Source organism: Sus scrofa, chromosome 15 (genome assembly GCF_054392235.1).
Source record: "Sus scrofa isolate SSC_HxYL_T2T_F1_AM1 chromosome 15, Sscrofa_HxYL_maternal_Yorkshire_Landrace_v2.0, whole genome shotgun sequence".
Lineage (NCBI taxonomy): Eukaryota > Metazoa > Chordata > Mammalia > Artiodactyla > Suidae > Sus > Sus scrofa.
Window position 1 is genome coordinate 124,067,239 of NC_139397.1, and position 288,358 is coordinate 124,355,596.

Genomic DNA, 288,358 nt, shown 5'->3' on the forward strand with positions numbered 1-288,358 from the left:
AAAACCTGAAATGTACCTTCTCTGATGCCTGTGCGCCCATGAGTGGGTTGACAAATGCTGGGTTTCCCAAGATAGCTGTCACACACTCGGTTTCTAATTTCTGGATCTCTTCCTCCCAGAATTTATAAATCCTTCCGGAATACGTCCAGTCATCCTCTCTGAACTTTTGAGCTTTATCTGCTTTCCGAAAAGCCCCTAGATACAGGCCCGGCTATAGAGGCCAAGGCGGAGGGTCCAGCTCTGGGTGGGGGTAGGGGAGATCCCTACGCCTGAGGTCTGGATCTGCTAGGTCGCTGGGCGTCAGCGTGCCCGCCAGCCCGCCACGCGCCAGCGTGCTTCCCAGTCCTGATTCCCCGCGCTGCTGCCAGCCAGTAGAAGGAGGAGCAGCGCTATTTTTAACCTCCCCGGCTGCAATCCCTTATATATATTTGCAGGAAGGAAATCAGTAAAGGATTAAGAAGGAAATGCTTGGACTAAGTTTTTCTCGAGAAGGACGGGGTTGGAATGGGGGGGGGGTATGTGAGATGTGGGGTGGTGGAAAAGGCAGATCGATTTCTCTGGCTGGTAGTTTCCTCCAAACCATTTTGGCCTGGAAGTCCCCATACTCTTCTTTCTTCCCCTCTGGCTAATCCCTCACTGCTAGCTTCCTCCCTCCCCCGCCCCCACCTCTGGAGGTGCCACCGTCACCTCTGATGCTGCCGGGGATGCTGCATCACTCTGCTGCTACCCGCCCCCCGCCCCGCCGCTTTTCTTCCACAATATAGCATGCGCAGTGCGTCCCGTGCCAGGCAACAGCATCAGCATCAACATCAGGACGCGAAGCCGCGCTCGGGCGCGCTCTCGAGGGCGGGGCGCACGCCCGCGCCGCTCGCTCCCGCGCGCCGCCTCAGCATCCACAGCCCCAGCAGCAGCCCCCGCAGTCGCTGGAGCGGCCGCGCCCGCCGCAGGGAGGGAGGAGCATCTGGGGAGGCTCCAAGTTGACTGAGCGACTGGGACCCCCGGACTCTTCAGCGGCCTCCCCGGGAGGGGCTGCGAGGCGAGCAGGGGAGGGGGCGCCGCCCAGCCCCTAGCCTCGATCCCCAGTCCGCGGCCGCACCATGCGCGCTGAGCCGGCGTGACCGGCTCCGCCCGCAGCCTCCCCGCAGCCTAGCCCGGCGCTCTAGCTGGCCACACCGAGCGGCGCTCGGGAGCTATGAGCCATGAAGCCACCCGGCAACAGCTCCCCGCGGCCGCCCCAGGCGGGCTGCAGCCTTTCCCGAGCCTCCAGCGGCCCCCGCGGCGGCCCCGCCGGCCCGGCGCCCATCCGCGCCCTGGCCCGCGCGCCACCCTGCCGCCTGCTCCTCGTCCTTCTCCTGCTGCCTCCACTCGCCGCCTCATCCCGGCCCCGCGCCTGGGGGGCTGCTGCACCCAGCGGTGGGTATGGCCCCGGTGCCCGTTGCATTGCCTTGCCTATGGGGCCCTGCAGAGGAAAGCGAAGGGCACTCGGGTCCGTGCGCTCCGGACACGTCCAGGGCTCGGCCTTTCGGAGCCTCCCTGCCTGTCCACCTCTCTCATTCCCAAACCCTTGTTCATTCCAGTTCACTTTTTGAAGTCCATTTCTGTTGCATTCACTAAATTTCTGTCGGTTCCACTGGAAGGTATTTAGTGGATGCAGGGTCTCTAATTGATCTCTGTGCAACTTGGAGAAACCAGTGGATGGGAAATGCAGCGAGGGAGCAAGTTTTTGCTTGGGTGGTGGAGCCTGACCGTGACTGCGGGAGGATGTGATGATAATAGTCGTAGTGTGTTTCCTCGGATTGCCTAGTGGGTTTATTCACTGCTGGTGGAATTATAGGTGGGGGAGGGAAACTTTGGGGATATAAACCTTTGGCTTGAAATTTCTCAAAATGCTTGTCATTATAATGAACAATTAAGATAATACAATGTTCAATACATTGATGATTGGAAATCAATGACAGCAGAAAGCTGGCCTTAGCAGGAAAATAAAAAGGAATTGGAAAGCTGCCAGCATCTGCATCCCTCTATGGCAAAGGATTTTTGCTCATCCTGAAGTTAAAAGAAAAAGGGAATTGCCCATTTTGTTAAATGACTCGTTTAACATTCTGTGTTCATGAATTCAGCACTCAAGTTATCTTAGGAGACTTCTTAGCTCTCAGGTGGGGTACTTCTAGTCAGAGTCCCATTGAGCTTCTGGAGATCAGAAGGGATGGAGATGAGGGTAAGAACTCCTGAGCATGTTCATTTAATGACCCTTCCTGCAGGTCATTCTCCCCCACCCCCATACTTAGAAGTATGAATTTGAGACTATACTTTAGAAATGAACATATGAAACATAAATCAAAATAAACAGTACATTATCGTCTCAGCCTTATTGGCTGTTAACCTGTCCAGGCCATTTCATTGTTGCAATAACTTGCTTTCCTGTGTCTCTCCTCCTTACCTGCTGATAAGTAGAAAACTTCGTTTTTTGCAATTAATAAAAAAAATGCCTTTTAGTATTTATAGAATATGTATGTCTTTGGTGTATATTTGTGACCCTCCTTCCCCCCCCCAGCTCCGCATTGGAATGAAACTGCAGAAAAAATTTTGAGAGTCCTGGCAGATGAAGACAACACATTGCAACAGAATAACAGCAGTAATATCAGTTACAGCAATGCAATGCAGAAAGAAATCACACTGCCTTCAAGACTCATCTATTACATCAACCAAGACTCGGAAAGCCCTTACCATGTTCTTGACACAAAAGCAAGACACCAGCAAAAACATAACAAGGTAGGCAGGGGGCTGGGTATGCAAAAGTAGCTGCCATGAATTTTCCTTTGATTTGATTTTCTGCCAGATTCTGATTTCACAAATTTTACTGCAGCATTTTATTAGGAAACCAATTAATATTGTGATAGGAGAGAAACTGGAGGGAATTAACTTGGGATCTGCTGGGATAGGATTAGTTTGTCTTTTCTCTCTGACTCTAAACTGGAATTGGAATTTTCTTATGGCCTTATAAGTTTTACAGCTGAAATGTGGCCCATTTTTCCTTTAGGTGCATTGAATACTGAACAGTGGTTGAGTGAATATATTTATGGTCATGACTTTTAGCCTGTGAGGCTTTATGTAAGGGTGCAGTATTCTAACCTCCTCGGATGAAAACTGCTTTCAGTCTGTATCCAGAAGATTATTAGAAGAAGCTATTGGGCTGTAGATTCTCCCCATCAGTCTTTCCCTTAGAAATTGAGTGGTTAAGTTTAAACAGTCTTTTTAATTGGTCATAGGAAAAAACATTTTTTCTCCTGTTATATTTGCAATAGGTAAACAATATGACATTTAAAAAGATTATGGTGAATATAAATAAATGATTTATATAATCTAGAAGCCACTTTTGTTCAGCACAGCCCTTCAAGAGTTTATCTGCATTCATTGTGGGCAGTTACTTTACTTTCATTCAGAAAGTGTCACTGATTTTTAAAAATTCAATGGAAGACAAAGGTGCTTAATATCCAAAGAGTTTAAGGAACTTTTTTTTTTCCTGCTTACTAGTCATTATTTGAGGTAATATTTTGGACCCCAAGCAAGATTTCCACAATGGATTATCAGTGCCTCTTTTCTTTATTAGGAGCAGAAAGCAGAGTCTGTGTGTCAGATAGTTTACTTTGGACTTGTCGGGAAGGAAGAAAACTTTCCTCTACTCTTCTAGGTTCTTCTGGCTGGTCTGAGAATAAAACTGACATGAGATAGATTAACAGGAGAAAAATCAAATCTAATTTCATATGTATACAGGGGAGGGTGAGAGGCCTCGCGTATATGAGAGTTTCGGGGACAGAAAGGTAAAATGCGGCATATATGCCATCCTGAGCTAAGGAATGGCACAGGGGCCTGGAGCTTTTAAGGGCAGGGGCGCCATTCATAGGAGGATAGAAAGAGCAAGTGTTAGATAATTTGATGTTTGTCCTGCCATGTTGATCGGGCCACTTAGATAAAATTTCTCTCTGGTAATAACTCTTTCCTGGGAAAAACTCCCCAATTGAAATTCTTCTGGGTAGTTAAGGGAAAGGCAGTAGTTTCTCCTGAAGCTGCAGGGACTTGATTGTGCCTTTAGCTCAAAATAATCCTCATGCAAAAGTGACACATTTTGAGGATGCTCGTTCTGAACCCCGGCAGTAACCTGTTCAGTCGAGAAGCGCAGTCATCATCCAAGCATCTAAAATTTAAGGAAAGGATCTATTTTTTTTGCATCATTGTCTTTATTAGTTTTCTAAAATATAGGTAAGTGGTAACAGCCTTTAGTCCCATTTTACAAGTGGGAAGTTAGAAATTTAAGGCCTTCAGGTGACTTTCCCAAGATTGCGAAACACCTGATATAAAATTCAGGAGGCCTGACTATTTAATGTTTACAGGTCAGGTTTCCGACAAAATGTGTATTGGATATTATTGGAAAAGTTACCTTTGCTTCGCAGCATTGTGAATTGGCCAGTACTTGCCTTGGCTGAGAGGAAAGGGTCTCTGTTTTTATAGCCCTTTTCCCATCTGCTCCTGTGTAACTCAGGTTGATTCCTGGATCTTGTCTACCGTTTGTCCTGCTAGGAGGAGTGGGTGGTGTCTTTAAGGAAGAAGAATTCAAGGTCCTCTTGAAAAAGGCATGGAGGCTCATTTTATGATTTTTCCTATTAATTAACAAGATCTTCTGTGGTTAAATGGCAAGTTCTCAAATTCCAGTGCCTTCGCATACGGCCCTGGAGGAAGGAAAAAAAATGTCCTCAAAGCCTATTTTAAAGAATGCGCACGCCCTCTCGAGCTGAGACTTGAAAGAAACTTCAGTGGAACTTTTTTTTATAACTCAGGTATGGCTGTGGCTAACTCCTGTCTTCTAGTCTAACCTTTATGAGGCTTCTTTGTGTGGTGGGACTTGGTTTAACTATAGTTTATCTGAATTTGTGTGATAATAAGGTTGTTAAAACTTCACCCATCACTCATGAAGAGGAATAGCTTTCTCACTGTGGAGCACATACGTGCTGTTGGAATGATTTTACCTCTCCACTTCCATCCCCCATGGTGGTCAGGTTTCTTCTATCTTCCAAAAAAATGTCTACTCAGAAATTATATTTGAAAGTATTGTTCTCCTTATTAGTTTGATTCGGCAAGCATTTGTTGCGCATTTCTCATGCACAAAGTAGTATGCTAAAAATTCTGAGATCATGGCATTCTTGTGGCTCATTCCAGTTAAGTAAGGATCCGTGTTCTCACTGCTGTATCTCTGATCACTGCTGTGGCATAGGTTCAATCCCTGGCCCGGGAACTTCTGCATGCCGAGGGAATAGCCAAAAAAAAAGTAACAAAGATTCTGAGATCAGAAGTAAGGGGTACAAGGATGAGCAAGATAAGATCTGTCTTCCAGGAGATGCATAAATGAGATAAGCCCGATTCTAAAAAGTATTCTCATATAGATAGAAGCAGTGTCCTTCCTCTCTGGTGGGTTCCTGGACACTTCCCTTTGTGTTCTGTGATTTCTCTTGCACTTCTGATGTGAAGCATCTCTTGAGCTAGTTGACAAAAAGTGTTCTATATGCTTTCTGCTCTTATCCTTGGTTGACTTGCCTAATAATGCTGATGATACTTGTCAATTCAGCTGCTTTCCAAATGTTTCAGTAAGAGAAAGTATAGAATTTCATTATTTTTGCTTTTGTAAAGGAAGTTTTGATTTAATATCTGTGTATTATGTACCTTTTTTTCTCCCCTGATTTCATTGCACTCAAGCACATTTTAAAGAATGCCTTAGAAATGCTGAGTCACTGTGCCATTCTCCTGGGTCCCTAGATTGGGGGGTTGGGAGGTAAGAGGTGGAGAGAGAAGTTCCCAGATGTAGGTTGTAGGGCAGAGGTCCGTATTCATTTCATAAATATTCAGAGTTGATATCAGGCCTTAATACTTTACAGCTGTGAAAATTTCAATGTTTCTGAACTCTTTCCAAACTGATGAGTTTAAAAGCAGACTGCGCAGAACGCCGCTGTAGTATCAGTGTTTCTGAAAACCTTAAAGTTTTCTTTTTTGAGAAGATTGTCGAGGGATCTTTTAATCTCTGTATGGGGTGATGTATAACTTATTGTCCAAACTGTGCCATTTTTGAGAGTAAAAGTGGGCATGCTTAATATTCATGCCGGGATAATTGGCATAAACCAAGATGGTCCAGAGCTCATTGGGAATATGGGCACCTCGGATCTAAACAGTTCTGTTCCTCAATTTTTGGCACTTACCCCAATTCAAGTTTCTTTATACCCAGCTTTATTTTCTAATGGTGTATGGTAGTTTTTTTCTTACTAGCTAGAAGGTTAGTTTTTCACCATGTAGAAGTATCCGGGTCTGAAATGGAACAATCAGCTTTGCTTTGTTATCAAGACGTATCTTCTTCACTTGTAGAGGCTTTTACAAGTGTAAATAGAATTTTATCATTACTAACCTTAAGCAATTTAGTCCCTATTAGTTCGCTATATTGATAAAAGGAGCCATACATTTCAAAAGAAGGAGAAACAATTTAGATTCCTTCCTTCTTTCATTGAGAAGCCTAGGCGATCTCTTCCTGAGAAAGTTAATGACTGGGTTCTTCCAGGTTCTTGACTGACACAGGTTAACAGGTGGAAAAGAGAAATTTCATAACATGTATGCCTCCTGTGTACATGGGAGAGAGCCAGGAAAACTGAGTAACTTTGAAATGACCCAGCCATCAGCTCAAACAAGTGCAGCTAAACAGGCTCTTGGGAGCCAGTCATGGGAGGCTCTCAGCAGAAGCCTGGTAAGTGAGGGTAAGGTTGTTATGCGGATTTAAGTCATTGCATTTTACACAGCGTGTTTCTGGATATTTACAGTCCTCCTCCTCTTCCTGGTACAGAGAGGGAAACACCCTTACAAATGGAAATTGCTTATAAATATAAATGTCTCTTACAAAAGAGTAACTTCTGCTTGGTTTACAGAGCTTCTCTGGTCTCTGCTGTTTCTTAAAAATAACCAGCTTGAAATAATCTTTATGCCAAAGAGGCATATTTTGGGATGGTATATTCTGGTCCCCTTCAGACCTTTTCCTGAAACTTGCCTTTAGTCAAACATTACCAAGCTCATCTCCTCCTTTTTTTTGGATTCCTTTCTCTCGCAGTTGGGAAGGGTTGAAAGAGGTACATCATGTACAGCCCAGGGTCTGGGGGAAGATGAAAGTCATCTCCTCCGAGTTTAGGTATGGCTCCGGCTTTTGTTGCCTTCCCTACTGTGTTAGGGAGGCGAAGCTGGTGTATTGAATTAAGACCATGCAGATTATGACTGGCGGCTCCCTCAGCATCCAAGGTCGCACTTTGGGGAAGGGAAACGCATCGAGTTATTTTGATCAAGGGCACAGTTTCAGTACACCTACGCAAAAGATGTAGAGTCACAAGACTCATTACTTACAGATCTCAAAATGGAGTGGTGGGCAGTGATCGAGGGGGCAGGGGGAAGGACAGTTCTCTGTCCCAGGTCACCAGTGAGCAAGAGAGAGAGAGGGTAGCAAGCACCTGTGGCGTATAAGGTGGTTGGGGCAGAGGTCACTAACTTTTCACAGGCTTAACTTTAAGAGGTTGTTTGAAAAGGTGCCTATGAAGAGCAGAGCAGGAACTTACGGTGGGAATCCCAAAGTCAAGTCCTCATCTAAATGTCCAGACCCTGGATGTGAACAGGGTTTCCATTCTGTTAAATGCCTAAGCAGCAAGTCAGAAAAACAAAGGTGTCTTTTTTTTTTTCTTTTTTTTTAATCATACGTATTCCCACCTCCCAGGTTGAAGACAGAGAAAGAAGAGAGATGTTTGCCTGAATTTGGATCATGATTAGTATAACTTCCTAGTCTGCTTCAGAACAAGGCTAGTTCTGCATTTCTTTTCCTTCTTTTTTTTTTTTTTTTTTGTTCTTTTTTTTGTTTTTTAGTTCTGCATTTCTTAACCACCCAGAAGCCAGGTACTCCACTGCTCTTGGTGTGGGGCGGCAGAAAGAAACACAGGGTTGTTAAACTTCATAGTGTGACAACTGTTAGGTTATTCGGTAATACAGACCTTTTTTTTTTTTGCTTTTTAGGACTGTACCCTCAGCATGTGGAGGTTCCCAGGCTAGGGGTTGAATTGGAGCTACAGCTGCCAGCCTACACCACAGCCACAGCAACATGGGATCCAAGCTGTGTCTATGACCTACACCATAGTTCACGGCAATGCCGGATCCCCGACCCACTGAGCAAGGCCAGGGATCGAACCTCCATCCTTGTGGATTTGTTTCTTTTGCACCACAATGGGAACTCTGGTAATACAGACTCATGTGTTGTCCTCAGCAGCCTTCCCAAGTTTTCTAGGTGGTCCTGAGCAGTCATTACAAAATTGTAGTACCTAGAATTCGGGCTTATAATGGTTTTACTTGTAATGCCTGGCATGTAGTAGGCTGTCAGTACCTGTTGAATGAAACCATGGTGGAACCCTCCTGGGTTCGAAAGAGTGCAGTGCTTTCTGTGAAATGTCATGTTACAATCAAATCGACGCTCAAAAGAACCTTCAGTTACTGTTAAGCATCTTTGGCACTGTGGCAAATCAGCAGGAGAGAAAAGTTTGGTCTCAAGCTATTCGCGCTGCATAAATCATCCTTAGTTACGTAACATCAGAAGAATACATGTGTTACCAGTTCTTAGATTATCCCAGTTGCTGTCACTCATCATTAAGGGGGATAATCACCAGCTGACCATGTGGGAATTGTTGTCATAGCTACGGGTTAATTCTCAATGGTGGCGCATGAGGCGTCCACTCAGATAGTTTCCAGTCAATCAGATTTACATCTGTGAGGCCTTCAGTTCTAGTTAGTGAATATTTGTTTTGAATCAGGCACTGTGCTAGACTCTGGGAAAAGCGAGGAAACTTAACACTCAGTCCCTACCTGTGCTCGCCTGTGATTCGATGGGTGTCAGAAACAAGTCAGCTGGCAGCGTGTGGTTCTTGTCAGTGTGTGGCTCTTTGTAGGAACAAAGGGCTGTGGGCTCCCAGGAAGGTTAAAAACAAAAAACAAAAAACAACAACAACCCAGAGAGGAAGTAACCATGGAACTGGCCCTAAGGAATAATTAGGAGATATGTTTTGGGGCCGTGGAGAGAGGATGGAGGGTGGAGGAGGTGGAAAGGGGCCCAGGGCCAGCAGCTAAAGGCTCTGTCCTGCTAAGAGGCAGTGGGGAGTTTGGTGTGAGTGTGAGAAGGGGAAACCCAAGTATGGGAGATTTAAAAGAAACAGGTGGAGTTCCCGTTGTGGCGCAGCAGAAATGAATCTGACTAGGAACCATGAGGTCGCGGGTTCGATCCCTGGCCTCACTCTGTGGGTTAAGGATCCGGCGTTGCTGTGATCTGTGGTGTCGGTCACAGATGTGGCTCGGATCTGGTGTTGCTGTGGCTCTGGGCATAGGCTGGTGACTATAGCTCCGATTGGACCCCTAGCCTGGAAACTTCCATATGCCATGGGTGTGCCCCCCCCCCCAAAAAAAGAATCAGGCATTATTGCTATGTTTGTAGTCAATTTTTAAAATTTCACTTAATTCGTCTAGAAAGCCATCAATGTATATGTTCATAGATGTAGCCGTTGAGATTTATAATGTCTTCAAAAAGGACAAGCAGCTAGCAAGTGGCAGATGGAGTCAGGATTTGAACCCACATCTTATCCTTTGCAAAGCCCATGCTGGAGAGAGAGAGACTAAAGCGTGTTGGGCATGGCAGGCAGTAAAGGTGAAAGACTGTGAAGAGATCATGGGTTTGGATTTATTTTCTATCAAGTGGTTCAGTCCTGACAAGTCTGCAGGTGAGCACGTTACTGGCTGAGCTTTGATTGGGTACCAGTGCTGTGGCTCCTCAGGCACCTTGCCTTCTAGTGAGAGGAGATGGACCGTAAAGACAAGAGCAACAACTGCACAGAGATTTCAGGTCCTGACAAGTGCTTCAGGAAGGTGAAATGGTGTATGTAGTAGAGAACGGTGGTGGTGGGGGGGTATTTCTCTTGAATAGAGGGAAGATTGGGCCTTTGACCTTGGGTGGAAGTAAGCGACCTACCGTGGATCCTCTTTAAAGAGGGTGGACACGTAATGTTTCAGTGTCCCCCACCCCTACTCCTTGCTGCCCAGTGCCTACCCTACCTGTTTCTATCACTGACCACTATTGGCTTTTGAGTTTGGACCCTAGTTTTTGAGAATCTTTTCTCCGTAAAGGCTTTGGATCATGTCGCCTTGGACTGATTTGCTGGCTGCCGTGCTTTCCAGCAGTAAGTTGTGCTGTTCAAAGTCTTGCTTTGTTTACTTATTTATTTAGCTTTATTTTTTTTTTCTTAGGGCAGCACGTGTAGCATGTGGAAGTTCCCAGGCTAGGGGTTGAATCAGAGCTACAGCTGCCAGCCTGTGTCACGGCCACAGCAATGCAGGATCTGAGCCGAGTCTTCAACCTACACCATAGCTCACGGCAATGCAGGATCCTTCATCCGCTGATTGGGACCAGGGATTGAACCCACGTCCTCATGGATACTAGTTGGGTTTGTTTCCACTAAGCCACAATGGGAACTCCTTAAAGTCTTGCTTTAGCATGTGTCCCTACATAATATTTTCTTCTCTTTCTGCTCAAGAGTTGACTCCTTCCTGCTAACTATATAACTACTTGTGTCATTCGGTTGTCACTTATTCTCAGGTTTTAACAGATTAGGCCACGGTTCTTTACTGTATAGATGGTCAAAAAATAAGGAACATTCGTTTGCTCAGTAGCTTTGCCCAGGGTTGATGGCATCATGCAGGCAGAGGGTAAAGTCAGGCAAGAAAAGAGCTGTCCTTGCTGCTTTGCTCATTTTTCTCAGTGGTACCGCTGTTCTCCCAGCCACTAAGCGGGGACCGTGGAGTTATCACTGACTCTTTTCTCTCCATCTTCTGTCTATTCATAGTCACATATCAAGTCTTGACGTTTCTCCCGAATCCATCCCTCCCTTCTCCTCTGTGTTGTGTTCTTGTCATTGCCTCCTGTCTCTCTCTCTCTCTCTCTGTCAATCCATCAGTCCCACTGCTGACAGATTAATCTTCCTGGAACACTTAGTGCATCATGTGACTCTCTTTATCCACATGGAATAAGCATGATTTTAATAGATGCATTTTCCTTGTGGAGTGAAGGAGAGAAAGTTAAATGCCTTGGAGGAGAGCTAGTGCCTCTGCCCCCTTCTGAATAGGGCATGTTTGCTGGTCTGTTCTCCTTTCAGCTTTTTCCAAGGCTGTTTACCAAAAGTCAGCCCATGGCAGGAGGTAATTATGTCTGGATGATTCCATTCATGTCTGTCCAGACTCTGGGGCTAGTTACGGAAAACCCTTGTGATCAGTGTCAATAACCCAAGCTTTCAGTAAGGTGTTCTCAGGCTTCTCTTTTAGGTTCAAATACTGTTATGTGCCTACTTCAGAAGGTCCTTCCTCTCCATCTTTAAGATCTGAGTAGTTTTTTTTTTAAGTTTTTCGGGGCACACCTGCAGCATATGAAAGTTCCCAGGCTAGGTGTTGAATCAGAGCTGTAGCTGCCGGCCTACGCCACAGCCACAGCCACTCCAGATTCAAGCCATGTCTGTGACCTACACCATAGCTCACGGCAATGCCGGATCCTTATCCCACTGAGCTAGGCCAGGGATCGAACCCACGTCCTCATGGATATGAGCTGGAATTGTTACTGCTGAGCCACGATAGGAACTCCAAGATCTGAGTAATTAATTGCTCCTAGAGAGTAAGTTTTCTAAGTGAAAATATTTTATTCCTCTCAAAAATATACATAATCATAAGGCCTTATTCACACAAAGTGTATTCAGTTCACAAATGACATGGGTATCCTGTAGCTTATGAAAGACTCACTTATTCACATAAGTCATTCATTCTAAATCCACTGAGCATCTGAGTTTTTGCAATTTTGCAAAGGAGTTTTCGTGTTTAGAATTTGTATAAATTTAGTACAATTTTAATCAAATCCACTGCTAGGAATTCTCTTATAAAAAGGGTAGGTGCAGTTATATTTTACTCAGAATAATGAGAAGTTAAAAACAATTATGGTTGTTCACAGCGAATCAGGATATGGGTTTTTGCATTTTATAGAATAACACGAGAGGTGCATTCTCCAGTACGCGGTACTCAGTGTGGATAGAGCCAAACCTGGGAAGTCGCTCCAAGCTCCAAATAAGATTTTGTTGTATAGGTGTCTTCTCTGGGTAAAGAGTAGGCAGAGGCTACTTTCCTAATCTGGAACATTGCAAATTAGTGAATTTGAGATCTACTTTCAAGTCTGTTGTGAGAGATTAATTTGCCAACAAGAACTACCTTAGTGCTAAATGTTCTTAAAGCTTTCTATCTAGAGATGGAATGGATAGAAATTGAAATGTCTCCTCTACTGATAGAGGTGAATTATAGACAGTTAAGTTCATACAAACCACAAATAGAGAGGTATAAATGGGACCCTATAACCAGTGGCTCTATAGCCCTTTAGCTTTGATCTATTATTATATAGCTGGGGTCATTCACCTCTTTCTTATTTGCATGGCAGTGTCCACATGACAGAATCATTCTGGCACTTTTTTTTTTTTTTGCCATGCCTGCAGCATGCAGAAGTTCCCAGGCCAGGGATCGAACCTGTGCCACAGCAGTGACTTGAGCCACAGCAGTGACAATGCTGGATCCTTAACCTGCTGAGCCACCAGGAAATTTGGCACATTTAAAATCCTAGGTGAGGAAACAAGATAATTATAAGTTCCTGGACCTCCTCCTTCTTCTCTCACTAGGGCTAAAGATTAATTTTAGAAGCACACTTAATTTTAGAAGCACACTTAAAGGCATATCACATAAAACATTCCAGAGCCATGAAGACATTGGTTGTTGAGTATCTGCTGAATTGCAGTATCTATTCCATTGTTTCTTTCCCTTACTATGGATGTTCAAGAATTTGCTATATCAAGTTGTGGTCTGGATCACTGAGCTGGGTGCTTTGTGCCATCTTAACTGCAAACAGGCCTGCTGATAGCATATACTATAATAGCTAATGGTTGTGTTGCAGATGGGCTCCATTAATAATGTCAGTCAATCAACACTTAGAAGAGTCCTCCATCCTCCGTGTGTCTCCTTGCTCTTGACTTTTTCAGCTAAGTAGAGAGAATGCATTAAAAATGCATTCACTCTGCGGCACGCTGATATTAACAATGTAATATTCACTTTGCAGTGAATCTGAACAGTTTTATCAAGGCATTTTCATATCTGTAATCTCACATGGTCTTCAAAGCAATGAAATGACTTTTTTTTTTCCTTTTTTTAAAATTAGATGATTATTTTTTCTTTGTTCTAGAAAATGAAGTCCAAAGAGGTCAATCAATTGCTCTAGTCTTGGGAATTATTGACATGACTAGAATGACCAGAACCTTGGTCTGTACACTTCCAGGCTCTTGTTCTTTTATCACAGCACATCTGTGGGTTGACGAGGGAAGTTTTTGACCCTTTTAGACACCTTTGCTCTTGATGATAAGGGCCTGTGAACTCATCACACCAAGGGTACACAACCATACACACATACCTCCTCTGGTCTTCGTCTGCAACCAGTTGGTTTTCTTGATACTTTTTTTTTCTTTTTCCTAAATGAGTACTCCAGATAAAAAAAAAATCTTCTTTAAAATTCTGCCATTTTTGGAGTTCCTATCGTGGCTCAGTGGTTAACGAACCTGACTAGCATCCATGAGGATTCAGGTTCGATCCCTGGCCCTGCTCAGTGGGTTAAGGATCTGGCATTGCCGTGAGCTGTGGTGTAGGTTGCAGACATGGCTCAGATCCTGGGTTGCTGTGGCTCTGGTGTAGGCCAGTGGCTACAGCTCTGATTGGAGCTCTAGCCTGGGAATCTCCATATGCCACGGGTGCGGCCCTAAAAATACAAAAAAATAAAAATTAAAAAAAAATGCTGCCATTTTTACAATATTTTGCTTATCTGATGACTTTTGCTTGTTGATCTTTCTTAACTTTCTTTTTCCTCTCTCAGATTCCCCTTCTTCCTTATTTCCTGACCAGGGGTGTTCATGTTTGGTGTTTCCAAATTATAAGTAACACATTTGACCATTCTAGAAGAGCTTTCCTGTTTTTGGAAAAATATTCGCTAATATAAGGGTCTTCAGGCAGCCTGAAGAAATAGGTCTTCAAAACAAGTTGAATTTATTAAGAACTCATTAAATTGCCTTCAGTTTTTTTTTTTTTTAAACTAATACCAGATTTAAACTTTTTGCCCGCATAAAGCAGGAAAATTGGCATTTTAATGGTACAGTATAGGCAGTTATTTGTGGGGTAAATAGGATTCATACTAGGCTGTTTAGAATGTCATATATATATATATATATATATATATATATATATATATATGTCTTTTTTTGTCTGTTAGGGCTGCACCTGCAGCATATGGAGGTTCCCAGGCTAGGGGCCTATTCAGAGCTATAGCCACCAGCTTACACCACAGCCACAGCAGTGCTGGATCTGAGCTGCGTCTGCGACCTACACCACAGCTCATGGCAATGCCGGATCCTTAACCCACTGAGCAAGGCCAGGGATCGAACCTGAATCCTCATGGACGCTAGTCGGGTTTGTTAACCGCTGAGCCACGACGGGAACTCCTAGAATTATTTGACTTATCCTAAACTCCTTTGCTACCTAGTAGGGGAAGAATGGTTGGGGAGTCAAGGGACAGGGGGTCTGACAGATCTTGGGCAAGTTTACTTGGCCAAGTAGACTTGGCAAGTTACTTAGCCTTTCTAAAGCTCCAGTTTTCTTGTTGGTCACGTGGACTTAATAATAGTGCCCAGCCCAGAGGCTGTGCTTAAGCAAAATGAGGTCACCCATGTAAAGTGGTTTGCACCATGTCTGGCATGTAGGAAGTACTCAGTAAAGGTGATCTGTTCAACCAGTTAGAAGCTTAGGGAATCCCAGTTGTGAACCGCTCCTCTATGCGTAGAGCGTTGTTTTATTAGAAAAGAAGATGGGTTTCGAGGTAATCGTGAGGACATTTGCGGGGAGAATTGACTCATAGTCCTCCTGGTTTTGTGGCTGCTGATGAACTTGACGGATTCATCTCAGATAAGCGTGGAGTACTTATGCAGGAATAAATACTCAAGGATGTGATGTGGAGGCTGCAAACCTCTCAAGTGAGTGGAGGCAGCACACTGTAACCATGGTGTTAGTACTCAGGGGAGCAGAGGAGTTATTCCTAAACCCTCGCCAATAACCATTGCACTCCAGGGCAGGCTTGGAATCAGCCAGGCATCTTGACTTGTTTGTAAGGTGAACCGTTTTCTATATCAAGCTAATTGCCAAGGTGGGTATAAGGTGGCATCAAACACTATAAATAGCACACATTCACATGGTGATTCCCCAAGAGATGTCCCCATTAGCTATCCACCCACCTCTCCTCCCCCCAATTCCCCAAACAAAACAAAACCCAACAAACACTTTCATTGGCCATTGATAACTTTCTGGCTTTGGACTGAAATGTAAGTCATGACACCAAGACAAATAGAAAGGTATGTAGCCCTCCCAGCCAGAAAGATTTAACAGGGTGAAAATATCACAAATACAATTCTGTTTTTATTTGGACGCTGGGATATTATTGAACATGCCATGACCAAGAGGTGTAATTTGGGGCTTTGCTTCCTTAACTGTCTTAACTGGGAGGTATCTGACTCCCCTTCTCTTATAAACCATGGCTGAAAATAGTGAACTCTGTTAGGGAACACAATTAATGACCTTTTTAATTATTATGGTCTGGCCTGTGAGTGTAATGGATTTTCATCTCTGTCGGAATGTTCACCGCATAGTTAGAGGCATTTATCACTGTTGGGCAGCGTAAAAGCAATCACTTGTTCCCTTCAGAACCAGTGGGACATTGGAATGAGGCTGTCTTGTTATTTTTGGCTTTGTGATGGTGCATAAGACAAGTTTTGGAAATAGTTAACTATTATTCTTTCCCTTTCTAAATGTATCTATGTTTTTCTTTTTATTCTTTTATTTGGGACATTAATCCTTCTAAGATCTGCTAATGCACTTGAGGATTATTACCCACATAGTGTATTTATAAACTATTCTGTCTGCTTATCAGATCTGGAATTGTGTTTTCGTTTTATTTTTTGTTTTTGTGTCTTTTCGGGGCCACACCCACGGCATATGGAAGTTCCCAGGCTAAGGGTCAAATTGGAGCTGTACCCCCTGGCCTATGCCACAGCCACAGCAACTCGGGATCCGAGCCACATCTGTGACCTACACCACAGCTCACAGCAACGCCAGATCCTTAACCCAGTGAGCAAGGTCAGGGGTTGAACCCGCGTCCTCATGGATACGAGTTGGGTTTGTTACCGCTGAGCCACGAGGGGAACTCCTGGGTTTTCATTTTAGTTTTCTAGAATTCCTGGCTTCCTCCTGACATGCTTTTAACACCTTAATGTGTTAAAAGTTTAGGAGCTTGTTTGGGTGAAACACTTGTTTGTCGGGTAACATTTAAGAATCTTAGTTCTCTCACAGAGAACATAATCTCTCCCTTGGTACCCAGACCACAAATCCAACTAGCTATGTTGTATCTCCACTTGGATAACTAACAGGTGACTCAAACTTAACATGTCCAAGACGGAGCTTTTGGAAATTTCCGTTGTGGCTCATCGGGTTAAGAACCCGACATAGTGTCTGTGAGGATGCGGGTTTGATCCCTGTCCTCGCTCAGTGGGTTAAGGATCCGGTGTTGCCACAAGTTGTGGTGTAGGTTGCAGATGCAGCTTGGATCCTGCATTGCTGTGGCTGTGGTATAGGCTGGGAGCTGCAGCTCAGATTTGACCCCTAGCCCGGGAACTTCTGTATGCTGCAGGGGAGGCCCTAAAAAGAAAAAACAAAACAAAACAAAAAACCCCAAAACTGAACTCTTGATTTTATTTTTTTGTTTTCCTTTTTTTCTCCAGGGCTGCTTGTGAGACATATGGACGTTCCCAGGCCAGGGGTCGAATCAGAGCTGCAGCCACCAGCCTACGCCATAGCCACGCAAGATCCGAGCCGCGTCTCCGCCCTATACCACAGCTCACGGCAACACCGGATCCTTAACCCACATGAGCAAGGGCAGGGATCAAACCCACAACCTCATGGTTCCTAGTGGGATTTGTTAACCACTGGGCCACGACGGGAACTCCTTGAACTCTTGATTTTAATGGTTCCTACCCCAACCTGCCGCTCCCAGGTTCATCTCATCTGAGTACCTGGAAGGTCATCCTTCCAGCCTCTCAGCTAAAGAGCCTTCCCCCTTCTCTTCCGTGAAGCTTTACCTCAAGCCATCAAATCTCATTGGTTCTCCGTTCAAGGCTGTTCGGAATCCAGCCATTTCTCACTGTCTCCATTGCTGCCGACTCGCTGTAATCCACCATCACCTCTCTCTTGTATTATGAAAATATCTTCCTCTCTCTTATCTCTGCTTTTGTCCTGTCCTTGTCAGTCTGGCTCCAGTCTGTTTTACACACTTCAGGCGGAGTGATCCTTTTAAATACTAAGTGGGATCACGTTGCTCCTCAGCTCAGTGACCTGCAAGGGCTTCCCATCTCACTCAGTGACTTTTTTTCTCTTCCGATCGTAATGCAGTAACTGACAAAAACTAAACTGCTGCTAGTTGTTCAGTTGCTAGCGGGAAGTGGTCTTTGTGTTTAATGCAACTTATACTACAACGATTTAAACGTACTTTTGCTCATGGCTTAAAAATATTATAATAAACAGGTTTCCCTACTTCGTCCCGTTCACATTTTAATCAGAACTTTTTGATTTTCCTATTTTCAGACCACAGACCTTGCAAATAAAATGGAGTGTTTGTATTGTAACAATAAAAAACAAAACAAGAATAATGCCCAAACCTGGTTATGGACCTTGTGACAGGTTCAAGTCTACCTTGTACTGTCCCCAAATGCTTTTGATGTGTTAATAGCTTCTCAAAAGATTATACTCTCGTATTTAGTACAAATACAGAGATGATGTTTCTGAGGTCAGCAAACAGTGGGCTGAACAAGAGAAGGATTATTGCATTATGCGTGTCTCAATTTAATTTCCATGAGGAGCAGTGCTTTGTTACTTCTTGGTAGGTGGGGAAATCGAGGCCAAAGAAGAGGAGCTTCGTAGTGGAGACAAGAGTCTTCATAGAATTTTCAGAGGGGGGATGCCACAGCTAAAGGAAATAGATTGTACTGGAACCATTGGACTTCGTGGGGAGTGAATGACCACAGAAAAGTGGGTATATGCTGAGGCTCTGAAAAGAAAATTGCTCAAAAGGAGTATTCGGAGGTGTTTTGCTGGAAACTGAGATTTGCTAATTGTTAGATGAATAAAACAAATGGAGAGAGATGTTTACAGGAAGGAAGAGTAGTTCCGTTTTTGCATGTGAAAATTTTCTTGTTGTGGTAAAATAGATAGAACATCAAATCCACCATTTAAACCATTTAAGTGTACATTTCTCTGGTGGTGTTATGTATATTCACATTATTGTGCAACTACCACTACCATCCATCTCCAGAATGTTTTTTAACTTTTCCAGCTGAAACTCTACCTATGAAATATTTCTTCCCCATTCCTCCCTCTCCCTGGCCTCTGGGAACCAACAGCTTACTTTTTGTCTTGTGAATTTGACTGTCTTAGATACCGAATATAACTAGAATCTTAGAGGCTGTATCTTTTTGTGACTTACATCATGTAACATATTGTCTTCAAGGTTCATCAACGTGGTAGCGTATATCAAAATTTCCTTCGTTTTAAAAGCTAATATTTCATTGTATGTCTATACCACATTTTGTTTATCCATTTATCCATTGACGGATACCTGGACTCTTCCACTCTTGGCTATTGTGAATAACGCTGCTGTGAACGTGAGTGTACAAGTATCTCTTTGAGTCTCCCAGAAGTGGAATTGCTGGGTCATATGGTAATTCTGTTTTTAATTTTTTTGAGGAATCACCATAACATTTTCCACAACAGCTACATTATTTTACATGCCCACCAGCAATGCACAAATGTTCCAGTTTCTCTACATGAAACACTTGTTTTCCATGTAGACACTTGTCAACCCTTGTTTTCTGTTGTCGTGTGAATAACAACCATCCTCATGGGTATGAAGTGGTATCTGAAGGTTTAGATGTGCATTTTCTGATGCTTAGGGATGTGAAACACCTTTTCATTTGCTTATTGGCCATCTGTATATCTTTCTTGGAGAAATATCTATTCGATCCTTTACCTATTTTAAAATTGGAGTTCCCATTGTGGCTCAGCAGAAATGAATCTGACTAGGAACCACGAGGTTTTGGGTTCGATCCCTGGACTTGTTAAGGATCTGGCGTTGCCATGAGCTGTGGTGTGAGCCGCAGATTCAGCTTGGATCCGGCATTGCTGTGGCTGTGGCGTAGGCCAGCAGCTGTAGCTCCAAATTGGACCCCTAGCCTGGGAACCTCCATATGCCGCGGGTGCGGCCCTAAAAAGCAAAAAAAAAAGAGGACTGAACAACAACAAAAATAAATAAAATAAAATAAAATCGGGTTGTTTTCTAGTTGAGTTCTAGGAGTTCTTTTTATATTCTGGATATCAATCTCTATCAGATATATTTTTCTCTTTTTCCATGAGTTAATTTTTTATACTGTTGATAGTGTACTTTGGCACACAAAAGTTGTTAATTTTGATGAGGTTCAACTTACCTAATTTTTTTCTTTTGTTGCCTGTGCTTTTAGTGACTATCCAAGAAATCATTGCAAAATCCAAATTCATTAAACTTTTCCCCTGTATTTTCTTCTAAGAGATGTATAGTTTTAGTGCTTATGTTTAAGCATTTGATTCACTTTTAGTTTATTTTTGTATATGGCATAAGTTATATATTACATGTGGATATCTGGTTTTTCCATTACCATTTGTTGAAAAGATTGTCCTTTCCCCATTGAATAGTCTTGGCAACCTTATCAGAAATTATTTGACCATATATGCAAGAGTTTCTTTCTGGCCTCTTTAGTCTGTTGGTCCATGGGTCTGTCTTTATGTCAGTACATACTGCTTTGATTACTGGGCTTGGTGGTAAGTCTTGAAATCAGGAGGTGTGAGACCTCTAGGTTTGTTCTTTTTCAAGGTTGTTGGCTATTCAGTGCCCCTTTAGATTCCATGTGAATTTTAGGATAAATTTTTCAATTTATGCAAACAGTATCATTGGAATTTTAATAGGGATTGCAGTGCATTGCCTTGGGTAACATTGACATCTTAGCAATATTATGTCTCCCAATTCATGAATATAGGATTTATTTGTGTTTCCATTTATTTGTGTTTTATTTAATTTCTTTTATAAGTGTTTTGTAGTTTTCAGGATCTAAGTCTTTGACCTCCTTGGTTAAGTTCATTCCTGAGAAGTTATTCTTTTTGATACAACTGTAAATAGAATTGTTCTCTTAATTTCCTTTTAGGATTTTACATTGTTAGTATATAAAAATGAAACTGAGTTTTATGTGTTGATTTTTATATCCTTCAGTTTTGCTGAATTCATTTGTTAGTTCCAGTAGTGTTTTTTTTTTTTTTTTTTGGTGGAATCTTTAGGGTTTCTGTATGTAAGATTATGTCATCCATAAACAATAATAATTTTATGTCTTTTATCCCCAGTTTTCATGCCTTTTATTTCTTCTTGTCTAGTTACTCTGGCTAGGACTTCTAGTACTGTATGGAATAGAAGTGACAAAAGTGGGCATATTTGTCTTGTTCCTGATGTTAGAGAAAAGCTTTCAGTTTTTCTTAATTGAATATGATGTTAGGTGTGGGTTTTTTTTTTTTTTTTTTTTTTTTTTGTCTTTTGCCTTTTCTAGGGCTGCACCCGTGGCATATGGAGGTTCCTAGGCTATGGGTCTAATCAGAGCTGTAGTTGCCTGCCTACGCCACAGCCACAGCAACGTGGGATCTGAGATGTGTCTGTGACCTACACCACAGCTCACGGCAACGCCAGATCCTTAAACCACTGAGCAAGGCCAGGGATCGAACCCACGACCTCATGGATGTTAGTTGGGTTTGTTAACCACTGAGCCACGACAGGAACTCCTGAAGTAGTTTCTTTCTAATGCAGGTTTTATGTCACAAGTTTCTTTATTTTTATTTATTTATTTATTTATTTATTTATTTTTATTTTTTTTGTCTTTTTGCTATTTCTTGGGCCGCTCCCACGGCATATGGAGGTTCCCAGGCTAGGGGTCGAATCGGAGCTGTAGTCCCCCAGCCTACGCCAGAGCCACAGCAACGTGGGATCCGAGCCGCGTCTGCAACCTACACCACAGCTCACGGCAACGCCGGATTGTTAACCCACTGAGCAAGGGCAGGAACCGAACCCGCAACCTCATGGTTCCTAGTCGGATTCGTTAACCACTGCGCCACGACGGGAACTCCACAAGTTTCTTTAAAAGGGATACTGGAATATGGATGTGTAGAATAACAAATTGGTGGCATGTTAGGTGGGCAGTTTGAGGCAAGTCACTTACCTCTCTGGATTTAACTTTCTTCACTTCAAAAATAAGGAGATTGCGTTAGATTTGGGGATTTCAAACTTTTGTCTGTGTTGGAACTACCGGGGGAGGTTGCTGAAACCATTTTGCCTTACTAGTAGGTCTGTATGTGGTCTGGTGGTTTGCATTTTAATATCTCAGGCGATTTTACTGTGGATGAGTTATTCTCTACAATCTTTTATGGCTCTAAACTTCTGTGGAATATCCTCCACTGGGAGGTCCTTGGCTGTTCATCAGAGGCCGTGAAGTAAGGATTTTGGTGGTTGAGTTAGGGATTGTTCACGATGCTGAGCAATGCCTGCATTTGTGGAGCAGCTGCTTCCCTGCGATTCTGTCATGTAGGAAGAAGACTAGGAATTTAAAAATGTGGACTCATTATTTGAGAAGAATAGCTGGCTCTGGAAGTAGTTGGTGTGAGGTAATTCAGGGAGGGAAGAGCTTTTGAAAAACAGAGGCAATGCAGAATCTAAGGAACAGTTTTCCACAAAGATGCTGCGAATGGGGTCATAGTGTCCTTGGATTTATCAGCAACAAGTCCTTGGTGGGACAGTTACTGGGGGTGGGGGTTGCAAAGAGGGAAGGCATCAGAGGGAAAGAATGCCCCAGTAGGTGAAAAATTGATGAGGTGCTCTACTGTATTTATTTACATGGTCTAAGAATTCAGAGTTCATAAAAAAATAAAAGGAAAAGGAGAAGTCTCTCTCCCATCATTCCCCAAAGGCTGTTACATTTTTATTTTTAGTTCTCTTAACGTTAAATCATTTATCTCTGCACTATTTTTAGATCCATCGGCCTAAGACATTATCTTTTGTCTGCCTGTTATGAAATGTGAGGAATATATCCCACTATGTCATGTTCCTTCCTTTCTTTCCTCTGCCTCTTGATTTTTACTTCTTACATATTTAAACATTTCTGGTAATTTTAGCAGGAACTTATAGTTAAAACAGACTTGGAGAGATGGGCGTAGGTTTAGAATTAGGTGGTAATTTGCTGTCTTCTGCCTCTGGGGAGACCAGGAAGGACAGTTCACATATACATGTGGACCTTGGATGAGCTGCTTAGAGTTGCGACTCAGCATACAAGGCCCTGGAAAGCTGGTGGTGAGAGATGGACAGACATTTTGGGGAGGAAAAAAAATGCATTTTTCCTTCTCCATTACTTTTTAAAGTAAGAAGGGGCCAGAGGATGAATTGCCTGTTAGAATTTTATTCTGATTATAATGAGAAGCCTCTGATGGGTTTTAAACAAAGAAATAATATTATGTGACATATTCTTTTCTTTCTTTCTTTTTTTTTTTTTTTTTGCCTTTTTAGGGCTGCACCTGAGGCATATGGAGGTTTCCAGGCTAGGGGTCGAATTGGAGCTGCAGCCGCCGGCCTACACCACAGCCACAGCAATGCCAGATCCGAGCCGCGTCTGTGACCTACACCACAGCTCACGGCAACGCTGGATCCTTAACCCACAGAACAGGCCAGGGATTGAACTTGCCTCTTCATGGATGCTAGTCAGATTCGTTTCCACTGAGCTGTGACGGGAACTCCTATGTAACTTATGCTCTAAGAGGAGCATTCTGGCAGCCTCAGAGACAGACTGTAGAGGGACAAGAGTGGCAGCAAGGGGACCAGTAAGGAGACCTAACATTGTCCAGGGCAGTGCCCATGTGGCCTCCCACTAGGGATGGTAGCAGAGGAGTTACAGGGAAGTAGTTGATTTGGGATCTTCTTTAGAGGTGGAGCCTCCAGATTGTTGATGATGTGGGCAGTGGGTGAACTTGAAAAGGAGAGGCATCGTGATACCTCCTTTTTTTTTTTTTTTTCTTTTTGCCTTTTCTAGTGCCGCACCTGCAGCATATGGAGGTTCCCAGGCTAGGGGTCGAATCGGAGCTGTAGCTGCCGGCCTACGCCAGAGCCACAGCAACGCGGGATCCAAGCTGAGTCCGACTCACACCACAGCTCACGGCAACGCCGGATCCTTAACCCACTGAGCAAGGCCAGGGATCGAACCCACAACCTCATGGTTCCTAGTCGGATTCGTTAACCACTGTGCCACAACGGGAACTCCGATACCTCCTTTTTTTGTTTGTTTTTAATGGAGGCTTCATTGCATCAGAATGATTGATGAAATCATTGGCCGTTGGTGATTGATGGCACCTCTAGCCTCTTCCCCTTCCCCAGAGGTCAAGGGGTAGAATGGAAAGTTCCAATGCTCCATTCAAGGTTGGTTCCCCTGGCAACCAGCCTCCATCCTTAGGTACTTTCCAAAAATCATCTCATTAACAAAAACAAAAGTTGTGGTGAAAAAGGGCTTGTTATGAATAATAGGACACTTTTATGACTCTGAAGTACTTGCAGGAATTAAGGACAGAGACCAATATTATGACAAAAGATGCTACTGTTGCTCTTATTGCTCAGGAAATTCCAAGGGTTTGGGGAGCTGTGAGCCAGGAAACGTGGATGAAGACCAAGTATATATGAGAAATATATTTTGGTCATCCGCTCAAACATATATATTTCTTATAAATCACAACATGGCACGTGGCAAAATAGACTTTGCAGATGTGATTAAGTTTAGGATCTTGAGATGGGGAGTTTATCCTGGAGTATCTGAATGGGCAGTGTCATCACAGAGTCCTGACAACAGTTGGAGTCAGAGAAGGAGATGTCCTGACAGAAGCCGAGGTTGGAGTCACGCAAGGAAGGACTGTTAGCGAGGTGGCTGCCCAGCGCGCACAGAAGCCAGGACAGTGGGGCTGGCTTTGCAGGAAAGAAGGAGCTTTATCCCAAGGAGACAGGAGGTGAGGCTCAAGTCTATCCCTCCAATCCAGGGTTCAGGGCGAAATTTAAGAGCAAACTGGTACAAGCTGATTGTCTTGTCTCAAATCGGTCCATCTGGAAGCTGATTTTCCTTGTTGAAGGACTTCTGTCTTCATGAAGGGCTCCAGTGGCATTATTTCTATGAAGATTCTTGGGGTCAGCCTGGAGCCATTGGAGGTGGGTTCTTGTCTTGCACATGTGCAGTGCCATCTGTAAAAATAACTCCAGGTCTAATTAATCAACAACCTGTTTTAAGGAAGCAAAGCCAATTTAAGTTGGTCAGTGTTTTAGGTGCTGTTTCAGCTTCCCCCACCCCTTTTCTTTATACATTCCTCAATCTTGAAGGAAGGAAATAGGGCAGCGACCACTCTAGCAGGTTCCTGTTGATTAGGGGCATGGATTTTTACAAGAAGAATGAAATTGTTTTAAATTTTAAATATTGTTCTTAATTGTAAGTTCTCTTAACTTTAGCCTCTAGACTTCGATTTTGGATTTTTGACCTCCAGACATGTAAGATCATAATTTGTGTTGTTGTAAGTCATGAAATTATGGAAATCTGTTATAGCAGTGATAGGAAATTAATATAGGAGTCAAGAATGACTGTGAGGCTTTTTCCTGGGGAATAGTGTCACTGTTTTCCAATAGGAGAAAGGCTGGGAAGAAGTTCATGGGAAGGCTAAGGGCTTGTTCCCTTCAAGTGGGTAGCTGGTTATCATGTGGATATGTTGATGGGCAAGTTGGCCATGGTTTCAGGGGCAGGTTGGGAGGAGACAGAAATGTGAGAGCCACCAGCATGGAAATGGTATTCAGAGACCTGGGGTTTTACACCCCTGGAGAAAGTATATTACATTAATCATGGAAAGACATCTTAGTAACTTCCAAACACAAGCCACATACTGATGTATTCCCCTTCATTTCTTGCTGTTTAAATTACAGTTGTTTTCTTTGATTTGCCAAATGACATTTCAAGAGATAATAAGAAACTGCCACTTTGGAAGGACAAAAAAAAAAAAAAAAAAAAAAAAAAAAAAAGCCGTTAAGCATCTTCTTAAAAGATCAAGTTTCTGGACTGTGTAGGTAGTTGCAGTATTTCTTTCTTAATTTTCTTTTTTGAAGAATATGTGTGAGCTCATTTAACAAATTGAAACCTATAGTGTCATTTGGGGTTTTTTTTTATGGGTATACATTTTTAAGAATTTCCTTCTTACAAGGCAGATACTATTTAATTTTTGTAAGACCCAAACTCCCCCTTTTTTTGTTGGTATCAGTTACTTCCTGCTGTTTTGTTTCAAGGGCTTTGGTAACTGCTGAAAGTGAGCTTTGAAATTAAGGTTAAATTTTGTGTAAAGGCAGCCCATTTAGAGGAATCTATATAAATTCATGTACCTCCTGAACATATGGATCAAAGGTTCTCAGCCAGGGGCTGTTTTACATCCCCCTGGGGGATGTTTGACAATGTTTGGAAATATTTTTGGATGTTATGATGGGGATGGGATGCTACTGGCATCTAAATGGGTAGGGGCCAGGGATGCTGCCCAATGTACTGCAGTGACCAGGATGGTTCCCGCCTCCCACCCCATGAATGATGTATGCAGCCTGAAGTGTCAATAGTGCCCAACTTGAGAGGCCTGGTAAGAGAACTTCTAAACCTGCAGGTTAGGAAAATGGGAATTATTGTCTTTCTGTCCCCTAACATATATGCTGTTCCTACATAAACCTGGTTGTGCATTAAGCCAGCACTTTGTTTTTTTTTTTTTTTACCGCCCTAAGTATGACAACATTCTTGCAGATTCTGTAATTTTTATTTTGTGAGAAACTGTCTAGTTCAGTGTTAACTGGAATGGAAGGCAAAGAAGAGTTTGAAAGCAACTTAAATGGCTTTGGGGGGACTAAATAAAAGTACTAAATTTATGGCAGTCATATTTTGGGAAAATTTTTGTATTCTATCTAAGCAGTTTTTATTTTGGACTATTTATCAAGTATTATCAACATTGTGTCCTTGTTAGACATGGCTAAGTAAATACTGCCCTGATACAGTTATTTGCTTATTTGGGGTTGATAAAAGGTCACTTCATTTGAAATAACTATAATTGAAATAAAATAAAATTGGAAAAGTTGCTTTGTTTCTTATTCTTCGGCACTGTTAAAGTAAAAGGATTGTGATTAAAAAAAGTATTTTGAAGAAAAGCCCCCTTCCTGTCATTGGCTAACTGAAGTAGCAGCCCAGGGAACAGAAGTAGGAATGAAGAGATTTGTACAATGATTTTGAGTCCTTTTCATGCCTTGATTTTTCAGTATAAACTTTAATTACTAAATTGGTTAGAGACTTTGAGAAAAGAATATTATTTAAGAGGATATACCTTAATTTCTGTAATTTAAGCCCCTGATGTGGTAGATACAACTAGTAAATTAAAATCATTAAATTAAAAAAAATCATTTAAATACCTTAAAAATTCCTGAAACAAGGGATATGACAATGTATATCTAAAAGCAGTGACAAATTTGAAATATTAAAAGTGGTGAAGATACTGGGAACTATATGTAGTGACTTGTGATGGAGCAGGGTGGAAGATAATGTGAGAAAAAGAATGTATATATGTATGTGTGACTGGGTCACTTTGCTGTACAGTAGTAAATTGACAGACCTCTGTAACCAACTATAATGGAAAAAATAAAAATTATTAAAAAAGAAAATTCAAGATCAAGAAAAAAAAGACAAAAAATGAAAGTAGTTAAGATGGCACGACTTTGAGAATATGGAGGTAGATGTTTGAGAAATCAGAGAAGCACTGTGTTGTTTCTTAGGAAGACTTAATATATACATTCGTTAATCATTCTTCTGTCATTTGAGCACATATATATACAACATGTGAAAATGATGCTCTTGGACTTGAATTCTTTTGGGGGAATTTGTGGTGCTAATATACCTCTTGGGTTCCAAGTGACACCATTTTAATAGAAAATGTTATTGTAAAACCCAGGGAGTAGGTGGCTTTGTACTGACTTTTGGAGTCCACCTCTTCCCCTCCTCCCACCCAGTTACCTTAGCTTTCTCATTTAAGCCAAGTTATTTCAGACAATAAGTTATTGGGCTTAAATTATACTCTCCTCATTAGTTCTTTTACTGGAATTTTTTATTCCCCCGATGTTCATTCACTCATTCACATGCTTGATCTTTTTTTTTAATGTCTTTTTAGGGACGGAACCCGAGGCATATGGAAGTTCCCAGGCTAGGGGTCGAGTCAGAGCCACACCACAGCAACACAGGATCCAAGCTGCGTCTGCAACCTACACCAAAGCTCACAGCCACTCCAGATCCTTAACCAACTGAGTGGGGCCAGGGATCGAACCTGCAAACTCATCGATACTAGTTGGGTTTGTTTCTGTCGAGCCACCATGGGAACTCCCATATGCTTAATCATTTGATCATTAGCAATGTTAATGAAAATGTTAATGAAAAGATATATCTCTATGCCTTATATCTAACTGCCTACTCCACATCTCTACTTGGATATATAATGGGCATATCAAACTTTATAGGTTCCAAACAGAAGTCCTGAATTCCCACTACCACTTTTTCCTTCTGCAGTGCTCCCTATCTCTCCTTCTGGTTATTTAGGCCAAAAACCCTGAGGCTTTGCTTCTTTGCTCTATTTCATTTGTAACTCATATCTGATCTGTAAACAGCTCCCGTTGGCTCGCCTTTCACTGTCTACCCAGAATCTGACCACGTCTCATCAGCTTCACTGTTGTTACCTGGGTCCAACCTACCATCAGCCTCTACCTGGATGATTGCAACAGCCTCTTAACTGGACTCTATCTTCTTTCTCCCATGACCCCCCACCGTTAGCCTACTATCAACACAATAGCCTGCATGAACTTTGAAAAATGGGAGACAGATCATGTCTTTCCTCAATTCAAGATCCTTAGTGACTTCCTATTTCGTTAAGAGTAAAAGGCAGAAGTTCCCTTTGTGGCTCAGTGGTTAATGAACCCGACTAGGATCCATGAGGATTTGGATTCGATCCCTGGCCTTGCTCAGTGGGTTGGGGATCTGGCATTGCCATGAGCTGGGGTGTAAGTCGCAGACACGGCTCGGATCCCACATTGCTGGGCTGTGGTGTAGGCAGGCAGCTATAGTTCCGATTCGACCCGTAGCCTGGGAACTTCCATATGCCTAGGGTGAGGCCCTGGGGGAAAAATAAAGTAAAAGGCAGAATTCTTACAGTGGCCTACAGGGTCCTATACAATTGACTGCTTGTTGCTTCTCTAACCTCATTGCCTGTGACACTCCTCTTGACTCCCTTTCCCCAATCCAGACTGGCCTTACTGCAGTTCTTTAACACACCGAGTATGCGTCTGTGTCAGAGCCAGCTTTTGCAACCAGCTCTTCCCTCTGCATGGAATTCTCTTTCCCCAGATATCCATGTGGCTTGTTCCTTCACCTCCCAATCTTGGCTCAAATATCACCTTTTCAAAGAGTCCTTCTCTGTCTACCCTATTTAATATTATACACTCTCAAACTCCCTTTGCCTCTTACTTATTTTATTCTCTATACCTATAGCATTTATCGCTAACTTGCTTTAAATTTATCTGTTGATTGAATTTCTCCCCATCACCCCTCAGCACACACTAAAATGCAAACCCTAGAGAAACAAAACTTCTGCTTGAAACGTAGTAGACACAATAATTATTTGTTGAATGAGTAACTGATTTCTTTCTTTTCTTTTTTTTTTGCCACACTTGCAACATATAGAAGTTCCCAGGCCAGGAGTTCCCTTGGTGGCGTAGTGGTTAACGAACCCGACTAGGAACCATGAGGTTGCAGGTTCGATCCCTGCCCTTGCTCAGTGGGTTAAGGATCTGACGTTGCCATGAGCTGTGGTGTAGGTTGCAGACGTGGCTCGGATCCCGTGTTGCTGTGGCTCTGGCGTAGGCTGGTGGCTACAGCTCCGATTGGACCCCTAGCTTGGGAACCTCCATATGCCACGGGAGCAGCCCAAGAAAATGCAAAAAAAAAAAAAAAAAAAAAAAAAAGAAGTTCCCAGGCCAGCAATCAAATCCCAGCTGCAGCTGCAACGTGTGCCCCATCGGCAGCAACACCAGATCCTTGACCCCCTGTGCCAAAGCGGGAACTCCAATAAATGACTTAATTTATAATGCAGAAGTCAATGAGTAGCATATTATCTGAGGAAATAGCTATTTTCTGGAATACTATTTTTATTTTTGTATGTCTTCGAGGTTCCATCTAATTATAGGTTCTCATTTGGAAATAAAAATGGAGCTTTAATGAACCTAACACATTCTGTAGAAATGGTGAGATCTATCGTTTGCTTACTAAAATAGTTAGGATATTCTGCATAACAGTCAGGAAATGCTAGTTTTAAACATTGTGTGACTACAGGCTCCGTTGTTGGTATTTTGAAGAATTCTGTGGAAGTTGAATGTTAGAGGAAATGAGGTCACATCAATATTATTTTCCATATCTGACTTTGAGTAAAGTATGTGTGTGCACAAGATACTTATTTTGAGTAAAACTGTGATACATGACAACTGTGAGCATCTGTGTGCAGGCTCATGCTTGAATAGCATGACTTAGGAAGTCTAATAGTCTGCATGTTTGTGAAATGAGAGCATCCATTTTTGGTTTGGCGCCCAGTTTGAAAGTTACTCTTTCCATCCAGAAGGACAGAATGTAACCCACCCATGGTCATAACTAAGATCAGAACAAAGGACAGAGTCAGACCTAGCTGAGAACCAGCACACATAGAGCTCTTCTCATCCATAGATGTAGAAAGAACTGGGTCCCTGTAAACAAAAGAATTCTTCACCCCTGTAACACATGAGATGTGACACATATCTTGCAGGGGATAAAGGGAAGCAGAGACCTCTTAGGAAGACTATTGTCAGACAACTGTGTGTTTACAATGAACTCATAAGCAGAGCCTGAAAACATTTCTTCAAATAGAAAGAACAGTGCTGGCCTCCAGATCCCAGTACAAGTCAGTTCTGGGCAAGGACAGTGTTAGATGCACCAATGAAGATCAGTAGAATCAAAGTAACTCAAGAGAAGAGAAATTGGGGCTTCTTAGCCTCCCTTGGTTATGCATTTTCCATTGCTGCTTAGTAAGGGAGACCTGGAAATTAATATTTGAGTTTATCTTATTTATGGTTTGCTGGATATAAAAATGCTTAAGTGAATTATGCAATTACTATATCATCCTTCTCCTTTTGTGTTTCAGACTCATTCATTCTTTTTTTTTTGGGCCGCTCCCGCGGCATATGGAGATTCCCAGGCTAGGGGTCCAATCGGAGCCGTAGTCACCAGCCTACACCAGAGCCACAGCACCGCGGGATCTGAGCCACGTCTGCGACCTACACCACAGCTCACGGAAACGCCGGATCCCCAACCCACTGAGCAAGGGCAGGGATCGAACCTGCAACCTCATGGTTCCTAGTCGGATTCGTTAACCACTGCGCCACAATGGGAACTCCCAGACTCATTCATTCTTAACTAATCCTTATGTGGTTGTCATAAAGATCCAAGTGAAGAAATTATTATTATTTTATTATTATTATTTTTTTATTTTTATTTTTTTGCTCTAGATAGATATTTGAGGTGGCTTGAGTCCACTGATCTGTAGTAGGCAGCATTCCCAGGACCAGAGTGGGCAGGCCAGGAAAGGAGGGCTTGTCATGGAAAGCTGCCTCTCAAAGACTTCTTCCTTTCAGGAAAGTGTTAACGTTATCTAAGCGAATTAAAAAAAACCCAAACAAATGAAGACTGCCATGTAATGAGTCAAAGACATCAAGCACAGGACTTGGAGTCATTTGTTTTCCAAACCTTATACCCTACCTCTGTTCTTTAATTTAAATTATTTAGTAGGTGTTCAGTCATTCTGGCCAGAAAGACAAAATTTGTTCTTGAGCTTTGTGATGAGGTGTCAGCTGTGAGAGAAGCATCTCACAGTTGGGTGATGTAGACCTCGATGAAGAAAAAGAACAAGGTGAATCACACCTCAGCTCCCAGATTAATGCATCAAATTAAATGTTACTATTCAGGAAGGCTGCCCAAAGAAACCGCCTCCATGGTAACTGTTGTCATGGTTGTATTTTTACTCATCTTTCAGAAATGCTCTGAAAGCTAAAGAATATAGCTGTAGTGATACTTGTAATGATTGACTCATTTTCAAATAGCAAGAGCTCTGAAGGCTTGTGACTTCATCTCTCTCTGGAGTTGGTATTGTTGGTTTGATATCCAGTCAACATTCCTCATGAGGGGTAAATTTGTAGAAGACAGCTCATGTAAATGCCCAAAGATGGTTTGGCAGTGAAAGTATATTGTTACAAAGTTCTCCTGAGTTGGTAAATGATCACTAAGGAAGATCTTCCTGTGAACCTTTAGGGCTCAAAAATCCCTCCCCTACCGCCAACAGTAGTAGATGTAGTTTCTCTTCTTTGGCTGGTCAGGAGGAATTTTACAATGAATTTCTAATAGGGCTAATTCATGATATACTCACAGGAATATCAGCTTAGGTTACCACTGCCTATGTTCCCTCTTTCTCTCCAGTGTCTGTCGTTTGTCTGTGATCAGACTTGGAGAGCACCTCACACTGAGGGTAGGTAAGAAAAGGGAGGATGCTGAATCTAGATTCCCTTTAAAACTGTTTTATTTAGAAAAGAGCTCTTGTTAAAGATTTGCTCAGAAGTTAGAATTCAGCATTCTTTTTTTCTGTATTATCAGATTGGATAACTGAAAGTTGGCTACATTTCTTTCAGAACAGAGGTTCTCTTTTTCCTGGCTAGACCAGCACAGAGAACAAGGTCAAACAGTGGCCTGCTTCTTTCACTGGGAGATGTTTTTTTTTTTTTTAATTAATTAATTAATTAATTAATTTTTGTCTTTTGTCTTTTTGTTGTTGTTGTTGCTATTTCTTGGGCCGCTCCCGCGGCATATGGAGGTTCCCAGGCCAGGGGTTGAATCGGAGCTGTAGCCACCGGCCTACGCCAGAGCCACAGCAATGCGGGATCCGAGCCACGTCTGCAACCTACACCACAGCTCACGGCAACGCCGGATCGTTAACCCATTGAGCAAGGGCAGGGATCGAACCCGCAACCTCATGGTTCCTAGTCGGATTCGTTAACCACTGCGCCACTACGGGAACTCCCACTGGGAGATGTTGATCTGCTGAGACCTGTGAGAAGACTGTGCTTTGCTGATGTTTTGGTGTTATTTCTGGAATATCCATTCAGGCTAAGACTTTAGCTTCCTAGCTTATGGCTGAAAGATAGATTAATTAACAAAATACATCAGTGTTTGTTGGACTTTTGTGTGTTCACATGACTTATTACAGATCTTGTGTAATGCTTATTTATTTGTTTTGCTTTTTAGGGCTGCAGGTATAGCATATGGAAGTTTTCAGGCTAGGGCTTGAATCAGAGCTACAGCTGCTGGCCTACGCCCCAGCCACAGCAATGCCAGATCCGAGCTGCATCTGTGACCTACGTCACAGCTCATGGCAATGCCGGATCCTTAACCACCTGAGTGAGGCCAAGGATCGAACCCAAATCCTCATGAATACTAGTCGGGTTCATTTCCGCTGAGCCACAATGGGAACTCTGTGTAATGCTTATTTTGTAGTAAACTGCCGTATTTTAATTCTCACAATTAAATTCTACAATCCAAACTGTAATTTAACACTCTGGAATGGAAGGCTTTCTGTGTTTTACTTTTTTTTTTCTTAAATTTTTTTTCTTATAGTTGATTTACAATGTTGTGCTGTGTTTTACTCCAAAAGCATGTTTCTTAAGTCTCCATTTGTTAGCACATACTTAGAAACGCTCTGACATTTCATTGTGCTAAATCAACCCTAGAGCTATCTGAATTCTATCTATCTTCATGCAGAAGTTCTTGGGGCAGGAATCGAACCTGAGCCAGAGCAGTGACGCTGCTGAATCCTTAACTACTAAGCCACCATGGAACACCTCTGTCTTTAAATGCTGAGAAAGCCTTCTCCAACAAGCTTTACTTAGCTTTCTCCAGCCCTCAGCATTCTTGTTCTTCATATTTAAATGATCTTGTTACCATATTGTTCCTCTTGAATCAAGTGATTAACCATGCTTAAATCTATGTGGCATCTTTTCAAATAGTATTTATTATTGTCATTTAGTTGAAGTATTTCTTTTTGGTTTCTCATTTCATTTTCCTAACCAGATTATCTACTTTTTGAGATAAATATTTCCATCTGCCACAGTATCTCACCAAGGTGGGAATTCAGTGCAAGTTTGTTAATGGGTTAACCAATAACCCTTGTGAAATGGAACATGCTAGAAGGAAATATGATGATATTCTCTCCCACGAGCTACCTATTTAAGTGCATCTTGGAAAGAACATTGAACAAATTACCTTAATTTGCAAAATTGCCTTCGTGTAACATTTGCAGCTGTTCCACTTCTCAGAAAAATGATTCATATTATTTTAAAGACACGGCAACTTGAACAAGGTCAAAGCTTAATACTTTATGGTAATCAGTAATAAAAACATAAAATTTGAAAAATTTGCAGTCTAAATGCACATTGGATTTTCTAGGAGGTGGCCAGTTACACTAGGAGGGAGCTTCTCGGGTGAAGCTGACTGATAACCTTTTAAAAACATTAATATAGTTTTCTTCTATTTTTCTCTTTCTCCTTTTACTTTACCCCCTCCTTTCTAAATTATTGGGCTCTTTCTATGTAGCCAACCCTTCAAGGAACTTTTAGTTATGTCATTATATAAATAATATATATGTAATTTTTGGCCATGCCCAAGGCATGCATAAGTTCCCAGGCGAGGGGCCAAACCAATGCCACAGCAGTGACAATGCTGGGTTCTTAATCTCCTGAGCCAGTAAGCTATTATTAGTTATATTTTAATGACCAGGAAACACCAAGGTTTGGCGGTTTAAGGACTTCTGGCTTGACTTTGGCACTTTTTCTCACAGTCCCTTGTCTTTCTTTGATATGCCACCTTGGATAAAACATCATTTAACGTCCCTGTGCCTCTTCAAAATGTTTTCCTTCTATAAGAGGGTAATAAAAGTCTGCCCTGCTGGCTTTCTGTTATTCTGGATAATTGAGATAATTAGAACACAAGAACTGGAGAGCATTATTATTTTTATCATATATGAGTCTTGATCACTTTGGTGACCCTCAATATGCAAACTTAGAATAAAGGATCAGAACCAGGTTGTAACTAAAAATGGTCTATTTTTTTTAACTTTAATATTCCTAAAACATATTTCCATATTTTGGTTTTGCATTACACTGATAAAAGATCCACAAGTTGGTCTTTTATGTTTCTCAAGTTGTGGGATAGACCTAGATCAGTTAGATATGGAAAAGCCAGTAATGTATCGTCCTCAAATTGATTTCAATTTAAACTTGACAGTTTATTTATTTATTTCTTTGTCTTTTTAGGGCTGCACTCGCGGCATATGGTGGTTCCTAGGCTAGGGGTCGAATCAGAGCTGTAGCTGCTGGCCTCTGCCGCAGCCACAGCAACTCGGGATCCGAGCCACGTCTGCAACCTACTCCACAGCTCACAGCAACGCCATATGCTTAACCCACTGAGCGAGGCTAGGGATCGAACTGTGTCCTCATGGATCCTAGTCAGATTTGTTTCCACTGAGCCACGCAGGGAACTCTGACAGTTATTTTTTATTCCAATTTAATTATTTGGGTCACTGGATTCTGTGTCTCGTATTATATGACGAGAAAAATGTACTGTGTAACCAAGACTGATGCAAGGCTCTCTAGTGAAGCTTCTTTCTTCATCAACTCAGCCTATTACCACAAAGCAGCCTCATACTATCTGATTAGCTGGATTGCTTCCTTCCTTCTTAGTCTGGGGATTTCTAAAATGGTCTTCTCTGAAATATCATAAAATGTCCTGGATCTCAAAAGAAGGTAGATCTTTGAGATTCTCTGAACTTTTTCCACTTCAAGAGTTGGAATTCTTGAAGAGTCTATTGAAAAAGCATTGAGAGTAGGGGCAAAAATCATAAGTAAAAAATAAAGGGAGAGAAAAGTATTTTCTAAAAAGGCTATAGTTTTATATGCACACAAAGATGCACACATACTATATGTGTTTGCTATCTTAATGTACACAGAATAAGCTGTATTATCATAGCAATGAGGGAAATAAAAACAGGAAAAAAGTATTACCTACAGTCTCACTAGTAATCAACTATTTAGCTCTTTTACTTTTTCACAATACTTTATCCTGGCTTCTAATTCTAATTATAGCTTTTACTGTCTCTAGCAACTTCTTTTCAGAAGCCCACAGCTCTCTTCTTTAGGTGGCAGAGGCTTGAATCATCCCACTGATGTCTGCTCAGATCAGCTTGATGCCTTCCAGGGCTTCTGGGCTCCATTTGTAAAGCATTTTCATGTCTTATTGCTATGCCATTCCGGATACGTTTCCTTCCTTCCTTAAATGAATTCTCCATAAATAAACTGAGTATGTCTTAAAAGCAAAGAAACTTCATCCAAATTTTCCTCTGTTACCCAAACCATGTACATGATAGAGCACAGTTAAAGTGAAATATGTGCTCAGCGGATGTTGTGATTGACAGTATAGATACCTCAATTCAAGTTGCTCACCTTCTACTGAAATATGAAATTCTGTCTTGTAATATTTTCTGAAGTCTGGGAAAATGTGAACTGCCCATTTCCCATATTCAGTTCCAGTTATGTGCACACTCTGTAGAGCTCACAACTCCTTACCAAGCAGTAAAGAATATTGACTGAACACTCATTGTGTGTGAAGCATTTTTGCATGAAAACATACATTCTAGAAAACCTACTTATTTTCTATAAATAGTCATCTTTTTCTCTTGTTTTCAGTCCACATTAATGTTAACTATTCTACTATGTAAGTCCCCATAAAACGTAACTGTGTCTCTTCAGCTTGTAGAATGTACCTTCCCCAAAGCTGAGCATTTATGATTATTTCATAGCATAACAGTGTTGGATGATAAGATGCAAAGCCAGTCTTAGCTGAAGAACTTAAGGATCTTCTGAAGTTATTTAATATGATACCATTAGGTGCCATCTACTAAAAGGAAAGAAAAAAACACCAGAAAAACAAAAGCACATTGTTAAGATGTGTAAATTGTTCTGCAGTGAAGGAGGTTTGTGTATATAATTGAGTTTAGTTGTTTTTGTTTATGGAGCTCCTGTAATTTCCCTGTGCCAGATTCTGAGTCAAAAGAGAAATATCAAAGTGCTTAGGCAACAGCTGTTCCCAGTCCTTTAGGTGGTAATTCTGAGCCCAGGGCTGTGCTTATTCTTGTTGTGAAATGATGCTTTTTGACTGGAAAACCCTGCCTTCTTCCACAGCGCTCTTACCGTGACTACCCTTGTGAAACCAAGTGGTAATCTTCAAGTCTGTTTTATCAGATATCTCGATGGAGAAAATAACCCATCATGACCTTATCACCTTATGTGTGGTTCAGGAACTCTTCTCCCAGGTATTCCTGTGACCTGATTTTATTTTTGAACACATTTCTACAACTCACTCTGTAGTTCCTTCTTTGTAAAAGAAGAGTAATAATCGAAGTAGTCTTTGTTTTCAGTGGGTTTCAGTGATTGCTGGTCAGTCAATTCTGAAATATTTAATAAACCATAAGTGATACAGATGTATGTTATAAAAACTTTATATTTATCCTGGCCATCCTTCTAATTTTTTTTTATCATGTGAAAGAAGTGGGTTAATGTGAAATAAAAACAAATAGTATCCAAAAATGGAACTTGTAAAACAGTAATGATAAAGACTCATTTTTACCTGATTTGAAAATATATTTAAAATTGACAATTCTCTGTAACATTTGGAATGGATGGGCAGTGGGCTCCTACTGTCCAGCACAGGCAACTGGGTGTGATTGGGTCACCTTGCTGTACAACAGAAATAGACGAAAAATTGTAAATCAACTACACTTTAATAAAAAAACTACACTTTTGACTACACTACAGTTGTCAAAACTATATCTGTAACATTTTGTTAAAGAAAAAATAGGAGTTCCTGTCATGGCTCGGTGGAAATGAATCTGACTAGGATCCATGAGGACACAGGTTCCTCTGGAACCTGGCCTCTCTCAGTGGGTTAAGGATCTGGCGTTGCTATGAACTGTGGCGTAGGTTGCAGACGTGGCTCGGATCTGGTGTTGATGTGGCTGTGGCTGTGGCTGTGGCAAGTAGCTATAGGTCTGATTTAACCCCTGGCCTGGGAACCTCCATATGCCGCAGGTGCAGCCCTAAAAAGACCAAAAAAAAAAAAAAAAAAAAAAAAAAAAAAAAAGACAAAAGAGAAAAGAAAAAAATGATCAAATGATTCCAGAAGTTGTTTTACTCAAGTTTAGGACAGAGCAGAAATAACAGAATGATAGGGAAAATTAACATGTACCAGGTGTTTATTTTAGTCTAGAAAAGAATCTGTACTTTGTGTACAAATGCAGAATGTATAGCAAAGGAAAGGGAAACAAAATGTAAGAAAAATAACCTAACACCACTGTATGGAAATTACTTAAAACGGATACAGATGTATTAGATGAGTATACTCATTCCATTTGCTATACAGGCAAGGACAATGAATGCTTGAGCAGATCTCAAGCATTTTATTAGAAAATGTGCTGCCTCTCAGCATTGAAATAAATTCAAATGTGAAAACATTCTTCCAGATAAAAGTAATAAAGTCTGTATTTTTTTCCTATGGAGGATTAAGAATGGTGTTGATGGCATTGTACTCATTGTTTCAGTTTTGTGGAGAGTAATCTGTCCATATGTTTGAATCATAATGTTATTGATGATGATGGTAGAGTGATGATAGTGGCGTAGAGCAGACATTGGCTGAGCGAGGGGACATTTAAAGGAAAGCTCTCTATCTTGGCCACATGTATGTGTATGTGATCAGACACGTCATTGGGCACGTCACACAAAGCCCCACAGTTTCTGGTCCAGCTTTTCAGATTCGTTGCTTTTCCTACAAGCCATATTTCCTGGCCATATTTATTAAAATTCGTTTAAAAAGTTTGTTTTCCATATTCATCTTTTACTCTATTTTTATAAATGTCTCTCTTGCTCTCCCAGACCCTGAATGTCTTTACTTCTTCTGGTAGGAAGATTCTTACTCTTTTTTTTTTTTTTTTTTTTGTCTTTTTGTCATTTCTTGGGCTGCTCCTGCGGCATATGGAGGTTCCCAAGCTAGGGGTCCAATCGGAGCTGTAGCCACCAGCCTACGCCAGAGCCACAGCAACGTGGGATCCGAGCCGTGTCTGTGACCTACACCACAGCTCACGGCAACGCCAGATCCTTAACCCACTGAGCAAGGGCAGGGATCAAACCCACAACCCCATGGTTCCTAGTCGGACTCATTAACCACTGAGCCACGACGGGAACTCTGATTCTTACTCATTTTTAAAAACTTTGTTCAAACTGCACTTTGTCACTGAAGGCTTGGTTCCTATGATTCCTTCAACACCTGGAGGCTGGCAGCCCTGCTTATTTCCTTGGAGGCGGCCACTTCCTTGAGGGCAGGGGCTGGGTTTCCAGCTGTCCTTACACACAGCCTGGGACTTGACACCTGTGCGTGGAATGAGAGAATAAAATAAACGAAGGAAAATCACAATATTGACATTATTTGCTAGCTCTTTTGTTAAATTCTGTTAAACTGAGTTGTTACATTGACTCGTTTTAAACTTATTTAACAATGATCAAATTGTATGACTCCCAACAATGTCTTTAAAATGGCGTAAAGCAGTTACTATGTGGCTGTGTTATTTTGTGACAGGATTTTGATGGGGTTTGTACTTGTCTCATTGCTTATTTGCTGTAAAATGAGCCCTTTGCAGGGCACTGTCAGGCTCTTTAGATGGGCAACAGAAATATAGAGATTTGCTTACATTTGAATTCTAAACACTTTTCTTTGGAATTTTTATTGTTTTTCTCTATTTGTTTCGATGTCATAATTTAAGTGTAGTTGTTTTGTTTTATGTGTAGTTTTTCTTTGTGCTACAGTGTATTCTTGTTTATAAAGAAGCTCCAAGGACCACATTTATTAGCTCTTTAGGCCAGGGTGCCATTAATGAGCTCTTCTTTACTGTTTAATATTCTTCAGAGAAAATATGATTTGTCCTCAGGAAGTAAGGCTTTTAAAACTTGTGGAACCCAGAGATGAAAAATGTCCCCTTGACAAATTATTCATCAAATGAAAATTTCCATGCAAAAATTAAGGCTTCAAGACACAGAATAAATTTAGATTAAAGACTCTGTGCTCTTTGTATTAGATAAATAGAGGTTCTTTGCAGGTAACAGAAGCCATACCTAACAAGACAGAACTTTCTCTCTCAAGGAGTTACCTGGATACAGGAAGCTCAGATCAAGGACAATGACCCTCCTCTACATGTTGTTTGGGGTTTGACATGGCATCCTATGGTTGTAGGGATGGACATGCCTTTTCTCTTATCACTCTATTTAAAATTTAATATGTTGGGAGTTCCTATGGTGGCGCAGTGGTTAACGAATCCAACTAGGAACCATGAGGTTGTGGGTTTGGTCCCTGCCCTTGCTCAGTGTGTTAACGATCTGGCGTTGCCGTGAGCTGTGGTGTAGGTTGCAGATGCGGCTCGGATCCTGCGTTGCTGTGGCTCTGGCATGGGCTGGTGGCTACAGCTCCGATTCGACCCGTAGCCTGGGAACCTCCATATGCTGCGGGAGCGGCCCAAAGAAATAGCAAAAAGACCAAAAAAAAAAAAATTTAATATGTTAATTCCCTTTTGATTTTATTTATTGATTATAGAGTGACTATCTATAATATCTGATCAGCAGTCATGCTTGATAAGAAGTTGAAGTCCTGGTTTGTTTGTGGTATTTTATAGGTCAGCATGGCAAAATAGTCCTGCCAATAAATATTCGCTTATTTAATGGTAAGTTCATATACTTGGGAGCAGTGTTGTTAATGGACAACTGTTGGCAAGACCCTTGCAATATGAGTCGGGGAGCTCCCCCTCGGTGCAGGGGAGAATTGGGAATGATCATACATCACGGTGGAAGGGGGGATAGAAATAGTGCTCCTGAAGCCCTGAGGACCAAGAGTTCATTCCCAGCAGGTGTGCGAAGGAGGCTTCATGGAAAGCAGTGCTGTTGGGCTGCCCTGGAAGGATGAGTAATAGGAAGTGGAGGCGGAAGGCAAAGATGAGCATGGGGTGGTACTGGGGGTGGAGGTGGGGTGGAAAGTGTCTGGTTGCCATGCATGTAGCACTTCATAGATGATTTGTGATAACCTCTGTGCCTTAGGAATGAAATCTGGAGGGAGGATGTTTATGAGCAAGGGAGAGGGGGTCTCACATTTATCCTTGCCCCTTCACCCCTTTTTTCTGATAGAGCGACAAAGGAGAATTTTATCTTGGCAAAATAACCTTAGCAAAACTTCACTGGCTTGTTGCTTTACATGGTTCAAGACACTTCTGTGAGCTAGACTCATCTTTAATACCTAGAACACTTGATTCATGTTTAGAAGAGATTATGTTTGTATTTTGAGTTAAGTCACAATAAGGTCAGTATAATAAGGACAATAAGGTGTGCGGATTTTCAAAGGATGACATAAACTCAGAGTATCTATGAAGGGCCTGGTTCTAAGTCCTTTCTGAGTTAAAAGGTTGTGCTATCCCGTTTTCCTGGCACATTCTGCTGATAAATCATTTAGAGAAAGTTCCAGTTCCTGATGAAGAGTGGAGCACTGACATGATTTTTCACTTAGGTGTGCAGAAAGAATCAGTTAGCTTTGTGCACAAAATAGGCTGAAATCAAGCTTTAATTAGTCAGACTTTTGCATAATTCATCACGGTCACTTTGAAGTCCAGTCGAATCTGCTCTTGATTTTTATCATGATGGGTTCCTTTTAAAGAACTAGTTCCTTGCTGCACAGATATTTAGGTCTTCAAAGTAAGACTGTGACAATGCACCTGATCTCTTTTTAAAGAAATGAACTGTTATGTAAGGATCCATAAAGAAACAAATCTGTCCATAAAATTTTTCTTATGAAATATCATTCTTGATATCAGTGCAATCAGCTTTAAAGATAGGAAGTAAGCTAAGGCTCTTTCTGCCTCTTTGAATCCATAGGCTGTCCATCTGGCCCAGGCAAGCTTCCAGATTGAAGCCTTCGGTTCCAAATTCATTCTTGACCTCACACTGAACAAGTAAGTATTTCATTATGACCCTGTTAAGAAGTAAGTGCAATAAACTCTACTTCATGGTGATGGTTTAATCAAGATATGGTCTGTTGTTGAAGCAACTGATATTTTCTAGCTGATTGTGTGTCATATAGCACTTAAAGAAAAATATAAATCCGAAGTTAATTATGTCTTTTTTTTCCTGAAAGAAAAGGCATTTAACGTTTGACTTGTTGAATATCTGAAATACAGTACTTTGATGTTATGGTTTTAAATGGAATAAATATTTGAAGTAATGCTAGTTAATTAAATGTTAACTATAATCATTTCTATATATAGCAAACATGATAAATTACTGACTCAAGTATAATTAGACTTCAGTCTAGAAATTTCTTCCATTTTGACTCTCGATATGCAATTCACATAACTTCTATATGAAGAACAAAGAAAATGATGACTTACAAATACCTCTTTTGAGAAGGTTCTTTGCTTCATAAATTGCTCTAATACAGTTTCTTAGAAACTTTGGTCCTGATGAAGATTTACCCCATTTTTCTCTGAGCATGTGTTTATGTTGATATTTAAATGCTATTTCCCCAGTTGGAGCCAGTTGCACAGATGTCTTTGTACAAAGCACAAACAAGAGCAGGGCTCTAATTGAGCTAGCAGTGAGCCTTTCTTTGGTAAAGAGATTTCCTGTATGGTTTTCTTTACTTTAAGAAGCTCCAGTCAATATTTTAAACTCTCATCAGTATTTTGACCAGGACTGCATTTTTTTGCCAGAGAAATACCACATAATGCTATCAGACACCATAATGAAGGTGACCGCAGCCAATATCTGAGAATTGCAAAAGACCATAAAGAACAACTATTACATTTCTTGTATGCCAAATTCTGTGAGCTCTGCAGAAAAAAAATGCAGAGTCAGCTTGGGTGCTCCTTACTCAAGTGTAATTGCAGCTTTAAGTCAGAATGAATCAGCAGAACTCAGAAATTCCTGTGTTAAAGATATTGCAGGTTTTCCTCTTTGAGTCTGTTGAAGATTGGTTGAGTTCCTTTTCACGGTGCTGGGTCAGCACTGCGCCTGCCTAAGAGATTTGTCTTACCAAATCTTAGACTATGTTGAGTAGCAAGACATGGCTAATTTTAGTTTGTTTCGATCTTCTGTTCCTTTAAGTCTTACTGCAGTGGAGACTGTCACTCCAGATTGTACTTTGGTGATAGCAACCAACATTGCTATATGTCTGAACATTGAAACATCTTGGCCGTAGCAGAACTTTCCAGAGGACTGAGAAAGGGTCATGTGGGGATGTCCAGGGTACTTAGAGATGCATCAGAAAATTATTTGCCAGTAATACTTAATATGCAGACAAATCAAGTTGAATCCTACTATGAGCAGTCCTAGCTTTAAGGAGCTTATTGTCTAGTTGGGAGAGGTCAATAGTTAAACTTATAATTTTAGAGGAATATGAAATATGAAATTTTGGATTATGTTGGAGATAAACATGTAATGCTGTGGTAGCACTAAAGAAAGGGAGCTCTTCAGGCTGGAGGAGTGTGAAATGGCATCTTAAGAAAGGTGATGCTTGTGTTACATCTTGGAGGACAAGTGCTAGTGAGGAAGGGAAGTGTTGGGGATGGATGGGAGAGAGAGAGAGAATGGAGAATTATGCTCTAGGCAGAGGAGAGAGTGTGGGCTAAGGAGGCAGGGCCATGTAGCAGTGTGGCATGTGAAAAGGAGCATGAATCTTTTGTTGAATTTCTTAGCAAATTACTAGGTTGACACAGAAGGAGATGAGTCAGAAGAGGTAGGCCAGGGACAGCTCAACTCATGGAAGATCTTGCATGTCATGCTCAATTTCTTGGCTACCAACCCCTAAATGGCGAAAAATGAAGTAATGGGAATAAACAGTAGTACTACTCTGAGGAAGTGCTAAAATGCATGGAAAGGGAATGCTTTTAAGAAATCTTCATTTGATAAAATCATTAGGATTGTTTGGATGTAGATGACAAGGCAGAAAAAGAGTTGAACTTAGCAGGTGCCTTGATGGCATGGCTGGGTGCAAGGTGGGATCCAGCTCAAATGGGCAGCACAGGGAACAAACGGGTTAAATGGTGAAGAGAAAAGTAGACATAATTGATTTAAGGGGCTTTGGGTCATACATGAAGCCAGGTGTGGGTGGTAGGTAGATATAACAGTGTGAAGCTCAGGGAAGAGGTGGGGCTGGAGAGAGTAGAGTTGAAAGCACTTTCCATATGAGCATTAATGGCAAACACAGTTGTGAAGAAGATTGCCCTGGGAGGGCGGGTAAAATAAGGAGAGCATAAACTAGGAAGGTAGTTAAGAGTTGAGGAGAGGAAGAGGAGCCAGTGAAGGATGACAATGAATGACTTGGGTAGTGGGAGGAGAATCAGGAGAATGATTGAATAGAGAGTTTCAAAACAGAGAGATGTGGTATATAGCCTCCCATGCAGTGGAATGATCTAGTGAGATAAGGAGTAAAGATTGCCTCTGTATTTACCCATGAAATACTCTCTGATGGTCTAAAGGCAGCATTTGTCAGTGAACATCGGGGCAAAAACAGGATTATAGTGGGCTGGGGGTGATTGAGAGGAGATGGTGTGGTGATAGCCGTACTCATTGGGAAAGTTTGAGTCAGAAGGAAAGAGAGCTAGCATAGTAGCCAGAAGAAGACATTGGGGGTCAAAGAAGGGGTTTTTAGGGATACTAGAGCAAGTGTTAGGCTAAGAGATGGAGCTGATAAGAGGGAGAGTTGAAGATACAGAAGAGAGAGGACAAAACTTATGTAACTAGGTCTGAGTGAAGATAGAAGGGAGTGAGATCAAGAACACAAGGGCAGAACAGGGGAGACAGTTCATTCCTAACTTGTGTGACGGTACTAGGGTGTGTTATAGGCAGGTAGAGATTGCTTTGCAGGAGGAGGGATGGAATTCAGGAAATACATCTCTGAAGATGTCCTTCATCTAGGAGATGGCCTTTTCTGCCATAGGGATTGGGATGGAGAGGAAGAGGGAGTTGCGGCTTGAGGAAAATGAGGAAAGTTTAAGCTAATGCTGAGAAAAATGGGTGAGGAAGCTCACTAAGATCATGTTAAAGAATTTATGAGCAATCTTCATTAGAAGTCCTATGTTATGTGTTGGTCTTAGTGTCACTGTCCCTGATGGTGTTTTATTATTATTATTTTAACCTGGAGTGTTCCACCAACTCCATCACCGCCGTGTGTGAGGGAGGAAGGCAGATTGTGGTATGGATCAAGGTTCAGTTTTTCTGGTGGTAACTCAGAGGAAGAACAGGGGAGGCAGGGATCTTTGAATACTTGTGAATAACTCAGGTGGTTAAGTAACAGAATCCAGTCTGAGTAGGAAGGGACATGAGGTCAAGAGAGGCTTCTGGACTGGGAAAAAATGGAGGTCTCTGTAGAGAAAAGTAAATGCAGTGAGAGGGAGACCATGAAAGCTGTAACCACATGGTATCTCCTCTGTGCAGGGTCCTGAGCCTTCTGAGTGCAGTGTGTGTGCAATACTTGTATGACCTCCAGACATGAGGGAATTGGCTAAGAGTAAGACAAGCGTTGGCCCGGTGGGTCTCTAGTTTAAAGAACTTTCAATGGCTTGAATCAACTAAAGTCCGATTCAGTAGAATAAACTTAAAGAGTCAAGAGAGTTTTAAAATCAGTCATGGAGGAAGAGCTTCTGGGCAACGAGAGATCTCATTTCTGCCAAAGGGGGTCATTGCCACACTACTTACAACAATTTTATTTTATTTTGTTATTATTATTATTATTATTATTATTATTATTATTATTATTATTTTGGCTGTGTCCATGGCATGCAGAAGTTCCCAGACCAGGGTTCAAGATTCCAGGGTTCAAGTCCAGGGTTCAAGACCTATTCCACAGCATTGACTGGAGCCACAACAGTGACAATGCTTGATCCTTAACCCACTGAGCTGCCAGGGAACTCCTTTACAAAAATTTTAATTTGTTAAGGAAGGGAAGGGGAAATGCTATAGAGAAAGTATGTGGGCTCAGTGAAGGAATGAAACAAAGATATTAACATAAACTAGTAAAAATGGTAGCCTTGGAATCTGAGTGGTTAAAGACCTCACCAGGCCTGGACTGCCAGCTTGTGAAGACTGCCCCAATGTGAATTCCTAAGAGGAGAGCCTTTTTGAGTCTGTGCTTTCACAAATTGAATGAGTAAGGCCTTGGTGTGCTGAAACATCTCATGGCAGAGGTGCATGTTTTATCTATTTGTTCAACAAATGTTGAGTGAGCGCCTGCTGTATGCCTACAATTGCTTTAGGTACCACTGCTGCTGGGAATGAGATGGGCAAAGTCTCTGTCTCCCCCAGTGGAGCTTTGTTCAGGGGACGAGACAGACAGTGAGCCACTGAATAAGGACAAGGGCATTGAAGAACATACGGCTGGGCTATGGGATGGGGAAGGACTTCAGTTGGGGTGGCCAGTGTGTTTTAGAGGTCACAGAAGCCAGAGGTCTGCCTGTGTAGACACTGAGCTGAGACCTGATTGTCCAAGATGAGAACCACATGCAGCGGGAAGGTGAAGGGCCTGTGAGACAGCAGCTGCTGAGGAGGATGTGGAATGTTCAGGAAGGACTGAGACTGGTGTGACTGGAGTGCAGTGCTGGGCAGGGGATGGTGGGAGATGGAGGAGGTAAGATCAGAGAGGAAGCCATGTGGTCAGACCGTGCAGGGGCCGTTGTCCACGGTGAGGCGTTTGGGTGAAATGCACTGTGGGTGCAGTAAGCATGGGCATCACACCATAGGCTTTACATTAATTTTTTTTTTTTTGTCTTTTTAGGGCCACACCTGCAGCACATGGAAGTCCCCAGGCTAGGGGTCAAATTGGAGCTGTAGCCACCAGCCTCTGCCACAGCCAGAGTGATGCCAGATCCGAGCCACATCTGTGACCTACACCACAGCTCACAGCAACGCTGGATCCTTAACCCACTGAGCAGGGGATCAGGGATCGAACCTCACAGCCTCATGGATACTGGTCGGGTTCTTAACCAGCTGAGCCACAGCAGGAACTCTGAATTTACTTTTTTTTTTTTTTTTTTTTTTTTTTTAGCCTGAAAGTCCTAGCTGTGGTTTCAGAGGACCTTTGGTCATATTCCTTCCAGGATACTCCCCTTTTCAATTTGTTTTGATGCTTTTGGTTACAGAAGGTTTCAAAAGGATTATGAGATTGACAATTCCTAATGTGTATTGATCCTCAGCGGTCCCCAAGGATTGTCTGAGGATTGTCTCTCTGATATGTGTGATTGGAATTATGCCATATTACCTATAATCAGATTTGCTGGTGTCTTCAGCAAATGTGAATTGGGAATAACTGCGATCAGAGCTACGTAATGGTTGAGCGCTTTGGTTCTGGAGTCAAACAGAGCTGGGTTTGAATCTGGAGGCTGTCACTTACTAGCTGTGTGACCTTGGGCACATTTCTTCTTTTTTAGTAGTAGCTTGAGGTGCAGTTCACACGCTGTAAGATTCACTACTTTAAAGTGACCCAGTCAGTGGTTTTTATTATACTCTCAGAGTCATTCAGTTATTACTACCATCTAATTCTAGAACGTTCTTGGTGGCCTAGAAAGAAACCCCTGGACCTACGGCAGTCACTCCCCATCCCTCTCTCTCCCAAGCTTCTGGCAACTGCTCATCTACTTTCTTCTGCTATGAATTTTCCTATTCTGGACATTTCGTATAAATGGATTTATACGACTTGTGACCTCTTGTGACTGGCTTCCTTACGTAGTGTAAGGTTTTCAAGGTTCATCTGTATTGTAACTGAGAAACGTGCCATTGTATGGATATATTCTTAGCCTCTTAAGCTTTAGTTTCCTTCTTAGGGTGTTGTAAGGACCAACTGAAATAATGTGTGGTACTTATTTGTGTCTGCTCATTGGAAGGGCAGGCTCTGCTCTGTGGACTGAATTCCCCCTGAAGCTTCTCCTGAAGCTTTAACCCGCAATGTGACAGCACTTGGAGACAGAGCTTCTAAGGAGGTAATTAAGGTTAAATGAGGTCATACAGTGGAGCGCTGAGCTGATAGGATCAGCGTTGTATGGAAGCGACCCTGGAGAGCTTGCTCTCCTCACATGGCTCTCTCTGCATGTGAGCACACAGCAAGAAGGCAGCCGTCTGCAAGCCAGGAAGGGAGTCCTCTCCAGGAATTGAATCAGCCAGCACCTTGTTCTTGGATTTCTAGTCTCCAGAAGTGTAAGGAAGACATTTCTGCTATTTAAACCACCCAGTTTATGGTATCTTGTAATCACAGCCATATTTGTATTAATGCTTAATTATTATTACCACAGCAAGGCAGTCACTGGGCTGGGAGTAGGTGGATTCAGGATTGAAAAAGACAGTCACTCATCTCATGGAGCTTATTATGATCTAATGAGAAAAGCACAAGTCTTGGCTTTGGTATTTTTTTTTTTTTGTCTGACTTTTGTATATGAGGGTGGTATGTTATGTATTCTTTCTCCTGTGGATGCTGGACTGAAGAGAAAACTGGAGACAGTGTGGCAAGCCAAGGTAGGTATGCATTCAAGGTGATGAACACTAAGAATTCCAACAATGCACTTCTGTTGAGTTGAAAACATATTTTGATGTGTTTGGTCCTTCTCCAGTTGTCCTACAGCTGCTTAGCAGAAGCCTATTAAAAACATGACAAGACTTGTAAGTCATTAACTATTTTATTCTCCATCTGATTGTATCTGATGTGAATGCTGAGGCCTTCAATACGCTCTCCTGTCTATTGTGAAGTGAAATCTGTGGGATCTTTCTGGCCTCTGCCTGGTGCAGAGAGGGAAGAAATCCTAGGGTGTGTTAGGTACAAAGTCTTGTTGGTAAAAATGGCAGAACACCTACTCCAGGGAGAGAATAAGGGGGTCTTACAAACCTCTCCTGTACGTTTTTCTTGAACAGTGTCTGGGAGAGCTCTGATTGGGTGAAATCAGTGTAAGACATCTGTATCGAATAGCTGTATCTTAGAACTAAGGAGAGGATCTAAAACTTGGAGAGTAAGGACTTTGTTTCACAGGACCAAGGGAACCAAGAGAATCAACTTTGATTTTGGACCAAGGATGAAACGCTAAATGCCTTATCATTATTGTCAAACATGTGCCAAGCTAAAAGAATTGTGCACGTGTAATTGTCAGTTGTCTATGGTTTGCACTCCATACTGCAGTGTGAGCAGAGGGTTCTGTCGTGAAGGGGCCACCCTAGGAGAACTGCAGGGGAGGGTTTTGGAGGAGCAAGTGTGGTCTCTGGAGGACACTCTTCTCAATCTCTCCATTTCCCCGGGAGGGTAGAGGCTGAAGAACAATTCCCAGGCGATACTGGATAAGGAGGGCACCACAGGAGATGTGTCACCCTGCCTTGAGGACCACTCTTAGTTCCTCCCTGCATGCTCATCTCAGCATCTGGGAGAAGAGGACCCCATAGAAGCTTTCTCCTTCTTAGGGAAGTTCTAGTGAAGGACTTCTTTTTATCAACTCTTTAAACCTTCTCTCTACCACTTCTTGTTTCTCTGTAGGGGAGGAAGAGCAATCGGGCAAAGCCTGACATCCACTGGGCCATGAGTTAGGGTTACTTTATCTAAAATGATGGAATGAGGCTTGAGAGCTTCTCAGGCTAAAATATCTGCTCCTGGGAGAGATAAGGAATCCCTTGGTGCTTCTATATCGACTCAGACCAAATATTCAGGTATTTGCTGTTGTTACTCTAGCTCCTCTGCTTGGAACAGAGTAGCCAGGTCAAATCTGATGCCTCTGTAGACTCACTGGGAAGCCCCTTTATTCTTAGGTTCCAGCCACAGCCTTCAGTCTCACTTCATTAGGAGAATTGTATTCGGAGGTCAAACCTTGTCTTGGCCCCGTCCTTGGTGTACATTTTGTATTGACTAGAACGTGGAATGGTAACTTGCTTCTCAACAAAGGTTAAACTTCTCATTGTATGTAATCACACGTGGAGTCTAAAAAATGAAAGGAATGCGTACAACAAAGCAGAAACAGACTCACAGATACAGAGATTAGTGGTTGCCAGGGGTGTGGGGGGAGGGCAAGATAGAGGTGGGGGATGAAGAGGCCCAAACTACTATGTACAGAGTGAATAAGCTACAAGGATGTATTATATAACATAGAGACTATAATCATTATCTCATAATAACTTTAAATGCAGTGTAATGTATACAAATATTGAATCATTGTGTTGGATACTTGAAACTCATATAATAATGGAAATAAACTGTATTTCAATAAAAAAAGGTTAAGGCCTCTGTAACCTTCAATAAATTCAATGGAGAGACATTGCTAGATTTGAGTCATCCCTAGATTGGGCCTTAGGATATATATGTAGAGAGTGATGACATTTGTGGTTGGGTCACCAAGAATTTCAGAATAGGAAAATCAGTGCAGCATCCTCGGTTCAGAGGAGTGCACAGACCTCAACTACAACCCTCGTCTGTGCAGGGATCGTTGCTTCTCATCTATGCAGGGATCGTTGCCTTGACGCGCAGTGACGTTTCCCTTCACCCAGCGGTAGTGTTCAAGCTTTGTACTAATGGGTCAGGAGAATGGTAGGGTAGTGTGAGGATTCGGATGATTGAAGTGGTCTTAGCGTCTCCGCATGGAAAGGGATCACATTGAAGAAGTGTCGAGTAAGAATAAAAGTATGGGAGTTCCCAATGTGGCTCAGTGGGTTAAGGACCTGATGTTGTCTCTGTGAGGATATGGGTTTGATCCCTGGCCTCCCTCAGTGAGTTAAGGATTCAGCGTTGCCATGAGCTGTGGTGTAGGTCACAGATGTAGCCCGGATTCCGTGTTGCTATGGTTGTGGTGTAAGCTGGCAGCTGCAGCTCTGATTTCCACCCCTGGCCTGGGAACTTCCGTATACTGCAGGTGCAATTGTAAAAATTAAAAAAAAAAAAAAGAATGACAGTAGGATGAACAGGTTGAAGTAATACATCCAGTACGGTCTGGATTTGGGATAAGATCTTTGTTCTGATTTTTGAGGAGCCAGGGGAATTCAATTTAAGATAAATATCTAGAAAATGCTGATTTAAGGAAGGATATGCACATAGTAATTAGCTCATTAAAAATAGTTCATGCAGTGCTTTTGAAAGAAGAAAACAGCCGTATTGATGTCGTTTCAGTTAGATTAAATAAAAACTCTGACCTTTGTGCCAGTTAGCATGGTTAATTCATTCTTTCTTCAGAGCTGTGTAAGAGTCCCTTCTTTCCGAGAGCCCACAGTAGAGAGAGCAGATGAAAAAGTATGCAGATTGTATTAAATGTGATCAGAGTTACTTGAGAGGCCTTGGTGCTGAGAGGTTTTATGGGGAAGATGGGATTTAATATTTGTGTTAAAGGATGTTGTCTTGGTTTTGATTCCCCTGGTAGCAGAGCCTGAGATAAGAATTCCAGGAAATATCTTTAGGGAGCCAGGGAATGAGATGTGGAAGGGAAGGGAGCTAAAAAAGGGTGATTTCCCACATGCCCAACTGGGGCTCATTCCCACTGAGGAAACCCTGGGAGCCATGGATTCATCCTCTAGAACATGCCAGAATATTTTCCGACGGAGGAGCAAGGAAGTTGGAGTTTTGTCCACCCTCTGCCCGTCTATTGTTGACTGAGAGCTCTTTCTGCGAACAGTAACTCTTCAGTGTATCCCTCATGCCTCCTGGAGGGTAGAAAAAAGCCAAGACTCAGGTATTTCTAGTCACCTGTCTTCAGCGTGTTAAGGTGGCTGCTGAGCTCACGTGGGCAGGACATATCAGAGTCTGTCACGGATGCTTCAGTGTGAAAGGATGTGAGAGGAAGAAAGGCGCATTGCATGGGGGAAATGGCAGAGCAAGGGTTTGGGAGCAGGAGAGCCTCGAACTCCTGGTATGAATGAAGGCAGAGAGAACCCCTCTGCTAAAAGAGGCTTGAACCATTGAGCAGCAGATGGAAGGCAAGCTGCCTGTTTGGAGTCATTGGATTCAGAGGAGGAATTTCAGTCTCCTTCTGTTGAAAGTTTTTTCAGCTCTGCAAATTTGGAGATTTGAACTTAAAATTTGGTTTCTAAGAAGAAACATGGGGAGGAGAAACAGGCTTCCTGCCCCATTTTCCTTTTGTGAATGAATAGGAGCAGGAATTTGGAGCTGCGGCTGATGAGTGAGGCAAATCCCCCTATCCTATAGCCCAGTGGGGGCCGGGGGCGGTCTTGTCTTAGATCTTGGCTTGTGAGTTGGTTTGACTCCTGACCTAGGGCTGGCTGGCCATGTGTGTCATTGTGACACCCACTTCTCTCCTGCTATCTGCCCATCAGTCTTACAGCTGGAGTTTCTCCACCCATCTGAGAGAGGGAAGGCACTGGCTTTTCAGAATTCAGGCTTTTGGTCTTAAACTTGCTGCCGAAGCTGCCAGCGAAGGCATGTTTTCTGGGTTTGAGTCTCGAGGAGTTAGAAATGATGAGAAACATTGCTTTCCATTTCAGGATTCTGTGTCTTTAAGATGCTGCTAATGCATAGGCTAAAGGCTTTGTTCTCCTAACTTCAGGGGTCTGTAGAAGGAAGGATTTCTACAACAGTAGTAAAGATGGTGCTAGACCCAGTGCTAAGCCCTTTACTCATATCCTCTAATCTAAATCCTATCATGAACACTGCCAGAAAGGTGTGCCAATCTCCAGCAACCTGAGGCCTGGTGACATTCAGTCATGTGCTGGAATGCAGCATGGGCCGTCCATCTGGAGCCTTCTTTTGTGGCTGCTTGGATTACAGCCCTGGACCATTGATTTACAAAGAGCTGGGCATAATTCTAATGATTGCTCATCTCTTCACATTAAATGAGAAAAAAATAATTTAACTACTTTAGTCAATTTAAACAATGTAAAGAAAATGCAAATAAAAATCATTAAAAAAAAAAAAAAAACCAATGCAATTTACAGGAAAAAAAAAAGAAAATGCAGAAGGCCCAAACAGGATCTAAAATAATCCTGTTTCTAAAAAAATTTTTATTCCACTGTGGTTGCACCAATTTACATTCACACATGTATGAGGGTTCCCTTTTCTCCGCATCCTTGCCAACCAGCACTACCAGGCATGTCACTCTAACAGGCGTGAAGTGATATCTCGTTGTGGTTTTGATTTATATTAGTTAGTAATATTGAACATTTTTTCATGTACTTGTTGGTTGTCTGTATATCTCCTTTTTTTTTTTCCAAGGGCCACACCTGTGGCATATGGAAGTTCCCAGGCTAGGAATAGAATCGGAGCTGCAGCTGCTGGCCTATGCCACAGCCACAGCAACATCAGATCCTTAACCCACTGAATGAGGCCAGGGACTGAACCCGCATCCTCATGGATACTAGTCAAGTTTTTAATCCAATGAGCCACGAAGGAAACTCCGCCTATTTTTTAATTGGGCTGTAGGATTTTGGCTGTTGAGTTGTATGAGTTGTTTATATATTTTGGATATTAACCCCTTATCAGATATATGATTTGCAAATATCTTTTCTCATTTCATAGGTTGTCTTTTTGTTTTGTTAATAGTTTCTTTTGCTGCATAGAAGCTTTTAGTTTAATGTAGTCCCATCTGTTTATTTTTCCTTTTGTTTGTCTTGCCTGAGGACATATCTCCAGAAAAGTATCACTAAGACTGATGTCGAAGAATATATTTCCTGTACTTTCTCCTAGGAATTTTATGGTTTCTGAAAGTACGTTCAAGTCTTTAGTTCATTTTAAGCTAAATTTTGTATATGGTGTGAGATAATGGTCTAGTTCACTTTTTTTGCCTATGATGGTCCAGTGTTCCAATACTATTTATTGAAAAGACTATCCTTTCTCCATTGTATGATCTTTACTCCTTTGTTGTAAATCGTCGATATATATTGTGAGTTTATTTCTGGGTCATTGCTTCTAGTTTATGGATCTGCATAACTGTTTTCTGTCAATACCATGCTGTTTTTATTGCTATAGCTTTTAAATATAGTTTGAAGTTAGGGTGTGTAATACCTCTAGCTTTGTTGTTTTTTCCTCAGGATTCCTTTGGCTATTTGGGAACTTTTATGGTTACATATAAATTTTAGAATTTTTTTGTTCTATTTCTGTGAAAAATAACCTTGGAATTTTTGATAGGGATTGCACTGAATCTGAAGATTGCTTTAGGTAATATGACCCTTTTTTTAAATAGTTATTTCCCTAGTACAATTTTTTTTTTCTACTGTACTGCATGGTGACCCAGTTACACATACGTGTACACATTCTATTTTCTCACATTATCATGCTCCATCATAAGTTCCCAGTGCTACATAGCAGGATATCATTGCTAATCCATTTCAAAGGCAATAATTTGTATCTATTAACCACAAGCTCCCCAACCACCCCACTCTATCCTCCTCCCTGTTGGCAACCACAATTCTATTCTGCAAGTCCGTGATTTTCTTTTCTGCAGAAAGGTTCATTAGTGCCTTATATTATTATTATTATTATTATTATTATTTTGCTATTTCTTGGGCCGCTTCCGCAGCATGTGGAGATTCCCAGGCTAGGGGTCTAATCGGAGCCATAGCCACCAGCCTACGCCAGAGCCACAGCAACGCGGGATCCAAGCCACGTCTGCAACCTACACCACAGCTCACAGCAACGCCGGATCGTTAACCCACTGAGCAAGGGCAGGGACCGAACCCGCAACCTCATGGTTCCTAGTCGGATTCGTTAACCACTGCGCCACGACGGGAACTCCAGTGCCTTATATTAGGTTCCAGATATAAGTGATGTCATATGGTATTTGTCTTTCTCTTTCTGACTTCACTTGATATGAGAGGTAATATGACCCATTTAACACTCTTCATTCTTCCAGTCCATGAGCACAAAATATCTTTCAATTTATTTGTGTCTTCTTCAATGCATTCTTTCTTCTTCTGTCTTAATAGTTTCCAGAGTGCTAGTCTTTCATCTACTAGTTAAATTTATTACTGGGTATTTTATTCTTTTTGTCGTGATTGTTAACAGGATTGTTTTTTAAATTTCTCTTTCTGCTAGCTCATTGTTATCATTAGAAATGTAAGAGATTTTTACAAAAAATTTTTATAATAGTTGACTTACAATGTTCTGTCAATTTCTGCTGTACAGCAAAATGACCCAGTTATACATTTATATACATTATTTTTTCACATTATCCTCCATCATGTGAGATTTTTGCATATTGATTTTGTATTCTGCAACTTTACTATTGTTTTTGTTATTTCTAGTAGTTTTTTGGTGTGGAATCTTTCGGGTTTTCTATATACAAAATCATGTCATCTGCAACTAGTGACAGTTTTACTTCTTTCCACTTTGGATACCTCTTATTTCTTTTTCTTGCTTAATTGCTCTTGCTAGGACTTCCAAAACTATGTTGAATAAGAGTGGTAAGAGTGGGCATCCTTATCTTCTTCCTGAGGGATAGCTTTCAGTTTTTCATCATTGAGTGTGATGTTAGCTGTGGGTTTGTCATACATGGCCTTTGTTATGCAGAGGTACACTCCTTCTATACCCATTTTATTGAGTTTTTGATGTTGAATCTTGTCATATGTTTTTTCTGCATTTATTGAGATCATCAAGTGGTTTTTATCCTTCAGTTTGTCAACGTGGTGTATCACAATGATTGAATTTTGTTTTTTTTTTGTTCTTTTTGCCTTTTCTAGGGCTGCTTCCCATGGCATATGGAGGTTCCCAGACTAGGGGTCTAAATGGAGCTGTGGCCACCAGCCTATGCCAGAGCCACAGCAATGCTGGATCCGAGCCACGTCTGCAACCCGCACCACAGCTCACAGCAACACCAGATCCTTAACCCACTGAGCAAGGCCAGGGATTGAACCCACAACCTCATGGTTCCTAGTTGGATTCGTTAACCACTGCGCCACAACAGGAACTCCACAATGATTGAATTTTTGGATGTTGAACCGTTTTTACATCCCTGGAATAAATCTCACTTGATTTTGATGTGTGATCCTTTAAATGGATTGTATTTAATTTGCTGATATTTTGTTGAGGATTTTTGCATCTGTGTTCATCAAAGATATTGACCTGTAATTTTTTTGTGTGTGTTGTTCTTGTCTGGTTTTGTTATTAGGGTAATGTTGATCTCATGGAAAGGGTTTAGAAAGCACTCCCTCCTCTTCAGTTTTTGGGAAGAGTTTGGGAAGGCTAGGCATTAAATCTTCTTCAAATGTTTGGTAGAATTTACCTATGATGCTCTCTAGTCCTGAACTTGTGTTTTTTTAGAAGTTTGTGCGTGTGTGTGTGTGTGTGGCTGCACAAGCAGCATATGGAAGTTCCTGGTCCAGGGATGGAATTTGAGCTACAGTTGTGACCTATGCTACAACTGCAGCAACACCAGATCCTTAGCCCATTGTGCTAAACCAGGGATCAAACCTGTGCTGCCATAAAGACAACCAGATCATTAACCCACTGTGGCTACAGGGGGATCTCCTGGAAGATTTTTAATTACTCTTTTAATCTCCTTGCTAGTGATTCATTTGTTCAGATTTTCTATTTCTTCATGATTCAGTCTTGGAATCTGTATGATTTTAAGAATTTGTCTTTCTTCTTGGTTATCTAATGTGTTGATATATAGCTGTTCGTAATATTCTCTTATTATCCTTTGTATTTCTGTGTTCTTATTTCTCCTCTCTCATTTCTATTTTATTTACCAGAGCCTTTTCTTTCTTTTTTCTTAGTCTAGCTAAAAGTTTGTCAATTTTGTTTGCCTTTTCAAAGAACCAGCTCTTAGTTTCAATGATATGTTCTGTTCTCTTTTTAGTCTCTATTTCATTTTTTTCTGCTCTGATATTTATTATTCCTTTCCTTCTGTTGACTTTGAGTTTCATTTGTCCTTCTTCTTCTAGTTCCTTTAGGTATATGGTTAGATTGTTCATTTGAGATTTTTTTTTGTTTTGTTTCTGAAGAAAGGCTTGTGTTGCTACAAACTTCCTTCTTAGTAAAAATAACCCTGTTTTTTGAGCAGACCAGATCATCTATTAGGGGCTGAATTTTGTCCCCCCAAAATTTATAAGTTGAAGTTTTAACTTCCTGGTAACCCAGAATGTAGCTGTATTTGGAGATAAGGACTTTAAAGAGGTGATTAAATTAAAATGAAGTATTTATGGTGGGCCCTAATACAGTTTGACTGGTATCTTTTAAGAAGAGGAAATTTGGACACAGACATATGTGTGTAGAGGAAAGACCATGTGAGGACATAGGGAGAAATCGCCATCTGCAAGTCAAGGAGAGAAACCTCAGAATGAAGCCAACACTGCCCACACCTTGCTCTCAGAATTCTAGACTTCAGAACTATGAGGAAGTAAATTCCTATTGTTTAAACCTCCAGTTTATAGTTCTCTGTTATGGCAGCTCTAGCAAACAAGTACTCTGTCCTTATTCATTTATTGCTTATTTATTGTAGTGAGACAGTCAGTGTTAAGCTGCTGCTTGTTAATGGGTAAGTCTGTTGGTCTCTGATAGCTAAGTCTGCTGCTGTAATTTCCAAGTGCTGTTTTAAGAGGCTGTGGTCTCTTTTGCATTCATGTACTGTAGGAAGGGTAGAACTATTTAAGTAGTTTTGAGAAAGTTTCTGTGATAATAAGATAAAGTGATAATAAGTAATAAGTAATAATAAGATAAAGTTTCTGTGATAATAAGGAATCTTAAGATCCCCAAAGTTGCTGTCAGTATTGATTGCCACTGTACCATGTGCAATATGATGCAGATAAAAATTACTTCCTTAATGTCCTACAGGGCCAGTAGTTTTCTAAGATTTCCAGTGCTGACATGAATGAGTTGCTATGGGGTTTCTCTCCTTAAGGCATCCTTTCCTGTATATTTTTAAACACTTTGATTTCGTAGCACAAGATAGTTCTTTTTGCCTTACTTTCTCTGATAAGGTGAGTACCTGTCAGTTCTCCCTTGGGCATTTCTGTCGGAAGAGATAAACCTATATTAGATGCTTAGGATGATATCATTATCACTTGCTTTTGATGACCCATCTTTAAGCTGGTAGATCAGGTCCAGAAACTCTTAAAATTTTTAAAATGACTATTGCTTAAATGTTAATAGATTCTAGTTCTATTTGTTAAGGATAAGTATCTGACTTACTTTCCAAACTGTTTGAGGATGATGTCCATAATTAAAGACAGAACACTGTAAACCAGCTATAATGGAAAAAATAAAAATCATTGTATAAAAAATAAAAATAAAATAAAATAAAAAATCACAATTAAACCATTGCTATTTATGCAGATTCTTGATTTCCATAGGTAGATGAGATCTCCTGTAACTCTTGGGTGTTGAGTGCCGTCTTCCTGTGTAAGACCCAATCATGTCTGTTGACAACAATAATTATTATGGGTAAATGGGACCCAAGGAAATTAAACACCAGACTGAGGAAATCTGGAGGGCCTTAGGAGCCAGACTTAGATTCTCTTAGTCTTCAAGAGAGGAGAAGACTGTGATTGCCCAGAAATGAGCTGTGGTGACAGACTCTCACACTTAAAAGAAATAAAAAACAGACATCTAAGAATTTCTAGCAAAATCAAAGGGATCTAATTGCCAATAGGATAATATAACATTGTTTTTTCTTTTTTTCTTTTTATGGCCCACACCTGTGGCATATGGAAGTTCCCAGGCCAGGGGTCGCATCAGAGCTGCAGCTGTGGCCTATGCCACAGCCACAGCAACACTGGATCTGAGCTGCATCTGTGATCCACACCACAGCTTGTGGCAGCACTGGATCCTCACCCCACTGAGCGAGGCCAGGGATTGAACCTGTATCTTCAGATATACAGAGGTAAATCAGGTCCTTAACCCACTGAGCCATAACGAGAACTCCTAGCATTTTTTTTTTTTTTATTAAATCTAAGCCTATGTATTGAATTAAGAGACGATTTCTTGACTGATGGATTAAAGGAAACCCTTTGTAGGTATCCAACCCCATACAGAATGTGGGCAGATTAGACTTGAACTTGACTCATTCTTCAGACTACTTCTTGGTCTTTTGAAGACAGTTTAATGATTAATGAAAAATTGCAGTAGAAATTAATTTTGACAAAAAATTGAAAAGCACAGAGAATTAGCTGTTATAAGGCATGATGAGTTAATTACATTAGTTACTAAATTTAGATCTTACTTTTGTGACAGTTAAGTGAGAAAGGCCACATACTGGAGTGTATAATTTCTGTTATCTGATAAAAGAAGTTTGTCTGTATCAGGGAGAAGTTTAGCCCTTTGGTGTTGATGTAGCAGGACACTCAGTAGCATAACAGTTAATGTCTGCAACCAGGATTTTGTGAATGACCAGAAGTGTTACTTAAATGAACTTCTCATATTGACCTTCCCTTTTAGCCAAGTGCATAAAGTACTCTCTAACCTCAGTGGGTTGATGGATAGATTTCTATTGATTGAAGCCTTTTATGAACCATTTCAAGCACTTTTTATTTCCAAAGTGTTTATTGAATACCTGCTAAGTGCCAGACAATGTTGAAGCTGCCAGGGAGAAACCCTTCCCTCATAAAGCTTGCAGAATAATGGAGGATAAAGACAAGTCCACAGGCATGTAAATTACATGCTGAGAGGTGCCATGGTGGGGAAAATTGAGGATGCTTTTATGCCCTGTAGGAGGGGTGGGATTGACTAGGAAGGCTAAATGTTTACGGAGCTAAATGTCTAAACTCAGACCTAAAGTGTCAAGAGTTAGTCAGACAAAGCCTTGACAGTTAGAAGGTGAGGGCCTGAAGATAAAAGCAAGAGAGGTGGGGCATGAAGTGAATGCAGTCTTGGAAAAATTAATGAAACCACACAGCAAGTTGGAGGAAAAAATAGAAACTTTTTCATTGCAGGATGATATGTTTGGGGCAGCTTTGTAAGTACATGCCTAAAAGTACCACCAGTTGCTATTTTTTAAAGGATTTTTCTTTTTTAAATTTATTTTTTTATCATTTGTCTTTTTAGGGCCGCACCCATGACATATGGAGGTTCCCAGGCTAGGGGTCTCATCGGACCTACAGCTGCCAGCCTGCACCACAGCTACAGCAATGCCAGATCCAAGTCTGTGACCTACACTACAGCTCATGGCAATGCTGGATCCTTAACCCACTGAGCGAGGCCAGGGATCAAACCTGTGTCCTCATGGATGCTAGTCAGATTTGTTTCCACCCAGCCACGATAGGAACTCCAGGATTTTTCTTTTGTAAGCAATAAGATTGTTTTTCTCCTGCGTGTGTATCAATCCCACTCCCCTAGGAACTGTGGGTAGGAAGGTTAATGAAGTCTACATTCTTCTCATCACCTGGCTTTGATGTTTTTTGCTCTGAATAAATAGTAATTGCTGTTTAAGTACATCTCAGCAGAATTTTATTTCAATAGAAACGGTCCATGTTCCTCCCCATGGAACCTGCACAGAGGAAGTGACAGACGAGGGAAGCACAACTGACCTGCTCATGGGTTGGATTTCCTACAATCTGCTTCTGACGAATTGGCTCTTCTGTGTATGCTTTTCATAATAAATGGAATGTTATTTCATGTACTCTATCCTGGCAGTTTATTTTATGCCATGTTTTGACTTGTAATTCATTAAATACTTTTTTCCTGCTCTTAAAAAAAAAAAAAAAAAAAAAAAAAGAATCGCACAGTGAGAGAGCTGGCGTCAGAATTCAGGACTACCGACTGTCAGAGCCTTTGAGAGTTGAGACTTTTTCAGTATAAAGTAATCTCATTGAAGTTATGTTTCAAAAGCTCCCAAAGGTGAACCTTAGATATAAATAAATAGAAAAATAAATTTTGTATCACTTGCCTTTTACATCTTGCTTTACTTTCACTACTCCTATTTTTTGCCTAAATCAAGTCCCCCAAAATAATTTACTGTTTTCCTCTAGATACTGTAAAAATTTATATAAAGTAAGGGTTTGACTTCAGATTAAAGGGCTTATTAAGATCCTTGGCCATCATCTGCTGCTAATAAGAATTTATTATTTTCTAGAACCAATTTTATTTTCTGTGTCACTTTATTTATTTTAAAAATTTTATTGGAATATAGTTGACTTACAAAGTTGTGTTAATTTCAGGTGGACAGCAAAGTAAATCGGTTATACATATACATATTTCCATTCTTTTTCAGATTCTTTTCCCATCCAGGTTACACCATACTGAGTAAATTTCCCTGTGCTATAGAGTCGGTCCCCATTACCCGTCTATTCTGTATCTCATAGTGTGGGTATGTCAATCCCACTCCCCTAATTTATCTTTCCTCAACATTTCCTCTTTGGTAAACATAAGTTGGGTTTCAAAATCTTTGAATCTGTTTCTCTTTGGTAAGTAGAATCAATTTTTTGATGATTCACAGACTAGAATCATTGTGTAAGATCATTTTCCCTAATCTTTAAAAATTAATTGTGATAAAGTTGCCAATATTCAAATCCAAACTAGGGTTTATTATGATTTGTTTATAAAAACGTTCCCCCCCCCTTTTTTTTGTCTTTTTGCCATTTCTTGGGCTGCTCCGGCGGCACATGGGAGGTTCCCAGGCTAGGGGTCTAATTGGAGCTGTAACCACCAGTCTATGCCAGGGTCACAGCAACGCAGGATCCGAGCCACGTCTGCGACCTACACCACAGCTCATGGCAACGCCGGATCCTTAACCCACTGAGCAAGGCCAGGGATCGAACCCGCAACCTCATGGTTCCTAGTCGGATTCCGTTAACCACTGCGCCACGATGGGAAGTCCCAAAAAATGTTCCCTTTAAATGGTCAGTTGTAACTCATCTTCTGTGATGATGCCTATGTGCTTTAATATTTTGATTTTGTTTAAAGATGAACCAATCTGGAGTTCCCCAATGGCTCAGTGAGTTGAGGATCTGGCATTGTCACTTCTGTGGCTCAAGTCGCTGCTATTGCTCAGGTTCAGTCCCTGGCTTGGGAATTTCTGCATGCTGTGGGCGCTGCCAAAGAAAAAAGATAAAACACTCTATATAGGCTTTTTCATGTGACCATTTCTGCAAAAATTTTCACGTCTTCAGTTCAATTAAAATAATTTTTAAATTGAAAATCTATTTCTTACAGGAATATTTTTCAAGCAAGAGGTTGGAAATCTCTAACACATTGTAGAATGCACAATTCATTTCTCCTTCCTTTATTTTTTTCCCCAAATAACTTCATGCGTGTAATAAATCAGACTAAACTATGTGACAAAAAGAATCTCACAGCATAAGGACAAGACTATGGCTCATAAATCGGTAGATTTTCTTAGACTTAAATTGCATCTGAGGCTCTTCCTCATTCCCCTTAGTATTAATTCATTAAACACTCACTGACCTGGTACTTGACCCTAAAGAGATGCTTTGCTCTTTAAAGCTATTTGGACAGTGGTAGAGGGTTTCTTTATGTGACTACTGGCGCTGGCTCATTCTCCCTCCCTTGATCCCTGTGCACTGTCCTAGGTTAAGGCAAAACGGAGAATAAGATGCAGTTTCTTTATGGAGCCCACAATTTTGGTTGGAACAGGAAAACTACAAAGATGAAGGGATGATTGAGCTAAATTTTGAAGGATGAGTAATTCAAAGATGAGCGGTTTCATACTTTTGGATAGCCCAGGGGGCAATAAATTTGGGCATCCATTTATTTTTGCTGTAGAGTCAATGTTTGGTACGGAATGTTCACTTCATGCATATAAATGATGGGCTGTTGATGCACAGTCATTATTTTTTTATATTACTCAATGAATTTATTACACTTACAGTTGTACAACGATCATCACAACTCAATTTTATAGCATTTCCTTCCCAAACCCCCAGTGCACTCCCCCAAACCCCCAAACTGTCTCATTTGGAAACCATAAGTTTTTCAAAGTCTGTGAGTCAGTATCTGTTCTGCAAAGAAGTTCAGTGTGTCCTTTTTTCAGATTCCACAGGTAAGTGATAGCATTTGATGTTGGTGTCTCATTGTCTGACTGACTTCACTTAGCATGATGAGTTCTAAGTCCATCCATGTTGCTGAAAATGCCGTTATTTCTTTCCTTTTAATGGTTGAGTAATATTCCATTGTGTATATGTACCACATCTTCTTTATCCACTCCTCTGTCAATGGACATTTAGGTTGCTTCCATGTCTTGGCTACTGCAAATAGGATGCACAGTCATTATTATGCATTCCCCCCACCATCACAGTCATCTCTACCTGATTCAGCTTTAACAGCCAGGAATAGTTTTATGGGTTGTAAAAATGAAGAGTTGTTATTTTACTGGGGTTAAAAATGCCTCTGTGCCCTTTTTCCTTGGGGAGATTTAGTTAATTTTGTTTGTCTGAAATCATTAATGGACCCGTGGTGGAATGCAAACATTTAGTGACAGCAGTGCTTTCAGAAGTAAATAATACATCTACCTTTTCATCCAGCTTTGAGGATGTGGGTTCTTTGGGTGCTTTTGATTTGGTGAACTATAAAAAATGAGCAAACTGCAAGGCACTATTAAGTATTCTTTTTCATAAGAGCGGTTTGAGGCAAGGTTTTCAGGTCTGAGGATTAAAGGCGACAAGACAAACCGTTCCTACCCCAGCGCCATCAGCAAGACACCTGTCCTTCAAGTTCCTTGTTTGGACTCTATAGCGCTCCTCAAGATAGGCTGTTTGGGAGTACTTTTTTAGTTCAAAATTGCATGACTTGTTCGAAAATTATTATTATTTATTTTATTTTATTTTATTTTATTTTATTTTATTTTATTTTATTTGAGTTTTCTCCCTTTTTTTCTTTGGAAGTATAGGCACAAGTTTGTCAATTCTGTTTATTTTTGCTTTTTTTTTTTAGGGCCACACCCATGGTTTCCAGGCTAGGAGTCTCATCTGAGCTACAGCTGCTGGCCTATGCCATAGCCACAGCAGTGCCAGATCTGAGCCACATCTATGACCTACACTACAGCTCATGGTAACGACAGATCTTTAACCCACTGAGCAAGGCCAGGAATCGAACCCGCAACCTCATGGTTCCTAGTCAGATTTGTCTCTGCTGCACCATGACGGGAACTCCCGAAAATTATTTTTTGTCTATTTTATATGCAGGATGTTTTTCTTTCTTTCTGTAGAAGAAAAAAGCCAAGGCCCTGTAGATAAGGCTTTTTTTTTTTTTTTAATGCCTGTTTGTATTGATCAGATACTACTGTCATGGTGGAATACCTCATAGCATTGTCCCCATTGTCCTATAGCAATGCTTTATAGAAAGCCAGTAAAAAACCCAATATTTTTTGCTCTTTCTTTGAAGGCCACTTCCTGGTAAATAATAATTAAATTACATGGCCCTCAAAGTGCAAATCCCACCAGTCCTTAGGTGTTTCTTAGCATGTGTGTAGTGCAGGTATGTGGGTGCTTAAGCCATGATAATGGATGACCCTACTACCTTCATGAAAACTGCCCTCTAAGAAGGAAACAAACCCTTTTATGTTACCAAGACTTATCTCTGTCACAACAGTGGATGATACAGGACTCTGGAATATAATGTTTTTCTTTGGTCTTTTCTAGGGCCGCACCCGAGTCATATGGAGGTTCCCAGGCAAGGGGTCTAATCACAGCTGTAGCCGCTGGCCTACACCACAGCCACAGCAAAGCGGAATCTGAGCCTCGTCTGCAACCTACACCACAGCTCACGGCGACGCTGGATCCTTAACCCACTGAGCAAGGCCAGGGATCGAACCCGAAACCTCATAGCTCCTAATTGGATTTCGCCATGATGGGAACTCCAAGGAATCTAATATTTTTCTTAATAGAGCTTGCCTAACAGCTTGTAGCAATGCTTTTTGTGGAGCAGCTTAAATGCCTCTCTCCCCTCCTTTGTGCAAAATCTAGACGGTCAGTCCTATCCTGGCTCTGCTCTTGGCATCAAGGTAAGTCCAAGATCATGGGAGTGTGAGTCCCTGAGCTAGACCTACTTACGTCTGTTCTCATCTGCCTTCACCTGGGAGGCAGATACTTTCTTGCCACTGTTGACCCTTCTGTCATCTTCCACTTGTGAATTAGGGTTTCAAATGTAGCAACCTCAGATTTATTTTATTATTTTTTAAAACAAAAGATGTTTTCTTACTATTTGGAGGAAGCATGGTCCGAATTATCTTTTGGGAATTGGACCTAATCACATTATTTCCTACTCTGATGTTTTTGAGAGTTGAAAGTCAAGATATTAATGTCTTTTTAAAAGGTCTTGTTTCTTATATTCAGGAGGCTAAGAGTTAGGTGAGCTTGCTTCCTCTTTTGACTTGGCTAAAGTATATGGATTTTGAATTTCCAATTTGAGGTTGGAAGGAGTTACAGAGGCTGCTGAATTGATTAAAAAGGTTTTCATGATGTATACATATATCAAATCATCATGTGTATACTTTAAATACCTTACACTTCTTAAAAATATTATTGGAGTATAGTTGCCTTAAAATGTTGTATTAATTTTAAGTGCACAGCAAAGTGAATTGGATATATATTCACTTTGTCCTGTATAGGTTATTAGAGAATATTGAATAGATTTCCCTGTGCTATACAAGAGGTCCTTGTCAGTTATCTGTTTTATACGTAGTAGTGTGTATACATATATGTTAATCCCATTCTCCTAACTTATCCCTCCCCCTCAAAATCTTAGTTTCTTGTCAGTTATACCTCAGTGAAGGTAAAACAAAAATTTTCTCCCCCCAAAAGTTACTTTAGTTGTAACCCCTGAATGAAAACAATTACAGATATATTTGTGCATTTCGTTCCTGTTTACAAGAACAACTTGATGCTCCTTTTATGAGCTTCCTTTGAATCATGAGAGATTGAGGATAGATAAATTTTTAGAAGTCATGCAGTCCAGTTCCCACCTGATTCTCAAACCCTTTCTTACCTCCACTGAGTAGTCTTTTGGTATGTTCCAGAACACCTCTTTGCTGGAGGTAGCTGATTTTTTTGGCTGTGTGGTTTATCAAGTTCTTTAAAACATATCTTTCTGGAATTTTTTTTACCTCCCAGCCTCAGATTTTGTACTTAAAAGCCATTCGTTCATGGAGACTGAATATTAGTCTGTTTTATTCAATTATCAGCATTTCCTAGAAGCTGGTTCCTGAGATGGCTATTGTCCCCCTAAAATAGCCAAGATTCTGTTCATAAGATGTTCACCTAGAATACAAAATAAGAGTACAGATCATTTTCCAGGAAGAAAAGATTGGAAAGTTATAAAAACAATTTTTCTAATACTCAAAAAGTTCTATTTTTTAAGCATGTAAGAAGTTATTTATAGTGTCTCCCTGCCAGTGTGCAGTACTATTAAACAGCAGGAGCATTTTGCAGCCTAAAAAAATGGTATTTTGAAGTCTGTAAGAACTTTCTGCTAGGCAAAAGCAATTCAGGTTGAATTCTGCCAGATTTTCGCTGTCTCAGTATGTTTTCCAGATGAGCTGAACTTAATGAGTCTGTTAAGAGAACAGTTAGTAACTAAGTACTCATTAATAGATGTACCACCCAAAGTATTAAATATAATTTAGTTTTTTTCTAAAATTGCATGGACATGTGACAAAAACATTGTAGTATCCTGGTTAGAATTGAAATGCAGTAACTTGAATATGTTTTTGGTGTCATCTTTGGAGAAGATATCAGGCAATTTCAAAAATCAAATTTGATGTCCAAAATGAATCTGTATCTGATCTGATTATATTGGGAGGAATATCAGAAATGCAAATTTCCTTTGCCCTAGTTTAGAGAGTGATGGATATGCATAAAAAATATCTAAAAACCATCAGTATGAAATACCTTATTATAAATATATTATTATTTGTTGGGTTAAATTTTTTTAAATGATTTTTATTTTTTCCATCATAGCTGGTTTATAGTGTTCCATCAGTTTTCTACTATACAGCAAGATGACCCAGTCACACATACGTATATACATTCTTTTTCTCACTAAATTTATTATTTATTATATTTGTTATTCATAACACATCTATGATCCAAATCTGATTGAAAACTCTTTTTACATACACACAGCAGGCACTGTATATAAAGGTGTGTCTTTTAAATTGGCTGAGTATTTGGCCATCATATTTATTCAAAAGAGATCACCTTCTGATGAGTTTATGTAAAAAAAGTTCATAAATCACCACAATTATTTTCTCCCGTGTTGTCCGTGAACAAAAAACAAACAAACAAACAAAAAAACAACCATTTCCTCTGGGCTAAGGGATTTAGAAGTTTGTTTTTTTTCATAAAGAGATATTCAATGTTGTTAATTATTAGAGACATGCAAATCAAAACAACAATGAAGTATCACCTCACACCAGGCAGAATGGCCATCATTAAAAAGTCTACAAACAATAAGTGATGGAGAGGGTGTGGAGAAAAAGGAACCCTAGTACACTGTTGGTGGGATTGTAAATTGGTGCAACCACTGTGGAGAGCAGTATGGAGATTCCTCAGAAAACTAAAAATAGAACTCCCATTTGATCCAGCAATTCCATTCCTGGGCATCTAACCAGAGGAAACCACAACTTGCAAAAACACATGTACTCCGATGTTCATTGCAGCACTGTTTACAATAGCCAAAACATGGAAGCAACCTAAATGTCCATCGACAGAGGAGTGGCTCAAGAAGATGTGGTACGTATACACAATGGAATATTACTCAGCCATTAAAAAGAACGAAATATCCATCCATGTTGCTAAAGAATATTTTAGCAACATGGATGGACCTAGAAACTATCATCCTAAGTGAAGTCAGCCATACAATGAGACGCCAACATCAAATGCTTTCACTGACATGTGGAATCTGAAAAAAGGACAGACTGAACTTCTTTGCAGAACAGATGCTGACTCACAGACATTGAAGAAGTTATGGTCTCTGGAGGAGACCGTTTGGGGGGTGGGGGGATGTGCTTGGGTTATGGGATGGAAATCCTGTGAAATCAGATTGTTATGATCATTATACAACTACAGATGTGATAAATTCATTTGAGTAATAAAAAGAAAAAGAAAAAGAAAAAAATAAATCAAAATATAGTTGCCAAGTGATCCAGCAGTCCCACTCCTGGACATATATATGGAAAAAACTATAATTCAAAAAGATACATACACCCCTATGTTCATAACAAAACTATATACAGTAGCAGAGACATGGAAACAACCTAAATGTCCATTGACAGATGAATGGATTAAGAAGGTGTGGTACCTATAAACAATGGAACACTACTCAGTCATAAAAAAGAACAAAATAATGCCATTTGCAGCAACATGGAAGGAACTAGAGATTGTCCTACTAAGTGAAGTAACTCAGAAAAAGACAAATACCATATGATATCACTTATATGTGGAATCTAAAATATAACACAATTGAACTTATAAACGAAACAGAAACACAGATGTAGAGAACAGACTTGTGGTTGCCAATGGGGGGTGGGGGAGGGAAAGAGTGAGAATTTGCTTAGTTTCCAAATGCAAACTATTATATATAGAATGAATAACAACAAAGTCCTACTGTATAGCACAGGGAGCAATATTCAATGTCATGTGACAAACTGTAATGGAAAAGAATATAGAAACTAATACAAAAAAGGATGTATATGTGTATAACCCAATCATTTTGTTGTACAGAAGAAATCAACAGAATATTATAAATCAGCTATATTTGAATAAAAAAAGAAAAAAGAACCCAGCTGCACCATTAAAAAAGTTTATCTTTTTTAAAGCATGTACTTTTTCAATAGCATGTTTCTTTTTTTATTGAAATGTTACCATGTAAACAAATTTCAGTGGTAAAAAAATCAGTATTTTCCACTGACTTCGAAGAACAGTAGAAAAGAAGTCAAGTACCCCTAAATAGCATGTTTTGGTGATTATGACTGTTAATAGTAATTTGGTGATATCTTGTTACTTTCCACATGAACTTAAGGCACAACAGTTTGTTGTGACACAAACATCAGACCATTAATTATCTTTCTCTTTCATGTATTGGGGATACCTATGATAATGACAAAATACACTCTTGTCATTGATCTGGAGAAAACCCCAGTATTGTTTGATGTTTGTATTCTGGTCTATCTCCAGTCCCCTTCTTATTTTCCCTGCCCACATCCCAATGGGGCAGCCGTTTTAAGGTGTCTTACATGATCTTTTATGTGTTCCTGTCAATATATATAAATATTTCAGATCTGTTTGCATGTTGTTTTATTTTATATAAATGGTGTCATGCTACAGATCTCTGCACAACACAGTGTTTAAAGATCTATGCCTGTGACTGTGTATATCCATTCCATGAAGGATGTCCAACACTCTTTCATTTCCCCGCGGGGAGAAGTCTAGTTTCCCTTTGGCTCTTTACAACCACAAGCCATGGTGTAATGCACCTGTGAACCCATTGCCCATTACCCTGCATCAGCATTTCTCTGGTACAGATACCCAGGAGGAGAATGCTCAATCATTCATAGCAGACCGGTTTATACATCATTTGATGGAGTACTGCAAAGTTACCTTGCAGAAAGTCTGCTCTAGTCTATTCCTGAGCAGGGCATGATGCTCGGTAGAGTGTTCAAATTCCATTCATTTGTGGGGTGGATCAGTGATTTTTTTTTTTCCCTTTAGGCATAGTTATTCTAGTCCTCCCATCAATCTCAGTTCACAGTTTAATGATGGGGAGCTAATTGTTTATTTTTATTGGCTAATAATTTCAGAAATATAATGTTAAGCCTTATGAGATGAAGCAACATCTCCTTCAGTATAAATTAGTTTCCTTGGGATTGCATTAATTTGGTCAGGCCACTGTGATCCTTTGGGAATTGAAGTTTTACTCTTCCAGTGTGTGGTGTTGTTCAGTGCTGTCATGGTGTTAATTTGAAAAGTTAGCTTTATTTATTTATTTATTTATTTATTTATTTATTTATTTTTGTCTTTTGGCCTTTTCTAGGGCTGCTTCCCTCGGCATATGGAGGTTCCCAGGCTAGGGGTCTAATCGGAGCTGTAGCCGCCAGCCTACGCCACAGCCACAGCAACGTGGGATCTGAGCCACGTCTACGACCTACACCACAGCTCATGGCAATGCCAGATCCTTAACCCACTGAGCAAGGCCAGGGATCGAACCAGCAACCTCATGGTTCCTGGTTGGATTCATTAACCTCTGCGCCACTACAGGAACTCCTATTTATTTATTTATTTATTTTATTACTCAAATGAATTTATCACATCTGTAGTTGTATAATGATCATCATGGTCCAATTTCACAGGATTTCCATCCCACAGCCCTAGCACATCCCCCTACCCCCAAACTGTCTCCTCCGGAGACCATAAGTTCTTCAATGTCTGTGAGTCAGCATCTGTTCTGCAAAGTTCAGTCTGTCCTTTTTTCAGATTCCACATGCCAGTGAAAGCATTTGATGTATGGCCGACTTCACTTAGAAAAGTTAGCATATTTAGAAAGGAGAAGCAGATTTACTTTATAGAATTGGATTCATATTTGTTTAAAGTCAAGGGTCATACCATATGCCATGGTCCATCAGCACCTAGAACTGGCATGCAGTAGAGAGGCACTGAGTATTTGTGTGGTGAGTGAATTTGTAGTATGGTGTGGTGGAGAGTATGCTTTAGGTTTATAGCTAAATGTTTTGATTTACATTCGGATTCCACAACATGGGGAAACCATGGAACTCTTCTGAGCCTCGACTTATTAAACTGTGAACTGAGATTGATGGGAGGACTAATCAAGGCACCTTATGTGAAAGAGACCAGCATATATAATAGACACTTAACAGAAAGAGACCAGCATATATAATAGACACTTAACAGGTGTTCTGTTCCTTCGTTAAAGCACGCTTTTTGTTTCCTGACCATTAACAGTTTTTTTGCAAATATTCTGTCATAAATTAATTCTGGTCTTGGCCTTTTTGGAGGCTGGTGTGAGGGTTTCTAAACACTCCCCTTTTTTTCTATCTTGCTATTCCTGGACTCACCTGATTGAAAACTATAGTAAGGTTCTATGTAAAAACCACTCAAAATGATCACCGCTTCACTTACACAATTGTGTGTGCTGAAACCATGTACATTTTGACCTATCTTGTCCCATCACCCCAAACCTATAAAGGACTATTTTTAAAGACCTTTTATTGTGAAATCTCATTTATACAAGATTGCTAGGGAATGGGTGATTCCATATGAAGTGAGTTTTCAAGATAAATGGAAGTTTATCTTGAAATGGAAGCTTGGTAGGCTAAGCTTTAAAAAAAGTTATTTTTGAAAGAATTCTTCTTAAATGTGTCAAATATTTTCCTCTTTCTTCGAGAGAATGTATTTTAGATGTGATTAACTTTTTAAAAATCTGTAAGGTTATTGTTTTGCTTGCCTGGCCAGCAATATAATAGGTGTTCTGTCCGGTTTCTTGCTGTAGGCTATAGCTCTTGGTCTTAGTGAACCTGTCATTTTAGCTAGGCCTTACTAATTTGTTATTTTTGATATGCTACAGCCAGAATAAGAAATAACCAAAATTATTAGCATTTTATGTAAATTAAGAGTTAGTAACTTTGAATAAGGACTTGAGTTCTCTCTGGTCAAGTATAAGAGATACCCTAGCTTTTAAATAGTGAAGTCAGAAAGAGAAAGACAAATACCATATGATATCACTTATGTCTGGAATCTAATATACAGCACAAAGGAACCTTTCCACAGAAAAGAAAATTGTGGACTTGGAGAATAGACTTGTGGTTGCCAAGGAGGAAGGGGAGGAAGTGGGAGGGACTGGGAGCTTGGGGTAAATAGATGCAGAATGTTGCCTTTGGGATGGATTAGCAATGGGATCCTGCTGTGTAGCACTGGGAACTCTGTCTAGTCAATTATGATGGAACACGTAATGTGAGAAAAAAGAATGTATACATGTATGTGTAACTGGATCACCATTCTGTAGAGTAGAAAAAATATATATGTAAATAAATGTTAAAAATAATGAAAGAAAAGAATGGGGAAGATAGGCCCATGAAAAAAAAATAAAATAAAATAGTGATTTCAAAGACTCAGTAAACCTTTTTCCTTTGTGTCCTACATGTTGGTCGCATTCCTGGTAGTTAAGAGTATCAGGAATCTGAAGAAAATGTTATTTTACTTTACAACAGAATACTGTAGAAATGTAGCTATCAATTTGATATGTAATTTGTAGTTCGTAGAGTCACAGAGTTTGCACCAGATTTCACCATCTACAAATGAAGACCCTGAAATTCAAGGAAAGACTGTTTTGCCCAAGGTGACCCTGGTATGTGTCAGGTCCTGGGACCTAGAACTTCTGGCTCTTGTCATTCTTCCTTCCCAGGATGGAGTGTATTGCCTATATGGCTCTTATGTATATGACTATGGATTATGTGCATGGTATTATTCAGCTGTAAACCCTGTACCTACATATTTCAAATTATTTAAATAATGAAGATAAGATAGGAGGAAGAATGAATGTATCAGAGATTTGATGAGAATTCTGGGAGTGAGAAGGTACATTTTGAGGTGTTAAATACCAGACTTGCTTCCCATAAAGTTTCCTCTCTTGACTTTGATAAAGGCAAAGTCACTTGCAGAGCAAAGGGACTATCAAGCTGTCCCGTGATTGAATATGCAAAGCGAGTTTGCAGACTAAGGCTTCTAATGGTTTAGATCTGGTTTTCACTTCCAGAATTATCAGCAGAAGGATAAAAAGTATAACTCAGACTAAGTTAGCAGGACTTAGAATTCAGGCAGAAATGACAATAACAAGTGACTTATTGATCACGTCTGGTGTGTGCTGCAGTTCAGAGGGCTGTATGTGAACTGACTCATTTCATCTTCACAATAACTGAAGAGCTGGGTACATCGTCACCCACCCTTTACAGGTGGTGAAACACAGAGAAGTTAGGTGTTGCATATTTGGGTTACACATCTAGTTAGTTAGTAGTAACCCTGGGATTTAATCCACATTTCAGCTCTAGAGCTCCATTTCCCCTCTGGAGAGGTAACCTCATCTAGCTATAAGGAAATCTGGATTTTTCGCCCACCTTTTTCCTTTCCTTGAGAGAGAGTTTGCACACCTTGTGGGGCAACTCAGATTTACATGGATTCCTGGGAAGGTCTGGCCTCAATTTCCTTGTTATAACATGGGTTATCACATTAAGAAGGGTTAGCATTAAAGTTTGGAGGTCTCTTACTAGACAGAATCATTTCTTTCCCTTAAATTAACATCTGACTTTTAGAAGGGTCACCAGATGGTTTTTGAATTTCTTAGCAAGACTCTAGACAAGCCATGCATTATTTTTCACCGCTGCAGTCTCTGCAGGCAAAAGTGCAGTCTTTTTTTTTACATGGTGATTGTTATACTTTGCAAAGTTTTGCAAAGGAAAAGGCTTATGAAAGGAGATTCATTACAACACGCTGAGCCCAGAGAAGGCAGAGTGGTGGGGAGAGTGAAGAGGGAGACGGAGAGAGGAGATGCCAGCAGTAACTTCAGCTGAGAAGTGAGAAGTGACGGTCTCAAATGAAGCCTCTGTGCCCGAGGTTCACCAAGTGGTTGGTGTTTTTGCTACATGAGGTGGAAGAGCTCCTCAATTTAGGACTTTTTCGGGGGCTCCTCCACCTACTCACAGTACAAGCTATCATGCTGCTTAATATTCCTGTGTTCCCACCTTTCCAGCCTTTGCTCTTTCAAACTTTTCCTTAGTGACAGCTCGTATCTGTATTTGCATATCCAGGTAAACAGGCTACCTTCATGTGAATTTGACCTCGTGCTGAGATCCAGTCTTTTTATTTTTACAGATATTTGCTGTTGGAAGGATAAAGCCTTCTATATTTTATTTCCAATGAGAAAAGAAATTTTTACTTTCTCCATTACTGACAAAATGGCTGTTTTGGTCTTTAATAGATGCGTAGTTATGTCCCGAGTTTTGTCTAAGCGGAATGAGAAAAATTTTGCTTTCCAGTTAACCATACTTGTATTTTGACACAGAACAGTAGGCCTTTCTCATAATTAATAATTGTCTAAACTTAGAAGCATAATGAAAGAGGGTGGGATCGCTGAAATCCTTTAAAAAAGGTAAAAAGCTGTTCAGGGGAATCTGAAAACATTGTGGGATTATACATTATTTTGCAATAAAAGGATATTCACACCTATTTAAACAATTGCTTTTCAACATTGCTATAGTTAAAAATAAATGCAGAGCTATTTTTTTTTTAACAGGAAGAAAGTGTATTTAAAGTTTTGACAGTTGACAAGGCGTTCTGAATGATGTATTTCGGACAGATCGTTGTCTGGTAGGATTTACTGAACAAAGTTTTCCCAGGGGCTTCCTTCCAAAACTCACTTTTCTTTTTTTTTTTTAAACTACAATTTTATTTTATTAAAATTTTTATTATAGTTGATTTACAATGTTCTGTCAATTTCTGCAGTACAGCAAAGCGACCCAGTCATAGGTATATATACATTTTTTCTTACATTAGCCTCCATCATGTGACTAGATGTAGTTCCCTGTGTTATACAGCAGGATCTCGTTGCTTATTTACTCCAAAGGCAATAGTTTGTCCCTACTAACCCCAAATTCCCAGTCCATCCCACTTCTTCCCCCTCACCCCGGCAACCACAAGTCAGTTCTCCATGTCCATGAGTTTGCTTCTTTTCTGTGGATGGGATCATTTGTGCCATATGTTAGATTCCATATATAAGTGATATCATATGGTATTTGTCTTTCTCTCTCTGACTTACTTCACTTAGTATGGGAGTCTGTTTCCATCCATGTTGCTGCAAATGGCATTATTTTGTTCTTTTTTGCATCTGGAAAACTCACTTTTCTTAATGATATTTTGTTTCAATGTCTAATGCTGTGTATTTTCAAGTTATAGTTTTATGCTTGTGTTTGATTTCACTGGTATGAAAAGGCAAACATGCTTTTGTGTTTGTAGGTGTTTTTAAACTTTGCAGAAGCAACCTTTTTCTGGTAAACTTCATTCCAGCCCTTGTTTTATAAGCTGGGAACAAGACAGCCATTATAGAATATAGATCTGCAAGGCAGTGATCACCGCGAGGCTGCCGAGGCTTCCTTCATTTTTAGGTCTGCTTTCCCATGGAGGTAAGGGTGTGGAGGGAGCAGGGAAGAAGAGATGGAAAGGTAGCTTTCCTGGGGGTTCCCTGGTGGCCTAGTGGTTAAGATTAGGTGCTTTCACTGCTTGGGGAACTGAGATTCCCACATCAAGCTATTGCCCCCCCATGGCCAAAAAAAGGTAGTTTTCCTCTTTTGTGTGTGTGTGTTTTTAGGGCTGCACCCTTGGCATATGGAAGTTCCAAGGTTAGGGGTCTAATCAGAACTGCAGCTGCCAGCCTACACCACAGCCACAGCAACATGGGATCTGAGCTGTGTCTATGACTGGATCCCTAGCCCACTGAGTAGGGCCAGGGATGGAACCCACATCCTCATGGACACAAGTCGGGTTCATTACCACTGAGTCACAATGGGAACTCCAGCTTTCCTCTTTTTTTAAAAAAGCTACCCAGTTCCTATAAAATTACTTTTCCAACAGTGCTTAGAAAAGTAAGGGGCTTAGAAAAACCTTTTGCTTTTTAGATGTCACCTAATTAAGGTAGATGTTAGCAGGCACTGAACATTTAGTAAGTTCCAGGTGCTGATGTAGGCATTTTTTTTTTTTTGAGTAATAAAGACATGTCTTATTTCTGAGAAGTCAACAACAACATAGACTTGTAACAAAAGCATCTTAGTAGCTCTATGGATGATTCTCTCAACTTTTCTCTCTGAGACCACTGGTAAAGTTCGGTCTTATTGATTTCCATCCAAAAGTAGGAGCTCATTAAAATGACAGACTGCCATGACTAAGTAATGAATATCCCAAGTAATGGATCTCTCATCTTCTTCCTTCCTTCCTTCCTTCCTTCCTTCCTTCCTTCCTTCCTTCCTTCCTTCCTTCCTTCCTTCCTTCTCTCTCTCTTTCTTTTTGTTTTTATGGTTGCATCCAAGGCTCATGAAAGTTCTTTGGCTAGGGATTGAATTGGAGCTGCAGCCACGGCGACCCTGGATCCAAGCCACATCTGCAGCCTACACTGCAGCTTGTGGCAGTGCCAGATCCTTAACCCACTGAGTGAGGCCAGGGATCGAATGTGCATCCTCATGGATACTATATGGGGTTCTTAACCTGCTGAGCCACAGCAGGAACTCCTCCCATCTTATTTCTTCATCATCAACACTGAACTTCCAGGCCTGCTCTTACCAAACTACCATCTAAGAAGCAGATGGTGGTGAGAGTTTTGATTAGTTTCCATTTCACTGTCAGAAATCTTTATACCTCTGTGACCCAGAAGAGTAGCTATTAATTCCAAGGCAGTTTTCTGATAGAAATAGTTGTTGTTTTCATAAAATGATACTGCTCATTATAAAATTTAAAATCAGTACAAAATAAGTGCGAAGGAAAAGTTAAAAATTACCATTCAGAGGTAACCATTATTATTTGTAAGTTTTTATTTGGTGAACTCCCTATGCAGAGAGAGAGAAGATGTGGTAGACAATTTCCAAAAATTGGGTTATTTTGTAATAACATTTTAAATATAAATGATTATATTTAACAAAATGTGAATTTAATAAATGTCACATTTAACAAAGGAAAAGAGGTGAAATTAAAGGGATTTATGAAGATCAGACGAATATTTCTTCATAACGAGATGTTAGTTGCTAAAAAAAGTTGTGCTAAAGTTGTGAAGAACATTGTTTGGAGTCATAAAAAAAAAAGACTTGTTTCAACTAGATTGTACAGAAGATAAAATTAACACGCTTACACTTTTTCCACTTTCCTTCCTCACCTGTTAGTTTTAATACTCTTGCTACATTGTCAAGGGATATAACACTTGCATTTTGTTCAGTAACCATAATTTCCACAATAAGTATTAGTTCTTTTTTTTTGACACCCACACCACAGCATATGGAAGGTCCTGGTCCAGGGGTCAAACTGGAGCTGCAGCTGTAGCCTACCCCACAGCCACAGCAACACTGGACCCGAGCCACATCTGCTTGACCCACACCACAGCTCGCGACAATGCCGGATCCTTAACCCACTGAGTGAGGCCAGGGATCAAACCCGCATCCTCACAGAGACAAGGTGGGTCCTTAATTTGCTGAGCCACAAGGAAACGCCCTATTAGTTCTTAAGAGATTTAGCACCCACTGTGAGTCCTTTTACCATGGTTTCTCCATTCTTCCTGGATTATTTGTATTTCCCTTGACCAGAATTAATGGAAGAGTATATAGTTGAAGGTAGATTTTTTGGGGTGCTGTATTTCATGAGTTCTTGAATTCTTCAAAATTTTTACTACTCATACTTGAAGAATAACTGGGCTGGAGATGAAATTTTTGATTCCTACCTTGCCCAGGACTTATGGGCTCCACTTACAGAAGCCACAGGGCTTCACTGGCTCTGGGCATTGAGAATCGCTGTATATGAGACTGAGGCTACCTAGCTTCCCTTCTTTAGAGAGCTTGCTTTTTCGCATTCCATGACTATATAACTTTTCCTTATAGGCAGCTTCCCCAGGATTAATAACTCCTATTCAGTGTTAATAATGCTTTATAAAATTTTCCAGGAATATGGCTTGCTTTATGAGCTGCACATTTAAGGCTTTCTTTGATTTTAGGAAACTAATGTTCTGTTATATTTTCACCTAATTTTTCTCCGTCGTGTGTTTTATTCTTTTTCTTCAGGAATATCAACAATGTATATATGCTGTCTTCTGCCTCTATCATCTCTATATCATTTTACCATTGATTCCTGAATGTGTTTTCATTGTGTTTTCTTTTTTGTTTCCAACCAGATTTGCATCCTTGTAATATTTATTTTTTTATTTAATCTTTTCCTCCTGATCTTTGCCAACTTCCTTTTCATCTTATTCTGATCTTTCTGACATTTCTTTGAGCTCCTTTGAAAAAAAAGAGGTCATTTCTGTAATTTCTTTGAGGTCATAGAGAACCATTTGTCTTAACATTTCCTGTCTCCTTGTGATGTAGAGCCTTCATCTCTCCTGGCTTTTGTACTTCTTTTTTTTCTTCCTCAGTACCTCTGCCCACATCTCTTGTTCTTTGGGTATTTTTTGTCTTTTGTTTTTTCTAGGGCTATACCCGTGGCATATGGAGGTTCCCAGGCTAGGGGTCTAATTGGAGCTGTAGCCACCAGCCTACCCCACAGCCACAGCAACACCAGATCCGAACTGCATCTGTGACCTACACCACAGCTCATGGCAATGCCAGATCCTTAACCCACTGAGTGAAGCCAGGGATCGAACCCGCAGCCTCATGGTTCCTAGTCTGATTCATTAACCACTGAGCCATGACAGGAACTCCTCTTGTTCTTTGTAGTTATGATGACTCCATGCATGGGGCTAGCTGTTTGCTAAGCACAGTGTGGGGGAGAAGAAGGAGTGGTAACAGGGGAGTAGGAATGAGCCAGGGTCCCACAGCTTGTTTTGAGATTTGTTGCCTTGACCCACTCATCACCAGTCTGTTACCCTCCTTTGGAGAGTCACACCTCTTCCTGGGGCAGTGAAGGGGTCAGGGGAACTCATTGCCGAGCCTCCTTGGGGTTCTGCAGGGTGAGCAGGTATTTGCACTTTCACCCTCCTCTGTCTACTTTATTTCTTTCACCTCTGGAAGGTGCTCTGACCTGTTCAAATTCTGGGGAGATGTATGTTGGCTCAGATCTCCCAATATTTAGCTTTGTAGTTTTTAGCAGTTTGAAATTAGAACCACTTCTCTTTATAGGGAAATGGGAAATGTAGTCCTTTTTTTGGTTCCTCTATTTTTTATTCTTCTTGTAATTTATGAAGAGTTTATACTCTGTGCAAGGAATAGGAACATAATAAAAAAATCTATGATAGTCGAAGATGGAAAATGGTGGGGAGGGAAACATTTTCAGTCTTTGGAAGCATTTTGACCATCATGTACGTATAGGTGCCATGTATGTAGTGGCAGTAGCCTTGAATCTGTACAATGGGTGACTTGGTAACAGTGAGGGTCTGTTAACCAGGAACTTTCGCCGAGTTATCCAACACCAGGTGGAGATGACTGGGACTTGGGTTTTAGATCATTGTTTCATTGACATCTGTGGTGAAATGTAAGCAACTTTAGAAAATGATGCCATACCTAGAACCAGATAAAAGAGCTCTAGAGAACTAATACCCACATGCTTGTTATCTGAGTTTATGGGGTTTAAAAGATGAGAATTATCTTTCAATTTTTTATGCGAGCTGTTTAATATCCTCTTAAAGGATAAGCAAGCTGAAAATCTTTTCTACTTAAGAATTACAGGAATGATTGCACCTGAGGCACAGGAAAAAAAAAAGGGAAAAAGCCTCATTATGTTGTTATTTCACTCACCCTTTCTGATTTGGGGTTGAGGTTTAGTGTGAGTATTTAAGTTGTTAGTCATCTCAAAAATACTCTCTGGTTTTAGATATTCTTAGTCATCCAGAAAGGCTGTAAGTTTCATTACACGGCTCCAGGATTTTCAAAATTGTGCATAAAAATAGAGATACTGATTTGACCCTCAGAGCATGCATCTGAAATCACTCATAGGATAGTCTTTTTCAGAATTATTGGATGTTCTAAATTTCTAATAATGTAAAACATTGTCTTTGATGAAAAATAGGAACTCCAGAAAAGATTTTATCTTGTTGAGCATAAAACGTCTAGAAGGGGCTTGTATTGTACAATGTGAGTATACCTTTGTATAGCTGTGACACAGGTCTTGCTTGTCCTTGAAGCCACTGCTGGTGTTGTCATCCATGAATTCTACCTTCCTATGTACAGATAAGTCTTTTAAATGGTAGGAGAATGTGAGTGTGAGAAAGGGAAGCCACTTATTGTCATTACGAATTCATAAGTGTGTTTGTACGTGATGATCAAGACAATTGAGATTGATATTTTCCAGCCATGGCAGTCTTGGTGATTGATAATGAGAAATTTCTTTTTCATTTTTTATAGTTTTATTGAAGCATAGTTGATTTGCAATGTTGTGATAATTTGTGCTGTATAACAAAGTGATTGTTATACATATATACACATCCATTCTTTTTCATATTCTTTTCCCATGTAAATTGTCACAGAATATTGGGGAGCGTTCTCTGTGCTGTACAGTAGGTTCCCGTTGGCCATTCATTCCATATACTACAGTGTGCATATGTCAGTCCCAAACCCCCAGGACATTCCTCCACCCCACCTGTCCCCTTTGGTAACCGTAAGTTTGTTTTCTTTTTTCTTTTTTTTTTTGGTCTTTTTAGGGCCACACCCATGACATATGGAAGTTTCCAGGCTAAGGGTCCAATTGGAGCTGTAGCTGCTGGTCTATGCCACAGCCACAGCAATGCCCGATCTGAGCCACGTCTGTGACCTAACCACCACTCACAGCAATGCCAGGTCCTTAACCCACTGAGCAGGGCTAGGGATTGAACCCAAGTCCTCATGGATACTAGTTGGGTTTGTTACCATTGAGCCACAACAGGAACTCCCCCCCCCAATAAGTTTGTTTTCCAAGTCTGTACCTCTGTTTTGGTTTTGCAAATAAGTTTATTTGTATCCTTTTTAAAGATTCCACCTATAAGTGATGTCATATGATGTTTGTCTTTCACTGTCTGACTTACTTCACTTAGTATGATAATTTCTAGGTCCATCCATGTTTCTACAAATGGCATTATTTCATTCCTTTTTATAGTTGAGTAATATTCCATTGTGTGTGTGTGTGTGTATGTGTGTGTGTGTATGTGTGTGTATGTGTACATGTGTATGTATGCCTCATCTGCTTTATCCACTCCTCCGTTCATGGACATTTAGGTTGCTTCTGTGTCTTGGCTGTTGTAAATTGTGCTGCAATGAACATTGGAGTGCATGTATCTTTTTGAATTATAATTTTCTCAGGATATATGCCCAGGAGTGGGTAGCTGAATCATATGATAATTCTGTGTTTAGTTTTTTCATAGGAACCTCCATACTGTTTTCCACAGTGGTTGTACCAATTTACATTCCCATCGACAGTGTGTGTTCCCTTTTTTCTGCACCCTTTCCAGCATTTATTGTTTGTAACCTTCTGTTCATGGCCATTCTGGCTGGTATAAGATGATACATCATTGTAGTTTTGATTTGTATTTCTGTAACAAGTGGTGATGTTGAGCATCTCTTCATGTGTTTTTGGCTATCTGTATGTCTTCCTTTTTTTTTTTTTTTTTTTTTTTTTGTCTTTTTGCCTTTTCTAGGGCCGCTCCCACGGCGTATGGAGGTTCCCAGGCTAGGGGTCGAATTGGAGCCGTAGCCACTGGCCTACACCAGAGCCACAGTAACTCAGGATCTGAGCCGCATCTGCAACCTACACCACAGCTCACGGCAATGCTGGATTGTTAACCCACTGAGCAAGGGCAGGGACCGAACCCACAACCTCATGGTTCCTAGTCGGATTCATTAACCACTGCGCCACGATGGAAACTCCTCTGTATGTCTTCTTTGGAGAAATGTTATTTAGATCTTGTGTCCATTTTTTAAATTTTTATTTTATTCTGCTGAGCTGCATGAGCTGTTTGTGTATTTTGGAGATTAATCTCTTGTCGATCATTTCATTTGCAAATATTTTCTCCCATTCTGTGGGCTGTCTTTTCATTTTGTTTATGGTTTCCTTTGCTGTGCAAAAACTTTTAGTTTAATTAGGTCCCATTGTTTATATTTGCTTTTATTTTCATTTCTTTAGGAGATGGAACTGAAAAGATATTGTTGTGGTTTATGTCAGAGAGTGTTCGGCCTATGTTTTCTTCTGAGAGTTTTATAGTATCCAGACTTATATTTAGGCCTTTAATCCATTTTGAGTTTATTTTTGTATATAGTGTTAAAGAGTGTTCTAGTTTCATTATTTTACATGTAGGCGTTCAGTTTTCTCAGCACAGCTTATTGAAGAGACCGTCTTTTCTCCACTGTATATTCTTGCCTCCTTTGTCATAGATTAGTTGATCATAGGTGCATGGGTTTATTCTGGGGCTTTCTATCCTGTTCCACTGATCTATTTGTCTGTTTTTGTGCCAGCACTACATGCTTTGATGACTATAGCTTTGTGGTATAGTCTAAAGTCTGGGATCCTAATTCCTTCAGCTCCATCTTTTTCCCCCTCAGGATTGCTTTGGCTATTCAGGTTCTTTTGTGTTTCCATACTTTTTTGTTATAGTTCTGTGAAAAATGTCATTGGTAATTTGATAGGGATTGTGTTGAACCTGTAGATTGCCTAGGGTAGTATAGTCATTTTGACAATATTGATTTTTCCAATCCAAGAACATGGTATATCTTTCTATCTGTTTGTGTCATCTTTTATTTCTTTCAATAGCATCTTATAGTTTTCAGAGTACTGCTGGAGGCCAGCTCCGGCAGTCAGGGAGTGGGGAGTGTACACTTTCCTGATAGGAGATGGACAGCATCAGCAAATGTACATATGGAGACAGCCTCTTTGTCCCTTCTTTCAGGGAGCTGGACTGCTCAAACTTTATTGGCATAAATGGTTGATTATATAGACAGTTTTTCACTACAGATTACATCACAGTGTTAAAAGTACATTGGTTAACTATTAGGCTTTGTTTTTTGATCACATGGTACAGTAGCAATACGTCACATTTTAAAATCTTCAACTTAACTAAATTTAATGAGTACAATTCAGGGACAAGCAGGTGCAGCATATCATGTGGGAAAGAGGAGACCCAGCACAAACCATTTCATGACCAGCCAATTCCCACAAGCTGAAGAAGTTACAGACACAAAAAATCCTATCTTCAGACTAGTGTCTATCTTCAGAGTGTCCTTGGCAGAGAGACCGTGTGAGAACATAAAAATCAACTTAGCTAGCTACTGCTAAAAGTTTCTAAAATCAAGGACAAAACTCACAGCTGGGTTTCTTTTCATCAAGAATAATATATGTCTAACTTCTATGAACCTCATTAAAATCCTAACTCTAAAGTTTACTGTATAACTAGTTAGTAGATAAACACTATGTTTTAATTGAGTTGGATTTGAATAGGGGAAAGTCCTTCAGGATGAAATTATTATTATATTATTATTGTAATTTTGTTAAATCACAAATCACCACAGGAAAATAAGAATGGAAAATAAGAATAATAAGTAAATAATCAGGAAAGACTGAGGAAAACTGAATAACAAGTGAATAACAGAAAAGACTGTCATCCATGGAACAATCCCCACTCAGCAATGCAAAATGGAAATTGTTTCCTGGAAAATTCAGTTCCCCACCAATGTCAGCAGGCGAGACTTATTGTCTTCTGGGCCTGTCCTTGGAATTGTGCCATACAGGCAGATATCTTATTTAGGAATCTGCCCTCGGAACTGCACCGTTCAGGCAGGCCCCTTTTTCTGATTAGGAGCCTGCCCTTGGAATTGCACCGTTCAGGCAAGCTACCTTTCTCAGCTCCTTGTATCTTCTCGGCTCCCCGCAGAGTACCAGTATTTTGCCTCCTTAGGTAGGTTTAGTCCTGTATATTTTATTCTTTTTGATGTGATGGCAAATGTGATTGTTTCCTCAATTTCTTTTTCGGTCTTTTATTGTTAATGTATAGAAATGTAATAAATTTCTGTGTATTAATTTTGTATCCTGAAAATTTACCAAATTCGTTGTAGAGCTCTAGTAGTTTTTTCAGGGTTTTTTTTGCCTTTTTGCCTTTTTGTCTTTTTAGGGCCACACCATGGCATATGGAGGTTCCCAGGCTAGGGGTCAAGTCAGAGCTGCTGGCCTATACCACACCCATATTAACAAGGGATCCAAGCCATGTCTGCTACCTACATCACAGCTCATGGCAATACCAGATCCTTAACCCACTGAGTGAGGCCAGGGATCGAACCTTTGTCCTCATGGATGCTAGTCAGATTTGTTAACTGCTGAGCCACAATGGGAACTCCAAGCTCTAGTAGTTTTTTGATAGCATCTTTAGGATTTTCTATGTATAGTATACATCATCTGCAAACAGCGACAATTTTACTTCTTCTTTTCCACTTTGGGTTCTTTTTATTTCTGTTTCTTCTCTGATTGCCATGGCTAGAACTTCCAAAACTATCTTGAATAAAAGTGGTGAGAGGGGACATTCTTGTTTTGTCCCTGATATTAGTGGAAATTCTTTCAGCTTTTCACTATTGAGAATTGTGTTAGCTGTGGGTTTATTATATATGGCCTTTGCTATGTTGAGGAAGGTTCCCTCTATGCCCACATTCTGGAGGATTTTTATCAGAAATAGGGGTTGGGTTGTGTCAAAAGCTTTTTCTGCATCTGAGAGGATCATATGGTTTTTATTCTTCACTTCATTAATGTGATGTATCACACTGATTGATTTGCAGATATTGAAAAATCTTTGCATCCCTGGGATAGATCCCACTTGATTGTGGTGTATGATCCTTTTATGTCCTGCTAAATTCACCTTGCTAGTATTTTGTTGAGGATTTTTGCATCTATGTTCATTAGTGATATAGGCCTGTAATTTTCTTCCTTCCTTCCTTCTTTTCTTCCTTCCTTTCCTCCCTTCCCTTCCTTTCCCTCCCTTCCTCCCTCCCTCCCTCCCTCCCTTCCTTCCTTCCTTTCTTCTTTTTTTGTGGTATCTTTGTCTGGTTTTGGTATCAGGATGATGTTGGCTTCATAGAATGAGTTTGAGAGTATTCCTGCCTCTGTGTGTGTGTGTGTGTGTGTGTGTGTGTGTGTGTGTGTGTGTGTTTTGTGGAGGTGGGGGAATAGTTTCTAAATGTTTGATAGAATTCACCTGTGCAGCCATCTGGTCCTGGACTTTTGTTAGTTGGAAGTGTTTGTTTGTTTGTTTGTTTGTTTTGTTTTGTTTTGTTTTTGTCTTTTAGCCTTTTCTAGGGCTGCTTCCCATGGCATATGGAGGTTCCCAGGCTAGGGGTCGAATCGGAGCTGTAGCCACTGGCCTACACCACAGCCACAGCAACGTGGGATCCGAGCCGCGTCTGCAACCTACACCACAGCTCACGGCAATGCCAGATCCTTAACCCACTGAGCAAGGCCAGGAATTGAACCTGCAACCTCATGGTTCCTAGTCGGATTCGTTAACCACTGCGCCACTACAGGAACTCCTGGAAGTTTTTTAATCACAGTTTCAGTTTCAGTACTCGTGACTGGTCCATTCATCTTTTCTGTTTCTTCCTGGTTCAGTCTTAGAAGATTATACCTTTCTAAGAATTTGTCTATTTCTTCTAGGTTGTCTGTTTTATTGGCATATAGTTGCTTGTGGTAGTCTCTTATGATCCTTTGTATTTCTGTGATGTCTGTTGTAACTCATTCCTTTTCATTTTTGTTTTTATTAATTTGAACCCTCTCCTTTTTTTCTCGATAAGTCTGGCTAAGGGTTTATCAATTTTGTTGATCTTTTCTAAGAACCAACTTTTAGTTTCATTGATCTTTCCACTGTTTTCTTTGTCTCTATTTTATTTATTTCTCCTCTGATGTTTATGATTTCTTTTCTTCTTCTAACTTTGAGTTTTGCTTGTTTTTTTCTTTTTCTACTTGCTGTAAGTATAAGGTTGCTTATTTGAGATTTTTCTTGTTTCCTGAGATAAGCTTGTATTGCTATAAACTTCCCTCTTAGAACTGCTTTTGCTTCATCCTAGAGGTTTTGGATCATTGTGTTTTCATTTTCATTTGTCTCTAGGTATTGCTTTATTTCCTCTTTGATTTCTTTAGTGATCCATTGGGTGTTTAGCAGCATATTGTTTAGTCTCCATGTGTTTGTGGGGTTTTTTTGCAGTTTTTTCTTTGCAGTTGATTTCTAGTCTTATTGCATCATGGTCAGAAAAGATGCTTGATATGATTTCAATGTTCTTAAATTTACCAAGGATGGATTTGTGGCCCAGAATGTGATTCATCTGGGAGAATGTTCCACATATGTTTTAGAAGAATGTGTATTATGCTGCTTTTGGATGGAATGTTCTATAAATATCTATTAGGTCCATCTGGTCTAATGCATCATTTATGGTCTGTGTTTCCTTGCTGATTTTCTGTCTGGATGATCTGTTCACTGCTGTAAGCGGAGTGTTAAAATCCTCCACTGTTGTCATCTTACTGTTGATTTCTCCTTTTGTGGCTGTTAGCAGTTGCCTTATATATTGAGGTGCTCCTATGTTGAGTACGTATATGTTTACACTTGTTATATCTTATTCTTAGATTGATCCTTTTTTATTATTATATAATGTCCTTCTTTGTATCTTATAACATCTTTATTTTAAAGTCTATTTTGTCTGATATAAGCATTGCTACTCCAGCTTTCTTTTTTTTTCTTTACATAATGATTTTTTTTCTTTATAGCTAGTTTACAGTGTTCTGTCAATCTTCTGCTGTACAGCATGGTGATCCAGTTACACATTCATGTACACATTCTTTTTTCTCACACTATCATGCTCCATCATAAGTGACTAGACAAAGTTCCCAGTGCTGTGCAACAGGATTTCATTGCTTCCCCATTCCAAAGGCAATAGTCTGCATCTGTTAACCCCAAGTTCCCAATTCATCCCACTGCCTTCCCCTCCCCCTTGGCAAGTCTGTTCTCCAAGTCCATGATTTTATTTTCTGTGGAGGGGTTCATTTGTGCCATATATTAGATTCCAGATATAAGTGAAATCATGTGGTATTTGTCTTTCTCTTTCTAACTTGCTTCACTCAGTATGAGAGTCTCTAGTTCCATCCATGTTGCTGCAAATGGCATTATTTTGTTCTTTTTTATGGCTGAGTAGTATTCCATTGTGTATATATACCACATCTTCTTAATCCATTCATCTGTGGATGGACATTTAGGTTGTTTCCATGTCTTGGCTATTGTGAATAGTGCTGCAATGAACATATGGGTGCTTGTGTGTTTTTCAAGGAAAGTTTTGTCTGGATATATGTATAAGAGTGGGATTGCTAGATCATAGGGTAGTTCTATATTTAATTTTCTGAGGAACCTCTATACTGTTTTCCATAGTGGTTGTACTAATTTGCATTCCCACCAACAGTGAAGGAGGGTACCCTTTTCTCCACACGCTCTCCAGCATTTGTTATTTGTTGACTTGTTAGTGATGGCCATTCTGACTGTTGTGAGGTGGTACTCATAATAGTTTTGATTTGCATTTATCGAATAATGAGGGATGTTAAGCATTTTTTCATGTGCCTGTTGGCCATCTGTATACCTTCTTTAGAAAAATGTCTATTCAGTTCTTCTGCCCATTTTTCAATAAGGTTGTTGGTTTTTTTGCTGTTGAGTTGTATAAGTTGTTTGTATATTTTAGAGATTAAGCCCTTGTCAGTTGCATCATTTGAAACTATTTTCTCCTATTCTGTAAGTTGTCTTTTTTTTTTATAGTTTCCTTTGCTGTGCAAAAGCTTGTCAGTTTGAGTAGGTCCCATTGGTTTATTTTTGCTTTTATTTCTGTTGCTTTGGGAGACTGACCTGAGAAAACATTTGTAAGGTTGTTATCAGAGAATGTTTTGCCTATGTTCTCTTCCAGGAGTTTGATGGTGTCTTGTCTTATATATAAGTCTTTCAGCCACTTTGAGTTTATTTTTATGCATGGTGTGAGGGTGTGTTCCAGTTTCATTGATTCATATGCAGCTGTCCAGGTTTCCCAGCAATACTTGCTGAAAAGACTGTCTTTTCCCCATTTTATGTTCTTGCCTCCTTTGTCAAAGATTAATTGACCGTAGGTGTCTAGGTTTATTTCTGGGTTCTCTATTCTGTTCCATTTGTCTCTATGTCTGTTTTGGTACCAGTACCACACTGTCTTGATTACTGTGGCTTTGTAATATTGCCTGAAGTCTGGGAGAGTTATGCCTCCTGCTTGGTTTTTGTTCCTCAGAATTGTGGTTCCATATAAATTTTTGGATTGTTTGTTCTACTTCTGTGAAAAATGTCATGGTTAAATTGATAGGGATTGCATTGAATCTGTAGATTGCTTTGGGTAGTATGGCCATTTTAAGAATATTAATTTTTCCAACCTGGGAGCATGGAATATCTTTCTATTTCTTTGCGTCTTCTTTAATTTCCTTGATTAATGTTTTAGAGTTCTCCAGCTTTCTTTTAATTTCTGTTTGCATGGAATATGTTTTCCATCTTCTCACCTTCAGTCTGTATGTATCCCTAGAAATGAAGTGTGTTTGGTAGGCAGCATGTATATGGGTCTTGTTTTTGTATTCATTCACCCAGTCTGTGTCTTTTGGTTGGAGCATTTACATTTAAGGTAATTATTTACCATTTACATTTAAGGTAATTATTGATATGTGTGTTCTTATTGCCATTTTGTTAATTGTTTTGGATTTGCTTTTGTTGGTTTTTTTCTTCCTTTCTTTTCTTGTTCCCTTCTCTTGTGGTTTGATGACTATCTTTAGTGTTGAGTTTGGCTTGTTTTTTCTTATTTGTGTGTGTATTTATTGTAGAGTTTTGGTTTGTGGTTACCATGATGTTTTGACACAGAAATACATATATATATATATATATATATATATATACAAGATTGTTTTAAGTTCCTGGTCTCTTAATTGCGAAGGCATTTTGAGTATCCTGCATTTCTACTCTCCTCTTCCCACAGTTGCTGATTTTGATATCATATTTGTGTGTGAATGATTTTCTACCTTTACTATATATTTGCCTTTACCAGTGAGGTTTCTCCTTTGTAATTTTCTTGTTTCTTTTCTTTGTTGTGGTCTTTTCTTTTCTGCCTAGAGAAGTTCCTTTAGTATTTGTTGTAAAGCTGATTTCTGTGTTCTCTTAGCTTTTGGTTGTCTGTAAAGCTTTTGATTTCTTCTTTAAATCTGAATGAGAGCCTTGCTGGGTAGAGTATTCTTGGTTGGAGGTTTTATTCCTTGCATCACTTTAGGTATATTGTGCCACTTCCTTCTGGCCTGCTGAGTTTCTGCTGAAAAATCAGCTGATAACCTTACTGGGGTTCTTTTGTATGGTATTTTTGGCTTTTCCCTAGCTTCTTTCAACATTTTCTCTGCCTTTAATTTTGGTCAGTTTGATTAATATGTGTCTCTGGGTATTCCTCTTTGGGTTTATTCTATATTGTACTCATTGTGCTTCCTGGACTTGAGTGATACCTTTCCCATGTTAGGGAAGTTTTCAACTATTATCTCTTCAAATATTTTCTCCAGCCCTTTCTCTTTCTTTTCTTCTTCTGGCACACTTGTAATGCAAAGGTTATTGCATTGAATATTTTCCCAGAGTTCTCGTAGACTGTTCTCTCTTTTTTTCATTCATTTTTTTTATTCTTTTCTGCATCAGTGATTTCCACCAATCTGTCTTCCATCTTGCTTATTTGTTCTTCTGCCTTGTGTATTCTGTTACTGATTCCTTGTAGTGAATTTTTCATTTTGGTTATTGTGTTGTTAATCCCTGCTTGTTTATTTTTTAAATTTTCTATTTCTTTGTTAAAAGTTTCTTGTAATTTCTCAACCTTTGCCTCCAATTTTTGTTCCGAGATCTTGGTTCATCCTTACTATCATCACTCTAAAGTCTCTTTCATGTAGTTGCATATCTCCATTTCACTTAACTGTTCTTTTGGGATTTTGTCTTGTTCTTTTGTCTGGCTCATATTTCTCTGCCATTCCTCCATCCTGCCCTTCTTCCTTCCTTCTTTCTTTCCTTCTTTCTTTCTTTTTTTCCTTCTTTCCTTGCTTCACCTGCAGCATGTGAAAGTTCCCACTCCAAGGATCAAACCCACACCACAGCAGTGACCTGGACCACTGCAGTGACAATGCCGGATCCTTAACCCCCTGTGCCACAAGGGAATTCCTCTGCCATCTCATTTTGTCTAGCTTTCTGTGTTTGTGGTCTCCTTTCTGCAGGCTGCAGGGTTGTAGTCTCTCTTGCTTCTGGTGTCTGCCCCTTTGTGGGTGAAGTTGATTCAAGGTCTTGTGGTAGGTTTTCTGATGGGAGGGACTGGTGCCTGTCCACTGATGGGTGGACCCAAGTCTTGTCCTTATGGTGGGTGGGGCTTTGTCTCTGGGCATGATTAGAGGGAACTGTGTACCTGCGGGAGGTCTTGAGGCAGCCTGTTTGCTGGTAGGTGGGTATGTGTTCCCACCTTATTTGTTGTTTGTCTTGGGGCTTCTCAGCTCTCATGGGCAGGGCCAGATTTTTCCAAAATGGCAGACGCCAGGGGAGCTCACACCAATGATTATTCCTTGGGGCATCCACCTCCAGTGTCCTGCCCCCACAGTGGGCCACAGCTGACCCCTCCTTTCCTGGGAGACCCTTTAAGACCCACAGGTATACCTGACCCAGATTCTTATGGAGTCCCTGAGACCCAGTGCACATGAAACCCTGTGTGCCCCCTGAAAGAGTAGAGCCTCTGTTTCCCACAATCCTGTGGAGCTCCTGCACTCAGCCCTACTGGCCTTCAATGCCAAATGCTCCAGGGGGTCCTCCTTCCAAATTCAGCTGGGGAATCTGACATGGGGTTCGGAACTCTCATTGCTGTAGGAGCACCTCTGCAATATAATTATTTTCCAGTATGTGGGTTGCCCACCCAGTGGGTATGGGATTGTTTATATCGTGAAAGCACCCCTTCTACCATCTTGTGGCTTCTTTGTCTTTGGGTGTAGGATATCTTTTTTGGATAGCTTCCAGTCTATTTTGTTGATGATTGTTCAGCAGTTAGTTGTGATTTTGGTGTTTTCATGAGAGGAGGTAAACTCAAGTCCTTATATTCTGCCATCTTGTCTGGAATCCCTTGAGGATTTTAAGTTAAATTTTTTTTATTATTTCAGTAAAGGGTATGGGGTAGTATCTCTTGCCATTTTATTTGGAAAGCAGTCATTTGCCATGGCAGTGCTCTCTGTGAGGTTTGTTTAATTTTGAACCACTCATACTCTTCTTACGTAGTTCTAGGGAAAATAGGGGTGGAAGGATTTTGTTTGCCTCACCCTCTAATCTTCTGCTCCTTTAGCTCTCTAGTGTTAGAGCTAAATTTTTTTTTTTTTTTTTTTTTTTTTTTTTTTTTTTGCTTTTTAGGCCTGCACCTATGGCATATGGGGGTTCTCGGGATAGGGATCTAATCGGAACTACAGCTGCTGGTCTATGCCACAGCTCACGGCAACGCTAGATCCTTAACACTGAGCAAGGCCAGGGATCAAAGCCACAACTTCCTGGTTCCTAGTTGGATTCATTTCTGCTGCACCACCATGAAAACTCTAGAGTTAAATATTTTGATAATAAAGCCATATATAATTCAAATTTTGTCTGGTCTATTTCATTTTTTTTTGTATTTTTGAACTTTTCCATACTTTGGTATTCTCCAGGAACTTCTTTTCCCTTTCTAAGTTTTATTCTTTTAATAGAAATGGACTCCTACATGAATACTGGTGTCTAAAAGTGGCCTAATAAGCTTGCTATTTTTAGAGAAGGAGAAAGTTGCCTTTTGTTCTCTCTGTGCTTTTCACCTCCTACATGTTCTTTAAAGTTTTCTCCCCACTCTGGTCTTAGAAAGTGATAGCTTTCTAATTCCAGATGCCTTTTTCTTGGTCCATTTTCTGACTCAATTTGTCTCATACTCAAATTTTTCAATGTCAGAATTGAATTAAGCTCTTCTGTTTCTATTACCTGTAGATATTTTGGATTTCTTTTTCTTTAGTATATTAAACTTATAAAATTTACACCTAAAGGAGTAGAAATATATTTTTATAGTTTAAAGGGGAATAATAAAATAGACATTGGTATATATCCATCATCCAGGTTGAAATAGAACATAGTGTCTTAGAAGTTCTCCTTGTCCCTCCACCAAAATATTTCCTCCACACCATCCCCCATCCAGGTAACTGCTCATCCTCAAGCTTGAGTAGGAAATTTGGGATTTTTTTTTACACACATAAAAAGCAAAGTAGTAATAACAAATAATCACAATAGAATTTTCAGAAGAAAATAAAGAAAATGTGGATGTATGATTATTTCTTGCATTCTGTAAAGGAAAAATTAGTTTAGGATTGTGGGAGGATTAATACTCTTGAAAGATTTAGCTATTCATGCTGTCTTACTGAATTAGAAGTAGAGCAACAGGAAAGGTTCAAACATACATAATGAAAATACTCAGTGGACTGTCATATAGCATACCTTTGTCTGTCATTATTACGAAGCATTAGAAATTTTCTATCATGGTGTATCATTTTAAGAGCACACAGCTTCTTCTTATCTCATTGATTCCTGGTCCTTGAGGATATATATTTGCAGCATTTCCATGTCTTACTGTTTGTTATGGATAACTCGTTAAGAAATTGGACCCACACATGTGCACTCCTTTCGTAAAGCTCTAGGTAGGTGTTGAAATAGGAAAGAGGACTATTCTTAGAATAATCTTACTATCATGTCTGCTCTCATCCTTCATTCTTCTTTAAGCCATACATCTCCACTCTTCATGGGCTGGCTGCTTGAAGTTGGCTTTTGACTTCATGGATACTTATCTATAAAAGAGACAGAAAGTATCCTGAGACTCAGTTTTATTGTTGCTTCTGTCGTGGATTGGCTCTGGCCTCCTTGCTTCCTGGGGCTGAGCTCTGCTTGTAGGGTCCTTGGATTCCTGTGGTTTCCTTGGCCTAAAGTGTGATGTGTCATTTTGTCTTTTGTATGTATCTTCTGAGCTTCCTGCCTTATGGAGTCATCAGCAACAAAGCTTTATGAAAATGCTTCCTCCGTGTAGGTGACAAGACCAAGAGCTGTGGAATGCATCATGGTACCTACCATTTCTATGGGATGGTAGTTTGGAGAAGGTCATTTGCTTATCCGATGTTCACATGCTGGTGTTCTCTCTATGCATTTCAACTCCTGAGTATTTTCTTGGTCTATAGTTTTAACTCTACCAGATTATTAGCTTCTCTATTTTTCTCTGAATGTCGTCCATTCCATTTTCTACCCCTGTTGTGAATTACCAACTTTGGTATGGCTTTCTTGGGTGGGAATCAGTTCACTTAGGGTCATTCTTCTTCCTCATCATCTCCATCCCTAAGTACTGATGATCCTGGAATTTGCTATGGATACTTGGTGAATTTGCCACTGTGGATCAATCACATAGTTAATTGTTAGAATTTCCACCAAGGTTCTAAAAATGTCTGGTTTTAGGATTAAACTAAAAATAGTTTCTCTGAAAGGACCTAAGTAGAATAGTTTCTCCTTTTTTTCTGTGTCAGTCTCTCTGGGATTTGGCTGCTTCTAGAAGGTTTTGCTCTTCCTCCAAACACTGAGAGGCATTTTAATTATGAATGTGGGTGAGACTATCTACTTGGACTTAAATTTTTAAGACAGTTTAATGAAGTTGTCTGGCTGGAGGAAAAGCCCATTTGCAGAAACTGTCTTAAAACTCTGATTTATAGATTTGTTGTTCTGCTTCTTCCTACCACCACTGATTTGATTTGATTACTGGCACATTATATTTCTTAAAATAGAAAGAAGGTGTCTGCTTATACATTATTTAAAATGTTTCCACACATATTTGGAGGATCAAGTGCAAATAGCTAATGATCTGGGGGAGCTTTTAAAAGATAAAAATGCAGTTTTAATATTATGCAAAATGTCCAGACTGTATAATTAGACCATAATAGATTAAATTACTCAGCTGTAATCACTGTTTTATATATGTCTTTCAAAGCAATATCAAATGTCATCAGATTTTGCTTATCATAATCTACTTACACAGAATAAGTTCTTGTTTTTTTTTATTATCTTTCATTTTCAGGATCTTTATGATGAAGGATGATAGTTAACTTTAAACTTTTGACTTATTTTTAGCTGTCATCCAGTAACAGTTTTGTAATTGTGTTGTCTGATTTTCAGAACACTCCTTAAATAGGTTGGTATTAATACAGTGTTTCTGGGTACAAGTTTTTCATTACTAATCTAGTCGGTAGAAAGAGTTTATCACTTTACTTCTTGGGAAATGAGGTGTTCCTTCTTTGGTTGAGATACATAGAAATATGTAACACTAGAAAAGAATTATCAAGCAACGCTTTGCAGTATATAGGGAACATGAATGGAACCATTCTTTTAACACCCTTCTGGAAAAGTTGTCCTGAAGTCATTCCAGTATAGTGACAGCGGATTATTTGACAAAGCAGGTACAAATGGATGACATGTGTTTATGTGTTTGCTAACAATCAAGTCCCAGCATTCAGATATATCTATCTCTATCTCTATCTCAATAGATAGATAGATAGATAGATGGATGGATACTTTTAGGGTAGGAGATGGTGGCAATTATCCATTCACTATTTTAGACTTGGATATTTCCTTAGAGATCCGCGAATCCAACGTTCTTGGGTTTCGTAAGGCAGAAAACTTGTTCCTTAATGACGGGGACATCTCCAAGATGTCAAGAGATAGTTAGAGGTTAGGAATTGGATCTCCTGATTCATGGTCACTTATTTGTTCATTCATTATTCTTTCATTAATTCAACCCACAACTAGCTCCTGGGTGTTTAGTTCAGGTAGTCTTCCTTTATTGAGGGTGTAACAGTGAGCAAAGTGAAAAAGACCCAGTTAGCACTCGAATGCACTCCACTGAATTGGAAAGTCCACACTAGTTGGAAGAAATCCCCTTTCCAAAGAAGCTACAAAAGAATGTTCCAATAAATTCTATAAATTTCAGAGGTCTGTTGTCTTTTAATTATGTTGAAATGGTATGCAATTTGGAAGAATGAAAAAAACTCTTTGGTTAGAGAAATTAGGAAAATCCTAACTTTTTTATTTAAACAGTGAAAGGCCTAGGGAATAATTTACTGATGCCATGAAATGTGCTCAGAAGGTGTGATAAGATTGAAGGCCACTTTTCTAAATAGTAATTTAAAAAATAGTGCCACTTTGTATGAGAGTAATTTTGTATATTTCTTGGAGAAACCATGAAAAAGTTCTCCTTTTCCTTCTTGCTCCTCCTCTTCTTCTTGCTGTGTGGTATTCTTATCTGCTGCGCTGGTTTGATATGACCGCAGAACTCAGTTTAATTGCCACATTGTGAAAGTTTCATAAACATATCCAATATATAGGAAGGATCACTGTTATTATCTCTAAATATTCCTGTGTTCTGTGTATGAAGGATCCCGTGATTGCACGGAGTGTTGTTTTCTGATTAGTACAGAGAAATCTAGGGTGACAATGTCATGCCTTTTCCTTTATAGGGCAGTGAAGGCTCTGCGGAGGCCTTGGGTCTCAGGTGAGACAGCAGATAATGTGCACCCTCAGATGGAGGCGCACAAGAGAAATGAAAAGTCGGGCTCCTCCTAAGTCGGGTAAAAAGAGAGGAAGAGAGCACGTAAAAAATTGTGATTCTCTATTAAAACAGCATAAAATCACAAGTTCACACCAGCATTTGCAGAAGAAATTTTAGAGAAAATGTCTATAATTCACAGTAAAAACAATTAAAGATATCTTGCCATTTGCAGCAACGTGGACAGACTTAGAGGGTATTATACTGAGTGAAATAAGTTAGACAAAGACAAATACTACATGGTATCACTTATATGTGGCATCTAAAAACTGCAACAAACTAATGAATACAACAAAAAAGAAGCAGACTCACTGAGGTTACTAGAGGGGAGGCGGAGGCAGGGCAGTATAGGGATTGGGGTGTAAGCTGTTTTCTGTAAGATGGACTCAAGTACGTACAACACAGGGAATAGAGCCAATATTTTATAATAAGTAAATGGGTAGTAACCTTTAAAATTTGTATAAAAATTTAAAAGATGTACCACCTGCATTAATACAACAGAAAAAATGGAAAATTTGAGTAAAAATGAAATAATCTCTAATTTTTGTTAATCAAAAGATAAAGAAATTATCTTTCATCTTTTTTTTTTTTTTTTTTTTTTTTTGCTTCTCATCCAGTCTTAAACCATTAATTGAATGAGTGAAGGAAAGTTAAAGCTACAGGTTTTCATATGTGGAAAGGCCTTTTCTTAATGTCTTTGCTGGTCTCATGCCGTTCTCTCCCGCTGCTAACATTAATTACTCTGCAGATGGCTCTAATTGACCCAGTAAAAGAAAATTATGTGTTCAGCCCTTCCCAGGCCCTAAAGACTTTGCAGCTTCTGAAGACACAGAATGCAGTGATTACTCCCAGCAAGTCCAAGTCTGAGTTCCTGGTCCCAGGATGCCCTTTCCTTTGGAAGTTCTGACCCCTCTGCTTAAACCTGTGTACTGTCTGGTCCCCGTCCTGCCTTGGAAATGCCATACCCCATGACTGATGCTTTGGCCACTGGACTTCAGCCGCTCCCTGAATATCTTCTCTGCCTGCACACCCTGGTCCCTGCCTGTGTGACCTGCTCTTTCCTGCCTGTATTTCCCTGTTCTTATTTTGTCATAAACCTACCTTGGCCCTGCTTTCTTACTGAAAAGTTCCTGATCATTATAGTTGAAATTTATTTTCCCTTTGGGACAGCTTGATGCCTTACTCTTTATGATATTAGAAAACTTGCTGTCCTGTCTTACTTTAGCTGTGAAATTATAACCGCCTTAAGGGTGGGGATTGCATCTTGTTTCTCTCTCTGTCCTCCTGCCAGCCTCCAGGTGTTTAGTGTTTGGGAGCTGAGTTGAGGGGACAGAGGCAGCTGGGGCTGGGGCTGCACCTAGTACAGTTGGTGGTGGTTGTCAATGCCTATGACTCCTTTCTTTTCCTGGGTCTGAAATTGGTAATTAATTAACTACTCAATTAATCCCCATCCTTAAGTGCTATGTTTCTCTTCCTTTAAAAAATATAGCTTGTATTGTGGTTTCTTAGGTTGAAAGATAATATATATTCATTATAAAAACTTTAGGAATTACAGGTAAGCCAGGGAAAGTTCTGTAGGAAGAAGTAGCCTCCTATTATATTCATGTGTTACATCTTTGCAGATTTTTTTCTATATGTGAATAGACACATATAAATATACTTTTAAAAGGTTGCCAGGAGTTCCTGTTGTAGCGCAGCGGAAATGAATCCAACTAGTATCCATGGGGATGTGCGTTTGATCCCTGGCCTCACTCAGTGGGTCAAGGATCTGGCATTGCTGTGAGCTGTGGTATAGGTCGCAGATGAGGCTTGGATCCCATGTTGCTGTGGCTGTGGCTGTGGCTGTGGCTGTGGTGTGGGCTGGCAGCTGCAGCTGCAATTGGATCCCTCACCCAGGAATTTCCATGTGCCGCATGTGTGGCCCTAAAAAGCAAGATAAATAAATAAATAAATAATAAAAACTTTTAGATTTAAGGTGAACATGCTTTCAGGGCTTTTGATGGCTCTTGATAAGTTGGCCTCTAGAAAGGCATATCATTCATGTTCCCAAAAGTAATGTGTCAGGTACCAGCCTTCCTACACTCTTGCCAGATCTAGCTCCAATTACTCATTTTTGTTTTCTAGACTGATGGGGGGAAATTGTCTCTTATGGCTATTTTAATTTACAGGTGTTTTATTACTAATGCAACTGTAGATTTGTATATGATTGATCACCATTGGTATTTCTGTTTTTTTTTTCCCCTGTGAATTGCATTTTGTACATAATATTTTGTGAATCACCTGCCCATATCCTTTGCCCACTCTCTGTTGGGTTGTTTGTTTTTATTTGGTTTGGCTCCTATGTCAAAAAGCAGCAACTCTTTGTGTTTCATATACCTGCTTTTCCTTAGTTTGCCTTGAAATTTTATGGTACTTTTTATGTAACTCATGGAAATTTTAAAAAATCATGTCGTCTTTTATTTAAAAAGACTATATTAAAAATTATTTATGGGTTTAAGATCATGCATGAAATGGTCTCTCTAGGAGTTCCCATTGTGGCTCAGCGGAAGTGAATCTGACTAGTATCCATGAGGATGCAGGTTTGATCCCTGGCCTCGCTCGGTGGGTTAAGGATCTGGCGTTGTCATGAGTTGCGGTTGGAGGTCGCAGCCGTGGCTTGGATCTGGCGTTGCTGTGGCTGTGATGCCTACACATTAAAGTGTTGCAGCCTCCTCTGTGCTTTAGGAACTCATTAAAATCCTGTTGTGATCCTCCGATAAGCTTTACATCCCCACACCCTGCCTGTGCTAGGAGCGTTCTCCGCCTGCAGCTTTGTTCCTATGAAATAGGCCCACTTTCCCTCGCCCTTGCCTAGCATGCCCTCTTTGTTCAACTTAACACCAAGCCTCCATTCAACCTATAATTACTTTCACCCACTTAACATAGCATTTCTAACTCTTAAATCCCAGCCTCTCCATGTCTGCAATCTTTGAGCACAGCTTCCAACTTTTGTTGTATGGTTTGCACTCCAAGAAGTATGTATTTTCTAGAAAATAACTTTAGGTATAAAGATTAGTTTAGGTGGGAGGAGTCTAACTTTTTCATAAAACTTGAGAAGAGGTGGTGATTGCAAAATCATCTTCCTTTCGAAGTCTGTTGTTTTCAAAAAAGGAAAGCCATGGAAGGATGGAAGGATAAAGGTACAAGCTTCTGTTTGTATGAAGTTTAAATTCTGTCTCTTCGTATTACAACTGAGAGTAATTATTGAATGAATTAAAATATTTATGTGTACAAAAGGAAAGAAGTGAAGCTTCTAGTATAAAGAGGGAGCAGGCGTGGTGCTTCATGGTCCAATGCTGTTATCCTTGATGCCCCATGAAGTTGAGAATCTCTGTAGTGCTTAGCATTTACTGTCATTAAATGAATGGATGTGTTCCCATTCTGGGTCTTTGGACTTTTTAATCAATAGAAATTGAGAGGCCAGGTGAGAATTCTAGACAAGACTGCAGTGTGAGGGAGTGGAAACAAATAACAGGTACCCTTACTTGTTTTCCGAGGAGGGTGGGCTGGTTCCTTAAATGGGGTGAAGGTAGGAGTGAATCAAGGGGTGGCTTAGGTGGTCTGTGCCTCCCACCCACCACCGCCCCGGGTGGTGCTGTGTGCAGGGATCGTGCGCAGTACCCTGCTTTTGCTGCCAGCACCTCTGAAATGATAGTTGGTTTGTGGCCTTTTTGTATCTTACTGTTGGTAATTGTCCCAATTGCACATACGTGTGGTTGTTTTTCATCTCTTATGGTTTCTTTGTACTCTGTTGCCCAAATGCAAATGCAAGCACTCTAGTAAAGGGTCCCGGGTCCCTGCCTATCTCCAGTGTAAGACCTGGTTGGGGGTGGGGGCAGGGGATTTTGGGGGGGGGGAATCTCTCAGGGGCCACATAGGATGATCTTCCCAGTACTGAGAAGTTGAATACCATCAAGCAGAAGATAATCAGATGAGTAAATTCACATTATAAAAATGGACATCCATGACTCTCCTTTCTCTTCTAGACATAATCTTTCACTGTTTGGTCCCATAAATGTTCACTGCTGTTCCAGTTTCAGTTTGAACACATATAACCTACATATTTTACCACTGAGAATGGAATTAGGATATTTGTGGTACTGTTTCCTTAAGAACAAGGACATCGTGTGGCAAAGAGTATGGCTGGTCAAGACTGGACAAGGCCAGCGTATTACACTGAATGTGGATGCACAGCTTCCTGGCTTCTGTATCTCACACTGCTGACTCCCTTCCCACATACCTACCTCCTGATATTATGTGTGCTGAGAGAGCGAACCTAAAGCTATCCAAAAAGGTGGCCATGTAGTACATAATTGCAGAACCCAAAAGCAGATGGAGAAGGAGACATCTCAGCTTTGGGGTGTTCCTCACCTTATAGACTAGTCTAACCTTTCCCGTAGAACTTGATGTGTGTACCTGAAATTTGACCTTTAGATAGGGTAACTAGTATGTCTCCATTTCCCCAGGACAGTCTTTCCAAGTTTATGTCTGTTGTTCTGGTATAATTATTAATTTCACTCCCATAAATGCCCTGATTTGGATGATAAACTATTTGGCCACCCAGTTGTTAAGCCTTGGTGCTTGCTACTATTCTTCTAGTCTTTGCCCTGGCCCTGCTGGTGAAGAAATGCCCTGTTGGGGGAGTTCCCGTCATGGCGCAGTGGAAACGAATCCGACCAGGAACCATGAGGTTTCGGGTTCGATCCCTGGTCTTGCTCAGTGGGTTAAGGATTTGGTGTTGCTGTGAGCTGTGGTGTAGGTCGAAGACACTGCTTGGATCTGGCATTGCTATGGCTCTGGGGTACGCCAGCAGCAACAGCTCCGATTAGACCCCTAGCCTGGGCATCTCCATACGCTGCAGGTGCAGCCCTAAAAAAAAAAGGACAAAACAAACAAACAAACAAAAACAAACCCTGTTGGCCTCTAAGACCTTTAGAAGAGCTTATTTTCAATTTCCTAATCAAAGATATAGACTGGGGGCTTATCACATTAATTTCAGTGAATGTAGATTTCAGAACTGCAGGGGACTTCTAGAGGCTGGTAGTTTGACAGTTTTTTTTTACAAGGAAGTAAATGATCTTCAATTCATGTAGAACCAATGGTTTCCTTAGGGTCCAATGTTCGCCTTCTGTAGTCGTCTTCCCAAGCCCTGTTATCGATGCCATCTCATTCTGAACCACTGATTTGCTTGATTAACCCACTGACAGCTTTTCATGACCAGGGTTCCCCAAAGAAAGCTTATAGTTCTTTCTTTAAAGTAATGGATTCAAGTTATTTTCCAAAAACAACAAACAAACAAACAAATCATTCAGTCTTCTCAGTTAATGACATTTCTAGGCACTAGAGATCTTGATAAGTAACTTTTCCAATTATTCAGATCCTTGGCTTTTCCATAATGAGCTTCCCTGAAGGACTGTTAAGATATAAACTTTTGGGAGTTTTAACCACCTAACTATTCATGCACCTTCTTTCATTGGACATATGAATCTCTCAAACTCAAGGACTCCAACAAATATTTATACAGGCAAAATTTCTCTCATTGTGTGAGTTGCCAATGCCTAGATCTTATGGTAGTTCTCTTTGTATATTTGATGATGATTCTGAAATCCTTTGAACATGGATTTCTAAAATATTTCTTGGTGATAGATGTGGAATTAGGGTCAGTAATTCAATAATAAAAGCTGCTTAGTAGCTTTGTCATCTAGGGCATGTGGCTTCCAGCACATGTGACTGCCAGGGTTCCAGGAAAAAGAGTTTGGATAATCATGCAGGGATTGTAATGGTAAAACCAGAGGAGTAGACATCACTTCCCCCGAGATCTCATGAGCCAAAATTCAATCTGTGGGCCCCAACCTCACTGCGGGAAAAGCTGTGCAATGCAGTCTTCCTGTGCCAGGAAGGGGACGATGAAATGAGATTTGGTGGACACTCAGCATTATTTCTGCCACAGTCCCCTTCATTGATCTGATTCTTGGCTCCAAGATCAAACAAGATAGATCAGGTGCGTTTGGGGTGGTATGGCCATAGATTGATTCTTGGCTCCTTTGCCGTGTTTTAATAGCCTTGGCATTCTCTTGACCTTAGAGTTCAGCATCTTCAAGTTGCTTATACTTGTTCTTCATATACTGAGTAAAACCACATTGTCTGACTTTTAGAGTTCAAGTTCTTTTCACAACCTTTGTGGGGCAAACGCACCATGAAGGTGCTGAGCGAGTGGTTCTATAACAGTAATCAAAAAAGAATTTCCTGATTCCAGGTCTTCCACTCTCCTTCACCTCGCTTTGAACTTCCTTCCTACGTTTATCTCCTTGCTTCCAAAGGCCACCTCCCTTCCACCAGATAACCTGCAGGAGAAGCATTGTAGTGGCCAGGGTGTATAGCTTTTCGGTAACTTAAATGATTAGAAAAAGGATGTTTATTTCAGGACTTGGGATGTTCACACATCCCTTTTCATCATTTCCTCCAAGTTAACATACAGCTTAGAACCAAACACCCAAGTGGCCGGTCAGCAGAGTCAAATGACAATTTATACTTGGGATCGAAATTACTAAATAGATCAGTACTGATAGGTTAGAACATTCTGTTTCCAACAGGAAAGTCTACTAGGGAAACTGCAGAGAGCAGAGGTGGAGAAGAGGCCTTGGAGGCCTGTAGGCAGAGATTATCAGGCAACACATCTTCACGCAGACTACCTCCTCTTTCTCTGCAGGGTGGGCGGGGGGGACACACCAACACACAACTAACTCTTCAGTCCCTCCTTTCCAGTGTTATTCGGTCTCTTATTTCTAAATTACATTAAGTCTTAGATCATATTTCAGTTGGCATTCACTTTCAGAAGATGTCAAATAATATCTTAGGATGAGGTGACAAATCACATACATTTGTGCTGATAGCCTTCATTTCAGTTTCATCAGAGAGTTGCTTTCTTCGTCCCAGCTTCCCAGAACATGTTATGGGCCTTGCATAGAGTGGATGTTGGTAGGTATTTGCTCACTCAGCAAATTGTGTGTGTGTGTGTGTATTTAATAATGATACCAATGAACTTATTTAGTTTTTTCTGGTCCCACCTGCAGCATGGAGAAGGTCCTGGGTCAGGGATCAAACCTGAGCCACGGCAGTGACAACACAGAATCCTTAACCTCTAGGCCACCAGGGAATGCCACTCAACAAATGTTGATTAAGCGCCTGCTATGCACAAGGCATTATGCCAGGCACTGGGACACTGTGATAAGTCAAGGAAATAGTTTTAAGGGAGGGAATGCAGTGGTCAGACAGGAGGAAAGAATAGAACAAATGGGGATGGAGTGCTGTTTATAGGAGGTGGGAAGAGTGTACTGTTTCAGTGACAGGGAGCAGGTAGCTTTATGTCCATCTCACTGTCTGTCATTGGCTCTTAGAAAAGTAGCTGTTTTTCTTCTTTAAGCATCTCAGATGCAGAAGATATTAGAAATAGGTATGTCCATGGTGGGGGGAAGGCCTTTGATAATTAAAGTAACCTTTGTCAGAGTGGGTGGTTAAAGGTTAGAAAGTTATTATCTGGGTTTTGTAATTACCAGCGAAAGTAGTGGTCTAAAATAACCTTATTTTCAGCTGTTAAACATACTCCAGTGATGGTGTGTTTGAGAATTTTGCAAATAATGAATTACCTGTAGAGTGAGGTGATTAAAATGCAGTTAGTACAACCTCCCTGCCTCTTAGGGTGTTGCGGGAACATTCCTCAGAGAAACATTACCATTAACAAACCTGTTCATGTAGATTCACTGTGCTTCTAGTTGACTTCATTAACTAGAACTGAGAGAACTGTCTGCTATCTCTCTCTCTCTTTATATATATATACCCAACTCTATAGAGGTAAGAATTGTCATTACTTTTACTATTTTTGAGATTTTTTTTTTGTCTTTTCAGGGCCACCCCCATGGCATTTGGAGGTTCCCAGGCTAGGGGTCAAATCGGAGCTGAAGCCGTTGGCCTACGCCACAGCCACAGCAACTTGGAATTGGAGCCACATCTGGGACCTACACCACAGTTCACGGCAATGCCTGATCCTTAACCTGCTGGACAAGGCCAGGGATCAAACCCACAACCTAATGGTTCCTAGTTGGATTTGTTAACCAGTGAGCCATGACGGGAACTCCTATTAAGATTTTTAAAAGGGAATGAGTAGATGTACCATAAGTTAGTTTCAAATGTAGAATTATTAATAGACACATATTTCATTGTTAATTTCAATAGAAAGACCTGTCCGAGATACAAGCATCTGCTTTATTTCAGTGTTGTAGCGGTTGTTCTTTGGCTCACTCAGGAAGCCACAGGCTGGATCAGGCACACACGTGTCTCCCTGTTATTCTGTTGACTGGCTCCCAGCCCCCTCCCGCCCTCCTCACAGGGTGTTTTCAGCACTGAATCAGGGAAAGCTCTCAAAATGATGCAAAATCTTTGAGTCCTCCCATCCTTCTGTTAATGCTGTAATGTCAAGGTTTCCTAACCAGAAGACCACCGGTAGACAGAATTATAGAAAATGGAATATCAGAGCAGCAAGAGAGGACCTCCAGCATCGTCTGCTCCAACCTTCCTTTTGCAGAAGGGGCAATAGAGGCTTAAATGTAGGGCACACATCTGGTTCATCGTAGAACCTACCATTGCCCTTCGGTTACCATAAGGATTAAGAGAGTTGCACTGTTTCAGTCCTTAGACCAGTGGCTGCACCGTAGTGAATGTGAGTTATGTCTTGTTATCATTATTTCTAGTAGCAGAGCCCGAACAGGAACTCGGATGCCCTAACAGTCCTGTGCTCCTTCGGAGGCACGTATTTCATCTTTTCCACATTGTTTAGGGAGAAATATGTTTGAAGAAGCAGGGTTAAAAATAGTGACAGCCTCCCCGCCTGTTACTGGCCATGTTCTCAGCGCTGAGTTCTCCTGCGGGTGCTCTCATGGAATCCTTCCACTGTCTGTGAGACTCTCACTCTTTGTTGTCTTCATGTGACCCGTGGAAAGGCTGAGCTGGGTAACTGGCCCACAGCACAGTGCTAATAAAGAGCCGGGCTAGGTTTTAAATGCTACTCTGACTTCAAAATCTCTATATTTTTTCCCAATTAAATGTATTTTATTTTGCTTTAATTTTTTTAGATTAAAGTATAGTTGATTTATAATGTGCTAATTTCTGCTGTACAGCAAAGTGCCTCAGTTGGACGTATATACATATATATGTGTGTGTGTGTGTGTGTGTGTGTGTGTGTGTGTGTGTATCTGTCTGTCTGTCTGTATGCATATACATACATTCTTTTTAATACTCTTTTCCGTTATGGTCTATCCCAGGAGATTGGATATAGTTCCTGTAGGACCCCATTGCTTATCCATTCTAAACGTAATAGTTTGCATCTACCAACCTCAAACTCCCTGTCCATCCCTCTCCCTCCTTCCCCCCTTGGCAACCACGAGTCTGTTCTCTGTGTGAGTCGGCTTCTGTTCTGTAGATAGGTTTTCATTTGTGCCATATTTTAGATTCCACATATAAGTGATATCATATGGTATTTGTCTTTCTCTTTCTGACTTACTTCACTTAGTATGAGAATTTCTAGTTGCATCCACGTTGCTGTGAATGGTATTATTTTGTCTTTTCTTATGGCTGAGTAGTATTCCATTGTATATATGTACCATATCTTCTTAATCCATTTATCCATTGGTGGACATTTACATTGTTTCTGTGTCTTGGCTATTGTGATTAATGCTGCTATCAAAAACTATATTCTTAACTGTTATTTTATTCCAGGAGCTGGCAAAGTATGGCCCTCAGGCCACATCCAACGTTCCTATTTTTTTACAGTCCTCGAGCTAAGAATGTTTTTTCACATTTCCAAATGGTTGAAAAAAATTGAAGAAAACTATTTCCTGATTCATGAAAATTATGTGTAATTCGGATCTCAGTGTCGATAAATGAGGCTTTATTGAAACACTGCCGTATTGCCTGGGGCTCCTCACGTGATGCAATGTCAGGGTTAAGTAGTTGTTAACAGAGACCCTGTGGGCTGAAAAGCCTAAAATATTTTCTATCTGGCCTTTTACTCCTCCTCCATGATTGTTTTGAGATGCCCATTATTTAGACCATAATTGTGGGATTTTTATAGAGTCTGTTTTCTCCCATTACCTGCATTTTTGTTTGTTCTATATTAACATATCAATCAAATGATGACTATTTGTATAAAAGGAGTCCATCTTTAAATAACCTACATTTTATCTTTTGTGTTCTCTTTTTTAAAACTGAAGCATAAGTGACTTACAATATTGTGCTAATTTCTGCTGTATAGCAAAGTGATTCAGTTATACAAATATATACATCTTTTACTTATTTATTTATTTATTTTTGTCTTTTTTGCTATTTCTAGGGCCGCTCCCACGGCATATGGAGGTTCCCAGGCTAGGGGTCTAATCGGAGCTGTAGCCACCGGCCTACGCCAGAGCCACAGCAACGCAGGATCTGAGCCGCGTGTGCAACCTACACCACAGCTCACGGCAACGCTGGATCCTTAACCCACTGAGCAAGGGCAGGGACTGAACCCGCGACCTCATGGTTCCTAGTTGGATTCGTTAACCACTGAGCCACAATGGGAACTCCACAAATATATACATCTTTTAAAAATTCTCTTCTATTATGGTTTGTCACAGGATATTGACTATAGTTCCTATGCTATCCAGTAGGGCTTGTTGTTTTTCCATCTTATATGGAATAGTTTGCATCTGCTAACCCCTAACTCTCACTCCATTCCTCTCCCACCCACCTCCCTATATTTTATCATCTTGAGCACTCTGAGGAATGGTTTGTTGCTGGATAACACCTGAGACTCTTGATAATAACCTGGTTTGTCCTTATAGTGGACTAGAGCTATTTGCGGTTTACATGGCCGTCACATCCATTTATTGAGCTGGTTATTTTTAAACCTCTAAGTGTCTTAGATGTGGAAATCACTCTATTTTATTTCCTTTGTAGTGGTTTGCTGTCTTCTGATTATGTGGAGATTCACTACGAAAATGGGAAACCACAGTACTCTAAGGTATGGTCAATAGCGTATGGACATCCTGTAGTATGAATATACTTAATCGGAGAAGTGTTCATTGCGGGCTGCATTGTCAAGTTGTCTTTCACACTAAAATCATCTGGCCTCTTAGACAAGGCTACTATTTTAAAAATTAAACTAAATTTAGGAGAAAATGATCCCAACTTACAAATGTTTGAGATAACATTAGAGACTCAAGTCCATAATGAAATGTTTGCTGTTTTGGTTATGCACACAGTGTCTAATGGGAGTGAATAGCATCAAGAGCTCTCCAGTTCTGTGGCAGCGCCTGAAAGTAGTGACAGCTGGGCACATGGCCAGAGAAACTGAATGATCAGATGGATGGGCTGTTAGAGCGACAGTTTAGTCCAGGAGACTTTGGTGCCCAAGTAGGGCAGAGGACAGGTGGTGAAAGGAAGATTTAGGGAACATTCTTCCTCTCAATCTTTACAACAGTTCTGTGAGGTGGGTATTATTATTCTGTTGTGCAAAGGAAGAAACTGAAGCTGAATGAGGACAAATAAACCTTCTTAAGGCCACCAAGCATTGTAACATAAATGCATTTGGGTGCTTGATTTCCTTCCTGTGGAGGTTAACAGTTTTCTTCATGGAGGATCAGTAAGGAAAAGTGGGTTTAGATTAAAATAAGAGAGAGAGAGATCACTTGTGTGCAAGGAACACAGTGACCTCCACCAGTCAGGTGAAAACCCCTGGAATGCCTGCATCCAGAGACCGCGACTGTAGGAAATCCACAGTGTGTCACTGAACCCTAAATAGTGTTCCCAGAGGCCACAGGTATGGGACACAAACAGGGAAATGAAACAAGGCAGGGAAATGTTACTGGGTTTTTTTTTTTTTTTTTTTTTCTTGACTGCTAGTGAGCACTGGCACAAAAGTGGACCTTTTCTGGGTGGGCTTGCTGGGTCATGCAGCATGGAGACCTCGGCTTACTGGTCTGATAAGCCTCTCAACAAACAGTTAGAGGTGGGCTGACCTGAGACTATTGCCTGAGGCTCATGGCATTTCTCAGGATTTACAACTGTCCAGTTAACAGGGGGTACGTTTGTCATTTGATGTGTGTTCCAAACTTTTGAATATTAGGCCCCAGATTAAGAACTTCCATATATTATTCTTACTAGTCTGTCAGTTCTCGCCTTAGGCTGCATCTTGGGGGCTGTTGAATCTCTTTCAAAGTTAATGCTGTGGGAAATGAATAGAATTGCTAAATCAAGCACTGGAACAGTACTGCTTGGCATTTGTACAAACCAAAGCTTCTATCAGCTGTGCCAGGGTTGCGAGCGATGCGGATGCTGAATCATGAGTCTGGAGAAGAGAAGACTGCATGAGACCTTTACAGACTCAGCAAATGAGCCACCTTCCTGGGCCGCATAACTTGATCCAAATTTCTCACTAAGGAGGGCTTTTTTTTTTAGAAGTGGAATAGCTAATTGGCCTCCAGAGGTCGTTTGAGGTCCCAAATGGAGGCCTTATCATAAATAAGACATGTCAAATCTTACCTCGGTTATAACTGAAATTTAAAACAAAGGATATTTTAACTCTGGCAAAAGAAGTGTTCATTGCAGTTTGTGTTTGTATTCATTGCCTTTTTTTCTTTTTTATGACCCATTTTCTCCAAAGAGCTCATACACCCAAACTTACTTGCTTTCTATGTAATGAAAGAATAGTCTGGTTTTTATGTGTGTGCATCTATATATACATCCCCAAACCTGAGATGATACAGCACACACTATCTTGTGGGAGGATTTTTTTTAACCTAGCAATATTACAACATTATAGCACACATTAAAAAATATAAACTTTGATTTTTTAATTTTTTTATGATTTTTATTTTTTCCGTTATAGTTGATTTACATAAGCTTTTATTTTTAAAAAATGTATATTATTTCCAATTCATTTGTTATCATTTTTTAAGCCCAGAGTGATAGAAATTTAGATTGTTTCTAATGCTTCGCTGTACAAATAACTTTAAGGAAAGACCTTCCAGATACATTTCTTTTTTTAAATTTTTTTATTATAGTTGATTTACAGTGTTCTGTCAATTTCCAGATCCACTTCTAAACACTGCTTTAATAATTACCTAAGGATTAATTTTGAGAATGGAACTTTCTGGGTTAAAGAGTTGGTATCTTTTCAAGGCTTTTGCCGTATCGACAGTTTTTCTTTCTGAAAGTTCCTAACAGTCTATGTTCCCACTACCATTACACACACACACACACACACACACACACACACACACACGTATTTTTTTTTTTAAGGGCCGCATGCATGGCCTATGGAGGTTCCCAAACTAGGGGTCGAATTAGAGCTGCAGCTGCCGGCCTACACCACAGCCACAGCAACGCAGAATCCAAGCCACGTCTGCAAATCCTATGGCAAAGCCGGATCCTTAATCCACTGACCAAAGGCAGGGATTGAACCTGCAGCCTCATGGATACTAGTCAGATTCGTTTCTGCTGCGCCACAATGGGAATTCCTACATATATATTTTTAAAAGTATGTTTTTAAACTTCGTGTTGGCTTCCATGTTAAGAACACCTTTGTACCCAGTACCAGAAACTAAAATTAATATGTAACAATAGCTAAATTATATAAACCTATGTTTATACATGTGCAAGTTTACTTCCAAAGAGTTCAAACTATTTAGACAAAAGTGTATGCACACAACACACACACACACACTGTTACTCTCCCTGCTAAAGAGGAACAGAATCACCAACCTGCTTGGCTTTGAAGTTAAATTTAAGTGTAGACATTTAAAGTCTTCTGGGACTTATTTCTAACAAAATGATGAACCCCATTTTGAAGAAACTTGTATAGGTTTTCCCGTATTAAGACTCCCAAGCTCCAACCTATTTCCCACTTCTAGCTAAGAAGAGGCGAATGTCCTAGGCTTTTACTTTCATTGGATGAAAGTGTGTTCCTTTCCTCGTCAAGGAAACATAGGAACTGGAGAGGCCCACAAATTAAGTAAGCAGCATAGAATAGGTTCCAGGTATTAGTAAATGTATATGGAAGAACTTTCATTCTGCACCGACGGAGCAATGGCTTTTGCTACGAATTACTAAGCACAGTGCTTTGCACACGATGTCTGACAAAACTACCTTGTTGATTTGTTGGTCAACTTTGTTGATGAATCTATGAAAAAAGTTAAGTTTTAGTATTTCAGTTCTAAAGGAGTTAGGTGTCGATATGATGATATAATAGTTATTTTCAAATTTAATATATTTCTATGAAATCTCTCTTTTTTTTTTTTTTTTTTTTTGGTTTGGTCTTTTTGCCTTTTCTAGGGCTGCTCCCGTGGCATATGGAGGTTCCCAGGCTAGGGGTCTAATCAGAGCTGTAACCGCCCGCCTACACCACAGCCACAGCCATAGCCACGTGGGATCCGAGCCACGTCTGTGACCTACACCACAGCTCACGGCAACCCCAGATCCTTAACCCGCTGAGCAAGGCCAGGGATCGAACCTGCAACCTCATGGTTCCTAGTCAGATTCGTTAACCACTGAGCCATGATGGGGAGCTCCTCTATGAAATCTCTTTTAGGTGAACCATTAACTCGAAGTGCTTACTAACACTTTGGTTTCTCTTTTCCTTTAAAAAGAACTGCCACCTGGCCAGCAGTGTACGACTGAATAGATAGATTCAGCGCTTCTGTTCCTACTTTCTTTTGTTACCCTTTATCCTCATTGGGTGCAGAAATAGTGCTTTCCTGGCTCTATTTTCTCACGCTGGCTTTTTCTTGTTCCCCTGCTCAGTCCTGCCCAGGGAAGGAGGAGCCACTTAACTGATATGAAGGACTTGGGTGTAGTCCCTTCCTCCCCTTTTTGGGTGACATCCACCTCCCTACAGGAAGGGCACATGTTCTTTAGTTTCTCATGCTCTAAGCTGTACAGTGGCAGCCCCTGTGCATGTGCATGTGGGGGAGTTTGGGGAAGATGCTGGCTCTCCCTCGTTGTCTGTGCCCTGGTGGGTAAGGCTCATGAACTTATTAGCAGCTTCCTTGGATTCCCCAGCTAGAATCTTTTTTTTTTTTTTTTTTTTTTTTGTTGTTGTTGTCTTTTCTAGGGTTGCACCTGCAGCATATGGAGGTTCCCAGGCTAGGGGTCTAATCAGAGCTGTAGCCGCTGGCCTACACCACAGCCACAGCAATGCGGGATGCGAGCCCACGGCAACACTGGATCCTTAACCCACTGAGCAAGGCCAGGGATTGAACCCACAACCTCATGGTTCCTAGTCGGAGTCATTAACCACTGAGCCATGACGGGAACTCCCCAGCTGAGAATCTTAATGTATAGCAACATCAAAATTGAAGGTGATATTTCGATCTCTGTTTCAGTCCTGCGTCGCTCTTTCATTTGGTTGTGTAAACTTGGATGGGTACCACTTCACACCCTCTAGGGTGGCTGTAATCAAAAAGATGGACAATAACAAGTGCTGACAAGGGTCTGGAGAATTGGAGCCCTCAGACACTCTTGGCAGGAATGTGAAATGGTGGATCTGCTTTGGAAAATAGTTTGGCCGTTCCCCAAAAAGTTAGGCATAGCATTATCTTGTGACCCAGCAGTTCTACACTGGTATATATCCCAGTGAATTGCAAACACAGGTCCAAGCAAAAACTTGAACATAGATGTTAATAAACAAAATATGGTTATCCACACAAAGGAATATTATTCAGCTGAAGAAGGGAATGAAGTACTGACTGATACATATCACAATACGGATGAATCTTACGAACATTACGCTAAATGGAAGAAGCCAGTTGAAAAGGACCACATACTGTACGAATCCATTTATTTGAAAGGTCCAGAATAAGAAAATTCATAGAGCCTGAAAGTAGATTAGTGGTTGCCAGGGGCTGGGGGAGGTGGGGTGGCAGGGAGGTATAGGAGGAAAGGGGAATGACTGCTAAAGGGCCCAGGGATTTCCTTTTGAGGTGTTGAAAATGTTCTGGAATTAGATAGTGGTGTTAGCTACACCGCTCTCTTTTAATATACTAAAACCCACTGAATTATACTCTATAGAAGAGTGTTTGGAAAAAAAAAAAACAACAACCCTCATATAGGTAATGGGAGTTTATTTACCCATTCTTTCAATAGACATGAATCCTCTGGTCCTTTAAGATTGGTCTTGTCCCTTAGGCTGCTGAATGAGCCAGTCTTATTCATTCATCAAACAGATACTGCTTTCGCTTACTCTGATCTAGTCACTGTTCTAGGACCTGGATGTGCACTAGTGAACCAAGCAGATAGGAAATTCCTGCCCTTATTGGTTCTGTATTTGGTGCTCGCCTTTGTTCTTTTCTTTATCGTTTTAATCACATCGCCCTCCTAGAATGTTTTTTGTGCTTTCCTTATCAAATCATCACCATGGTTCACCTCGAGCTCCCTCCTACCATGAAAAGCTTCTTGGCAGGGACTGTCGTTAGAGGGAATGGGTTTCTGTGGGCTTGGCTCCTGGCAGGGAGGTTAAAAAAAATTTCCCCAGGAAATCAAGAGAGCAGACAACACTGGCTTCTCATAAAGCTATTTTAAATTTGAGTAGTAAAATTTGTGTCAACTGTAAAAAATTTATCTAGCATTAACATACATATAGTACAGCCAAACTATTCTAATGCTTGAACATTTTCCCCCTGGAGTTTAAGGAAGGTAAATAATTAAACTGATGTTGGAGTCTCAAGTTCTCCTATTCTTTGAAATTTTTTTTGTATCCTTATTCTGCAGTATTCAAATTCAGGTATATGTGTCCCATTATAGATTTTCAAAAATTTATTTCTCTTTTGCAGCCAGCCTAATGATGTATTAAATAGATTGATATATCCTGCTGGTTGATAAGTTTGAAGTACTTAAAGATGTCATACAGAGGGAGTTCCCGTCATGGCTCAGGGGTTAACGAACCCGACTAGTATCCATGAGGACATGGGTTCGATCCCAGCCTTTGCTCAGGTGTTGCCGTGAGCTGTGGTGTAGGTTGCAGCCATGGCTTGGACCCTGCGTAGCCGTGGCTGTGGTGTAGGCCGGCAGCTACAGCTGCGATTCGAGCCCTGGCCTGGGAACCTCCACATGACGCAAATGTGGCCCTAAAAAGACAAAAAATAAATAAATAAATAAAAAATAAAAAGATACGCATATGGAATAATGACTTGAATATAGTGTCAGAGTTTTAAATGACCATATTCAGAACCTGGAACATCATCATAGACACATTCGTGAGACGAGGCCTCCGCAGTTTCTTTTCAAATGTTTATCCAGACTTAACAGGGGTCGATTGAAAACATCAGTGCTTGGTCACCACGGGTGCCTAGGTTTATGAGGGTTTTTTAAGCAATGAAGATAATAAGAAGTGGCTTATTGAATTTCACTGAAACTGATGAGATAATCAAACAGACACAAAGGTGAGGCAATTTTAAGACAAATTATGTTGAAATGATAGGTTCTGTTTCCAATAGGTTCTGTTTAAGGTGAGTAGAATCAAATCATTCCTGTCGTTCAATCAATGACACCGGACAACCGAACCTTTTTTTCCCTCCAGGTTGTCATCACAGGTTGTTACCCGAGTCACACCCGATTAGGAAGTGTGTTAAAAGATGCACATGGTTTCAGTGTTTCAGCACAGGAGGGGCCTGGTGGCTTCCAGTGGGGTTGCTCTTGGGATTTGACGTGAAGGTCGTGGGCTGAGAAAGTTGGGAGCACACTTACTAGGATTTTTAAGTTTCTCTGACTTAGCCAATAACCTCCATTTATCGGATGCTCCAGTTTTGGTATGTGTCAGTAACTGACAGTTTTGAATCTGAGGATGCTTATGCCCATGGGGACACACATAGACTTGTATCATGTGCCATATGAACCCTTTTTGGTCCTCCTGGCTGCTGTTTCCCTCATCACAGATCTGTGACCCATTCATGGGTGGTGATCTCAAAGTCTTTGGCCAGTGCTTGAACTATCTGAGGCCTTCCTGATTGGAGAAAGAAGCACTAACTTAAGAGCCCGAAGATGTGGGATTCCATGTGGCTTGTTGCTGGCTTTGGCAGGGCCCTTTAGCACTTTGTGGCCTTCGCCCTATTTGTACTAGAGACACTAGGGACTGCGAGATAGTGAGGGTTCAAGATGGCAAGGTCCTTGGGTGCAGGTGGCCCCAGAGCTGAGTACTCACTGTCGTCATTAATAAGCCCCTCTGGAAGAGGCCCCTCTGCACTGACGGCTCCTGTCATCCTGATATCCAAGAGGGAATGCCTCTTCTCGGCTGGGATTTATTTAATATGCAATACCTGAAGGTGTGACTTTGTCGTGGTATTAACAAAACGCTGCGTAGATCTGGAGAGTTGCCAAATAGTATTTTTCTGGTAATGCTGTCCCAAGAACTTGACATAAATTTAGCAATAAGAAACTCAGAATATCCTCACACTACTAACACGAAATTAGAACCTCCCCAATTGCTTATAGTTCTTCATGTGACTATACGGTTTTGATATTAAAGCTTTTTTATGATGATGAACGTTAGGGATTAGATATAACTGCAAATCTCAGGTAAAGTCTAGAAAATATGGGAATCTACTTTCAAATATGCGATGAACTAAAATAGTTCCTTTCAGGTAATATTCTGCCTTAATTAAAACAAATACCAATGACCTTTATACTGAGAGAACATCAACCCTTAGTTTTAAATGCAAGTGAATGAAACTTAAATCTAAGAAAGGATTTGGAAATATTTTCTAGGAAAAAAAAAGAATATTTGTAGGAAAATATGAAAAAATACAGCTTTTCATAGAAAGGTCAAGTAAATATGACAGTGTTTGCTATGCAGTTCTAACAATTGCCTGATTCAGGGTAGCCTTTTGATGTGAAACAAAGTGCTAAACAACCAGTTTGATGGAATTTATAGTTACCTATGGTTGTTTTTAGAGTCATGTGAAGAGTCTGAAATTTAATTGCAGAATATTGACCTGGATTCGCTAACTGCTGAAATGTGTGATACCATTTGTCCTATAAGTTCCAGAGTTGAATATGCAGATAAAACTTGATACATTATATAGAAATCACTATTTATATACAGAGTTGCTTTTGGATAACAGAAAAGCAACCCTTTACAAAATAATGAGATTATAATACCAAATTTAGACAACCAATATGGAAAATTTATTTTCCAGTTACAAAAAGGAAACAAATTGAGTTGGTTGGGGAGTAGTCATTTAATGTGTGGGTGAACCTTGTTAGGCACTTAAATAGCCTCTGAGGCTCTTCTAATACAGTTTAATAAGCAGCAACGAAGATGACTGAAAATCGTCAGTAAACAGTCAAGGTCAGTATTCTATTTAAGAAAACAAATAGGAAGCTTCTGGTTAGACAGTGTGGATTCATTGCTTTTATTTATTTCTATTTCCTTATAGTAACCGTCTCCAATAATAGCCAAGGACTTAAAAAGAGGATATAAATCCTTGAGGATAAAGACAAGAGAAGACAACTGATTAGGGGTGTCCATCAAATTGTAGGAGATAGAAGGCAGATGAGTGAAGGGTACTAGTCTTAGGTTTGAGTTTTTCTTGCTCTGCTAAGTTCCACTGGGGCAAAACCAAGCAGAACCAAAAGCCAACTTATGTCAACTTCACCCAGAAAGGTCCAGGAATTTAAGGTGCCAGAAAAAAAGAAAGTTGGTTGAAAGTCTACATGAGGAAGCTCTTTAAATCCCTGATCTACTGCCTATCCCATAGAGCCAGGCAGCCATCCCTTCCCTACTCTGATAGAAGAACTCAGTTTGTAGAAAAAAATGGGGCGGAGGAAGGAGGGAGTTATTGGAGAAATGATAAAAATTTCCCAGAAATGAAGGGTATGCATTTTTTTGATTCAAAGGTGCCACAGAGTGCCCAGCACAACCAATAAACTGAGATCCCCACCAAGACACATCATGAGATTTCATGAAAATAAGCATGAATAGAATTTCCTACAGTCTTCTTCAAATGGGAAAAGTAGATTGCAGAGAAAAGATCTAATGTTAGAATAATTTCCAGTTTTCAACAGCAGCATTAGAAGCTTTAAGACTGTGTACAATGCCTTTGAAATGCCAAAAGAAAATAATTTCTGGTCTAGAATTCTCTACCCACCCACATGATCAATCTAATGTGAAGACAGACAAAGAAATGTTCATGCATGCAAGTTCTCAGCAAATATATATTCCATGGGGAGTTCCTGTTGTAGCACAGTGGAAATGAACCCAACTACTATCCATGAGGATGTGGGTTTGATCCCTGGCCTCACTCAGTGGGTTGGGGATCTGGCATTGCTCTGCGCTGTGTTGTAGGTCACAGGTGTGGCTTGGATCCCACATAGATGTGGCTGTGGTGTATCTGCAGCTTCAATTCAGCCCCTAGCCTGGGAACTTCCATATGCCGTGGGTGCGGCCCTAAAAAGAGAAAAAAAAATTTATATTCCATGAACACTTTTTAAAGAAATTATTAGAGGATGGATACCTCCAGAAAAGGGGGGAATAGACTATGAATGCAGAAGACATGGAATCTAGGATTCAGTACAGAAAGAAGACAAAGGAGTTCCCAAGATGATGCTACAGACAAGTCCTGTAAGGCAGCTGTGTGTCAGGTCCAGCAGGAGGGCAAAATGAGAGGAGTTTCTTCAGGAGCAAAATAGATGTGATAAATTACCTGATGTGCTTGACCCTAGCAGAAGAGTTTTAGGTAATATTTTAGGTAATAGGGACTGTATAAGTGCTAAATACATGGAAAAGCAAAGAAGAAAACAAAGAAAAACTACTTGAAAAAAGTTAAAATGGAGCAAGAAATAAAGTAATCAAGAGTGGCACAGGTGTGAAAGTTCCATTGTGGCTCAGCAGTAATGAATCTGACTAGTATGCATGAGGACGCGAGTTGGATCCCTGGCCTCGATCAATGGGAAAAGGATCCAGCATTGCTGTGAGCTGTGGTGTAGATCACAGATGCATCTTGGATCTACGGTTGCTGTGGCTCTGGTATAGGCTGGCAGCCGCAACTCCAATTTGACCCCTAGCCTGGGAACTTCCATATGCTGCGGATGCAGCCCTATAAAGAAAAAAAGAAGAAGAAAGAAAAAAGAGAGTGGCAGAATTGTGAACAATATATGTGTAGTCATGATGCAAACACTAATTACTTGTGATCTGTGTTGCAATGTCTTGGGGGCCAGAGGGGTTTTCAAGATTCTATGTTAGAAAGGTCATTTATAAAGTGAAATAAATCAGGACAGAACAGTATAAATATTCCATTCAGAAATAGACAGGGAAACAACACAAGATGCAGTGAAAAGTGTTAAAAACGGTTGCTGTGGAGGTGGTAAGAGAAGGCAACAGGAAACTGCTGTGTTTTTTAAATGGGCCTTGCAGTTACTATTTGACTTTGAAAACTAAGTTCATAGTTATTTCTAAATAAAATTTTAACTGATTTCTAAAATCAGGAAAGCAAATCAGTAGCAAATCACCAACTTTTATGTCGTTTTCTGTCAAAATGATTATGAACAATGCCTTTGGGGGGGCTCTCCTCAGTTAAGCAGAAGACTTTATTCCCCAACAATATCTGGTAAGTGACCACTCCCTTCAATGCTTAAGAAAGATAAGTTGTTCCAGTTGCATTGATGTCGTGTTCCTGTTAAAGCCTTTTCTCCTTCATTATGTTAAAAAAAATTGGGGGAGGGGTGTACCTGTGGCATCTGGAAATTCCCAGGCCAAGGACTGAACCCCCGCCACAGCAGCAACCCAGGCTGCTGCAGTGGCAGCATCGGATTCTCCTTTTCTCCTCCGTTACACTGACTATGCTGCTTATAGAAAAGTTGGAAAATTGCCTGGTGCTCTTTAAGATTTCCTGTCAACCAGGAGGAGTTTCTAGGATCATCTCTGCCTTTCTTTTTGCTTTATAGAAGCATCCTGAAGAGTGAGTTCTGATGGAGAAAGCATGATTTATCAATTAAATCCTCTCCTGTGTTGCAGGGTGGGGAGCACTGCTACTACCATGGACACATCAGAGGCGTCAAGGACTCCAGAGTGGCTCTGTCGACCTGCAACGGACTTCAGTATGTTGGACTCACTGGGCAAATGAGCTTGCTTTTGTCCATTCACCCTTTCCAACTTTTCTTTCATAGCAGTGTATTCTAGTGACTCTTCTGTACCAGGCCTGTGTTAGAGATTGGATGTAGACAGATGAACAAGAAGGGCAAAGTCCTCTTAACACTTAAGAGTTTGCAGGAGATTTAAAGATTAAATGAATGACTATACAGATTACTATTTATTTATTTTTTATTTATTTATTTTGTGTGTGTGTGTGTGTCTTTTTTTTTGCTATTTCTTGGGCCGCTCCCACGGCATATGGAGGTTCCCAGACTAGGGGTCGAATAAGAGTTGTAGCTTCTGGCCTACGCCAGAGACACAGCAACTCGGAATCTGAGCCGCGTCTGCAACCTACACCACAGCTCACGGCAACGCCAGATCCTTAACCCACTGAGCAAGGGCAGGGATCGAACCCGCAACCTCATGGTTCCTAGTCGGATTCGTTAACCACTGTGCCACGACAGGAACTCCCAGATTGCTATTTAATTGCCATTTTAGTAGAGACTGTAAAGGGGGAAGGACCGAACTTAGTCCAGAAAGGTTTTGCAGAGGTGTATCCCAGAGGACCTATCAGCCAGGTTAACCTAAGGATATGTGGGAGATGGCCAAGCAAGGGTGGGGTTCCAGAGAGGAGCCCGTGCTTCTATTTCCGGGCAGGCTCTTAAAAAAAACCTCTGTAGGTTCCGGTTAGCCTGGAAAATCGAAGCACTTCATGTAAAGGGCCAGGTGTGGCCATGTGATGAAAAGGATCTTGAAAATCTTTTTTTTTTTTTTTTGTCTCTTCTGGGGCCGCACTCGCAGCATATGGAGGTTCCCAGGCTAGGGGGTCTAATCGGAGCTGTAGCCACCAGCTTATGCCAGAGCCACAGCAATGCCAGATCCAAGCCAAGTCTGACCTATACCACAGCTCATGGCAATGCTGGATCCTCAACCCACTGAGCAAGACCAGGTATCGAACACACAACCTCATGGTTCCTAGTCGGATTCTTTAACCACTGAGCCACAATGGGAAGTCCCCGATCTTGGAAATCTTATCTCCACACTTCCTGTGTCTCTCAAAAATTAAATGTGATTTGCAACACAGAGTCATACTGCTTAATGGAAATTCACACTTTGCAATCATAAAGATACTTCAGTTTGCCTCTTTAGAGTCAGATGGTTTTAGGTTATCTTATATATGAAGAACTGTCTATTTTTTAACAGATGATATTGGATTTGCATAACAAATTTGTACTGGTTGTACATGGTTCTGTAGTAGGAACTTGAGATACTGGCACAGCATGAATAGTCCTTTTCCAGTTTAATCTTCTTATCCATTTAGTTTCAAAAACTAATTATACCAGGTATAATATGTATGCTCTTGGTGTACATGTTTCACATTTTCTGTAGTCTATACTCTGCCTAGTGCAGTGCTGGGCCTGCAGTGTGATTCCATTCAGATATGTGAATTCAGTTTGGGGCAGTATAAATGTAATTATTCAGATACACTTCTTTTTAAAGACATGCTATGTTTACTGTATTTGCTAACCCTCATCTTCTGTGGCTTCTTATGTCATAGTGGTATGTTTGAAGATAATACCTTTGTGTATATGATAGAACCACTGGAGCTGACTCATGATGAGGTGAGTCTGACATCAGTTTCCTTATAGTGTTTTATTTTTCCAGAATCTTTGTATTTTTAAAATACAATTGATTTATAATGTTCTGTCAATTTCTGCTCTATAGCGAAGTGACTCGGTCATATAGCCATAGATACAGATATAGAGATATAGATATAGATATGTAGATATATTCCTTTTCTCATACTATCATGATGTTCTACCCCAAGAGACTGAACATCGTTCCTTGTGCTGTACAGTAGGATCCCATTGCTTATCCATTCTAAATGTAATAGTTTGCATCTACCAACCCCAAACTCCTAGGCCATCCATCTCCCTCCCCTAAGCCTGATGGCAACCACAAGTCTACTCTCCATGTCTGTGATCTATTTCTGTTTTGTAGATAGGATCATTTGTGCCATATTTTAGATTCCACACATAAGTGATATCATATGGTATTTGTCCTTCTCTGTCTGACTTACTTCACTTAGTATGAGAATCTCTAGTTGCATCCATGTTGCTACAAATGGCATTATTTTGTCCTTTTTTGTGGCTGAGTAGTATTCCATTGTATATATGTACCCACCTCTTCCCCAGCATCTTTGTTTTTGAGCAATAGGAGAGACAATCATGTAGATTTCAAAGTGCATTTATCTGTATAGCACCTTATCTCACACTTAGAATGATACCATCAGTTTTGCAGCTTTAGTTACACTTGTCAGGTCACGCATACCAGTGGGATGTTAAGAGACATCAAACCTAGATTTTCTGTTTTTATTTAATTTAATTTGATGGGAGTATAGCTGATTGACAATGTTGTGTTAGTTTCAGGTGAAACCTAGGTTTTCTGAAGCTAAGACCACTTCTTCCCAGTCTACTGAGAGAGCAGAGAGGAGAGAGCAGAGAGGATGCTTTATTTTGTACTGCCCAGCTTCTTTCCCTTTAATCTAGCTTTTAGTCTCATGGCCTTTAGATAATAGTATGACTGTAAGCAAGTACCTAACTTTTATGAGTCTAAGAATCTTCAGTGGGGAAATTTCTGTGTTGAACTATGATTACATTGTATAATATTTAGTTTTCTTTTGAGATAGGGAAGAAATGAATGTTTAGAATCAGGTATAGGTCAGCAACCTAGATAAGAAATCATGAAGACATTAGGCTAAGTGAAATGAATCAGCCAGAGAAAAACAAATCCTGTATAATTTCACTTATACGTGGAATCTAAAAAAACTGAGCTCACAGAAACAGAACAGATTAGTGGTTACCAGAGACTGTGGGAGAAATAGGTGAAGGTGATCAAAAGGTACAAACTTCCCCATTGACAGAGGAATGGATAAAAAAGATGTGAATATTCCATATGATATCACTTGTATGTGGAATCTAAAATATAGCACAAAGTGAACCTACTTACAAAACAGAAACAGACTCACATACATAGAGAATAGGCTTGTGGTTGCCAAGGGGAGAATGGTAGGAGATGAAGGCACCTAGAGGTACCAGTTGGGAGTCATTGAGAGTTTGGGATTAGCAGATGCACATTATTATATATGGAGTGGATAAACAACAAAGTCCTACTGTAGCGCACAGGGAACTCTATTCAATATCCTGTAATAAACCATAATGAAGAAAATCTGAAAAAAAATATATATTCATGTATATATGAATCACTTGGCTGAACACCAAAAACTAACACAATGTTGCAAATCACCTATACTTCAATAGAATAAATTTTTACATTTGGTGCAAACTTCCAGTTATAAGACAAATAAGTTCTGGGCATGTAATGTACAACATGATGACAGTTATGTGCTGACATGTTAACAACACAGCATTGTATATCTGAAAGCTGCTAAGAGGGATTTATAAAGTTTTCAGCACAGGGAAAAAAAGTTTTTCCTATATGAGGTGATGGATGTTAACTTACAGTGGTGATCACGTTGTAATACATAGATATGTCGAATGACTACTTTGTAGACATTACATGCTGTATATGCCAGTGATGCCTCAGTAAATCTGGAAGAAAGGAAATCATGTACTCTAGTCATGTTGCTACCCAGAGGTACCAGTTGGGAGGTCCTATCAGTGAGAAGAACTGCTAATGGATTTAAAATAGTATTTTGAAAGTGATAGAGTCAGGATATGGCAATAATTTGACGGAGAGCAGAATTTTTTTTTATCTTTAGAGATTTCAGATTTAGATAAAATACATTTTGAGACAGGAATAATAGTCATTCAGGATTTATAATAACAATTGATCAGACAAACGTGTTTTCTTTATGTGGCGATGTATATATGAGTATAGGGTAATTTCAAATTTGAGGCAGAAAAGTCATTAAGTTTTAAATGGTTAATGTTTGAATAAACCAGTATTATTTTTCAGCTAGTAGTTATAAAAATTACCAGCTAATGAAGACTGCCCCACCTAGATAAAGACATTTTGATTAAGTAGAATATTTTTCCCCTACTCCAGGTGTAGGTAGAAAACCTGTATACAGCAAAATTATTTGACTCATCCAGCAAAAAATTGACTTTGATTTCTGGCATTGATAAATGGCTCTGTGATTCTAAACCAAACTAAAACAGAACAAAACTGTATAACAAAACAAAAACTCCCAAATAACAACTCCCTAAGCCTTGAGTTTTTAAATAGATAAAATGAGATAATTTTTCAATGCATCCCTAATAGGGCAATTTTGCACACTTGAAGAGTTAATAAGTATACTTAACTATGTCTGTTAAACTGTTGAAGAGATTTATAAACTGTTATTGTCATGATGTTTAAAGCATTGGTTTTGCATTGTTAAACCCATGATCATATTCTTCAGGAGCTGATTGTTTCATGCTTAATGTGTTTTCTTTTTTGCCTTCCTTCTTACTGCCTGCCTTTCATTCATGTAATGATAAATCCTCATCTTTACCACGGGTAGAGGGAAAGGAACAGTGCTTGAAATTTTACATTAGTCAGTTTTTAAAACTGCGTTGCTAATCCACTTGTGAGTTTCATCCCTTTAGGGATCTTTCTTTTCACCTAATACCAGAATTAAGAGTTTACTGTACTTGAATTTAGATTTGGTAGATTTTTTTTATTATTATTATTCATTTTAGTATGCTTTATGATAAGTTCAGTAATATGGATGGGGTATTTCTAGTGAGAATTAATGTTATTTCTCAAGTAATAAATGAATAGAAAAACTCTTCATTATGGTAAGTCTTTTATGTAATTCTATTAGGAACACTTTTTAAAACAACTTTTTTTCTTGGAGTTCTCATCGTGGCTCCGTGGTTAACAAACCCAACTAGTATCCATGAGGACCCGGGTTTGATCCCTGGCCTCGCTCAGTGGGTTAAGGATCCGGACTTGCTGTGAGCTGTGGTATAGGTCACAGATGCGGCCGTAATCCTGTGTTGTTGTGGCTGTGGTGTAGGCTGGCAGCTGCAGCTCCGATTTGACCCCTAGCCTGGGAACTTTCATATGCCTCAGGTTCGGCCCTAAAAAGACAAATAAGTAAATAAATAAAATAACTTTTTTCTGATTATGAAGTATAGGAAATTTGGAAAAGCAAATACCTAACTAAATAGTAATTACCCATCATCCCGTCCTCCCGAGATAACTTCTCTTCACCTTTCAGTGTACATTCTTCCAGTTTTTTGATGACATGTTCCCATCTTTTAAAAAATAAATTGGATCATTATCTTATAATACAGTTTTACACTTAGTAATGGAAGCTATTAGTGATGGAAACAAAATTTTTCTGAAAGTGTAATATTTAGGGCAAAGAAGATGACTGTTTTCAAGACTATTGATAGAATTGCTAAATTTCTCTTTGAACTGTGCTACCAGTTTACTCCTAACAGCAGGGTGTGAGTGTTTTTTTGCCTTGCAACCATAATTGGCTATGGTTATCATAATTTTTAAACCTTTGCCAACTTGATGGCAAAAATTGGTGTATCTTTTTATTTGCACTTTGAAGGAGTATTAAAATATTCATCTTAAAAATATATTCATTGCCCATTTGTGTATCTTTTTTGTGGATTTCCTCTTCATGGCTTTGAAGAAAGCTAAGATTTCAGAGTAGCTAATGAAACTATGCTTTTATCTAAATTGGGGCAATTAGAGGATACTCTGTTTTATTTAAAACTCCAGTTTCAATAAGACACATACTTTTAATTTTTGAAAACCAAACATCAGGATAAAAATGTTCCCATTTTAGGAAGGTTATTAGAGAAAGTGCTAACACTGTTCTGTAGAGGCATGATCAAATCTTCCTTTTTAATTGACTACAATTGCTTTTGTTTCAGAAAAGCACAGGTCGACCACATGTAATCCAGAAAACCTTGGCAGGACAATATTCTAAGCAAATGAAGAATCACAGTAAGTTTTAATTGGAGTAGCCATTCTATGTAATGTACCAGGATCTTGACTTGGTGGAGCTCAGTAGACATGCAGGCTTGTTGGGAAGTGGAATTGGTTTGGCATCTGGGAGCAGGGTGGGTGGGCTGTGGAGGGACCTGTGACTTTCATGTAATGAAGCATGGAGAGTTGTTTCTATGGAAAGATGGAATGAGGCCCAGAAGTGAAGCTGTGTTAGAGACTGGAGAGTGTGGCCATATTTCCCAGAGTGATTTACAGGGAGGGCCATCCCCTTAGATTTTCCTAGAAGTTTCCTAATCTTGAACCAATTCATAGTGTTTCTCTAATGCTCTAGTCCGGAGGCATCTTAAACATTCTGATTTGGCAAAACCTTCTTTTGGATTTTTCGGGTATATGATGTTACTACTGTATCTTCAGACCAAAAGTCTTTAGTAATTTATGCAAAAACTTATGGCATGCATTATTTTTCATTGTAAAATGAATTAAGCATAATAGAATTCTAAATTTTCAAATAATCAAGGGTCATATGGTGATAGATCAAACATGCATGTTCCAAGAAATCTTGAAAAGCTAGTTATGTTTTTCATGAGGTTTGGAAGAAAATTAGACCTTTGAATTATATTTGTGACCATGAAAATGTAAACTATTTAATGACTGGTGTGCTTTTTTTTACCTTAATTTATTTTGATTTTGAGAGGACAGGTGCTATCAATGCTGTTATTCTTTCACATAATATCTTAAAAACATTCTCCCATTGAAAGGCAGTCAAACATAAGTTTTGGCATTCTTTTTCTTTTACACAGGCATGGAAAGCAGTGACCATTGGCCTATTCTACCTGAATTACAGTGGTTGAGAAGGAGAAGGAAGAGAGCAGTGAATGTGAGTGTCCGAGGCAGGGCTATTTCATTCAGTTAAATTATGTGTCTGCCATCACATAGTAGTTAAGTGAACCTAGCAGTTTAGATTTGGGCCACTTCCTCCGACAAACAAAACTAAAAACCAAAACCTAGTCTCTAATTTGAGTTTTATGGGCATGTTTCTTGTTGTTGCTGTTGTTGTTTTATCTTTTTAGGGCCGCACCCATAGAATATGGAGGTTCCCAGGTTAGGGGTCAAATGGGAGCTGGAGCTACACCACAACCTTGGCAACATCCAAGTCGCATCTGCAACCTACACCGCAGTTTACGGCAATGCCGGATCCTTAGCCCACTGAGCAAAATCAGAAATCAAACCTGTGTCTTCATGGAGACCAGTCGGGTTTGTTAACCACTAAGCTATGACGGGAACTCCAGGACATGTTGCTTTTTATTCAGCTTCCCCTATAAGTGACATAAACTGATTGTGCATCTAAAGACTGTATTGTTTTAGCTGTTTTCCAAGCATTTTCCTTATGAAAATTGCAGCACATTTTTTCTTCTGTTGAAAATGCAACAGGATTTTTGTTTTGTTTTTATATGACTTAGCATCATGTAAAACTATCTACTAACAAAAAAATAGGGGAAGAGTTAGGTTTTGAAATGTTGGCTTATTTTCTTTCTTTGCAAGTTGAAAACAGTAATACCAAACTTTGAAGCTGGATGTGCTTTTCTGAACAGAATGAATCAGTTTGACCATTAGTCTTATGACAGCTACTAAATAAGAATCACGTAATTATATAATCAAAAACTGTCATATAGCGCTCATGAATTGATAAATGTATAAGGGGCTTTGTAATTGAAATTATATTCCTAGTTTATTTCATAATAGATTAGAAAGCTGTAATGATGGGGACTGTTTAGTAATTACATGGTGAATGCTATGTAACCGAAAATTAATTCCACAGCATATAGATTACATGGTAATTTACTAGATAACTTAATGAGTAATTGTACTGAAAATTGCACATTTTAGATATTTTGCTGAATGTATTTTTGGTGAAAAAAATTAGACCACCAGCCCTCAAAAACTTAGTTATAGGTCAAATCATCCTTGCTTTTATGTGTCTGTCTTTGTATTATGGTGATGATGTTTATAATTCTTTTTATACTTAGACATCTCTTTTTGCTTCCTCTTGAAGATGCAGTTGGTAATAATGTTTTATACAAGCCATTGACATTTCATTTCATTTTATACAAGCCATTTACAGCCCACCTCTATCAAATATAACCTGATCAATGACCATGTACTCTTCCAACTATGAAAAAGAAATAAAAGTCCAGATGACAGCTGAAACACTTAGTCCTTGCTCTCAAAGAACTATCCAGGAATAGTCAAAATTTGAAAGAATTTGGAATATTGTGACTGCCAATATTTGTTCCTTGTGTGTGGTTAAGAATTAGTGCATTATCATGAGAATTTCACTCCAGCGAATTAAAGTTTCTATGTAAATACAGTGGTACCTGTCCCAGATGGACTATACTATCTTATTAAAGTTTTGTGCCATTTGCCTTTGAAGTTTTGAGTAGAAATGAATTTTTTTTTTATATCTCAATGCCAAAGAAGTTGAAATTTACCTATTTCAATAGAATTATACCGGACATTTTTCTCTAGGATTTTTTTACCTATAAAAACCGTATTAAAAAATGTGAGCTGCTGTTTATTGGATGAGTACTTTAATGATCATTAAATACAGTTCTTTTCTGAATACTTGTGTATGTATCCACACTTTTTTTTTTTTTTTTGGTCCTTTTTAGGGCCACATCCTAGGCATATGGAGGTTGGCAGGCTAGGGGTCGAATCAGAGCTGTAGCCACTTGCCTACACCACAGCCACAGCATCGCAGGATCTGAGCTAAGTCTGTGACCTACACCACAGCTCACGGCAACGCTGGATCCTTAACCCACTGAGCGAGGCCAGGGATTGAACCTGCGTCCTCATGCATTCTAGTAGGGTTCGTTAACCGCTGAGCCTCAATGGCAACTCCTATCCACACTTTATAGTCACTCTTTCTTTTCTTTTCCCTGACCAAGTTTCTTTGAGGGTGTTCATAAAGTGAGCAACGAAGAGTTCTTCTGAAATTCAAGGTCAGCCTACAACTTAACAGTCAACATCAGTGATATTTTCTATCAACCACCATTCTGACCATCTGTTTTTTTTATTTTCCACAGCCATCTCGTGGTGTGTTTGAAGAAATGAAATATTTGGAACTTATGATTGTTAATGATCACAAAACGGTAAGAATATAGAATCAATGAAATTTAGATCCAACAGCTTACTTAAGAAAGCGTATTCTCCCGTTAACTTTTGTCAAAGTATGATTCATTGCATCATTAAAGTAACACTTAAAAGACATGGAAAGCCATTATATGGTCTTCCATTGGCCCTCTTAAAGTAGGAACTTTCTTAACCATACTCTGCTTAACTGTTTCCCTTATAAAATATCGTGGTTGAAGCCTAGGGCATTTGGAAAGTCCTGGTCAGTAGGCTCCAGTTGGTTCCTTGTATCTATAGATCCAGATGCCACCCGGATCCATTGTGATATACTGCACCCTTTTATATAAGGCTCTTGAACATCCGTGCATGTTGGCATCTTTAGGGGCTCCTGGAACCAACCCCTTTTGGATACCAGGGGACAACTATATACCCAATGGTTGTGGGGTGCTGATAAATGTTTAACAGCTGGCTCCGAAAAAAAAGCCTTGATTTTTAATGTTTGCGGATGCCCATGGTATAAATACTCACACTGTGGTTGATTTTAAGATGCCAAAGTGAGGTCCTTAAATGAGGTGCTGGGAAAAGATGCATTCGTTTAGCTCTTGTGAATTGGTGGAGCTGGCTACAGCCACCCACTGTCCCACTTTCCAAATTATTTAATAGGCCATTTGTCACTTCTGTTGCAATCACAGAATTTAATTTTTTAAATTCTATAAACAAAGTTACATTTCTGGAGAGATTTTATAAAGATGAGACTCTTAAGAAATACCTAAAATTCAGCTATAGGCAAAAAACTTGTGAAAGATTGCAACAAAAGTTTGGATTGCTTCGCAAATGTCTTTAAGTCCTTATTTTTCTTGAAGGAAGTCAAAAGTAGATTAGTAGACTCTAGGATAAGGTTGTGTTTCATACAAAAATGATAATGTGAACTTCTAATTAGCAGAAAAGGCTTTGAGACCATACATTTTTTAAAGTGATATTTAATTTATATTTAAACTTATGTAAGTCTGCTTTAACTGATGTTCTTCCATTAATTACCAAGTATCAGCTCAGTTATGCTGAATATGGTTATTCAATAGCATACCTCTTAATATGGTGTGCAGATTTATTTCTGTATCAGTAGCTTTTAAATCCATTACTTGAGATAAGTTTTTAAGAAGCAGAATTATCAGGATTATATACAATTTAGGACAGATCTTCCCTGATAGAAAGGAAAACCAAATATGTGGGTAGCCATTTAGATAATGAAGGCTAAAATAGGAGTTTCTGAAGGACATTCATTCCTTGAAACCCCAAGATCATCTTTTTCATCTGAATTATTTTTGTTGACTGGGGCATTGAGACATTGAGATTCTTTTCCAACTACTTCTCTCTCAATCCTTAACACGGTGGTGCGTGGTGAAGTTATGGCTTTAGGAGCCTAAACTTTTTCCAGCATCCAATATACAAATACTTTTAAATCAGTGAAAATATTAATTAAGGAGTTCCCCTCGTGGCTCAGTGGAAACGAATCTGACTAGCATCCATGAGGATGCAGGTTCAATCCCTAGTCTTGCTCAGTGGGCTAAGGATCTGGCGTTGCCATTAGCTGTGGTATAGGTTGTAGACGTGGCTCGGATCCCATGTTGCTGTGGCTGTGGTGTAGACCAGCAGCTACAAGCTCCGATTTGACACCAACCACATATGTCGTTGGTGCAACCCTAAAAAGACAAAATAATAATAATAATAATAATAAAGATGTATATGATGCATTTAAACTCACAAAGTGGTTTCACTTATGGCTGGTAATTCCAACCTGTGACTTGTAATGCCAACTCTTGTTCCACCAAATCTCTATCAGGAAGATACCTGAAGCCATCAATCAGAGACAGATTTAAGGAATTGTACAGACGGGAAAATTGTTAATTTTTTAAACATTACATGTCTTGAATTTATTTATTTATTTATTTTTGCTTTTTAGGGCCACACATGCAGCATATGGAAGTTCCCAAGCTAGGGGTCAAATCGGAGCTACAGCTGCCAGCATCTACCACAGCCACAGCAGCATAGAATCCAAGCTGCACCTGCTACCTAAACCACAGTCCAGAGCAATGTGGGATTCTTAACCCACTGAGCAAGGCCAGGGATTGAACCTACATCCTCATGTAGTTGGGTTTGTTACTGCTGAGCCACAATGGAACTCCCTAAATTTACTTTTTAATCTTTTTAAATGGAAAGCATTTAAATCACCTTGTTTTTATCTTATGAATAATAAGATATTGTTTTCATAAAAGAAAATTTCTACTCATCATACCATATATTCTGTGATAAAGTTACCTAACTTAGGCTACCAGGTCTTTTAGTGGCAAATCTTGGTAATGTGTTTTGTTATTTTTATTAAAATGAGTGAGAGGAGTTCCCATCATGGCGCAGCAGAAATGAATCTGACTAGGAACCATGAGGTTGTGGGTTCGATCCCTGGCCTTGCTCAGTGGGTTAAGGATCTGGTGTTGCCATGAGCTGTGGTGTAGGTTGCAAATGTGGCTCGGATCTGGCATTGCTGTGGCTGTGGTGTAGGCCAGCAGCTACAGCTCCGATTAGACCTCTAATCTGGGAACCTCCATATGTTGTGGGTGTAGGCCTAAAAAGACAGACAAAAGAAAAAATAATGAGTGAGAACTAGGCATGCATACTTCTATCCTTGAAACCATAACATGGGGGCAATGGAACTAAATATATCCCATTTCCTTTAAGACCAGGTTACAATCTAGCCCATAATAGTCCCCAACTATTATGGTGCAGCCCTAAACACACACACACACACACACACACGCACACACACACACACACACACACAAAAGAAAAGAAAAGAAAAGAAAGGAAATCAAGCTCTAATTTTAATTTTTTTCAAAAAGCAAATATCCTAAGGGTTGTGTTTGTTCAGGAAGGAAAAGCAAATTTGGCACTTTAAATGTAAATTATTTCCAGCGGGTCGGAATATGTGAAAGCATGTTTTATCATAAATGGGGATTGTTCGTTTCTCTTTGTATGTAAAATTAGTTCTCATTCTTGCGGGAAATAGAAACATTTTGCCAATCTTTGCATTCGAGTTTACCTCTTTAATTCAAAGTAACCTCGTATTGGCTTCCTGAAAAAAAATGCAGATACCTTTTTGGAACAAGCATCATATCAGTGGCTTTCAATTAGAAAAGAAAAATCCCTCAATTTTTTATAAAGCATTTTAGTAGCTGGCTCATGGAACCTAATTTGTGAGCCAATTATTGCCTTGATAGGGTCTGCAAACATTTCATCGAGGCTCTTAAGCTAAATATAAATATTAAAAACCTTGTTCTATTAGAGAATCAGTTGAAATAAAGTGCATGAAAAACAAATGTTTTTCTTAAGATTGTTGCTATATTCTTACATATAAGTAAGTGCAAATATGTTAACGATAATGCAAAAAATATTTTTCAATGTATTTGGTTTTCCTTATTTAAAAGCCACTATATTTTATAATGGTTGGATAAGTGCAAATATGTAATGATAAGGCAAATATTTTTCAATTTATTTCATTTTCCTTCATTTCATTTTTCTTGTTTAAAAACCACTATATTTAATAGGTACCCAACAAATTATGACTTCTCATCAATGATCATGACTTATTAGGAACATACATAAGCTATTTTATATGACTTGTTAATTGAACAAGTTTCCTTTTTTTTTTTTTTTTTGGTTTTTTTTTTTTTTGTCTTTTTGGTTTTTTTTTTTTGTCTTTTATAGGGCCGCACCCGTGACATGGAGGTTCCCAGGCTAGGGGTCTAATCAGAGCTATAGCTGCCGGCCTACGCCACAGCCACAGCAACAGCAACACAGGATCTGAGCCACGTCTGTGGCCTACACCACAGCTAATGGCAACGCCAGATCCTTAACCCACTGAGCGAGGCCAGGGATCAAACCTGCGGCCTCATGGATACTAGGTAGAATTGTTTCTGCTGAGCCACGACAGGAACTCCCAAGTTCCACAGTTCTATAGTCAACTGCCTACTTGACATCTGCACTTCAATACTGAACAGGCGTCTCACATTTAACATTTCTAAATCAGAACTCTTGGTTCCCTAGTCCTAAACTGCTCTTTCCATAGTCTTTCTTATTATTTGAAATGGCACCACCATCTCTGCCCCCTGCTACTAAAGTTTAAAACCTAGGAGTCATCTTTTATTCTTTTTTCCTTACCTTCCACATGCTATACAGATGTCCAGCCTTCATTATTTTTTTAACCTGGACTATTCCAGTCATTTCCCAACAGGTCTCTCTGCTTCTGTTTTTGACCCTCTTTAATTCACTCACCTCACAGCAGGCAGAGTGCTCTTTCTAAAAAGAAAATCAGAGACTTGGAATTTATAAATATGAAATAAAAGGAAAACACCATTTTTCAAAGTCCTCACTTGCATGTCACATTTTCCATGACCATTAGACTATAAAAGACATATCCCCAAAGGATAAATTAATATTCAGAAGCAAAATAAAATTTGTTTGACTAGGTATGTAACACCACTGCATTAGAACAGGTGTCAGTGGAGTTCCTGCTGTGGTGCAATGGGATCAGCAGCATCTCTGCTGTACCAGGTTGCAGGTTCAGTCCCCAGCCCTGTGCAGTAGAATAAAGGATACAGCTGAGGCATAGGTGGCAACTGTGGCTTGGATCTGATCCCTGGCCTTGGAACTCCATATGCCTCAGGGGGGGCAAAAAAAAAAAAAAAAAAAAAAAAAAGAAGAAAAAGAAAAAGAAAGAAAGAAATAGAATAGGCGTCAGCTTATAGTTTCCCTTTCTTTTTGTTATGTGTGCTTCTTAATGTCAGGACTTTTATTTTTTTTTTTAATGGCCACACCCATGGCATATGGAAGTTCCCAGGCCAAGGATTGATTTTATCTGAGCTGCAGCTGTAACTTACACCTAGCTGCAGCAATGCTATATCCTTTAACCCACTGTGCCCAACCAGGGATCGAACCTGCGCCTCTGCAGCAACTCCAGCTGCTGCAGGAGGATTCTTAACCAAAGTGGGAACTCCAGGACTTTTTTTTAAAGTGTACAATTCAGTGGCATTTAGTACCTTTGCTAGGTGATGTGACCATTACCTCTACATGGTTTCAAAACATTTCATCACCCCAAAGAGACTTAATATTGAGACTTTTGCTTGTACTTTAAAGATATGTTTGAAATTTTTCAGCTTATGGAAACTTGCTAGGCAACTTAAAATATCGGACTATTTGCAGCAACTTCTTTATGCTAAGTTTAAAAAAAAACCCGTTAAAACATCTCACTGTGTCCTCACAAGGTGGAAGGGACTAGGGAGCTCTCTGGAGCCTCTTTTTTAAGGCACTAATCCCATTTATGAGGGCTCCACCCTCATAACCTAAGCATCTCCCAAAGGTTTCACCTCCTGATACCATCATTTTGGGGCTTGGATTTCAGCATGGATTTTGGGAGCACACAACATTCACACCATAGCAAATGTTACAAGTATTCATAAATTAATACATGCTACTAATAACACAACATTAACTTATGGTACATTTATCATGGGTTGTCAGTATGCTCAGTATTATAAAAATATTTATATCATGTATGTAAGCACTTAGACGTATGCTTCATTTAAAAAACATAATAACAAGGTTAAAGAGAGAATGAAATGAAGGGGGTCTGATAAATTTATCGTGTGGAAATGGGCAAAGGAGGAAAAAAAAGAATAGCATGATATTCCAATGTAGGAGTATTTTAAATCTTTACAATAGATGCGTTATTTTAATAATAGCAAACTGAAGTCAAATTTTAAAGACATGGTGTCAATCCGATTTGGTAGTTTTGAGGATGTTTTTCTTTTTCCTCAACAGAGGACATGGTCTTCCTGTGGTAAACAGTCAACTTTAGTTTTCAAAAGCCCTGATGTGGACTCAGCAGTAACGAACCCAACTAGTATCATGCGGACACAGGGTCGATCCCTGGCCTTGCTTCGTGGATTAAGGATCTGGCTTGCCGTGAGCTGTGGTGTAGACCTGCAGCTGCAGCTCTGATTCAACCCCTAGCCTAGCCTGGAAGCTTCCATATGCTGCAGATGTGGCCCTAAAAAGACCATTAAAAAAAAAAATCCTCTCAAATACATAATAAGTGATATATTCCTGGATAAAACTGTAGCCCTCCAGTTACATAATTATTCTATTAGTTTATTTTCCTAAATGATCATGAATAACTATCAATAATGTACACTATTCAGCACATTTTATTTTTACTTTTTTGTCTCTTTGTTTGGACTTCTGACTTTGAGCCCTCAAAAGCTAAAGCCTTTGTTTGAAGGAGGCAATCTTCTGAAAAAATACATTAAAATATATGACAGATGCATTCCATGTCATGGACTGAATCTAAAGTGTCACCTAAGGAATTTTCTTGGCTTTTGAATGAGCTTGAATTCAAGTGACCCCTAGCCTGGGAACTTCCATGTGCCACAGGTGCGGCCTTAAAAAAGCAAGCAAACAAAAAGACTGAATTAAAAACTTACTCCTTAGGTGTAAAGTTTCTCATACAGATTCACTTGACCCTTCCATTACCCAGAACATCATGGGCATTTTAGACAGTTATGGTTTTCTTGCCTAACAGAGAAATAAAATGAGAACCCTGCCATATCCAACATGACAACTCAATTCTGTTAAGCCCCATTTCTATTATTGCTGTGAGATTTATGTTTTTACAGAATTTTGAAATTACCATAAAATCATGGTTTGACAGTGACTGGTCTATCTTTTCCCCCCAGTATAAGAAGTGTCGCTCTTCTCATGCACATACGAACAACTTTGCAAAGTCTGTGGTCAACCTCGTGGATTCTGTAAGTATCCCGGTTTTCTAGAAACTTTGTCCCTAGGATGGAATGGTTTATATCTCGCTTTGCTTACATGTTGCTTCAGTTCTTTCAAGCACAAAAGTAGAAATGTTATCCTTAAGTTCACCTGGCTAAGAAATTAGGGAGTGGTCTGCTTCACAAAGAGAAGTGTTATCAGAGTTTCGGGGGACTGCTGAGTTGTTCTTGGAATCCCAAAGATGCGTTGATGCTACTTCTAAGTGATGTTAAGACTTTATTGTCACCAGAGCTATAGAGGATAAAAACACTGCAGGAAATGAGCTACCAAAAAGTGTCAAAATTAAACTTGGCTGAAAAGACTTTCTTAATAATAATCACTTGTGCTTATCATCTTAAATATATGGCAGGAGAAGAATTCCCGTGGTGGCGCAGTGGTTAACAAATCCGACTAGGAACCATGACGTTGGGGGTTCGATCCCTGGCCTTGCTCAGTGGGTTGAGGATCTGGCGTTGCCATGAACTGTGGTGTAGGTCAAAGACACGGCTCGGATCCCGCGTTGCTGTGGCTCTGGCGTAGGCCGGTGGCTACGCCTCTGATTAGACCCCTAGTCTGGGAACCTCCATATGCCATGAAAGCGGCCCTAGAAAAGGCAAAAACACCAAAAAAAAAAAAATATATATATATATATATATATACACACACACATATGGCAGGAGAACTAATAGATTGAGGTAGGTTATGTTTGGAGACTATTGACAATGTAAAAAAAAAAAAAAAATTCTTTTTTAGGAGTTCTGTTGTGGCTCAGCTGGTTAAAGACCCAACGTTGTCTCCGTGAGAATGCGGGTTCGATGCCTGGCCTCAGTTGAGGATCCAGTGCTGCCATGAGTTGCAGCGTTGTTCGCAAATGTGGCTTGGATCTGGTACTGCCGTGGCTGTGGCAGCTCTGATTGAACCCCTGGCCTGAGAACTTCCATGTGCCACAAGTTAGGCCATAAAAAAATTTTCTTTTCTAAAGAACCCAAATTTATTTCCTTAGTGTTCCCATAAGAATGCTTCAGACTTTATTTCTAGATGACAGAATTAGTGCAGTCCACAAATAAAACTAACTTGAAATAGTAAAATATATATATCTTCTTTCAAATCTTTCTTACTGGTATTATTTTTCTTCCTCTCATTTTGTGAGTTACAGAGAAGGATGCTTAGGATTTTCTTCCTTTTTCCTACTTTAGATGGGAGATCCATAAATGTGAATATTATTCATTATGTTCCAATAAATAATTCAATTTGACTAGTCATAAATTAAATATAGCATCTATTTTGTGCATTCTAATGTAAAGTACTGTTTTGCTTAGCTAAATATATATTTATCTGGTATTTATTTTATGTTCCCTCTTAGCTGGGGAGAATTTTTATAAATTGCTTATTGTCTAACTGATGCTTTATTTTCTCCAAAGAACTACCTTCTTTTCTGCCTTTTAAACAGCCCAAAAGCCTCCAGTCCTGTAAACATTCACACCATATAGTACCTGGTAGGCACAGCTGAACAGTATAATATGGGTGGAGAGGAATAGAGTATAATACAGAGTTGGGACTGAAATTCTGAGAGCCAGTTATCACCTGGTTTATTAATTTTCTCTAATTTCAGCTCTTGTCAGCCTTCTCAGAGGAAAACTATCAGTGGGTATGAAAAAGAGAATATTAAACACACTTTTCCCCCTGCACCAGCTGTTTACTTGGTAGAACCTCTGTGGTTGTCATTTCACCATGACTGAACAGAATCACATCTTGCAAAATGTCGTTTTTATGTTGGATTATCATACAAGGTTCTGAAGCTGACCAACTAAATTAAAAAAAAAAAAAAAGACCTTACATTTAACTCACCCCTTATTGTAAAATCGTTATAGCTTCGGGTTGATTTATGTCTGATGCTATTTCCTTTCTTCAGTGTGTTCTAAGATCATTATTTTCTTAATTAGCTTGAAAATAGGGCAGAATGGCAACAGTCATGGAAATTGCTTGTGTGTGGGTATTATTTAGGTACAGGGCCAAGAGGAGAGAAAGAGAGCAGAAAGTTAAATTTAAATATTGCAAAGTGAAGTTCCCATCATGGTGTAGCGGGAACAAATCCGACTAGGAACCATGAGGTTGCGTGTTCAATTCCTGGTCTTGCTCAGTGGGTTAAGGATCCTGCTCTGCCATGAGCTGTGGTGTAGGTTGCAGGTGCGGCTCAGATCCTACATTGCTATGGCTGTGGTGGAGGCCGGCACCTGTGGCTCCAATCAGACCCCTAGCCTGGCAACCTCCATATGCTGTGGGTGTGGCCCTAAAAAGCAAATAAATATATAAATAAATATTGCAAAGTGATGTTAGCCTGTGGTGAGGCTGGCATGGGTAACATAAGTCTGCTCTTTCCATCTTTCGGCCTCAGATCCGTGACTCTCTTCCAGCATTAATATATTTTTCATATCATAAGGCTTCCAAGGGCAAGCCAGCCATGGTGTGAATGCTTGTCCAGAGATTTAGTGATCCATTCCAATCAGAGCCAGTACATCAGGTTCCAACCTGTTACTTCCTCTGAGGTTAGGAAGGGTGATTTTACTGAACCCTATTTTGAATTTATGTCCAAACTTTAGAATCGTGACGGCCCTCACGTAGATCCCTTGGTGAGATGCCTGGCCACTAAGCGTGCTGCTTTGGGGTTGAAGTAACTTCGTAGGAAAGACTGTGTTGTGTGATCGTTCTTTCTTTTTTTGCTCTTGGAAAAGAGAACGGAAAAGAAGATTCTCCATGACGAGCTAATTCTGACCTCATGTTCTCCTCTCACCTCCCCTCCTGTCCTTCCGCTGACTCTGAATCACTGATTGTGCATGTTTGACCCAGTGTTTTCCTCCTGCACCTGTCCTGTTATGTACCCTCAGATTTACAAGGAGCAGCTCAATACCAGGGTTGTCCTGGTGGCTGTAGAGACCTGGAGTGAGAAGGATCACATCGACATCACCACCAACCCTGTGCAGATGCTCCACGAATTCTCCAAATATCGGCAACGTATCAAGCAGCATGCTGATGCTGTGCATCTCATTTCGTATGTACCGTAGCCCTTAGCCTGATATTGATCTTTATCCCTTTATCGTATCAGGTTATATCATCCTATCAATCCTGAACAAGATTGGGGTTGATGCCTCTGTTATCTAAAAGCACAGAAGTAGGCTATCTGGTGCTGGCATGGTGATTCCACTGTCATAAGATTAGTTTCAGAGCACACCCCTACCTTCAGACCTTCACCCTCAGGGTCAACTCATGACTCAAGTCAGCTGCTGCCACTGCAGCCTTCATCTCCGGCAGCAGGAATGCCAGCAGGGAGAGATGTGCGAGGGCTCTCCTTCCGGCTAAGTTAGCTCCTTTAAAGCAGATTTCCTGAAAGCTTGCACACAGCAGTTTCACCAACAAATCATTTGCTAGATCTTAGTCACAATGGGCACACTGAGCTGCAAGAGAGGCTAGGAAAGATAGTCTTATGAAGTGAACTATTGGAGTTCCCGTTGTGGCTCAGTGGTTAACGAATCCGACTAGGAACCATGAAGTTGTGGGTTCGATCCCTGGCCTTGCTCAGTGGGTTAAGGATCCGGCATTGCTGTGAGCTGTGGTGTAGGTCACAGACGTGGCTCGGATCCCGTGTTGCTGTGGCTCTGGCGTAGGCTGGCGGCTGTGGCTCCGATTAGACCCCTAGCCTGGGAACCTCCATATGCCATGGGAGCAGCCCAAGAAAGGGCAAAAAGACAAAAAATAAATAAATAAATAAATGAACTATTGAATAAAATTGATGTCCCCTCATTAAGGAAAAGGGGAGCATTGCTTACTTTTAACATCGGTAAGCAAGTTGCTTACTTACACGTTGCTCCCTTCCTTGCTGGTGACTAAGCTGTTTTCAGGCAGTCTTCTAAGGTTCTGGCTGGGATCAAACCAACCCTCCTTTCTTCTCACCTGCTTCTCTTTGCTTTTCTTTCATCAGCAATTTACAATCATCAATGTTTTGCATAACTGCTAGATATTCTCTACTAGAAAAAAGTCTAGGGCTTTTTTGGTGTCCTCATTTCCTGTGTCAGTACGTGATGCTTAGTTAGGTACTCAATTGCTAGTTGCTCAACTGAGATTATTTAACACATCATAATTCTAAAGGTATTTATGAAAACATATATTTAAAGGTATTTAAAGTACAGTTTTGATTTCTTGACAGAGGGTATCAGGGTGGGAAAGTAGCATACTTGGGGAGTGGTGAAATACAATGGTCACTATGTTGGTTTCCTAATAGCACTTATTTTTCTTAAGGCGTGTGACATTCCACTATAAAAGAAGCAGTCTGAGTTACTTTGGAGGTGTCTGTTCTCACACAAGGGGAGTTGGTGTGAATGAGGTAAATGTTATCAATTTTCCTAAAGTAGAGTTTTATCTGTGCATCTGATCTCTTTCTTCCCGATGGCCTAGTTTATTTCCCTTCTCAGGCCTGTTTTGAATAATAATGACATGAGAGTATAGTATAAGTGGCTTGTCTTAGTAAATAGAACCCAAAGTGGTCTTTGATGTATTGTTTCCTATCGTAATGATAGTTTTTCATATTGATCAGGCAAATGCAAACCAGATGGGCCCAGAGAGTTCTTGGCCTCTGTTGATAAATGTTTATAAGCTCTTAATCCTTCCCGTATAACTTTAAAAAAAAATTATTTTCTCCTAGCCATGTTAGGTTTAATACACCCCAAAAGTCAAACCGACTAAGTCTAAACTTTGGTCAATACCTGAGTCTATTATACTAGGCTGTCCCAGTAACTGTCATTCAGTGGAGACCTCTCTTGACAGATTTTTAATAAGTTGAATTTATTCTTGGTTTGGTATGCGTTGACACGGGGCACAGCGTTTTCTGATTTGTATTTTATGTTTTCCTGTGAGGATCACCAAGTTCTGAGAGATGCCACATAGTGAGAGAGGCTTTCTGCTTCTTGGGCCCAGTTGCAAGGAAGTGACAAGGAGCATAAGCCATCTTTCGATGCTGTGAGGCTCTACGTAGGGAACTGAGATGATATGTGGTCATGATTAAGAAATAATAACTAGCTTTGTGCCCTCTCTCAAATGTTTCCCACACACTTTCAACTCTGAAAAACAGTATGGTCTTCCAATGGCAGTGGCACAAGTATTATCGCAGAGCCTGGCTCAAAACCTTGGAATCCAATGGGAACCTTCTAGCAGAAAGCCAAGTATGTACACTGACCTTCTTACTTTCATGTGCCATTCTGTCTGTATAATGCATGCCCAGTCAATAACTAAATATTTTTTTATTCCTAAGTCATAATAGTTTCACTATAGTATAATCTCCTTCCTTTCAACAAATGACAAATTGAGCAATTTAAGGTAATTCTTCATCTGTGTGGGTTGTAGAAATGTCCCTTTCAAAATCCGCAAACTTGTACTCACTTTCTCTGGGTGTGATCAGCTTTTTCTCACACTGCAAAATGTTGTGGTGAAGGGGTGAATATTCACTCTCTGAGTTCTAACTGGTTTCGTATAGACACAGGATGTCAAGGAGGCTCCATCATAAGCACAGTTAGATCAGAAAATAGCTTGGGGAGTTCCCGTTGTGGCGCAGTGGTTAACGAATCCGACTAGGAACCATGAGGTTGCGGGTTCGGTCCCTGGCCTTGCTCAGTGGGTTAAGGATCCGGCGTTGCCGTGAGCTGTGGTGTAGGTTGCAGACGCAGCTCGGATCCTGCGTTGCTGTGGCTCTAGCATAGGCCAGTGGCTACAGCTCCGATTCGACCCCTAGCCTGGGAACCTCCCTATGCCGTGGGAGCGGCCCAAGAAATAGCAAAAAGACAAAAAAAAAAAAAAAAAAAAAAGAAAAAAAAGAAAATAGCTTGGGTCTAGAGCTGAAAGGAGTGCAAACTCTAGTTAAACTTAACCCATGTAGTACCATCAGAAACGTCAGAGAAGGTTTCTGTACAGGCAGCCCCGTCTCAGGACCACATGGGGCTGTGTGGGAGAGGATAGCGCTCTTCTGCTGGGCAGTTAGAACCAAAAGGGTGCACAGACAGCCACCAGTCCCATCCAGGAAGGAAACACAGCCAGTGGCTGCTGGGTGTCACTCTCCTCATTAACCAGAGGAGAGGCAGGTGGAAAGACAGGGCTGAGATTCCAGTGGCAAAGTATTGAAGGCTCACAATAGTTTTGCTGGGGGAGTCCATGAACATTCTGAATTTCCTTTAAAATCAGTATAAAACCAGCCTGGATTCCTCTTTATTCCAACGCAATAGTAAAATCTAGTTTCTAATACACTTTTATAGCAGAAGCCCAAAGTGCCTAGAATGCACACAGTGCGATCCTGTGGAAAGACAGGTATTCATTCCAACTGGTCTCTTACCTAGGAAATTAGGTGGAAGTCTACTCTCTTCTGTGAAACATATCAGATTTAAAATAACATCAGGAGTGGAGGTCTCCCTTCCCACCTCAGCCTTCCCAAAGAAGAAAAGGACACAAATCTACTTTGATGTTATCTTATATCCTACATTTTATACTTTTTGGTCTACTATCAAATAATTGTAGAAACTTGAAACAAAATATATATCCAGGGGGTCTTGATTCCCTTTAAGGGCATATTAAGCCATCACTTTATGGGTATAGTAAGTCTGGTGGCATTTAGCAAGTCTCTGCAAACTTTCATCTCAATATCTTATACAGAGTATTTGCTTTTCTAGGGAGACTCATAGAGCACATTAAAGGAAGTGATTCAGGTTTCATTGGCTGCTCTTGGCACCTAAAAGGAGTAGGACCAGGTTTATGACCTTATGAAAAGCCTGGAGCAGGAAGAGGCCAGTGCTGGGGTCAGCTGAGAGATGTTACTGAGTTGGATGATGGCATAAGGTGAAAAAGAGGCATAGTGCCTGGCATAGTGCCTTCCTTCTTAAGATTCCTTATTCCTCTGTGAATTATCGTTTAGGTAGAATTGTTCTGAACTTTGAATTTTTAAAAATCCATTTAGAAGTCTTTAAAAATATCTTTATCAAATTAAAGAGCACAGGAGAAAATACATGAAAAGAACCGCCCATCACAACATCCATATGTCCATCTATGGTATCCATGTTATGCTTGTAATTGTTATTTAATTTAGATGATTTTGCATTTTTATTTTAGATTGTTCTCTCTTACTGACCCTTTTAGCTTAGCGTTCTTCAGTTTCCGGCTGATTGTTGCTTTGACTCTGGCAAATTGAATTCTCTTCTCTAATGTCCGGTGTGCTCTGCTAGCAGGACTTCAGTGAGGACTTATTGCATTTGTGCAGTAGAGCTTTGCAGTTCTCACAGAGCGCCAAGGCTACCATCTCATGTGAGCACCAGATCACTCTGGGAGATAGGCAGAAAAATGCATTCCCATTTTAGATGTGGAAACCTGAGACCCAAGAAATGCTAAGTCATGTGGCTATGAAACTCATCAGATAGAACTTGCACTAGAACTCAGGTTTTCTGATTGCTAGACCAGGGTTCTTTTCAGTAATCATTGGAAGGAACAAATGAAAGGAGATACAGTTTTATTTCTTGCAGTTGTTGTCTTAGGAAGCGAACTATACTGTTGCAAAGGATAAAAAATTGCTGATTTAAAAGAAATAGATTTTGTTTGCTGAGATTTCACATTCTGTACCTAGTTGACATGGAATTAGTAATAAGGAATTATTTCAAGAGCTGTGATGCAAATTAAAGATGTGACTGTTGCTGTTTCCCTTTTCTTCTGTTGCTTTTTCTCGTTTCATTGGACTAGAATGTGACTGCACAGAATCCTGGGGTGGCTGCATCATGGAGGAAACAGGGTAAATTTTTATTGTACATGCATTTGATATACACCTGTTACTAAAATTGCTGCGTATAATTAGTTACAGTCTCTCAGGTTCTGGTCTTTTAGGATAAGCCTTAGTATAAATTCAGTAATTCATTAGCTGATATTTTAAAAAATGAAAGGGGTAATTAACATTATACTTGAATTTTTTTTGTCTTTCTTTTTTGGCCATCCCACGTCATGTGTAGCTCCCCAGCCGTGGATCAGATTCAAGCTGCGGTTGCAGCCTATGTTGCAGGTGCAACAATGCCAGATCCTTTAACCCACTATGCTGGGCCTGGGATCAAACCTGCGTCCTGGCGCAGCAGAGACACCACTGATCTTGTTGCACCACAGCAGGTTCTCCTACACTTGAATTTATTATTTAAAGTTGGTAATAAAAGTAAAATAAAGTAGCTACTTCTACTTCTATTAACCATTAAAGGAAGTGCATGATTAAATGCTTCTAAGTTTAGCGGATGCATTAATTTTTTAGTACACTTAGGATAAAAGCTGATTGTCTGTCAGTGAAAATCAATTTAGTCCACAATTTATATTTTAAGGAACCGTAAATAGACTTGTCATAAAAATTGTACTAGTTACACTATTTATATAATCAATAAAACTTAAAAAAAAATTCAGGCAGATTTATTGTGTCTAAATTAGGTAGTCTTCTACTGAAAGACATTTGATCATTTCCTCACCTAAGTCCTCCCTCCTGCTGTGCATACTTTGGAAACTGGAGCAGCCTTCCAAGGGTTGCATCTGTGAACCAAGGCCTGGAAACGTGGCACTCTTTCCCAGGGACCCCTGCCCCGTGGGAGCCACTGCCCCAAGGCCCCCTAAGCTAGAGTCCACTCCTAGTAGATGGAAGAGGTTTCTTCACTCACTTGTGTCTCCATCTTCCTTTGCCCAAGCCCAACATCTGCTCGACACAGCACCATTTCTGGTCCTGCCCCTCCCTATGAGACCCAATTGCCAGGATCCCTGACCTGCTTATTCAGAGTCCCTTCCTTATTCTTGCACCAGGAGTCTAGCTCCTGGGCACAAGATGCTTGTGAGATATGGGCTTGAAGAGAGAGTCAGCCTTTATGCCTGCTGCATATATGACTGAATCACTTTGTTGTACAGTAGAAATTATCATAACATTGTAAGTCAACTATGCTTCAGTAAAAGTGTAAAAAAATGAAAAAAAGAACACATGCTTCTAGGAATGTATTTTAAACTTGAAACGGTTAGCTTTCTTGCTCCCCTTACTATTGAACCATAGTTTAGCCACATTATGGCCTAAACAGGTTTTTTTTGAGACCTCCTATAGGCCAGTAACACCATTTATAATATTGGTTCTATTGGGAGAGGTCCCTTGTCTTCTAAACTTCTGATTTCCAAATGAATTTTTAGATTGACTACCCATAGGATATAATAAAACTATTTAAACTTAATACATATTTTCTCAAGTATACAGTTTACGTAGTTCTTGTTACGAGATCATTGTCAACAATGGTAGGTCTATACAGTACCCTCATCCATCAGGAAATATAAAACTATTGGATTGTATCCCGGAGGAAGTGACCTAGCACTCTCCGATCAGGTACTCTGTCAAAGTTGTCCAAGGAATCAATGTGTATGATTCAGTTTGACCTTGACCATGTATAACATTCCTCTATGTACTAACATAGTGATACTAGTTTGATTAATTAACTCACAAAGGGGTTCATATTATGGTCCTGCTAAACCATGAATATCACCAAATAGTGTTTAAAGTTGAGAATAAAGAGTTCTAATTCTGGTTTGACTGTGTGTATATACACTGGAAACATACATAGTCTCTTTAGGGTTTCCTCGTTTACCTCAATTGCATTGCTGAAGCCTGCAAGGTACAGTCTTTAATCAATTAACCCTTAAAACTCCCTCTTCCATAGCAAAATCTAGTAGGGTCCCAAGCTCCTTTTATTCAAGATAGAGTCAAAAAAAAAAAAAAGTGCTTACCTTTTCTGAGACAGAGCAAATAAAAATGACCACTTTAATATACAGATAAAGAAATTTGTGATAAAGTTTTCAAAAACTCTTTCAAGCCTTGACTGGTGAGGAGGTTGTAAGCTAGCCCCCAAATCTGCGATTTTCTCTGAACTTCTATTTTTACAAACTCTACCACACATGCTTATTTAGCAGTTTGAACATAAGGGCCTTGTCAAAATTTGCGTAGAATCATCTGGATCCAAAGTGATCATTTTGTTCTAATTCAAGGGTTTTAATTTTCTTCTCTGAGGACTGCTTTGGTAAATTGTTTACATAATTGATTCCTTATTTCCTTAGGGTATCCCATTCCAGAAAGTTCTCAAAGTGCAGCATTTTGGAGTATAGAGACTTTTTACAGAGAGGGGGCGGAGCCTGTCTTTTCAACAGACCAACAAAGGTTAGTAACTTGGAAAGTGTAATTATTTCTCCAATTTTTTTTTTCACAATGGAACTATGCCAAGCATCAGATACTTGTCTTGGAAAGCAGGTTTCTTTCCATATTAACATTTAGTTACAAAAGTTTTCATCATATTAAGGATTAAGTGTTGTTTAAAGCAGTGACAAAACCATAACTTCACTGTTTTGAAGCTCTGGTGTTTCTGTGCTAGCTGCACCCCCCTCTCAGCCTCTCCTTCCGAAAACCGACAGTCCTTCAATTCAGATATTCTTGAAAAGTTCATGTGAGGATTTTCACTCTGCTGTAAGAGAGTGGGCTAGATTAAGATAGAAAACTTTAGCTCATTTCGCTGATAAAAATTCTGTTTCGCCTCCACATTCTCTCTAGGGGTATAACTAATTTCTTGGCTTTTTCCCTCCCTCCCTCCCTTCCTCACCCCCTCCTTCTTTCCTTCCTTCCTTCCTTCTTTCCTTCTTTCCTTCCTTCCTTTCTCTTTCTCCCCCCTTTCTTTATCTATTCTTCCAGACAGAAAGCATTATTAATATCAGCTAGCCAGAAAAAAAATAACCCAAAGTATTAATGAATACCATAAATACATATACGTATGTACATCATGTATACATTTTGGGAGGGAAGAGGTCCACGTCATCAATTAGCATTTCATTAAAATTCGTATATACAATGTCACAATCTCTTATCCACATAAGAGATTCATTCAAAAACTTTGAAAATTGGAAGTGCTTTTTATGAGTTTGCAGAAAATGTAGTGGACAGTAAAACTTGTCCTGAACTGAAAATCTTTATCCCTCACAGTGTAAATATTCATAAATCTTGCAAAAATAGTAATGTGTTTGATTATAGAGTGTATACTAAGCCCCTAAGAGCTATTATGTAAAACACAGTAAAATGCATCATACTTTCCTAAAATCCGTGGAGTTCCTGTTGTGGCTTAGCAGGTGAAGAATGCAACTACTATTCATAAGGATGTGGGTTCCACTGCTGGCCTCACTCATTTGGTTAAGGATCCAGAGTTGCCGTGAGCTGAGGTGTAGATTGCAGATGCAGCTCAGATCCTGTGTTGCTGGGGCTGTGGTGTAGGCCAGCAGTTGCAGCTCTGATTGAACCCTAGCCTGGGAACTTCCATATGCCACTGGTGTGGCTGTAACATAAATAAATAAATAAATAAATAAATAAGTAAGTAAATAAAATCCAACAAGGCCAGAATTCTTAAACTCACTGACTATAGAGCTTTTGGTTAAGGAACTGGACCTATAGTGGGAGTCGAAGTTGCTCAACAGGCAGAAAGAGGATCAATGCAAATTAGCAGATGGCATAGAAATTCTAACATGGTAGATTTCATATTTCCTTTAAGATACCACGTCATAAGTCAAATATAATCCATTGCTATACAAAATGTTTAATCCTCTGCAAAATGAGAGAGCAGTGAAATCATGTTAGCCTTTAAAAGAAAAATCGGTGACTAATGTGGATAACTGACAGAATAATTTATTCCTATCCCCATAATTAAATGATACTGCTAAGTTAGGGGTGATACTTTGATGCCTGACATCTGTATAAAGTCTCAGGAAGGCTGCAAAAAAAGAAATAGTGACCTTGGATCATTAAACTCAGCCGCCTGCCTTTCATGACATTGATCTCAAGGCAACAGAAATCTAAAAGCTTCGGAGTGTTTAAAATGGGTGCAGTGAGTAATGATGAATTAATGCGAGCTGCTGGCAGGTCTGAATTGCAATGTACATGGCTAATTTTACCTGCCTTGCAGCTCACCAGCTAATTATAAGCATCACGCCTGAGGAAACAACACTGAGTTGTTTGAAAATATTAAGATCTCTGGAGTGTGTATAAGGATCCATCATTAGGTTTCTGAAAGTGCCTATGAGTAGAAAGAAAATTATTCCAATAATGTAGAGACTAAATAGAAATAACTATACATCTTCAGTTTTTAAAGTTAGTAAATATGGAGTTATTTCTTTTTATTTTATTTTTATTATTTTTTAGGGCTGCGCCTGCAGCATATGGAAGTTTCCAGACTAGGGGTCGAACTAGAGCTGCAGCTGTCGGCCTAAGCCACAGCCACGGCAACATGAGATGAAAGTTGCATCTGTGACCTACACCACAGCTCTCGGCAAGGCCACATCTTTAACCCACTGAGCAGGGTCAGGGATCAAACCCGCATCCTCATGGATGCTAGTCAGATTTGTTCTCACTGTGCCACAATGGGAACTCCCTGGAATTATTTCTTTTTAATCAACCTATTAGAATAATTTTTAAAAGCCCCTTTAGTTTATATGTATGTGTCCAGGAACTGATTTTTTTCCAAGCATTGTAGTTGATGGATGGATGGAGGTGTGTTTTATGTGTTATTTTCATATTATCTCTGTGCATCTTTTCTGTGCTCTGGGAACCTTCTCAGCTGCCAAGATTTCCCTCTGGCTTGTGGTAGTGACCTGTCTCAGGATGGAAGAAGAGTCTTAAGAGGGAAGTCTAGCATGGGAGGGTTACATGGGGAGGCCTGGTGAAAAGCAGCTGTCGTGTTCTCAGGTCTTTCTCAGTGAAAGGCAGCCCTTCCTTGGGTGTGAGCCGCTGCTTGGGAAGGAGTCTCTTGCTTCCTCTCATAGACATGGCTCTGAGCGTTTGGGTTGGGATGTCCTGCTCTAATCTTCACCTCAGTGCAGTGGACGAACACAGAAATCTTGCCCCAGGTGATGGGAAATGGGAATGTTTCTTATAAATAATCAGCTGCCTCAACAATTGGTCTTTTATACAGTTTATTTGGCAAGCATGTTCATAGCACCAGTAAGGAGGGTGGATTATTCTAGAAATCCGACTCCTCCATTGTTCCAGGAATGACTGAGATATTTCTAGACATCTGCACATATCTCTGCACATTTACTTAATAGGCTTCAGATCGTGCAGACTTCTTTTCCATGAGACGGATGGGCAAGGCTTTCCAACACCATTTTCTCCCGAAGTTTATTTGCATTTACTTGATGGTATATTTCACATTTAGCAGTGATTGAAGCATGTTTATCTTTTTGACAGTTTTTATATCTTCTCAGCTGCCTGGATATAAGTCAGTAAATTAGGTATCTGCGAGTCCTATTAGCAATGCATTTCAGCTCCATTAGCAAATATGAGAAGTGATCTATTCTGCTTGACAGCTCATCTCTATAAAAAGTAACACTAATGGTAGAGGTCATCTCTGGAGCCCAAATGCAGCGAATCCTCCAAGAGATATTACCCCACTGAGAATGTGTTTTTAGAAATGTTATTGATAAGTGAACAGCGTTTCAAACACAGACGTATTTGTAAGATGCCATAACAACAGATCAGAGGATATGACACGATAGCTGATGATAGGGCCATGTATGTAGCCTGATGGATGTGCTGATTTTCTGTGATGAATTTAAATGTTTTCCCTTTATCTTTCTAATCTCTTTCAGCTGTTTGAGCCCACAGAATGTGGAAACGGCTATGTGGAGGCTGGGGAGGAATGCGATTGCGGTATCCATGTGGTAGGTATAGGAGATCTTTTTCCACCTTCAGCACAACTCCTACCCAGAGCAAACCAAAACAGCATTAGTGAGAAGCCTGCGCTCTCATACATTGTGGGCTTACTGCCTTTACTTCTGAGCTCTCTCATCAATGCTTAATCCTCACGCAGGCACATTAGAATTAATCATGTTCTGATGGCCTCATCTGAAAAAAAACCTAATGGAGTCTTCTAATCAGATTCCCTCTTTCTTAAATATTTGGAGGTCATATTCATCTCAGACAGGTTTTTACTAAATAGTGAAAATTCTTTCTGGATTGTATACCTATTCTTGGTTTTGGAAAACTAGATTGACTATTAAGAATATAATAGAGCTGGAGTTCCCCTTGTGGCACAGTGGGTTAAGGATCTGATATTGTCTTTGTGAGAATGGAGGTTCAATCCCTGGCCTCCCTCAGTAGGGTAAAGATCTGGTGCTGCTGCAAGCTGGGGAGTAGATCACAGACAAGCCTCAGATCCAATGTTGCTGTGGCTGTGTGCGGCATAAGCTGGCAGCTGCAGCTCTGATTTGACCCCTAGCCTGGGAACTTCTATATGCAATAGGTGCAGCCTTAAAAAAGAAAAGGAATATAATAGAGCTAACCAAGGGGAGGGTGCCTACTAAAAAATAAGCTTCCTTTTGGGTAGAGAAGCCCTTTCAGAGAAGATCATACTTTGCTGAGAAGCGTAGCAGGAAGGAATCTATGATTGCTTAAAGTGATTCATTCTTTCCTAAAATACTTGGTCCCCATTCTGTAAATCTCCTCATGTGGATTTTGCCTGAGTCACGTGTGGAGAGTGTTCCATGACCAGTGGGCAGGTCTCCTCACGTACTCACTGACGTGTCTTCTGTAGGAATGCTACGGACTGTGCTGCAAGAAATGCTCTCTCTCCAACGGTGCCCATTGCAGCGACGGGCCCTGCTGTAATAGTACCTCATGTCTTGTGAGTTCTCTGACAGTTTCATCTTTCTTTTCCTTGACTGACGTATGCGCCACATATTGCAGTGGGTACATTAAGCATTTGTTTAACTTGTCACAAAATTTGTTGATCGACATTGTGCATATTAGCCTGGCAGTTTTATGGGATCAATCTACCCAAATATTGCGTGTTACAATTATCTTTACATGGTTCGCTACAGACCGTCCCATTTTCCAATGCCTCCCTAAGAAAATCTACCTATAATCCTTCCAAAATAAACATTGAGAATTGCCTAACACAGTGAAAACCAAATTGAATAATTGAATAGAAAAGGGACAATCCCTGTGATCTTTTTCATAATATGCCCTATTTATAACATTTTTCTTTAAAATTCACCCTCATTTTTTTTGGATCCTGAGCATAAAACCTGGTGCTCATATGTTCACATTTGACTTTTAAAATAACCTCGTAAAGGCAAGAAAGGGAGATAAGGAAGATAGTTATGTGTATGTGTGTTCGTCAGTGTATATTCATAACTCATGTATGTGTGGATACCTAGTTACTTCCATCTTTAGAGACCTCTGGTTAATTTTTGAAAAGTCATTTTTTAAAAACCTTCCTTTTTTCTCACCTATGAAATCTCTAATATTCTTTATAAACACAACATGATGTGATTTTTATTTTATTCGGTACCAAAGGGGTATTATGCGTAGGGTATTGTAGGAGAATCTAGCTTAGTTTGTACTTGCCTTATGTCCCCAACCAGATGATAAATTTCTTGACACACAAAAATGCATTGTATTTATGAAGCAGTCATTGGCGTCGCTGAAGGGGGATGTCACATGAATTCCTTGAAATCTGATTGTGTATATTTAGCCAAAGCAAGACTAATCGCCAAGTGAATAGCTAGATTGGTGCAGGTTGGGTGTGTCCATTAGTCTTCCGAGAGATCCCAAATGTTTTAGTGTTTTGCTCTTTTGTCTTAAGCCGCACCAGTATTTCTCCTTTGCATGCTGGCTATTGCATTGTTCTCCAAAAAGAATACTCTGAGATAGTGGATTTGGGAATCTGAACATCTCATGCCTTGGTTAATGATACATATTTACTACAGAGAGTGGGACTTTGGTATTGTCTCCCTTCTGGAACCATCTTGCTAATTCGTAAAAAGAATTTGGCGGTGGCTACAAAAGGGTGCCATGATTGTTGCCGAATATCAGAATGCTAACTTTCTGAAATGTTAATTGCTACCTGTTCCTAACACTGAGTTTTGATTTACAGTTTCAGCCACGTGGGTATGAATGTCGGGATGCTGTGAATGGATGTGATATTACCGAATATTGTACTGGAGACTCTGGCCAGGTGAGGCAAACTGAGTTTTAGGTAATGCATCTTACTTGCAAATACGTATTTTAAAGCTTTCAGTTTGGATTGCGTGTGTGAATGTGATTTGGTTCTTTTGTGTCTTGTTTTGCTTTGTTTTCTAGTAATTTCTAGCTTTCCACCATGCTTTTATTTCAGGAATGTTTACTGTGGTTTTTTAGACCTAAAAAATCTCTTTTCTTCCAAATTTCCTCTTTATAATGTGTTCCCTTTATATCATTTAGACCAATGAATTGACTTTCTTTCCTGGTCCTTATATCTAAAACAGTACATTCACACTGATGAAGCACTAATAGTTCAATTTTCAAACATTTTAAAGCCGCAAAATCCTTTTTTCTTTTTCTTTTTCTTTTTCTGGCCACACTCATGGTATGTGGAAATTCCTGAGCCAGGTATTGAACCTGAGCCACAGCAGTGACCTAAGCTGCTGCAGTGTCAACACCAGCTCCTTAACCTGCTGAGCTACCAGGAAACTCCCACAAAACCTTTTCTTTAACAACATTTTGGACCAGAGCCCAGTGTAGAAAGCTAGGACCAAGGACTGAATAGCACTGCTGTGGTTGACATGGGATTAGGGACAGAAACTCACCTTCCTCTGCTCTGTCTCCATCTCACTCCACTGATGTAGTTCCAGCTTCATGGCCTACACACTTGGCATGGTCTTCTTCTTCTTCTTCTTCTTTTATTTTTTGCTTTTAGGGCTGCACATGCAGTATATGTAAGTTCCCAAGCTAGGGTAGAATCAGAGTTGCAGCTGCTGGCCTATGCCACAGCCACAGCAATGCCAGATCCCTGACCCACTGAGCGAGGCTAGAGATCAAACCCACATCTTCATGGATACTAGTCAAATTCCTTTCTTCGGTGCCACAGTGGGAACTCCCTGAGCTGCTTTTTAAATTGACAATTTATAAGAGAGTAAATAATACTTGTGTCACTGAAAGAAATCCTGGGCAAACAATACTGGATGATGTAATAAAGATATTTTTGAGGAGTTGCTGTTGTGGCTCAGTGGGTTAAGGACCCAGTGTTGTCTCTCTGAGAATGCTGGTTCCATCCCTGGCCTTGCTCAGTAGATTAAGGATCCAGTGTTGCTGTGGCTGTAGTATAGGCTGCAGCTGCATCTTCAGTTCAACCCCTGGCTTGGGAACTTCCACATGCCATAGATGTGTGCATAATTGGTGGTATAGTGGTGAGCATAGCTGCCTTCCATATGCCACAGATTTGGCAGTTAAAAAAAAAAAGATATTTTTGAAAGAGGTGAGAAATGTGTTTTGTTGGCACTATAAGATATGTCATCAAAATAGGAGCATAAGGAGATCCCTTGTGTCTCAGTGGGGTTAAAGATCCAGCATTGTCACTGCTGTGGCTGGGGTTACTCCTGTGGTATAGGTTCAGTCTCTAGCCTGAGAACTTCCACATGTGACGATATGGCCAAAAAATAAAAAATAAAAAATGAAAGTACACCACAATTTAAGCACATTTATTTTATTTTATTTTATTTGTCTTTTTGCCATTTCTTGGGCCGCTCCTGCAGCATATGGAGGTTCCCAGGCTAGGGGTCGAATTGGAGCTGTAGCTGCCGGCCTACGCCAGAGCCACAGCAACGCGGGATCCAAGCCGCATCTGCAACCTACACCACAGCTCACGGCAACGCCGGATCGTTAACCCACTGAGCAAGGGCAGGGACCGAACCCGCAACCTCATGGTTCCTAGTCAGATTCGTTAACCACTGAGCCACGACGGGAACTCCAATTTAAGCACATTTAAAGGCGATCACACTGTGAAAACGACCTCAATTGGACCTTCCTGCCCAGCATAAAACTAGGGGCTCAAATGGCATTTAGAGACTGAATCCAGAGCTCTGCCCACAGGCAGAATAAAGTACAGAGATTTATAGTTCTTCTGTTTTAAATGTCTCCAGAGAACATTAGACACTCCATAATTTCCCTTGTTAAATGTTTCAGTGATAAGCAACTGGTTTTTATTCACCTAAACTAAGAAAATTGATTAGAAATCTTCTGTGTAGCCATGACAGTTTACAATACGAACTTTTTTTTTTTTTTTTTTTTTTTTTTTGTCTTTTGTCTTTTTGTCTTTTGTTGTTGTTGTTGTTGCTATTTCTTGGGCCGCTCCCGCGGCATATGGAGGTTCCCAGGCTAGGGGTTGAATCGGAGCTGTAGCCACCGGCCTACGCCAGAGCCACAGCAACACGGGATCTGAGCCGCGTCTGCAACCTACACCACAGCTCAAGGCAATGCCAGATCGTTAACCCACTGAGCAAGGGCAGGGACCGAACCCGCAACCTCATGGTTCCTAGTCGGATTCATTAACCACTGCGCCACGACGGGAACTCCCGAACTTTTTTAATTAGTGAAAAATTCTGCTAGTTTTTTTCCTACTGAAACAGCGGAAACGTCAAATATGGCAAAATCTTAGACCCTGATGTGTCTATTCTCGAAGCAAAATTTCTTTTGCGGTTTTGGTTGTGTTTATCTTGGTGTAAGTGAATAATTAATGTGGGCTGATTAATAAGATAATAATGGTGTTTTGAGTGGATTTGTATGGATGGAAGTGGCCACCGGAATCTCTGTTTTTGTGCAGCTGGCCCAGTAGGCCAAGTTCTTGTGCTGATAATTACAACTTTTGGATAGTCACCATCAGGTTGAATGAAAGCTGGGGTGAATGAAAGCTTATATGAGAGTCAGTTGTTCTTTAGAAGATGTAGAACCAGAGCATTTAATCTCAACATGTTCCTTCATAAGTAATGCTTCTCAGCAATTCTAAATTAGTTCTATTATCTTTCCATAGTGACCTCGATGAACAGCTTGATATTGCAGATTAGAATAACTTGATTGCATCTTTGTGGGTCATTTATTTACTTTCCCAATCATTGAGCAGCTTTTCTCTAGTAATTGAGCCCTGTTTTGTTCTACTTGCTGAGGAGGCAGCAGGGACAGAAAATCCCTGCCCACTCAGCTCACATGAGGATGGGGACAATAGACCAATACATTCGTAAAATATACGAATCCTTAGTTGGTGATAAGTGTTATAGAGAAGAAGGAACCAACAGAGGATGGCAAAGCAAGAATACCGGCATTGGGGAGGGGTCCCAGTTTTGAAGGCCGTGGTTAGAGAAGGCTTCTCTGAGATGCTGATATTTGAGCAAAGTCCTAAAAAAAGTGAGAGAGCAAGCCAGGCCGAAATCTGGGGGGACAAATGGAGGAAGAAGAGCAAGGATGAAGACCGTGGGATGGCAGCATGGCTAGTACCTTCATGTGGAGTCAGGTCTTTGTGGTAGAGGGTAGGAATGAGGTCAGAGGGACGATGGTGGGGGCAGCATGGGGGCAGATCAGGATGGACTTAGACAGCCTCTAAGTAGATTGGGAAGCCATTGAGCAGAGGGGCGACATGATGTGGCTTGGTTTTTAAAGGGACACTGGTAGCCATACAGACTGTGAAGAGACAAGAGAGGAAGCATAGCAGGCGGAGGCTGTCACATAAGCAAGCGAGAGCTGGTGATGAGGATGGAGAAAAGTGGTCAGATGGTGATTCTATTTTGAAGGAAGAGCTACTAGGATTTGTTGACAGGCTAGGAGAGTATGAGAAAAAGAGAGAAACGACAGGATGACTCCATGGTTTGGGACTGTCATTTACCGAGAAGGTGAAAACAGAGAGAGGACTCTGTTTCTTCTTCACATGCCACTCCCATGCATTTTTTTTTTCCTTTTCACCTTTGCTTTGAACACTGTAGCAGAGCCTTGAATTTGAACTTTGGTGTTCTTTTTTGTTTGCTTTTTTTAGCTTTCTTAAATATGGTAAATAGAATGCATAGAGAGTAAAAGTTTTAATTTATTCAGGGTAATATTGGGGGGGGAATGAACTTTTTTTTTTTTTTTTTGTCTTTTTAGAGCCGCACCTGAAGCATATGGAGGTTCCCAGGCAAAGGGTTGAATCAGAGCTGCATCTGCGGCCTACACCACAGCTCATAACAATGCCAGACCCTTAATCCACTGAGCAAGGTCAGGGATCAAACCTGTGTCCTCATGGATACTAGTCAGATTCATTTCTCCTGAGCCACAGCGGGAACTTGTGAAGTGTACTTAAAAACCAAACAAAAGACCTAACAAATAGACCCGGTAAAAGAAAGAACTGCCACACCACTATTGTTCTCGTAACAAATTTGTAGTTCAAAAGGTCAGAAGTGTAATGGAGAAACAGGGCTTATTTCATGAGTTGAAGGGCAGGGCATTTCGTTGATAGTAACTTGGCCTAGAGGTGAGTGTCGTGAGTGTCACAGGCAGATGCGATGGTTCCGCAGAGCCGAGTGAGGTCTTGTAAATTAGTTCCTGAACTTGTCCCCTCCTGCGCAACAAGCCGATTTGTTCCCTCCCTTGTCCACTTTCATCTCATCTCCCTTTAGCTCTCTCTGTAGGCAAGGGAACGTAAGTTACTACTCCAGTCGGTCTCGTGGAAAATAGAAACACATAAAAGGCACCCACTGCATGGACCAGTTGATTGATCCATTTCTACCAATGATAGGAGGATAAATTTGGAAACCTCCTTAAGGGGTTATTCATGTTTTCCTTATACGCTAACCATGCTTACGTTTTTTGTTTGTTTGTTTGTTTGTTTGTTTTGTCTTTTTGCTATTTCTTGGGCCGCTCCCGCGGCATATGGAGGTTCCCAGGCTAGGGGTCCAATCGGAGCTGTAGTCTCCGGCCTACGCCAGAGCCACAGCAACGCGGGATCCAAGCCGCGTCTGCAACCTACACCACAGCTCACGGCAACGCCGGATCATTAACCCACTGAGCAAGCTCAGGGACCGAACCCGCAACCTCATGGTTCTTAGTCGGATTCGTTAACCACGCGCCACGACGGGAACTCCCCTTTTTTTTTTTTTTTTTTTCGTTTTTCATTGCACTTTAATATATTATGCAGTAATCTGAAGGTACTTAACATGCTGAACATTAACGAAAAGGATTCTGTTTTTCAGTGCCCACCAAATCTTCATAAGCAAGATGGTTATGCATGCAATCAAAATCAGGTATGCTGGGCTATAGGTTGTAAATATGATTTTAAAAAGGTTGGTTTTCAAGGTTTTGGGGGCTTTTTTGGTAAATAATTTTGATGGGAGATCAAAACTCCAACAACAGTAAATTATTGCAGTGGTCTTTTAATTTAGAGTGTATTTGTACGATATAAAATACTAATTATATTGTATTTATCTCTGGTGACAAACTATCCAGATTGAGGGTAAGGGAAGAAAATGTAATGGCTGAAGAATTAGGAATCTGATTTGTTGAGCTGTGGCTCTCTTTTACTCATTTCAGCCTGACTATTCGGGGAATGTACAAAAATCTGCTCTAGAGTGGCTGTTTTTTTCTTTTCTTTTTTTTCCCTGAAGTTGTGTTGTACCCTAACCATTCACATGCAAGAGAAGTTAAAAATCATTTTGGTATCACCCAAAGAAATGTAGCAACTTTTGTATTCCATAAAATTAAAAAATTTAGATGATTAGTTTGGATTTAAAGAGCATACGATGACGTCTGTTCAGTGCTTTAGATTTTAACCATCATTCTTATGCTTCTCTTAAGACGTTTACAATTCTTTTTTTCACTGTGCAACTATTAGGGTGCTGAATGAAAAAAAGAGAAAAGTCTTATCTGAAACAATAAAAAGGAGAATTTGCAGTGAAATTTGAGGGAAAATGGAAGTGACTCTGTGCCTCACAATACGTGTTCTGTCCTCAGGGCCGCTGCTACAACGGGGAGTGCAAGACGCGGGATAACCAGTGTCAGTACATCTGGGGAACAAGTAGGTCCAGTTTTCCTGCCTGCTGGTCACACACAGGTTTCTCTAACATGCTTCGCTGCCAGTCTTACTGAAACAGATGTATAGCTTGGGATGTTTTTTGTTTGTTTGTTTTAATCTAGAAGAGGGTGAAGAGGATGGTGAATCTTAGTCACAAAACCTAAGCAAACAACTGCTAATGTTGGGGACCTATCATCAGAACTGAACGGCAGGGAGTTCCCATTGTGGCGCAGAGGAAATGAATCCGACTAGTATCCATGAGGATTCGGGTTCGATCCCTGGCCTCGCTCAGTGGGTCGGGGATCTGTGTTGCTATTAGCTATGGTGTAGGTTGCAGGCATCCCAAGTTGCTGTGGCTGTGGTGTAGGCCAGTGACTGCAGTTTTGATTTGACCCTAGCCTGGAACCTTCCAAATGCTGCGTGTGTGACCCTTGAAGAAAAACAAAGGGGGGAGATTTCCCATCGTGGTGCAGCAGAAGTGAATCCAACTAGGAACCATAAGGTCACAGGTTCAATCCCTGGCCTTGCTTAGTAGGTTAAGGATCTGGTGTTGCTGTGAGCTGTGGTGTAGGTCACAGGCACAGCTTGGATCCCGAGTTGCTGTGGTTGTGGCGTAGGCTGGTGGCTACATCTCCAATTAGACCCCTAGCCTGGGAACCTCCATATGCTGTGGGTGTGGCCCTAAAAAGACAAAAGACAAAAAAAAAAAAAAAGAACAGAGCAGCATCCTTCAGTATTTGTGGCTGTGACAGAAGAGATGTTACATCCATCCATTTGCAAAGATCAGGTAGAGGACAGTGGCCATGCCTGCTGTTCAGCCACTTGGGTGGTTTTCTTTGTACCTTGGATTTAATATGCACCCCCTCGTGTTAGATTTCTGTTCTTTTACCCCAGGAAAGTACAGAGTTGGTTTTTTTGTTGTTTTTGTTTCTTGTTTTTAAATTCTGAAATTGATCATCTCAGTTCGAAGTGAAGGAACACAGGTACTTTGTGAGGAGTTCCTGTTGTGGTTCAGCGGGTTAAGAACCCGACATTAGTCTCCGTGAGGATATGGGTTTGATCCCTGGCCTTGCTCAGTGGGTTAAGGATCCAGCATTGCCACAAGCTGCAACATAGGTCACAGATGCAGCTTGAATCTGGTGTTGCCATGGCTGGCAGCTTCAGGTCCAATTCAACCCCCTGACCTAGGAACTTCCATATGCCTTAGGTGTGGCCATAGAAAGAAAAACAAACAACAAACAAACAAATAAAAAACAAGTACTTCCTGAGATGCAGGCAGGTAGCTAAAGATTCAGGTACATGGCAATGATTCTCAGTATATTCTCTGCATGTGAGTACACATATTCTCTGCCTGACCTTTGCAGGGCCTTGCCAGTGAACTTAAGTTCATGGAGGCCAGAATGGAAAAGAGAGAAATGGTTCTGCTTTGCTGGCTGAGCCTGGGTCAACCCATGGGTGAAAGCACGAAAAAGGAGACTCGGATCCATGTCCAAGTAGTTTCAGTGTTTGGCAAATATTGTTTAACTGGGAGATTTACTTCAGTTGTCTTTGACCAGGGAAAGATAATAGAGTCATATTTGCCTTTTTAAAAAGTTTAAAATCAAAATCCAAGTGCCAACATAAAATCTCAATGAGCTGACACAGACAGGGACAAACAGACTTGTGGTTGCCAAGGGGGCAGTGGAGGGGGGCGTGGGGAGGGATAGACTGGGAGTTGGGGCTTAGCAGATGCAAACTTTTATGTATAGAATGGATAAACAATGAGGTCTTACTGTATAGCACGGGGAACTATATTCAGTGTCATGTAATAAACCATAATGGAAAAGAAAACAAATCTCAATGAGCTAAGACTTTATGCTGCCTCCTGATATTAATAGAAAGCAGGATTAAGAATGGAGTTGCGGTTGAGGTGCAGCAGAAACGAATCCAACTAGTATCAGTGAGGATGTGGGTTCGATCCCTGGCCTCACTCAGTGGGTTAAGTATCTGGCATTGCCTTCAGCTGTGGTATAGGTCACAGACGTGGCTTGGATCCCACGTTGCTGTGGCTGTGGTGTAGGCCTGCAGCTATAGCTCTGATTCAACCCCTAGCCTAGGAACCTCCATATGTCATGGATGGAGCCCTAAAAAAAGCAAAGAAAAAAAATACTGTTTATTAGTTTTCTGTGTATCACTTCAGTAATTCCTGCCAATGGTTAACCCTACCTTGCACCCTTAAACCCATGATTTTGTCTCCCAAATTAAAAAGAATTGTGTGTTGGAGCTGCCGTATATTAGCTTACAAGAGCCACTGGTTAAAGTTTTAGGAATTTTAGAAACCAGTCGACATCACATTCTTAGATTGAAATTGGCCAGGTATTACACCATGGATATTTACACCATGGAAACTGGCAAGTGCTACAAATCAAGAATTTTTTTCGGGGGGAGAACCTATTGTTAAAATATTTACTGGCACACTCCTGGTTATCGATAACAAAAAGAAGTAAAATTAATTTCTCTTCTTGCTCATCTCCAAAAGAGGCTTCAGGGTCTGACAAATTCTGCTATGAAAAGCTGAATACAGAAGGCACAGAGAAAGGCAACTGTGGAAAAGACGGAGATCGATGGATCCAGTGCAGCAAACAGTGAGTGATCAGCTCTGGGGGCAGAATGAATGAACTTGGAAACCCTGGTCCAAATGCAAAATGAGCACAAAATAAATGTTACTGATTTTTAAATAAATGACTACTTAAAATTTTATATTATGAATTTTAGAAATTCATTAGCATATCTAGAGGCGAATGGCTATGAATGAAACTGTTTTTTTTTTTTTTCCCACTGTACAGCAAGGGGGTCAGGTTATCCTTAGATGTATACATTGCAATTACAGTTTTTTCCCCCACCCTTTCTTCTGTTGCAACATGAGTATCTAGACATAGTTCTCAATGCTATTCAGCAGGATCTCCTTGTAAATCTATTCTAGGGTGTGTCTGATAAGCCCAAGCTCCCGATCCCTCCCACTCCCTCCCCCTCCCATCAAGCAACCACAAGTCTCTTCTATGGCCCAGACCCACACCATTTCTGTAAAATTCAGAGAAATGCTCACACGGTGTATTTCGCTTAAAACTTGTTTTGCCAAGGTATCTTAAATTAATAGTGACTCTTAATTTTCTACTTTTGCTAGCAGAAAAGCCTATGAATATACTAGTATACACAGAGTTCTACAAATGAAAGATATAGACTGTATATATTTGGGGGACCATTTAAAGTGAAATAATATAGGAGTTCCTGTCATGGTGCAGTGGTTAACGAATCCGACTAGGAACCATGAGGTTGCGGGTTCAATCCCTGCCCTTGCTCAGTGGGTTGAGGATCCGGCATTGCCATGAACTGTGGTGTAGGTCGCAGACGTGGCTCGGATCCCATGTTGCTGTGGCTCTGGCGTAGGCCAGCAGCTATAGTTCTGATTAGACCCCTAGCCTGGGAATCTCCATATGCCGAGGGAGCAGCCCTAGAAAAGCCAAAAAAAAAAAAAAAAAAAAAGTGAAATAATATAAATATTTGGTTATTTCTTGAATGTAACATCTTTTGATTTATTTTAATTTTAATTTTATTTTATTTAAAAAATTTTTATTACTCAATGAATTTATTACATTTATTGTTGTACAATGATCATCGCAATCCAATTTTATAGGATTTCCATCCCACAACCCTAGCGCATTCCCCCACTCCCCAAACTCTCTCCTCTGGAGACCATAAGTTTTTCAAAGTCTGTGAGTCAGTATCTGTTCTGCAAAGAAGTTCATTCCATCCTTTTTTCAGATTCCACATCTCAGTGAAAGCATTTGATGTTGGTTTCTCACTGTATGACTGACTTCACTTAGCATAACATCATTTGATTTAACATCTATTGTCTATATTAGAGGGGTTTTTTCCCCCCCTCTTCTAAAAGGTATCTGGTTAGTGTGTATCAGAGGCATCTTTACTCAGGAAATAAGACACTTTCAGGGTACATTGCTAATATTTTCCCTTGATTTGTTGAAAAACACTAAACTGTAATTTACCAGTTTATTAAGGTTAATTCAATGGCTTGGGTCTATGGGACCATTAAGTGAGAAGCCAAAGCTCCTCCATTCTCTGTGAGAATTCTTCTCCAATTTTGAAGCAGAGCCAGGATTTAAGGGAAGTTTTATTTCTCTAGTTAGTGGTCTCTAATGTTGTACTTTGTGAAACTTTGCCATTCTGTGTAGTATTTGATGGTGGATGAAGCCTTAGGAAGCAATAAATCATTGACTTCTTTAAAATAAAACTAAAATAACATAACAGAGCTTCCCTCCGATGTCTCCTGAGTAAGGTGTAGATGTTCTGAGGTGTTCACTTCTTGAGGCACCAGAGAGGAAGTGGAGCCTAAAATAGTCAAAATTCATGGGGTTTGAAGCCTCTGGATTTTATTAGCTTCATTCATTAAGTCAATGTCATAGACAAAATTGCTTATTTCTCTGTGGCTTCATAAAGTTGGGGGGCATTGGATTAAATCACTGTAAAAGATAGATTTGAATATCTAGTAATAGAATATCTAACCACCAATAAGTTAAGGAAAATTAATGCATATGTTTTTTTAATTAAAAAAATTGGGAGTTCCCTTCGTGGCTCAGTGGTTAGCAAACCTGACTAGCATCCATAGGACACGGGTTCGATCCCTGGCCTCGCTCAGTGGGTTAAGGATCTGGCGTTGCTGTGGCTGTGGTGTAGGCCAGCAGCTATAGCTCTGATTGGGCCCCTAGCCTGGGAACCTCCATATGCAACAGGTGTGGCTCTAAAAGACAAAAAGACCAAAAATAAATAAATAAATAAAATTTAAAAATTGGGAAATTCAGAAAAAGAAAAGTGATTAATACACAAATAGATATTTTGCCAAATAAATATGAAGTGATATCTCATGTAACCCCTACCTGGATCAAGAAATACAACATGGCCATATCCCAAAAATGTATTCTTCCATTTTGCCTAAAGTTTTGAATATGCTGTATAGAAAGAATCGTATTTCATGTGTGAGTTTGCATTTTGCTTCTTAAGTTCATCATTTTAAAAGTTTTCCCCAGTGTGTATAGCTAACTGTTTACATTCATTTGTTTCATTTTCTTTCATATGTATAGACCATGTTTCACTTCTCCATTCTATATTTAGCATTTAGATTGTTTCCATGTTCTGGCTGTTAGAAACCCGGCTGCTGGGAACATTCTGGTACATGTTTAGCACATATTCGTACACATTTTTCTAAGAACCTATCTGGAAGAAAAATTGCTAAGTCATAGGGGAAGTATATTTTCAGTGCCACCAAATGACATGACACTGTTTTCTAAAATGGTTGTAGTGGTAAATCCTACCATCGATCATTTGTATATGAGAATTTTGTTGCACTGCATTCTCATCCACACTTGGTTTTATCAAACATTTTATTTTTGTCCATTCTGCTGAGTGTGTACTGCCCTATTATTGTGGCGTTCATTTACATTTTCCTGGTTACAAATTAAATTTAGTACACTTTCATGCACTTATTGGACACGGATTTCCTTTTTTGTGTTGTTCCACTTCAGTTCTTTGCATGTTTTTTTAAGGAGTTCATTTTTTTTTTTACTCTAATACACTTTAGGTACGTACCCTCATGGTGGGTGAGTCATTTAACAACATCACCAAGGATCCAGGTGATTCCTGCCCCCTCTTCCCTGTAATGCTTGGCATGGTCAATTTGTATCTTTACGTTTGTGAATTCGCAATTGCAAGGTGAATGCAACAGCTTCCCATTCAGAGGCAGGAGGCAAGAGTGGGAACAAAATGTCTTCTTGTCAGGCTCTAACCTTTCATCCAGAGCACAAAATTCTCCCCAGCAACTCTCTAGCTTGCTTTTCCTCACATCTCAACACTCAGGGGCCACGCTTGGCTCCAGGAGTATGGGTAGGAAAATGGGTGCAGGGAATGGGGTGCCATGATGGGTTTGGACACCAGTCATGCACCGTCTCTTGGGGTGGGCACTTTGCTGCCACAAACAAACTGTGATTCTGTTAGCAAAGAGGGAGGGGATTCTCACCTACCAACCATGTCTGAACAAATGTTTTTATTTACAAGGAAAGAGAGCATTTCCCATTTTAAAATATGCGTGAATTGAATAGTTTCAATATTTTTCAGTTTGATTCCTCCTGTCTTGTTCATTTTTTTTTTTTAAATATGTTCAGTGACGTGTTCTGCGGATTTTTACTCTGTACCAATCTCACTCGAGCTCCACGTATTGGTCAACTTCAGGGTGAGATCATCCCAACTTCCTTCTACCACCAAGGCCGGGTGATTGACTGCAGGTAACACATTAAATGCTGGAAAAACCAGTGAATCATGAGAATCCCACATGTAGAAAATCAAAGGAAATAGTTCTGTTTTTCATAAGAGAAATAGTAACTTAGATTTGATCATCACCTTGCATGTTGAGAGTCATTTAAGAAACAAAGTTATATATTGATTTGCAAATTATATTTGTTTAAAAATTATGGCAGTTATTAGTGGTGAGGCATTCCTTGTAATGATAATCTTAATAGTAGAATTTAATGGTACTCATTTTGACCCATGAATAAAGTTTTGAGCATTGAAATATGTCACTATTTGAATGCCATGGGGTTTTTTTGGTGACAAGAAATAAAGTATTTGAGCTGTATTCTGTGTAGCAGGTGTCTGGTTTAGAAGGTGGCTTAATTAATACCCAATGACACATAGAAAATATAAACTGAAATATTTATAGCTATAGTCAAACATTTGATATCTAGTTATCTTTAACAAGAACAATATTTACTTAAAATATGACTCCTGGTATTAAAAAATAAGCCTCATATCTACAAGGCACAGAAGATATGAGGCTTATTTTGTAATACCAGGAGTCATATTATATTTTAAGTAAATATTGTTCTCGTTAAAGTAGTGTAATTCTAAGATGCTATGCTCTTATTCAAATGATAACCGTTGTTGCCCAAAACACTTTGGGGATTCCTGCTACAGAATTGCCTTTGGGTCCACAATGTTTATCCTTAGTATTCCCCAAAGAGCAAACCTTCATCTTATATGAGTAAATGTAAGATTTTGAAACATCCAAACTTAATTTTGAACACAATTTAGTACATTTTGGTTGGGTAACAAATTTGGATGTTGCCATCTTGGTCAAATGGTTGCTGATTTCTGTCTTTTAAACAGCTCTAAACCAATCCTAACATGGTCTTACACAATAAAATCCTTCCTGGAACAAACTTATAGTCTTTAAATCTAGTTACTTTGATGCACAGAAGCTTCCTTTGAATGTGTACATTTTCACACATCTTTAGCTATAACAACCTTGTTAAATTATATCGTTATATTCTAAACTAGTATATTTTAAAAAATAGCCAGCAAGGTACTTAATTAGTAATTATAAATTTGTTATTATTCAAATTCAGGTTGTCCTTATCTTCCTTTTTTTTTTTTTTTGTTGTTGTTGTTGTCTTTTTAGGGCCACACCCATGGCATTTGGAGATTCCCAGGCTAGGGGTCTAATCGGAGCTGTAGTCACCGGCCTACTCCACAGCCACAGCAATGCCAGATCCTCAACCCACTGAGCAAGGCCAGGGATCGAACTCACAACCCCATGGTTCCTAGTCGGATTCGTTTCTGCTGTGCCACGAGGGGAACTCCGGTTGTCCTTAACTTCCTAAAGAGCAAACCTTATTTGTGTTGGCTGTAAATTTCTAAATGTGGTGCTAATTGTTGTGTGACTGTCCTTCTCCTTTTAGTGGTGCTCACGTGGTTTTAGATGATGATACAGATGTGGGCTACGTAGAAGATGGAACACCATGTGGCCCATCTATGATGTGTTTAGATCGGAAGTGCCTACAAATTCAAGCCCTAAATATGAGCAGCTGCCCACTTGATTCCAAGGGTAAAGTCTGTTCGGGCCATGGGGTAAGTAGGCATCAATGTCCAGCTCAAATCTTCATTGTCTGGCTCTTCCAAGTTCACAGTGGTTAGACTCCCAATTCAGCCGTTCTGCTTCTGTGATTGTTGTCAATATCTATGCACTGACTATGATTATTTCCTTAGTAACCTTATCTGCAAAGAATAATACCTATATGTATTGATATGGTTTTATTTTTTGCTGTTCCTTTTATCACTAGCTGTGTGTATTCACCACATTCTCTAGAGATAGCCTGGCATCCAAGGAGTTGGAAGAAAATTGATATGGTTCCTAAAGAAATTATAGATTCAATGACACTGTTTTGTACCATTCACAGTAATTTACACCCTCTCAGTAATTCCCTCTTGGCTCCTCATCAGGCATCCTGATATTTATTTGTGCAAGAGCACACTAGACTGGGGACTGGATCACTGATACAATTCACATGTTTAAAGCTGTACAGTTCTGCTTGGACCATGGCTAGTCACAGAGACGATGCCCTCTCTACTCACACCTGCATGCATCTGTAATTCTGTGAACAAAATGTTTGCTTCTTGGCAAATCTAGGTTCAACATCTAAAAGCATGTTTTATTTTTTTAATTAAAAAAATTTTTATTATAGTTGATTTACAATATTCTGTCAATTTCAGCAAAGTGACCCAGTCATATATATACATATATATATATTCTTTTTCTCACATTATCCTCCATCGTGTTCCATCACAAGTGACTAGATACAGTTCCCTGTGCTATACAGCAGATCTCATTGCTTATTCACTCCAAATGCAATAGTTTGCATCTACTAACCCCAAACTCCCAGTCCATCCCACTCCCTCCCCCTTCCCCTTGGCAACCACAAGTCTGTTCTCCACATCCATGAGTTTGTTTCTTCTTTGTAGATAGGTTCATTTGTGCCGTATATTAGATTCCAGATATAAGTGATATCTACGGTATTTGTCTTCCTCTTTCTTTTTTTTTTTTTTTTGTCTTTTTGCTATTTCTTGGGCCGCTCCTGCGGCATATGGAGGTTCCCAGGCTAGGGGTTGAATCGGAGCTGTGGCCGCCAGCCTACACCAGAGCCACAGCAACGCAGGATCCGAGCCGCGTCTGCGACCTACACCACAGCTCACGGCAACGCCGGATCGTTAACCCACTGAGCAAGGGCAGGGACCGAACCCGCAACCTCATGGTTCCTAGTCGGATTCGTTAACCACTGCGCCACGATGGGAACTCCTGTCTTCCTCTTTCTGACTTACTTCACTTAGTATGAGATAGAAGCACTTTTTGATAATGATTTAAATTGGGTTTAGTAAAAGAAAGATATTTCAAAATTTATACAGACTTCAGAAATGGAAAAAAAGAGACATGAAGAAACTCAGAATAATATAGAAGGAAGATGCTAGAATGAAGGTAAAAATAATCTAAAATATAGATGGCTAAACAGGTGATATGTTGTAGAACAAAGTAGAAAGACCTAAGACACTTATGCCAGGACAATTTATATTTTCAAGTTTCACTGAGATCATAGGCTCACAGGGAGGCAGTGCAGCCTAGTTATCAAGAGTATTGACTTTGTGTCTAGAAAGAATCCTGGGTTTCAATCCTGACTCTGCCTGTTGCTCTCCCAGTGACTTTGGACAAGTCACTTAACCTCTCAGCCATCAGGGTGCTAGGGGGAAGATTAAATGAGATGCAATACACAAAGCACTGAGCGTCGGTACCTAGCACACAGGAAGTGTTTAATAATTGCTCTGTTAAAGTAAAAGCCCCGGGAAGACCATTCAGGTAGTCAACTCTGAAAAGTCGTTATAAAACTTAAGGCATAAAAAGGTCCATGATTCTCCACTACCCCTCCCACTTTTTCATCTTATTAAAGAAGGGTCAAATTCAGCCTTGTTAATTGTAATCATAATATTATGTCATTTCAGATTAAAAAGCTTCTTATACCAATAGGCTTAAATGCGATTTTATCATGTCTAAATAATCTGTCTCTGAATGTATTTCATGGATGGATGAAGACTTAAACTACTCTAGTTTGAGGATGGTTATTTATTTCATCTAAATTATGCATCCATTCCAGAATGGTCCCCAGAGGAAGAGAGAGGGACAAAGATCATTCTAGGAGGGTCTTCGGCCTGGCTGCCTGACAGGGGTGATCCCACGGGCAGGCAGGGAAGGTTGGAGGGGTGCTGAAATGGCTGGGAAAGTACCACCAAATGACTTTTGTGTTGGATATGCTGAGATAAAGCAATGCATTGGTGATTTATGTTCCCTGGTATTTACTCTCCGACAGCACCTCTTTATTTCTATTTTTTTAATTTTTTTCTTGTCTTTTGTCTTTTTAGTGCCATACCCACAGAATATGGAGGTTCCCAGGCTAGGGGTCCAGTCAGAGCTACAGCTGCCGGCCTACACCAGAGCCACAGCAATGCCAGATCCGAGCTGCATCTGTGACCTACACCACAGCTCACAGCAATGCCGGATCCTTAACCCACTGAGCAAGGCCAGGGATCGAACCCGAATCCTCATGGATACTGGTCGGGTTCATTAACCACTGAGCCATGATGGGAACTCCTGACAATACCTCTTAAACCCGGCATCTGTTATTTTCTTGAATCAGGCATATATGTTTCAAAGTATGTTTCTAGAAACAACTGCATCTGAAAAGACTACATTGTCAGACATTTGGGTACTTAAATAATTTCAACATGAATAATTAACATTTAATTTTAAAACGTCTTCCTTTTAATCTTGTTTTTTCTATAATTAACTGAAAAAACATCATTTGACTATTGGATTCTTACATCGTTTCCCCTTGTCTAGTATTCAGAACCATGGGAGACTTAAAAATTCCAGATGGTGGAGTTCCTGGTGGAGCTCAGTGGTTAATGAGCCCAGTTGGCATCATGAGGACTTGGGTTCGATCCCTGGCCTCACTCAGTGGGTTAAGGATCCAGTGTTGCCGTGAACTGTGGTATAGGTCACAGACACGGCTCAGATCCTGCGTTGCTGTGGCTGTGGCGTAGGCCAGCATCTACAGCTTCGATTCGACTCCTAGCCTGGGAACCTCCATGTGCTGAGGGCGCAGCCCTAAAAAGACAAAAAAAAAAAAAAAAAAAAAAAAAAATCCAGATGGTTTTTATAACCTCTGCCCTGTCCCAGGTCTCTTTTAAACTTATCACCATTATTCTACCAAGTGTAATGAAAATACCCCATCTCCGTTCTTTGTTCTTCACAGGTGTGTAGTAATGAAGCCACCTGCATCTGTGATTTCACCTGGGCAGGGACAGACTGCAGTATCCGGGATCCAGTTAGGAACCTTCACCCTCCCAAGGACGAAGGACCCAAGGGTTTGTGTGATTTTGGTTTCAGTTCCTTGCATACTGAATTCATTGCTATTCTTCCAATGACACCAATATAACAGTTTTGCAGATTTGATAAGAGACGCATAAGAATATCTGTGATTCCCATTAAAATATATAATTCATGCCACTGCAAAATTAAAGGTTCTTATATATGACATTGAAAAAAAGCGTTTGAATTACCCCTTAGTCTAGAACTGAAATTGGGAAGAAGTAAATATACTGATTTCTTTTCTCCTAGTTTCCTTTCTTTCATTTAAACCTCCTTCTTTTTCTATAATCACAAATGTTAATCATTTTAGAGTTTGTCTAAGCTATGCCAGATTTGTATAGATAAACTCTTTCCATTGATATGGGACTCTGGTCATTCTTCAATACTGAGTCTTTCCAGATAGAAGTTGTAGTCTTCCATGCTTCTTTTGATTGGGGAGAAATTGGAAATCTTCACCAAACTTTAGTACTTCCAAAAAAAAAAAAAAAAAAAAGAAAGAAATATCTGGACTTTCATTTATCAGCCATCAAAAGGAGAGAACTTACAACTCTAGAATTAAGAGTCTCAGTGGCCATCAAGAACCACTCTCATTTTGCAGATGGGAACTTCAGTCCCGGAGTCAGGTGACCTACTATGGGTACCCAGGGAACCAGAGGCAGGGCTGGGACCAGGACCCAAGCGCCCAATCTCAGGCCCGTGCTGTTACATCATATTGTAATGTAGCCTATGTCATCACAAATATGGTAGACACTTTCTCGTTTTCTTCCCATTCCCAACCCCTCACATGATTTTCAAAGATCTAGAAAGGTCATCGGTTACAGTAGGTTTGCTATAGCATCTAGAGTAACGTACCTGAGAAACCAAAAAATTCCTAGGGCAAATGTTGTACACCAGTGGCCCAGTACATCCAGTTCTTCTTTTTCAAGGTACTGCTAACAGTATTTTATAAATAGCTATGGTGCTTTTTTTCCTGCAGGTAGGAAAAATACATATAGAAATCATGTCCTTTGATCTGCTTAGTTTTGGCCGAAAGCTCCTTTAAACTCTCTGAATTTCAGTATTGTCCATATGGGAAGCTATGACTTGGAAAGCATATGAAGTTCCTTAGTCCTCAATTCCTGAAGAGATGTAGGCTGATTTGGGTGAATGTGTAATGTTCAGTAAGAGTGGGTGCGTTAAAACACTTTTCATGCATTTGCCTAATATGCCCGTGGTATTAAAATTCTATAGGAATCACAAGCACACCCTCACAGTCTATTTCTGTTCTCCTGTTTCTAAAAAGGAACCAGTTCCACTTTTACATTTAGTCTTTTGTTACTTTAAAACTGGTATGAAAATTTCTCGGATCCACTTTTAGAACTTCGATGTAGAGAAGATTTAGGCTCTGACAAGAGAAGGAGAGATTCATTCTTTCCAAATTTTCCATCCACAGCATGTCTGGGATTCTTTTAGAGATCTAGATGCTATTTCCTCAAGTGATGGATAAGGATGCCTGAAAGATGAGCAGAGCTGAAGTGCCTTAGACTTGGTCCTTTCTCATTAGGTGGTGGTGGTGGGGATATTATTCATTGCCTGGCTCTGTCTATTACCTTTTCGTTCACTCCCCCATGCCTAGAAAACTCATTTAGAGACATAAACAACTACATTCTAGGGACGAGAATACCCAGAGTTGCCTTTTGTTTTGTGTTCTCCCCACTTAACCTGGTGCTAGTCTTCATTATTGTCTAAAGATAACCTTTTTTCATTCAAATAATACTTGTTTATTGTAGAAAATTTTGAAAATACAAAAAAGATTAAAGAGAAGATAAAAATGACTCCTGATCTGGTAACTCAGAAGTAATCAATATTAACATTCTGGTATATTTTTTTCCTGTTGCATATTTTCTTTTTTAATTCTTTTTTTTTTTTTTTGTCTTTTTGCCTTTTCTAGGGCCGCACCCGCAGCATATGGACGTTCCCAGGCTAAGGGTCTGATCAGAGCTGTAGCCTCTGGCCTGTACCAGAGCCACTGCAACGCGGGATCCAAGCCACATCTGCAACCTACACTAGAGCTCACGGCAACACCATATCCTTAACCCACTGAGCAAGGACAGGGATCGAACCCTCAACCTTATGGTTCCTAGTCGGATTCGTTAACCACTGCGCCGTGACGGGAACTCCTCTTTTTAATTCTTGATGAAGGACAAAGGAATCACTGGAGAGAACCTACCCATTGGTTCTAAAATTGTTAAAATCCTCATGAATCTGTAATAGTCTCAATTCATGTTTTATTTTTTATTTTTATTTTTTTCTCTTTTTCTTGCCATTTCTTGGGCCACTCCCACAGCATATGGAGATTCCCAGGCTAGGGATCAAATCGGAGCTGTAGCTGCCAGCCTACACCAGAGCCACAGCAACAGGGGATCCGAGCCGCGTCTGCGACCTACACCACCACTCACGGCAACGCCGGATCTTTAACCCACTGAGCAAGGGCAGGGACCGAACTCGCAACCTCATGGTTCCTAGTCGGATTCGTTAACCACTGCTCCACGACGGGAACTCCTCAATTCATGTTTTAAAAAGACATTAATTGATATAAATGAAGAGCAGTTGTTGTTGTAGATTATAGATTTCCAGATAAGTCAAGCAACTTTAGAACATCTTAATAATAACGCTATCATTAATGGTTTGTTTATGTTTTTTTCAGCCCCCGTAGACAACTCTGTTAGTACACTAGGAAAATGGGAAACAACAGAAATTAAAATTTAAACACTTTGCTATAGATTTTATCATTTTAATTTTGATATTCTGGTTAAAAAAAAAAAAGATGGTAAAAGAGACAGTATGTACTTGACCTGTATTTTTAAAATCCAGATAGCAAGCATTTATTGTTTTGCTGCTATTTAAGAGTCAGCACATCCTTACACATAGTAGGCACTTAGTAAATATCACATCCCTTCCCTCTGGGAATATGTAAAGGAAGTAAAATGGTGCATGTTAGTACTGATTTTCAGGTTATCCGTATCCATTCGTTGAATTGCCTTGCCAAAGAGTAATAGGTAATGAACTCAAGGTATTGAAACTGTCAGTCCTTCCTTGACTGTAAATTCAGCAGTTGTGCGAGGTACCAGGGTTTTTCTGTATAACTTCACGCTGTACATTCTTTCTCGTGACTAAATTGGTCTGGTTGGCACTTGTCTTACCGAGCTCAGTGTCTGGACCCTCCCTAAACGTTTGCCATATATAATGAGCAACACCGGCAGTGATCTGACCTGTCATATTTGTAGATGAAGATTTTTCTGAATAGACACAGGTAGCAGGGATTAAAAATTACTGCGTTTTATTTAATTTTGATGTATTTCTGTGTTAAGGAGAAGCAATTTGAAGAGGCAAAATGAAAATATTGCCTTTTAAATCATGAACATGGGCATAAAAGATAAATTATACCCAACTGCATCCCTTTGGATCAAGATAAAAAAACTAAAGGTGACGTCTCTGATTCTTTGTCCTTTGATTTGAGATAGTCAGAAAGGAACTAGCACATTTTGGATATTTCTTTCATTTTAACTCTAAGTTCCTGGAAGAATAAAAACTCAACCTCTCCATCAGAGTAGGGATGAAAAACACATGTGAAAGTGTTGCCATGGATGCCACTCTGCACTCGCGAAGTTGTCCACGGTTGACCCACTGTTGAAAGCATGCTAGATGGTTTGCTCCAACTCCCAAATTAAAAATTTTTTTGGCATATGAAACCTTATTACTAGCCTGCTTTCACCATCACAACTTATGATCTTGGTCTGTCCTTCTTGCCTTTGTGTAAGGCCACAAGAGAGATACTGGCTGTTTTGACCACCTTAAAACGGACTCCAGGAATGTCACCAACAGGATGGTCTTTGCCACCACATCCAGCAAGCAAAACTTCATCATTTTCCTTGATGAAGTTCAAACAACCACCATGGGGGAGAACAGCTATGTTTTTTTGTTTTTGTTTTTGTTTTTTGCCATTCTTGATTAGCTGAACCCTGATATACTTCCTAATGGCAGCATTTGGCTGTTTGGCTTCAACCCCTGCTTTTTCAAGCACAAGTCCCTTGGCATGAGAAGCACCTCCAAAAGGGTTGGCCTTCAGGGCTGTGCCCAGTGGGCTTCCTTATACTGTTTATTGTGCCACTTCTGGTCCCATCGGTGGCTACAGAGCTTCTTGGTAGTGTGAAGACCATGACACTTGCCCATCCTGCCAGCGCCATGGGCCTGAGCCAAAGGGCCCAAATTAAAATGATTAAAGGACAAGAAATAAGATCTCATCATGGCAAAAGCCAAGTGGATGAGTATCTTTTTAAAAAGATTTTCTATCACACATGACTTCATTCATGTTTTCTACCTAAGAAGACTCTTTCAGGTCCTCTTCTCCCAACCAGTTTCCACTGAACACCCTGAAATAAATTATTTTGGTTTTTTTCCTGCAAGGGTAGAATACGTTTGAACTTTATTTATTAATTTATTTATTTTTAATTAAAAAAATTTTTTTTGTCTTTTTAGGGCTGCACCGTCTGCATATGGAGGTTCCCAGGCTAGGGGTTCAATCGGAGCTGTAGCTGCTGGCCTGCACCACAACCACAGCAACACAGAATACGAGCCTCATCTGCAACCTACACCACAGCTCATGGCAACGCCGGATCCTTAACCCACTGAGCAAGGCCAGGGATTGAACCTGTGTCCTCGTTGAACCTAGTCGGATTCATTTCCACTGAGCCACGACGGGAACTCCTGAGCTCTATTTAAAAGACCTAGAATTTCCACTTGCTGTAGAGAGACCATGTCAAGTACCAGTGATTTTTGTAATATGTAGGCATCTTTGCATGGTGCTTATGATGGACAGTGGAACTTTTCTTATTGCATGGTGTGCAGCACCATTATGGGAGGGAGAAAAGAAACTGGAACATAGCACATGTTTTCATTGATTATATATAAGGGCTAGGAGTGGTCCTAGAAAGCTTTGGGCAGACAGACCCTTTCATCATGGCCATAGTTTTCTAATCAGAGATAGAAAAGGCCTTGGTGGCAATTCAGTTCAGACCTATTGTTTTACAAATAAGAAAACTAACCTAGGGAGTTCCCGTCGTGGCGCAGCGGTTAACGAGTCCGACTAGGAACCATGAGGTTGCGGGTTCAATCCCTGCCCTTGCTCAGTGGGTTAACGATCTGATCCGGCGTTGCCGTGAGCTGTGGTGTAGGTCGCAGACGCAGCTCGGATCCCGTGTTGCTGTGGCTCTGGCGTAGGCTGGCGGCTACAGCTCCGATTAGACCCTAGCCTGGGAACCTCCATATGCCATGAGAGCGGCCCAAGAAATGGCAAAAAGATAAAAAAAATAAAAAAAAAAAAAAGAAAAGAAAAGAAAACTAACCTAATTAGCAAGGTTAACAGCTTGTTAAGTGCAGCTCCAAGAATGAAATGTAGATTACCTTAGGTCCAGTGGTTTTTTTTTTTTTTTTTTTCTTTTCTGTTATTGCACACAGCCTGTGTGTTAAGTTACACCCAGCACATAGCTGGGTATTAAGTTATTCTGCTAGTTTTTAAAACACAGGCATAAGCAGAGAGGGTGAAGCAATAACCAAGTCATGATTAAGCTTATTGGCTCCTCCATTACTTGTCATGGAAGTATTATATTATTAACATTTAGTGTTTTGAAAACAATAATTTCTAAGTCTACCTTGAGGAGTGTTATTTAGTGTTTACACTTACTTTTTGCATGTCTCTTTTTGATGATGTCCTTTCTGAGTGCACAAATCTGATTTTGTAGTTCAGATGATTAGATGTAAGATGTTATGATTATCATATACGATTGTGTTCCTGTGTAATTATATATTCCCTAGGTATTTTTCCCATTACCAGTGACCTCATTAGTAACATAAGGATTTTTACCAAATTAAAATTTTTTTCAGTAACTAAGTTTACTTTGAGTTCAGAAAAACTCCATATTTTCATTGACAGCATAAACTGACTGAAACAACATTCTTATAGGAAATAATTTAGTTTTTATCCTTTCAGACATTTATCCCAATGTGTCAAAAATGAACTTAATTTTTGAGTTCTGTGGGAAAGAGTAAGCAGATCTGATTGTATGTCTAAATATTGAAATACAGCACTGGATAAAATATCTGCCATGCCAATATTATACTCTAAAGTCTAAAGAGGATATTTAGTATTTATTTCTAATCTTAAATTTTAGTAAGATAATAAATCTCTGCTGAAAGAACTTTGGTGTATAAAGTACAAATGATGGCTTTGATGCCTCCTGCCTTTGAAGTATTAAAGGATGCAGGATTATAGCCCCTTTTGGTTCATTGGAATCATATGGCTGAAAGAATGCACCCTTTTGTTTCAGAGAGTCACTAAAAGTAAGAAGAGAAAAGCAAAAAAGTCAACCACTCAGGTGCAAAAACACAGTTTCAAAGTGTCTGAAGCATGACTTTTCTGTGGAAGAATTCTACACATAAAATAGAAATTCCCAAGAAAAGGAGAAAATTCATAGGTTGTATCTTGATATTATATACTTCTCAAAAATTCTACCTTTTATCACACATGAAAGCAAGGATCAAGATTAAAAATAATGATAATGCAATAAACAGCAGAAATATGAAAATGTAATGCTAAGCAATAAAGTTTGCACAAACAAGTTACAATGAAAGGTAAGTATGTTAAAGAGTTAGAGCAAGATTAAGTTTCTAATATGAGGACTATGTTATTAGCAAGAATCTGCAAGACTTCCAGGTTTGGTAGGATGAAAAGAAAAAGAAAGCATAGCATCAGTAAAAGAAAAATAAGCTGTAACGCCAGTATAGTTCGTGGCACAACAAGGAAAAAGACATTTAGTAGATATTAAATGAATGAATGAGTGAACAAACACAGTTACATAATAAATAAATTAGTACAGAGGTAAAACCAGATCATAGGCCCCTACAGGTCCAAGGAACTTTTTTTTTTTTTTTAATGAGAGGCTAAATTCTTTGTAGCTGTGAAGAGTAGCTAAGCCCTCGGTTTTTTGAGTATGTTCCCTGTACACCTCCACCCACCTGTGAGCCACTCAGTGAATTCATGTCAGTTTGAAAGCAGGTTGAGTTACTAAGTATCATGATAAAGAAACAAATGGATTTTACATGTATTTTTAGTTTTCCAGCATTTAGAGTGGTGAGAGGGAGGGGGAGTCAAGAGAGGAGAGGATACTTACGAAAAACGCTGCTTTTCCACTTACTTTTCTCTTGCTTTGGTGTTAAGAGTACTCATTGGCTAAGAACTGGAGATAATTGTTCTTGCTCAGGGGAGATTGCAGACTATATCTGTTTATGCTGAATATATAGTTGAAGCATCTGTGGAAGGCTTGTCCTTCTGGTTGTTTCTAACACCTGCATGATCAATGGCCTCATTCTCTTTCTCTGCGGTGAGAAATAACGTCTAGAGCAAATACAAAAAGCCTTTTAAAATAGCTATTTTTATTCATCATTCATACTGCTATGATAAAACTAACAATTCACTTAGCATCATGTTTTATAGGCGTGTGAGTAATGTTTCTATAATTTAGCACATACAGCTTATATAAAAATTAAAGAGGGAATAGGTCTCTCATGTATTTCAGGTCTAAGAGCCAATGCCTAAAACTTACGGGAAAAAAGAAATATATATGATGTGATCTATCCTAGGTAATTTAGCATTCTGGAAGCAATGATTTTCTAAGGTTTCAAGAAAATGAGGCACTGTATCTGGAATACCTTTCATCCCAGGGCTTACCTCTACAATTTGGAAATCTGAGCTATTGTTTAGGTTATTTTAAATTATAATGTACTGTCATATTTGAATAACATTCCCACCACCTTACATGTTGGTCTCTCTGCCTTTCCTCTGAATGCTCTCCATAGGCTTGCTCTGTTTTCTATTGTGTCCCCCATCTTTTTTTGTTATTTAAGAGCAACTCAGGTTGTGCTTATTAGTTAAAGGTGAAACCAGAATCTCTCACTCACATGATGCGCTCTGTGAAAAAGTGGAGTATTGGTGCTCACCAGAATTAGAGATCCCAGGTTCTCTCTCTTCTTTGGGACAGTATTTAGCTGAAAAGGTCAAAGAGCCCAATATTAAGCCTTAAAAACTTGTGACTTGGAGACATGGTTTGTTGTTTGTTTCTCTGTGTCTCATCACACACAGTCTGCATGAATGCTGCCTTGTGGAAGCTACCTTTTTTTTTTTTTTTTTTTTTTGCCTTTTTGCCTTTTTCTAGGGCTGCACCCGCGGCACATGGAGGTTCCCAGGCTAGGGGTCTAATCAGAGCTGTAGCCGCCAGCCTATACCACAGCCACAGCAACGCAGGATCCGAGCTGCGTCTGCGACCTACACCACAGCTCACGGCAACGCCGGATCCTTAACCCACTGAACAAGGCCAGGGATCGAACCCACACCCTCATGGTTCCTAGTCGGATTCGTTAACCACTGAGCCATGGCGGGAACTCCCAGAAGCTACTTTTCCATCTTCATTGGTAAACGGATGGTAGCCAGTACTTTTGATTCATATAGAAACATGAGATGAAGTGCATATACTTCCACAGGTTTGCACACAAGGATGACACAGACACTCTCAGCCACGAATAACCTGCCTTCTTCCTTCAACACTGAACTTCATCTCACCCATGCAGAGAACACTGGGGACCTGTGCTCATCCCCGGCCCATATTGCAAGCTGCAAAAGCTATTCACAGAAGCCATAATGCACAGGGATTGTGTCTCTACTCAGTCACCCACAGTTGGGTGTGTCGGAATCAGTTAATACAGCATCCCAGGAGCTCCTGTCATGGCTCAGTGGTTAATGAACCTGACTAGTATCCATGAAGATGCAGGTTCGATCTCTGGCCTTGCTCAGCGATCTGGCATTGCTGTGGCTGTGGCATAGGTCTGCAGCTAAAGCTCTGATTCGACCTCTAACCTGGGAACTTCCATATGCCATAGCTGTGGCTCTAAAAAGACCAAAAAAAACCAAAAACCACAGCTTCCCAGAGACCCTCACTGTCTCTCAGTATAAAGCTTATACATTGGAGACATAAACAAAAAATTAAATGCCCTGATACCATTACACAAACCCAAACTTGCGGGTTGTTTGAAATATACTTTCCATGTAAAATAATTTGCCAGGTTAAAAAAAAAAAAAAAAAAAAAAACTTTTCATTCTAAAGGTACGAATTTAAATTTATAAGAATTTTCACAAAATATGAATAAGTTCTAAATTTTAAGAAAAGAGGTAGCTTCTTAAGCATATTTCAGTATGAGAAGTTTACTAATGGTTTATTACTTGGGTAGCCAAAATGAAGATTTGCTGTTCGGCAATTTAAATCATGTTTTAATTGTATCTTGCTCCTTGTAGGACCTATAACTCAAACTGTATTATTTACATGTTTTAAGTATTGATGAGAGATGATGATTTTTTAAAGTAAGGTTTGTGGAATTTGAAGGTAAATTCAGAATCATCCTCACATATTTGCAATGTGTGTGCAGGTCTTCATTCCCAATCTTAAAGCAAGGATCTCAATATGTAACTGAACAGATAATGTATGTTAGGGAAATCTGTGTGTGGTTAATTTCCTTTGTTAAAAAATCTTCATTTTCCCTCCGCACAGTGAACATGGCCACAAGCAGGCTAATAGGGGCTGTGGCTGGCACCATTCTGGCCCTGGGGGTGATTTTTGGAGGCACAGGGTGGGGAATAGAGTAAGCATCTTTCTGAGTTTCAGAGTGTTTCTGTTTGGTTCCCCGTGTGTGAGCTGACCCGTGGTCCCCAACTCCCCCATGTGTTGTCTCTTCGTTGCTGTGTTCCTTGTGGTGGTGCTCCCTTGTGGTGTGATTTGGATGTGTTTGTGTCATGTGGTTTTCTTGTGCAGTGGAGAACCTTCTCCTGTCTGGAACAATGTGGGGCATAAAAATAATATTGGGGTGCGTATGATGTCTTCACAATGAAGGCAAGGGTACAAAAGCTTCCATTGCTCCTCCAGTTGTAAAAGTAATGTTAAGATACATTAAAAATGTATGTTAAGATACTTTAAAAAAATGATTGACAAAAATGCCTTTATATGAGTATTTTGTTAGGATTCTCATAATGAATTTAATCTTCACCAGTCAAATAGATCCACATATGCAACTAGGAATTATCAACAGTTGTAGCTCCTTTTAAAGAGAATCCAGGAGTTCCCTGATGGCCTAGCAGTTAGGGATCTGGAGGATCTGGTGTTGTCAGTGCTGTGGCTCAGGTCACTGCTGGGATGCAGTTTCCAAGCCTGGCCTGCGAACTTCCACATGCTGCAGTTTGGTCAAAAACCCTCAGATAATCCAAATATGGCCACTAATATTTTCTCCACTTATTTAGCTTGAATAAGCTTTAAGTGTCAGCTTATTATTATTATTATTATTATTTTAAAGAAGGTGTTTAGGAATCTGCCTTTGTTTTCTTCTTACAGTACAGGTTAATCATTCAAATCGGAAGTTTGCAGGGAATTCCCGTTGTGGCTCAGAGGAAATGAACCGGACTATTATCCATGAGGATATGGGTTTGATCCCTGGCCTTGCTCAGTGGGTTAAGGATCTGGCATTGCCATGAGCTGTTGTGGAGGTCACAGACACAGCTCAGATTCCAAGTTGCTATGGCTGTGGCGTAAGCAGGCAGCTGCAGCTCCGATTTGATCCCTAGCCCTGGAAATTCCATATCTACAGGTGCAGCCCTAAAAAAAGAAAAAAAAAAAAGAAGAAGTTTACATAAATATTTGGAAACAAGAAGCATTAAAAAAGAAATTTCGTGCAAACCTGCAGAACCTTAAGTGAACGGTTGCAAGTTATCTGATGCGTTTTGTCTTAAAAATAACCTCTGTCCAAATACATATATTGTGTGCCACTTGACCATTGAGCTCCTCCTCATAATAGCTGTCAGTCCCATGGGATGTTGCTTTCATGAGACTATAAAATAATTTTTAAAATAATAAAAATAGTAAATTAAAAAATAATAAAAGGATTATCCTGATTTCCCCCCTCTAATGACAGAGAGAGCCTTTACAAGGGACAGAAATGCCTCTGCTCCAACACACACACACATGCTCTCTTTTCTGTTCAGTGTGGTGGTGGTAACACTTCACAGTGGCCCAGGAATGAATTACAAGTATCTTAAGGAGTCATCAGGTAGCCTCTCTTCAACGCCCCCCAAACCACGGGCATGTTGATAACATCAGACATTTTCCTCCTTAATCCCATGAGTTGCTGCACACAGTACACACTGGGCCCAGGAGACCCAGGTGTCAAAAGAGCATCAGAAGAAGTGTGGGTCCATAGGTCACACTTGGTGTTAAAGATTATCTCTCCTCTCTCCCCTGGATTGAACAGCTATTTTTTGGCTGTATCTGTGGCATGTGGAACTTCCCTTGTCAAGGATCAAACCTATGTGACAGCAGTGACCCCAGCCACTTCAGTGATAACATCAGCTCTTTAACCCACTGCACCGCAAGAGAACTCCATGAAGGGCTTTGACTAGCCTGGGATCTTCAGACTCACATCCTGTCTGCATGGACTGTAAAGCTAGTTAACGCAGGGGCAGCTAGAAATACTGGAAAAGGTTTTATTCTCCTTACTTGTTGGAAAACAAAGTATATAGCAGAGGTAAAATACTTAGAGAAAAATAAGAACTTTGTCCTATGAAATTTCACTTTGGGGCTCTTGACTGGATTATAGACAGTAGCAACTTTCCTTTTACAGGAGAAATCTTTATATACCTTTATGTGAAAGTCCTCCTTGAAGAAAGGTGGTTTTTCTAAAATTCATCCCAGTTTCATGTATTTTGTTATTTATTGGCCACAACTGCAGTGTACTAGGGAAGGGATGCATTTTAATAAATTTCCCTTGGAGTCTTAGAGCTAGGCAGAAATCCAGCACCTTTGTTGTAAAGCATAGTCTTTGTTACCAACCTTTGTTTCATCCATCTTTTCCACTGTTGTTGGTTTGTGGCTATTTCTGGTTGTGACAGGTAAGTCCTTACAAGTACACACACACACACACACACACACACATATTTGTAAAAATAGATTTATTTATTTAACTTAGTTTATGCACTCTTTTTATCTATTAGTTTACTGATTTTTCCCCTTGAAATTCTAAAGCTAAAAACATAAATATAGCTTTTTAAAAATAAAGTCCACATAGTACAATACAGATGGTTTTAACACTTCTTGGTTGAACCAGTCGTATCAATCTAAGGATTCCACAGAGGCTTTTTGGTTCTGTTTTGGATTGGGGCCTTTATTTCTACTCCTTAGTGTATGATTGTAAATCAGGAATCATTGTTCATGGATTATGTATTGATTCTAACGCCAGCCTCTGCTTTCCGAGCTGGTAAAGTACAAATCATTTTTAAAGCATACAGAATGTATAGGGTAATACAAATTTTTTTGAATATTTGTTTCAAAATGTGATTCCTTATTAAAACGTAGGGAGGAAACACATCTAAATGGAATAATGTTCTTTTAGAGTAGGATTTAGCAAACTTCCTGTAAGTCGTTTTGGATTTGCAGGCCACAGGGGGTCTGTCATAGCCTCTGCAGACTCTGCGTAAAAACAGCCGTATATAGTATGTAAACCAGCGAGCGTGGCCATGTTCTAATAAAATTTCTTTGCCCTAAAAAGGCATCAGGGCAAATTTGGCCCGTGGACTGTCGTTTGCTGACCCTCAATTTAGCCTAAACTTTAGAGTCCAGACAGGTTTGTATTCCAGTATTGCCTCCATCACTTGTTAACTTCTAGCAGGTTCTGTTTCTTCATGAATTAAACAGGATAGCCATAGCTCCTATCTCATAGGGTTTTTGTGAGGATCAAATGAAATAATAATTGTCCAGAGCTTAGAACTGCACTCGGCACATAGTTAAGTGCTCATTATACGGTAGGTGACCTGCTGTTCTTGCTTTCCTTATAATTATTTATTATTATCGGTGTATCTCTAAAGGCCACCGAGATTTGTGTTCTGTAAGACCTTGGTGGTTAGTCTTACGAGTGTGTTACAGCCCAGGAACCTGTGAAGCTCACGTCCCCAAACTCCTGTGGCCCCATCTCCCACCTCCCTACTCACACCCACAGCCCTGGGTGATCTCTGAATAAAAACATACGATGCACACAATTTTAGTGCTGCTAAAAGTGGCATCCATTTATGTACACAGTTGAGGGCACTGATGTGAGCAGAAAAGAGAATTTCTTACACAGAAATGAATGTATACACGCACTCAGGAATTTATGAGAATGATCAAAATTGGCCTCATGACTTCTGGAACAGGGATATGCAGTTGGAACTGGAAGTATTTTGCTGTTAGGGTCACTGTACCTACGTATTAGCATCCTGAAAGATGTGATATTTAGAATAATTGTATTAAAGTTAATGTTGCTTACAGTTCGCAATAGTAAGCTAAGGTGTTTTTCACGTGAGTGGAGAGGAATTACTCTACGCATCATCTCTAACCCAAACAATCGATAGAAACCCAACTTCGCATTTTCTTTCTTGCTGTTCTTTCTACCCCCTTTTCAAAAAAAACAAAAAACAAAAAAAACCTCCAAGCCTCGGATTTCTCTTAGTAATAATTGGAAACTTGAAAGATAGATTCGGTTGAACCTAAGGAATCTTTTTCCCATTTCCTCGAAATTACCCGAAAGAATTTTATTCTTCCTTTATATCTTGTCTTTGGAACCCCGTGTTGCTTTTAAACACTGTCAGGGTCTGTTCAGTGAAGAAATATCTTTGGGAGCCTCAGAGTTAGATCTTCATTGGTACCTTGCTTTCCAACTTCTCAATTTTAACTGTCTCCAGTGGGGGATAAAAAACTTGGCATTCAGACAATTTTAAGGGCTGTTAGAAAGAGCACTTTAGTGGAATAGTTTCCTTCTTTTCACGCCCTCATTTGCCAGTCAAATCGAATCAATTCTAATGCAATCAGGTTCTTTATTTGCTCTATAACTTGTTTGATTTGTGACCCTGGGAAAGGGGAGGAGAAGAAGGATGGCAACTGACAGCAATTGGGCACCCAGAATTTGTGGCAAATTCTGCAAAAGGTGAATGGAAGGGAACTTATTTTGTCAGTGGTGCAGAAACTAGATTTACACGCAGACAAATCCAAGCAGTGTCTGTCCAGAAACAAGGGCAATTTCAGTGTTTAGCAATCTCTTAAGCAGGGGATTTACTTCCTGAAACCGCTTATCTGCCTGTCCCTTGTGGTAATGAAAGTGGTTGGCTCATATGACTTTCTTCCCGTGATCCTTTGCTGCAGGTCCTAGTGCCACCAATCTCATAATAGGCTCCATCGCTGGTGCCATCCTGGTAGCAGCTATTGTCCTTGGGGGCACAGGATGGGGATTTAAGTAAGCAATGCCGCATGTCTTCTTCTCAGTGGCTCTGGCATTTCTCTTTTCTGCTTACATAACCAAGTTTTGAGTTCCTGCTACCAGATTTTGAGTTTTTACAGTAAAACGGCTAAAAATAAGTATTTTTCTGCAGAACTGGGTCAGAAAAGAAGAAAACATGGAACCTCACTATCATCTCCAGTCGAGTGGGCAAACGTGAAATGTAGGAGGCATTCACACACACTACTTTAAAGAAGAGAAAAGTAGAAATTCTTTGATAAAAGAACTTTTCGGAGCAAGCATCCTGAGATACATTTAGGCATACACAGATAATCAAGGAAATTGTGTCATTGGAAATATGTAGATATAAGTTCCTTGTTATCTGTTTTATGCTGGTTTATATTCCATGGACATTTTGAAATTTTCATGACCTCAGTAACCATTTGGGCCTTATTTTTCACATGTAGCATGTAGCTTTGTGATTTGAAAAGCTTTGTTATTTTATAAAAAAAAAGAACAGATTAAAAAAATTTTTTTTCATTAATTCCCTGACCTACTGAATCCATTTCTCATTGGAATTTGAAGTCTGTGGCTTTGTGACACCTAATGTTCTCGAATGAACTGCTAATATTGACTCAGCTGGTAGGTCTTGTGTGTTTTCATAGTGACCTTTCAGTTTGGATTGTACATTGATTACTCAAGGAAGTTTATTTAAATAGACACACCAGATAATCACAAACAAACCTTAATTGTGGTCCAAATTTTTAAACCTACTTTATCCATTTTGGATGTTTCCATACCTTGGATTCGTTAGATAATTGCTTTTTATACCTTTTCATGCTGTGATGACTTGATTATTGTGATTTGTAGGTAAGACCTCCTGGGCCAAATACTCCCTGTGATAAATTCAGTTCCATTTACATCTAGTAAAACAAATTTAAATGGAAAATAAGATTGTTACCCAAATTCAAGACCTGCTTTGCCCCTATCTGGTTATTTAGTAGAGGAAGTTTTTGACCTGAATTATCTGAGTAATTGCCTTATTTATGAACTTCATTTTATATTTGGAATTATGAATTCAATATATTTAAACCAGCTAAAATGTTATTATAAGAAACTGATTATGAAAGACAAACCAAAAGATGATTTAAATAAAGTCAACATTTTCTGCTCATTTCGTTATTATATTATGATGTAATGAGTAAGCCTGCAAGTTTTTGAGTGATAACAACTTCAAAAGGTGTTATCAAATGACATTTATTTTCTACAGAGATATTTATAAACTAGAACCTGTTTGGTGAAACAGTTAACTTTGGCATCAGTGTGCTTTCAAACACATGTACACACACTCAGTGGGAGACTCACATTTAAATTACTCCTCATGATGTTAACAGGATATGGTCCAGATAAGAGTCACTCAAGAGGTACCTAACAAAAGAATATAAGGCCGTTTGGGCTGACCTAATTGCAGCAAAAACTTCTCTTAGGGTCTCTTTACATTGTACATTATAGTAGTTCCATGATCTGTTATCATTGTATAATTCTTCTTAGAACTTTTTCATAAGTATACCTCAAGAAAAATAAATTTGGCTCATGCCCAGGCTTATACCTCCTTGGCATTAGGAAACCTCTGTTTCAAAGGCCCAGAAAAAAGACTGCTATACATCTTTGCCATCCAGCCACCTGCAGTGACAAATGTGCCACTTCAGCATTTGGAGATAAGAGCATTGTTCTGTAGCAGGACCTCAAAACAGTGGCCTGGCCTAGCTCACAGCTTGAATTGCATGTTTCTTTGGGGAAAAATGAAAATGCCTTTATCACTGTGTATATAAGTGGATTAGGCCCGTACAGTTTATTTATATCTGAGAGAGATGTCTAACCATCAGAAAAACAGAAAAAAAGGGGGGAAGCAATGGACACTCAGTGAAGTGAGAAACTGCCTTTGTGGGGATGCTGGGCAGGCATGTGTGCAGCTAAGCTATGTCAGTACCCCCTTCTCATCTCTATGACCCTAATTGTCACCTTATACGAAGACATTGTAGAAGGCACACAATAGTGTGAAGTAAATATTTGTATGCCCTGAAACAAAACAAACAAAAAATGAAGACAGAATAATTGTTGAACATGTCACTTGAGCACTTTAAATTTGGAATAGCTGCTGCTCTTCCTGCTGTTGGTTGCTCCTTGAGGATCTTTTTAGGTTTTTAGATTTTAGATCTTTACTTTAGATTGTAATGGTAGCTATGTGGTTTGTAGTAAACTTTAAATAACTATTTCCACTTTGCAATAAAAGGCTTTGGGTGCTGAATGATCAAGCTCAGCTTAGACAGTTTGGACAGTTTTGGAGATGATTAGTCTAGAGGTGATTTGGCAGCATAGTTCTTTGCTGGTCAAACAATCTTTTTTTTTTTTTTTTTTTTTTTTTTTTTTGCTTTTTAAGGCCGCACCTGCGGCACGTGAAAGTTCCCAGGCTATGGGTCAAATTGGAGCTACAGCTGCCGATCTACACCACAGCCACAGCAACATGGGATCTGAGCCGTGTCTGCAACCTATACACAGCTCATGGCACCGCCAGATCCCTAACCCCACTGAGTGAGGCCAGGGATCAAACCTGCATCCTCATGGTTCCTAGTCAGGTTCATCAACCACTGAACCACGAAGGGAACTCCCGAACTGGAACTTTAAGTTCTCTCATTGAGTTCAGTGTAGATGCAAAAGAGGTTTCTTCTGAGTCAGAAGTTGAAAACAGTTTGTAAAAATGAATGCTCTAAATGCTTTTATTGGCATGCTTCCTGAAATTGGGTTTTATTGCCAGACAAGAAATGAGCAAAGTAGCCTCAAGAATCTGAAGGTACATAACTTTTTTTTTTTTTTTGTCTTTTAAGGGCCTCACCTGAGGCACATGGAGGTTCCCAGGCTAGGGGTCCAGTCGGAGCTACAGCAGCCAGCCTACACCACAGCCACGGCAACTGAGGATCTTTGCAGCATCTGCGACCTACACCACAGCTCACGGCAATGCTGGATCCTTAACCCACTGAGCAAGGCCAGGGATTGAACCCGAGTCCTCATGGATCCTCGTCAGGTTCGTTACCACTGAGCCACAACAGGAACGCCCTTTTTTTTCTTTTCTTTTTTTGTTCAATAATATTTGATATTGAAAGAAAATATATTTGCTGCTCAGGGGAAGTACTGCTTTTTCCTAGCATCTCATATTTTTAAGTATAACCCTGAGTAATATAGATGTGGAAAAAGTAACACACCAAACATCCCTTGTTCAAGCGTGAAAGAGAAATACAGCTGTCCTCTGACCCCCGACACTGCCATTCTTTATAGTTCATTTTTGAAACCATATTTCCCCTGAAATCGGTGGTAAAAGCATAAGCATATATGGGTATACAAGTGTGTGTGTGCATATTTGTGTGTGTAAAGTGCTAATGAAGCTTTATCAAGATTGTTTTGATCCAAAAAATAGTATGAATTTAAGATGACTTCTTTTTAGCAGAATTGTGGAGGCTGAAAGTGTTGGTTAATGCAAGTAAGACTTTCATGAACAAGGTTGTGGAACTCTTAAAAAGGCAAAAAAGGCTTTATTTGGTAGGTTGTTTTCTTTAATGTGTTCTGATACAGCGGGTAACGTGGTAGGCGTGTCTAGGTAACTTCAGGTAATCCATACTCCACAAGTATGAAGGTGCTAAGGGATCATTTAGTCTATAAACTTTTGGTCTTTAGTGTGTTAGGATTTTTCTCTGAGAAGCCCTGTGAAAACTGAACATAAGCCCTTCACACCAATTTGTCCAACTCTCCCCCACATCTGTATTTATTTATACTCATCCCATGCTCTTTTTTTCTCTCCACCCCTACATACACAAAGAAAATCGAGTGTGTGTGGAAGAGTGCAAACCTCTGTCCTGGTTGACGCATGGAGGCTCCTATTCAGTATTGAGTAAGAATCCTATCCATTAGGTTCCTAGAGCTGTCGCTTTTCCTGGACTTCGGGGGAAAAAAAAAAAACAAAAAAAACAAGTAGGTGAGGCATCATGTTCATAGTCTCTAAAGTTGAAGAAAAGTGAACAAATATATTTTAAAAACGAGAATGTCTTATCTCCACTTAAATATGAAAAGAATTGCCTTGATTACCTGGGACAAGAATTTTTATCTGAATCCCCTAAATTTGAAGACAGGAATTTTGATAGGAACGATATGGTTGTTCACAGGCACATAAAGTATATTAACACCATGGGCGGTGGGAGTAGAAGAGGGATTGCAGGTGATGGTAGGAAAAGAGCTTGGAGGGAATGGTGCCAGAGCTGGTTGATAATTCATATCACAAGATTTCAGGATGACTATTGAATTCTTCCAGCCATACTATAATGTCTGTGGAAGCCCATTGCCATGTCGCATTATCCCACCACGTGCTCTCTCCATGGGGTTTGGTGACAGGAGTGCCATACTGGCCTGGCCGTACCCTTCCTGGCCTTAAAAGTGTTGATTTAATAAGCCTGTGTAATTAAATATGTGGTTTCCTCTCTCTAAGAAATTACTTGGGATACAAGTTCTTACTGAGCCTGACTTTGACTCTAGAGATTCTGTTTAGCCTGTGTTTCTTTTCATCAAAAGTGCTTCAGAAAAGACTGTTTAGATACGAGCAATAAATGAAATCTAAAGGGCCACTTTAAAGGGTCTGGATTCTCAGAAGGAACGTGAACTGAATTGTTTGAATGTCACATTGGATGAAACCTGAAAGGAACTTAATATTGCTGATGACATCGGCTCAAAAAAAGCAAACGTCTTTTTTCTTCTTTGCTTTTGGCTTTTCATAGAATTAGGAAATGGGATCCATTGTAGTTAGTCTTTCCATGTGGAGGATCACCAGATTGCTGCTTATCTGAAGCCCATGACCATATCCTAGTGCAAAACAAGGAGCCCGATTCCCCTGGTATGTGCGCCTCCTGGGTCTCACTCAGACCCGGCAGGTGGTGGTGGTGCCCAGTTAGCCGGGAAGACCTGCATCAGCTCCCTAACTCGATGCCTTGCGGAAGTGAACTCAGTCTAAGGTGGCCAAAGTGGCAGGGTTGAGCAAAGGGCTCTTGGTGGGCAGGGGACAACTCATCATGGAACGACAGGAAGATCACAGCGGTGGTAAACACACCCTTGACAGAAGATCTAAGACTTTACAATTCCAGGATGGTTAGTGGTCCTTGCAGAGCTGTGTTTTATTTTGTATAGCTGTATATATAGTATAATACATATTGAAGACAAAAGTACGGGTTTTTCAGAAGTAGTAAAAATTGATGAAAATGGGGTCAGGACAGGGTTTATGGAGTATGCTAATATTTTGTAATGATCCAGCGACATTTTGCAGGTTATGAGGAAAAGGTGAATTGCCTTCAGATGAATCTAGTGAGCAGCGGTATTCAGAGGGAACCGTTGTGGAAGGAAAACAGCAAACGCGTGTTAGATGTGCTTTCACATTAAAATAGAACAAAAAGACTTTTCATACAGAAAATTCAGGACAGGCACTTCTCAACACAAAGTGGCCCGTAGTGGTTTTATAGTTTATGTGTGAGCAGGTCTCAGAGTCAGCGGGAAGCAGGAGTGGCCCTCTGTCTTCATCATGGGGCTCCACCTGCCCCTGCTAGATTGTCAGTGGAGGAACCGTGGGCCTGGGACCCCCCACTGGTATTCAGAGTCCCTTTTCTCGTAGACTGGAGGGTGGCTTGACCTCCTGGACTGACCTGGAGCCTAGTCACACTGTAGAACATCGTTTCTATAAAAATGCAGTCTGAGCTTCAAAAGCTGACTTTTTAAAAGGAGCACATGCTTTTGAACACTGGAGGTTGCTTAGAAGCCAGGCTACAATAGCATTTCACGTCTCCATTTAAAAATGAACCAGATTGTCGTTATGATGTTAAACATGGGTATTTACCTGCCATTCCCTGAATTTGAATAAAACAATTTACATATGGGCAATAGAATCACTTACATGCATAGCACTAGCCAACTTGATCTTTCCTCCACATTGATTTTAACTGGGGAGACATTAGTTTAACATGTCTTGAGAGTTCCAGCAAAACATAGTTAAAAAGGTTGGGGCTCCCTGTCCTTCAGGGTCTTTACGAAGGTCAAACAGTCCGTTTTTCTCCACCTAACTTGCAGGAAGTGTGGTTCCTTATACATCTGCTTTCAAAGAAGTGAGCATGGGTAGAGAAGCAGGTCCTGTGCTCCAAAAAAAACTAAACTCAGTGACAGGTGCCCTGCAGGAGACTTCCCTTTTGTTGTCACCTCTCTTTCCTGGGCAGCATCAACAATGCCTGCTCTTAAGAACCCTGACTTATAAGAGGGCTGGGGCTGCAGGGAATGGTTCACTATAACAGAGAGAAAAATACCACTATTGCAAATAGTGTTGACACTCTGTGTTTTGGTCAGTCATCCACCTGCTTAAGCCATTAATGGAGATGCCCTAATGAAGACTTTAAACAAGAAAGGGGAGATTTCCTGGAAAGGTTTTTGTATTTGCTATTTCCAAAGAGAAACATCAAAACGGTCCTCTTGGAAAAAAAATAAGAACTTTGCAGGATGTCTTCCTACATTTTTAAAAAAAATTTATTTTATTGAGATATAGTCGATTTATAATGTTGTAGTCTTTCTGCATATTTTGAGCTTCGGTATTGTTTTTATTCTGAATTACTTACGGGGGAGGAGGAATATATTGTAGTCCTTTTGATACTTAGGGCCGCCCCGAATGAGGGGTCGGGGAAGGAGGGACTCTCGGGGACTCCTGGGTCTCTGGTTTTGCATGAAGCCGCGGTGGCAGCTGCGTTGCACCCACCCAGTGTGCAGACTGAATGCATGAGCCCCCTTGCTTGATGCCCCACATGAAGCCAGACCATGGGGAGGGTTGCAACCAACTTTTGTCGTGGCCTTGTAGTGTCTTGCTGGTTCTTTCTTTTCTCTTTTTAAACCTAGGAACTTCTTTTTGGGAGACTGGACACTGTGAACAAGGCATTTTAACTTGCTTATCTCAACTAAGCTAAGCGGCTGCATTTGCTTAACTAACCCGAGCCTGTGTCCATTCTCCTTGGGGTGTACTGTCTTTCTGTGCACACTAGTTTTCCACTTTCTAGGTAAGAAAAATGCTTGTTCCAGAGTTGGGTAAGAGCTCACAGCCCCGAGGCAGCAAGATAATTGAGCAGAGGAAAGGTTTTTGGCACCTAGCCAAAGACCGAACCACTGATACAGAATTCTCAAGTTCTGGAAGGAAGCAGTTGTAAGACCTTCAGAATTTTTCTTTGTTCTTAGCCCTGTAAGTGGAAAAGGCTCCTTGGAATAATTTACATCTGATTAAAATGAGCCATGCCATGTACTTCTGAAATAGACAAATCGGGCTGCTGAGGCTTTCTGTGATTTACAGTGAACAACTTGAAGCTTCTTTTGGTCTTCACACATGGGTATACAGTGGTGGGGCGGTTGTAATGACATCCCAAAGTGTGAGCTCCTCTGTATTTCAATATCAAGTTATTTTGGAAAACCTGCCTGGGGACACGCTGATTACTTTGCTCTGGAACTAGCGTTGTTGTCGTCGTCATGGCCCTTTTCTCATCATGATCTGATTAATGTTGTGGATTTTCCCCCCTCTGCTTGCATCTTCTTTTGACGCACTCTGGAAGAAATGTCAAGAAGAGGAGGTTCGATCCTACTCAGCAAGGCCCCATCTGAATCAGCCGCACTGGACCAACCGCGTCTTGCACTGTTGGATTCTGGGTAGGACATACTTGCAGCATCGTTGCTGGAACTGTTAAGTCTGTAAACAAAAACACTGGGTGGTTATGACTACAGAACTAAAGTTGGGGTGACCGGGATGGGGTAATAAAAGAAAACTGTCCTTTTTGGAAATAATTTCAAAGAACCCGTCCCACCACCTGCCAATCATAGGGGGCAAAAGACAATGTTATACAAAGAACTATTTCAGAATCTTTTTTTTTTTTTTTTCTAACGAAAGGCAGAGGGAACATCAACAAAAATTAAGTGCAATAAAAAAACCATTAAAAAATAGCCAATGATTTTTTTTCTTTCCTCAGCCTGCTGGCACTTAATTATCTTCTAAATGATTTGGCATGATTTTTTTTTTTCTTTTCCTACCAATGACACACTCCAGTGGCATGAAGATCTAATTTTTGAAAGGGTAAAATCTGCATGGCATATATACAACAAGCAGCTAGCAAGCCAATCCACAGCAAAACCTGCAACTGAATTCCTAAGGCGAAGATGACAGGTGAACCCCCCCGGAAGCTGCCTGCCCCCTTCCCCAAGTCTATACCAGGCCACGAGGAACTCCACACATCCTTGCTCTTGTTGATTCACTTTCCTGTTGTCTTTTCTCCTGGACCGAGCATCCTTTGGAAATGGGAGCTGGAATTTGCACACTGATGCTATTGTATAGTTCTTTTATAACTGTAAATATGGAAATAAGAGATTTTGACACATCATTTTCACTTGTCTGTACTGAAATGTTTCTCTTATAAAGGTTCTCTGTAAACTTGAGTTTATTGTTTGCTCCCCATCTTTTTGGTTTCTTTTCTCTCTTTCTGTCTTTGTGGTTGTCTTCTCTTATAACATGTTATATATACAGTGATTCTGGGGTTTGCTTAAAAAAGACGTGGCCATAGATTCAGGGAGGTTAGGCGCAAAACAGGTGCAATTTACAAATGAAATGCTTGAATGAAATGAAATGCTTGAAACCAAAAATAAAGGAGTAGGGGGACGCAAAGAACAAAATAACCCATATGAAAAACATAAAAATTATGTCAATGCAAATATATGTACCGATAAGTCTCTAAATTTTTTGGATGTCATTTTAAACGTATGTATATAGTGTAAGAAACTAGACACCCTCTCAAATGAATCACAAAAGTGCCAAGTTCATGATTTTAGTTTTTGGTTTTAATGGTTTTCTTTCTCTGTCTTTAATGTGAAAGGAGGATAAACTTAAAGCCTTAAATTAAAAAAAAAATAATTTTTAAATGTTGAAAGCTTGGGGAAAAAAGTTAAGCTTTGCATTTCATTCATATCTCTCATTGTCAATATTTCATTCATGCCTTCAACATTCTGCATCAAAATATATATGGTAGATTCCTACTCTCAAGCTGGTAATGGGGACAGAAACAGCAATTACTTTCTTGTGAGCAATGTTAAAAATAGACTAATTCAGAGTGTTGTGCTTGGTCCACAGCATGTGGCTGGTCTGTGGAATGTTGTGCTGAATTACAATGGGATTCTACTATATATAAATTCCCCTTCTTTTCCCTCCAGGCAGATTTGCAGATGTAATCTGAGTTCCCGAGTCCCTCTGAATTTAATTCACTGTCACTGATTTCTTCTTCACTGATTATGGTCAGAATAGCTCCCATTCAAGTGTTAAGTATATAAGTTAATAAAGAAAGTTGGTCCCAACTTTGATTTGAATGTAGAAACATGTACATGGTCCTTTCTCCTAAGCATCCCTCTAGAGGCCCCCAAAGAGCCCGTGCTTCTCTCAAGTCCTGTTTTTAGAAATGGGATATCCAGCTGTACTCTTCACCTCTTTGTGACAACCAAATCAGTTGCTAGATTGAGTTTTAAATTCCTTTTCAGTGAGATACCTGTCACTAGTCGCACCACTTTTGCTTTGACTTTGCAAAGGATTCCGTCTTAACAGTGTACTGCTGCAAACAGTGGGGTTTCCCCCAAGTTATCTTTCATTGTGAAAAAGTGTCTTTCATAGAGCAGAAACTTTAACTTCTGTAGGCTACAGTAGACCATAACTTCACCTCTTCATCCTGTTATTGCTTTCTGAGTCCTAGGTGCTACACAGGTAGGCAGTCTTTCTCTAGAATTAGCTCTCTGTTTATATTGTAGTAACAGGGCTGCCTCCAAGGTTTATCAGCCATACCCTTGTCTTCCTAAGACACAGGTTGTACCCCTCTACCAAGCAGCAATGGCTCTTAGAGGAAGCTCGGAGGAAACTCAGATTACTCAGCATCTCTTCCTGCCATAAACGTTCTTTATGTTTCTACATTGCTGGGTCCTGTTCCTGGTGGATACTTGGCTGCTGCTAAGTCCGCCATACCCATTTCACTGCTGTTCCGGAGGCACCATGGTGACTTAATAGATAAAAATCCATTGTAGTACAAACAAGTTAAATCTGTTGTTAACTTTTGAGCATTTCACAAACGACATTGTAAACGTGCGATGTTATGTTTTAAATCAGACCACAGTGGTCCCCAAATATTATGTACATAATGGCAAATGTCAGTGTAACTTTTTGTTACACTGGCAATTTCATAGGTAACCAAACCTATGCTCCAATGTTAAATTATTTGTGTGTATATGTAAAATACACAAGCTTTAAGCTATATGTGTATGACTGTGAAAGATAATGCAACCATACCAGTTGTGACCAGTGGATTATAGTTATCTTTGGTGGTGTTAGGTTATGTAGTTTCAAACTCTGCTGTATTTTCTCTCGGCACATGCCATTCCTTTGCTGACCTTTTTTTGTCGTGTGACGATGCCATTGTAATCATTTGAGCTCAAAGCACAAGCATATCACCGTTTAATGTTACCCACCGAGAGTTCGTGTTAAGTGATGACAAGTTCCCATTTCACCCGCCTTGTTTTTGCTGCATTAATCAACGCCACCTGGATGAGGAGATGTGCACTGACTCCATTGCTTCCTCTGGGATACTGCATGAGCCCACCAAATTAGAGCTACTCTTAATAGATAAACGAGCAGTACACATAGGTGCATGTTATGAAACATGAATCCCATAGAGCTGTGGAATTTTGCCAAGTGGTAAGAGTGTGTTTTTTTTTTGTTTCTGTTTCCTTCTCTCTTTCTTTTTTTCTTTTTTTTTTTCTTTCACTATGCAAAGATGGGAAATGCACAGACTTTTTAAAGACCACTGTCTGAAGAACTTTACAAACAGTACTTGAACCCTTTCTTTAAAGTCATCCCATCGTATTTGATAACCGTTGTTGCCCCCGTGGTTAATTTTAACTTTAAATTGTTTCCAGTTTTTTTGAGTGCGCAACCTGTGGTTTTGTTGGAAGTTAATAAATTCATTCATATCTTGTTGGCTGTCTATGGATGGAGATTCAGTAGTCGTTGTATGCAATCTTTAGTCAAGTGTATATTAAAACTTTTGTTAACATTGAATGTTGTAGCTTTATACTTGGGTCAGTTTTCTTAAACCCTTTTTCTGTGTTCTCTTGTATTGTTGATTAAATGGCCATGCGCCTGCTATCATGGAGAGTTTTAGCACCAGTCTCTCAATCAAAGGCTCACTGAAAAGTTCATCAGCCAATGGAGCAAAAATAAAATCTCTGGTTAATGATAAATATATTGCTGATTAGGACTCAGTTTCAATGGATTTATTGGAAATGCTTTGCTTCTTATAATTCGGGGGAAAGACCACCTTAGGATCATACCATTATCATTTTTTTTTCACTGTCTCTTTAATGGGTTTAAAGAGGGAATGGCGAGTAATAACATCTACACTTTTGACCTGATACCATTAGAATCAAGCTAAAAAGAAAATAGAAGTATTTGATTGTCCAAATTGTATTATCTAAAACATTCCCTGGAAGGTATTTCCTCATACCTTACATGGGATTAGTCATCAAATAATATTTCTTCTTCATGAATGTCTTTCAGAGTTCCCTCATGGTGGAGCAAGTTAAGGATCTGGCATTGTCATTGCAGTGGCTTGGGTTGCTGCTGTGATGTGGGTTCAATCCCTGACTTGGGAACTTCCACATGCCTCAGATTTCCATTTATTAATGCATTCATTTTAAAAAAAAATACTTGTTAAGCCTCTCTGCCAGGAACTTCTCCCGGGACTTGAAGGAATAAAATAAAATTCTTGACAAAACAAACAAAAAATAACGTGATCCCAAGGTGATAAGTAAACTAAATTGTAGAAAGTGAAAAAAAAAAAAAACTGGTGTGCTGAGCTATCTTGAAAGATGACAAGTTCATCAGTCTAATAAAGTGGGACCCACACTCAAGGCACAGCATGCTTCAAGACCCCAGCAGAGGAGCTCAGACACTTCAGGTGAGTAAGTGCCAAGGGTCCCATCCATCTGTCCTGTATTTCCTTCCTTCCTCCTAGCCCTCCATCCCTCTATCCCACCCACCTCCTCCCTTACTTCTTTCCTTCCTACTTATCACAAACTTGGTCTATAAAAATCCTGGAGTACTGTACCAGGTCTCAAGGATGCAATGACCCTGAGCTTTCCATCTTTAAGATGCAAGATTTCAATACATGTGATAAGTGCCTTAATAGACAGAGATAATTAGGTGCTTCAGAAGAGAGGAAGGAGGAAGTTCCCATTGTGACTCAGTGGGGTACAAATCTGACTAGTGTCCATGAGGACATGGGTTCAATCCCTGGCCTCACTCAGTGCGTTAAGGATCTGGTGTTGTCAGCTGTGGTGTAGGTCGCAGATGTGGCTCGGATCCTATGTTGCTGTGGCTGTGGTGTAGGCCAGCAGCTGCAGCTCCAATTTGACCCTTAGCCTAGGAACTTCCATATGTTGGGAGTGTGGCCCTGGAAAGAAAAAAAAAAAGGAAGGAGACTCTAACCCTGCCATTAAAATCAAGGAGGGTTTTACAGAGGAGGTGACATTTGAACAAAAGTCTGTGCAGTTGGCCCTAAAATGACAATTGTATACTGTTATGTTTAACCAGGTCTCGTTTGATTGATGGAAGGAAGTCCCTCCACAGATGGACGTAGAATAATGTGTAGTATTCAGATCTAATTTTCTGCCCCAGATACCCGGATTTCTTTTGCTTGTGTGATTATTATCTTTATAAAATTTTCCATCAAAACTTTGTATTTTTAGATATTTCTCCCACTGATGAGCTCATCATGAGTCAATCTTCAGTATTTGGGGTAGTCATTGATGACAAAGAGGGCTCCTTGACCTGTAAACCTCCAATATTTTTTTAGCATAAAAGTCCCTGGCTAACCTCAGTCTGGAGTGAGGGGGTGGATAAGAACCATAAATGCATCATTTGGTAAGTCCTTCAATTCATGAGGGGTCAAAATTATCTTCCAAAAAGAGCTTCACTTCCGGTCCGCCAAAGATAGTGTTTATCCTTTATGATTTAGAGAGAAGGCTACCCATCCTCAGTTTTTTCGGAAACCTATCAGCCTGTCTGGCTCCTTGACTAGAACAAGTTATTGGTCACATACTTATTTCTGGAAAGAAAGGAAAAACCATGATCCCTCATTACCCCAAAACAGTTGTCCTGCTCAGATCTGCTGATGCCCATTTGCCAGCTGATTGCATGAGTGTACATGCTTGCCCTGGTGTGACTGCAAAGACTGCCCTTGTGACCCCCAGAGTTCACCCAGGAGGACATTTATCTGACTGTGATGATCATTGGAGACCAAATTGGCCCAGTAAATTGAATGGCCCTCCAAGAATGAGGCAAAACAAAACAGAAAAACCTTCCTCCCGAATGATCAGGAGTGTATCAAGAGTTCTTCAGATCACTTTGGAACTTTAAATAGCCTCCAGCCTCAGGAGGTAAATGAGCAGAGCTCCGGGCTTCCTCAGATGCAGATCTCACGGTGAAAATGGAAAACGGTAACTTGTTAATGACACGAGCGAGGCCTCTCCCTGCAGCAAAAGACAGTGCTGCCCAGCCAGTGTCACTCCTGTCGAGACAGTGAATGGCAGTGGGTTTAAACTGCTTTTCCTATTAGGTGACATGGCTATGAAGGAAGGCTCACACCCCTTGAGTCTACAGAAGCCAGTTACCAAGTGAGCAGAGCAATCTGGAAGACCGAGCTGAGCCCACATCCCTCCTCTGCTCAGCTGCAGCCAGTGACCTCGGTGACCCATGTGGAGAGCTGGACCCTTCATTGTCCCTTTTGTTTATTTTTCTAGAGAAGCCATAAATCCAGATTTGGGTCTAAAATATCCTACTTCTTAAATCATGCAGCCAATTCATATTTTTAAAATGCCGTGTGACTCAAGGCAGTGCAAATAGAAATTGTCTTTGCACAGGATTGAGCCCATGGCCCCTGGTACATAAGTTCTGCATCAAATAATGGGACATTTTCACATGTGGCCCCTGCAATCATTGGATAACTCCAGTGAGTGCACAGACGTGGCCTCGCCCTGTGTGAAGGATCACCCAAGTATTCTCACGAGTTGCCAGTTCTGACGTCAACCTACTGCTGTTCTTGTGTAGATGTGAAAGCCACAGAGGGTCAAAGACAGCCTGTCTGAAGCTACTTCCCTTTGGTGGTGCTTCATGTTCTCAGCTTACTCAGGTGTGCTCAGGTGTGGGAGAGGAACTGGTCCAGGGTTGGCAAGTAGGCATTGTCCCAAGGCACTAAGGCAGCTTAGTGGCTCCCTGGGTCCTAAGCCATGTCACCATTGATTCAAGAGAGTGCTGTGGTTGATTATGGATGTCTGCTACCTGGAAACTGGAAGCACCTGACTAGATCCAAACAAATCTTAAAGACAGTTTTTCTTTCAATCTGACTTTCAAGGCCAATTAGATAGAGGGATGAACCAGCCAATCTGGCAAATCCAGAGGTCCCTGTGTAAGTTTTTGGATCCAAGGAAATAAGGAAAAAGTCTTGAGCAAAGAAACGCAGAAACTGAAAAAATCCAGCAGAAAGGAGCAACTTAAAACTTTGTCCTAATTATTAAAACCTACATGTTTATTGTGGAAAACTTGGAAAACAAACAGGAATGTCAAGAAAATTAAAATCCCTATAGTCTAATTACCAAGATATACCCTCTATAAATACTTTGTTAATTTTTTGAAGCTTTATTTTGTTTTTTCCTGCCATCACAGAATCAGCCCATAAAGGTAGGCAACTAGTAGTTTTCTGAGGATTTGCTCATTTGTGTGTGTGTGTGTGTGTGTGTGTGTGTGCACGTGCACGCGCGTGTGCGTGCTCTATGTGCCATGTTCAGTGTTCTCCTGGCTCCAGAAAAGGAGGGACAGTCAGATCATTAGGGCAAAGGAGTATTTTCTAGCCTCTCAGCCTTGGCTCAGCCTGCTTCCTCTGCTGGGAAGAGTTCCCCTTCCTACCATAGACCCAGTCAAATTCCTGTGCATCCCCAAGTGGAATCTCAAATATTACCTCCTTCATAACGTTTGTCCTGATGCTTCTACAGCTTTTGAGGTGTGCACAGAGATTGCAGAGGTCCAATGAGTCTTTGAGCTGGGATGAAACTCAGGGTATTTTAGGCTTCAGAGTCCAGGCTCCAATGACATCCCTTTGTTGCCCCTCTTCTGTTCCCGTCTTAGAGTCGAAAGAACGCAAAGTCGACAGGGTTTAATGCCTTTCTCGGAATCAACATTCTAGTACGTGCCAGGGCCAGAATTAGGGCGCAGACAGCCCAATCCTGAATCCTTTCCTGAACCCAAAAGAACATGGAATATAGCACATGTGACACACACACACACACACACACACACACACGAGCAGGAGGGCAGGAGGGTGGAAGTAATAAATCTTTGGAGAGAATTACTTTCTGTCTAGCCTTGTGGGCCGGTTCTGCTGGGAACCACAACTGAAACCAAGAGGAGAGCAAGGAAGTGTCCCTGTTCGGTGTTATTGGAATACCACCACCCTCGAAATGTACGTTCTGACCTTTTGTTAGAAAGAGAGAAAGGCTAGCAAGACCAAAGGAAAAAGTTGAAAATTGATGCCTACAAAATTTGCTCCACCTGAGCGAGAATGCCTTCATCAGCTTGCAAATCTGTAGGATGTTAAATGAGAGAAGAGGTGAGGTTTTTCTTTTACCTCTGTTGAGTGAAACAGTTTTCTGCTACAAAACTGATAAGTGAAAATTGACAGGAATGTCCCTTTTAACCCTATATTTTAAAAAGCTTTACTGAGTCAAAAAGCAATACAGACATCTACTAAATAAAAGATCTTTGCTAGATATGGTGGGTCAGAAAATATGATGCCCAAATGCCGCTCCAAGGACATTACAGTTTAGTAGAGGCGCTAAGAAATAGGGAAAGAATGACCATTCATTTTATTTTTTTTCTTTTTTAAAAAATTGAATATAGCTGATTTACAATGTGTCAGGTACACAGCAAAGACATTCAGTTGTACATGTTTATAATATATATCCACTCTCTTTTATTTTATTTCCCATTATAGGTTATCATACGATGTTTATAGTTCCCTTTGCTCTATAGGAGATCCTTGTTGTTTATTCATTTTATATGTAATAGTATGTATCTGTTAATCCCAAATTCCTAATTTATCCCTCCCCACTCCTTTCCCCTTTGTTTTCTATGTCTCTGAGTTTGTTTCTGTTTTGTAGACAAGTTCATTTATGTCATTTTTAAAAAATTCCACATATACGTGAGATCATATGATATCTGTCTTTCTCTGCCTGATTTATTTCACTTAGTATGATAATCTCTAGGTGCCCCCACGGCATTCAAGAATGAACATTTATGATAAAAGTGGAATACCGGGTGAAGGAAATTTAGATAAACTACCATTGGAAGATCAGCAGAGGAAAATACTGCTTCCTGTTTTGGGAAGTAGGAAGGAGATTACAAAATTCTCCAGATGAGGCAGCATTTGAACTGGTATCTGAACAATGGACATATGGAAAAATGGGGAGAAAAGTGTTGCAGCTTGCATCAGCTAGGATGTACAAGTCCAGCTGAAATAACAAAGACCCAAAATGCCAGTAACAAACCAGATGGAAGTTTCTCCTTCGAAGGAACCATCCTGAGCCAGTATGTGGCTTCACACACCTTCTGCACCTCATCTCCTTGTGAAATCTTTAGCATATAGCTTTCATCTCATGGAACAAATTCCCTGCTCAGCTCCCAGCTTCCTGCCTACCTTCCAGGAAGCAAGAGGAAAGAAGGAGACTTGGGTGGCTAATCAGTTCCTCTAGACAGCAATCTGGCAGTTGCATATAGCACTTTTTTTTTTTTTTTTTTTTTTGTCTTTTTAGGACCACACCCATGGCATATGGAAGTTGCCAGGCCAGGGGTTGAATTGGAGCTGTAGCTACCAGCCTACACCACAGCCACAGCAACACGGGATCTGAGGAGTGTCTGTGACTTCCACCACACAGCTCACAGCAATGCCAGATCCTTAACCCACTGAGCAGGGGCCAGGGATAGAACCTGCATCCCCATGGATACTAGTCAGGTTTATTACTGCTGAGCCACAATGGGAACTCCCATATAGCACTTTATCAGAGGCATTGGTTAGAGCCTAGTCACACCTAGTTGCAAAGGAGACTAGAAATTTTAAAAGAGCGGGGGCATATTATTACTAAAGAAAAAGTTTAGAAATGGGCCCTGAGAGAAAGCTATCTGCCTGCCAACCATCTTATAGACAAGTGCCTTGGGGAACTGGGAGTGTGGATGGGGAAGCCTGGGTGGGTGTGTGATGCACTGTGCAGATCTGCTTGGAGGATTAAAGGGATTATGCCAAGGGTTTATTCCTCTCTGTGTTGGGATGCTGGCGGAAGATGGGCCTCGGCTGTTGGCCCTTTGTAGATGGCCCCTCATGAAGAAAACTGCCCTCCTCAGAGCAGTCTACATCCCAATGATGGATCGGCGTGGGCTTCTCAAGGACCAGCCCTCTCACCCCAGCTCAGGACCAGACCAGCTCCTCAAGCTCCTCCTGTGTTGGGCCAGATGGAAGCTCATCATCCTCTGTCCAGTCCCGTTTCCATCGATCCCCCTTCCACAGTTGTAGAAAAGCACTCCCTAATAAACACTCTGTCCACTAAGCTCTGCTTCCCAGGGAATCCCATTTGGGAACAGTTGCAAAGCTGCTTGGTTTTATCAGAGTGTAAAAGGGGAAAGCAGGAAGGAAGGAATGACCTAAAGCCCTGGGTAAAGTTATAGGGGTCCTGAACGCTGTGTGTGGACTTGACTCTGCAGGCTGCTGCAGGCAGGTTTCTGAGGCTTGAAAGAATGGAAGCCATCTGGCCACAGTATGTATGAAGGATTGTGGGTAAGAGAGATAGGAGGTGGGCTAACCAGTTAGGAGACCAGGACCATACCCCAGATGCAGAATAAGGGCTTTGGAATTTCAGGTAGGAGTGGAAGGGGTGGATCACACAGGTAGCATCAAGAGAAGTGAGCAGCTGGTTGGGAAAGTATGAGAAAGAGCGAGAGGGAGGGAAGGTGGGAGGGAGAGAGAGAGAGGAGTAAATGACAAGGGCCGTGTTTGGTACCTAGTGATTGGGACGATGAGGATATGCTGGGAGAGAGCCTAATTCCTAATTGAGGGTGCGAAGATGTCTTCCATTAGGTTCTGTGGGATTTGAGGGATTTGGCGGAAATCTAGCAGGCTATTGAAATGAGGATATCAAACTCCTTTGAGGAGTTAGGATGGAAATATTTACTTGAGAACCATCTATAGATGTAATAATTTATGCCAGAAAATCAGAGCCAATTTCTCTAGAATGTTTCGTAGAAAGGGAAATGAAGGGGGTGGGGGAGGGAAAGGAAGAGAGTGGGGGAGGGAAAGGGCTGAAGAGAGTGAGAGAAAATGTGGGATAAATGCAGCGGAGAAAGAGACTGGCACTATGTGCTAAAAGATCACCGACAGGAGGACTGAATTTGGTTGGTCACAAGAATAGAATTTAGTGAGAAATGGTGAAACTACTCTTCCTCGTGTAGCCATGATTCCAACTGATACGAAGTCAATGACGGCTTTCGTAAAGGTCAACGTACAACTCAATTACCAAAAAAACTGGGAGCTTCCCTAGGAGATCTCAAAAAATCTTGAGGAAAATTGGAAGGTCTACATTTGAAGAAACTTTTGACAATATCTTTGTGTAGCAAAAGAACACATTTTGAAAAACTCTGGCTTCTATTACTATAGCTATAGTTACATTGTTTGGTCTAAACTTTAAATGATAAGCATTTGGCCTTCCAGGAATGAGAGATGAGAATGACACTCCCATAATGTTGGAAGTCAACAATTGATTTATCAGCAGAGTAGTTGTTTATTAATAACATCCTGGTAGCATTCCATAGAAAAGTATTCCTGGGCCACAATGGCCTAAACGCAGATGATTGGTATAAGGTGGCCTCCAGAAAGCTGGTCATGGTTCTTGAGTCCCCAAACTACAGAAAATGTAATTTTCTGTCACACAGAGAGATAAGATGCTTAAGGCATATTATTTGGCATTTAGTATTTTGAGAAATGTGAGTTGAACATAAGAAATGAAAGGAGCCAGTCTGAATAGAAGCCCATGGTTATAGATAATCAAAATGGCTCTGTACTTCACTGGATTCTGAGAAAATTGTCTACCCTTTTCTTTCTTGGTGATGTATTGCCTGAAGCCACATTTCATTAGTTATGGGTAGGAAAAAAAAATAAAATTTTCTTTATTAAAGTTAAAAAAAACTGAGAAAGCCTTGTACTCCAATATTTATATGAGACCAAATAGTCAGATGAAAGGAGGAAAATGTAGTCAATTCGTTCCATTTTTGCTTTGTTCTCAAGGATCTATACTGAGTAGGTAGCTGCCCATATGAAATAAAAAGCCTTTGGCTTTTTACAGGTGAATGAATTACAGATGAATGTTCATGGAAGTAATCCTTTGACTATCAAAGTTTGTATAATTTCCAGTTGGTTACTCAGAAAGGCAAACCATTCATATATCCACAAATCACATATTAGAGACTATTACAAATATTCTGTGCCATACATCATCTGCCTCTTTGGCTGACTTTCCTGCAATTACTTGATAATTAGCCAAAAAAACTTTGCAATTAGTTTGGTTAAAAAGCTTTATAAATATTGACTTGTATTACAGTGAAAGAGAGGGAGAAATTTTGAATGCCTTGCACAAAAAAAAAGTGATCGATGCCTAAAACTGAACTTGCACAAAAGCTTATTGACAGCTAAAAATAATGGTGACATCTTGCTTTTGAAACAAGAGATTTTCTTGTCCACCACGAAAAAGTTATACCCTGAAACATCACTAGCAGAAAATCCCAACCCTTCATAACACTTTTCTCCCTCTCCTCCAGATTTTATGATGGCCTAAGAAAATACGGTCACCCTTCAAATCAAAGTGAGAGAGACTGTCCTATAGCATGTGTTACATGGGGGTAACCCTTTTCTGGGAACTATTTTGGAGAAAGGGGAAAGTAGTGGCAGAAAGCTACTGAGATCTTGGTTCTGAACAGATTACAGTCGAACTCTGGTGATTCAGAAATGAGGTGGGTCATATTTATAAATACGACTTTTCAAAAATGGTCAGAGAGACAGAGTTTGGATCTGTTAGCAAGATAAGCATGGCTTTAAACTTATTTCGTTTGCTATTCTGATTTTCTCCCCTGTTCTACAGTTTCATGTCTGAAACATTTATAAATGGGGAAGCTAAGGAAGAGTTTCAGTAGTGTTTTTACCTTTTGTTTGTTTGTTTGTTTTTGCTTTTTAGGGCCACACCCACAGCATATGGAGATTCCCAGGCTAGGGGTCCCATTGGAGTTACAGCTGCTGGCCTACACCACAGCCACAGCAATGCAGGATCCAAGCCACGTCTGCAGCCTATACCACAGCTCATGCCAACACCAGATCCCTAACCCACTGAGCGAGACCAGAGGTTGAACCTGCAACCTCGTGATTCCTAGTTGGATTCCTTTCTGCTTAGCCATGATGGGAACTCCAAGTTTCAGTACAACCAGCAGCAACCCAAAGTGTTTCCACAATTGCTAGGCATTCAGTGAAATTGTTAATACAATACTTCTGGTATTGGGTTGTTGTTTGATCTTTCTGGCCTTGAAGTGGATCAATACAATGGTTGTAGAAGTGACGATTCTCTCACTCATGCCTGTTACCTAATGAGGAAAAAGAGTTGAACTGGCTACTCAAGAAATTTGTTCCAAAATCATAGTTCTGTTTCTGTTGGGGAATGACAGGTTCTATTGGGTGTTAAGCACAGATGTCCTGTTTGAGAGCCGAGGGGATCAGTTTTCTGATGGCACCTCTGCATCAGGCCTACAAGTGGGAAAAAACTCTTAAATATGAGAATTTGTAAACGTCTCACTAAGATTTCATCAATGCCTTTGCTGATGTCACATCTCTTTCAGAGTCTAGATATTTTCTGCATGATTATTAATTCAAAGCCATGTATGAATGGATGCCCCAAAGATCTGTGTTAGGTATGAAATTTCATCCAAATATGGAATCCCAAGAGAGGATAGATTTACATATACTTACAAAAAAAATATACGTGTGTATATAGATTTGAATATATAACATGCTCTTCTAAATTCACCTAAAGTTATGTATAAATTTAAATCCCCTCAGGATATAGCCCTTAGATATATCAGAAGCCTGGACCCTGTTAAAAGAAACACATTCCTCGGGAGTTGCTAGTCATTACAGAAGGGGTGGGTCACTTCAATTTCTAAAGATTTTTAAGGAAGGGCTGGGGAGAGGGATAAAAACGGAGACTGATTGCAGAGTGGCTGGATGATGAAGCTGTGTGTGCTCTCCACATATTTTGGTAAGTGTCAGTAGTTTCAGATTGTGCCTAATGACATTTGAATTTGGTTGATACAAGTCAATTTCATAAGCGTAAGAGTCTGCAATTTTGTTCTAATAAGCACTGACGCAATCTCAAAGCTTGCATGGACTGAAGATTGTAAAAACTTAGAGGGCTGAAGTCATTCGTGCTTTAAAGCAGTGTTTTCTTCTCAATCTCTGTTATAATACATTGTTTTATTTCCTTCATTTCCCTTTTGCTGGTTTAAATTATCTTGTTTATTTGTTTACTAAATTCTGTGAGTCTTTTAAATAGAATGTAAATTCTAAAGAGCAAAGACTTTGCTTAATTTGTTCATTGACATATAGCCCTCAAGCCTATATAATAGAATATGGCATAGTTGTGTGTGTGTGTGTGTGTGTGTGTGTGTAATATAGAATAAATGAGTTGCTTCGGTTTGGGCATATCTGTCAGTATATTTCAAAACCTTGTTCTTTGCCTGTCTTCCTCTGCTGTGTTCCTCCCTGGTTCGTGGATTCATCAGTGGTTTAAACCATATCTTGGAGTTCCAGTAGGGGCTCAGACAGTTAAGAGCCAGACACAGTGTTTATGAGGACGCAGGTTCAATCCATGGCCTCGCTCACTGCGTTAAGGATCTGGGGTTGCCAGAAGCTGCGGTGTAGGTTGCAGACATGGCTTAGATCTGGTGCTGCTGTGGCTGTGGCATAGGCCTGCAGCTGCAGCTCTGATTCAACCCATAGTATGGGAATTTCTATATGCTGTGGGGGTGGCCCTAAAAAGAAAAAAAGAAAACGTAGCTTGAAAATCTTTCATTGCACCCAGTAGAGAACATACTTTGAAATATCAAGTATTCAGTTATTTCAGCAATTTACTTTCTGTTCAGGAAGGTGCTGTGGATGGACCCTCATATCTCAATGTACTGACCTCACTCCAGAGGAGGACAGGGATGAGACTGGTAGTCCAAGGGAGTAGTTATTCTTGTCCTCCCCAAAGGGACTGGAGTTCAGTGTAGGGTGTGGTATATTTGTGGCTTTCCTCTTTGTTTTATTAGCACTGGTTCAGTGCCTAGGTGCTCTAATAGAAGACATAACAAATAACTAAGAAACTCTACTATTTTTGGTGAGTAAATTTTTGCATCATTTGTGGGGTTTTGTTGGTTGTTTTTTTGGTTGGTTTTCTGGTTGGTTCTTTTATTTTTATTTTTAAATTTTATTTTATTGAAGTATAGTTGATTTATAATGTTGTATTAATTTCTGCCATATAGCAAAATGACTCAGTTAAACATATATATATATATATATATACATATATATATATATATTCCATTTCATCTTCTTTTTCACTGTGATTTATTATAGGATATCGAACATAGCTCCCCACGCTAAACAGTAGGTCCTTGTTTAGCATCATTTGTTTCATATATGAAATGAAGAACATTAGCTTAAAGTGTCCTTTATACGGACTTTTACAAAAAATATGTAATGGTGTTCCTTGAAATTTAGGTAAACAGAGTGGATTAATCATAATCCTTGGTTCTTGATATACCCTATCATTAGTCCATTGGCCTTTTGTGTGCAAGTATGTATCATTTGCTCACCTACTCATTCATTTAAAATACTATAAAAATATTTATGAATCTACTACTCAGTGTGATCATTAGAACATTGACAGTAACTTACATTCTCTATATGAAACATCCATCTTATCCATTGAATTCCTCCTTTCTAATAGAATTACTACCTTGACTCTTATAATAATCATTTAATTGCCATTTGAAAACACACATGATCATATGTTTTTACATATGCCTAATAAATATTCTGTTTGGTTTTAGTTATTTTAACTTCATAAAAATGATATTAACATCTTGCTTGTATTCCTTGGGGATTTAGGTTTTTCTTCTCAATATTATATTTATAAAATCATGCATGGCATTCCAACTAGCTGTACTTCACTTTAACTGCTGTGAAATAATCTATTGGGTGAACATACTATAAGTTATTTACTTATTCCCTATTTTTTGGGTGTTTGAGTTGTTTCTGGATATTTTGTACGTGAATAGTGTCTCTGAACACATTTGTTAGTGTATAAGTGCAAGAATTTTTCTGGTGTTTATATTGAGGTGTGTAATTTCTTACTCATGGAGTATGTCAATAGTTAACTCCTTTCTATGGTGATGGTACCCCTTCTAATTCTTAATTTCAATAATTTTCTAAACTCTAGAATGTCTAGACATTTATTCAAGTAATAGATTATTGCCCCAAATCATAGAATAATAAATTGGTAAAGCAGAAAAGAACTTTGAGGTTATCCAGTGGGGCCCATTTAATTTATAGAGAAAGTTGATACACGGGAGAGATGAAATGATTTGCTCAAAGTCCTAGAAACAAAGGACTTTCAGATGTATCACCAAGTAGTTTAATGCAACTATCACTGCATTCTTACCAACATTTTGTCTTTCTCAAAAATGCAACGTTTGGTAAATAATCTTAAAACTTCCATTTTAAGATAAGGAAGTTAAGAACTAGGGGGAAAAAAACAGTAGTGGAATGATCCCAATTTAGGATTCCAATTTATTCAATGCAGTTTTCCATCAGCTCATATTGCCTATGGGGTTGAATTTGCTGATTGCTTCCCTAAAAGTCATTCCCAACTCCCTGGACAAAGTACTGTCTCCCACTAGAGCTCTTTTCCCCAAACTTACACATATCTATAAATGACTGTGTGACCTAGTTGTAAGCCCAAGAATTTAAGCCTTAGTCTACTCACGAAGGTTATAGAAATGCTTTTACTTTCTTGATTAAAAAAATAACAGATGTGGCTGGGCTGAAACAACCCTTCCACCAACTGCCTGCCTAGAATGTAGATGTGATGTCTGGAGCTGTGGCAACAAACCTGTGAGTCCAAAGGAAGATTAAGGGAATCCTAGAAACATAGACCTGATATCATTCACAGGCCTTAGCTGCTTAGACCACTGAACTGAGCAGTCACAAGTCTCTTACTAGGTAAGAAAAATATACCCCTTCTTATTTAAGCTACTTAGCTTTTCTTTAACTTGTGACTTGTTAAATTCCCAGTTAATAGACCATGTTACAAAAATAGTTACAAACTATATTTACAGTGTTTCTCTTTTCCCAATGACTGAAAATTAAAGTCTTGTCATTGGATAAGAGATGCATTTTCCTTGGAAATTCCCCTCCTGGCTCAGCAGTAATGAGCCGGACTCGTATCCAGGAGGATAAGAGTTCAATCCCTGGCCTCGTTCAGTGGGTTAAGGATCAGGTGTTGCCATGAGCTGCGGTGTAGTTTGCAGGTGCGGCCTAGATCCCATGTTGCTGTGGCTATGGCATCGGTGAGTAGCTGTAGCTCCAATTTGACCCCTAGAACTTCCATATGCTGCAGATGTGGCCCTAAAAAAAAGATGTGTTTTCCTCAGGGAAAATTATTTTACATTTTCATACTCTGCATTTACTTTAAGATTATAGACTTTTAATCAAAAACCCCATTTCAGAGGATATGTCTATGATCACATCAAAGCAACAGCAAAACCATGATAAAAAGATTAGGCACTGGATAAAGAAAAAAAAAAAAAACTCTATCAGCTGACACATATCTTTATTTCTTTTTCTAGAAGAGAGAAAGAAATTTTATCAATGCAAAATTGACTAATGACACTCACTGTTCCAGTCTTAGCTTCAAAATGAGACTATTATTACAAAAATTCAACCAGTAATAATTAAGGTGTTATTATTTGTGTGTTGGGCTCTAAAGCCAAGAGGAGTCAGACATAATTCCCACTCAGAAGCAGCTCACAGCTGGTGGGATGGGAGGGGGAGGGGGAGAAGAGACAGATGAGCATGCAAAACAGATAGAATATAGTAAGCATATAATAGAAGTATAAACAAAATTGTGTAGGAATCTAAAGCAGAGCAGAGCTAACCCCCTTAGATAGGCATGAGTCAAAGAAAAGTTCCTCGTCCCAGGAGCCCTGCTCATACTGTGAGATGTTTTATGCCTTCAACATACAGGTGTATGTTGTTATCTGTCCTTCACAGACAGATGTTATCTTCTTGGCAAAAGTCCTCAGTTGTCACTGGACCTCTGGCTTTCTGAGCTATGAATTCCTTTACTCCTCCCATTGTGTTGAAGTAGAGATTTTGCATTGCTTTTTGCTACTCATTCATAATTGAAGCTTTAGGGAAAAAAACTCACTATTGCTAAAAGCTTAGCCCAGTCATTGTTGCCGTAGTATGTAAAGCGAATGGAAAACAATTACCTTGGGTTATAGACTTCTTTGGAAGTGAGTAGCCCAAAAGATGGGACAACTCTTAAAAGCTAATACTTATAGTGGTTCTCTTAAACTGCTGGGGTTTTTACAAAAAAAAAAGATTAAACTCAACTCTTGACAAAGCCACAAGAATATCTGTGGGCTTTTCAGCCTCTTGGAAAGAATGGGCAAAGGATGAATGTGTCTTAATAAGGACCCTAGAAAGAAACCACCACTAAACCTATTATCATAACTCTAGTAGGAAAAATATGAATGAACTATTCTTGTATCCCTGAGTAACTTTCCTTTTCTGCACACTTTAGAATCAATGTCCAATATCATCTGACTACTTTACTTCAACTTGTCCTTATGAATTTGATGACACTTAAAGACTGACTCATCCACTTACCCCAATGGGCATTCCAGGAAATTGTCCTTGTTTATTGCCATCTTCAAATGATGAAAAAGTATAAAAGAATGAGAGAAAGTAATTATTTTTACTATCTGATCCTAAATGTTAAAGAAGCATCCTATTCTTAAAGGCTATCCACATCATTTGCAAATTAATGCACTGCTGAAGATGCAAACTATCTATGTAACTGCTCTCAAATTTCATTAAAATTAATCGGAAGTCCCTTTTAATGTCTTTGAGAATTGCTTCAAGTGGCAAAAATCAGAAAATCTACCCATGGGGCACATTCAGCTAATTGCGATTTACTTCTCAACTAGTCATTCTTTCGCCCTAGGCTGCAATTGCATAACGTTGAAACAACTCTCTGGATGACAAACGCCAGTCAACCCAGTTTATTAGCATCATGCAATTTTAAATGACCCATTGGTTTCCTGAATATTTTTTAACAAGTCAGAATGATGATGCAATGGACTTTTTCCATTTGTTAAAATTATTCTCTAAGTTGGCCCTGTCATATGCTTCCCCTCCTATTGGTCCTGGGGAATCCAGTAAAGGGATTAAGAATAGACTATGCAGTGAAGAGAACAGAGAGCAACAGACAGTGCATATGTTCGTACAAGCACACTCTTAACAGCGAACTGACAATGAATAGAGCTAAGTTTTGGAAACAGAGCCATGTTCTAACTCTTACCAGCTAAATGACTCAGGGAAAACCCCTTAACAGCAAACTGGGGAGAGGGGTGAGGAGGATAAAATATGAGACCATATATATATAAATAATATTTCATAAAAATGTATGCACCGATTAAACATGTGTCATTGTTCGAGAGAGTCTAGTCTGTGGAAATGAAACCACAGGGTAAAGATAGCAGACTTGAGCATCCTTATATGTTTAATGGGGTATTAAATGTTTCATTCGATGATTTGATGGCTTGCTTTTCATCTAAATGCAAGAGTTCCTGTGCCATCTTACTCTTGCAGTTGTTAGTGAGATTCAGATGAAAGATACAAATTTCTTTCCAAGAATCTCTCCAAATTGTCCTAAGGAGTTCTAAATGTATGTTACAAGAGAATATATTGTTATTAGGCTCTTCTTCTAAACAAAAATATTCATAAGACAATACGTTTCAAGTGCAAGTTGGTAAATTGTATTTAAGAGAAATATTTAATCAGAGCTTTATTTTTCCAGTGTGGCACTATAAAAATTATACTGAAGATCAAGACTTTCAGTCCCAAATAATTATATTGAAAAGAAAAATTTTAAAAAGCATTTGAGGAGTTCCCGTCGTGGCTCATTGGTTAGTGAACCCCACTGGTATCCATGAGGTTGCAGGTTTGATCCCTGGGTTGTTCAGTGGGTTAAAGATCTGGCGTTGCTGTGAGCTGTGGTGTAGATCACAGACGTGGCTCGGATCCCGTGTTGCTGTGGCTCTGGCTTAGGCTGGCGGCTATAGCTCTGATTAGACCCCTAGCCTGGGAACCTCCATATGCCACAAGTGTGGCCCTAAAAAGCAAAAAAAAAAGCATTTGAACAGACAATAACTTTTTTTTTTTTAACTCTTTGCTCCCATTGACAATAGTTGTTCTAGGATTTCTGATTTGGATGGCAATGTCACACACCCTCATCTTCCATAAAGGTGGGGTGACCACTTCAATTCGTTATCTCATGACACATATTTTATTTTTACTTATTATAGTAAAGGTGGAGCCCAGCTACATTGTCTTTACCCTCACTCCATGTCAGCCACTCATTTCAGAGTTTGTGCTCAGAATTCAGAGCTGCTCCATCTATAAATAATCTGAAGCTTGAACACTCCTCTTCCCAACTAGAGCTCTTCTGTCTTTCAGTGCCTTCTTTTTTCCACTCCTCTAACCCCTATTTTCCCCCTCCATTTTTAACAAGTCTTTCATCTCTCTACCCCTCATCTCTTCTCTCTCTCTCTCTCTCTTTTTTTTTTTTTTTTTTTTTTTTTTTTTTTTTTTTTAGGGCCGCATCCGTGGCATATGGAGGTCCCCAGGCTAAGGGTCAAATCAGAGCTACAGCTGCTGGCTACAACCGCAGCAACCGGGATCCCAGTCACATATGCCATCTACGCCATAGCTCACCGCAATGCCAGATCCTTAACCTACTGAGCTAAGCCAGGGATCGAACCCACAACTCCATGGTTCCTAGTCAGATTCATTTCCGCTGTGCCACGACGGGAACTCCATCTCTTTCTCTCTTTTTCACCCTGTTAACACCCTTGATTCCCTCACATCCCCCTCCTTCATCATCATTTACCCAACGAAGGTCAAACACTGAACAATATGCTTATGACCATTCTTTTCTCCTACATCCAGTTAGATGAGAAAATAATAGCTGGCATTTTTCAAGTACTTGCTACAGGCAGCAACATTCTAAGTGTTCTCCATGTAATGATCTCATTTGCTTCTCACTAGCCACAGGGAGATTTTTTTGCCCTTTTTACAGGTAAGAAAAATGTTTCACAAGGGTTAAGTAACTCCCCCAAAGAATGGCATCAATTCAAAGATACTGTCAATTGTAGACACCTCATTATTTTAAATAAGCAAAAGAAAATGTTGCAATTCTGATTGCAGGGCGCCGTCAGTTGATAGATACATTCTGATTTCAATGGTGTTAAATTGTGAAAAATTGCATCTAAGAATCAATGAAATACGACATGCGAGGGAGACATGGTCCAAACCCAGGCAGTTTGGATCTTCATCTTTTTGCTATTAGGCTTCATAAAAAACACAGAGGCATGCAGAATGGTCTGCCACAAATTCATGATGTCAAACTTTGCCCGGGCATTTAGAATTTCTTGAGTCTCTCTCCCCTCTCTTAACTCCTCTCTTTTCTTTTCTTTTCTTTTCAAAGATTATTCCAAAGCCTTTTCACTCTCCATGATTTCCTCACTTAATACCTCCTCTTATTCAGTTTTTGTGAATGACTTATACACCTTACTTCATTTGGAAAACTGAGACCACTGGTCACCATCTCTCTCAACTTTTGCTTCCCCACCCAACACACCACACACAGATGTGTCCACTGTGTCCCCAGGGAACCTCCTTTTTCTTTCCTTTTTCTTTTTGGCCCCACCCATAGCATGTGGAAGCTCCCCAGCCAGGGACTGAAACTGAGCCACAGCAGTGACAACACAGGATCTTTACCCACTAGGCCACCAGGAAACTCCTGGAGGGAGCTGCTTTTCATCCTTGTTTAGACAACAAGCTCTTCCTTCTGTGAAATGCTGCTTCCTCCTTATCCCCTTATCGCTGTTGCATCCTGTGTCTTCTGAGACTGTAGGTTGTCCTTCTCCCTCAAATTTTAGTCCTCCTTCTCTGTTGGTTCCTCTCCCTCTGCCTCTAAACCTGACAAAGACCCAAACCCTAACTCCTGTGCCAATTCTTCTCCCTCTTCTTTTCTAAACTTTGTAGCAAGTGCCTCTTCCACAAGCACCGTCTGTATTTCCCCACTTTCCATTTCTGCCTCAGCTTACCACTTCTTCCCCCAAAGTCAGTCAGAATTTTTCTTAGTAAGCAATTTCGTGACCTCTTATTTTTTAGAGCCAATGGAAAATTCTTTGCCTTCATTTTGTTGACACGCCCTGCTTTTCCGAATCTGTGCTGGTGTTTATTTCTTCCCTGTGAAAATAGTCATGGCATTGGTTTTCAAGACACCAAATTCTCCTGGTTCCTCTTAACTCTGCTTCATAATCACTTAAATATTGGCATTGCCCAGGTTCTATCCTTAGGCTACTATGGTATCCACTTTGCATACTTCTGTATGAGGTTTTTATTTATTTTATTTATTTATTTTTTTGTGTCTTTTGTCTTTTAGGTCTGTATCCAAGGCATATGGAGGTTCCCAGGCTAGGGGTGGAATTGGAGCAGGAGCTGCTAGCCTACGCCGCAGCCACAGCAACATGGGATCCGAGCCATGTCTGTGACCTACACCACAGCTCATGGCAACACCAGATCCTCAACCCACTGATCAAGGCCAGGGATTGAACTCGTGTCTTCATGGATCCTAGTCAGATTCGTTAACCACTGAGCCACAATGGGAACTCCACTTCTGCATGAGGATTTAAATATTGCCCACAGGTTGATAAAATTCAAAATCTAGACCTTTTTCCTGAGCACTATATGTGTTTATCTTTAGCCTCTGCCTCTTCCTTGCCTATTCAGCTTTTCCATTTGGATGTCAGTCATCTCAAAACATAACATGTTGAAAAGCAAATTTTTTTTAATTGAGGTATAATTGACTTACAATAGTATATTAGTTTCAGGTGCACAACATGGTGATTCAAAAATATTATAGATTATAGTCCATTTAAAGTTATTATAAAGTCTTGGCTATATTCCCTGGGCTGTACAATATATCTTTGTAGAAAATCAAATTCTCGATTTCCATTCCCCAAAGTTATTCCTCAAACCGTTTTTCCTCACTTAGCTGTTGGTTCCAAACTTTCACTTCCTTAGCCCCAAAACTTGAAGTAATCTTGAATTTTTCTCTTTTTTTGCACACTACATTCCGTCTAGAAGTAAATCCTGTCCATTCTACCTTCAAAATATATTCAGAATCTAATCACTTTTATCAAATGCTCTGCTACCATCCTTATCTACGCCACTATCACATCTCATCTGGATTATTGCTCCTAACTTGACTTCCTGTCTCTGCCTTTGCTCCTCTCTAGTCTGTTCTCTACTGAGCAACTGGAATGGATTTCTGACCACCTCTCTGACCTCATCTCCTATCACTGTACATTCATGTCACACCACACTTGTTCCAAGGCCATTATGCTTCCCCTAATCCCCAGCTGGAGCATTCTGTCCAGGCATATGCATGACTTACTCTTTCACTTTAATAAATCTTTACTCAAGTATCCCCTCATCACTATTCCATAGAAAATAGCTCTTCCTCATCATTCTTTTCTAATCCTGCTTTACTTTTTCTTGGTGATCCTTTGATTTTTCTTACCATGATGATACATTACACATAAATTTTTCCCTGGGCTTCAGAATGATAAACTCACTTTTGATCTATACATGGCACCATTTTTAAAATTTAATTAGCTAGTAGTGTTTTTGTTTTTGATGCATAGCTGTAAACTCACCATTCAACACAAAAACTAGAAACACAAATCATTAGACATGTATATAATTTTAAAATTAAAATATTCATTTTCTTTTCCCACCTCCACTAGAGTGTAAGCTCTGTGAGTAAAGGGACTTTTTTTTGGTTTTATCTGTACTTCTGTATACACAGCATCTAGAATAGTGCCTGACACATAGGCGCTCAAAAATAAAATAAGCACTGCATATTTATATACTGATATTTTCAAGGGCAATGTAACGATCAACACGTAAAACCAGAGTTAAACCCCACCTCCTTACCTCTGTTCTTTCTTTCTCTACATTCCTTCCCTTGACTTTGCTTCCCAGAATTGCAGAATTGCTTTCAATGTTCCCTCCATGCCTTTGCTCATACTGACTTCTCTGCCTGGAGGAGACCATTTGCCAATCCTTATGACCTTAGGACATTGTATAACTCCTCTTCAAGAAGCTCAGCAGTCTCCTCCTCAAAGATGCCTTCACTGCACCCTCCTTTCCCATTCTCAGGGTTCTCCCATGCCAATCTCTATCCCTTGTGCTCACATACTATGCTTCTCTAATGACTTTCTCCAGAGGCTAAGAGCTCCCTGATGTTCAGGAAGCAAGTTGAAATTCTCCTCTATGACCTTTTCCCACTTCCTCAGAGGATGAAGAGGAGCAGACTTTAGTATGCTCAGTTCACAGATTGAGAAACTCAAGTATACTCCATCTGATTTCAGAGCAGGAGAAAAAGCCCAGAATCCCTTAGGAATCCTCTCCAGAGATCATTTATTCCTATCACTTGGGTAGAGGTAAAGTTCCCATGACTTTGGTAAGTCTTATTATAAGCCTGGGTTCCTCCCTTTGCCCCTCTGGAAGGTAACCATGGAAACTATTGAGCTACTCAAAAGCCTTCAGTTAATTGAGACTAAAACTGGTTTTCAGGATGTTTAGAGGGTTTTGAGGTGAGGGGACAAAACCTAGAAACCCTGGAAAATGTAAGACTTTTGCCCCAGGCTCCTGGTCTGGGTGTGTTTCAGTTAGGGTTGGTGCTAATAATGTTCAGGAGATCTCCAAAAGATGACAGGACTGACTAGGATATTAACTAGCTTTGAGTTGAGAACCAAAGGGAATCCCAGGCATTTCCTTTTCTAGGAAAGCAGGAACCCCACTGTGAAATCTGGAGCAGTGGGCTGACACAAACAGTGCTGGTGTCAACCTGGGTTCCTGAGGTTAGCCTGACTACAGAGTCTGGAGATAATGTGGTGTCCTGTGCCCAGTCAAGGGAGGCTTCCGGCAGTACCATATCCCTTCGCCCACCCACATCTTTTCCCCAGGGACCACAGGCAGACAGAAGAAATTCACACCCAGGACATCTCCGGAAACCTTACTTTCTCTGTGCCCTTACTGACTGCTGGGAAGGCACTCACGTGCCTTCTCCGACTCTAAGAGTCCTGAGTCTTCCCTCCTATCATTTTATTCTCAAACCAGGCAGGTCTTGAAAGTGGAAATCTGGGGATCCAACTTGCTCCTAGGCGGGCGCGGGACTGGGTCCCAACTTTCCAGTTCCCGCCGGCGGTGTCGCGCCTTACAAGGTAAGCCAACGGCACAGGGCTCAATTACACTAGTGGAGGCTGGGTGTGGGTCAGGGTCAATGAGGTGTGTGTGGCTAAGTCTGCTAGTTTCCTGAAGCGAAATCTTTAGGGGAGGGAGGGAGGAGGGGGTTGCAGGAGATGGACTCGGGGGCGAGAGGTGGCGGCAGTTTCCTGGCGTTTTGACGTAGACTTGAAGAGCCGCGGAGCACTCCCACTGCTTAAGAGGCACTGTAGCCTTCAGGACGCTGAAGCTGGGGACCGTCACTCTCTCGGGGAGCAGCCTGAGCATTTCTCTCCATACACTACTGGGAATCCGAGAGGGCTGCTTAGGTAAGTGCAGAAGGGCGCCCTTCTTTGACTTGGGAGTAAAGCAGCGGAGTAAGGAGGCTGATGGGACACAAAGGACACAGAGGGTCCCAGGCAGCTCCACCCTGAGGAGGGAGAGGCGATGGAACTAGGTGCGGGGTCGAGACGTGCGGAGCTCAGCGAAAGGGGCTTATAGCAGGACACACGCAGGACCCCAGGGCTAAGGAACTTCCAAGCTGGGGGAAGACTCTCCGAAGGGAAGGGAACCTGACGGAGCCAACGTGAGCGCAGCGGCGGAAGCAGTCCGTGAGTACCGGGCTCTCCAACTTCAGCACCCTGGACAGTATCCCGACCTCGGTCTTATAGTAAACTTAGCACTGATAGATTTGACTTGTCCGTTAAGAAAAAACAGCCTTTGCGGCCCCTCGACTTTAATGTTTCAGTTCAGAAAAGGACATAGTGAACTTGATTTTGTTCACGAAGATATCCTGTGTAAATAATCTGACATACAGAGGAAACATTTTTGAATAACCTTGTATCTCAACATACTTTTTTAGGAATGTGCCTTTTCAAAGATAGTTTCTGAAATACCCATTTAAGGGAGCCTCAAAGTTTTGCTACTATACAGAAGAGAAAGATTCCATCATATGGTGTTATCATCAAGTGTTCCAATAGAGACATAGTCTCATGAGTGGTCTTATAAGCTGTGCCTGCTTACCTTCATGATACTAACATTTAAAAGGTTCGGACGTAGCAAGATAAAACTGAAAGTGAGCTGTATATAACTTCCTGCTTTTTCTTTATGCTAGAGTTGTTTAAGTGTGATATACATTTTGCATACTCTATAAAGACTGAGATGAGTTTTTTTTGAGGGGGGAGAAAATTTGTGTTATTTTTTTTAAGTACATCATTTCTCATTGGACTTGTCTGAAATGTAGCATAATAACTACAAAGTGGTATATGGATGTGTAGGTTTTATTGCAATAGGTTTGAAAGCCAGAGGAAAATAATTTTTTTAAATTCTTGAGATTTATAGCAAGAAGAAAAAATGAAAAAAATCATCTGTATGAAAGTTATGTCCGAATCGTCAAGCTTATAAAGTGTTCATTAATTCTGCTCTAGTGGGTTGAATATACCTTGGTTTATAAAACGTTCATTAATTCTGCTCTAATGGGTTGAATATACCTTGATTTCCAGACTTTCAGCACACTATCTTGTGTTTATTTTTATTTATAATATTTACAATTCTTATGTCTTTTTATAGTACTAAAAGAAACCATAGTAGGAAATCATTCAATGGCAAATATGTTCAAATTCTTAACTACATGAGAGTCCTGGTTTAAGATAGCTATGCTAAATTATGGTATTATTTGGTACATATTCGGTATATGGTATTATTATGTATATGTTATACAGAATAATAAAAGCCATGCAGTAAGATTGAAAATTTTCACTTAGTACTCTTTAAAACTATTTCCCTGTGCTAGAGAAAACAATTTTACTTATTTATCTTACAAAGGAGCACATCTTAGGAATAAATATTTCTTAGTCTAAATATCTTGGTTTTCTATTACTTGGCTTGACAATGCATTATTTTAGATAGAATAGGGCTTGCAAAATATTTCCTAAAGATGATTGTTTTTTTGTTTGTTTGTTTGTTTGTTTTTTCTGGCACCAAGTTTCTTAAATGCGTAATTATTTTCTATACCGAGTGGAACAAAAGCAGGGACTCATATGCGGTATTTCCATCTTGTGCAGTTTCAAGGCCATGGCCGATCCTGGGAAGAGAGGAGGGGTCTACTGCCCCCTGAGTCTCACCTGCTCCCTGCTCATTGTGGGAATGTGCTGTGTGTCTCCTTTCTTCTGTCACAGCCAGACAGATCTGCTGGCTCTTAACCAAGCTGATCCTCAGTGCTGGGAATCTTCTTCAGTGCTCCTCCTGGAAATGTGGAAACCTCCAATTTCCAACACTGTTTCAGGTTTCTGGGATTTTATGATCTACCTGAAGTCATCTGAAAACTTGAAGCATGGGGCATTGTTTTGGGACCTGGCCCAACTCTTCTGGGACATCTATGTAGACTGTGTCCTCTCCAGAAACCATGGCTTAGGAAGGAGGCAATTGGCTGGAGAAGAAGAGCATCCACAGCACACAGGAAGAAAACAAGGTGGTTGGTCTTAAGTTCCGTGTTTTTGAAAGGGTCAATCAAGTATGAATGTGCTGAATTGTGAGGAAGAGGGAAAAAAATGGCTTTAGGGGAATCCATTTGCGTATATATTCTTCTCAGAAGTGAACCCAGAGAGCACACAAGTGATAGGAAGATAGATACACTTCCTTTTGTGTCTTGCAGTACTTTCAAAAAACTTGACAGATTATCCTCATCCTCATAGTTCATGTGAACGGCAGCAAGAGAGTCAGGAAGACAAGTAAAAAAGAGCATGATTTTTAAAATGCAGCATCAAGGTATGAAGGGATGCCCCCAAAATCATCAGTATTTTTTTCAGTTAGGCTGAAATAACCTGGATTGTTTGCGTGGAAGTGGGAAGATTTGAATATTAGCCTGAGGAACACTAACAACACACAAGCTCTTGCCCCTTTAAATAGGAAAAAAAAAAAAAAAAAAAAACTGCTTTCATGTAAATGGGAAGGTCTCTTTGAGATGTACTTAGTTGATGATGTAAACGGTAGAAAAACCGGCTGGCTTGCCAATTCATTCTTCCTTGTTTTTTGAATACATTTTCAAATAAGTAATTAACTTCCAGTAAGCTGAGTAATTAATTTTTAGAAATCTAAAACTTCCAACAGATTTAGAGATTTACACTGAAATAAATATTATATTCAAATGCAGTCTTCCCTGGGGGCACAGGAAGAAATATCCTTTAGAGAATAAGAATGAGAGTGAATGAGCCACTGTGAGTAAGACAAGAGATAACAGCCCTATTCATACTGTTTTTTGTTCCTTTTTCAGTGTTGTTTCAACCAATGAGCTTCCAAAAGCTTGCAGCAAGGGCTGTTTGGGTGGGGTAGTAATTGTTTGTGCTAGTGGAAACTCAAGTATAAATAATTTTTGCATTTGTACTTTTCATTGTGAGAATTGTTATCTCTATATATACTCCTATAAAATATCTATTAAAATAGCAATTAACAGTAATTGTTCTAGATCAATATTTTACCAAGATATTGTAGAACCTTTAAACATCTAGTTTGTTGTAACCTCAGTAACACAAAACATCATTAGTTGCTTCATAAAACTAGTTAATCCACTGCTATCATTTGTAGATAAATTTTTTATTTTAGCAAGTGTTATTGTCACTTAAGCCAATTTCCTTTTTTTCAGAGGATATCTTCTTTCAGCAGCTTAGCTACTAAAGTAAAAATACAAAATAAGTGTCTTTAAATGTTGGTTACCAAATGAAAATATTTTGAATAGAGGCAGCCAGGTATCAGCATCAGTAAGGACTGTATTTTTCTTATGTACTGTTTTTTCCATTCTTATCCTATTCGGCTGTCGTAAGCAAATTACTACCAATATTTCTTGGTTTTGTATCTTGTGCTTATTTTTTATAACTTTAAGTATCTATAAAATAAATGAAAATAATACTATTTGTGCCCAACTTAACATGAAAATAATTGTATATATTATCTATAATTATATATTTTAATATATTTATAGATAAGTATATTTATCTTATATGCATATAATCTCAAAAACAGCCTTCAGTTTGCTTGCTTGCAACAAGGCTATCACAATAGTCTGAGACTGTCTGTAATTTTCTGAGCATACTTCAACATGGCATTTCCATCTTCTTTAAAAAAAAAGCAGTAATTTTGTCTTTAGCTTTGGAAACCACTTCCTTCATCTTGCTACAAAGTTGCTATTGACCCAGCTGGTCTGCAAACTTTCCTGGGAGTCATTTTGAAAGTAGTAGGAGTAAACATTTCACTTTATTGAAGATATTTTAATGTTTGACATAAACAATTGTTGCAGACCAGGAAATAAGACTTTCCATTTGTATTGTGTAACTACAGTCAAAGAGGGTCTTGGGTCAAGAAGACACCATGTCTGAAAGTTAAATAGTTGCAGGAACATCGAGATTTCATCTCAAGAGGTTTGATTAAATCTCTAGTGGTTCAACTGGGCTCTGGATGTACCTGCACAGATTCTCCACTAATTTTCTTCTTTTGTCACTGGGGAATTAATATGCTACTAGGTCAGGAGGGGGATGAGTGTGAAGAGATGTTTGTCGCCATAGTTCTCAGGGAAATCACATCATCAGAGCAGAAAGAGAGAACCAAAATAAGTCTACATAATACCCAAGAAGGTTCTTGCTATTTTGATGTATTCAAGTTAAATAGTTTAAATACATTTGAGAAATGTTGCTATGAATCATTCCTTACTAAAAACACAAAACTCCTATATAACCGTGTGTGTTAATATATTTATCAATATTGAGCCAACAAGTATGAAAACAAGAGATATCAAATAGCCATGTGACACTGGGCAAGATGATTAACTTAATTGGCTTATTCATCTGAAATAGAAGAGTGTGGCAAGAATTAGATGACCCATAAAGTCTATTCAGGTTCTGTGTTCTGATGTTTCTGTGATTCTATAAAAAAGTAAATGTATGAAAAGCATGTATTTAACTATAGGAAGAATCCAGAAGAGCTTTACTCCAAGAACATCTTACTGAGCTGAGTGAGATGGCCTAGATACCACAGTTGTCAATTCAGAAATGAAAATTCCAAGAAAATCTGAAGTCTAGAGAGATCATTTGTGAAAAGACTCAAAAGAGCATTGTTACCTTATGTAGAAAGATACAAGCTAATTCCAGAATGCTGAAGTATTGAGAAGGCTGCAGAGGGTGGTCCCAGGCTTAACTACTAAATTATGATGGATTACATGAAGGCTGAGAGACAGACAGAGGGAGAGAGAGAAATAGATTTAGGAAGCATAAAGGCTGATAATAGCTCCCAAATAGAAAATAACATAGTTGAGGTTAACTTGCGGGTTAGAAAAGGCTTCATTCAGAACAAATGAAGGGATTTTGAAGTATACACTTGTTTGTGTCAAAAATTATGATCTTGTCCTTCAACGCATTTTGCTCTGCCTCTGAGAGGAACAGAAAAACCTGCCTGCTGCCTAAGCCTGGTAGTTTGTATGGTCTAGAAGAATTGTGAGTCTTTGCTTTTCTCCATGAAAAGAAGATTATAATTTAGATTCATAATTTCATGATATTTGCAGTCAGTCTAACTAGCTGGCCAAAGTTCATTGTTTAGTCACTAAGCAGAAGAGAAAACAATACTTCAGAAATATAAATAATTAGATTCATTAATGCTTGATTATCTGCTTATCTCACTCCAGAAAATTTCCTAAGCAAAATATTCAGAAATTAGTCATTTAGAAATCCATCCTAAAGGATCATTCAAAGATGTAGTCAATGATGCAGTACAAGTTTCTTTACTCCAATATTATTTAAAGGAACAGAAAATTTGGAAATAAACTAAATGTCTCATAGTAGGGTATGGCAAACTAAATTATGGTATAAAGTGTGTAGGCATAAAGCTATGGTTATGTCTGGAAGACTACACTATGGAGAGTTTAAAGCATTTTCTTTTTATTTTATTTTAAAATTATATAATGACAATTTTTACTTTTTTAATCAGAAAATATATCTTAATACATATTAATCAACAAGGAAATATATTTATTATAATCTACTTAATTCATATTATATAACTAAACTTCCTCAGACACAAAGCTTTGCATAAATACAAATATACATACACACCCTGCAGTAAATTTGTATACAATCATTTTATTTTATTTTATTTTATTTTATTTTATTTTATTTTATTTTATTTTTTATTGCTTTTTAGGGCTGCACCAGTGGCATATGGAGGTTCCCAGGCTAGTGGTGCAATCCGAGCTACAGCTGCCAGCCTACACCACCGTCACAGCAACTCGGGATCCGAGCCAAGTCTGTGACCTACACCACAGCTCATGGCAACGCCGGATCCTTAACCCACGGAGCAAGGCCAGGGATCGAAACTGCATTCTCATGGAGACTATGCTGGGTTTTTAACCTGCCACAATGGGAACTCATTATAGAATCTTGATAGTCCGTTGTCAGAAATACCACACTTTCTTTTTCAAACCAGGTCACTGATATTTAATTAACCTGCAAATAATCTGGTGACCTAATGATTAATTCCTTTTCTCTACTTTCAGGTACATATTCTCAGCAACTAAGAATCCCTTCCCTAAAGAAGAAAGAGATGATTGAAGACTTGATAAGCACACACATACACAGGAGTGGGCCTAAGTTTATTGGAAAAATAACCAGCGACCGGGAAATAAAGAGAAAAGAAATCTAACCTCGGAGCTTATTCACATCTTGGAATTTAAACAAATATATATATATATTTTTTTTTCTTGACTATTGATCATTTATTTACTCGAAATGAGTCCAGAGATACATATTAAGTCCTAACCTCTCAGAGTACTTAGTGTCATTCTTTTAGGCCGCCAGCATGTTCCTTCAAATGGTGACATTACTACCAGATCATCCCAGTGTCTGAAGGAGTTAAAATAGCTTCCAAAGATGGTAGGGGATTGGGCCACTCAGGTTTTTGTGTTCATTTTGAACATTGTTTGGGATGCTTGATATTGTTAATGAACTAGAGTGCCATGCATTTAATTGGAATGCGCTGCATGATTTCCAAGACATTAATCACCAGATTGCTTGTGCACAGGTAAATAAGACACTATATTTATTAATTACCAGTTACTGATGGTCTGTGATACCTGAATATTTTGAACTGAGTGAAGCACAAAAACCCCAAAAAACTGGTACATAAAGCATTCTTCTAACAGGAACAAAATTAATAAAAGCTCTGGACCCCAAGTGAAGTTATTGGAGTATTTTCCTTTTTTTTTTTTTTTTTTTTCCTTTTAGCAACCATCTTTGGAGATTCCCAGGCTAGGAGTCAAATAGGAGCGGCAGCTGCTGGCCTACGTCTAAGCTGCCACACACAGGATCCAAGCCTCATCTTCTACCTGCACTGAAGCTTGTGGCAACGCTGGACCCTTAACCCACTGAGCAAGCCCAGGGATGGAACCTGAATCCTCATGGATGCTAGTCAGGTTCTAAAGCCTCTGAGCCACAATAAGAACTCTGGAGTATTTTAATTTCAATATTTAATGTTACCATTAGTGACAATCCAAACTCTAATAAAATAGCAGTAAGTATAATTCTTAATTAGCATATTTTCTATTGGATTAAATATTAAAACTCTATCATTGGTTATATTTTGCATTGGAAAACAAACTAAAAATATAACGAACAGCATTACAAGAAAAGAACCCATAAAAATATTTTCCCTCAAAATAACCAGTCCTGAATGAGGTTCATAGCAAAGAAATCTGTCCAATTAGCAAATTTATCGGCGTTCCAGACACAATGCTATTTTTATCTCTAATTACACTCATCTCCCCAATCATCCTATTACAACTGATGACTGACAACCAGTTTGAATTTCAGATGTGTTAGCAATTCACTTGCTTTTCCCAGGTCCAAAGGAAGCCTCAGAAATTGTTTTCACTGACGCTTGAGGGCCCTCCTTAAGCTAAAAATCTTATCCAAAGGGTTATTATTAGAAGATACAGCTGCATCTGAAGATTAACCAAAGCCTAACAGTAGTAAGCCTAGGGAAGAAATTGGGAAGGGAGCCCAGCCTCAGTTTTAACTTGGTTAGGAGAATGAGCACATTAGAACCTGCCCCTTTGACTACCACGTCTACAGAAGTATTTTGCTTTTGTGCATTACATTAGAGAATGTCTCGCATCGTATTCTTAAAACCTATCCCATAAGCTCATTACCTCTTACAAGTCATTGAAAAGATGCCACGCTTTTCTTTCTTTCTTTCTTTTTTTTTTTTTTTTTTTTTTCTTTGCTTGTTAGGGCTAAACCCACAGCGTGTGGAAGTTCCCAGGTTAGGAGTTGAATTAGAGCTACAGCTACCAGCCTATGCCACAGCTACAGCAACGCTGGATCCCAGCCACGTCTGCAACGCACACTGAAGCTCACTGCAATGCCAGATCCCCAACCCACCGAGCAAGGCCAGGGATCGAACTCACATCCTCACAGATACTAGTTGGATTTGTTTCCGCTGCGCCACCATGGGAACTCCTGAAAAGAGGCCACTCTTTCAGCGCTTGCAGGAGAGCCTGATCCGTGCTCCTCCCACATCTTGGTACTATGCAACAGGGGCTGACAACTTTTTTCTGATGCTTTGCAGGCCGTCCAGTCCTTGGTGCAACTAAATACTTCTGCCTTTGTAGAATTAAAGTGGATGTGAATAATGTGTAAATAAATGAGCATGGGGGTGTTCCAATAAAACTGCTCATGGACACTGAAATGTGACTCCGTATCATTTTCAAGTGTTACAAAATAATCTTCTTCATTTGCTTTTTTCACCTATTTTTTTTTTTAATGCAATAACCTCTCTTAGCGCACAGCTTGCGTGAAACTGGCAGCAGGCCGATTTGCCCGTAAGCTGTAGCTTGCTGACTGGTGCCCTGGTCACATTCCTAAACTTGTAAGGAACAAGCTGGAATGAAGTAAGGAGAGTGAACATGTTGAACAACAAAACCAAAATAAAAAAAAAAATTGTGATAGGCTGAAAAGCAAGTTCAAAATGTTTCAAATGAGACTGAACAGGGATAACTTTGTCCTAATCCTACCAGCCAGACATTATTCCACTCTGGAACCATTCCTAGACATGACGGGCCATATAAATCAGAACCCACAGGAGTTCCCGTCGTGGCGCAGTGGTTAACGAATCCGACTAGGAACCATGAGGTTGCGGGTTCAATCCCTGCCCTTGCTCAGTGGGTTAAGGATCCGGTGTTGCCATGAGCGGTGGTGTAGGTCGCAGACTTGGCTCGGATCCCGCGTTGCTGTGGCTCTGGCGTAGGCCGGTGGCTACAGCTCCGATTCAACCCCTAGCCTGGGATCCTCCATATGCCGCGGGAGCGAGCGGCCCAAGAAATAGCAAAAAGACAAAAAAAAAAAAGAACCCACAGCTTCTCTAAAGGTAACATGGGCTACACATTCAGATAATAGGCAGAACAATGGAACCATAACAATATTTATTGAGAGAAGGTACAAAGCAGGGGTTAGAGTACAGGTTCAGAAGCTGGGTCTGAATCACAGCTTCATCAAGTAATGACCAAATGACTTTGGACAAGTTACTGACCCTCTTTGTGCCTAGTTTTCTCATAAAATGAGATTTCCACTTACCAGGTTTGTTGTGAGGCTTAAATGAGTTAGTGCATATATGGTGCTTAGAACATAAGTGCTCACACACAAAAAATGTTAGTTATTCCTTTGGCCATTATTAAGCATTGATACTCTAATCACACATACAGAAGAGGGAGGCACACAAATACATTGGCCAAACTCATAGGATGTGAAGTTTTAGTGAGAAACATTCATGTTTTAAAAAATAATTTGTTTATTTTGACATAACTGTTGATTCACATATAGTTGTAAGAAATAATACAGGGAGTTCTCTGCTGGCCCCTGTGTTCTCACCGTTGTGGCTCTGGTTACTACTGTGTGGCGTAGGTTCAATTCCTGGCCCAGGAATACTCACATACTGTCTGTGTGCCAAAAAAGAAAAAAAAAAATACAAAAAACCCCCAAGCGAGAACCTGAATTTAATGTTGCAACTCTCATTTAAAAAAAAAAAAAAAGGAATACAGAAACATAGACCCTTCATCCAGCTTCTTTCCAAGGTAACCTTTTACATAACTACAGCACAATAATACAGCCCAAGATTGATTGATATTGGTACAAACCACAGAGTTAATTCAGATCTCACCAATTCTGCATGCACTGTGTGTGTGTGTGTGTGTGTGTGTGTGTTTGTGTTTTTAGTTCTTCACCAAGTCTATTCTCTCCAGCAGGAGCATCTAGATAGAAGATTAGGTCATCGGTTCATTAACTTAGATATTGAAGCATGAATTCCTGTAGATAACAAGCTTAAATATTATTACTTATATCTTCAAAGATGAGCCTCTATTAGAAACTTAGCACATGTGGATTTGACTTGCCTCTTCTTTCCATTTCCCTCCATCACCCTTCACTCCCAAGGCTTTAATCTGAAGAACAAAGACACAGGAGTAGAGAGATTAAAAAATAGCATTTTCTTCATGTTTCACACCAGAGAGAGGTAGAAGATCTGATGTTTTCAGTACAGATTTTGAGAATATATTTTGTCATGACCCCAAGGGGCCTTTGATCCTGGACTCCTCTTCACTTTATGTTGGACAAGGTGATCTTTCCAACAAGGGCAGAGAAGGCCCTGCACAGGCGCTCAGCTCCACAGTACAGGTCCATGTTTACCAGAGACTGTGCATCTGAAATCAACAAACAGGAAAATCCTTCAGGGAAAGCACCTGTAGGTTCTCAAACTGACATTGATAAAGCTTGAGCATCTCTCCTCAGCTCCTGACGGCAATGCTTTTTCTCTAAGGTAGCTTGCCAATGAGATGGGAATCTTTTACCGTGATCAGTGACTAATCCGACCAAGTTGTGTGTTCTTAAAGAGCACTTCCCCAAGACTTCAAGCACAAATCTGAGTAGCCAGAAACGCCACTCTAGGGCAGTGATTTTTAAACTCTGCTGTATGTTAAAATTGCCCGGAGAGTGTACAACGAGATGGCGAGGTCTCGCCCCCAGAGTTTTGATTCGGTATGTATGATGGTTAATTTTACATGTCAATTTGATTGGACTATGCTGCCCAGATATCTGGTCAGACAATATCTTGGGTGTGCCTACGAGGGTGTTTCTGGATGAAGTTAGCATTTGAATTGGTGGATGGTGTAAAGCAGATTGCCCTCCTTAATACGGATGGACCTCATCCAATTAATTGAAGGCCTGAAGAGAACAAAAAGTCTGACCAAACTCTTTCTGCCTGAACATCATCCAACTGGGACATCAGTTTTCTTCGGCCTTTGGACTCAAAATGAAACATGAGCTCTTCCTAAGCCTCAAGACTGCCAGCTTTGGCATCAGAACTACAACATTGGCTCTTCTGGGTCTCCAGCTTGCTGACTACTGATCTTTGGACTTGCCAGCCTCCATAATCCCATGGGGCAATTCCTTAAAATAAATCTCATTCTTTTTTTTTTTGTCTTTTTGCCTTTACGTGAGCCACTCCCGTGGCATATGGAGGTTCCCAGGCTAGGAGTCTAATCGGAGCTGTAGCTGCCAGCCTAGGCCAGAGACACAGCAACTCGGGATCCGAGCCGCGTCTGCAATCTACACCACAGCTCACGGCAACACCGGATCGTTAACCCACTGAGCAAGGGCAGGGACCGAACCCGCCACCTCATGGTTCCTAGTCGGATTCGTTAACCACTGCGCCATGACGGGAACTCCTAAATCTCATTCTTTATCTGTGTATTCATCCTATGTGTCCTGTTTCTCTGGAGAACTCTGATTACTATGGTATATCAGGGATGGGGCCCAAAAAATGGCATTTCTAATAAGGTCCCAGGTGGTAATGATGCTGCTGGTCTAAGGATGATGCTTTGAGACCTCAGCTCTACTGACTAATGATTCGAGTGGCACCTTATGATCTACTGTAATAAGTATTATGCAGTTATCAACCAAAATTTGATATGCATAATTTTAAGCTAAGAGTTCCATTTCTTTCTTTCCTTTTTTTTTTTTATTTTTATTTTTTGTCTTTTTGCCTTTTCTAGGGCCACTCCCAAGGCATATGGAGGTTCCCAGGCTAGGAACTGTAGACGCTGGCCTACACCAGAGCCACAGCAATGCAGGATCCGAACCTCGTCTACAACCTACACCCCAGCTCATGGCAACACCAGATCCTCAACCCACTGAGCAAGGCCAGGGATCAAACCCGCAACCTCATGGTTCCTAGTTGGATTCATTAACCACTGAGCCACGATGGGAACACCTAAGAGTTCCATTTCTAAGAACTGATTATATGAACATATTTATATATCAATACAAAAATACATGCTATAAGGATATTCACCAAAACATTCTTATGAAAACAAAAATTTGGAGCAACTTAATTACTCAACAATAAATAAATTATGGTATATTTATACCCTGGGATGTTACGCAGCATTGAAAAAATTACATTGCTCAACATCTGAGATATATTGTTAAGTGAAAAAAAGAAAAAACAACTACAATCTAAGTAACTTATATTGAGAATGGAAAGATACATATATGAGAAGAAAAAAGTCTGAAGAAAAACTCACTAAACTGCCGACTGTGTTTACCTCTGAGAAACAGGTGGCAGAGAGTGAAGGACATGATGTGAATTCATTTTTGAAAAATTTGTGCACTTAGGCACTTTAATTTTACAATGAGCATGTTGTATAATATTATCTGTGTAATTAGCAAAGAATAAGATCACAGGAAATAAAAACATGGAAAGGCTTATTTTGTTAGCTACACACTTTAGTTACATGATTTATTATGACTCCATCTGTGCTGTTTTCTGCTGCACATAAGACGAGCAGATTCATGCCTTTTATACTGTCTATTCTCTTACACTGCTCCAGAATTACAAGGACCTTGAATAAATAATATTTTATTGCCTGAATGAAAAACCTTGTCCAGAGGCAAGCTTATTTTAGGATATTCTGTTTTTCAGGCTACAGTTATAAAAGGCATGAAATACAGCAATACAAATAGGGAAGCAATAATCCATGTCATACGTGATTTTTTTTTCTTGTTTGGTTAATAAACTTGGAATTCCATATATATATAAGGAAAGAATTACAGCACCCAGGTGGAGGGCTAATGAGATGTTGGATAGAAATAACTGTGAAATCAACAGTCCAGAGGAAATCATAATGGGAAAATAATTCACTTGAATGTAATTAACAATCTATCTGGTACATGAATGAATTCGAGATGTGAGGGAAGGCTATCAGAATGATGGGTACAGAGGTTTAAAAGTATTAGGTTATCCACGTATTAGATTATCTAGTTTATGATTACTTTTCTGGCAAATGAAATGCTGAGACCGTGTCTGACTTACGACAATAATAATTAAGCAAAACATTATGTACTGAACGTCTACTCTGGACTAAGACCTCTCCCTCGAGCTCCAGATTGTACATGTGAATTGCCATTCTGATATTTTCATCTGGATGTCTCCAAGCAATTCACACTTAATGGTTTATAACTGCACTCTTGACTTGCTGAGCTCCGTCTCAGCTTTCCCAGGTTTCTTCATTGCAATAAGTGTATGAGCATCCGCCCAGGCCAAGCTGCCATCACTTGCCGAGACTACTATAGGTTCTCACCCAGTCTCTTTACTCACCCCCTTATCCTTCTCCAAGACACTTTCTACACAAAGCCCAAGTGTTTTAAAAAACATAAATCTACCCATCCGGCACAGCACTTGGGATGTAGTTAAAGCTTGATGACTATTTGTTGAATGAATGAGTGAAAGAATGGTGAATGAATGAATGATGAGCCAACTAGATATTTTTTTCTACTGCCATTAAGCTTAATGCTGGAACTCTGTGTATCTTTTCCCATCAAGAAAAATAACTTCATACTTTTGCATATATATATTTACATATATACATATGCGTATACACACACCCACACCCACATATGAGAGAAAAGAGAGAAAAAGATTCATTAAGAATTCAGTGGAGGAGTTCCCATCGTGGCTTTGTGGAAACGAACCTGACTAGTATCCATGAGAATGTGGGTTTGATTCCTGGCCTCGCTCGGTAGGTTGAGGATCCGGCATTGCCATGAGCTGTGGTGTAGGTCGAAGATGTGGTTCAGATCCCTCATTGCTGTGGCTGTGGTGTAGGCCGGCCACTGTAGCTCTGATTCGACCCCTAGCCTGGGAACCTCGATACGCCGCAGGGGCAGCCCTAAAGCAAAAAAAAAAAAAAAAAAGATTTCAGTGGATACCATTAGGATTCCCAGGCAGCATTTGAGTAGTCAACCTTCTAAATAAGTGAGATAAAGATCCAGTGTTAAACTTCTCTTTTCTTTTTTTTTTTTTTAAATTATTTTTTATTGAAGTATAGTTAATGTACAGTTTTATACAAGTTACAGGTATTCTATATGGTGATTCACATTTTTTGTGTGTGTGTCTTTCTTTTGCTATTTCTTGGGCCTCTCTCGCGGCATATGGAGGTTCCCAGGCTAGGGGTTGAATTGGAGCTATAGCCACTGGCCTACACCAGAGCCACTGGAACGCTGGATCCGAGCCGCGTCTGCAGCCTACACCACAGCTCACGGCAACGCCGGATCGTTAACCCACTGAGCAAGTGCAGGGACCGAACCCGCAACCTCATGGTTCCTAGTCGGATTTGTTAACCACTGCGCCATGATGGGAACTCCAAACTTCTCTTTTCTGAGGTTACTAAAGCACTTCTTTTTATTTTTCTATAGTCTGCTAAGGTTCAAGCTTCAGTTTCTGATAATTGCTTAGATGATGGCTTAGATGATGATTCCAGGTGGGGAAGAAAGGGACAGGAATAACTCTCCCCCATTCCCCACCCCCAACCATGCCTCCCAAGCCCATCATCACTGCCTTGTCTTCCCTTCTCATCCTTGAAACCTCCTGTGGCAAATGGATGGCAGAGAAGGACAGGAGAGAAGCCGAGGAAAGAATTTTAGAGATGTACAAAGGAAATTTCACTCACAAATGGAAAGAAAACAGTTTAATGAGAAAGTAAGGCGTTATGTCCTTTTTTTGTCACTACCAAAGCCAAATAGTGTTAGATGCCCTTTCACATCTAATTCCTTTACTGCAGTTTTGAACAAATTGTTTGCTACTGATTTTCAACCCAATGTTTGGAATTTAAAGAGGTTTGAGGAATCTCTTGGATGCACTTTCTCTTTTCCATTAAGCTCTCAGGGTCACCTGAAATCCCATTATCCTAAGTCTTGATAGTGAATGATTCTATTCAGTTAATGCCAACAACTGCCCGCAAACTGATCTTCAGGCTTGCTGTTTTCATCTTATTGAGTCATTTAGAGTTCATCTTAATTTCCCAAATGTGTTGGCCTTAACAAGGCTCCAATTCAAAAAGCTAGTCAGCTACTAGGATAATCACAGCACTGTTGACCCTCTAAGTAAATCTTAGGATGTTACAAACAATAGATATTTCTAGTTTTTCCAAAAATTAAAAAAAAAAAAAAACTGGGACGGTAAAATGATCAGAAACTTCCTGCTGTTATCTGATACATCTATGACAGAGATAGAAATAAAAAAAATGACCAATACATTAATTTAGTTTGTTTGCCTTTCCACATCTTCATAAGTGTGTTTATCATATTTATGTCTCTGATTATGTATGGTGTAATTTTGGTAAGCATGCACAGATTATACATAAATTATTTTAAAAACCATATTGCCGATGGCTAAGTAGAGTGTAGAGACAGGATCATATTTAATACCTGATTGAAGAAGAATACAAACTTAATAAGAAATATTTGAGGAGTTCCCCCTGTGGCACAGCAGGTAAAAGACCTAGCATTGTCTCTGTGATGGCACGGGTTCAATCCATGACCTAGGAACTTCCATGTGCTGTGGATGTGGCCAAAAGTAAATAAATAAAGAAATATTTGAGCAAAGAGTGAAAAATGTTTAATAAAGTAATAGTAGCCATGAAGATTAAAATAGATCCTATCCGAAAATTTTCAAAGAAAAAACTAATACAAAAGAAATGACTATAAATTTAAATTTTGTCAATTAGTATTTGCCGAATCATCACAAGGTATCCAATACAATACAATAACAAAAAGGGAAATGTGCACTTTCCTGCTAACATCATAAGCACTTCTGTATAATAATGCATACCTCCTGCAGAAGCATCTCAGTGGTTCTATTTAAATTGTAAAGGGAAGCAGAGGTAATTTTTTGAGACATGCATTTTTTAATGTTATCTACAAGATTGCATAATGCTAATTGCATCTCTTCTTTTCTTTTTCTTTTTTGTCTTTTTGTCTTTTTAGGGCTGTACCGTGGCACATGGAGGTTCCCAGGCTAGGGGTCGAATCAGATTTACAGCTGCTGGCCTACACCACAGCCACAGCAATGCCAGATCTCAGCAGCATCTGTGAGCTACACCGCAGCTCATGGCAATGCTGGATCCCTAACCCGTTGAGTGAGGCCAGGGATGGAACCCATGTCCTCATAGATACTAGTTGGGTTCCTTAAATGCTGAGCCATGATAGGAACTCCTAATTGCATTTTTATACCTTATTGCATTATCTGAATTTAAAAATAAACTTTTTTCATGATTTCCCTTTTAATGACATAATAGTGTGTGTATACATAGGTATAGGTATATTTATATGTGCAGACCTTGATAAAATTACTTAAAATATGCATGGATCTTTCAGGAACCAAACTGCACACAGTGCTGGAATATTGTCTCCTAAATGTATGTGGTAGACCTACATGTTAGGTCTCTGAAATGCACAATACAGCCTACTCCATTTGTGAGGGCTGACTCAATACAATATTTTAAAAATCGGCAACTTTCATAAATTCAATGGGAGAAACAAAAATAAAAAATAAAAACAAGATGAAGACGTTAAATCTTAAAAGCGTTTGTAGAGTAAAAGCCAAAGCTTTATGTGTTTTCTCAAAAAAGGTCAAGTGGATATTGACTTTGCTTTGAATACTTATCATGACCGCGATGATATTTAGAAGGAAGTACAGTGGGTGGAATCCTGTGTTGGCCTAAGAATCAGGCACAAGGTGTTCCCATCCAATCTTTATCTCAGGGGGTCTGAGCAAGCTTCTAGCATCTTTGTGATCTTGTTTTTTCTAACATAAGGATTATAACTCAAACTTTCTTCACACTAGAGATTTTTGTTTGTATTGTTATTTTTATTTATTTATTTTTCCTTTCTTTTTAAATTTTTTTTATTTTTTATTTTTTTATTTCCCCCAATAGATTTTTTTTCCTACTGTACGGCAGGGTGACCCAGTTACACATACATGTATACATTCTTTTTTCTCACATTATCATGCTCCATCATAAGTGACCAGACATAGTTCCCAGTGCTACAAGCAGGATCTCATTGCTAATCCATTCCAAAGGCAATAGTCTGCATCTATTAACCCCAAGCTCCTAGTCCATCCCACTCCCTCCCCTACCACATTAGAGATTTTTAGAACCATCAAGTAATTACTTCATTGACTTGGATCTACCAAGTTCAATATGTAACTGACATTAACTACGTTCACATTTTATAGCTCACTGTCTATTATGGGCTGAATTGTGTCTCCCTCCCCAAATTCATACATTGAAGTCCTACTTCCAGTAGGTCTAAAAGTGACCACATATATGTGTGTATGTATGTATATATGTATGTATATGCATATATATATGTTATATAGTATATATGCTTATATTATAGCCACACCCATGACACATGGAAGTTCCCAGGCCAAGGACTGAAGCCAAGTTGCAGTTTTGACTGACGCCGAAGCTGCAGCAACACTGGATCCTTTAACCCAATGTGCCAGGCCATGGACTGAACTTGTGCCTCCCCTGCGACCTAAACTGCTGCAGTTGGATTCATAACCCATTGCGCCACAGTAGGAACCGCTAAATGTGACTATATTTAGAGAAAGAGTCTTTAAATAGTTAATTAATATGAGCAGTGTCCTTATAAGAAGAGGAAATTTGGATAGGAACATGCACAGAGGGAAAATTGTGTGCAAACACAAGGAGAAGACAGCTATCCACAAGCCAAGGAGAGAGGCCTCAGAAGACATCAACACTACTGACACCTTGATCTCAGACTTCTAGCCTCCAGGAGCATGAGAAAAAAAATTATTGCTTAAGCCACTCAGTCTGTGGTACTTTGTTATGGTAGCCCTCATAAACTAATACACTAAATCAGAAATATTTTGGGAAGGCCTGTAGTACCACACTGAATGTTATCCTTTATTTTATCAAGTCTCTAGGCGATCACTTCAACATTAAAGATCTTAGGCTTTCTTAAAAAGAAATGGATATAAATATAAATATAGACATTTTAAGATAACAAAACACTCTATGAGACAATGCCATCGCAAACCAGAGGGAATAGTTATAATGAAGTATTAATAGAAAGAGCCTTCAGATTTAGCATGAGATACAGCTTATGATAAGGTGGCAATGATGATAGTACTACTTATAATATAGTAGCCTTAATTATCCTCTAGAAAGAGAGTATCACTCATATTCCCATTTTTAAATGGTAACAATGGGTTTCCCACTTATATATGTTGGGCTGCTACTGATAATAACAATTGCAGTAACAAAATAATAGGCATTTATTGAATTCCTGGTATGTATCAGATGCTATACTAAAATCTCATTTGGTTTATAACCTTTTATTCTCACAATAACCCTACCAATTAGGCAATACTAGAAATCAAGTTCAGAAAGCATACTGATGTCCAAAAGACTCCCAAGTCTGTTAATTACTAGATGAATTGCAGCTATTGGGCTAATGTCATAGAATCAAGAGTTTGTCTTTTATTTATTTATTTATTTGTTTGTTTGTTTATTTATTTATTTTTCTCTTTGGGGCCACACCCACAGCATTTGGAGGTTCCCAGGCTAGGGGTGGAATCAGAGCTGTAGCTGCTGGCCTACACCACAGCCACAGCAATGCAGGATCTGAGCTGTGCCTGCAACCTACACCACAGCTCATGACAATGCTGGATCCTTAACCCACTGAGAGAAGCCAGGGATCATACCCCCATCCTCACGGATGCTAGTTGGGTTTGTTAACAACTGAGCCATGACAGGAACTCCACAATCAAGAGTTTTAAAAGGTAGCCTGGGTCCCTAGCCATCACCATCTCTAGTGATTTCGAAAATCTTACCTGAAGTCATTTCTAGAGTGAAGGTATCTGTGAGTTTTGACAACAGTTCTTGCAGTTCCTCTTCCTCTGGCTCATCCTTTTCTTTCTGGATAGTAACAGCCCCTTTCCTTTCTGTGGGTGCCATTTCAGCAGGAGCAATGGTGGGGGTGTCCTGCAGCAGGTCATTGTGGAAACTGGGTAGGGAGCTAAAGATTTCCTTCGAGGCCTTTGGTGCTTGGCTTCGTGTCCCAGTACTTCGCACTGACTTCCGCTGCAAAGCGGCCTTTGGTGATTCTGAGTTTGGTAGAGCATGTTCTGCGTGTGCTGGACCTTGGCGACTTCTATCAATCACGGTATTAGAGTGAGTGTCCTGTTCTGAACCATCCTCAGTGGCATCCTTGATCTGGGAGGAATCTCTTCCCTTCCAAAACCCTTCACACTTTCCGTGATCACCCTTGGCCACCACATTTTGACAGGAAGAAGGTGAAGGATGGAAGGGGTGCAACAATGCCTGGATAAAGAAAACTTCATTTATGAAGAAATTAACATTTATCTCACTTTTTCCATTTTCTATTAAATGCCAATATTCCAATAGGAAATTTAAATGTAAGATGTTCTTTGTAGTCTCTAAATACATCACCATTAAGTTTATGTTAAGCTGTTAATTCAACGTCCACCCGAAACTCTATAAAAGTTAGAACAGCTCAGATTCTAAATTACCACAGGGGGAGTTCCCATCGTGGCTCAATGATAACGAACCCGACTAGTATCCATGAGGATGCGGGTTCGATCCCTGCTCTGCTCAGTGGGTTAAGGATCCAGTGTTGCTGTGAACTGTGGTATAGGTCACAGATGTAGCTCGGATCTGGTGTTGTTGAGGCTGTGGTGTAGGCGGGCAGGCCGGCAGCTGTAGCTCCTATTTGACCCCCTAGCCTGGGAACTTCCACATGCCACTGCCACAGGTGTGGCCCTAAAAAGGCAAAAAAAAAAAACAAACAAACAAAACCAAAACCACAACAAAAACATGAAAAACAAAAAAACAGGGAATTATCACAAGGAGTTTGGGAAAACTCTAGGTTCTGAAAGCTTAGGTTGTAAATATTATTAGAAAAAAATATTATTAGAAATATCTGAAAATATCAGGCTATATGGGTTGAAAAAAAATATTACAATAAAACATGTTCTTATGATCCATGTAGACAGGGCTGCAGTGAGGTTTCAGGATAAGCCATAGGAAAACAGTCTAGGGATATGCTCGCTACAAAGCAGTTCTCAGTGTGGTCCACAGACTCCTGGAGGGCTCTGAGACCTTACAGGGGACCATGAGGTCAAGATTATTTTCACAATAACACTTAGGTATTATTTGCCTTTTTCAATGTGTTGACACTAAAGCACTGATGGTGCAAAATCAAAAGTAAAGCTAAAGTTGTTGGTGTTTTAGCCCAAATCAAGGCAGCATCACCAACTTGTGCTAGCAGTCATGGTATTCCTACCGTCATGCACTTGCAGTTAAAAAAAAAAAAAAGCAGTTCTACTTAAGAATATCCTTGATGGTGGAGCAAAAATTCTTAATTTTCTTGGTAGTAACACATCTTTTTTAATATGGTGTGTGATGAAATGGGACGTATGCATAACACATTTCTGATGTTTACTGAAATTCAGAAGTTGCTCCTTGTGCAAAAGTATTAGACTTGGGCATTTGGCAAACATTTTCTCAAAAATGAATGAAGTGAGACAGTAACAGTAAGAAAAACAACGATACATGTTGCTAATTTTAATGGTTGAGATTTTAAGCAAAAATTACAATTTTGGAAAACTTGCATTCACTACTCATGAGCTTGCTAGCTTTCCAATTCTTTAGACTTTTCTGTTAAGATTAGTGATGATATTAATGAATATGATTTTAAAAAATCTTGTATAATGAAATGGGTGAACATTACGAAGTTTGGCACAGTGTGGTGAACCTCCAAATGACCAGTGTGTGATGATACAAATTCATGCATGGGGACAGGATCATTCAAGAAAGCACAACTAGAACAATGTATTTTAATGAAAGAGTGTGAATGAGATAAGGCTTCAAATTCAATATTGCAACTATCCTTTAAGAAGTGATCATTTAGGAGTGGCTCAGAGGAAATGAATCTGACTAGCATCCATGAGGACGCAGGTTCGATCCCTGGCCTCGCTCAGTGGGTTAAAGATCCAACGTGGCCGTGAGCTGTGGTGCAGATCGCAGACACGGACACGGCTAGGATCTGGCGTTGCTGTGGCTGCGGTGTAGGCTGGTGCCTACAGTTCTGATTCAACCCCTAGCCTGGGAACCTTCATATGCCACAGGTGCGGCCCTTAAAAAAAAAAAAGGAAAGAAAAAAGAAACAATCATTTACCGTAGGTAATAAGGACCTACTGTATAGCACAGAGTAATCTACTCAATACTGTGTAATAAGCTACATGGGAAAAGAATCTGAAAAGGCACAGATATACATATACGTACGACTGATTTACTTTGCTGTGCACCTGAAAATAACAAAACTTTCTAAGTCAACTATACTCCAATAACATTTTTTTTAAATGATCCTTTGTCATGTTTTGGTATAGTATCAAAGAAGAAGATCTCCAATTATCTGAAAAGGCTATCAAAGTACTCCTCTTTTTTTAACTGCAAATCTGGGTGGGGCCATATTTCTTCATATACTTCAGCCGAAACATCTTGCAACAGATTGAATGCTGAAAATGCTGCAGTTAGGAAAAATCCAGCTGTCTTTTATTAAGTCAGACATTACAGAGATTTGTAAAAAATGTAAAACAATGCCAATCTTCTAATTAAAGTATATGTGTACATACAGTTACTGTTTTAAAATGTTACATATATGGGTTGATTATTTTCATTTTCAAATGAATTAATATTTATTTTAAAACCACTTATCAGTTTTAATTTTGACTAGGGTAAATAGCAATAGATATAACCCACAAAAGCTTCTTGGGATCCTCAAAAAATTTTAAGAATCTAAAAGGGATGCTGAGACTAAAGGTTTAGGAATCCATACTGTAAAGAAACGCTTTGCCCCAGGTCTATTGCTTCTAATTGGTACCAGTACTGTTCTCTCCCAACGGCACCGCCGTCACAAAGATGGAAGATGTCATCTGGCTGATGAAAGGGGAAACTGGTCAGGGGATGGAGAGAAGAGGGAAAGGGTAGAGGCTGATCAGAGTGAGGTGCAAAGGCTCAGGTGCAGCACCCCCCTCAGCCAGAGGATTCTAGGTCAGACTTCCAGATGGCCAGTATCTCCTATATTCAATACCTGTAGATCCTGCTCCATTAGCTGTAGTTTGGTCCACAGACTGTTCTGGTTGGTTGTGAGCTCATGGATCTTTGTTTCAAATCTGTGACTCTTTTCTTCCTGGCAGGCATATATGGCTTGCAACTTGTCTTTGCATCGGTTTAACTGTTTTTTAAGGAGCCTGCAAAGAAGACAGGTCTGAGTGGATTGAAAGGGCAAGGGACAGGCCCAGCAGGATGCACCCCAGCCCTCTCTATGGGAGAAGCCTGCACCTCCACTATGGCCTAACATTAATCAATTCTGCTTTAAAGTGTTCATCTCCTACCACCGCCCTTTGTGCCTATTATACGCACAATGCCACAAGAACGTCATTGGTTACAGAGTTGTTTCTGAAAACTCACCATGTGTGTTATGGATTGCTTTTGGCAGCAGACCTTCTGGAGCTCCTGAAATGTGAATATGGACTCTATTGATCACCCTTCTATCTAGAAACACTCCATGTAGCGTGACAGGATACATGTTGTGGCCAATACCTAACAACTGACTGAGACCACAGGGAAGGAACAAGGATGCAACTCATGAATTGTGGGTCTGTTCTGGCTTCTCTTCCTAAGTCTAGTTGTCCATTGGTTTCAGAACGCACCAAGTAGTCAGGGTACTTCCTTTAAAACATAAGGCAGGGAGTTCCCTGGTGACCTAGAAGTTAAGGATTTGGCATTGTCACTGCTGTGGCTTGGGCTGCTGCTGTGGTGCAGGTTCGATCCCTGGCCCAGGAACTTCCACATGCCACAGGTACAGCCCAAAAGAAAAAAAGAATAGGCCAAAGTCTCTTCAGAAGTGGCCAAAGCTCAACAAGATGGCCAAGTCCCCCCCTTCCCTCCTCGACCTCAACTCTGCTTTCTCTTGCTCACTCACTGCCCTTTGGCCCTCTTGGCAACTCTTTAAACACACCTCTCCCCTCAGAGTCTGCTCTTTTGGTCCCCTCTGCTTGGAAGCCTCCTTCCCCCAGGTTCTTGCTCAGCTCATTCTCGCATCGTTAAGTCTTAGCTCAACGTCATGTTCTCAGTGGGGCCTTCCCTGAAGGTTCTACTTGAAACTGCAAACCAGAACCTCAGCCTCGCCTTCTTCACTTCCCATCTCCCTCCTTACTCTCTCTCATCTCCTTGTCTCCTTGGCTTTTCATCATATCTAATTCCTATACAACATGGTGAGATAGTAGATTTTGACTTAGTCTTGAGCTTTTAAATTTAACGGACAGGCACATTATGACATACCACCTGTTCCACTTATTTTGCTTTTATCTTACTCTATTACTTCATAATTGTCATTGTCTCTTTATTCTGGCAAATCCCCCCCCCCATTTTGCTTCTTGCCATATCCCCATGCCAAAAATAGTTCCTTTTATAGAGTCCACGTGTACACTTAAAACTGGCTTTCTAAAGCACAATCTTATTCTTTGACCAGTGTTGTTGTCGTATTTGTGAAATTTGGAGAGATTGGTTCCCTGGTAGGAAATGCAACCTTTCTCAATGTTAGCGTCTTTGAAATACCTCATTGACACTGATCTTGGAATTCAGCTGGGACTTCCATCCAAAGTAGGCATCTCTAAAAAATAGCCCTTAGACTTCCAGACAGTGAGACAGGTGAAAGAGGAGCCTGACTCTAAAATCCTTGATCATAGTTGGAGTTTCAAGGACATCTTTATGATGGACTTTTCAGAAAAGAGTCAGCCAGGGATTGTATATGGCAGAACACAGAGAAACATTCTCAGAAGGCCTCTCTAGACAGAATTCTCTGTACTTAGAGTGTTGTGCTTGTTAGGACCTGCTTGTTAGGACCAGTAGTGACATCAGTTTCTCTTTCTCTCACTTTGTCCATCACCCTCACCCCCTTCTTCCTCTCCAGCCCATCCACTGTGTTTGAAAAGCTAGAAGACATGCACTCCCATCTTTCCACAACCCAAGTGAAAGCAGAGAAAGCCCTACGTCAAGTGCAGTTCTTTTCTTACTCTGTTGGGTGTTTTCTTTTAGATGAAGAAATCCTCCTGGAGAGTTTCTGGTGAACATAATTTACCCAATGCCAATATTTCTAGCAACCGGGAGCCCAATACTTTCCAGGCAGATAGCCACTGTTAACAAACAGTTCAGATTATTTGAGAAATAATTCCATCCAAATGATCTGAAATGTGCCCTTCTAAATTTTTATATCTTTATATGTAGTTCTACTTCCTGGAGTTAAGGAGCATGAATCTCTCACATAGTAGGCCTTCAAATAGAACATAATTAGGAGTTCCCATTGTGGCAAAGTGGGGCAGCGCCAGTTCCATCCCAGCCTGTTATAGGGGGTTAAAGGATCCTTCACTGCTGCCAGGAATTTCCATATGCTATGAGTGCAGCCTGAAAAAAAAGAACAGAAAACAAATATTCAAAAGGCAAGTTAATGGTGCACAGAGCAGTGAAACATTATGCTTCTTGATCAGCACCTAACAATACAGAGTTATAGATAACAACCGAATGATTCTCTTAATATAGTCTGAGACTCTGTTGCTTTTTAAATAATCAGTAGCACAGCGTTGGCTGTTACTGAACTCATAGTTGACTACATATTTCAGCTTTTTTTTTACCACACTCATAGCATGTGGAAGTCCCCAGGGGCAGGAATCAAACCCAGGCCATAGCAATAACTAGAGCCACAGCAGTGACAACACTGGATCCTTAACCTGCTGAGCCACCAGGGAACTCCCTGTCTCAGCTTTTTTCACTTTATTTGTTGTGACCCTGGGCCTATAATATTAGAATTTGCATTTAATCCTTTAATACTTGGTCTTTACTAATTGCCCCACCACTCCAGACTATGATATCTTAGTGATTTGAGATGATTATCTATGGCTTTTGGTATGATGTCACACACATTTGAGAATTATGCCTTCTGCAATTTTCTCCAAATCATTAATAAAAATGATGGGACCAACAGGAAAAGGATAAAGACTTCACATAGATTTTACTCATTAATCAGGTTCACACTAGTATTCATTGTGTTGATAAATACCTTGCCAGGAGATCAAGGGTGTATGTAGTGGGCATGAATTATATAAAAAGGAATCATTCAGTTTAAAATAATTTGTTTGACATAATTATTTTAAGAATTAAGTTTTAAAGAATTTCAAGATTTCCATTTTATTTCCACATTTTAAGTTTCAAAATTGACTTTTTATTGCTATACTGTTTTTCTTAATTTATTTTCTAATTTATTTTTCTTATACCAGTTGATCAAGCAAGATCGAAATCGCTTTTAGGAGTTCCCGTCGTGGCGCAGTGGTTAACGAATCCGACTAGGAACCATGAGGTTGCAGGTTCGATCCCTGCCCTTGCTCAGTGGGTTAAGGATCCGGCGTTGCCGTGAGCTGTGGTGTAGGTTGCAGACGCGGCTTGGATCCCGAGTTGCTGTGGCCCTGGCGTAGGCCAGGGGCTACAGCTCCGATTCAACCCCTAGCCTGGGAACCTCCATATGCCGCAAGAGCGGCCCAAGAAATAGCAAAAAAAAAAAAAAAAAAAAAAAAAGAAATCGCTTTTAACATTTAAATTGTTATTAAATTACTTTAAAAGTGTTATTAAGCTTCTTTTCATGAGTTATCACTGAATTTTAAAATGTTCCTTATCTTTCATACCCTAATATTATGAAGCACATCTCACATATACACATTCTATATGCACATATAAAATCATTAATTTATGGATGGCATTTTAATTTTAATATATATATATTTAATCCTTAATTTATTGAGCATCTACTAGATACCAAGCATTGTATCTTCCCATAGGGGACCTCCTTACTGAAGAGCCAGGAACTCTGTCTTCTAAAGGAATGACACCAGGATACAGGAACTCAAGGAATGATTAGTCTTTGAAACATAATAAGATGCTAGATAGTTTCCCACCAACCTAATAAACCTAGTGGAAAATTAGATGCTTTTGGAGACAGTATACTGATTTCTTTAGAAGCACATAAGATACACATGGGTATCAATACATCACTGAAAATGCCCAGTCAAATTTTAAGAAATAAAATCAGTCAATCAAAACTCAAAACTTAATGTAATTATCCAGACTTTTTTTTTTTTTTTTGGTTGTTATGCTTACCTGTTCAAATAGAGCCAAATCCCCCTTTACCTTTATACTGGAATCATAGGATTTCTTTGTTTTAGGAATGTCTTCCAAATTAAAAAAAAAAAAAGAGCATGGTAAAAGCTTTGGTGTATCTCTGTTGCCAGTATTTGTCCACACACATGTGGTTCCTACCTTCTGTCCCTATGGAGAATGTTAGTGGATTCATGAGTCCTCCACAGTTCATTCCTGGTGCTGACTATTGTCTAGAGAAGCAAGAAATAGAGAAAATAAGTTTTGGGGTTTTGGTTTGAATTTAACCCCTCTTCCTAAAAATTCATCATACCCTGGTAAGGCTATTTGTTTTAAATTTTTCTTCAAAAACTGTCTGGTGTTTGGGTTTCTGGCCGTTTACGATGATACCAATTGTTCATACGCTCAAAGTGCAATCGCATTTTACAAAACATTTTCCTCTAAAGAGATTTAAACATGAACAAGATAGTTGGGTTATTTTATCTCTGTTGGCTCAAGAAATCTTTCACTTCTACCTTCCACCTTCTACTGAAACTTTCTTATTGTTCCAATGCATCTTACCTGCATATGTACCTAGAGTCATCTCACTTCTCTTTGCATTCACCAAGTCTCTCTGGGCTGATAAAGATCAGCTCAGGCCTCATCTAGGATTTTCCCATCAAACCTTGTCTCACATCACACTCTGAACTGCAACCCAAGTGCAAGTTCTGACCTGACCTGGCCTAGTCCAGGCTCCTGGGGCACCATGTACCAGCCCTTGTCTCCCACACATCTGGACGGGAAATTAGATTCCATTACTCTACATTTTTTTTTTTTTGTCTTTTTAGGGCTACACTTGTGGCATATAGAGTTTCCCAGACTAGGGATAGAATCAGAGCTGTAGCCACTGGCCTATGCCACAGCCACAGCAGTGCCAGATCTGAGCCACATCTGTGACCTATACCACTGCTCATGGCAACACCGGATCCTTAACCCACTGAGCGAGGCCAGGGATCGAAACTGCGTCCTCATGGATGCTGGTCAGATTCATTTCCACTGAGCCATGACGGGAACTCCCATTACTCTACATTTAAAAGCAGCTGTGGCCGTACTCTGTGTTCTTCTCTCCTCCGTGTTCTTCTCTCCTCCCTACAAAAGGTCTAAAGAGGGACTGGCCACCTTGGGAACATTCTTCATAGGAAGAGCCTAAAAGAGGAAAAGGGTAGGGCAGGAAGAAGACAATGATCTACACACTTGAAGTCACATTCTCTGGCTGGTGCATGATCTCTGTGGCCCTTCTGAGAAACTGGTGCCTATCTGAGTCTTCATTCAAATATTGACACAGTTTCTACATGCCCAGTATAGTCCATTTTGAATCAGTGAACTTTATGTCATTGATATCAATGTTATCATATGGTACATATCATTCTGCAACTGAGAAGCATTTCAGGTTAGCACATAGGGACTAAACTTGGTATATCCAGAGAACAAGACACCATGGTTTATTTAATCATTTGCAACCAAAGGACATTATGCTCTTTCCAACTTTTTAGAATTCTAAGTAATGCTGCAATGAATGAACAAAACTGTACATGCCTCCTTGTGCATATGTGTGCAAAGTTCTCAGGTTTTAAGTTTAATAGATACGAGTCAATTGCCCTCTTTGGGCACACACATGCATGCGTTCGTGCGCGCACGCGCGCGCACACACACACACACACACTCTTAAATATCTGTATGCATAGAATAAGTTCTGCAAAGACATAGGGACCAGATCTGAGCTGGGAATTATGGCTGAAAGGGACTTTACCTTTATCTGCAATATTTCAACTTTTTATAGGTCCAAGAGATCAGTTTTGTATAACTAAAAATGTTTTTTAAAAAAGTCAAAGAAAGAAACGTATTACATACAGAAGAAAGTCCACAGCAACTTCAAAAATGAGAAGTGAGAGGGAGTAGAAGGAAAGTGACATAAAGGAGGGCTATCAAAACAACAAAACCTCTTTCAAATTTTTGCCTCAGAATAAGTCAGTGTTAAAGTGAAAACAACCATCTGCCTTGACAAAAATGGCTTTTCTTTCTCTTTTATTCAAAGCAGGAAATAGAGCGGCTCATTATTTCTCCCCACACGTGTGACTGCGGCTCTCTGCCGAGCACTCCAGCAAGAGGCGTTGTCGGGCACCCGTGAGGGGTTTCTCTGAGTGAAGTGGCTGCATGAGCTGCTGATAAAAACACACTCAGACCCCGAAGAGCATTACCTCGAGGAAGCTGCAGAAGCCGCCCATTCCAGGGTGGTCACAAGACTCACTCTCCACTCGCACTTCTACCCAGAACAACAATATGGGAAGTCTAATTGCTCTTTGATGATGGAAGAATATCCCAGATGATCATATTTTGAAGCCCTCCCTTAGAATCAGACTGTACCATTTGCAGTGATGGAGGGAATGCCTGCAAGTGCAGTTACACATGGCGGCGGGCAGGCTAATAAATAACTGCTGGAAAACATGATAAAGAGTTTGCAGGATTTACACTTAAAACAACAACAAACACAACTTAGAATAGATTTACAAGGAGATCCTGCTGAATAGCATTGAGAACTATGTCTAGATACTCATGTTGCAACAGAAGAAAGGGTGGGGGAAAAATGTAATTGTAATATATACATGTAAGGATAACCTGACCCCCTTGCTGTACAGTGGGAAAATAAAAAAATATATATATTAAAAAAAAACAACAACAACAAGAAGCATTTCTAATCCCTTTGATGAAAAAAATTCACTGGGATTTTTAAAAATTTCCTCTCTCTTATTTTTCTTTCACCTTCATCTCTCACCTCTTCCCTTCTAAAATTCCTCAACATTTTCTTTAAGTATGGATGAATTAATTTTCCCCTTTTTCTTATTTTACTTTTCTTTCATTTTTTTCCTTTTTCGGGACATTCTGGCAACATGTGGAAGTTCCCGGGCCCGGGGCTCAAACACATGCCACAGCAGTCATCAGAGACACAGCTGTGACAATGCCAGATCCCTAACCTGCTGAGCCACCAGGGAACTCCTCCCCACTTTTCAATAACATCAAATCTTAGGATATTGCATTGTCAAGTTAAGGCACTGTGGGCAAAAGAAAGCCTTATCTGTAAGTAAGCTATATTCAGAAGTTTTGGGCAGAGACTTAATATCTATGGATACTGGAGTAATTTAAAGATATCAAAATTGAATACAGCTTACCTTTAGGATGTAGGCTTAGGAAGAGTCCCCTCAAAGCTAAACTTTATCCACTAAGGCAGTGAGCAGGACCATTGTGTATCAGAAGTGGTGTGTGCTATTGGGGTTGGAACCGCCCACTCTCTGGGGGCAACAGGTTAAGAGAAAATTCACGTTGCTTAGCCACATGTAAGTGAGGATAGGTTTTGTGTCTTCTTAAGGATGTCACTAGTCAATCTTCTAAAACATGCCACACATTAGCAATACCAATTATACTACAATTAATTGTGTATACCACTGTTGCCATTAATTCATAGTTTTCAGCTGGATAGAAAACTTTATCTATCCAAGGATAAAGTACTTTATCCCTGCAAACATTAGGTTAACTGATCTATTCTACTCTTTAGGAAAAACCATGCAATTAATTATATTAAATAGGCTAAAGACTTGACAGTTTTGTATTTTGTGGAATCTAAAATTTTCGTAACAGATATTTTGGTTTGGTTTATTTTTCCAAATCCTGGAAAGAAAGTGGCCAAAACAGACTTTTTTGATTGTCTACCTAGAAGCAGGAGATTCAAATGAAACCAATATTTGAAATGAAGAGAGTTGAAAAAGGTTTTTCTTTACAAGATAACTGTTCAAAAATCCTTAACTTTCCAATATACCATCATCCATCCAATTAAGAAAAAAGATACAGTTGGAAAGGTCTTTATTCACAATAGCAACAACAAACATAAGCTATTCCGGGTGCCCTCAGTGAGAAACACAGAATGATAGATTCTTCTGCGTTGCTACATGTGTGTTATGTGTGTGTGTAATGGGTGAGAACTCGGTCTGCCGCAGAATCCTCCAAGGTCACAGCTTTTCATGCTATATCGCCCTGCCTCCTTGCCACTTTGTCTGCCTGTGGTTCTACGACAGCCAATCTTGGTTCACTGGCTCTCTCTCAAGCAAAAACCACATTCCTCCACCCTACCCCTTTTAAAACATTTAAGGCAGAACAAGTTCAAGGGATATAAGCAATTTTAGCAGTGGCTTCAGTAACCTTTCACCTCTCAATAAATTACGGGTACAATTTAATACAATACAGAAGGTAAACATTTGAAAGCTGTTTTTATTCCATCAGAACAGGCAGAGCACTTTCAAAATGTTTTCCCATCACTAACTTCAGTTCTCAAGAGAAAAATACTTCATTGTTTAAAAAAAGAAAAAGAAAAAAGAAAAAGTTGGCAGGAGGATGTAGGGAATGGACCATTTTTCTGAAGGGCAATTCCATAACATACATTCAAAGTCTTTGATTTAGTAATTGCACCTCTAGGAATTTATCATAAGGCAAATAATAAGGAGTAGGTGCAAAGACTCATCAAAGAATGTTCACTGCAGCATTATTTCTTGTGGAAAAACTGGAATCAATCTCAATGTGCCACAAGAAAGGATACATTGTTCTACTAATTCATATACTAATTAATATATTCTACTAATGAATTCATTTGACACTTATTTATTTATTATGGAGGTAAGCTACATACTACCATTTACTGAGAGATGGAAAAAGACTTGAAAAAAACAGACACCTAAATATCGCAAAGACATTCTCACATCAACATATACGTTAATGCAAATCAAATCAAACTACTAAGAGATTAATTTGGCAACTTAAAAATGATCTTAAGTCCTTCTAGAGGAGTAATTATTTAATAGCGGTCAACACTTATAAAAAGAAGAGTGGGAGTTCCCGTCGTGGCTCAGTGGTTAACGAATCCGACTAGGAACCATGAGGTTGTGGGTTCAATCCCTGCCCTTGCTCAGTGGGTTAAGGATCCAGCGTTGCCGTGAGCTGTGGTGTAGGTTGCAGACGCGGCTCGGATCCCGCGTTGCTGTGGCTCTGGCGTAGGCCGGTGGCTACAGCTCCGATTAGACCCCTAGCCTGGGAACCTCCATATGCCGCAGGAGCGGCCCAAAAGAAATAGCAAAAAGACAAAAAAAAAAAAAAAAAAAAAGAAGAGTGATGCCAGCAAGACGGCAGAAGAGCTCTGGATCCTCCTTCCCCCCAAGACACAACAATAAATATCAGAACAATTTAGCCTCTGCCTGGAGAAGGAAGAAAAAGTCTGGACCATTTTTCTGATTTTTCCGCCTGAGGCACTGGCTTCTGTCTCACCCGTCTTAGAATGTTGACAGGACAGGCATACTCTAGATGCCTGGCAATCACTGAAAGCAAAGACAGCAGCTTGAACTGGCACAAAAATTTAAAGGGCCTTTGCAAACCCACATGCACACACACACACACACACACACACACACACACACACACACACACACACCGCTCCTATAACTCAATAGCAAAGCCCCCAACCATCCTACATGGAAATAAAAAAAGTAAAGATTTATCTGAGGTTAGAGAAAATTGGCTATTTAAATGAAAAGTAAGAGTAAGGGAATACCCTCGCTTTGCAACATTTATAAAACCCAGGGAGATTTAAATGGGAAATATCGAAAAATAATCAAAAAATGTTCAGACAAAATCAGCTAAAAAGTCTTTGGTTTCTTAATGGAGAAAACTTTCCCACATAAAACTATTCATGTATTTGAACCTCTGAAAATTTAATTATGGAAATCTTTCTTAATAGTTTTTTTCCTTTTAGTCTTATTTACATTAATAAATCAAAGACTGATGCATCAGTAAAAAAGAGCAGAGGACTGGCAGAAGAGAAAATACAACCGCCTACTAAACTTTGTAGGGAAAAAGAAGCTTCATTTTGCCCTTAGTCAGAGAAACAGAAAGTAAGGCAAATAAAATATATTCTGCTCATAAAATTAACAAAATTTAAAATACGGTAATTGTCAATATTAATAAGGATGGAGATAGTTACTTGAATTCACTGGGAGTGTAATTTGCTATAACCTTTCTAAATGGCAATTTTGTATGATGATTCTTTAAAAAGTTCCCAGTTCTCATTCTAGCGATTCCACTTTTTAAGAAATACAATCCTAGTGAAATAACTAGGGAGCTGTGTACAAAAAAATGAACAAGATAATCATTTTCGATAGTAATTTTTATCCTGGATTGATTGTAAATTTAATTTTGTTCTTTGCTCTCTTCTGACTTTTCCAAATTTTCTGTAGTAAATACACTTTATGATTGGAGATAAAAAAATATTTTTAAAAATATGTTACTAGGAGTTCTCGTTATGGCTGAAGAGGTTAAGAACTTAAAATAGCATTCGTGAAGATGCAGGTTAGATGCCTGGTCTAGCTCAGGGGGTTAAGGATCCAGTGTTGCCACAAGCTGCAGCGTAGGTCACAGATGTGGCTCAGATCAGGCATTGCTGTGGCTGTGGTGTAGGCCAGCAGTTGTAGCTTCGATTCCACCCGTAGCCCGGGAATTTCCATATGCTTCAGGTGTGGCTGTGTAAAGAAGAAAAAAATGTGTTCCTAGATTTTTCCTTGATCACATTAACAGCTTGAAAATCTTCCCCAAACTAAGGAATGGTTCACCAGATTTCTCTCCACCATTGCAAAATTGTCCAGATTAATTGTGCCTTAATTATTTTTTTCTTCTTCAGACTCACCTGACAATGGGGGCGGCTGCCATTGGTTTGTTGAGCCTGAGATATTCTTTGAGGTATTTGTGTGAAGGGCTCTGGAGCTGCTGTTTCTACTGGTCCAGTTGGACTTACATACATCGGTTCTTCAGACTTATTGTACTGAATGGAGAGCCTGCTATAAAGCAGAATTTTATGAGAGGTTGTAATAATTTTTAAAGGTCAGGTATAACACGGAGGAAAGTCTTTTCAGAAAATGTTAAATCTCATATGCAACTTAATATCCAAAAGATAATAAATTAGCTCAATTTTTTTCTGTGTTTTTTCCCAACTACTTCTTTGATATAGAGTGAATGAGCCAAAAATAGGAACAAAAATTCCATTTCCCTCCTAGATAATTTAGGCATAAGAATGCAAAGAAATTCAGGGATGACTACAGAAAATCCCCCAGGTCATCATGTTCGGGTCAGATACTAGGGGTTCTTCCTGCAGATGTGTGTTTATCTTGTCATCTCTAAAAGAGCATAGAGTAGAGCACACTAGTTTAAGGTCAGACAGATTCCATTTTATATAGCTCCATTTAGTTTCATTCCCTTATTCAAAAACTATTTCAAGCATCTTACCATCTTGGGTTATTTCAGGTAAAGACTTTTTTTAAAAAAAAGCAGAGAACTCCCTGCTCACAGACTTTACATCAAATGAACAAATACACACCCATGTCTGATGTAGTGCAATGATTTCTTCAGAATGCCATGAGAAGATAGGAAAAAAAGCAATTAGTCTGTGGTACACTTTAATTATGTGTTTAAGGGATTGGCATTTGGGGATAGAAAAATAGGTAACCCCTCACATCTCTGTTACATACCTCTGAGTGACAGACTCTATGCCTACCTCATCTCAAATCGTTTCAACACCTAGGCATTGTTCAGCACCATTTTCTGTAGACATACGAATACTTACAAGTGGGAAAATACATATCGAATTTGCTTTCGAAACTGAAATGGCATCTTTCCATACACATAATTCCGCCACATGCCCTGTTGTCTATGATGATGACTGTCCTCTGGTTGAGTCAATAGAGCTAAAATGTGTTCTTAAGTGGATTCACATAAGTAGATTCTCTGTGTTCTCGTGTATGTCTGTGTCATATACATTCCACCATTATTTCTACCAGTGGATCTTCAGTCTGTTTCTTGCTCTTTGCCCCACCCTCCAATGCTACAATGTTTATCCTTATTTTCTATGTAGTGATGATTTTAATCCTACAGGACAGAGTTCCAAAAACTGGATAGAGGGCCAGATCTTGCGTATGTTTATGTTTAGTAGGTACGACTCTTCTAAAGCCAATTTCTCCATGCGTGCATAGATTCCATCACCTCCTGACTGATGAATGACTTTGCTCCAACAATTCTCTCTTGCTTCAAGTCAGCAAGTTTTCCCTCTGCAGACTCATTCTCTGCAGTATCCTAACATGTCATTATTTTTCCCATCATAACAAAACATTCTTTTAACTTCACTCACTCTACTACCTACCCTAAATCTTAGCTCCCTCCATAGTTAAAACAAACAAACAAACAAAATCCTAGAAAGAATTTTCTTGCTGGATATCTTGAATTCCTCAATCCCCATTCTCTCTGTTTTCTTTTTCCTTTTTTTTTTTTTTTTGGTCTTTTGTCCTTTTAGGGCCACACCCACAGCATATGAAGCTGCTGGCCTATGCCAGAGCCATAGCAATGCGGGATCCGAGCCTCATCTGCAATCCACGCCACAGCTCATGGCAACGTCAGATCCTTAACCCACTGATCAGGGCCAGGAATCGAACCCACAACCTCATGGTTCCTAGTCGGATTCATTAACCACTGAGCCAAGACAGGAACTCCCCCATTCTCTCTTAAACTCCCTCCAATCTGATACTTTCTACGACCACTGTCCTACAATACTTTTTCAAGGTCATCAGTGATTTCCTTGGAGTCAAATCCAAAAGTCAGCTCTTTGCAGAGGCAGTTGACGCTGTAGACCAGCCCCTCTTCCCTGGAACACTTTCTTCATCCGTCTTCAGAATTCCTCCTTCCTCAATGGGTTTCCTCCTCCCTCATTCATCGCTCTTTCACAGCCTCTCTTGCTGGTTTTTCACCTTCTCCCCACCTATGTAATGTGAGTGTCACAGGGCTCAGTTCTCAGTTTCCCTCTCTTCTCCACCTATACTCTCTGTTTGGTAGCTCACACAACCCCATGGCTTTCAGAACCGTATGTGTCAACCACTTCCAAATTTGATCTCCAATAGACTTTCTCTCAAATATCAGGCATGAGCAGAAAATTGCCTACCTAAGGTCCATGTGGGTGTCTATGAAACATCTCAATCTTAACCTGTCCCAAACTGAAGTCCTGATCTTCCCTCCAACCCCCAAAACTGCTCCACCCATAACCTCTCCCATTTCAGATGACAGCAGCTTTATCCTTGTACTTACTACAACCCACCATGATCGTATATCTAGTACAGGTACGAGAAATTGACCTATGGATCTGAGGAAGAGAATATGTATTTTATTAATTGATCCAAGTTTATAGAGAAACCTAATATTTGACAAAGTCAATATCTTATTTAAGTGGAAGAAGATAGCCCGATTAGCTATACATCTAAAAGAAAGAAAAGCTAGACCTTTATTAAAATAAATTTCAAATGGGTGAAAATTTAAATTTCAAAATAGAAATATTAGAATAAAAATTAGGAACACATTTAAATAGCCATGCTTCTACATTGCCCCTTTTATTTTCAAAATTTCTCCCTTCAGCCTGAATTGAAGCAGGACCCTACAGTCCTTCCCCTCCCTGTCCTCCAGTTGCCTTTTGTCTGTAGAAAAACTTTAGTCAAAGAATAAGTTTAATCAGAGAAGTGAGAAAATGCAGAAGCAAAGGAAAACAGTCAAATGAGATCAGAGAATAACAGTTTAGTCATTAATCAAAGTCAAGGACTTTTAGCTCCTCCTTGAGGGCTGTAGATACTATTCTGGGCCATGTCCTGTGAGCTGTCTTATAGATACAGAAACCCCCATCAGATGGATAAAATTAATTACATGATGACCAGACTGTAGCCATGACCTAAGCTGCCACAATTCTGAGAACTGGACTCAAAGAAATGGAAACAAACTGACCCTAGAATTGAAGATTAACTGTACTTAAAACAATCAAGACAACGCTGATCAGACTACTGCATCACCAGTTTCCAGATGACTGTCAGAGCTGACTGTAATGTTTCTGCATGTGGCCCCCTCTCTCTGCATATAAAAGCTCTTGCCCACTGATTATCGATGGATGGGAAAAGTCAGCCTTTGGACAGAAGTCCCCCCCCCCGCCCCTGTTTTCTTTTCTTTTCTTTTTTCTTTTGGCCATAGTGGGAGTTCCCAGGCCAGGGATCGAATCTGAGCCTCAGCTGTGGCAATGCCAGATCCTTAACCCCCTGTGGCACAGCAGGAACTCCCCAGACCCCACTTTTAGTCACCCTGGTCTCTTTGCTGTTCTTTGGATCTGCGAAGCACACGCCCACTTTGAGCTGGCTGTCTCGATTAGCAGTATGCTTTCTAGACTGCTATAACTATAAGAAAACTGCTACATATATAAGACACTACTATACCTACACTTATAGGATTCATTCTCTTAGCTCCTCAAGGCTTTGTTCAAATGTCACCTCTCACTGAGGACCATTAAAATGACCCTATTTAATTTGCTACCAACTTTTTTTCTAAGTCTTATTCTCTCTACCTGGCTCTCCTTTTTTTTTTTTTCCTTTTCCTTTAGTGCTTTTAGCTTCTACTGTGTTATTATAACTCATGTAAATGCCTACTTTTAATTCTCTGGGTGCCCTAATGAAATGAAAGCTCTATGAGATCTTCATCTCTTTTGTTCCCTGATATATTCCAAGTGCCTAGGAGAGTGTTCACTAAGATTTATTGAGTAAATTATTTTTCAGATTATTTCCTGGCAAGTCTGTAGCCATTTGTACTTCTACAAAATGTCAAGGGCATTCATGGTACAAATAAGACAGGCATTTTTCGTTAAGGCACGTCACAGCCTTCTCGCCCTGAAGAATGCCAGACAGTGCTTCAGCATCATGTTTGGAAGCCATTTGTAACAGTGAAATCACCGACAAAAAGCACAAATGTGAAAAACATGGTATGAAATTTATAGTATGAGAGCTGAATCCAGAAGACAGGGAGTCAGTCACTCAGCTCTACCTCAGCTGCACAGCAGGCACCTCGCATTTTTTCTTTTTTTTGTCACTCTATTCATGTCTGCCAATGACCAAAGAAGGATTGTGAGTGCTGATTTTTTAGGTTAGTTTCTGAAGCATGTACATTCTCATGCTAGTGTCTTCTCTTTTAGGAATTTGGTTATGTTTCTCCTTTCACTCAGGTCTTGCTTTCTGTACTCTATATACTATTACATTTTCTTTACATGAGTTTTGTACCTTTTGTAAATTTTTTTCCCAGTTTCATTTAAAAATAAAGTTACAATAGGGAGTTCCCGTCGTGGCTCAGTGGTTAACGAATCCAACTAGGAACCATGAGGTTGTGGGTTCGATCCCTGGCCTTGCTCAGTGGGTTAAGGATCCGGCGTTGCCGTGAGCTGTGCTGTAGGTCGCAGACGCGGCTCAGATCCTGTGTTGCTGTGGTATAAGCTGGTGGCTGCAGCTCTGATTTGACCCCTAGCCTGGGAACCCCCATATGCCACAGGAGCAGCCCAAGAAATGGCAGAAAGACAAAAAAAAAAAAGAAAGTTACAATATTATAAATAGAATGTTTAGAAAGTTTCTGGCTGGATATTGCTGATTCAGTAAAGAGCTATTTGTGCATATGTATTTTGTTTTCCACCACTCAAAATGTATTAATTCTAGTAGTTTTTGTGAGAGTTAATTGGGGTTTCACAATCATAATTTATAATCATATTAGCTGCAAATGGAAGTAATTTTGTCTGTTCTCTTTCACAGTTTTAATATTCCTTTTCCTTATATTTATAGGAAATTCCCTAAATACTTAATAATAGTGGTGATATTTGACACCTAGCTCTCAGTTTTGTTTTTGTAAGTGAAATATTTTCAGTGTAAACTAGTATGTGGAATCCACATTCTTTTTACCCTGAAGTGTGTTTGCTGAATCAATGAATGAATTCCGTATTACTATTTGGAAATAACCATGAATCTTTTAGAAGATGATCAGTCTGCCTCTGCCAACTTAAGAGATATCAAGGATACGTTTTGGCCTATTATCACAATGTAAAGCAGTAATATTCCACATTAATTTCTCCTTGACCAATCACTAAGAATTTCTGAACTCATAAATATCTAGGATAAGTGAACATTTTTCCATTAGAATTTTACTGTGGGGAACTACTCTATTGCACTCTGGTGAACAGAGTAAAATATATTGACATTTAAAGAAGCTTTACCTTTGCACGGGACTTCCAAGTCCTTTCCTCATCTTATCTCCACAAATACTACCCTGGGAGTAGGAAGGACAGGTTATCCCTACTATTAGGTGAGGAAACCGTGTCTTAGAAACATTCCTCAAGGCCACGCACAGAGCTGGCTGAAGACAAGGTTTCTGTGTCTCTGTCCCAGGTTCAAACTCCACCACTGTCCTCCAACACTGCGTACTTATTGCTTGCGACCCTCTTTTATATTCCACTCTAAAAGACTCACCTTATTTTTAAATTAAAATTATGTATGCTGTATTAAAGACATATATCAAGATGATATTCAAATTCTCTAACGTGAAGAATGTATCGGTAACAACCGGATACATCAGGGTGGTACAAGCATAAGGCATGACATCTAATTGCAAAGTCAGTATGTATCTTTCCCTTTAAAGAACTAGAAAATATGTAGTAAATTATGCCAGAGTGTGTGAAGTGATAAAATGACCATAGCAATAGGGCTTGGGATAGAGATGGAACTAGCTCGTAGATGTCTTAGAAAAGATTCAAGAATTACAAAAAGAAATTAATACATGAATATCCATTTGACTAAAAGATCTATTCTTATACTTCAGGTAGATAAAATGAAAGTGAATGAATTATTCTGGGTTTTTTTCCTCCCCAAAGTTTGGTGATTGTAAGCTCAAGGAAATGGTACCTCTTTCCTTTACCTTCTGCACTTTCAAAATATAAGGAAGAGTTACGACAAAAGTTAAGGTCAGGAAGGCTTTTTAAGTCATCTCTAGGCTGGTGCTCAGGTAGGTGATGGGTGATCTCCTGTATGGGTGGTGGGGGTCCTTTGAGATAACCCTCTGGAGCATAGTTTGGCACTCTGAATTTTGAGGATTAACAAAATTCACAACTTTTGAAGCAATGGTTTTACTTCAGTGAATTTCTCTTAATAAAATATTAAAAATATAGGAAAGTGCATGTATAGGGATGTTGACTACAGAATTGGGGAGTGGGTACAAACTTCGAAAATTACCAAAATGGAGTTCCCATCATGGCGAGTCGGAAAGGAATATGACTAGGAACCATGAGGTTACGGGTTCAATCCCTGGCCTCACTCAGTGGGTTAAGGATCCGGCATTGCCATGAGCTGTGGTTTAGGTCGCAGACTCGGCTTGGATCCTAGGTTGCTGTGGCTGTAACTGTGACTGTGGCTGGCAGCTATAGCTCCTATTCTACCCCTAGTCTGGGAAACTCCACATCCTGTGAGTGCAGCCCTAAAGCAGAAAAAAAAAAAAAAAAAAAACCCAAAATGTTCAATGATAGGAAATTGCTTGTGAATTACAGCACTCCCTTATAAGGACAAGAATGAGGTAATTGAAAATTATATTTTAGAAACTAATGACAAGAAAAGTGCTGTCCTTTAAATGTAAACAGGAAAAAAAATGAAAACTTGTATCTATAGCATAACTCCTGATCTAGTAATACGGAAATGTGAACAGCACTCACCTGTGAGTGATGGAATGTGTTTTCCCCTGCTTTTTTTTTTTTAAATGAAGTATTCATCTGAATTAGGCTTTCAAAAGTGAACCAACAAAAACAAAAGACGTAGGAGAAGGTTATTCAAATAATCTAATAGTAATAATCTTCTGTGTCTGTCTGAGGCCTTTAGTTGGGATAACTCAAATGATTGCATAGCCCACTTAAAAGTATTTTTGTCTCTTGTTCTATTTCAAAATTAGAATTTGGAGTTCCCTCTGTGGTGCAAGGGGATTGGCGACGTCCCTGTAGCACCAGGATGCCGGGCAGGTTTGCTCCCTGGCCTGGCACAGTGGATGAAAAGGATGCAGTGTTACTGAAGCTGCAGTGCAGGTCACAACTGCGCTCAGATCTGATTCCTGGCCCGGGAACTCTAGATGTCCCGGGGCGGCCAAAGAAGGGGAAAAAAAAATTGTAGAGGGAAGGAGCATCTTAACGCCTCCCCCAGCCCCAGCTCTTGCCTTCTGCAGGATCATCAGGATGGTGAATTGGCTACTGGTGTCCCGTGCTGCTGCGTAACCCAATACCCAGGCTCCAGGCTGCCATCCCCCAGGTCTGTCACTCAGAGACACTCACCTGGCCGGGGCATGGTCAGCCCTATCCTCTGGGTTCACCTGGTCCAGCAGCCTCTGCCTTCTCGCAGCTTCTTTCCTCCTACAGCGCCCTTGGAGCAAGTTGTTTCTGAGTGTCCTGAGAAGGAGTTTTGTATTGTCCTTTACTGACATCTGTTGGTACGGATGACATTAAAAAGGGCGTCAGATCAGTCTTAACATGCTCTTCTTTCCTCACTTGGGTGGCGTGGCCGTTGTGAAAGTTTCCGAAATTATTTCCCTTACTTTTATGTCTATAGAAAAATCATCTCACTCCCGTACTGCCTGAATTCCTTCACATCCTCTCTCTGCCCACATACATGCAGCATGTTTCCAAATTAAATACTTCTGCAAAAACTTCTGCAAAAACTCCTCTTCCTTAGAGCAACCCAGGAATGTGGAATTCTAAAGCCAGAAGAGGATATGTGGCTAATTTGGGGGATTCCTTTGAGACTTTATCTCCAGCAAAATACTCATGCATTTTATTTTGTATAAAATTTTAGTGGAGGGACAGGCCACCTGAAATCTGACCATCGACCCCCACATGTAAGTCAAAAGGAAAGGAATGAGATGTTTCATTCAAAATTTTCAGCCCTTGAAATCTAACATGTAATAACAAAATGACCACACGGTGTCAGCCTAACACTGATAAGCCCTATTTCTCCCCAGGCTTTTAGAAACTGGAAGATCATAGGCCAAAGAATCTGAGAATCTGGGCTAATAAAGGTTAGTAAAGCAACGGCCACTGAAAAGTCTTTGGCAAGGTCGAGGCACTTGATTTTTATAGACCATTCCTGGTAAAGAGAGAATGAGGGGAAAATGTTCTCAGTAAAGAAAATTAGTCAACATCTTTCACTACTGTGGAATTGAGGGTGAGGCCGTCTGCCCAGAAAAACTGATCTGTACTTAGGAAAAGAGGGTTCTTTCTGGGAAAATTTAAAAGCTCTCTACCTTAAAAGTGTCCTATTTCTCTTTTTTTGTAGCCAGAGCTGAATTCTCTTGCTGGGTATTTATTATTATTATTATTAAAGTGTAGTTGATTTACATTGTTGTGATTTGTTTTTGTCTTTTTTTTTTTTTTTTAATGGCCCCACCCGGGGCATATGGAAATTAGCTGAGACCTACACTGCAGCCGTGGCAATGAAGTGCTGGGAACATGCTTTAACCCATTGAGTGAGGCCGGGGATTGAACCTATACCTCCACAGCCACCCAAGCTACTGCAGTCGGATCCCTAGCCCACTGTGCCAAAGCCGGAACTCCTACTTTTGTCTTTTTTTAAATTGAAGTATTCTTGATGAGTATTCTTAATTTTCTCAAAACATTCGAAAGTCAGCCATGAAGTCTAAGTTTCATACTCCTTCAGTCAAAATTGAGATAACAATCTTTATCTCTTATTTTTCCTAAAAAAAAAAAAAAAAAAAAAAAAGTTCAGGAGTTCAGGAGAAGACACGTTAAAAAATATCTCAGAGTTCCCTTCATGGCTCAGTGATTAACAAACCTGACTAGGATCTACGAGGATGCGGGTTTGATCCCTGGCCTCGTTCAACGGGTTAAAGATCTGGCATTTCCCCCAGCTGTGGTGTAGGTTGCAGATGTGGCTCGGATCCCGCACTGCTGTGGCTGTGGTGTAGGATGGCAGCTGTAGCTCCCATTCGACCCCTAGCCTGGGAACCTCCATATGCCGCAGGTGCAGCCCTAAAAAGCAAAAAAAAAAAAAAAAGAAAACATCCCCCAAAATGCACTAGCAACTAGAGGCCTTGTTGCATCGTTTTTACCAAACCAGAGTTTTTCTTTTTAATTTGTAACCGTTTCCAATGCTTCTCACCTCTTAGTCCTCATATATCTTCTAGTACACTGTAGAGTCAATGGCTTCACATTGGACTCTGGCCTTTTCTTGTTCCAAAAGGTTTTATTAAAATCTTTACAATATAAAGGAAGTATAGGCATATGGAGAGATAGTTAAGGTTGAATGTGTCACTTCCTTAGTCTTAAGTTTTACATGTATGAGAGGAGTGTTTTTACTGGAGAGGAAACTTTTTTTCATTGCTGCAGCTTTCCCTGAGAAGATTCTTGAAGAGTTTGGTACATTGCATTAGATGTTACCTGGATGCAGTTCTCGATCACAGGATGGGACTTCTGGTGAGACTTGCCATGAAGACCAGATAAGAAACACCCCTGGCAGATGTCAAAGTTGAGACACTTCAGACAGCGGTACCTACCAATTAAAACAGAAGTGTGACTTACATCCTTACTAGAAGGCGAGGAGATGAAATACCATCTAGGTGGAGAATGAGCGCCCTAAAACATGCAGGAGGTGTCTCAGCGCTCCAGTGAGTGTAAAGTGTCTCCCAAATTTCATAGGGATGTTAAATGACTCTGATGGTTTATTTAATCAAGGAAGTCTTTTGCTGCCATTTTTTATAATATGGCATTAATTTTTTTTTCCTTTTCTTTTTATGGCCACACCTGTGGCATATGGAAGTTCCCAGGCTAGGGGTAGAATCAGAGCTGCAGCTGCTGGCCTACACCACAGCCACAGCAATGTGGGATCTGAGCCTCGTCTGCGACCTACCCCACAGCTCACAGCAAAGCCAGATCCTTAACCCACTGAGCCAAATCAGGGATTGAATCCACTTCTTCATGGACACTGTGTCAGGTTCTTAACCTGCTGAGCCACAGTGGGAACTCCAGTGTAGCGTTAAATTAATACAATTTCATCGACAAACTACAGCATAGAGACTTGATTGATCTTCTCCGCCCATTCCCCCCCAAAATATATATATACACACACAAAGAATCTTTTATATTCAGGATACTGTTGGCTGCAACTCTTAGGTTTGGGTCTTTTTTTTTTTTTGGCCACACTCACAGCATGTGGAAGTTCCAGGGCCAGGGATCGAACCCGTGCCATAGCAGCAACCTGAGCCGCTGCAGTCATAAAGCTGGATCCTTAACACACTGCACCAAAAGAGAACTCCAGGATAGACTCTTAAGTCAACAGCCACGTTTTGCATAGCTGCACAATGCATTCAAATATTTTGAATCTGACTGCCAACTTAAAACCGGGAGATTTCCAAAAAGCTTGAATCCTAGATTCTGCCGAAAAATGTGTGAGGGATGATGATATTGGACCTTCATTCCTGCATGGTGTTGGGGGAAAATAAAACCATAGATAAGGAATCTGAACCGTGTCCTTATTTTATTTTATTTTATTTTTTATTTATTTATTTATTTTTTGTCTTTTTGCTATTTCTTTGGGCCGCTCCCGCAGCATATGGAGGTTCCCAGGCTAGGGGTCCGATTGGAGCTGTAGCCACCGGCCTACGCCAGAGCCACAGCAACGCAGGATCCGAGCTGCTTCTGCAACCTACACCACAGCTCACGGCAACGCCAGATCGTCAACCCACAGAGCAAGCGCAGGGACCGAACCCGCAACCTCATGGTTCCTAGTCGGATTCGTTAACCACTGTGCCACGATGGGAACTCCCAACGTGTCCTTATTTTAGAAATTGGTAGGTAGGAAAGAACAAAGCGGAAGAAGGAGAGTTCCTCACCAGCCACAACCGGGTGACCGTCACCCCTGAGTTTCTTTTTTCTTTTTTTTTTTTGTCTTTTGTCTTTTGTCTTTTGTCTTTTTGTTGTTGTTGTTGTTGTTGTTGCTATTTCTTGGGCTGCTCCCGCGGCATATGGAGGTTCCCAGGCTAGGGGTTGAATCGGAGCTGTAGCCACCGGCCTACACCAGAGCCACAGCAACTCGGGATCCAAGCCGTGTCTGCAACCTACACCACATCTCACAGCAACGCCGGATCGTTAACCCACTGAGCAAGGGCAGGGACCGAACCCGCAACCTCATGGTTCCTAGTCGGATTCGTCAACCACTGCGCCACGATGGGAACTCCACCCCTGAGTTTCTTAACACATCAACGTTGCAGACTCTGTTAGAAGCAGTTACATCCCTAAATCTCCTGTGGTCAAAAGTGGAGGAGGAGAGACACGACATGTGGAATCTGAAAAAAGGACAGACTGAACTTCTTTGCAGAACGGATGCTGACTCACAGACACTGAAAAACTTACGGACTCCGGAGAAAACAGTTTGGGGTGGGGTGGGGGGATGTGCTTGGTTCTGGGGTGGAAATCCTGTGAAATTGGATTGTGATGGTCATTATGTAACTACAGATGTGATAAATTCATTTGAATAATAAAAAATTAAAGTAAATTAAATTAAAAAAAAAAAAAAGAAGTGGAGGAGGAAATCTTGAGACACTCTGGTCAAGGAAGGGTGGCCCTTACACTCAGGGACGATATTGTGATACTGGGGAGGGCTGGTAGGACCTCATAGTCATGAGCTGGCAACTTTTAAGGATGAGTGAGATGGTGTTGTTTTCAGTAAAATATCAGGGCTCTCTCCTTTTCCCTCGGGCTATTTTAACCCCCGTCTTCGACTACAGTGGGTGTGGCATCACGTTGTGTCTTCCCCATCGATGGCAACAACAGTAAGAGCAAGGAGGGGCTATGCCTTTTAAAAGGGCCCTGGCTACCCTCATTTTCCTCATTTATACGACCAAGCTGGCCCCTAGAAGCATTCGAGTTTTCGACCCATCTTAAAAGTAACAAAAATGAAAATAGGATGAGATTTCTGTGCTCTTCAAATTCTATGCCTTGCTATAAAGACCCGCTATAGAAGCCTGAGGTACTAACTAGCAAAATCAGGGAATATATGATGACACGCCAAGTGAGAGGCATGGAAAGAAGTGCTGTGGGCTGGTATGGTTGGGAAAGTTTTCATGGAAGGCGTGAGACTTATGCTGTGCACAGAATACTGGACTGGAAATTGAAGCGGAGGAGATACTAGGGAGAAGGAAGAGGGGGAGGCAGGTAATGGAGGCTGGCAGGGGACAAGAGGGTTTAAAGCTTGTCACATCTGGGAGTTTCCATCGTGGTGCAGCAGAAACGAATCTGACTAGGAACCATGAGGTTGCGGGTTCGATCCCTGGCCTCGATCAGTGGGTTAAGGATCTGGCGTTGCCATGAGCTGTGGCGTAGGTTGCAGACACAGCTTGGATCTGGCGTTGCTGTGGCTCTGGTGTAGGCTGGTGGCTACAGCTCTGATTCGACCCCTAGCCTGGGAACCTCCATATGCCATGGGCGTGGCCCTCAAAAAGACAGAAAAAAAAAAAAAACCAAAAAAAACCCAAAAAAGCTCGTCACATCTATCAGACCTGTAGATAACTCTAAAGAATAAAAACTTAGGGAGTTCCCACTATGGCACAGTGGGTTAAGAATCCCACTGGAGCAGCTGGGGTCACTTTGGAGGCAGGGGTTTTATGAATGGGTTAGCAGTGGGTTAAAGGATCTGGCTTGCTGCAGCTTCGAGTTACCCCACAGCTGCAGCTTGGATTCGAGTTACCCCACAGCTGCAGTTTCTGGCCCAGAAACTTCCATATGCCATGGGTGCAGCCCAAGCCAACCAACAAACAAACAAACTTGGGATGTTCCTGAGGTCAGGTGGCAGAAGGCTTCTTTGACCAAGTTGTTTGAAGGCAGAGCAGGAGAAGGCAAATGGCACAAGACCAACCCTTACGCCTGCATTTACCTCTGTACCCACACCATTCCCAGGGTAGGATACTAGTAAAGAGTGCAAGGGCTGTACAGTAGCAAACCTTTTTGAGCGGTTACTATCCAAGCAGGCAGTGTACATGCATTGACCCAGTTAATCCCCATGAAAATTCTTTAAAGTAAGGCATTCTGATTATTCTCATGATACAGAGGAAGAAGCTGATTCAAGGAGATTTTAAGCAACTTGCTCAAAGTCACACGACTCCTTAGTACGTGGTAGAATGAGGCTGAGTCCGAGGGCATCACCTGAATGGAGAGCCAGATATTTTAACCCCGATAGCAGACCACCAAGGCAGGAGACTCGAGGTTGAGTCACACACGGCTACTACTGGTGACCTTGAAATGGAAACTTCAGCTCCCTGTTTTGACAATACCCTGGTATGGGCTAGGTTTTCAATGAGCGTTAGCTGAATGAAGTTAAATGAATGGTTAGTTTCTTTAGTGGGAATGTGGGGCTTGTCAACCCTGCCCTCTCAGCCTTACAAAGTTTTTATAAAACTTTGAAAATTATTCGACATGCCTAACTGGGGAACTGGGGAGACATTCACTCTTTACATAGAGTGTATCACATAAAGTTTTTTTTTTCTTTTGGTCTTTTTAGGGCCACACCCACAGCATATGGAGGTTCCCAGGCTAGGGGGTCGAATCAGAGCTGTAGCTGCCAGCCTACATCACAGCCACAGCCACACCAGATCTAAGCCACATCTGTGACCTATACCACAGCTCATGGCAATGCCGGATCCTTAAACCACTGAGCAAGACCTGGGACTGAACCCATGTCCTCGTGGATACTAGTTGGGTTCATCACTGCCGAGCCACAATGGGAACTCCCACATAAAGTATTTTTATAATGATGATTTGATGAGCCTCCCACAAAGGCTGCTTTATTTAGTGTAACCGTATGGTGGCATTTGACTCACTAGGACCCTAAACTTGGCTTTGTTTCTCTATGCTCTAAAACTGATGGGGTATAAGAAAGGGTGCAGTGTGGGTAGTGAGACTGGCCTGTTGTTGGGGCCTTTTCTAATTGAGAACCAAGTTTTTATCTCTCATCTCATCGTAACATGAGTGGCTATTACAGAGCATAAATGCGACCCCTCCTGCTAAAACCAAACACTTGGCTTAGGAATCTCTGGGCTTTGTCCTTTCTCTTACCTTAGGAGGTCAAGTCTTTGCCCCTTCCTGCTACCTGCAGATCAGCAAACAGTTTTGCTCTAAAGTGACTTTATTAATCTCACTAAAATGAAAAGCCTCAAGGCTATGCTGGAGTTTTCTGAGAGCAAAAAACATGGGGTTAAGGTTAAGACCGTAATACATGCAAGAAATTTCTAATAGACTTGGAAGTCTACAGCTAAAAGACGCCTAAGTCCTCATTTGATCCATTCCACCTTCTTCTGCTTAGTTAGAAAGTGAGGGCCACAGTTTTTGAAGGCATTAGCTCACTGTATGCCCTTTTGCCTGGCAAAACAATAAAGCAATTCCTTCCTCCTTCCCACCAAAAAAAAAAAGTGAGGTCCAGAGAAATTAAAGGCCATGCTCAGTTTACCTAGATGTCTGCATATGTGAGAACTCTACATTGCTTTGGATTTCTTGGGGAAAGAATGGTTCACACAGAAGGATTTTTAAGAGGAAGCTTAATCTCATATCGCATTCTCAATAGATAGGGACATTTCTAGCCCTCTGTCTTTGCTTTTTTTTTTTTTTTGCTTTTTAGGGATGCACTCTCAGCATATGCACTCCCAGGTTAGGGGTCAAATCTGAGCTACAGCTGCCAGCCACAGCCACAGCCACAGCAATGAGGGATCAAAGCTGCATCTACAACCTACACCACAGCTCATGGCAATGCCAGACTCCCCGATCCACTTAGTGAGGCCAGAGATCGAACATGCATCCTCATGAATACTAGTCGGATTTGTTTCCACCTTGAACTCCAAGTCATTCAAATTCTTTAAGACTCCTTTACAAAATAAAAGTAGTATGCTGGGAGTTCCCGTCGTGGCTCAGCGGAAACGAATCTGACTAGGAGCCTTGAGGTGAATTCGATCCCTGGCCTCGGTCAGTGTGTTAAGGATCCGGTGTTGCCGTGAGCTGTGGTGTAGGTCGCAGACGCGGCTTGGATCTGGCGTTGCTGTGGCCCTGGTGTAGGCCAGCAGCTATAGCTCTGATTAGACCCCTAGCCTGGGAACTTCCATATGAAACTTTTCCATATGAACTTTTCCATATGAAAAGACAAAAGACAAAAAAAAAAAAAAAAAAAGTATGCTTTATATTATACATAATGATTATGAAAAAATATTTCGATGTGAAAGTTGTATTTTATATAACTGCAAAATGAATTCTGTACTTGGCCCAGACAGTGCCGGACACACAGTAACTGCTTAAAGAATGCTTGTTTATTGGGTAAATGATGTGTGGAGATGCATCTAACATGGTAAATCACATTCATGTCCCTCCAATACCCAATAGAGAAAGAGTTTATTTTTCTCCATAGTGTAGAGGTTTCTCTGGTTTGGCTTGCTTGGTTTCTAAATTGTCTGATCCATCTGTATGTTTTATTGTTTCAATTTCAGTTGTTTGTGAAGCATTTTTCATGAATGAAGTTTCACTGTGTCCTCAGAATTCTCTGCAAATCCAGTTCTTTTTCTCAGCAAAATTAAAACCTGATTTCCAGTTTTATTTTGTTTTTGTTCTTCTGTGGCCACACCAGCAACATATGGAAGTTCCCAGGCCAGGGATCATATCTGAGCCGCAGTTGTGACCTACAGCTGCAGCTGTGGCAATCCCGGATCCTTAACCTACTGTGCTGGGCCGGGGATCAAACCTGTGTCCCAGCACTCCAGAGACATTGCCAATCCTATTCGTGCCACAGCAGGAACTCCCTGATTTCCAGTTTTTGAGTGAACCCAGCAGACCTATTTTCCATTAGCAAGGTGATAATTTATTATCACCTGAGTCCTCATTCCTCCTGCCCCTTTGGCACCCCCTTTTTGATCTGTTTTGACCCCCCAGGGTTGCCCCGGCTCTTTAGCCCTCCCACATCTCCAGCCCATGTAAGGCTGTGATCACTCACCGTTTCAATGGCATCCTGGTGCCTGGCCCACCTTTGCAAGCTTCCTTCTCTCCTCCTCAAGCCTTTAGTAATAACTCAAATCTGGAGTTCCCTTTGTGGCTCAGCGGTTAACAAGCCCAACTAGAATCCATGAGGATGCAGGTTCGATCCCTGGCCTCCCTCAGTGGGCTGGGGATCCAGCATTGCCGTGAGCTGTGGTGTAGGTCAAAGACACAGCTTGGATCCTGCATTGCTGTGGCTGTGGTGCAGGCCGGCAGCTGTAGCTCCAATTTGACCCTTAGCCTGGGAACTTCCATATGCCATGGGTGCAGCCCTAAAAAGTAAATTAATTAATTAAACTTTTTAAAAATAAAGGAAAAGAAAAAAATCACGAAATTGAAAGGAGCCTGGAACAGTATCTCCCTCTTTAACCACAATTGTGACAGCACATAGCATCTCCTAGATTTGGCTGGCAATTACCCCATCTGAGGACCCCTGAGGCTGTTTTCTGTCCACATAAAGTTACATCCTACAGAAATGCCATCTACCTGGATATCAGAATATCAAGAAGCATACACATCTTCAGATATTTTTCATCAGCAAGCTTTCTTTAAAAAACATAATTAAAACATGTTCCTTTCTGTATTTCTAACTGCAAAGACAAGCCAGGCTCACTCTCCTTCTAATGTGCATGCTCATCCTCCCATCCAAGATGGGGCTTGGATCCCACATGGCTGTGGCTGTGGCGTAGGCCAGCAGCTGTAGCTCTGATTCAGCCCCTAGCCTGGGAACTTCCATATGCCACTGGTGCAGTCCTAAAAAAGCAAACTAATAATAATAATAACTCGAATTTCACTTCCTACAACACCCTTTCCCTAAGATGGGATTTTGACTGTCATCCTCTAAGCTGTGGAAAGATCTGAATCCCCTAGGTCCAAACCTAGCTTTCAAATCTGCCTTCTCCTCGAGGCTGAAAGATCTGGCCTGAGCTGCTCCATAAAGCCTGATCATTCCTTTGGGTTCAAGGAAAGTTCTCAACTGTCTGCACAAGGAGGCACCAGAGCGTCATGGTTGCAAAGCAGGGATTCTGGATTCAGTCTGCAGTCTCTGCCACTCGCTAACCATGTCAGTTCAAGCTTCAATTATTTAGCTTCTCTGCAAATTAGGGATAATAGTACCATCTTTTACACAGAGTTAGAACAAGTTTTACATGAAATGATCCACGTGAACCACACAAACTAACACTTGTTTAACATTTAATAGATGTAAACTATTATTCTTGTTTTTACGGATGGCTCTAAAGTATTGAAAAGGTTTTCCTTGTAACAAAAGACCCTAATTTCGGAGTTCCCATCGTGGCACAGAGGTTAGCAAATCTGACTAGGAACCATGAGGTTGTGGGTTCAATCCCTGCCCTTGCTCAGTGGGTTAACGATCCGTCATTGCCATGAGCTGTGGTGTAGGTCACAGACATGGCTCAGATCCTGCCGTTGCTGTGGCTCTGGCATAGGCTGGCAGCTACAGCTCTGATTAGACCCCTAGCCTGGTGAACCTCCATATGCCGCAGGAGCAGTCCAAGAAACAGCAAAAAAGACCCTAATTTTTCCCCTTAAAGGAATAAAAATGTCTAGGGGTGAGACTATGCATCAGTGTAAGAATTTCATATTCCATTAATTTTAGAAGGTAACATATAATTTATTATCAAGCAGGACCCCTCATGTAGGAAATTATTGACACACACCAGTCTCTCTCCATCCCCCCTGAAATCAACCGAGTTCTCTGGATTGTGAGGAGGGCCACAAAAAGAACCTGGAGAGATGCAGCTCCAGGTCCAGACCCATTTGGAGAGTGACCGTCCGTGTCATACTGATGAATGACTATACCTCAGCCCCGTGATGGGGAAGTTCCCGCAGATTTTACACCGAACAGGGTGAGTGACCATTTCAGTGGCTGACAATCGGTAGCAAGTTGGGAGCCACAGGAGGATGGGAGGCTCGGACTGTAACCATGAGAGGAATTTCTCTTCTTTGATTGCTGGGCTCAGCACCTGAAAAAGAATGGCCTGCTCAGAGGTGTTTCTGGGCATGACTTTGGTCTCCCATAGAGAGGTATTTTCAATTTCTCTCTGGCCTGCTCTTTAAGAAGTTTATCACATGCAAAGTCGGGAGTAAAGTCGACCTCCTAAATTAGGTGGTCTGGGATGCAGTGTGGAGAAACAGGTCTGTGATTTAAAGGGGTCAGCAGATGTGTCTGTCCCCAGCTCCCAGGGACACTGGCGTGGCACTCACCCCTTGGAAACAGCTGCGCGTAGCGCTCTCCACGGAGCACAGAGCTTGACTCTCCCCCACGACAGTCGGGATCTACAAGAGCCAAGAAACTCCATCTCAGCAATAAAGAAATGGAGAAACAGGCGGCCACCAGTCACGCCTGAGTGGGGACACTGATGGCCATAGAGTCACAAGTATTTGGGGTCTGAGACTGGATGAAATAGTCTCAATCCAGGCAAACAAAAATTTTTGTTTTTGTTTTGTGTTTTGCTTTTTAGGGCCACACCTACGGCATATGGAAGTTCCCAGGCTAGGGGTTGAATCAGAGCTGCAGCTGCTGGCCTACACCACAGCCATAGCAAAACAGGATCTGAGCTGCATCTGCTGCCTACACCAGAGCTCACAGCAACACCAGATCCTTAACCCACTGAGCAAGGCCAGGGATCGAACCTGCATCCTCATGGAAACTAGTCGGGTTCCTTACCACTGAGCCACAGTGGGAATTCCTGAAATGTGTGGGGTTTTCACAGTTTATGGATAGAGACGATGAATGAACAAGTGGGAAGAAGTGGGAAAGGGAGGAGGGTGAGAAGAAAGGCTGGCAATTGACGCAGCATAGAGAGGGCTTATGTTGTTTCTCTTCTTATGACCTCCGTCAAATTGTTAATGGGAAAAAGAATGGCTATGTGTATACATATAACTGGTTCACTTTGCTGTACGCCTGAAATGAATACTGTGGTGGAAATCAACAATAAATTGCGAAAATAAGGTATAGAGTGAAAAAAATTATTTAGCCTTTCTTAGCCCTTGTTCACCTCTAAATTGCATATGACCATGATACTGGATTAAACTTCAGGGGAGTTTTAAGGAAAACCTTTCCAAACTCTCTCACGTCCTCTCATTTTAACAAATGTCAGTTTCTGACACAGGGCAGTCATCACTATCCTCGTTTAAAGCAAGAGATAATTGAGATTTGATATTTTGCTCAAGGTAAAACAAATAAACAAATGCACGTTCGCTGCAGAATTGAGATCTTGCTCCAAGACCCCTTCCTCTGTTGAGGGTTCTCCCAAAGCTTTGTCACACCCAGGCCTTCCATGGTATCCTAATGCCTTGATTTACGCTGCCTCAGCCAGGGGTTTCCATCTTTCAATCAGTCACACGGAGGAGTTTAACTAAGGCTCTCAGAACCACCCCCCACCTCCCATCCCCCCGACTGCCAAGATGGTCAGGGACTTGGCCCTGACATTATCTATATGCACAGACACATGTACCTGTCACCTCCATTTACGCCCATTTGGTCGCGGGTCCTAATTTCACGTCTGATGTCTTCTACAGCACAGGCTGTCAGCCGGCATTGCCCGCAAGCTCAGAAGTAATTTCAGAGACCCTCCTGCTGAGTCCATCAACTCGAATAAACATTCTTCTAATCAGGAAAGTGGCACTTAGAACCACTTTGCTGACAATTAGCCAGGCAGAAGTCAACAAACATTTGCGTAATCGTGACAAGATGGCTTGTACTTTAAATTGATAATAACCCTGTCACCAGCTGAACTAAGTAACTCCTCTCTGTGTTATTTGGCTTTTGCCTGAAAAAAAAAGTAACTCATTACCCCGACTTTGGCTTATGAGTACTGATGAACTAACTGGACTACTTATTTGGATGGCGTTTTTGAGCCCTGGGAAAGGGGTTTAACCCGCTTTGTCAAATACGGGAAGTGGATCAGATAGGATCCACTTAGCAGCTCTGTGATGCTGCCACCAGTCACACGAAAACTCACTTCTGAAGTGCATTTTAACCTACATTTTTGGCTTTTAAGTATGTGCATGAAGATTTTGTGAATTAATTGCCCATTTGACTAATGTCTTGCAGGTGTTCTAAGGAAGAATTTGATGTGGCTAGATGGCACGTCACAAGAGCAGAATATCACTTGAAATGATAATTAGGATTCGTGAGGGGGTGGGGTTGAGATTACACAGTGCGGCCTGGAATTCTCTTTGGTAAGCCCATCTCTTGAGCTCTTAATGGGAGCCTACAGGATGGTAATTTGCTATGCAAATCTCCACATTCCTAAAAGATTTCTCTGGAGCCCACTAACACGTGTGGGAGTGGGAGGGAGACAGCACTGCCCCCGAGCTGCCATTTCAGCAGCTCAATGACTTCAGTTAAGCCTGAAACCTGGCCATGTTTTTAGGGCCTGATGGACAGGGACCTAGCCTGGGGCCAGCTGTAGTAGTGAGAAAGCAGCACAGGATTTCTGGAGAAGGAAAAATGCCCCTCTGTCCATCTTCTTTCATGACATTCACCTCCACACTTCAGTTAACGAGTCTGATGGATAAATTTCCCCACTCGCCCTGGATGCCCCCAGCTTGCGTCCTAAGATGTGGGGATGATTGTGGTGGTAGCTCCTTGAGAATCAGCAGAAAACTAGTGATGGAATCCACATGCTGCTGCAGCTACCAGAACAGCTCTTAAATAACTATGATTGATGTTTGAAGCTTAGAAATTAAAAAAAAAAAAAATCATTTCTCCACTTGAGAAGTAAGAACATCTTAAACGGTGTTTGGAATTCACAGAATACAATTAAATGCTAATTATTACAATCAATAGGAACATAAACTCTTAAGACCAAATCAAAGCAAAGGGAATTTTGGATAGGTTTTTCTAACCCATAATCCATGTGTGATAATCATTCTCTTTACCCACCTCCCAACCCCATCATGACGATGCCCAGTTCAGAATCCTTGGTTCTGAAGGGTACCAGAATATGTCACCCCAAAATATACCTCTATGGTATATGGATTGTTTTGAGCTACAGGTCATTGAGAGCAAGTAGATGCAAGAAAAGCTCTAAAAACAGGGCACAAGTTTTCATTTTGTAAAGAATTTATAAAGGAAATTTCTTTTTACCAATAGTGTCTCCCTCTACCCACCAAGAAGAAGAAGAGGGTTTTTCTTGGTTTTTTGGTGTTGTTTGTTTGTTTGTTTTTGCTTTTTGGAGCTGCACCTTCGGCATATGGAAGTTCCCAGACTAGGGGTCAAATCGGAGCCTATACCACAGCTCATGGTAATGCCTGATTCTTGAGCCAGCCCAAGGATGGAACATGCATCTCTTTGGATATCAGTTTGGTTTACCACTGAGCCACAATGGCAACTCCAAGAGGAAGATGTTTAACCGTGCTTATTAAGGGAGAGAGAGTTGACTTAAATCTGCATAACAAAACTTACTAAACGACCCTTGTTTACCATCTATTCACCTTCTCCTAACTTGCCTCCCCCCACCACCCCACCCAGCCCAGAGTCCCTTTTCCTTTGTTTAGTGTAAAATAATTTACAACCTAAATTCTATCCACCTCTTTGAGTTACTCATCCCTGGGTGTTCCCATGTATATGCACCATACACATTAATGAATTTTGGTTTGTTTTTCTCTTGCTAATCTATCTTTTGCTGGTCTAATTACCCGGCCCCAGTTAGAGATTTTAAGATGGTGAGGGGAAAAGAATGTTCTTCTCCCCTGTAGTCCAGACCCAGGAGAAAAATGACAGAAAGTTACTGTAGCTTCATAGTGCAGAAAACCTAGTTTGAAGACATTACAGGGGCTTGAAGAAGAACAGAGACATCCTGCAAACAGAAGCAAAAGAAATAGTGGGACAGCAACCACTAGTTCATGAGACAGTCCAGAGCCTGCTTAACCCATTTACAGAAGATCTTGCTTGGTTACATCATTTTAAATCATTTTTAACATTTAAGAAACATATTTACTTTAAGGAGGTTAAATCCCCTTGCCTAGTATGGATAAAAATAATGTCACATTTGCACAATCTTAAGGCACAGGAAATAACGGAAATCAACAGTTTGAGTATTCAGGGTTGCATTTCATCTATGTTTTCATTAAGCTTTTACTGAAAGCCTTAGTACTAGGCACTTTTCAAGCCACTGGAGACATAAACATGAATGAGATGGGATTCTTATCCTTGAGAAGCAGTCTAGTGGAAAAAGCATATATCTGGAGTTCCTGCCATGGCACAGCAGAAACGAATCTGACTAGCGTCCATGGGGATGTGGGTTCGATCCCTGGCCTCAATTAGTGGGTTAAGGATCCAGCGTTGCCTTCAGCTGTGGTGTAGGTCGCAGAAGTGGCTTGGATCCTGCGTGGCTGTGACTGTGGTGTAGACCAGCAGCTGCAGCTCCAATTCAACCCCTAGCCTGGGAACTTCCATATGCCATGGGTACGGCACTAAAAAGACAAAAGAAAAGAAAAGAAAAGAAAAGAAATAAAAAGCATATATCTAGGACATACTGGCAACAGAATTTGACATGCACTGTAACACAGTTATGTACAAGGAGTTAAAAAGCTTTAAGTGGGGAGGCAACTAATATTTGAGTGATCTTGAAAGATATGCAGTATTTGTGGAGTTCCCATCATGACTCAGTGGAAACGAATCTGACTAGCATCCATGTGCAGGCAGGTTCGATCCCTGGCCTTGCTCAGTGGGTTAAGGAACCGGTGTTGCTGTGAGCTATGGTGTAGGTTGCAGATGTGGCTCGGATGCTGCATTGCTGTGGCTGTGGCATAAGCCAGCAGCTGTGGCTCTTATTCGACTCCTAGCCTGGGAATCTCCGTATGCCACGGGTATAGCCCTAAAAAGCAGGAAAAAAAAAAAAAAAAGATACACAGTATTCGTCAAGTGAAAGGAAAGGCAGTGGTGTTGTAGACCGACACAACTGCAGAAGCCAGGCATGGAGAATTTGGAGCATGGCAGGTACAGTAGGGATTTTGATATGCAGCAGTGACAAGGCTGTAAGGAGTGAAATATGCAAAAGAAACCACTGGGTATCTTTTTCAATAGGGATTAACTGAACCTATAAAGACTATGTATCACTGTCTTTGACTAGGCTATTTTAAAATTATGAAGAGATTAAAGTCAACTTGTAGACAAGGTACAATGCAAACAATTCTTATCTGTAGATGTGAAAGTAAATTCTGTCCTGGTTGAGGGACAGCCCTCCCCTTCCTCTCAAAGCCAGTTTTGTGTCCACCTGCAAATTCGTTTGTAACATTCTTAATCTAGCAGTTAGTCTGTTCTTTGGTTATTTCTTCCAACTAGTTGTAACCTCCACTGGAGCCCTCTTTTAATTAATAAACTACTAATTTTTCTGAATACATGTTCATTTTATAGTTGTATAAGAATCTGGATTTTACATCTTTTTGAAAAGAGAAGGATTGGGTCAAATCATGAATGATTTGATTGGGATGCTAAGGAGTTTAGACCTTATTCTATGGACAGAAATGGCCGGTGAAGAATTTTAGGCATGGAGGAGTCACTGGCTGTGGTGTGAAGGCAGAGTTGGAGGAAGGGGAGGCTTGAGTTGTGAAAACCAGCTAGGAAGCAATTGTGATAGACTAGCCTATTTTCAGATAATAGTGGCTAGAGAGGAAACAGTTCTATATTTAGGTAGAACTGATACTGTAAAAATCAGATCCTTTCTGATAAATGTGACCAAAATAACTGGAACAAATTTAGAGTTCCTAAGCATTAGAGATTTACCTGTTGTAGATCTGTTAGTAGGTTTCTCAAAACTCTTCGAGTCATGCGTGCCCCAGAATCATAACCTCCCCTGATATTTTCTGCATAGAGCTGAAAAAGAGCTAGAGACATAAAGGGAGGAAAGATATCTTTAAATTGAAGGCTCACAATGTATCTTCGAAGAATACGTGCTTTGAATTCTAAACAGTTTATTTGTGGGTTTAAAGGAGAAAGGAAAGGAAAAGTGGTATTTCTTGATTATTTGCTGGTTATTTAGAAGGCTCCCCAAACCAAATAATCTGATAACTGCTGAAAATCCATTCACATTTCAACTTTGTGATAATTCAGCCCATCCATGATGAAGACCATAAGGTTGGTAAATGGTGATGGGAGGAGAGTCTGCCTTTAAAGGAATAATAACCACTGGTGCCTGGATAATCTCTACGCAAATAAATATCAAGGATAACTGAATTACGAATAGTTAGAAAGCATAGATCCACATCTTGAAAAATTCAAAGTCATGCCGCAGAGATGCCGAATCAGAGCAGTGTTGCTGGGATAGAGGGGTGAGTGAAGATTATGTGTTGGAGACATCGGGAGGTCACTGCACTTCAGACACGCCAAACTCCTACATATGTTACCTCTGTATTTTGTAAGAGGGCTGTCCCCTGAGAGGGCAATCAGGGCAGCGGCTGCAGGTGCAAGCTTGAGAAAACCCGTTCCCGCGCTACATGGCAACAAAATACAGACAGAGAATGGGAAAGGCAGGGTTATTCTCGATAAAGTGGTTTATAGAAACCATGGCTATGAACGGATGCTTCTGATATGGCATTCCAAGTTCACACTTTTCATGGTCTGTTTTCCTTTATCTAGAATGTGACAAGACTAAGGATTGAATGACAATATTTCATCCTTCTTTTATTCATGTGTTCAGCAAATGTTTATTGGGTGCTTCCTCTGGACATAGCACTGTACTAGGCACTGGGGACCCAGGGGTCTACCCTGTCTTCATGGACCAGGCAGTTTCACCTCCTTTAGGGCTCATGAGCCAGGACATCAAACAACAGAGACAAGGACAAAAGGCAGGCAGAAGGAGCAAAATTGTGTATCATTATTATTATTAGAACCCAATCACCCTTTGCCTACTGGCCGTGCAGTCTCCAAACCTACCAATGTATCAAAGGCCTCTTCCACCACGTAAGGACACAGACAAAAGACGGCCCTCTCTCTTCCCAGAATTGGGTTCTCACCAGTGCCTTGACCTCGGACTTCCTAGCCTCCAGGTCTGTGAGAAAGAAATGTCTGTGGTTTAAGGCACCCAGTCTATGGTATTTTGGGGGAGCCGTCCAAACAGACAAAGACAATAGGCTAGCCATTTATGCACATGTTATTCAACCTTGTCCCACAAACAGAAGCTGAATTTGTTATAAAGTAATAAGCAAAGAAATAAACCACTGGGGACTCAGGAGAAAAGTGTAATTATACACCCACACACACACACATGTATACACATATATGTATATATAAACACACACATAATTGCCCTAGCAAAATTTGTGCATGTTTCTCTGAGCAAAAATGAATTTGTCTGAAAATTGTGGCTTTTCTCCCTTTTGCTCTCCATGAATCACTTATATTAGCGAGGTGGATAAGCATGCACATTTTTGCTCCCCTCTGGAATGAGGAGTACATTTGAGGAAAACAAACAAAGAAGCCTTTTTATATATATGAAACCTTGAGCAAACATCAGACAACCCTAACCAGTCAATGACCAGAGGCAACTAACTCCCCCCACCGAGAGGTCACAGCATGGACTCCTTGCCCTCACCTGTCATACATCGTCGTGAGCAGGCTCAGAGTGAGCTCCGAAGCTCTGGGGTGCACCTGTCCTGGTTTTTCCACCCTGACTCTCTGAAACAGCTCCTGCAGAGCCTGAAAAATCTGCTGCACAGAGAGTGTGCTCCCTCTTGCCTCCTGGAGACTTTGACGTAGCAGGACATGTTGAATTAGAGAACTGTCAGTCAAGTCCACTGTAGGAAGGAGAGGAAGAGCTGCATCATTTCTGATGGGAACAAAAGGTTTAAACAAGTAAACGTTACCCAGTCTTTTTTTTTTCTTTTTCTTTTTCTTTTTAAATGGCCGCACCCATTTAAATTTCCCAGGGCCGAGAACAGTCCTGAATCCGAGCCACAGCTGCTGCAACCTTGGGCCCAGGGATCCAACCAGCATCTCTGCAGCATCCCCGAGTCACTGCACTCGGATTCTTAACCCACTGTGCCACTGCAGGAACTCCTAATCTAGTCTTTGACGAAGACTTTTTTTTTTTTTAGAGTGTTTTTGTTTGTTTGTTTTATTATTTTACTTTATTATTATTATTATTGTCTTTTTGCTATTTCTTGGGCCTCTCCTGCAGCATATGGAGGTTCCCAGGCTAGGGGTCTAATTGGAGCTGTACCACCAGCCTACGCCAGAGCCACAGCAACGCAGGATCCAAGCCGCATCTGTGACCTACACCACAGCTCACGGCAACGCCGGATCCTTAACCCACTGATCAAGGCCAGGGATTGAACCTGCAACCTCATGGTTCTTAGTTGGATTTGTTAACCACTGAGCCACTATGGGAACTCCTAATGAAGACTTTTTAATGGCGTCTATTTTCTTTAAAGGGAATTAGATATGACCACTCTTAGGATACATATGTCTTGTGTATAATTCAGCCATTACTATTCTGATAGTCAGTTTGATGTTGGAAAAGTACGTCAGAGGATAAAGCACCGTTCAAACATTATTCCCAGTATAATTGCCAGGATGTGGCTTTATAGAAGGAAATTAAAAGGGAAAGAAGTGGGAAACTTGAAGATGGTCTTCCAAGGATGTTGAGACACTGTGGTGAAAAGGTGGGAAAAACATTTTTATACTCTTTATTAAGTGGCTGAAGCAAGTTCACTTTTCATGTTCAAATGTTCTTTTTCCGGTCCACAGCTTAACTTGAGAAGGAATATTGTGTATTCAAATGCAATTACCTTACTTTAAAACAAAACACATTTGGGAGTTCTCTTGTGGTGCAGCAGGGTAAGGATCTGGCACCGTCACTGCAGCAGCCCAGGTCACTGCTATGGCAAGGGGTTCGATCCCTGGCTGGGGAACTTCCAAGTGCCATGGGTGCGACCCAAAAAAACAAAACAAAACAATCAACACTCTCTATAAAAGAGCAGCTGCTGAATTATCAGACTCTCTAGATCTGACCTTTGCCTTAGTCATATTTATTTTTTTGATGCTGATTCCTTCTGTATTGTTATCCAGGAAGGCATTTAATAAAGCTAAAATTGCTTACAAAAAATAATGGTTTACTTCTTATATATATATTTATCACTTTTCCCTAAAAGTTTTATAAGGCAATGAATGTAAGGAAGAATGAAGGTTTCTTGCAGATGAAGAATGGCAGACAAAATTAATAAACACCCCCTTGCCATCTGAGAGATGGGGATGGCGGTGGCACCAAAAGCTGCTGGCATTTAAAATGCTCAAGCCTGTGAAATGATAAAAACCAGCACTTCTCTCTACTTCGTAAATCAACCTCGCAGATAAGAAATCTAGCAAGTATAATAAAAAGTTTTATTTGTTCTCTGATACTGCTTTTAAGGGGTGAGTCTAAGGAAGTGAAGAGTAGGTTTCGGGATGTGACTTTAATAAAAACCTGGCTGCAGGTGGTGGAGGCTGCAAACTCTTTTATCGTTATTCAATCGCAAAACCTATCACCTCAGCCTGGCATGCTGTACACAGGGTGCTGTGTCTTCTGCTGAGAGCTCTGTATTACAGCAAAACAGATAATAGTGGTGGCTATTAATCTCACCACCAGATTTGTGCCGTGATGCTCTCTAGCTCTCCAGATTCTGCTGCCTGGAGCTCTTGATATGCTTTATCTTGGTGTTTGGGAGTTTTTTTTGTTTCCCAATTTTTGTTTGGATATTTTTTATAGGTAGAACTTTTCGACTTCTGATTTTCTATGTTGTTACTATTTCCTGCTTTATTTATAGTCATGCTTATAACGCCAGGTGTAATAAAAAGCTCAGAAGGGTACATCCTCAAATCCCCCAGTCTGCACACACCTAGGCGTTAACGATGGCAGCTCGTATGAACTTTGGCTGCTAACTTTCTTTCATAGGAGACGACCTCCAGGAAAATAGCATTACTGAGGGTCAATCTTCATGGCACGACCTACTTTTTGTTGATTTCTGGGATAATATAAGTGGTTTGTCTACCTCAGGGATTTTCAAAAAGTGGGTTAAGGTATAGACAAGAATACCTTTTTCAAAGGACCCTTACCCAGAAGGACAATACGGAAGACAGAGAAAGACAGAGTTGTTCTGGTAGGGGAGCTAAGAGTCTGTTGGGTTTTCCTGACCAGCTCAAACCTCTTTTTCCCACCTTGCGGACCCTTTCTTACCCCACCTCACACCTAAGTCTACTTTGAGAAACACAACTTGAAAACCATGGGTCGATCAAATTTATTATAGGCAGAAGGCAAAATATAAAACATTTCAAACTTCAGGAGAGGTGTAACACAATTTCGTTTAGGTCTGCTGTAATATATGTCATCAACCATTTCACATGATGTGATTTTTTTTTTTTTTTGTATTTTCTAGGGCTGCACCCGCTGCATATGGAGGTTCCGAGGTTAGGGGTTGAATCGGAGCTGTATCCACTGGCCTATGCCAGAGCCACAGCAACGCGGGATCTGAGCCACACCTGCGACCCACACCACAGCTCACAGCAACACCGGATCCTTAACCTGCTGAGCAAGGCCAGGGATCAAACCTCATAGTTCCTAGTCGGATTCATTAACCACTGCACCACGGCGGGAACTCCCATGATGTGATTTTTTTTTTAATGCAATATAGAACTTACTATGCAGTAAAGGAGCTGATCAGAAATCAAGAACTTTAGACATACTCAATGCCTACTGTTTTGCTCAGCCAGGACCCTAGTCATTTCACGTTGGAGGATTTTTATAGGATAAACATTTTTTACCATATATTACCTTATTTTGCCTGGATAACAGCATAGGAAAAGAGACTATGGCGTTTGATCAGATAAATGCTAATGCCAAAGAGCAGTTCTCAGGGAACTCTCGAGAGATTTTTTAAACTTTATGGCCTGAGGATTACTCATCTGAATTTACTTTTGCGTGTTCAGGGAGAAATAGGAGGTACAATTTAAAATGCAAATCTTAAGTGGTAGAAGGAATTTAGAAAAGTTTATATGTGAATCTACAAGTTAGATTAAACTAACTTATTTTGTAATTGTATTTTGCATCAATATTGATGTCCTGAAAAGAAAACAAACAAAAAATTTTTCCAGAAACCAAGTAGGAAAAATTTGTTAAAGAATTAAAATCCTGGCGTTCCCATTGTGGCTCAATGGTTAACGAAGCCAACTAGTATCCATGAAGTTGCTGGTTCCATCCCTGGCCTTGCTCAGTGGGTTAAGGATCCTGAGTTGCCATGGTCTGTGGTGTAGGTTGCAGTGTGGCTTGGATCCCGAGTTGCTGTGGCCGTGTCATAGGCTGGCAGCTGCAGCTCTAATTTGACCTTTAGCCTGGGAACTTACATATGTGGCAGATGTGGCCCTACAAAAAAAAGAAACCCCCCCAAAACACCAAAAAGACTTAAAATCCTCACCCCCAAATTATTGTCTATCGTCAGTCAGCAAAGCTGCCAATGGGTTGAGCATACAAGGTGTATCTTCCCTACCCCATCTTCTTTGTTACAAGGAGGGTAAATGCACAGCTCCAATCTTTTGGATCCGGCAGTCACTCACATGGGGGAGTTTTTGGTTCTCTATGAATTTTACGCGACACATCAGGGTCAGATTATTTCAAGTGTTTCAAGAGAGCCTGGACTTACACTGGCACAGGGTTTGTAGGGATCGTAGTTTGAAGGCTGTTCTATAAATGGAATTCTCAATGCTGTTAAGAGCATCTGTAAAGAAAACATGAAATGTCATACATAAAGGGCGGTCTCATTAGATAAATCCCACATCCTGGAAAGAAATCCTGGAGCGTATGTAGCTCTACTTTATTTTCCAGGTGAGGAAGTCAAGGCCTAGGGCTCTCTTTCCTACCTGGGAACAAATAATGGCCCACACTACCTTGGGCTGCGAGTGATCCTAGTGAGCTTCCTCTGAGCCCAACGAACTGAGGAATGCCCCTAGGAGGATACTCATCCATGAAGCTGTCCACTTTTTATGGTAAAGGGAAATGCCCTTATGAAACAATAGGATAGACAACTATCGGAGTTCCCATTGCGGTGCAGGGGAAATGAATCCGACTAGCATCCATGAGGATGCAGGTTCCATCCCTGGCCTCGCTCAGTGGGTTAAGGATCTGGCCTTGCCATGAGCTGAGGTGTAGGTTGCAGAGGTGGCTCAGATCTGGCTTTGCTGTGGTTGTGGCGTAGGCCAGTGGCTACAGCTCCAATTCTACCCCTAGCCTGAGAACCTCCATATGCCTTGGGTTTGGCACTAAAGATCAAAAAAAAAAAAAACCAATAAAACAAAAAAACTGTAGAATGCTCACTCAGTTTGTTAATATATTCTAATCATATGTACACACATGTATTTATACATCTATGAAAATGACTCAAAAGCTATCCAGGCATTCATTTAGCAAACTTTTTAAAAAACTTTCTTGAAATATTTTTTTCTTTTGTCTCCCTTTTCTTGTTCCCTGAGAGGAAGAATACAGGGGGATGATGTGGGCAGGGGGCATGTCTGAGAGCTTCTGTTTTCTTTATGAAATTGGGGACAGGTTCACTCAGAGTTGGGAGGAGCTGGTAGGAATGGGAAAGATTTGGAATTGTTGCAACAGGCAGTGAGAGAGGAAACCAGATTTGGAAAGAAACGCCAAGCAACTTTGCATCTCTGATATTTCCTGTGATAACATATTTCGATTAAATAAACTTTATAGCCAACATGCTCACTTTGAGGCAAGGTTTCTCATGCAAACAAGCTTTGAGCCCACAAGTTACTTCTATTTATAATGCTGAAGGGAAGACGCCTTGAGGAAAATAAAACTAGCTTCAAATTTATTGTCAGTTGATTACCATAAAACTCAGGACATTGGGAGTAACTGGTATGTAGGCTGGAGAAGAGTTTGTGACAAGAAACACAACCTGCTCTTTCGCCTTTGCTAAGCAGGTCCTGAGCAAGGGATTGATCTGGGGATTGCACTGATTCAAACATATGTGGCAGGGTCATTTATGGTGATACTAATTTCTTCCTTGTTCTTACAGCAGTGGGAGAACTTAAAGAATGAAAAAGCAATGTTTCTATGCCCATTTCTGCGTGGGTGTTCCAAGGTCTACGCTCTTTTTACTCCTCTGGGAGATTTACCAGCTTTTCAGCAGCCAGTGGTTTGGGAGTCATCCAAGAATCAGTGCCACCCCTGGAAACAGGAGAGTTGGAATCAATACTACCAGAATTTCATGGATGAAGATCAGAGGCATGTTGTTCTTCCAAAGTAAAATTGGTGCACGAGTTCACCAGAAGAGATGTGACCAGATGCTAGGTGGCCAGAAGAGCAGGTGACCCATATATGTAGATATTCTGGAATTTCCTTCCATGGTCTGAATCTCAACCTTATCCTCTATCCTGACTCCTCCTCCCTGACCCATATGTATAGACATTCTGGAGTCTCCCCTGCCTTTGAAAAACAATCTTGATTTCAGTGTTGTTCTAGCGATGACTCTCTTTTTCCTGGAGGGAGAAAGAGGCCAATACCTGGACATAAAGGTGGGAGATGCCCCCCTGGGGTGAAGTTTGGGGGCTGTTTCCAGGGCTGCCCTTTCCAGCAGTTCTCCGGGTGGAGGGAATTGGTGGCGTGGTGTAACCAGGGAGACCAGACACCACTCTGAGCAAGGATTTCTCTGTCCAGTCTTGGCATGGAGTCCATGTCTTCAAGTGGACCCCAGAGGCAAAGGCAAAGAGCAGAGGGAGTGGTGGCCATGATGGCACTTCAGACCAGATGTTCTGAACCCTTCAAACCAGATGTTCTGAACCCTTCAGACCAGATGTTCAGGATTCAACACCAAACAGTTTCTGTCTGTCTTGGGATTGCTGCTTCCTACACTTAATTCAGTCTAAATGTCATGCCAAGCTACAGTGACCTAAGTATCATTTGGAAAAGGCTGTTTCTTGCCCTTGACTGTTGTGGGGCAAGGTCCTGGCTGTTCCACACCTGGATATTAAGTGCCAGGCATGATGCTAAGCCACCCAGGGGATTATGGTGCTGAACCAGGTCCCATCCACACTTGAGTCATTACAACACACCCCTGGCTTCTCCATAAACATGTATTGATTCACTGACTAATATATGATGAGGAGTTCCCGTCGTGAGGCAGTGGTTAACAAATCCGACTAGGAACCATGAGATTATTGGTTCGATCCCTTGCCTTGCTCAGTGGGTTGAGGATCCGGTGTTGCCGTGAGCTGTGGTGTAGGTCACAGATGTGGCTTGGATCCCGCATTGCTGTGGCTCTGGTGTAGGCCAGAAGATACAGCTCCGATTGGACCCCTAGCCTGGGAGCCTCCATATGCTGCAGGAGTGGCCCCAGAAAAGGCAAAAAGACACACACACACAAATACATACATATATATATATATATATATATGATGATGAGACTAAGACACCTACCTTGGGGGAATGTGGGCTGTGCCTAATGTCATGAAACAAGGTAACTTCTTTAAAAACCCTCCGTGTCTTGTTTTTTCTTTTTTGAACAGGTGTAAACCAGAACAAAGACCCACAGTTTACTGTCTTTTGTTGTTTAATATTTCCCTCTATTTTAAAAATGCTTAGTTCTCAGATAAGAGTCCAGCATGAGAGTAGGGGAGGAGTCGCACCACTGCACTAAGTCCGGAGAAGGAAAAACAAAGAGAGAGTGGCCGTAAGAGTGTGGACATGACTTACAAAAATGTAATACCCAACATTGTTTTTCCTTCTTGGAATTTGGCCAATTTTTGCGCCCTGGTTCTTCTCAAATGCACCACAAAATACAGAGAATCAGCAAACTAGGGAGTCTGCAGGTGCCCAGATGCTGCTCTTGGTGGAAGAGTGATTCTATAGCTGCTCTACCATCTGGCCCATCACACTCCTGTCAAATTAGGTTTTGCAGTGTCATCTGATGAAGTTATGTGGCATAACATGGCAAGCTGTGATAGAGCAGGCAGGGAGAGTGAATGAGAGTCCCAGGTCATTCATCAGCAGCCCTGCTTCCTCAAGGCTCCTTCTTCTTCTTCTTTTTTTTTTTTTTTTTTTTTTTTTTTCCTTTTTTCCTGCTGACAGGAGAAAACTCAAAAAGGAAGAAAATGCTGGATGTGTCAGGCCCAAAGCTATAAACAGAGTAATCTGAGATATTCAAAGACATAATAATACAAGCTACATAGGGTCTTGTTCATGGAAGCAATTTGACTGGGAAACGTGTTTTGCTTCCAGTGATTCTTATTTTGCTGAGCCGAATCTATCCATGTCATTTTCTACAGATACTGAGAGTGTACAAAAATTTCTCTCAACTCTCCATCATCCAGTTGGATGAGCCAGAAATAGAAATTTTAGTCCAGTGATCCTCAAAGTGTGGTCTGAGGTGGGCGGCACCAGCGGGGTCTGGAAACTTGTGAGAAATGCACGTTCTGGGTCCCTACCCTGGACCCACGAGTCACAAACCCTGGAGATGGAGCCCAGCATTTTAACAAACCCTCCAGGTGATTCGGACGCACACACACTGCATTTAAGAAACACGCCTTTGGGGAGAGAAGATTGGGCTTTGACTGCTTTGTATTAAGCTTACTTATATGAAAGCCCAACTTTGAGAAACCCAAAGATAATTTGAACCATTCAGGATGTTGTTCCAAACAAATAACTTGAGATATTATGGAATTTTATATAAAACAAGCCATGTTAGCAATCTAGATTTTATTTTATTTTATTTTGTCTTTTTAGGGCCACACCCACGGCATATGGAGGTTCCCAGGCTAGGGGTTGAATTGGAGCTACGGCTGCCGGCCTACCCCAGAGCCACAGCCACGCCAGATCCAAGCCGAGTCCGAGACCTATACCACAGCTCACAGCAATGCCAGATCCTTAAGCCACTGAGTAAGGCCAGGGATCGAACCCGCAACCTCATGGTTCCTAGTCGGATTTGTTTCCGCCATGCCACGACAGGAACTCCAACAATCTGGATTCTAGCTGGGGGATAAGGCTGCAACTAGATCCAGCAATAAAATGTCATAAGCCAGTCCTGGGCCTATCCTAGTATTCAGAGATGCTGGAAGAAAAAGAAATTAATTTCTCCATATCCATTTATCAACTATTCATATAGTAACAGCTGTGAGATTTTACTCTCACCTTTGGCTGCATATGCTACTGTCAACTTAGTCCTGACATTAAAATAGCTAGAGTGATGTCATTTTAATTGTCGACTATGAAGTCATATGTATACACATATATACATATATATATGATAAGCCACTTTTCATGTATTTGCATAGCAATTTAAAGTGCAATCATATTGAGATCAAGTCTATTGCGATTTTTAGTGCTTTGGAGACAACAGACCAAATACCCTTTTTTTTTCTACTTTTTAGGGCTGCACTCATGGCATATGAAGGTTCCCAGGCTAGGGGTCTCATCAGAGCTACAGCTACTGGCCTACACCACAGCAACGCCAGATCCGAGCCGCATCTGTGACCTATGCTACAGCTCACAGCTACGCCGGATCCTTAACCCACTCACTGAGCGAGGCCAGGGATCAAACCGGTTCCCTCTTGGTTCCCAGTTGGATTCGTTTCCACTGTGCCATGACAGGAACTCCACCTAATACTCTTTAATACATTATGAATTTCTGTTTAGAAAGAAGAGAAAGTCTTTTCAGTCACCCAGTAGTTTTTCAGCTACGCATTTGCCAAATGCCACTCTTCTGTAATCTGGAAGTCTGAAAATACAACATCTGCGCCTAATTTTTCGGTTTGCTAACTGTGCCCAGAAACTTAATAATAATACTTACCTTGTTTATCTGGGTCCATTTGAGAAATTTCCTGGAATGACAGATGGATGACACGAGGGTCGTCGTACCTGGAAATGAACCAACAGTTTAAGGAGGAGGTTTCGCAGTGGATGGATGGAGGGTCGGGGGCAAAAAGGCAGCCAAACAAAGTCACTTCACTTGTGAAGTGATGACTACCAGTTGTTCAGGGAGACTGAGATCTCCTGGGAGGATAAAAAATTAGGAAATCGGGAGAGAGGCTTCTTATACTGGTCCCGTCTCTAGGGATTTAGAGCTGTATCTCAGACACTGGAAACGGCTCCCAAAATTAATATACTCAATACTCGGAACTTTCAAGGCATTATAAAATTTTAAGAGTGGGCTCGATTCTCATCTCCAGGAAATAGACATTTACTTGAATTTTGAAGGACAAAATATAAAGTGCTCAATGCTTAAATTTCAAATAGCACTACTAAGTAACTCTACATATTAAGTACTTGAGAAATATTATCCATTTGAACACCTTATCACATATGAGTGTATGTATAAATATAGAATTCAGTTTGCTTTCAATAAAAAGAATGGGTCTATGTTTTAATAAAATCTTATACAGTTCTTAGAATAAAGACCTTTCTTAATATAAGTTAAAAACTATTTTTAAAAGTGATAGGTTCGGAGTTCCCTTCGAGGCTCAGCAGTTAACAAACCTGACTAGCATCTATGAGGATGTGGGTTTGATCCCTGGCCTCGCTCACTGGGTTAAGGATCCAGAGTCGCCTTGAGCTGTGGTGTAGATCGAAGACGCTGCTCGGATCCCATTTTGCTGTGGCTGTGGTATGGGCCGGCAGCTACAGCTACAATTGGACCCTAGCCTGAGAACCTCCATATGCCGCAGGTGCAGCCCTTAAAAGGACAAAAGAAAAACAACAACAAAAAAGTTGTAGCAAGAGCAGTCGAGTTAGAACCCTTCTCGGTGTAGAAGTGCTCCCCCAGCCCTTCCTGAAGCCCCAAGGTAAGTGCCGAGGAGCCCAGCCTCCCAACCTATCATTGGTGCACCTGAGGACACAATCCCTCTGCCTCCAGGACAGGTCCTTACCTTCTTAGTTTCCTTGGAGAAGCAATTTAGTCAGACATTGTGTAGCGCTTACTCAGCGGTTTTGAAAGAAAGGAAGGTTAAGTACGAACACACTTCCAGATGTGTGCCACATTCCTATGGAGGGCTGAGGTCTTATTCTGTCTGCCCAGCAATTGCACACGAAACTGATGTTGAAGCTGCACTGCTTTTAAGGGCTCACAGAAGTGCATTCATTAGTAATAAAGATGCTGAATAATTTAAGGCCGCTCCTACATCTCTGTTTCAAAGGGCTATTTCCGTATTGATTTCGTGGGTGAGAGAGACCAGAAAACTTCTGGGTGCTGTGGAGAGCAGGGGTTACCATAGAGATTAGGAAACAGTAAGAAGGGCTCCACACCCCAGGTAACAGTCACCTTACTAGCCTTCTCAGATAAGAGCGACCTGGGGATGGAATATAATTCACTTGATTTGTAATTCTTTTAGAAATACAGAGGTACAGCTACACATGTTTAAAAGGCACCAAATATAATCCAAGTCTTCAAAAGGACAATAAAAATTTGTGATGAGTGCACATTTCCTCTTAAGTTTGAAGTATAATCTGAAAGTTTTTTTAAATTCAAGTTAAAAATAAACCTGTTGTGGAAGTTTTCTTGTGGAGCAGTAGATTAAGAAGCCAGCATTGCTGCAGCTGTGGCATAGGTCGTCACTGTGGCGCGGGTTTGACCCCCTGGCATGGGAAAGTCCATATGTTGAGGATGTGGTAAAAATAATAATAATAATACTAATAACAATAGTAATAATAATACCTGTTGTGATCCTGATAGGGTTTTTTTTTTTTTAATGATGTCATATGACCCAAATGTTTTAGAATTTTACCAATTAATGTCTTCAGGTGGCTGGAACCCGAAGCTCAGGCATATTGTTCCACAAGCAGTACCTGCTGAGCCAGAATATCTGGGAGTCTACCTTCCAATAGATGCTCCTAAAATTAATTATGATAAATGGTCACTAATCCACTCAGAATGTCCCATGAGAAAAATCAGTATGATATCCTACAACAGCCAATTTCTTTCTTTCTTTCTTTTTGAAAAGTACTAGTATCGCACTAGTTCTTAAAAACAAAGGAAACTAGGGACAGGTTTAAAAATAAGAGTCGATTAGTAGTGGGGCAAGAATGGCACCAAGAGGAGGGAGGAGAATGTGTCATTGTTTTTTTCTATGTAGATTATGTTGATTTTTCTGGTGACGGATAAGATAATGTAGGAAGAGAGAAAGTCTGTCTCACAATCTATATCTGTTTGAGTGCTATAACTCAAAGCTGAAGTCACATTTAGAAGTTTTGTGTTTCATTATTTCTGCATCAGGACATGTCATGATACCTGAGGTCTTGGCAACAGAAGGAGGTTGGAATATTTTCCTGAATCCTGCCATGTTGAGATCTGAGCTGATCTCTGGCATTGATTAACTACGTGGATCAAAAACCTTGGCACCAATTAAAAAAAAAAAAAGTTGTCTGAAGCTCCAGTCAAAATGACATAATTAAAGAGACAAGCATTTAAGTACATGAAACCACAGCTCATGGCAATGCCGGATCCCTAACCCAATGGGTGAGGACAAGGACTGAACTTGAAACCTCATGGTTCCTAATTGGATTTGTTTCCACTGCGCCACGACGGGAACTGATATCTGATAGCTCTTTAAACAAATATCTGAAGACTCTAACTCCAAGGAAGAAAGAAGCGCCTTAACACATCATACCTTAAAAATATATAGGTAGTCCCTAAATTACAGGATAATTTTATATACATATTTACATATAAAATGAACAATTTTAATAATTAATTTACTAAAATTGACTCAAGAAAAAAATAGAGAAAACAGAACTTTTGTGCACTATTGATGGGAATGTAAATTTGTACTGACATTACGGAAAACAATATGGAGATTCCTCAAAAATTAATAAAGAGAACTATCATTTTATGCAGCAACCCTACTTCTGGGTACTCATCCAAAGGAAATAAAGTCAGTATCTCAAAGAGATATCTGTACTCCTGTGTGCACTGCAGCATTATTCCCAGTAGCCAAGACATGGAAACAGTCTAAATGTCAGAGAGTGGATGAGCAGATAAAGAAAATGTGATTCATATAAACAATAGAGTACTATAGCCTTAAGAAAAAAGGAAATTCTCCCACATGCCATAATATGGATGACCATGGAGGATATTATGCAAATTTGATATAAGCCAGATAGGGAAAATTAACACATGATCTCATTTACATGTGGAATTAAAAAAGAAAAGAAAAAAGTTGACCTCATCATAATGGGGAGAGTAGAATGGTGGTCACCAGTTACCAGAGGTTGGGGAGAAGGTAGGGAACGTGCAGGGAATGGGAGTAAGTCCCACCCCCACCCCACCCCCTGACCTCTGGGGAGGTGAGAAGAGCTGGAGGTTGAATCAGACTCCAAAGGCCAATGATTTAATCAACCATTCCTATCGAACGGCTGAGGATTCCCGCCATTCGAATGTGGGAGATGGGCAGTAGAATGAGTAATGACACATGAACAAATAACAACACAGTTAGATTGTTGTAAATGCTATGGAATAAAATGAAAAATAGAACAGGATGAGGGGATCTGTGACGGCTGAAAGGGCAGATTACAGTATTAAGTAGTGTGGCACCTGTAGGCTCCATTAAGAAAGTGAAATTTGAGCAGCCTTGAAGGAAGTGAAGGTGTGGACCAAGTACCCTTTAGAGAAAGAATGTTCCAGCTAGAAGTACTGAGCAGGAGCGTGTCTGGTAGATGTAAATTGTTGCCGAGAAGCCAGTGTGGATCTCAGAGAAAGAGCAGGGAGTGAAGGCTTGAAATGAGGTCTTAATCCCTGCTCAGGAATTGAACCTAGGCAGCCTCTGTGCAAAGCAGGAATCCTAGCCACTAGGCTAGCTAGAGGCTATAAAAGCAGAATTGCCCTGATTCTTGTCCCCTGTTGAAAGCAAGCATATTTCAAGGAGGCAAAGACTGAAAAACCAGTATGAAGTTTATTGTGAGAAATACAGCACAACATGTGGGAAAGCACATAGAGAAGGAGTCTACTTATCTAAGGCAGAAGATAAAGCAGGAATACACACCCAAAGGAGGAGTGAGGGTGCGGGCATCCTCCTGAATGAGAAGGGCACCAGAGAGGTCATTTAAATCAGTTATATGTGAGGCGGGAGATAGAAGGGCTCCAGGGCAGACGTTTGTAACTTGCCTCTTATTTACACTTCTTGAGGCAGGAGATAGGTGGGCTCTGAGACAAACATTTACAACCAGGCACCTATCCATACTTCAAAGATAGAAATAACAACAAGCACAAAGCAAATAACTGGTACTTGTCTTCTGCAAACTTGTTAAACAATGGTGCTGCCGAAAATAAATGTGGAGAGAGAGTTTTGACTGAAGGAGGAAACGATGGCTTTATTGCTTTGCCGGGCAGAGGGGGCCACAGCAGGCTAATGTCTTAAAGACTGTGCTCCCTTTGGAAGGGATTAGGAGGTGGTTGGAATGGAACATAGAGTCACAGAGGAGGATCAGGGTAGAGGCAAGCTTGCATTGTCTTTCAAAGCTGGTGTTTAGTGGCCCCCAGGACTGGTTCTGGTGATCCTCCTTCTTCCCGGAATGAAGAATGCTTCATCAAGTAGTCTTCCATTTGTTAGGGGTTTTAGTTCTGCAGAAAGGCTCAAAGATATTGTTATGTATATTCCTTAAGCAGAACCAGGACCCTGCGCCAAGGCTGCACTAATCCTCCCTGGTCTCTGCATCCCCTCCCTTCCGTGATTAGCAACTGCCCTTTGGAATGCAGGGAAGGGCCTGGAGGCTGGGGTTATGCCCTAAAAACAAGAAATGGAGGACATAGAAAGGCTTGTGTACCTAGGAGCCCCCCAGGGCACTAGTTCAGTTACATTGGTAATGACAGGATCAAAAGGGGGCTGAGCCCTGCTTGGACAGAAGAACAAAGAGGTCACATACTCCCCTTCTTCAGGATCAGGGAGACCCCCAACTACACATGTGCAGAGAGATCCCTCTGGGTCAGAAAGGGACGGGATGCCAGGCCATAATAAGTCTGGATAACCTACCTGCCTTGCTCTGCTTTGGAATCCATCTTGGCCAAAAGATGAGCACACAAATCAGGGCAGGGCCCTGGGTCTGGTCTGGTGTGAAAAATAAAACAAGATAATTGGCCAAAGGAAGACAAAGATCTGGAAGGATTGTCCTATATAAGTAATTTAAATCACCTCCCTGGTGTACGCCTCACTCGGGGGAAGCCCACACCCTCACTTCTCCTTTGGGTGTGTATACTTCTGCCTTGGCCGAATAGACTAATTCTCTGTATTTCTCCCACATGCTGTACTGTGTTTCTAACTTTATGCCTATTTTTACAGTCTTTGCCTCCTTGAAACATTCTTGCTTTCAACAGGGGCAAGAATCAGGGCAGTTCAGCTGTCAGCCTCTAGCAAGTCTAGTGGCTAGGATTCCTGGTTTTCATCCAGGCTGCCCAGGTTCAATTCATGAACAGAGAATTCAGATCTAGTTTTTAGCCATCACCCACTGCTGTCTGTCCTAAATCATATGGGTAGTTCTTCTGGGTCTTCGTTTTCCTTTGAACAATTATCTTGTTTTATTTCCACCCCTGACCATACCCAGGACCTTCTGTGATATGCGTGCGGATATTTTGGCCAAGAAGGATTCCAGTGCAAAGGGTTTGAGAAGGGTTATCAGGACTTACTATGGCCAGAGGGGTCCTTCTGTGCATGTGGAGTTGGGGTCTCCCAAACCCAAGGATAGGAAGTATGTGACCTCTAGATCATTTGCCCAGGCAGGGCTTAGCCCCTCTCTGCCCTGCCACCACCATTATTTAAAGTGTCCGCAGAAGACACATTCCAGTTATCTACCTGTGTCTGTTGTTATTTCTATCTTGAAGTATAGCCAGGTGGCTGGTTGTAAATGACTACCCTGAAGCCCACCTAGCTCTTTCCTGCAGAAGTATAAACAAGAGGCTAGTTGTAGATGTCTATCCTGGAGCCCATCTCTCTCCCGCCTCAGTGTAGCCAGAGTAGAGTGGAATGAACATGGAGGAGAGGGGAAGGAGAGATCGGAGAGATCCAAAGGTGGGGTGGGAATGGGCCATTGTAAGTACCTTACCTCTACCCTCAAGTCAATTGAGAGCCTCTACAGGCTTTTAAACATAGTTGAGGAATAATCTGACTCACCGAAGACTATTTTGAAGGTAGAGCCAAAAGAAATTTTTGAGAGGGTGGTTGTAGAACGTGAAGGATGACTCTAAGGGTTTTGGTTTGAGCAATTAGAAGGATGAAGTTCGGCTTCCCTGAGATTCTG

At 40.4% G+C, this 288,358-nt stretch overlaps 3 protein-coding genes and 1 pseudogene across 8 annotated transcripts; 2 read left to right on the forward strand and 2 right to left on the reverse strand.

The window, feature by feature from the left end:
• The first annotated feature begins 883 nt into the window (after nt 1-883).
• Nucleotides 884-191,798, forward strand: ADAM23 (ADAM metallopeptidase domain 23). 5 transcript variants are annotated; one of them, XM_084998747.1, is made up of 27 exons: nt 884-1,413; nt 2,555-2,772; nt 41,546-41,622; nt 105,901-105,964; nt 116,948-117,030; nt 118,623-118,686; nt 122,962-123,034; nt 123,838-123,914; nt 126,121-126,186; nt 132,952-133,023; nt 135,919-136,082; nt 137,327-137,411; nt 138,156-138,246; nt 140,798-140,846; nt 143,168-143,267; nt 146,732-146,803; nt 147,676-147,765; nt 149,020-149,100; nt 154,115-154,165; nt 154,872-154,935; nt 157,451-157,556; nt 161,145-161,264; nt 162,717-162,885; nt 166,116-166,227; nt 175,867-175,957; nt 188,272-188,365; nt 188,760-191,798. In XM_084998747.1, exons 1-26 carry the CDS (start codon nt 1,200-1,202, stop codon nt 188,318-188,320), a joined length of 2,502 nt encoding a protein of 833 aa, XP_084854873.1. In that variant the 5' UTR covers nt 884-1,199; the 3' UTR covers nt 188,321-188,365; nt 188,760-191,798. The 5 variants fall into 5 exon arrangements, with proteins under 5 accessions (XP_084854873.1, XP_084854871.1, XP_084854874.1 ...); XM_084998745.1 differs by lacking the exon at nt 175,867-175,957 and adding an exon at nt 180,532-180,622; XM_084998748.1 differs by lacking the exon at nt 175,867-175,957.
• LOC106506337 (small ribosomal subunit protein uS12 pseudogene) lies at nt 169,995-170,443 on the reverse strand (annotated as a pseudogene).
• A 21,607-nt stretch (nt 191,799-213,405) lies between the features above and the next one.
• FAM237A (family with sequence similarity 237 member A) lies at nt 213,406-222,228 on the forward strand. The gene is made up of 4 exons (XM_021076514.2): nt 213,406-213,503; nt 213,692-213,833; nt 215,568-215,974; nt 220,040-222,228. Exons 3-4 carry the CDS (start codon nt 215,578-215,580, stop codon nt 220,183-220,185), a joined length of 543 nt encoding a protein of 180 aa, XP_020932173.1. The 5' UTR covers nt 213,406-213,503; nt 213,692-213,833; nt 215,568-215,577; the 3' UTR covers nt 220,186-222,228.
• Nucleotides 222,229-222,944: 716 nt separating this feature from the next.
• Nucleotides 222,945-281,946, reverse strand: DYTN (dystrotelin). 2 transcript variants are annotated; one of them, XM_021075388.1, is made up of 12 exons: nt 281,928-281,946; nt 276,774-276,848; nt 272,696-272,897; nt 271,509-271,594; nt 270,889-270,989; nt 265,359-265,430; nt 264,954-265,117; nt 256,509-256,620; nt 254,391-254,539; nt 236,013-236,172; nt 232,732-233,221; nt 224,130-224,233 (listed from the first exon to the last, which is right to left on the reverse strand). In XM_021075388.1, the coding sequence occupies exons 1-12, from the start codon at nt 281,944-281,946 to the stop codon at nt 224,130-224,132; spliced, it is 1,734 nt and encodes a 577-aa protein (XP_020931047.1). The 2 variants fall into 2 exon arrangements, with proteins under 2 accessions (XP_084855206.1, XP_020931047.1); XM_084999080.1 differs by lacking the exons at nt 264,954-265,117; nt 265,359-265,430; nt 271,509-271,594; nt 276,774-276,848; nt 281,928-281,946 and adding exons at nt 240,290-240,360; nt 246,885-247,032 and having other exon boundaries at nt 222,945-224,233; nt 272,696-272,777.
• Between the last annotated feature and the right edge of the window lie 6,412 nt (nt 281,947-288,358).

What these genes read in the sequence shown, in the direction of transcription:
- ADAM23 (XM_084998747.1), top strand. Translation starts at nt 1,200, where the DNA reads ATGAAGCCACCCGGCAACAGCTCCCCGCGGCCGCCCCAGGCGGGCTGC. An exon ending in GAAGGAAGAGAGCAGTGAAT is followed by an intron (nt 123,915 to 126,120) that starts GTGAGTGTCCGA and finishes TATTTTCCACAG; the next exon opens with CCATCTCGTGGTGTGTTTGA. An exon ending in GGCCGGGTGATTGACTGCAG is followed by an intron (nt 161,265 to 162,716) that starts GTAACACATTAA and finishes TTCTCCTTTTAG; the next exon opens with TGGTGCTCACGTGGTTTTAG.
- FAM237A (XM_021076514.2), top strand. Translation starts at nt 215,578, where the DNA reads ATGGCCGATCCTGGGAAGAGAGGAGGGGTCTACTGCCCCCTGAGTCTC. An exon ending in GCACACAGGAAGAAAACAAG is followed by an intron (nt 215,975 to 220,039) that starts GTGGTTGGTCTT and finishes CTCTACTTTCAG; the next exon opens with GTACATATTCTCAGCAACTA.
- DYTN (XM_021075388.1), bottom strand. An exon ending in CGCGCAGCTGTTTCCAAGGG is followed by an intron (nt 265,118 to 265,358) that starts GTGAGTGCCACG and finishes ATTCTTTTTCAG; the next exon opens with GTGCTGAGCCCAGCAATCAA. An exon ending in GCTGACCATGCCCCGGCCAG is followed by an intron (nt 236,173 to 254,390) that starts GTGAGTGTCTCT and finishes TCTTCTTTGCAG; the next exon opens with GCTCCTTAAAAAACAGTTAA.